General features: G+C 40.3%; 8 protein-coding genes across 12 annotated transcripts in view; 3 read left to right on the forward strand and 5 right to left on the reverse strand.

Annotated features, from left to right (window-relative positions):
- raraa (retinoic acid receptor, alpha a) overlaps positions 1–23731 on the reverse strand; it is an 81127-nt gene extending 57396 nt beyond the window's left edge. For 2 of the 3 annotated variants that reach the window (XM_053511209.1, XM_053511208.1), the window contains exon 1: positions 23592–23731. The gene's annotated coding sequence lies outside the window, so the exon portion shown is untranslated. The remainder of the gene's footprint in view (positions 1–23591) is intronic. The other variant, XM_053511210.1, reaches the window with a different exon arrangement.
- Positions 23732–54541: 30810 nt separating this feature from the next.
- Positions 54542–55446, forward strand: LOC128541654 (gap junction delta-3 protein-like). The gene has a single exon (XM_053512172.1). It carries the CDS (start codon positions 54542–54544, stop codon positions 55421–55423), a length of 882 nt encoding a protein of 293 aa, XP_053368147.1. The 3' UTR covers positions 55424–55446.
- A 951-nt stretch (positions 55447–56397) lies between these two features.
- On the reverse strand, positions 56398–75094 carry top2a (DNA topoisomerase II alpha). The gene is made up of 35 exons (XM_053511925.1): positions 74839–75094; positions 73408–73554; positions 73204–73294; positions 71534–71597; positions 71253–71398; positions 71034–71131; positions 70711–70923; positions 70442–70615; positions 70198–70299; positions 69973–70110; positions 69606–69744; positions 68488–68645; positions 68282–68407; positions 68057–68167; positions 67707–67812; positions 67375–67484; positions 67177–67269; positions 66978–67092; positions 65553–65674; positions 65289–65437; positions 64243–64474; positions 63921–64055; positions 63006–63206; positions 62714–62909; positions 62534–62625; positions 62297–62446; positions 62065–62148; positions 60241–60435; positions 60025–60151; positions 58536–58709; positions 58215–58383; positions 58014–58069; positions 57792–57926; positions 57144–57376; positions 56398–56755 (listed from the first exon to the last, which is right to left on the reverse strand). Exons 1-35 carry the CDS (start codon positions 74863–74865, stop codon positions 56624–56626), a joined length of 4740 nt encoding a protein of 1579 aa, XP_053367900.1. The 5' UTR covers positions 74866–75094; the 3' UTR covers positions 56398–56623.
- A 3689-nt stretch (positions 75095–78783) lies between these two features.
- Positions 78784–91581, forward strand: samd14 (sterile alpha motif domain containing 14). The gene is made up of 9 exons (XM_053512161.1): positions 78784–78849; positions 84156–84209; positions 87186–87343; positions 87439–88084; positions 90535–90622; positions 90731–90799; positions 90881–91019; positions 91172–91258; positions 91346–91581. The coding sequence occupies exons 2-9, from the start codon at positions 84167–84169 to the stop codon at positions 91529–91531; spliced, it is 1416 nt and encodes a 471-aa protein (XP_053368136.1). The 5' UTR covers positions 78784–78849; positions 84156–84166; the 3' UTR covers positions 91532–91581.
- An 8858-nt stretch (positions 91582–100439) lies between these two features.
- Positions 100440–121034, forward strand: med24 (mediator complex subunit 24). Its single transcript, XM_053512257.1, has 26 exons — positions 100440–100540; positions 101378–101525; positions 102624–102706; positions 103915–103953; positions 104145–104218; positions 104376–104599; positions 104763–104874; positions 104945–105095; positions 105178–105291; positions 105385–105432; positions 106209–106291; positions 106397–106483; positions 106571–106682; positions 107489–107631; positions 107984–108021; positions 108159–108241; positions 111390–111568; positions 113948–114047; positions 115724–115899; positions 117220–117484; positions 117587–117768; positions 118967–119060; positions 119244–119343; positions 119455–119535; positions 119859–120007; positions 120583–121034. The coding sequence occupies exons 2-26, from the start codon at positions 101387–101389 to the stop codon at positions 120697–120699; spliced, it is 2973 nt and encodes a 990-aa protein (XP_053368232.1). The 5' UTR covers positions 100440–100540; positions 101378–101386; the 3' UTR covers positions 120700–121034.
- Positions 121035–124651: 3617 nt separating this feature from the next.
- LOC128541409 (uncharacterized) lies at positions 124652–140152 on the reverse strand. 2 transcript variants are annotated; one of them, XM_053511815.1, is made up of 5 exons: positions 140130–140152; positions 126539–126738; positions 126298–126405; positions 125975–126118; positions 124652–125865 (listed from the first exon to the last, which is right to left on the reverse strand). In XM_053511815.1, exons 2-5 carry the CDS (start codon positions 126650–126652, stop codon positions 125668–125670), a joined length of 564 nt encoding a protein of 187 aa, XP_053367790.1. In that variant the 5' UTR covers positions 126653–126738; positions 140130–140152; the 3' UTR covers positions 124652–125667. The 2 variants fall into 2 exon arrangements, with proteins under 2 accessions (XP_053367790.1, XP_053367789.1); XM_053511814.1 differs by lacking the exon at positions 140130–140152 and adding an exon at positions 127032–127114.
- Positions 140153–148647: 8495 nt separating this feature from the next.
- On the reverse strand, positions 148648–156705 carry lrrc3ca (leucine rich repeat containing 3Ca). 2 transcript variants are annotated; one of them, XM_053510967.1, is made up of 2 exons: positions 156516–156705; positions 148648–150684 (listed from the first exon to the last, which is right to left on the reverse strand). In XM_053510967.1, exon 2 carries the CDS (start codon positions 150615–150617, stop codon positions 149817–149819), a length of 801 nt encoding a protein of 266 aa, XP_053366942.1. In that variant the 5' UTR covers positions 150618–150684; positions 156516–156705; the 3' UTR covers positions 148648–149816. The 2 variants fall into 2 exon arrangements, with proteins under 2 accessions (XP_053366942.1, XP_053366943.1); XM_053510968.1 differs by lacking the exon at positions 156516–156705 and adding an exon at positions 152893–152980.
- Positions 156706–181136: 24431 nt separating this feature from the next.
- LOC128541257 (C-type lectin BfL-1-like) lies at positions 181137–183005 on the reverse strand. Its single transcript, XM_053511600.1, has 4 exons — positions 182878–183005; positions 182175–182516; positions 181990–182084; positions 181137–181235 (listed from the first exon to the last, which is right to left on the reverse strand). Exons 1-4 carry the CDS (start codon positions 182945–182947, stop codon positions 181137–181139), a joined length of 606 nt encoding a protein of 201 aa, XP_053367575.1. The 5' UTR covers positions 182948–183005.
- Between the last annotated feature and the right edge of the window lie 105353 nt (positions 183006–288358).

Raw genomic sequence — 288358 nt, forward strand, 5'->3', positions numbered from 1 at the left:
TGAGGTAAATGTACAGAAATGTATCTCCCTGAGGTATATATACAGAAATGTGTACGTCACTGAGGTAAATGTACAGAAATGTATCTCACTGAGGTAAATATACAGAAATGTGTACGTCACTGAGGTAAATATACAGAAATGTATCGTCACTGAGGTTAATATACAGAAATGTGTACGTCACTGAGGTAAATGTACAGAAATGTGTACGTCACTGAGGTAAATGTACAGAAATGTGTACGTCACTGAGGTAAATGTACAGAAATGTATCTCACTGAGGTAAATGTACAGAAATGTGTACGTCACTGAGGTAAATGTACAGAAATGTATCTCCCTGAGGTATATATACAGAAATGTGTACGTCACTGAGGTAAATGTACAGAAATGTATCTCACTGAGGTAAATATACAGAAATGTGTACGTCACTGAGGTAAATGTACAGAAATGTATCTCACTGAGGTAAATATACAGAAATGTGTACGTCACTGAGGTAAATGTACAGAAATGTATCTCCCTGAGGTATATATACAGAAATGTGTACGTCACTGAGGTAAATGTACAGAAATGTATCTCACTGAGGTAAATATACAGAAATGTGTACGTCACTGAGGTAAATATACAGAAATGTATCGTCACTGAGGTAAATGTACAGAAATGTATCTGTCACTGAGGTTAATACACAGAAATGTATTGTCACTGAGGTAAATGTACAGAATTGTGCTAAAAGTACAGAAATGTGGCCGTGTCACTGAGGTAAATGTACAGAAAAAAGTGAAGAAAAGGTGGCAAAATAGGACAAATATGAAAACAAGAGAATAAACTAAGAAAACAGAGGGGGGGAAGAGACAGTTAAATAGGCTGAGTGAGAGAGAGAATGATAAGGAGAGGGAGAGATAGAGAGAGACACACACAAGGAGAGAGAGAGAGAGAGAGAGAGAGAGAGATAGAGATAGAGAGAGACACAAGGAGAGGGAGAGAGAGAAGGAGTCCTCCCCTGAGCAAGACAATTATGAGCCGGCTTTCCATCACACTCCACACGACAGCCGGAGACAAGTTCTGTCCAGACTAATGATGCTCGGGTCACAGGGGTGTGTGTGTGCGTATACTGTTTATATGTGTGTGTGTATCAGAAGGTAACATGAGTTGTCAAAATGCAAATACCCAGTGTAAGTCAAGTGTGTGTCCAACGCTGTCTAAAATAAGTCTTGCATTGGTGAGGAAATCCTGCTAAATAAATGAGCAGTGACACACACTCACACACACGTGCCATATATGACCTTTCATTAAATGTGTACAAAGAAAAAATATAGTTGCAAGCAATGATGAGCGGGCCCAAGCACCCACCCGGGTGCACCACACAACCTGTTTGTCTTTTGAGTGAGTTAAGAGCGTGTTAAGACCTCCAAAAAGCCAAGACACACTCATGTAATGTATGAGTGTGTTTGTGCGTGTGTGTATGTGTGAATGAGTGTGTGTGAAAGAAATGTTTTGTTTGGCATAATGAGCTCTAAAGGTGTACTGAGGTTCGTGTGCACACGTGCAAGTGTGTATGAGCTATGCAGCAAAATCTCGTGTGAGGGCCCCTGAGGGCCCCGTGCCACGCAACTCTTATGCATCCTAATGGCAACAGATTGCAACCTGCCTGTCAAAGTTAAAGTTTTAAACCCCTCAAAAGGCCAAAAACGTAGGAAAAAAATAATTCTTAGAAAAAACAAGAGGGTTCTGCGCATCCTATAGTGCTTGGGCCCTAAATACTGTATATGTGAAAGGAAGTAACAGGTGATCAGCGAGTGTAGCTAGCACAGTTAACATACCTCGCTTAAAAAAACATTAAACCATCACTTCTGTAAATTTGGTTAATAGTGTTAAAAGCGCACATTAGCTTAGCGAACAGCTAGCACAGTACAGTGTATGTTGTTTAAACTAACAGATAGCATGACACAGCGTATGTTGATTTAATAAACAACAAGCACAGTACAGTGTGCAATATTAATAACAGCTAGCATAATGCAGCATATGTCGATTTAGCGAACAATTAGCATATTACAATGTGTCCATATTAATAAGTGCTAGCATGACGCTTGATATAGCTTTTACTCTTTTATCATGGCCTGAAGCCTCAGATGATGAAGTTCGCAACTGCTGTTTAAGGTGTTTGAAGTTTCAGTGCCTCCTCTGTGTGTTTTGTGTGTGTGTCTAAGTCGTTTGGCAGAAGGCGAACTGAGGTCGGACCCATGACCCAGGAGAAGACAAATGCTTTTAGCAGGAGGCCTGCTGATGTGCCATTTCAAGTGGTAATGGACAATGACCCCTGGGGGTCGGAGGTCAAATGCAAGGAGCGCTCTGGAAACTCAAGCCAATCAAAACAGAAGCAATGGAAACAGAAGAAATCCTCGCGGAGCACAGCACGAGGCTGCACCACACCGTGCAACGGCGAGTATGAGCAATGAAACAAAACACAGGAAAACCTTTAAAACAGACAGAGATGGATGATGGGGCTGTTTTGATCTTCTTGTGTGGTTTGGGACACGCCCACAGCGGTCTTGTGACAGTATTTACGTGGCCTATACAGTGAATAGGGGGCATGGGTTGGGGCACATTATAAAGTGAGAAGGAGTGCTGTTTGGGACATGTCCACAGTGGTAGTGTGATCACAGTGGTCATGTATATCGCCTATATAGTGAATAGGCCGTGTGGTTTGGGACACACCCATAGTGGAGCAATGATAGAATTTACGAACATGATCCATTTAGGGATTACGGCAATTGGGTTGAGACACGCCCACAGCAAAATAATGATGATGTTAATGTGATCTATATAGTAAATAGGATGTGTTTGGGACACACCCTATTCACTAGATATGGTGTGTGGTTAGGGACACAATTGACTGATTATGGTGTTTATGTACATGGCCTATATAGTAAATAGGGTGTGGTGTTTGGGACACACCCCCAGTAAGGTGATGATGGTCTTTACTTACGTGATATATAATCTGGCTTTTGATTTAGGACACGCCGAGAGTGCACTGATGATGGTGTTTATGTGGCCTATATAGTGAATATGGCTGTTGGTTTGGGACACGCCCACAGTGCACTGATGATGGGGATGCTGTGGCCTATGTTGGGACAGGATCACAGTGCATGGGTGTTTGATGAGGAGGGAGTATGAAAGAATTTGAATGGATGTGAACTTCCCTTAGTGTCCGTATGGAGAGAGGTGGGAGATTTTTTTTTTTTTTTTGAGGCAGAAGAAGAGAGAAGATTAGGAAAGACAGGAGGGATTCTTCTGCATCCGGCGAGAGGGATGGTTACGCAACGCTCACAAAATAGAGCACACTGATCAAAGCGTGGCAAAGACTCGAGCCTAAAGCCGTCTCACACCCACACAGTCACGGATTTCTTCCTCCATGAATATATTTACCTCCTGGAGAGAGACGAGGCAGAGAGGATCAAACAGGAGAACTTCGCCTGAACTTCCAAAAGTACTTATTGAGGAGCAGACATGCCAAAAACACAGCCTTCCACTAGTTAAGCCACAAGATACACTTACACTCTGAATGTTATTAGAGCTATAGGGAATACACACACACACACTGGAAACTCCTTCTACCTGAAACAAGCAACTTAACGATCAAAAGCTACTCTCATCTCACCAACACTTACAATCTTGCATTAAAGTAATTTTTCTGTGTGAGAACAGCGTTGCGTCTGCCATTTTGGAGGAAATCTTAATCAACTGAACACAATTAGCGCACACAAGATGGCGATTTTGTTGCTGAAGTGGGTTTTTACTGGGGTTTTCAGCCTTTACTGCTCAAGTGTAGACTTGGTGTGTTTCTGTTGGAGAAGCTAAGCTAAGCACAGAGATAAAGCAGTTAGCCTTTCTGTTTAGTCGCATCCGGTTCTTTCAGGGTTTGGCCTGAGGCAACAAAATAATGAAACAACAATGAATCTGCAAAAGTCAGCGCAGACACACACACACACACGTGGGGTTCAGGGGTCAGTCAGCTTTAAATCACCCTCCGCTTACACAAGAAAGTAATATTGGTTCAGGCTGCTTTCTGCCTTACTTTTCTTACTCTCATTTCTTAGCTGAGAGCGCTAACCTTGAGCGTTTGCGGCAAAACCAACAAAACCGCACACTTTATGATGACATAAAGAGGAACTGAAAGGGCAGAGCAAGGAATGTCAGTCAGGCGGCCTCTGCAGCGCCGTCTCCCTCCATCCTTCCCTCCTCTCTTTTGCTGAGGCACATGTGTTTTTATTTACCGTAGCGGCTAACGCTATATCTGCGCGCCTCAGAGTGCCTTCTTTGTGCGAGACCTCATCAATCAGGCGTCTCGGATCCCAAACAGAAAAGCAGATGAGAGACAAAGGGAAAAGAAGATGGGGGGATGAAGGAGGGAGTGACCTGAGCTCAAGGCGCTCGATAAATCAGCGCTCAACAATAACACACGCGGCGTAATGTGGCTAAGCTAATTCATCACCTCAGCACGAGGCCCAACAGGAGATCTCTTATCTGAGCGCAGCTGAGGGAGCACGGGTGGGGGAGAGGCATGTGTGTGTGAGTGTGTATGAAGGGTATAATAAAAAAAAGTCAACACCTTAAGCTTGAAATTGCCTTTACAGTACATTAAAACTTTAATTGAATATTTTACTTGAAGAATTGTATACTGTATACTGGATTGCAAAAAAATAAGTATGCTGTTGAGTAGCTAGCTAAATATTTTAAAAAGCTATTTGCTAGCTGGCTAATTTTTTAGGACTGCAGTTGTTTGGCAAGCTAACAATTTAAGAATGCAGTCAAGTAGCTAGCTAAATGTTTAGGATTGCAGTTAGCAAACTAAATATTTAAGAATGCAGTTAGATAGCTAGCTAAATATTTAGAACTGCAGTTAACTAGCAAGCTAAATGTTCAAGAATAGAGTTAGCTAGCTAGATAGCTAGCTAAATATTTACAACTACATTTGTTTAGCAAACTAAATATGTGAGAATAGTCAGCTAGCTAGCTAAATGTTAGGATTGCAGTTATGTAGTTAGTTAAATATTTAAGAAAGCAGTTAGCTAGCTAGCTAAATATTTAAGACTACAGTTAACTATCAAGATGAATATTTGAGAATACAGTCAGCTAGCTAGCGAAATCTTTAAGATTGCAGTTTATTAGCGAGCTAGAAGCTAAATAATAAACAGCTTAATTATCTTGAAAGAACATCCATAGCTAAGTAGAAAACAACCATGAGTTTTTTTATTTATTGTCCTCCACTAACATCTAGACTATCTGATGGATTATAAAAAATATGAACATATAGAAAATTTTAAGCTAACACCTGCTTGAGCTAGTGAGCTAAAAAGCGACTCCAGCTCTACATTCTAATCCTGCACATTAGCAGCTTTCAGTTTTTATTTTTTTTTTATCATTATTTTAACATTCTTCTACATTTATTTTAGCACAAATTTAGCAAAATTTTATGTCAAAACTTTTTTTTGGTCAAGATTCCCAACAGATTTTTACTCGACATCTGTGCAGTATTATCCAAATTATTCCAGGATGAAGAAAGTGATCACTTGTGATCGACTGTGATAACGTCTACTTTACACAGTGAAATGTTAAAATGAAGCAACACGCTACTCCACCTTAGCAACTGCCGATAACAAACACAAACATAAATAGTTTAATGAATTAGATTTACGTTCTTACGGCTAAACAAAGAGTTACACAGGAGAAACTAAATGAAGGGTGTAGTAAGTGTTTATTTCACACACACACGCACACACACATACACGTATGCACACACTTGTTCTGTCTCTCCGGAGGTAAACAAGCCTCCTGAGAGTGTTTCACAAGGAAGGATCGATGGCCTGAAAGTGCAGCCAGGGAGTAAACAATCGATCCAGGATCATTAAAGACGTTCCTGAGTGAACGCAGCCTGGGAAAGTGTTTATTTGCGTCTCTGTTGATCATTTTCGTCCTCTCTCTCTCTCTCAATCTCTATGTTCCACTTTTCTTTTCTTTTCACTCCTCCAGGCTCCAGGGTAATAGAGGTAACAGTTGTGCAATCGCTCTTTTCCTTCGTCGCTCCATCATCCTGTCCTTCGTACTGTGAGACTCGACCCACTAGTGCCCCTCCTTCTTCTCCCCCTCCACGTAATCCCTGACATCTGGCCCTTATTGATATTTATGTATTTAGTGGTTAAAAGGGGAAAAAAAAACCTTGGACTGCCGCAATTCTAACTCATCGACTGAAATTCGGTAGAAGGTAGCGGAGTGCTGTAACCAAAGTTCTGACAAGTTTTATGGAAGATGTTACAGCAGTTGAATCCACCATATGCCTCACACTTTCTCTCTGCTATTTATTTAACAACATTTTTGTTTTATAGTCCAAACACACTGCAATATGTTTAACACCACTGGGCTTAACAGTGGTCTACAGAGATAACGCGTACATACTGGTCATTTAATGTTGCTTAATTTAACCAAACGACTTGTTGGAAAGGAGCTCTCTTTTCTTTTGGGTGGTTTCCTCATTAACCGAAAAATTTATATTTAACCCGAATTGGACAGAACCCTCGTAACTGGTGCTTATAATAGCCCGGTGTTCCCCAAATACCCTCACAATCTTCATAAAGCAAGCCATCTTCTAACAAGAGGGTGGTATGCATTCACAATACATTACTTTTATTATTGGAAAATAGCTGCTACTAAAAATAGAATAAAATTTGCTGCCTATACAAAAAAAGAGCTGCCTATACAAATTATTGACACTGAAAAATTACCGCTATCAAAACTCACTAAATCACTTTTGCTAGAGTTAAAGAGAGAAAGAAAAAATGCTGCCATTAAAAAAAATCGATGAAAATATAACAAAATAAAATAAAGCTGTACGACAAATTACTGACACCTAAAAAATGAAATTCAATAAGTCCCATTGCTACAGCTAAACAATTATCTGCTGCCGTAAAAACCGTCCGCACCGTCAAAACGATTCAACTCCCACCTGAACACAAACAATTCAGCCACTTTTAAATTGCTGTCCTAAAAATATTTTAAAACACAAATAAACAGATGCCACTTTTGACAGTGCGTGTTACATTTTTGCCACCACTTGCAGCCACTAAATCGAATCTCGAGACAAAATAAAAACAATTGCTGCCACAAAAAACAAATTGTTGTCCTGAGAAAAGCTGCTGCTGCCGCTCAAATCATTTCCACCACTAGATCAGCGATGTCAAAAAAAAAATGTCTGTCACTAACAGCAAGGTTAAACCCTCAGTGATAGCAGCACCATGTCAGTTGCCCTTTGACCTCCGGAACAGCTTGGATATTTCCCACAACCCACAAACTCAACGCGAGAGCCTCTTCCATCTCTGGATCTGCATTCTGGTGAGGTTTTTGCGATCCTGTCCATGCTTTGACATTTACGGCACAATGGACGTCTGTGAGCGCAGCAGCTAAGACATTGACGTTCTTTCAACACTCCCTTTTTATGAGCAGCTCGAGGCCCTTCGGAAATTTCCTCTATTAAACGTTTTACGATATCTCTCAAACATGGCTCGACTACACTACGCCCGAGGACGGCAAAAAAACGGAGACGAAGAGCCGTGGAAATCATTTCAGACGAGAAGCGAAAGGATGAAGATGCTAGAGATGAAACCTGGCAGTGATCAGTATTTAATATCAACATCACCAAAGCACACGGGAGAATGGAGATCGCAAACCCAAGAGGTTTAGAAAAGTTATGCTCGATTGTGAAGCACTTCAACTTTACGACCTGGAGGGTCCACAGCGCTCGAGTTTGGCAGCCGTTTTTAAAAACATTTTATTTCCCCAGTCAAGCTGGTAAAACGCATCGATCCACAAAGCGGCTTCTGGAGTCTCGGTGCGACTCGCCACGCTAAATGAAAAGCTTTTTATTCCCTCGTCTGCAGTCTCCAGCTTTCCTCCTGTCATTAGGTGCGGCTCGAAGCGCCGTGTGTTGTGGAGACGGCGAATGTTTTTAGCAGCTCCTTATGAAATAGAGTGAGGGCGCCAGGACGGGCCGCGAACCTCCGTCCAAAATGAAAGCTGAACTAGAAAAAGGGATCAAAGGAGAATTCGCAAGAACGTTGGATTTGGCGGGACAAATCAGTGCCGAGTGGCCTCTCTGCTCCAGAGAGAGAGAGAGAGAGAGAGAGATGGAGAATAATAATAGGGAGGCAGACTGAGAAACAGACAGAAAGAGAGTTAAAGGTAAAGAGAGACAGATGGAGAGAGGCAGCGCGGGGAAATATTTTAGAACAGTGTAATCCCTGGAAACTCGTGTGTTTAAAGCTAAGGTTAGTAATAATCAAATACTGGTTTCTATGGCAACAGTTTATTTTGACAGGTTGTGCAGGTTTTGTTGTTTTCACTCAGAATCCGACAACGTAATCCTCACTTTGTGAAATCCCACTCGCCCCCTCAACCTCTGGCCCGCAAGCTAGCAAAAGTAGTCCGTCTCAGCAGTGACATTAGCAAATTATTACTGAATTTAATTATTAAACCATTATTAAAAACATTTCGTTGCCTCCAAGCCGGAATTAGAAGAATTTTGACCAGCGCAGCAACTTTGAGTTGCGATAACGATCCGGGTTTTCTGTGTTCCCGCATTCGTGGCTTCTAATTAGCATATTAATAGCCTGAATTTATAATGAGGAGAATTTAATGAGTTTCTTGTTTTGTGATATTTCGGTTGTCTGTTAAGCGACAAGAAAAGGGCAGCCGCTCCTTTAAACAAGTCCAAATTTCAGCCCAGCTGCACAGGACGTATGTGTGTGTGTGTGTGTGTGTGTGTGTGTGTATGTGAATGAGTGTGTTTTGTAAGACGGAGAGCGCTGCTGCTCAGGAACGGCACAGAAAATGTGTTTATGGTTCACGTTGCCAAGATTCTGTCAGAAGATGAAGCAGGAGTCCACTGTGTACAGCATAAAACACACACACACACACACACACAAACTGCACCAACAGACTGTTAGCCCCTTTCTGTACAACTATACCATACACACACACACACACACACACACACACACACACTTTATAGCCACGCTATATTAAGGACACTATTAACACAACAGCTCTATTACATACGGCACAGACACACACTTAATACGTCGACTTAATAGTGTACTTAATATAGTGAACACACTCACACATACACACACAATTGCAGCGAGGTGGCCAGAATGGTCTTACAGCTTCCTTTAAATAACATTCATGGCTGTGAAAGACAAAAGACACACACACACACACACACATCCTCAAACTGTTACAATATCACTGTTACTGAAAACTCCTTTCTTTGATACACAGTATATTGTTCAGTGAAATAAAGAAGATGGGAGTGTGTGTGTGTGTGTGTGTGTGTGTGTGTGTGAGAAAGAGAGAGAGAGACAGAGAGAGAAAACGAGATTAATAGAGGGATGTGAAACAAAAACAGGAAATAATTGCTGACAGGGATGAGGTTTTGCCTTGTTCCAAGTGTGTGTGTGCGTGTGTGTGTGTGTGTGTGTGTGTGCTCTGTGAACCTTTGCCAAGAAGCTATGAGGAAGTAGGCTACATAACAGTACACTATGTGGGTATGTGTGTGTGTGTGTGTGTGTCAGTGAGAGTGTGTGAGAGTGAGAGTGACACGGAGAGAGAGAGAGACTACAGAAATATGGTGTGAAAGATCTCCCAGAGGGCAACACACCGCACACACAGCTCAACACACTGCCCGACTGATAAAAATCCGACACACAGAGCGAACCCAGCGTCTAGTGCTAGCTCTATCGTATGCTTAATATGGGGTAAGTCAGGCTTTTATAGTCACAACATCCCAAGGCTCGAGATCACATCTGTAAGACTTTGAAAAATGCGGAAACTTCCGCTTGGCCTCGCTAATCTCCATCTAGGAGAAACATACGTTTAAGGTTGTTTCTCTTAAAAAAACAACAGGAATTAAACACGGTCATGTGGGAGAAGTCAGTGTGGAGGAAAAAAATTGCGTTTATCTTTAACACACAACAAATGTCAAAAGTATCATTCGATGTAGGAAGAAAACTTCACCAAAAAAAAAAGTATTAAAAATGTAATTATTTTTTTCAATAATAATAATAATTTAAAAAAATTGTCAGAGAGCTCCCGGAATTCCCGGCCATAATTTCTACTTTGGTTGGTGGGAATTCTGACTTAAAGCTACCACCTTGTTCTTTCATCTTAACTTTTTTTTATTGGTCAGATATTTAAAAAATATTCTTTATGCAACTACAATAATAATAATTCAAATGTGTTGCTCTGAGTCACACAGTGGTGTTAGCACTCTGACCTCTTCTCGGACTTCCAGTGTCTGAGTGCTTGAACTTGCTTGGTGAGTCCAAAGACATGCAGCGTTCATAAAAGTACCCCTAGTGTGTGAGTGTGTGTGCATGCGTGCTTGTCTCCCCTGTGATGGTCTGGCACCCTGTCCAGGATTTCTGCCCTGAGTACATGTTGATAGTCTCTAGGCCTCCCGCGATAGTACCAGCGAACTGCTCTGTCTTTTAGTCGTGCTGTTTCGTGTCAGAGCGACTGCTGACACGACGTACACCACAGCACACAATACGTGGCTTATCGCAGCGTACGCAGGTTAGTCTCAGATTTAAATAACATAACACTTCCTGTTAGTTCAGTCAGCTAAAAGATTCAATTATTTCATTTTTTTTTTCATGTGTGTTTGTGTGTGTGTGTGAACTTTATTAATCTTGCTTTCATGCTAGCAAAACCTAAGAATCCAGCCTAGTGGCACCTAACACATGAAAAGAGTTGCATTACTCAAGGCTAAGGATTTTGTGTGTGTGTGTGTGTGTGTGTGTGTGTGTGTGTGTAATTGTTCCAGAAATTTTGTAAGGTGACTAGAAACACATATAATCCAAGCAATCATGTGTGTGTATGTTTGTCTGCACGTGTGAGCAAGACAATAAATACGCTTAGAGCGTTTCAGTGTCAGCTGTGTCACACTGTGAATCCAACGCTAACTCCAATCTTTTTTTCATTTTTCGTGGTCCATCCTATTCCAACATTACAACATCCCACATTACCCTCCCTTCCCACCCCCATGTGGCCCATGACCCCACTTCCCGTCTTATGGAAGAGCTCATTTCCCGTTTGCAGTACTGGACGTCTCTGTCTCTCTCTGCCTTTGTCTCTTTCTCCATCATGCTCTTCCCTGCCTTATCTTTATAGACAAAATACCTAAAATTTAAATAAAATCAGAAGAAAAGGCAGATGAAAAAGCCAGATGAAAACTTCGCCCTTGTTCAGGTTTGCGGTGGGAACCAGTGATCTTTAGCATTTTGCAGAGAATGTTCCATCAAGTGCGAGGTGAACTAGGAAGGCATGTGCAAGCCAAGAAACCCCGTGTGGCCGTGAGACACAAGACAGCCGAGAGTGTGGAAACGCCCAAAGGTTACGCGACTGGCTATGAAAGGTCAACTGAGCAGGACTGTAACGCTAGCCCAGCTCACACATTATACTCCACCCTCCGGTTCCCGGAGGAACAAGCAGGGAGTCCTGAAAAGCTGCCAAGTCATGATTCCCAAGCCAAGGACCAAGACCAGGACAATGAGGGTTAAGGCGTGGGGGCATGAGCCAGAGAGCCCCTGTGGAAACAAAAGCATAAACTCCAGTGCTGAGGGAGGGGTGGATGGAACCTCGCTGCAGCCAAGGACTATTAATATTCCTTGACAAGAGCATCATGATGTGGAACAGATCACATGCTGCGCACCGGGTGCGGGGCAGTTTTTCCTGTAATTTCTCATGACGTGACAGATTCAAGCGGACTTTTTTCACTCTGTTTGGCATAGATGTGCAGAGACGTGAGTCGTTGGATTTATTTGGCTTCCTGAAAGGCAGAGTGAACGGATCAAACTGAGCGGAGGGACCGAACGCTGTCGACAATCGTAACCAAAAAATGCGATCACATTAGGCAAGTTGGACAGTTCTCTGCATGAGCAGTGGTCCTCTGGTTGGACACACAAACACACACACTTGCACACCAAGAACCCACGTGAGGTCGCAAAGGGATGCCAGGACAGCAGAGATGGGTGTGAACAGATTGACCTCAACAAGTCAAGACAACGGCTGCGCTGATCTCAGAGCCTCTGGTTGGAAGAATAAATAAAGGTGTGCGCGTGTGCAAATCCCGATGATTCAGCAACACGTCACCTTCTGCAGAACAGACCAGTAAACGCATATGTGACACTAGATTTTTGGACCACCTGGCTCCTACACTGGCTCTGGTCTTCACTTTCAGTTTCCCGCTGGAACTTGGAGGGGTCCTGGAAAGCTTCATTGTCATGCCGAGTCTGGAGCTAAGACCAGGACAATGGGAGTGGACTTCCAGGCACATTAGTCTGAATAACAATACGATAAACTCCAGACCCGAGGTAGGGTCAGAGACAACCTTGCTGCATGAAGAAACAATGAATATTTCTTGACAACTGTGGCATGATATCAGGATGACAGCTGCATGGGGTGTTTGAAAGTGAAGAACCTTGAGATCGCTGTTCCACTGAGTGGAGAACCAGAAGATTAAGTAAGATCACATTTCAAAAACATCAAGAAAATTCGAGAAGCTGGACACTGCTTTTCCGAGTCTGCTCAAGTGCGGTCTAGGCTGGTGTACGACTCACAAAGTACTTAGTCTAGAAGGACTGTTTTTTGAAGACATCATCTGGGACTGAGATGTTTCAAAAACAGACACACACAAAAACACAAAAGTGTCTATTAGTCATAAATGAAACCCTGGAATTTAGAAGCCCCAACGTTCTCAAAAGCCAAACCTCACAATGAGCAAGCGAGGCCATATTCTCATGCTAATCCCAGTAATTGTTCGAAGCTCTTCTTCCCCGAGCTGGTAGGAGATGATTTAGGGCGACAGTGTTGCTTTAAGTATTGCCTGTAGGGGGTGGAGAGGGACGTCATAGATCACTGCTCTCATTAATCAATTAACACGACCCCCTTCCAGCCACCTGTCCAACAGCATCGCTTAGCACGGCATTCCTAAGCTCCACGATTGCTTCTAGATAATGCCAGAGCATTAATCCTGCTTCCTAGCACACCCTGTTTCTCTCTTGATCTCTTTTGGATTGTTTTTCATAATGTAATAACTAGAAAAGTGAGAACATTTCGAGTACAAAATCTTAAGTCAAAAATAATGAAGTAGTTATTTTAGGAATCTTTATTAATTGTAAATAAATGTCATATTGAGAAATGCTAGGTGAAAAAAACACATGGAGTGGGGCTTAGTTGTGCAAAAGTGAAATCTATGAGTTGCAAGAAAAAACAACAACACTGGCAACTCATCTTAGCCGTGATGAGAATTAGAAATATGCTGGTCGATAATTTACGCCATCCTGCATGGCTCATTTCTGTCTTCCTCAAATAGCACCAGTGACATGTACGGTGTTGCCAGATTTAAAACAAACTGTTAAGCTTAAAAATATAATATCATCATTATTATCATTTTTACTGTACAGTACATCACATATCCAGTCACTTTAAAAGATTTTGGTTAAAGTAGTAAATTTCACATTCACATTAGTTATTTCAATATAATGGTTTGTCAATTCAATTGAAATAAAAATACAGCTTTTCAGATTCCTGAATCTTAGTCTTCAGCCAAGAATCGCTCATGTCGAATCACTTTTTAGCTACAGAAATGCTGACCATGATGGAAAGAACAGCACTGGTGCCCAGACAGAGAGAGAGAGAGAGAGAGAGAAACAGACAGATGAGGTTCACGCCTCAGCATGATGTTGGCAAGGCATCAGGCAGTGAGAGCGCGAGAGACCTCTGATGAGCTGACAATGCTGACGTTGAAGGAATCCTTAAGGAATCCTGTAGCGGAGCACATCTGGAGAGAGAGAAAAAATACATTTCAGGATTTCATGTGTTCAGGGGTGAAGAGAAGATTTGACTCTTAGTTCATATCAGATGACTGAAGAAGTTCTCAGAGAGCAATGTCATGACATTTTTGTGTGAATTGCCCTCTTGGCGAGACCCTCTTGGCCAGACGGTCTCTTTTCGACAACGCTCTATTCTGTCAGGATAACAGTGCACTTGCGAGAAACACACACTTTGGCCCTTGTGTAATTCAAAACCCATCTTTGAAACGGGGTGCAGTCCTCGAATCCTTGGCGAGCAGACATGGAGACAGCAGATTTTTTAATAAGGAAAGGCTCCAGACTTTGAGACTTCAGGCTTTAGGGAAGGGTCCAGTGAGATCCAAGTTAATGTAAACCATGGGGTAACTAAAAGGAGTGATGTAACCTGCAGCTGTTAAGGAGCTACAGTCTCGTTTCCACCTGCAAGACGACTCGCCAAGAGGCCAGAGCACGGTGCCCTCGATTCCCTGGTCTGAGGTTTCTGAACTACACGACAAACAGCTGCGGACTCCTGCTCGCTGCCACAGCTGCGAATATGTTGCAATGCAACGCAACCTTTTGCAGTTTCACAAGGATTATTTCAGGGATCGTTAAAGTTTCTTCAATTACACAAAAAGACCTTAAGAGGTCTTTGGAAATCAGCGAAAAACTCACATTTTTCTGGTGTTTTTTTCTGTAGGGCGTACGTAAATCATTCCGAGCGATGTACTGTACTTTAAACATGATTTAAAAAAGAAGGCATGGTTCAGGTGCCCTATAGAGATTTACAATCCTTATTAAATGCCTCAAGATGTCAGCAGGGAAAAAAATTTAGGAGGTCTTGCTGTCCTTTGCTGTTTCTTGTTCAAGTTATTTATGTTATCTCTCCCGTGAGAAACTTAACCAAGCAGTACTTGCAGGACATGGGTCAGAACAAACAAGGAAAGCCAAACCCAGCACAAAAAAAAAAAAAAAACTTGCCCTGTGAGTACAAAAACCATAACATGGAGTCAAGAGAGACAGAAAAAAACCCAAAGTGCATTTGCATAACTCTTTGTTACTACAGGAAGTAAAGATATGAGGCATCTGGGGCCAAAAACCAAACAAAAAGCGCTTTCTTATTTCTGCAAGCCTACACCATGATACCATCAGGAGTTTGACTATCTTACACTGTTGCATCATGCAGACTAATCTAAGATCAAATTCTCGAATGAGTTCAGCTCGATGAGGAAAATAGATCTAATAAAGACAAAGCTGAAATCGATACCCAGTGTATAGTATAAGCAATGGAATGAGACGAGTCAAAACAAAACAAACTTTATCTGTTTGCCATCCTCTTTCTCTACAGTTCTCAAACCATGCAGCGTCTGGCTATGGCATGAACTCTGTACTGGAGCTCCGTGAGATTAAATATGCCACCTTTGTGCAATAGTGAGCAAATCACCGAAAACCTGAAAAGACAAGTTCACGGGGGAATACGCTGTAGAACAAAAATGTTTTAAAAATTTAATTTCACGTTGCCTTTTAAACAGCTTGTTGTTAAAAAAAAAAAAAGGAACATTGCCATGAATCGCTCAGTGACAAATTGAAGTGGCCTTTGAGAAGGCATTGCCGAATCCCTGTCCCGTCCCTATAGGTTTTACAGCTGTCTGGAAGGACTGGGATCAAAGGTCAAACTCTGTGACATTTCCAGGGCCAAAGGGGTGATGAGCAACATTTATCACAACCACGGCATTTTGTGCAAATAAATTGCCCTGGCAACCATCTGAAAGACCTTCAGCGTTGCTATCTTGTCAACCTTGGATACTAATGAAGACCTACTACTTGTGTTGCTTTATACAGTGTGTGTGTGTGTGCGCGCGCGTGTGTGTGTATGGATTGAAGCCAAGCTGGTGAGCCAAGCTGGCACCATCCCCTTTAGCTCTTGCTGAATAGTTACGTCAGTGAGGGAGGTTTTTCTTTTTCCTAAAAAAAAAAAAAAAAAGCATTATTAACGATCACGGGCTGGACTGAATCAGCTCCAGATGCTGGCGCGTTTTCAGACTACTGGCACGTCACGCGTCTTTAAAAGCTGTTAAAATTACATTAAGTACACAATGGAACGAGCCAAAATAAAGAGGGGAGGAAAAAGAGCTGGAAGTCATATAGCGCCGTATGAGGCATGTTTACCGCAAATTCAAATCGGCTGATTCCAAAACTCTGGCCACTGGGCAGTGACGGCGCTCCAAACAAAGGTCGCTTGTATGCAAGTTGCAGAAGAGCCGAATTACAACACTAAATCCTTTAGCGCTGGCTAAAGGACGGCGTCCTGGGCACGTACGCGCTGTTCGTATCCGCCCCGTACCAGCTGTTTTAAGTACAGTGGTGATTCTACTTGGTGGAATTCACAATATATTACTTACGCTATACAGAGCTCACGAATTCTGATTGGTCAAAGGGCACAGATTTCTAGAACACCAACGAACGCAGTGCACTTTGCTTTCAATTTGCTTTCCAGCCACAAATGTTTTTTCAGAGGAAGCCATAAAGCAAAACGCTGCTGCTTTGACAACATGCGATGATTGTGTTTTCACATACAAAAAAAAGGTTTTAGTGTGTTTTATTTTTTCTTCAATAAATTTCTCCACATGGCGGATTCAAGCATTGTGAAAAACTCATCAAGGGGTGATTTGTTAACGTTGATCTCAAAGTTCTCGCACTGGTTGCCATGGGTTTCACATTTGGATGCGCAACCTCTTACATAGGAAGGTGAAGTTAATGGAAATTTAAAAAATGAATTATGTTGGAGGCTTTAACAGATGTGTTTTGAAGGGAGTCTGTGCCAGGAATGTGAGATAGAAAGAGTAAAGGAATGAAGCATCTAGCAAAGGGAGATCCATTTCCACCAAAGGGAACCAGACTCCTGGGAATACACGTTTCCGAGCCAAATGTAAAAACTGTGGTCCTTGCAGGGGATTCCATCTTTTTGCGAACATTGCTTTTTTTTTCTACTAATATACGGAACAATATAAGTAAAACGCGTGGTATCACGCAAGCTTATAACTAAAGCATGAGCATCAGATCACACAGCGCAAAAACAAACATACAAAAGTGTTACCTCTGGGCCAGAGTCAGCACATTTAACGCGCACGAAGGCCTGAACGGCACACCTGGGACTCAGTGCTCGGACCTGAGGAAAATGTGGCTCCTTGAGAGGAAAATAAGGCCATTTTTAACTCCCAGGCTCTCAGCTATAATGGCCATGGTCAATGGAGTGTGTGGGGCCGCTGCTTGAGCGCAGGCGATACGGAAGCATGGGTTCATAAATTACAAACCGTTGCAGAGACGAGGCCTAATCACCTCTGCGCTGTCACCTAGCAGAAGGGGGAGCTGGTTTAATTTACGCCGCAACATCCGTCACTGCTCGAGCTAATTTCATTCACGCCAGCGATCACATGTGGGAGAGCTTCAGTGCTACATTTTTGTGGCTTACCGCTGTTTAGGGTTTGGGTAAGGTTTTTTTCCCCCTAAGGGTTGATGTATGTCATTAATGGCCTCTTTGGTACCAACTACAGAGACTCAGAGGGGAATGAACAAAACGGCTGCTGCAGTAAGCACAAAGGATGGTGCGATGGACTAGCGATATGTAAAAAGCAGTTAAACCTTGTGGGATGTGTTCTCCAGACTGGTTGGTCCACAGCCAGACACCTTCATGCTCAGTAGGATGTCCATGTCCTGGATGAAGCCTTAGTAAATATACGCTTTTACGATTTTTCTTTGAAAATGCCACTAAATCCTGTTTGAAATTTCTGGACTGAGCTCGTTTCTTGGGCCGTGTTCGTATCCCAGATCTGGCAACCCTGTTTGTAATTTCATGAGGCAGCAGTTTCGAGATCAGACAATTTGTCATCTCGAGATTTCACTTGCGTGTCATTGCACTTGTGCTACACCAACAAGGCAGAAGGTTACAAAAAAGTTGTGTAACGAGTGCGGTTCTGGAATGATGCAAGTCGCGAGAGTTTAGCGAGAACATCTGGCCTATGTGCAACAAAGTGGGTTTCTTTGGTAGCTTGCAGCTTTCCTTGCAGAGCATCCATCTCCACAGGAGGGTAAGGTACTGTACGGCTAAACATCCAGTCTGAATCTGAATCCTAATCTATTACCTGTTCCTCATCAAAGTTTGACAGAAAAAAAAGATTCTTAGGACGTAGAGACAATTTAATTTAAAAACATTAATAAAAAAGGTGATCGAGGTCATACAGTGCACCTTCTGATATTCTACAAAAATACGGCCGAGTGATCCTATTAAAAGCTTCTTACACTCACCGTGAGAGCGGACCCGTCCGAAGTCCTGACTCCACACACTCCGCTTACACTCGAAGGCAAAATGAAGATGAAACACGATGGGAGTCGAGCGGCCCTCGAGGCGAGGAGCACTTCCAGCGAATTAGCGACAAATTGAGAAAGAGAAAAAGGAGGAGAATGAGAATCCTGGCTGAAGCGCAGGGGGACGAGGGTGTAACAAGATAAATGGGGGAAAAGGGGGGAGAGAGTATGTGTGTGTGCATGTGTGTGTGAGTGAATCAGATTTTCTATGACAATGTGCTTAAGATTGCTGTTTCAAAGCAAGAACAGATCATCCGTCAAAACTAATGGTGCTGTCCTACAGAGGAAAGCAACAGCCCAATGGAGGCCGTTTATTACAGGGTAAGATGAGGTGGGGGGCGGGGGGTACAGTTGCTTGAAAGAGAGTCTGAGGTAACATACTCACAAACCTCTCCAAACCTCTACCCGAGCTTCTAATCCTCTCAGTGTGTAGTACCATACGGTGTATGCTCCAGCAACCAGTCCCATACAATCCCTGGACTGGGGGTGGGGGTCGCATAAATACTTTCACAATTAGCGCTGTCCTGTTACTGGCAAATGCAAACATTGTGTAGTGTAGACAGCCAAGTCTCATTTCATCTGCAAAGAGAGTGAGAGAGAAAAAGAAATGCTGCTGATATGTAATAAAAATTACATATCTTTCACTACAAAAGGTCACCAGGTTTAGTTACAGTGCGGTGAGATTAACCTCGGGTGCTTTTTATAGCCATGGACTCTTGATATGGGTAATGATACTGTAGTGTAACTGGGGCAAATTACAAAACCACGTCAGCACTTTGCCAGCAAATAAACCCTGAGCAGCTAGCGAACAACGTGGACGTGTGAAGGACGTCAATCCAACAGCCACTGCGCTTCTTCATCGCTGTTATCATCTTTACAACCACACATATGCCTTTTTTTGTTTTCAACTTGTCCAGGAATGGGTTGTTTAAGAGCCTGTCCTTTCCCAAACACGACTCTTACGCTGCCTGCATTCAGGGTTTGAGCGCTAATCTGTCCCTGCTCCTTTCCCACAAACAAACTTGGGATAAAGTCATAGTGTTGGACCGTGAAGCACCTGAAGAGACACCGACTTGGCAGCAGAGACCTCTTTTACTGTAAGCGCGTGTAAGAGTACTTCACCAGTAACCGGCGCGCCCCCTTTAAGAGACTGAATCAGAGGCGGTTGAGTTATCCTATCTCTCTGACCTAGTTGCTCGCTCTCCCCCTCTCATCTCTCTGTTCTTCATCTCCCTGGGATCTGTGCTGTCTTGACACATGAAAACTTTAATACCATCAAAGACGCAGGAGAAACAGCCTAAAAAGACGGAGTGGGTTGGCGGGGGATAAAAAAAAAAAAAGAGTCTCGTGATTGAGCCGAGTCCTGGAGTCTCTAACAGGATTCAGCGAGCTTCCGCGCTCGTCTCTCGGCACATCATAGGGGTTTAACTTACCGATCCTACCTTTCATTCACAAGCTCTCTGCACTTTTCAAGCCTTTCCCACACTGCCCTCATCTCCCCACAGAGACGCTACAGGTCCTATCACATGGTACTAAACCAAACCGTTACAGCCTTGTTGTCGTGTGACCGCAGTGTTACCCGCGATGTCGGCTTGTGGAAACGTCCGTGTTTTGTCTCGAGGAATGCAGGATGGATTACGCCTATTATAAAAAAAAAAGCACTGCTTGAAGCTGTCCACGTGCAAACCACTTATCAAACGTCTGCTAAGCGTCTGGCTTTAACGATAACAATCTCAAAAACCATTATGTTGTGCAAATTATGCAAAATAATAGCTTCAAATTGCAGTTTTAACTATGTGAGGGACTAAAGGCCCCTCTGTCTCAGGGTTCTTTAAACTCCTTAGGGTGTGTGAGATTATATGGTGTCCTGGTCAACTTTGATAACTCAGCACACCGCTGTTGGAAATACACACTCCTCAAGTTGTTCAGGAAGAAACGGCAAAATTTTATATTATTACTATGAAACGTTCATGAGCACCTTGAAAGACTTCTTCCAATTTCGAATATAATAACATTATACTTGATTTAGAATTGCACACCATTTGTTGTGAACAATAACAAAAGACCTAAACATTCTGATGACGTCTTCGAGCAGGATGACGAAGAGGAAGTTCTTCTTGGCACATGAGGTTTTACGCTTCTGCGCGCCTCAGCTCGATCCCTCAGCCCTAATTTGTCCGTGCGGTTTGGGCTGATCTGTTCGCCTGGCTTTGGTCTGACCACATCAACACAAGGAGCCTGAACAAGTGGGAGGCTCCTGGCAGCCACGTACCACTCCAACAGCATGGCACATGGTTGGAGTGCTGCGCTCTCCAAAAAAAGACTCTGCTTGCATCTGAGTCAGACTGCATCCAAAAAGAAACTCCAAGATCTGATTCCAGATATAATGCAAACTAAAAACAGGGTTAACTTCCAGAATGGATCTGCTTCTGGATCTGCTTTTCTGCTGCCAAAATCATAGAATTCTAAGGATAACGTTCTCTCAAACCTGTCTACATAATTAAGGTTGTCTAGAAGCAGAATGTGTCTCCATAACGATTGTTCTCGAGGGGTGAACTTGTTCAAAGCTACCTCACTCCAGAAACAGAAAATGACCCCAGAAATGTTGCTTCAGAAAAACAACTAATTTCCAGCTATAACTTTAAACCTGTTTCCCTGATTAACACTTTGTAGGAACAGAGCCTGCTTTAATAGGAGGCAAACAGCTATAAAAAAAAAACAAAAAAAAAAACAAGGCTTGTTTGGATAGATGACTATCCAAATAATGCATAACATAAACAACTTTAACAAATACTATAAACAAAGCATGTTCTCTGATTCCAGATATAGACTGGTTCCAGATATAGACTCCATTAATAGTTTGCCATATATAGTTTCCATTAATGCCTAAGTCCCTTCAGAGTCTGAAAATACTTCTTTCTTAGTATTCTTCTTAGTATCTATCTATCTTTTGAGCAGGTTTCCAGATATAACATCCTCTGAATCATTCTTAGGAGATGAAGAACCTCCAGGTAAAGAGGTAATGGTGTGTATGATCAGAGTCTTAGAGCCAGTCTTCATGAAACTCCTGAAGCACCTAGCTCGACACAGATCCTGCATTTTTCCAGCTTGCTCTCTAGAAACAGCATCTGGGTGAGACCAAAACAACTCGCAGAAACAGCCACCCCTTCCCCCCTCCTTTCCAGAGCTGCTGTTGTCCAGAACCATGGCTGGTTTTCTTCAGTTATACGTCCTTCACAACAAACACAGCTTGTTGTCTTCAGAGACCAAGTTCCTATGTCTGGTTCCTTCACAGCCTTAAGAACTTCTGGGACCTGCACCCAGAGATAACAGGCTCTGAAAACCGAGGCACAATTTCCTTACTGGTTTGAAGGAAGTCAAAACTATAATCAAGATTTGTTATTCTTTTGAAGAGTCCAGTCATCCTTTTGCTGTGTTGTATGTAACTCTGAGTCCAACTCTCTATGACAACTCTATGACATCAGTAAGTTTTCCTGCAAAAGATGTAGGTGAAAAAAAAAAAATTATCTGGTGCCACTATCAATCCGCAACTTGTCCTTTAAATGTCGATGTGACAGACAGACACCATCAGGATGCAACATGGTGACACAGCGCTACGCTAAACCCTGCAACAATAGCACCACTGTCAAGATCTGCTGCATTGTGTTTTTTTTTTTGTTGTTTGTTTTTATACACTCCACATTGACACAGTCCGGTCCTCTACCAACCACTCTGAAAACGGTCAGTCCTTCTGTCGTCCTCTCCCAAAAAACACTCTGCTCCAAGGGCCGTGTGGGGGGAAAAAAGTAAAATAAACCATCAGAAACTCAGTGGCAGAAAATAAAATAAATAATTACTGCCAGGAGATGTTGAGTCACTATCAGGTTTTCTCTCTCTCTCTCTCTCTCTTTTTTTTTTTTTTTGGTTTTTCCATTCTTTTTTTGTGCATTCATCTTATAAGGAAGTGGAAAAGGGGGGAAAAGTGGCCCTGGTGTTTCAGAGGAACTGATTGAGATTGAGACAACAGTGCGACAAGACAACACTTGTGAGGCTAATGATGTCACCAGTGCTGTTTATCACTTCGGTAGTAACGGCTTGTTCACTGGGACCTGGACAACAGTCGCGTCTGTTTATCGGAAATGTTTATCATATAAAATGTATGGAATATAATACTGCAGAGATGGGCGGAAAATCGATTCAGTGATGTATCGTGTTGATTTCCGTCCCTAATACATAGTATACATGAATAAACCCAGTTGGTCCAGGCCTTACATCTGTAGCGATGCAGCTGGGTTTTAGCCCTTTCCGCCCTCTCACCTCTATGTCTTAACATCACATCATGGTTCTTTAACTAGCCAAGCCGCTTCAGATGGCAGGAACATGACACGTGAAAAAGAATTAACAGTGAAGCCTGGCATTGTGCATGATATCATTATTGACTTGAAACAATAAAAATAACAAATAAATAAATGTAAATACAGTAAGACCCTATTTAACAATAACAAAGAAAAACAAAAACAAAGACATTTAAGTTGCGCATTTGCGCATGTTCATTTGCGGAAGGAAGTTAGATGTCTGGCGTACATTGCCACCCCAGTATGCATCGCAGGATGTCTGGATACACGCGTAAAAGCAGCGGCGATAAAGGTGGTACTGCTAGAAAACGGCAAGCGATAGCGATAGAGACAAAAGTGAAAATAATTAAGGGAATGGAGCGGGGTGAAAATATGCCACGATGCCAAATATGTGAACAACTTGGACTTACGAACGAGTTCTTAGAACGAAACTCGTTTGTATGTTCAGCACTTACTGTAGTTGCAAACCAACAATGACCGGGCCCAAGCACCTGCGCCATCGCCGCCCCGGACACACCACAAAATCTAAGTTCTTTTCAAGCATGTCACATTCTCCACATACTATGATGTCACTCAATATGATGTCACCCAGGAAGTTATGAGCCACTTTACGGCACAAGTCTAAGGCCTCGCCACATCTGAACCGCTTGAGGTATCAAAAACCCCATCGCAATTTCGCATCCTCAAGACGACAACAGAAGAAACAGTGTCTTCATCTTGTCTATACGAGTCTTGTATCATTCTTGACCTGAAACAAAAAGTGTTTCCCTGTGACGTCAGAACAACACACACACGTCTTAGCCTGTCAGATGCAAACAACAACCAGCATCAGCACTCTTCATCATAATCATCATCATCATCATCATCACAGATATTCCTCTAAGGACTGGACTGTGCTCCAGGGTGGAGATGAACTTTAAATAACGCGTCGGAATGAAATACATGAAGTCGGGAAGATGAAAAAAACCCTCGTGAGTACCTGTGAGCTGTAACCTGTTGGCTCCGCCCACCGATCCAAGTTTCTCTCCACCCGGTTTTGACGCGGTGTGTGTGTGTGTGTGTGTGATGATGATGAGGTTACTCCAGGGTGTTCGCGCCGTTTTGCGTGCTCCGTGTGTGTGTGTGTGTGTGTGTGTGACCTCCAAATAATAATAATGATAATAAAAAATAATTATTATAATAACGGAACGCGGGCTCAGAAGCGGCGCGCGCACCGGACCGACTCGGGAAGTCAGAGCGAAGCTGTGCGCGAGGACGCGGCGCGAGCGGCCATTCGGAGTCACGTGCCTGCGTGTGCAAGTGTGTGTGTGTGTGTGTTTTCTGAAACCCGACGCGCGCGAATGACCCCGCCCCCCCTCTCCGTTTCCTCTCGCGCAGCGCCGGTCCGTCTGGCGGGAGGGGGGTTTGGGGTGGGGGAGTGTCCCCGTTAACCCCTCTTGTCTCAGTTTCTGAGGTTACATAACGGCCCCGTTCCACTGGACTGCGGGGATTTTTAACCTCATTCACTCAGTCACTTACTCATTCAGTCACTCACTCAGTTACTCACTCACACACTCACTCAGTCAGTCACTCAGTCAGTCAGTCATTCAGTCACTCACTCATTCACTCAGTCACTCACTCACTCACTTACTCACACAGTCAGTCAGTCACTCAGTTACTCACTTACACAGTCACTCAGTCAGTCAGTCAGTCATTTAGTCATTCACTCACTCACACAGTCAGTCAGTCACTTACTCATTCAGTCACTCACTCAGTTACTCACTCACACACTCACTCAGTCAGTCACTCAGTCAGTCAGTCATTCAGTCACTCACTCATTCACTCACTCACTCACTTACTCACACAGTCAGTCACTCACACAGTCAGTCAGTCACTCAGTTACTCACTTACACAGTCACTCAGTCAGTCAGTCAGTCAGTCAGTCATTTAGTCATTCACTCACTCACACAGTCAGTCAGTCACTCAGTCACTTACTCATTCAGTCACTCACTCAGTTACTCACTCATTCACTCACTCAGTCAGTCACTCACTCAGTCAGTCACTCAGTCAGTCAGTCAGTCACTCAGTCACTCACTCATTCACTCAGTCACTCACTCACTCACACAGTCAGTCAGTCAGTCAGTCACTTACTCATTCAGTCACTCACTCAGTTACTCACTCATTCACTCACTCAGTCAGTCACTCACTCAGTCACTCACTCATTCACTCACTCACACAGTCAGTCACTCACTCAGTCACTCAGTCACTCACTCATTCACTCACTCACACAGTCAGTCAGTCACTTACTCATTCAGTCACTCACTCAGTTACTCACTCATTCACTCACTCAGTCAGTCACTCACTCAGTCACTCACTCACTCAGTAACTCACTCATTCACTCACTCACACAGTCAGTCAGTCATTCAGTCACTCACTCATTCACTCAGTCACTCACTCACTCACTTACTCACACAGTCAGTCACTCACACAGTCAGTCAGTCACTCAGTTACTCACTTACACAGTCACTCAGTCAGTCAGTCAGTCATTTAGTCATTCACTCACTCACACAGTCAGTCAGTCACTTACTCATTCAGTCACTCACTCAGTTACTCACTCACACACTCACTCAGTCAGTCACTCAGTCAGTCAGTCATTCAGTCACTCACTCATTCACTCACTCACTCACTTACTCACACAGTCAGTCACTCACACAGTCAGTCAGTCACTCAGTTACTCACTTACACAGTCACTCAGTCAGTCAGTCAGTCAGTCAGTCATTTAGTCATTCACTCACTCACACAGTCAGTCAGTCACTCAGTCACTTACTCATTTAGTCACTCACTCAGTTACTCACTCATTCACTCACTCAGTCAGTCACTCACTCAGTCAGTCACTCAGTCAGTCAGTCAGTCACTCAGTCACTCACTCATTCACTCAGTCACTCACTCACTCACACAGTCAGTCAGTCAGTCAGTCACTTACTCATTCAGTCACTCACTCAGTTACTCACTCATTCACTCACTCAGTCAGTCACTCACTCAGTCACTCACTCATTCACTCACTCACACAGTCAGTCACTCACTCAGTCACTCAGTCACTCACTCATTCACTCACTCACACAGTCAGTCAGTCACTTACTCATTCAGTCACTCACTCAGTTACTCACTCATTCACTCACTCAGTCAGTCACTCACTCAGTCACTCACTCACTCAGTAACTCACTCATTCACTCACTCACACAGTCAGTCAGTCACTCACTCAGTCACTCACTCATTCAGTAACTCACACAGTCAGTCAGTCACTCAGTCAGTCACTCAGTCAGTCACTCACACAGTCAGTCAGTCACTCACTCAGTCACTCACTCATTCACTCACTCACTCAGTCACTGATTCATTCAGTCACTCAGTCACTCACTCAGTCACTCACTCATTCACTCATTCACTCATTCACTCAGTCACTCTCACAATGAGTCACTCACTCATTTACTCACTCACTCAGTCACTCTCACAGTCAGTCACTCACTCAGTCACTCACTCACTCAGTTACTCAGTCACTCAGTCACGCACACACTCACTCAGTCACTCACTCAGTCACCCACTCAGTCACTCAGCTACTCAGTTACTCAGTTACACAGTCACTCAGTCACGCACACACTCACTCAGTCACTCACTCAGTCACTCACTTACTTAGTCACTCACTCAGTTACTCAGTCACTCAGTCACTCACCCACTCCCTCAGTCACTCACTTACTCACTTGCTTACACAGTCACTTAGTCACTCACTCACTCACTCACTCAGTCACTTACCCACACAGTCACTCACTCAGTCAATTAGTCACCTACTCACTCACTCAGTCACTCACTCACTCAGTCACTCACACAGTCACTCACTCACTCACTTACTCACTCACACACTCACTCAGCCACCCACTCAGTCACTCACTTACTCACTCAGTCACTCACACACTTACTCACTAAGTCACGCACACACTCAGTCAGTCACTCACTCACTCAGTCACTCACTCACTTACTCAGTCACTCACTCACTCAGTCACTCACACACTCACTCACTCATTCACTCACTCAGTCACTAACTCAGTCACACAGGATCTGAAACACGATTAGGGTTTTATTTCTAAGGCGCAAATGCAGGGCACGCTAGGGGCGTGGCTTATTTTATTGACAAGTTCTCATAACAAATCCTTGAGTTTAAAAATCCTTACAGAAAATGTTCCTACTGTAGCCTGTTTTGGCCGAGTGGTGCCTAAGCCTCTAGATAGTTGATTTTGGGGGTCTGAGGATACGTGCTCGAGCTCCCATACACTCCCCATACTACCAGCCACTGTATGCAGTGCACGGTCCGGTCCAAAAACCTGGGAGGGCTGCGTCAGGAGGGGTATGCTAAATCGAGTGCGGATTGGATAGTCCGCTGTGTTGACCCTGAGACAGGAGCAGCCAATAAAAAGTTTAGCCTGATTTAAGGCAGTTCATTGGACAGGATAGGGTGGTGGTGGCTCAGTGTGTTAAGGCTCTAAATTTCTGATCTGGAGGTCAGTGGTTCGAGCCACAGCTCTGCCAGCTTGCCGCTGTTGGTCCCTTGAGCCAGGACCCTAACCCTGCCTTCTCCAGGGTTACCTGACCCTGCGCTCTAACCTCAGCATACTAAAGAGACTGGGATAAACACTTCACTGTGCAGTAATGTATAAATAACAAATAAAACTTACCTTAACTAAGTGGTTAGCACTGTAGCGTCCATGTTCGAATCAAATTTATGAATTCGTTACATACACAGTCACACACAGTACGATATGCAGTGTAGTGTGTGAATGAGCATGTGGGTGTGTGTATGTGTGCCCTGCGATGGACTGGCACTCCGCCCAGGGAGTACCCCGGCTAGGCTCCAGGTACCTCGCTACCCTACCCACTGGATAAAGCGGTACACATGATGAGCAAGCAAATGAGCCTGTTTTATGGTGTATTGCATGTAGGTGACATGTCGTTAAAATGTGATTTTTATTAAAAGAATGCTTGAATACATAAGGGCGTGAAATCGCCCATGTGGCGTCACGTGAATTAGATAATGGTAGTTAAAGTACCCATCATTGACAGAAAAAGAGTTTGTAGAAATCTAAAGCTAAAACATTAAAGCTAAAAATTATTTGCTGATCTTTATTGTAATCAGTGATATTATTATTATTATTATTATTATTATTATTATTATTATCATTATTATCATTATTATTATTATTATTTGAGGTTGAAGCCCATGTACATGTCTGTGTGTCTCTCTGTACAGCAGAACTCTCTGTCTAACTTATTAATACAAAGAAATCCCATTCTGTAAGGTTGAGTATCTTACGCCTTGTTTACACTAAGTTGTCCTTCTTTGGTGCTCAGACAAATACACTCCCTGTTCGGTAATCGGAGAGTGAATCACAGATGAGAAATGGAAAAAGTAGATCAAAGGATAAAGATGAAGTTTTGTCTTAAAACCACTCCAGCGTGTTAAAATTCACTTATACCACTTCAGCGCTGTTATTTCAGCCAAAGTGAAAATATTCACTTTATCTTTTCTAATTAATATCTATTGGTGCAGGTGTTTGTTTACATTAAGACAGTAGCGCATTAGTAGATTATTTTAAAGTGGATTATTAAAACCACCACATAACTGTTCATAACATCACTTTTAAATTTAGCGCATAACACTGCACTCTCAGTTCAGGTATTTTACAAGCCCCCGCTCCAGTCTTCTGCGGATATTTTTGCTCTAACGACCTCTGTTTTATCTCATAGCGATGCTTCAAATTACTGCTGTTTAATAACTTTACGGTTATGGAACATACGAGACAAACAAATTTTAAACTTATCACAGGAAGAATAAACATACTTTGATCTGTTCTTTGAAGGTTCAGTTTTTTTATAGACTACTTGCCTTTTTTCACAGTAAGCCGTGCTGTCGCACTTGCGTTTGTGGTGTTTTGTATGTGTATTATGGTCATTTCTGTGTCTTCTGCATACTCTGCGTATACACCGTGAACTATCGTATTGATTGACTCTATTGAGTGATGCGTATAGCCACGCCCACCTCAAGGGAAAAAGCGCTATATTCACTCGATGCTGTAATGTAATGTGACATATAACTGCTCATAACATCGCTTTTTAAAATATTAATTAAAATTCTATTTGTTCAAACTGTAAAAAAAAATAACACTGAGACTAGTTTCGGGTCCTCCAATGTATGAAACGTAAAAGATATCGTTAAAAGAGTAAATTTTGTGAAAAGTATGTTTAAACACGTCATAGTGTAAAAGTGCGTCACACGAATTATATAAAACAAATACATGTGGAACCTTGGTGTCATGGAAAAGTGAAACTTATTATGTAAATATGAGGGGGAAGAAAATCACATATAATAAATTAATTGTAAAAAATATATATATTTAAAAATAATAAAATGTACTTTACATAAATATAAATGAATCACATGGGGGGTCACATCACAATTTTCACAAGTGATTTTCTTAAGTGTGACTTTTTCTATAAGGAATCTATCGGATACTATGACACTCATCCATCAGATGCTTGGTTTCGAGCCAACAGGAAAGATTAGCTCGGTTGTATCGGTTTAAATAAGACGTTCCTCTATTACACACCGTCGTCTCCGACATCATGCGATCGTATAAAGCTCACGAACGCTTTACGAGGAGTCATTTTAAATCCTAAACGAGGCAGCTTTATTCTCTCTGACGTTCCATTACGAGATGCCCCCCTGAAGTCAAAGAGGAGCAGGACAGAGCCGTTTTAGCATTAGCAGTAACATTAGCATTAACCCCCTGTTGAGAAATATTACCCAAACCATTACTGGTTTGCTTCATGTTGTTTTTATGGTCAGTGATTTGGTGCATTTCCCTAATGGCTCCATCTGCTAATTAAATTGTGCTAATGGTTGAACAGGTGACCTGTGACTGATTCTAAAGCCCTTCAGTCATGTTTCCTACAGAGCGACGAATCAGGAGCCATAGTTTAAAAAGGATTTATGTTTTTTTTTTTTATATATGATTTATTTTCACATCGCTTCTGATTTTGTGTTTATTTACACACGTTCGGTGTGTTATTGTGTTTCAGGGGGTTAAAATGTGGTGTTGTGTAATAAAGAGTGTTTCATTGTGTCGCGCTGTTACACTATTAGACTGAGATACATTCTATGATGGCGCGGGTTACAATGTGTTACAGTGCGCTTGGGTGTTGCAGTGTTGCAGTGTATTAGGCGTTACAGCTGATACAATGTGTTAATGTGTCTTGTGTTACAGTGTATCGCATTCTGTTTCAGTGTGCATGTTACAGCAGGTTGCACTGTTTTGATGTATTGCAGGGGGTTAACGTGTGTTTGTGTGTTTCCATTTGTTTAAGTGTTTCGCATGTTACCCACGTTCAGTGTTTTATTTAGTTACCGTGTGGTACTTGTGCATTTAAGTGTGTTTCAGCATATTACAGTGTGCTAGTTTGTTCGTGATGGGTCGTTCATGAACGATTCGTTCTTCTTGAACGAATCTTTAACGTGACTCTGAAGAACGAGTCGTCTCTGAGAGTGATTTGTTCATTTTCTACTGGATGCGCATACACAAATCATCTCAAACCCCCCCCTTAGGTTATGTACAGGAAACAGAATTGAGCGATTCTTTCTCAATGACTCTTCTACTCCGAGTCGTTCGTACATTTGTCACGTGACTCCCATAGACGCTATGCTGTGCAATAGATTTAAAAGAACGAATGACTCAGACTGGAAGATATGAGAGGAGAGCTACTCATTCCGTTTATTATAATATGTCTTTAGCTGCACTGTAATGTTTTATTACTGGAACTATAGCCATAATTTGTGTATGTAGACATGTTGGGAGTATTTTTTATTGAAAATGCAACATTTTATTTCATTTCTGATTAAAAAAACCAAAATGATTCTTTCATTTTTGATGAATGAAATTTGAAGAACCGAGTCACTAAAATGATTCAAACTTCCCATCACTATAGTTTGTTACACTGCTTTAGTATGTTACACTATTTGAATTTGTTATAGTGTTTTGCATCAAGCTACATGGGTGTACTGGGTGTTTCAGCATGTTATAACGCGTTTACCTCCGGCATGCCGTTACAATGTGTTCAATGTTTTTTTAGTTACAGTAACATGTTTCAGTATGTTCAAGTGTTTCGTCATGTTACAGTGCGTTTCATCATGTGTTTTTTCACTGTGTTTCAGCATGCTACGACATATTTCATTCAATTACAGTATACTGCAGTGTGTTACACTGTGTTTCCGTGTGTTTTTGGCCGAGCTCACCTCTTACTCATTACTGCCTCGCGCCTCGGCCTATTTCAGGAGTAACTTTACACGACATGATCACGCTGAGTCTCACAAGCTTCTCCTATTGCTATGCCACCCCATATATCACAGAAATGGAGGTTAGTAAACACACAGACATGCACACACATACACGTGGAGCGCTGCCAAGCAGTGACCCTCCCAACACAAACATTTTCGGTATCTTAGCTAACACGCTGGTGCTGAGTGGACAAATAGAGGCTCAGGCTGCGTGCCCGCCCACCCGCCTCCTCCTCCAGTGATTAGTTTATAACAAATCATCCTCCAGTTAGGGTTAAAATAACCTAAAAAATAAAGAATAATGAGTTTAAAATTATTATTTTTTTTATAATCAAACGAGATACATTTACATAGTAAAGGCATTGCTAGTTACTTGGTCATTTTTAAATGAAAAAAAAAATAAAATGTAATTATACAGTTACAAAATGAATGATGTCATAAGTTGTATAAGCTGTATAAGAGGAATAAAACACAGTCGGATGTGGTGTTATGGGAATATGGGTATATGGGTTATGTTTCAGGTGGTAAAAGAGGCTCAATATTTACCTCACCTCCCATAAAGAGAATCCGAAAAGCTTTTACGCCTCCATTTTTATCAATATTGTGTGTTTTTTTTTTTTTTTATAGTGACTGGAGTGACATGAATTACACAGAAAGGGTCTCAAGAGCCACAGAGAGCCACAAATTTGCTTGAGTCCCAAAAGAGCCATCCTGCACGCTTGAAACCTACACTAGACACCACATCCCTCCCTCTGGAAGACCCACAATGCCACGTGCCCCGCCTCTCTCCTAGAAAAGTGTGTGTTTATTTAAAGTTCTCTTTTGCCAAGTCCTCATGGTGCATTATCTAATTCGACTGCAGCCTGCCAGCACCACGGCTTTACAGTTGTTTTGGAGCAGCACGTAACAGTGTGTGTGTGTGTGTGTGTGTGAGTGAGTGGGTGTGTATGCAATGGAAAACACACATGCTAAATGCATGTTTTGTTTCCAGTTTCACAGAGCTTGTTGCAATCGAGCCCAGATTTCAGCCTTGGAGATCTTTATCAGTGTAAAGGTTCTGGAGGCTTATGACCTGGAAAAAAAAGACTTAACATGCCTGAAAGTAAAAAACAAAAAAAAAGGGATAACATCGCTCTTGATACACACACAACCACCAACATATATCATCCAAAGCTAGCTTGTGAGACGGTGAAACGCTAATTTGACTTTTTTGAGTTGCACAGACTTTCTTTTTCATACTTCTGTGTTCTCATTTAAAAATAATAAAAAAAAAAGTTTGAAAAAATAAGCCGGCTGATTTTTCAAACTCTTGACAGCCAAGCCCTTTCGCGGGATTTCGGCCATCCGAAAACATGTGGTAAGCCTTGTGGAATGTCTCGAATGACTCCCAGATGTGGGCTGCAGAACGGATTTAACCCTTTCCTCACGTTTCTATAAGAGAATCGACTCTATCTCTGTCACTAATGCAGTCTAGCGGCAGTGTATGTCAATCAATCCGTGTGTCAGGATTTACTGATTTGTTTGCCAGTCCATGGACGCTGCATCAGGTTGGCTTGAAAAGGTTTTCCAGGGTTTCAGTGTTGTACAACTGGATTAACTGGGACTAGTGTAGCACAAGAGCATTTCGTGACTAACCTGTACACGACAAAGTCGCAGGAAGAATTGAAGCCAATCCCAGAGGACTTGAGGCGGGGTACACCCTGGACAGGAGAGGGGTCGCAGCACACAAGCATGCACACACACTCACTCACACGATTGGAGAGACCAATTAGCCTCATCTGCGTGACTGTGGGAGGAAACTGAGCATCCGAAGGAAACCACACACATACTGTACACACAGACTTGAGGCGGGACTCAAACCCTCTAAGTTAAGCCTTTATTTGTCAAATATACATTACAGCACAGTGAAATTCCTTCTTAGCTTATTCCAGTGTAACTGGGGTCAGAGCGGAGGGTCAGGCATGATACAGCGCCCCTGGAGCAGACAGGGTTAAGGGCCTTGCTCAAGGGCCCAACAGTGGCAACCTGGTGGAGCTGGGGATCGAACCGTCGACCCTCCGATCAGTAACTCCACAGTGCTCACCACTACACCAACACACATCTCAAATGTTTACATTTTTTCGAATCATTTGTCTGTTTTTTTTCTTCTTGTGCTTTGTTTGCTTCACACACTCTACTTGTGTGATTAATCTATTGAGCGATGCAGTCGAGCTCTAGCTTTGATCTACAGAAAACTACAAAAGGCAAAATGTCAATATTATCTGACGTGTTCCAGCTCCTGTTCCATTTTCCCATAACTGCACATCCTGAAGTGTTTACATTTAAAATGATTGGCCAATCAGCATTATTGAAATTCTCAAAGAATAAAAATATTAAATCAAGACCTAAAGCGTCTTTTAAATCTTGATTTTCAGCCAATATGCACATTTGTGTGTGTTGACTTGAAAAATTCAGTTTCATTATAAATCAGTTGATGATCCTGATTGTATTTACTTTTTTTCCCCCCTCGGCTAAAATATAATAATTTATTGTTTTTAGACAGTTAGGTAGAACCATCTACTTGAGAGAATTGTCCATTTGTTTTCTTTTGGGTTTAGAAGAATTTCCATTTGGTTTCTACAGGTCTTATTTCTGATAGATTATTAAAAGTAAATAATAAAAGTAGAAAATAAAGATCTGATCAATTACCTGCGATCAGCATGTTGAACTACTGCTTTAAGAATTTTTTTTTTTTAAACACAACTGGTTACATTAAATTAATGCTAGAATAAGTGACACACTTTTAGTAAAAAACAAAACAAAAAAAAAACAATAAAAAAAACAAGCACAGCTTTGACACATCAATCCACAAAGTTTTTTCATTTTTAGTACAATACTCGTACCAGAGCTCTCGGTGTATCAGCACATACAGGTGACTGAAAATTGAAAAATGTAAAGGCAAGTTCAGGAAATCTGACAGCAAATTCTGCTTGGTGGCATCAAAGATAAATGAAAAAAAGACAGCAAATTCAAGAAAGGACATTTGAAAATGTGATGGCAAATTCAGAGATGTGAAAATGGAAAATGTGGCAGCAAGTTTGGATACGTTGACCAAAAATTTGTAAATCTGACAGCAACTTTAACATGAAAGCAAACTGAAAAATTAAAAAAGTTAAAAGCAGATTTGGAAAGCTGATGGCAAATTCAGAGATGTGACAACAAATTTGGAAACCAGATTGAAAATTCGGGGACATGACAGCATTTGGATACATTAAACACAAATTTGTAAATGTGACAGAAAATTCAAAGATTTGCAAATTGAGCAATATAACAATACATTTTGAAAAATGACAGAAAATTCAGAAGCACAAAAGTAAATTTGGAAACACAACAACAAATGTTGGTCAAATTAAACCGACTTCAGGAACAAGAGAGAAGATATGGCAGCAAATTGACGAGAAAACTACAAACACATGTCAAATTCTTAACCATACCAACAAACTTGGAAAAATGACAGAGAATTGAGAACCGTGACAGGACATCAGCAATGAGCACTTGATTTTTTTTTACAATGTGTTATCTTTTTTTTTTTTGCTAGCAAGGTTTTTTTTTCAACAGTTAATATGTATTTGTGTTGCTCCGAGTTTGATTCTTTTTTGCTAATTCCTTCAAAAGATAACCAACCAGGTAGGGTCAGAGCTCGATCTTCCTCTGTGACACGTAACGTATTGTCACACCGACTGAAAGGGAAGTAAGAGACACTAAAAGTAAGCAGATGATGTTAAAATTCCATTAAAATAATAGGGAATAATTCCATTTTTCAGTCACGGCTGAGCTTTGTGTGACGTAATAGCGATGCTTGTTGTCATGACTTTTTCTCCGCGTGACGAGGACAAGACAAGGATGAACCTTCTGTGATGTTCCAGATGTCTTCAGCTAAAATGTGAAAAAGCTATAAAAAGAGTCCGGTTCCCACACGACACATGCTGGAGCGATGTTTGGCACGACGCAGGACAGCAAAACCAGAGGAGACGCTTTGAACTTATGATCACTCATGATTGATCATGTTCTCAGTGTGAAAGCAGATAGTGTAATTCTGAGAGAGAGAGAGACGGGGAGAAAGAGAGAGACGGGTAAACAAATATGGTCACCAGTCCCAGGGAGGAGACGAGGATCCGACTGATATCCTGAAAGAAACGAACTCGAGTGACCCCAGTCTCTCTCTCTCTCTCTCTCTCTGGCTTGGAGTAACATGGAGCAGTTGTCCAACATGCGAGTCAGCCATCCGGCTTTCTGGACTTGAGCCTGGTATTGTGAGTGGAAAAACACACACACACACACACACACACACACACAGGAGTTGGAGGAAGGACGTCATAAAGTGGCGATGGAGGAGATGATGACGAAGGAATGGGAATAAGAGTGGATCCGACTCCTGTGTGTATCCATGGCCTTGGGTGTATGTGTGTGAAAAAAGAGGAAGACTTGGACATTCAAAACCTCCTACACACACAGTCTCACACAAACACACACACACACACACACACACACACACACACACACACACACACAAACACACACACACAAACAGAGAGCCTATAAAGAAGGACTTCAGTGCTCTTTTAAATGTCGAGTGAAAACTGTCGGTGGTCCAAAAACACTTAAGCCTCATGGAGTGCGCTGGAGTGAGAGCAATGTACCAGGCCTGGAAAAAGACCCTAAACCCTATCCACACACACACATACACATACACACACACACAAAGACACACAGCACTGCACAATAGGGAGCATAAGCAAACACACTCAGCCAGCAAAAACAGCTTGTGTGTGTGTTCTGGATCCTTCCATCAAGAGCTTTCCAGCTTGTAATAGACAGATTGAAGCACTCGCTCTGTCTGTTACACACACACACACACACACACACGGTATGAAAAATGTTTGTCTAACTGTTAGAAATAAAGCATTACAGTCAAGTTTGAAATAACTACATACAGATCTCAGAACTGTCCTAAAGGAGTGACCTGATATGTTAATGAGTAGACATGATTGACAGCTCTGTTCCTCAAGCAACTTATCATATGCAGTGAGAATCAGCGCTCTGTGTAGCAACAAGTAATTACGCATCAGCTCTATTTGTTGCTATAGTAGGTTTAGCGCACTAGTTTATTTTTTTCCACTAGTATTTTTACTAGCATTAGCTAGACTAGTTTTAGACTAGAGTAGACTAGACTTGCTTTCGCTAGCTACAGATGTCCCAGAAACAGCTGCAAAACCTTTCAGTTTGAATTTTTATTTGCATTTGCCAGACTAGCCTCCACCGTGCTTTCGCTAGCTACAGATGTGGGGGAAACTGCTGAGAAAACCTTTCTAATAAACCCTTTAACTACGCCAACTATTCAAAATTGGTTTGCGTTAGCGGAAGGCCAAGTGTGGGTCTTTTTGCCTTTTGTGCAGATTTAGTGAAGACACAGCGTCATGGGTCTCAAGAATGTTAGCAAGGACGGTAGCAAGAAGAAAAGGGAGCCGCTTTCAGTTTGTTTGTTTTTTAAAGCAGCTGGTGCCGAAGGGAATCATAAATTAAGGTTAAGTGAGGTTTAATGTCTATTTATTTCATATTTTTACAATGTGTATATATAAAATTTCCATTTCAAATCTAAATTTACATTTTCACACATTTCTAAATGTTTTGATTGTTTTTATATGCAAAGATATGATTATAGCAATGTAAATTGGTAGTGTTACTCCTAACACACAGTATGACTGTAGATCAATCCCTGCTATCTGTTATCACCCAGATGAGGATGGGTTCCCTGTTGAGTCTGGTTTCTCTCAAGGTTTCTTCCTATTGCCATCTCAGGGAGTTTGTCCTTGCCACGCGGCCGTCATCCTCCGCCCATCAGGGACAATCTGATCATTTTGATTCATACACATTCACATTTCATACAAACTTAAATAATTGTTTTGATTGTGTAAAGCTGCTTTGCGACAATTTTAATTGTTAAAAGCGCTAAACAAATAAAATTGAATTGAATAGTATTGGTAAGATTTCTGAGTGGCTGGAACGTATTATCTGCATTTACATTCATGTCTATGGGACAATGTGTTTTGCAATACGAAATCCTCGAGAGCGGATTAAGTTTGTATGCCGTGGTACCACTGTATTATGCTAAATGGTAGCATGCCCTGTCAAGGTCATCAGCTTTAAATGTTATGCTGAACCCTGACGAACGGCACCTTATCGGACACGATGCTTGTCTGGAAAATAAGGGTTAATCACATTAAGGTATGTTTTTTTTTTTTTTAGGTGACCTAGATTTGTGGCCAAAAATGAAAGTTCCTTAGACGATTGAAATGATGTTACCACAAACACACGTCTCCAATTTTATTTTATAAGTTTAATCTTTCGTCTCTCTCTTGGCTAAGCATGCTCCATGTTGGTTGTGGGTAACATTCTGTGTGTGTGAGCGTGAAAGTAATGGCACATTAATGGCGTTTCTGCAGGGCACAGCGATGGGATGAAGTCACTAATCAATTTCAACAAATCTAATTAAGTATTAATTAGGCCTCAGGCTGCAGGGGGCCTCAGAGAGGCCAGAGAAAAGAGGTACTGTGGAGGAGGGGATGCACGGTGGAGGGACAGAAATAGAGATTGAAGATCTCCAGACACAAATTAAAACTTAAACCTAAAATCCATAACATATCTATAAACATGCAGTAAACCTCACTGTAACTGGACTGGAATCATGTTAAAGCTCTTCATGTTTTTGAAATCTAAAGATGAATTTGTTGGTGTCGTGATTCATGACAACATGAGCGCAAATTTGCAAACGCAACAGCAAACTCGGAAGCATGACAGAAAATTCAGAAACCAGAGAGCAGCTTTGGAAACATGACAACTAATGCGCAAAAATAATGGCAAACTCAGAAACATGAAACAGCACATTCACAAACACAATAACAAAATCAATCAGGCATACAGCAAATATGTAAGATTTATGGCAAATTTGGTATCATGACAGCAAATTAATAGTAAATTTAGAAAAACATACAGTGAATTCCTTCAGAACATCTGGAAAAAAACTCCAGGAAGTTTGGAAAACTGACAGCGTATTCAGAACATTCATAGCAGATTAATGGAATTTATGGAAAATTTCGAAATGTGACAAAAATTCTAAACATTTACAAACAAGTTCAGAAGAATTCCAGCTAAATGAATAATCAGCAAAGAGTCACACGTCACATACAACCGTCTTACGTTCTTGTCGCTGTGTTTCTACTTTTGTGCTGTTTTTTTTGTTTTGTTGATATGTTTTTGCATTGCTCTCAGTTTGATCATTTTTGCCAATTCCTACAACAAATAACCAACCAGAGGGAGTCAGAGCCACCTGCTCCAGAACTACCTGATACACATTTTCATTTATATTCTCAGAATTTGGGTGACCCTTATTTTTACTGTCTAAAATCCACCAGTCCCTCCTGACACAGACTTTTAGATGCCCATTTAACCAGGAGGATAAATTACCCACCTTGGTTATGTCAACCCTGTCACCTTTATATCAAAGCTGTTAGTCTCATGTCACTCCTGTCATCCTTTTTGAAGGTCGTTACTTTCTTATTAACCCCATTAGCCTTCTATTAGCCTGCTTACTCTCATGCTCACGCTATTACTTGTTAGCCACACTAGTTTTGTTGGGAGTAACTGGAAGCAAGCTATACACACTTCTCATTTTACAATGTTTTTAGTGGTTGGGGTGAATTAGCTCACACACACACACACACCAACAGAGATCTCAAATAGAACTGTTGTCTGTTATTCATCGATAATTGAAAGGTGAAGATCTCTTCTTCCCAGCTAATTGGTTATCGCTGATGCTAAGTCTAGCCTGGCACAGAAGTGCAAATTTTCTATAAAAACAGTAACAGAAAGACGACCTGTGAGAAGAAAGAGGAGAAAAAATACAAAAAGAATAAAACACTTTTTCTCTATCTCATGAAAACACACACACACACACACATACACATGCACACACATTGCCCCCTCCCTCAAATGGCAATAAAGCAGGCTTCATAAAGTGCAATTAAAACCCTAGGCACTAATTTAATGCAAATGATGGCTTGTAAAAAAGGGGAAGACGACTTGCACAAGAGAGATTGCACACAAGGTTTTTTTTCCCCCTACAAAGGACACACAGTCTCAATCTCTCAACGACGTACCATTTTACCTTGATATTATAGACTTATTATTAACATGCTAGTGAAATCCCAAAATGACCCGAATGAGCATCTTTTCAGCAGACTTAGGAGTGCATGACTCGTAGATCAGTAATAGCCAAGTCGCACAGGTCAAGATGGGTTCGCATCAATTAAAGGTCGTTTTATGGTTTCTTCCTTGTGAGATCTCAGGGAGTATTTTCTTTACCAGTGATATCACTGACAATTGTCTGAGATAAAGCTTGTTTTAAAGCTTGGGTTCACTTTAATTTCTTCATCACCTTTTTGAGCAAAGAATTCTGCGGTGCAGCGATGAGGCTGAAGTCTTGGATGAGCCAGTTCTGAAGACCACCTTCCATTCATTACCCTTGATGTGATGTGCTCCACAAGTCTGGTTTAAGGAATACCAAAATATTGCCTCTGTAAAGATTTTGTATTTTATTTTGGGTTGAATGTGGCCTTGCTTGGCGTAACCCTGGTGTACCATTTATAGTGGCGATTAATGGACAAATTCAGATGGGTGGTGGTGTGGTCCCTGTCCTGAGCTCAATGGCAAAGACGTAAGGTTGACGTGAAAGTAGACTACATGTTTTAATATTTAACCTGAGTGGATACTTGGGGAATCATGATGGAAGTGAATGTGGCCTTAAGGTGTGGGGTTCAGAGCCATGCAACAGGCAGAGGCCAGGCAGATGACTCCTGTGGAAGTGCATTCATGGAAGACTGAGGATGATGAGGTTTGTGGTCATGGTGACAAAAGGGGGAATGGTGTAGGCCACTAACAGGTACAGTAGGTGATGAAGCCAGCACTGCCGTATTCTCAGTTGATAACTTTGAAGTGGAGACTGAAGAGAATGTGTTTTAGCACAGAGTTCTTCTACTAGGGCTTGGTCTATAATGTAACCCCCACTCCAGAGTCTGGGGGTTGAAGGTGGAAGGTGAATGAACAAGTCGGCGAGTGAATCCGAGTTGGGCTGGTCATCATCATCGTTATGGTATTCAGGCTTTATTAAGATGCAACCCTTGTCATTAGCTTTTCCAGTACCTTTAGAAAGTGTTTTGAACTGGTTTTCATTCTTGAGAGCTAGAATCCTCTCCCCAGTCTCCTTTACCTCTAGGGAATTATCAAACACTCATTGAAAGCACTCTTTGAAACATTTGTAAAATGAGATGTGCTCTATTTCTTGTGCTCTATTTCTTGATACCAAACAGACTAAAGGTCAGTGCTTTATTTAGGGAAAGTTTGATAAAATAATGCTCGGAGTCCCCTTTTGCTCGGAAAAATACAGAGAGCACTGTGATATGAAAGCTTAGACAGGGCTGGATCTGCAGTGTATTTCTCTCGGCACGAAATGAGTGGGTTCGAGCTGCGACATCAGCATGTTGCTTAGCTGTGACAGTTTAGCTTTGAGCTGAATTAGCTGTTAAGCTTTTAACACTAGTCCACTTTAACAGTTCAGATAAAAATTATTTGAGGATATGGGCATGTGGTATATTTGAGGCTAAACCTGCGTAATCATTAGTCAGGTGACCATGAACATGATGATGTGTGTATGCTGAGAACTACATTTTTAGCTGGCCATGTTTGATTAGGAACTTGGGGTGATTGAGTTTGATAGGCCTAGGAGCAGTTTGGGAGCTGAAGTTTATAACCAAGTATACCGTTATAACACGGTTTGTTATAAGAGAAACCATATATGTAATAATGGGAACAGGGTTTGTTATGCAGGTAACCAGATTTAAAATAAGGATAACTGGGTTTGTATTAATGGTAACAAGTTTTGTAATGGGATAAAATGGTTTATTATAAGGTAACAGGGGTTGTCATGAGGGTAACATAGTTGGTGATGGGGGTGAGAATTGAATGAAAAGGTTTATTATAAGGTAACAGTTTGTTGTGAGGGTATGTGAGTTTATTATGAAGGTAACCGGGTTTCTTATAAGAGCAACAGGGTTTATAATGAGGGGAACAGGATTTGTGATGCAGTAACAAGGTTTGTTATGAGGGTAACAGGGTTTATAATAAGCATAATAGGGTTTATTATAAGAGTTACAAGGTTTGTTATAAAGGTTTTTTAAATGAGGGTAAGTGGGTTTATTATGAGGCTAACAGGGTTTATTATGAGGCTAACAGGGTTTATTATGAGGCTAACAGGGTTTATTATGAGGCTAACAGGGTTTATTATGAGGGTAACAGGGTATATTATGCGGCTAACAGGGTTTATTATGAGGCTAACAGGGTTTATTATGAGGGCAACAGGGTTTATTATAAGGCTAACAGGGTTTGTAATAAAACTTTTTGGACACCCTCGACAACATGAAGGGATTTAGATTAACCAGAAAAAGGAAACACTGAAATGTTTTAGTGTACCTAAAAGTACCTGCTTTTTATACTGCATTTTAAAGCCCGTACCTGACCTTAGTGCGGTTAAACTTCAACCCTAATGCACTCTAGTTGATTTTACAACAACAATCTCTTTTTTCTGGTTTTGGCAAATGATGGAATTTACTCAGGAACCGGCATCTTAGTTTACCTCACACCTTTTTCTGGAACAAAGACGTGCGTGCAGAAAAAGGGCGGCATGAGTGCTGAACCCACATCATACTGTCGGTTTCATGTTTGCTCTGAAGGTGTTACAAAAACACTACTAATGCATATGTGTGGTTTCAAACCAAGCTTCCTTATCTGTGCAATATCTGTGTTTCGCTGTGAACACAGATGAACCTCCTGAACTTCCGCCTCAGTCTTAAACACTTAAGTTGCCCTTGCTCCAGATTATGTACAAGCCATGTACTGTTCGCCTGTTCACCCGGGAGTCGCCTGACCAAAAATGCATTTAAAGGCCATTATGTATGACATAGGTTCCCTAAAAATAAAGCTACAGTATGTTGGAACTATATATATATATATATACATATTCAAGAGGAACTACAGTTTCAGGAAGTGAACGCCTTGCTTCAACTTCAAAGAGTTTTACTTGAAAGATGCACTGTAAATGATTTATTGTTGAAAATGAAACTAAAATAAAAAATAAAAAAATAGCTTAAAGGAATATACGGTATTTCTTTGTGACTTTGAATTTGCATAATATTTATGGTAGAATTTGACATTACAGGACACCCATGAAACAAGTTAGGCTCTGTGATTCCTTATGATACAGCAGCAATAAAGCTGTTCCCTAACCAAGTTCTGTAAAAAAAAAAAAAAAAAAAAAACTACCACAAAACCACCATGCTTAATTTAACACCTTATAAACTGCTGACACTGGAGACTCCTTTCCAAATGCTGACATTAAGATTTAAAATAAACCTGTGATGGGAATAAATGAATCATCATCATCATCTAACCAATCAGAATCCAGAATTAAACAGCAATCTGGTATTTACGGCTAACTTCCTAATGACTTTGTAGCTTTAGTTTCGCTCTTGGGTAGCACAATCCTGAATAGATGTAGATACAATAAGGGGCATGGAGGGTTAGCCTGCGCTACAACATTAATCCCTCCACTAAATCCATGTCTCGACTCCTCCCAGCGCTGGCAGATGGTGCGGACCCGTGGCCCACGCTAATCCGAGTCATTTGTACATACTGTGGGAAGGAAGAGTTAAAGAAAAATCTATTGCTGTCATAAGCCTGTCGTCAAGATTTTAGCTCCGGTGCATTGTGGCCCATCAGCCTGCGCTAAAACCTCTCACAGCAGCCAAGTTGTGACGGGACTGTTTACAGCCCAGGATCTGCAAAGACCAGCCTCCGGAATTTCTCTCTGCAGGGACGGAGGGAGGGAAGGAAGGATGAGATGAGCATTAAATTTTTATTTTTTTTAATTATGGGAGGAGGACACAAGGATACGTGGGAATGCGAGAAGGATGGATCTCAGACGATCCAGGATGGGAGGGGTTGCTGGAGAGAAAGGGAATGTGGGACAAGTGGAAATTTGTGTTGTCTAATGACTGTGTGGAAGAAATGATCAAAAAACAGAAATTTACAAACAAAAAGAAAGAGAGAGAGGTCATAGCTACTGTGTCCTACATGAATGAGCTCCAGGAGCAGCACGATGTGTAAAGCCAGAGGTTAAACGTGGTCATGGACACCAATACAGCAGTGGACCTGGGATTTGTTTTTAGGTCTTTAGATTCTCATTTTAATTCTGTAGCTTGTTACTTTAACAATCACATCTTAGGTCCTTAGATGTTTTTTCAGCATCTTGTTCCTAATAAACTATTTATTTATTTTTCCAAAATGCTTTAAATTAAAGGCCATCTGAATTCCATTGCATGTGCATGCTGTATTTTTTTTTTTTTATTATTATTATTAAAACTATATGTTTCATTACTCGCTTTGCTACTGGAAACATAACATTAAATGTACTTTATGTCACTAGGTAGTGAAGGCCTTTGGTTTTAGGTTGTTCCTTTATATACTATTTGTTTTTAACTAATACTACCTTTTCCATGTCATTATGGTGGTTTAGTGGTTAGCACTGTGGACCTCACACGTTCAGGGTCGAGAGTTTGATTTCCGCCTTAGGTCTGTGCATGAAGTTCGCATCCTTTGACACAGGGCAGGCTAATTGCCGTTTTGAAATTGCCCGTAGTGTGTGCTTGTGCCTGCGCTGAGATGCACAACCCAGGGTGTTCCCCACCTGCTCCAGGCGTCCCGTAACCCTGTACAGGATAAAGCGCTATAGAGAATGAATTATAAGTTTCATGTTTTTTTGCCAAATAATTTAGCTTTTCCTTCTTTAAATAAAGTCTCAAATCTAAACATTATTACATTTATTTTATTTTTACAGTTGGACACTGAGAATTAGGGGTAAGCATTAAGGTCTGTACCTCACGCCGACTGCTCGTGGAGGTCTGGATGCTACACAGAATCGCACTCGATATAGCGAGTTAATGGCTCGCATGCTAATCTCCATCATCACAGGGTCATGGGAAAGTGAATTAGATCAGGCACGGCTAATGTTCCGTTTCTTCATCATGACTCCAGCTATCATTCACTTCCAGCTGCGCACAGTGATGAGGACTGGAGATGCTTGTGAGAAGATAGATGTGATTGTTTCTGCCAAATTCAATGATCGGATGAAGAAAACCTGAGACAAGGTTCATCCCAAAATAATACTGAATATTTCACATCAACTTCAGCTGTTCATGGTGTAGAAGACTTGGGATTTTTTTTAGTAAAAACATTGTTTTTTTTATTGCTAGATACATTTGGAGAGCATTTGTAAGATGGGAGCTTTGTCACATCTTACAAATTCTCTCCAAATCTATTTACCAATAAAAAAAAATTTTGTTTTGAATTGAAATTCCAAGTCATGACATCTCACATCTTGCATGATTAAAACTGTATAAAAAAAACCTCACAAGGTTGTGGCTAGGGTTAAGGGCGGAGTCAGACCTAGCACAGATTTTAGTGTTTGCTTGAACTTCAAACAAACAGAGCGGTGTAGGATTGTTATTTAAATGTGGTTCATGAGATCAAAACTTTCGTTTTTAGTAAAGTAACTTTAACGTTGATGGACAGCAGTAATGCCGGTCTATGTGCCGAGATAATTTAATTGATAAATTTTCATTTTATATTTCGTCGTCATTTTCATAGAATTGAAGTTGTAAGTTAAGGTAATAACAAAAACTCTGCACCTTACCTTAACCCTAAGAGGTATTACACATACTTTGCTTTATATAAAATGTAAGTAATTTATGTTCATTTATTAAATAACATGTCCCTGCTTCTAATTTAAGATTCTTGTTCACTGGTGAATACTTTCACTTAACTAAGGAAAGTTGTGAATATTTAAAAAAACAGACATTAATATTTAAAAACACTCCACATTAGCAAATGAAGAACATCTCCAAACTTAAATCCTTGAGTTTAATACTGCGTATTTATAATACCTGTACACGAATTTGTGCTGTTGAATGACAACAAAAGTAATAGCGCCATATAAAAGGAGAAAGTCTATCTACAGTATGGTTGCTGATGCTCTTGAGTGTCTGAACTGCATTTATGAAAGATTAAATGTACGCCCTGATTAGTAAAGTCGTGGATCGTACTGTAGCATGGCGGTTGGTTTGATTTGATTGATCTGATTTGTCTCAGCCATTCATGATTTTGAAGTAATAAAAACGAATAAAATTTCCACTGATTCATTCAATTCTATAGCACTTCATCTGTACAGAGACTTGGGAAGCCTCGAGCTCACTCCAGGAGATTTGGCTACAAAGTGGGGTTCACTCTGGACAGGATGCCTGTCCATCACAGGGTCGTGCACATGCTGTCACACACACACTGTAGAAAATTTGTCTAAAACTGGGGTCAGCTATTATACAGCACCCCTGGAGCAGACAGGGTTAAGAGCCCAAAAGCGGCAAACTGGCGGAGCTGGGAATCGAACCGCTGAGCCTTAAAACACTCAGAGCCTAATTCAAAGTATGTAACAAAAATTTCAATTCTGTGTTGTGTTGGTTGCTTGAACATAACAGCTCAGATGAAGTGATAATCTTTAACTGTTACACTCCAGTCCAGTAGGTGGCGGAATTACACCAACTGCCCATAACCTGAAAAGAAGAAGAAAAAAGCAATCATTTTTGTATTCACAGAATTGGTCGATTTGAGCCTATTTAATGGTTTAAAAGTTTATCCAGAGTTTATAATTTGAACAATTGTGAATCGATTCAGAATTGAAAAATGACTCGTCAATTTAAATCAATTGAATCGGCCAATTAAATCTAATTGCACGGCTCTAGTGATTAGGAGCTGCACACACACACACACACACTTTTTTTAAGGAATCTTTCCCCTTTATGGAATCCTGTGGGCGTGGATGAAGGTTGGAATTCGCACTCGAGTCATCCCTATGAAAACATCTTAACAATTTTATGTTTGGGTTAGAAATCCAGCACACCACAGGCACATGGGGAGCAGAAACATGACGGCTACAGCTCTGTCCTACACCCATGCCACACCCCTGTAGGTCCTCGCGTGCTTGTGCCTGTGCAGCGTTACACACCAGCGGGGGGTCTTTTAAAGTTTAATGTGGCGAGTCGAGCTGCGGTAACGACGACGCTCCATCTCTCAGTCTCTCCATCTCTCCTCTCGTTCCGTCTCCAGCATCCCTCAGCAGCACCGTTATCGCCCCCTCGTCCTTATCTGCTCTGGTTCCTGACGCTTTCTATGCGTCACCCACACACCCACACACCGAGTGTTTCCTTCTGTCTCTGTTCAAAAGCGAGGTGTCTGCTGGGAAGGAAAATCCGACACGATCATCCGTCAGGAAAACATGCACGAACCGGGAGAGAGAAAGAGAGAGATATTAGTATGCAGCTCAGATGTACATTTCAGAAATAAAAAGTTCAGATGTTCTTCTGTCTGATGGCTCACGCTGGCTGCCAACCGATACACACACATCGCTCTCTCTTTCTATTCTCTTTCACACACACACATTTTATTTGGCTCACAGGAAGCCAAACTCCATTAACACATTAAGAATTACCTTGTGGTGATGTCAGGATGAGTCTGCGTACACGCAGTGTTCCATTTAAACGCATCTCTCTCATGCCGTACACTACGAGTGAAGGTCCAGCACACACATTTAAGTGATGCGTGGTAAGTGTACACTTTATATAAGCTGCATTGCACGCAGCTTTTTGTCATCATGTTGATGTGGGGCACTTGCTGAAGACATTACGCCTCTGCGAGACGTCACGTTTTTCAGCTGGCTACGAAGAACTGGTGAAGAACAGAACGACCCAGAGAAGAGGAGAGAGAGAGAGAGAGAGGGAGCGAGTGAGAGAGAACAAGTGCTGTTGGTGCTCGTCTCAGCAAAGACAAGATGTTTGACACTGATATCCTGCTTGCTGTGGAATAAAGCCATAGACGTGCAGAGAGGAGGAGAGGAAAGGACTGAGAGACAGATGAGGGCATGGCATCGGAATGAGACCGCGTGCTCCTGGCGCTCGACTGCAAGTGGGAAGGAGGAAAGAGAGAGGAAGACTGAGAGACACCCAAATGGACAAAGATTAAGAGAGACAAATAGGTGAAGAGAGAAAGAGAGAGACAGTTAATGCAACACAGACAGAACGAGAGAGAACGATGGAGCAAGAGAGAGTGTGATAAACCCAGAGAACGAGTGAAAGCCAAACCACTGGCCTTTATGGGTCAGGAACAATGTCCTACATTCTTTTCTCTGACCACAAGACTGATGAAACGCTGCCCACTCCACCTCCTTTTCTCTCTCACACACACACACACACACACACACACACACACTTCTCTCCTAGGGTAACTCGTATTACACATAAAAGGGGGGTGCAGAGCGATGTGTGTATGTGTGTGATGCCAAGGGAGGGATGGATTCCAATCAGGTAGGGTGGCTGGTGGTGGGGGATGGACGGACGGTGTGTGTGTGTGTGTGTGTGTGTAAGATTTATTCGTCTCTGTCAGGAAACTTTGACCCCAAAGTTGTAAATCTGTCAAAGGAGTCTAGCCAGCGCAACAGGAAGCTGGGCGAGGGGGGGTAATGCACAGACATTGTAAAAGAGAGAGAGAGAGAGAGAGAAAGGTTTAACGACCTCAGGCTCTCAATTCCACACACACACACACACACACACACACGCACACGTTTGTGGATAATTAAATAGTAGATTACAGTGTGTTTACATGTGAACACACACAACTTTATTGTATACACACACTGTATATGTGTGTGTGTGTGTGTGTGTGTGTGTGTGTGTGTGTATACTCACGCACGCACATGCACATCGCCTTTTATTCATTAGCAAGGCGTCAAAAAAGTATGTGCACCTTCATGCACAGGTTTCAGGGAGGCTCTTCTCTCTGCTTGCACGCTGTCCTGCTGCTTCCTTTCTGTTCTAAAAATGTTCTCGTTAACTTCCCTTCATGACTCAGAAGCGTGTATCTACAACATCAAGCCGGGGGGGGGGGGGGGAGGGGGAGCGGGCGGGGGGGACGCAGGGTGGAGCAGGCTAAACTGTAGAACATTACTGAGAAAGGAAGAAAAAAAAGAGTGATGTACAGCTGTTAGCTCTCCGCTGGTGGTCAACGGGGGCCAGGGGACAGGAATGGTTGTGCTGTAGCTCAAGGTGTGCATGCTGGGATTTCATGTGCATGCTCTGTCCACTTACGCTAGCATTTAGCATTTTTGTGACTTTAAACTACATTTGAGGTCCAAGAGGTGAAGCTAGAGTCCTCTTATGAGGAAACTGTGAATCAGTCATGAGTTTGAATCCTTGCGATGCCATGGCCATTTGTAACCAGAATTCCCCCTGCTCTCTGGATGGGCGGGACATTCTCCCTGTTCACTGCCAATCACAGCAGCACTAGCCAATGGCAGAGCACTTTCCTCCAAGTGTAGGCTTCTAAATCTGCAGCAAATGGATTACTAAAGGAAAAGAAAAGAAAAATCGATTCTCAACCTCCGCTTGGAAAACTGGAACTTACACTGGAAATAGACCCTGCCAGTCCACACACACTTTTAGGACTTTAGCATAGCTTTGTCACATACTGCATGGCTTGTTTTTGAAGCTAGGAAGAAACCAGTGATCCTGGAGGAAACCCAAAGAAGCAACTGGAGAAGATATGAAACTTATCTACTTTTGAAGAAAAGTGAAGCATTTGGGTAAACGTGGAAAAGCAGATGCTTTTAGAGGTAATATTTAAGATTTAGCAGTCCTCTCATGCAAGGTGAAGTGAGATGGAGTAGAATTGAGTTGCATCAAAACCGCAGATATGAAATAAAACCGCGAAGCTTTTATGTTCTAATGAAAATTTCTTTTAAGCATCATCTTTTAAGTCAAATCATTAGCATAGGATAATTAAGGAGTAATCTTAAATATTTATAATCTCTTTTTTACATGACAGGTATACAGTTCATCCAAATATTTTTTACTCCAGACCGCTTGAGTGCTCCATGCTATCCACGGGCTTGTTGACTACTCAAAAAGAACAGCATCATCTTTAACGTTCATCTATCTACTACATCATCTACTTATTTTCTTGTCTTCTTCTTCTTTGTCTTTCAGCTGTTCCCTTTCAGGGGTCGCCACAGCGAATCATCTGCCTCCATCTAACCCTATCCTCTGCATCCTCTTCTCTCACACTTCTATTTTCTTGTCCCCTAAAGTTATTCCAATATAACGAGGAAGCTCATCGACATGTGGTACCAGCTGCAAGTTTTTTTAAGGTTTTTTTTTTGGTGGTGGTGGTGAGGACTACAAGAAGAGTGCATATCTATGAAGAGGAAGTGGTCAACCACCACATATCTCTCAACACACACTCAAATATTGTCATAGACCCAGAAACCAAGATCACCTGCTACAAAAAATGTGCAGAATCTGACCTTTGGCACAAAAGCAAAGAGAACAGCCAATGAGAACGAGAGGGTTGGAGAAGGTGGGGGTTGGGGGGGAGGGGGTGGATGTGTGGGGTGGAGATCTGTTCCTAGACAGCTTGTTCCACAGATGAATGTAAGCTGAGAAGGGGAAAATGTAGTACAAGAAGTCTGGGGAAAAAGTTAACACTTAAGTGGAACTCCTTTTCTCTTTCTGCATCGCAAGCCCAGACAGAATTTAGAAATCCAAACTGTCTCGCTCTCTTTCCAAAACCTTCCCCAAACCATTCTCCAATTTTACTTGATCTCTTTAAATGACAGGCTATGGATCAAACAGATTTTTGGCTTTTCCACCCAGGTCTGATCTGAACCAGACATCTCTTGATGCGCGATTTGGGCAACATCCCGATCACCTGCTAATCAGAGATCTGTATCTTAGAGCAGTCTGTGACACCAGCATGTGAATGCGTACATGAGTGGGCGTATAAATGCTTGGCCTCAGGATGGGGCAAAACAACACCTTGGCCTTCATTCTCCTCCTCCCTTTCCTTCATGTCATATCAGATTTGGCAGCACTCTGCTGAAAAAGGGCAACAGATGACGAAGAGCTCCTGCCTGACAGGCAGGTCCTGCTGTAAAGGTTATCCAGGCTCGGCTGCCACGCTGCGCTCTCCTGCCTCCCTCTGGATGACCAGCCGTCACTTCACCTCTCCTCACAGACTCACCTGTTCATGCAGCAGGAAACAAATGTACAAATAGCACAGATGGTTCTTTTGTCGTCTGGGGTACAGTAGGCAAACGATTCTTCTGAGGTCAGGGCTTTTTAGAAGACATGTCAATCTGAGGTTGGGGATTGTATATTATAATATCTCTAATGTTCTGAAATTCAAGGTGGACCAACATGAAGGTCTCCACAGAAAGTTAGAATTGTATAGAAGCTCTTCAAGGGACCCAAAATCATGCCCAGCATGACAATGCATTTTGGTTGTGGGAGAATGCAAGTGGCGTGCAAAGCCTTTATCTTATCCCAAAGGTGTTCAACGAGGACAAATTGGGACAACACACCTTGTTTTTTTTTTTTTTATAAAAAAAGTTTTCTCACAATTTTTGCATTTTTCTTCCTTTCTCCACTTGTTCTACTTTTGTCTGGACAATGTAGTTTTACACAACCCTCCTGAGGTCAGGATTTTTAGAGGAGGTATAACATGATGGTTCTCCTGCAGCTGGTGTATGTTAGAAGACGTTCGTCTTGGAGTCAGGGTATTTTAAAGGGGCTGTTCTTCTATACCCTGTGTGGGGAAAAAAAGATCATCATTTAAAGTTTTATAGGATTGAAGGGTAATTCATAGGATGGTTTAGGTTGAGCATTTTTTAAAGATAATTAGTTTTTGGCTGCAGTATTTTAGAAGATAATTCCACAGTTGTTGCAGGGAGACTAACCCTCCTTCACGTTGGGTAGTTTCAAAGACAATACTTTGACTGGAAACTGGGATATTTTACAGGTTCATAACCCATGGTCCTGGGGGACCCCCAGCCCAGCTTTTTGGTTTTAGTGTTTTCTTAACTTCTAATACCTAATTTAATCAATAATTTACAATAATTAACAGCATTTTAATAAGAAGAATTAAGGTTGTAGTGAAAAAGTGTTTTTAGATGATGTACTCCTGAGACTGGTGCATGCATAAAGGGATTGGATGTTTTATTATGATGTTATTTGATTGAGTGGTATTATTGATACAGTAGATCTGCTGAGAGGGGATATTTTAGATGAAGGATCTCCTAAACTTTTGGGGATTTTCACAGTGCTTTTTTTTCTGTGGTTGATGTATGGAGTCACATCGATGCTTGTCTCATGTTCTTACATTCTTACATTACACTCTTGATGGCAAGCTTTCTATCCCTGCATTGTCCTTTTCTTGGCACAGAATAAAGATTGACTATACGCCATCTGGTCTGAAGCTCAGTATCTGTAGTGCAACAAGCCCAAACCCCACAACCTGTCTATCCTGGAGCAAAGTCATTTTAGATATAATCGTCCTTTTGCTCTCATATGTTAACAACAAAACATACGAGAGTGGCTGTTCTTTGTCCAAGTAAAACTGGAAGCTAATTTATTACTAAGCTGGTGTGTAAGTATATGTGTGTGTGCATGTGCACTAGCTTTTCGGTCTGTCAGATCACATTAGATGTTGCGTTACAGTGCAAAGGACAGGAGTCTGCATACACAAACAAACAGATGAGCACATGCACTGCGGTACGGACGCGCAAACCAGCGGGCGTCATGTCTGAAAATGGGTCTTTGAATTTTCCACTATGCCTCACAGGCAGGATGCAAGAAAGCGAGAATGTAGAGAAAGGCTGCATGAAGACCCGAGAGAGAACAAACCAGGAAAACCACTGTGAGGAAAGAAAAAAAAGAGAGCGAAGGCACACCTTCTCTCCTCTGTGAAGGGAATCACGCGATGAAGGGATGACCCAAATTCTCTACCAGACGTTTCAACAAGCCAGCACAGCTTCACAAGAAAATGTGAAGGTTCAGAAAAGAGCAAAAGAGAAGGAAAAACTTCAGCAGATAATCTTTTTTTCCCACTCAATGGGCAGAAGGTTACATTAAAGGCATCTATAAATCCCTTCCATGTGGATCAAAGGAGAACAAGGCCTCAATGTGCATATGCCCTGAGGGAGACAAGTGTGTCTGTGTGTGTGTAAGTCCCAGTCCCAATTTCCATTTCTTTCCATCCATTTTTGGCCGTGAATTAGCCGACTTTAAATATGGCAATCGCAGCAAACCTAAAGCTTCAGCTCGGCTATAAAGCATGAGTAGAAACGAGACTTTGGATTCTGTTTGGTCACGAAGTGTTAATTTTTTTTTAACAGTTTACCTGTGATGCGAGACATGAACACAAGCAGGACAAATACATAGTCTTCACACTTTAGTTTTTTCTGCTTTTACCAAGAAAGACTTCTATTTCGGGAGCAAGTCCCTTCCTTGCCTGCTAAGTACATGCTATTACTACATACAGTATATCGACCGTATTGGCCATTTCAAAGCTAAAACAATCCTGCCACCTTGTGGATATATCAAGTGTTACAGCCTAACTCCATCACTAAAATTGTAATCCCCCTCACACATCGTCATTCCTCATTCACCAATCGTCTATACCGCATTGTTCAGTATTCAGGGTCGCGAGGGGCCTGGAGCCTATCCCTGGAGACTTAAAGCACGAGGTGGGGTACACCCTGGATGGGTGTCAATCCATCGCAGGCCACACACACAAACAATTTGGGAATGCCAGTGAGCCTAATATGCATGGCCTTGGACTGTGGGAGGAAAATGGGGTACCTGAAAGAAACCCACCAAGCAAGGGAAGAACATGCTATCGTTGTGCAGTAGAGAGCATCCTAACCAGCTGCATTACAGTCTGGTACGGTAACTGCTCTGTTTCGGACCGTAAATCCATCCAAAGGGTGGTGAAAACTACCCAGCGCATCATTGGTACCCCTCTTCATGGCATTGAGGAGGTGTACAAGAAAAGGTGTCTGCGTAGGACCCGTAGCATCGTGAAAGACACCTCTCACCCTGCACATAAACTGTTTTCTCTCCTTCCCTCTGGAAAAAGGTTCAGATGCCTAAAAGCCAAGAGCAGCAGGATGAGAAACAGTTTTTACCCCACAGTGGTTACCTTATTGAACACTTCACCATTCACCTAACCCCTTTACATGCACGGCATCATCATCACTGATAACCCAACATCCCTGTATAATATCTCTGTAAATATTCCCTGTACATTCACTTGTATAATCTGCACATAGACAGTACACCAATATATGTATATTGATATATGTATGTATATATGTGTGTATAGATATACTCTCTGCATTCCCTTCCAGCTGTTAAGTTATTCATATTTATTTGTATATATTTTCATACTATTGCACATCCTGTAAATTCAACCATATATAGTTTCTGTATATCTTTATCCCATATACTTATATTTAGACATATCTGTATATCTACACTTATTCAGTCAATTAATTCATCCATCTCCGCTCACTTTACACTGTATATTCATTTAATATAAAATATACATATATAATACAATATATACATCCTGTATATTCTTCTGTAAATCCAATTCATACATAGCCTTTAGTTTTATTTATTTATGTATAGTATATATAGATCTGTATATATGTTTATACCCCACTGCTAACTTATATTTCTGGTTAGATGCTAACTGCATTTCGTTGCCTTGTAACTATGTGCAATGACAATAAAGTTGAATCTAATCTAATCTAATCTAATCTAAACATGCAAACATCACACAGGCGCAAATCGAATACGAACCCCGAAGGTCCAAGGAGCTTGGATGACCAAAATGTAAAAAAACCTTACTTGCTCGTTTATTATTAATATTATCACAGGAATAACCTGTAGACAGATTTGCCTGCATCCAAAATATTTTGCCAGAAAAGTCGCAAAAATGCTTAGCCTGGAATATCTTAAATCTCAGCATGTGGCCCACTTTCCCCTTTTAGTAGATGCATCAGCTATTCTACACCAAAGCTGCCCTCACCCACAGCATTTCCTGTCACTACCCACCCAAAGTTGGAAGCTCCAATCAGGCTGTATAAACACAAGCTTTGTTTGAACCCTTTGAAATTGTTGATAAATGCCGATTGTTATTTTCATGCCACTGCACTTAAGAATTGCTCCAGACATCAACAATATCTTCCCCTCCACAAGTTATTTAACTGCAGTTTGGTCTGAAACACGGCACAATCAGAGCATTTCATCCAGTCTTGCTAGGGGTGGAAGGAAACCACTGAAAAGCTTCTCTTCAAGGACATTTTTTCTCTACATCAAGTAGTGCTCAGTTTGCTGGAAATTTAGGAAATCAAGTACGGTTATTAAACTATCGAGGATGCCAGCTGCATCACTTCTTTGACTACTTGATTTGCAGCACTTCACCAGCTAGTGCAAGATCTTAAACAAACTACACAATTCTTTGTGAACTACCTGTCAACCATGACTGACTGGGGTTTTCTCAGTGAACTCTTTGGGTCCCTACAAGCGCACTCACCCATGCTAGGTCGACTGTGGCTGCTTCTCATGCTGATCTTCAGGATGCTTATCCTCGGTACTGTGGCCAGCGACATGTTCAGCGATGAGCAAGAGGAGTTTTCTTGCAACACGTTGCAGCCAGGATGCAAGCAAGTTTGCTATGATCAAGCCTTTCCTATCTCCCAGTATCGCTTCTGGGTCTTCCACATTGTGCTCATATCCACCCCAGCTCTGGTGTTCCTCATGTATGCCATGCACCACAACAAGAAGCACCAGGTCCCTGCAAAAGACTCCACCATCAGCATTTTGCAAGCAGACCAGGACCTCCACATCAAGCGCCTCTACCTTGTTAATGTGGCCTTCAGGACGTTATCTGAAGTGGCTTTCCTGATCGGACAATGGAAGCTGTACGGCTTTCGTGTGGAGGCTCAGTTTCCCTGCAGTCACTTCCCTTGTCCTCACACCGTGGACTGTTTCACCTCCAGACCTATGGAGAAAACAGTCTTCCTGCTCTTCTACTTTGCCATCGGAATCCTATCGGTTGTCTCCAGCCTGGCTGAATTCATTCACATCATCTTCAAGTGGTTCACAAAGAGCAGTGAAGGATTACAGTCCTTGGTTCTGGAGGATACAAAAATTCAGGAAGAGTCCAAAAAGACGCATTCGACACAAGATGACAGGAAAACCAAGGCAGGTGTAGAGAAGCCTGGCAGGTCCAGGGAAGTGCCACGGGTTCCTGCAAGGACCGGTAGGACAAAAACCAACGCTGGCACAAGGAAATCCAGTATCAGACGAAAGAGCCTTGGAGAACATCACTGTCAGAAAGGTGCTGAACTGATAGTGTGAGAAACAAAATTTTCTAATGTTGTACAAGTCTTAATTTTCTCCATGCACATTTTTATTCATATGTAAGAATTTGTAAATAGTGCAAGCAAATTTGGTCTGAAATATAACCATACTGTAGTGTGTATTTACAATGCTACAGTATTTCAGATAGAGTTTTGAATTTTGATTGGTCCAGTGTAATTTTTTTAGAGCAACAGCTCCGACAGCAGAGCTTATCGGAGGCTTATATTAGTGCAGATGTTCTATTAAACCCCGATCACTGATCCATGCTCCCACCACGTTCTTGAACATAGTGAGAACTTGTACAACTCAGCAGGAACGCAGAAGAAACCGGTAAAAAAAATAGTAGTGTCTCCATTTACATGTTCCAGAGATGTAAAAAATAAAAAAAAATAAAAAAACCCGGTGAGGACGAGGTTGAAGCAAGATGCATGTAGAACTCAAGGACGTAGTAACAACAGAATCTACTTCTATGAAGTTCCCTTTAGGAAGTTCATTAAACATTTATGTAAGAACTTTCAAGTGCAGGAGCACTCAAGAGAAGATACATTACTTGCTTTATGGGGAAAACAATTTTCCACATTAACAAAAATGATTAAAAGACTGATGTGCTGTTTAATAATGTTAAAATATGGGGTGAAAATATTGCTGTTTTATTAGTAGAATAAATCACCAGGGGACATCAGGTCCTTTTTTCTTTTTTTAAAAGAACCATCACTTCACCTTGTAGTAGAACCAGTGGCTCTGCTTCATCAAATCACATTTGTTTTTTTGTTGTTGCTGAAATAGCAACTCACAAACGGGTGTTACTTACTCAACTAACATGGAAGCCTTCATAAATGCTAATTGCTTCTTCTATTACATTCGCAACACTGAAATCAGAATAAAAGTAAAGTACACCATAACTACTGGGAGCAGGTGATCACTACATTTCTGCATGATTACTTCCTACAAAAAGTTTAAGAACCTGAAGCAAGGGTCAAAAGATAAAGTTTATTTTGGATCAATTTAGCAAAAAACATAGAAAATATTTACAAGACAGACAAATTAGTTTCTTCAAAACTTCAAACTTTTCAAGAATATTTGACATTCTGAAATTTCAAACAGTAATGAACATGTAAAAGGAAATAAAATGGACTTAAGGTTTTTAAAACATGTACAACATTTTTTTTCTAGTGCCACAAGGTGAAGGCAAACTGGCTAAAAGTCGTCGTCCGAGTCGGAGTCCAGCGCGTAGGTGACTGGTTTTGTGTTGCGTGCCGTTTTGCTCCGCGGTGCCACGACGGACGCCGGCACATCCAAAGAAAAGCTCTCGTCGTCCTTCTTACTTTTCTAAAGACAGCAAAAATCAATAGATTTTTGGGTCAGGTGGCAGGAGGTACATAATATTTTTTTCAGTTAGTTTTGTAAACTAGAATAAAATGGAACTGGTTTAATCTGAACTCAATTTTTTTTCACCATATTACTTACTCTTAATTCTTAATTGCTTCTAATAGTTTATTACAACAAAATGTACATTTTTAAAATAAAATATATATATAAAATCCTGAGGCTGGCAATATGCTAATTCTATGACTTTTGCCTTTTTACAATACACATTGCGTGTGTAAAAAAACAAAACAAAAACTTTAAGCGTTCAGGTGCAATTTATCACGATATCAAATCATACTGCCGAGCCTGACAGTAAGTCATTTTTTGCGTGTCCGTGATTAAGACGTACCTTTTCTGCAGCCGTAACTTTGCCTTTGAGGCGGGCCATGAGGTTTCCTCCGTCGGAGTCGCTGTCCGATTCGTCGCTACTCAGCGCCACTTTCCTCTTACGCGGTGGTGCTGCTTTTTTGGCTGGCTTGGCGGAGTTTTCGGAGTCGCTGGACGTCAACAGTTTTGTGGCCGTGCTCTTTTTAGCGGGTGCGGGTTTGGACAGCGTCTCGAGGATGGAAGGCTGCTTGACATCTACGCAATCAACCACTTTATATTAATATCAAATAGTGCTGCACAATTACAGTACGAAACCTCTGCAATTATGTAATCACTAAAGGCTACAATATCACAAGGAATATACATAGTCGTGAATTCATGTACAGTTTGTCAATAATTTAAGTTATTTGGTGTTTTTTTTCCCGGAATACAATTTTGAGTTAATAAATATTTGCAAACATCATATTAATTAAGTTGTTTGTCCAATTATTCATTAGCCGCGATAAATACTACAGACTACGGGTATTTCTTACCATGTGACCGATACAAGCACAATACTACCGTTTCTATAGTAACAGCCCATTTATGAGAATTTATATGGCAAGTTTAATTTGTTGATGTAAAGATTTCTCAAGTACGTTTAAGGAGAGAACAGCGACACTGAATTTACCCATCACTGCTGCTTTCTTTTTGGAGAGAGCGGTCGTCGTCTTCTTGGCCGCGGGCTTCTTCGCTGCGCCATCCGCGGCTTTCTTCACCGCTTTCTCTTTAGGCTTGGGAGGGGGTTTGGAAGTGGTGCTCTCGGCTGCGTGCATATGAATACGGACATTTAATGATTAAAGACAGTGAATATATTCCTTGTATAAAATATTTGCCTGCTCAGGTGTCTTACAGGTCAATGTGCTCTTGGGTGCGGTCTCCTCCTTTGTTTTTTTCACGGTTTTCTTTCTGTAAATGAAATAAGAGAATGGTTACAGACAAGGGCGAGTGTGTGAAGCAGTAAGGATACAGCACAGGGTTCAAAAAGATGTTTCCCTTTCCCATGATGACGTTACAAAGCCATAGACCGTGAAAAATGAGGATGAAGACTTACGGTGGGGGCGGGGCAGGCGAGTCCTGCTCACTGTCTGATACGGCCCTGGGTTCTGGAACAAACATGTCTTCGTCGTCGTCATCAGAAACTACCGGAGCTTTCTTTTCACGCAGACTGCCCCAATTCCCGGATTCATTCTCGCTGTCAGACAGGCAGTACTTAACACCAGCTGAAACACACACACTGGGTATTTAGGGGGCAACATTCATGGCATGTTTATATGCTACGGAAACGTAACGTTTTAAAACGAGAGCGTCATCATAATCCTGCGCTACTAATCGTTGACTGCGAGTGTGTGTGTGTGTGTTAAATTGTTCTTACCGTTAGCTTTTCTGCCCAGCCTCTCTCTGGGAGCAGGGTCGCCTGCAGCTTCAGACACGTTCGAATCGTCTTCCCTACTCTCCTCCTCCTCCTCATCAGATGACCATGGGTTCTTCTTCTTCTCTTTCTTGACAGGTTTAAACTGCAGCGTGGTCTGCTTGCCTGACTTGGAAGCTTCAAGGGGGAGAAGACCATTAGAAGTTCCTCAGGAGGCCATCAGTCCACATTTATACACACATTCAGAGGTGTCAAGTAACGAAGTACAAATACTTTGTTACCTTACTTGAGTATCTATACTTTACTGGAGTAATTATTTTTCAGCCGACTTTTTACTTCTACTTCTGACATTTTCACGCAATTATCTGTACTTTCTACTACTTACATTTTAAAAATAGCCTTGTTACTCCGATTTTATTTCAGCTTGTCATTCCAAAAAAAACAAAAAAAAAAAAACAACAATAACTGGATAAATAGTATGAAGTATAAACATACCATTCCAACACCCTATTGGTTGGTACGCGATCCATCGCACCTGCACATGACGTCACGTCACACACTCCAGCAAGGTCGTTTGAATAAAATAGCATTTTCGGTTGATACGGTTGTGATAAGTAGACGAAGATGTCCGTGATGGAGACTCAAGATTCGAGCGAAATGTCACAACCAAGCACCAGCGAGGAAGGGAACAGGATGAATACATCACACTCCAGCAAGGACGTGTGTGTGTGTGTATATATATATATCCATCCATCCATATATAAACATGTGTATATATGTATTTATAATTTTTTTTGATTAATCGCTTGGATTAATCATTCATTCTGACAGCACTAATGTTTATTGTAAACAACCATACAAGGGTAATTGTTACTAAGCCTGCCCTGGGCGCACTAATTTTCTTGTATGTTGCTCTAACAGATTCCTGCAGCTAAGCTTGGATGTACATTTACATGCCAATAAAGGTTACTGATGACACGCCTGTGAAGTTTGACTTTGTGCACCATTAAAATACTTACAAGCAACTAGTTATCATATCTTCTTCTCCATAAAACATGTTAATGCTCAGTAGTACACATATGGTTGAATGTATTTGCATTGTACTAGAATGCATTCTTTTTCAATTGCCATATACAGTATCCCAAATCACTATGGCCGTTAAAAAAAAATACAACAAAAAAAAACACCACCACATTTTTCTTTCTTTTTTTTTTTTTAAATGAGGTGTTAGTGCAGTATACAGGCCCGTGGCACAGCCTAAGCTTTTAGCCTTAATGTTTTTTCCCCCCGCACATCACTTTTACTTTTATACTTTAGGTAGTTTTAAAACCAGTACCTTTACTTGAGTAAAAAGCTTGAGTTAATACTTCAACTTCTAAAGAAGTCTTTTTAAACCCAAGTATATATACTTCTATACTCAAGTAATGAATGTGAATACTTTTGCCACCACTGCACACATTATAATGTAATAGAATAAAATTTCTTTCCATACCTTTCTCTTTGGGTTCTTTCTTGACCCTTTTGTTGAGACGAGCAGCGAGTCCCACGTCTCCAGACTCTTCTGCTTCAGCGTCATCACCGAACTCCATCTTCATCACCACGCTGCCCTCGCTGTCAGACTGCAGGAACAAAGATGAGTTTAGAGATTCTTTTCTAATTATATTAATAAATAAAACAATAAAAAGGTCAGAGCAATCACAAATCCCACCTTGCTCTTGCCTTTCTTGGCTCCACCCTTTTTGACAGCCTGGTCTTTCATGGCACTGGTGACACGCGGGATGACGCGGCGGCCCTGAGGGGTGGGCCTGGTCTCGTCCTTCACCTTCACCACCTTAGACCTGCCTCCTTTGATCTTGACCTGAGTGACTGGGCCTTGTGCAGCCTGCTCTGCCTGCTCCACACGCTGCGGCACGACACAGAATCAATAAATAACTTTAAAAATATATATAATTTAACCGTTTCTAAACAAGTGTGTGTGTGTGTGTGTGTGTATATATATATATATATATATATATATATTAGGGCTGGGTATCGAGTTCGATACTTTTGAAGCACCGACCGAATCGTCTCGATACTATCGAGTATCGAAAAAATCATTTTCGTTCGGTGCCAAATTTCGATACCCAAAAGTATAATCTTGTCATCGTCAGTGAGCTACAAAAAGTGCGGCATCCTTAATGTGCCCGGATCAAATGCTGGTGATTGGCTGCTGCGAGACTGCCTTGAAAATCAATAGTTTACAGCGGTTACGCCCACTCGCCCAGAACTTGTCAAATGTGAGGCTGTAATGCACACTACACTTTAAACCGTAGCAAAAAATTTTACGCAAACGATGTTTAAGCGATCAAAAGTATTGCTACATTATGCCAAGATTGACGGCAACAGCGTGCGATGCAATATTTGTAAAAAGGTTATCGCGTCCAAGACTGGCAACACGTCAAATATGATGAAACACCTGACAGTACACGGAATTAATTTGCGAGCAGAAAGTTGCTCTGTGTTTGAGTCGGGGCCTCCAACAACATGCCCACCACAAGCGTCGTCCTCCGTGACTGATGAGGATAACAGCGCGATGACTGGGGCACCGACAGGTAAACCGACATACACAATCGGCTAACTTTTAGCGCTTCATGCTTGTGTACCGTTAAAGTTAAGTTTAATTTTGTGCGGGGTCACTTTAATAAATCATTTTTACCTTATGCAATGTTATGTACTGTTTGATGGCTTTAAATACGTAGCTATGTTGATGCTAAAATGCTTTAGTGATTCTTAAAAGGTTAGTTCACTAAAAAAAATGAAAATTCTGTCTCTAATTACTCACCCTAATGTTGTTCCAAACCCATAAGACCTTTGTTTATCTTTAGAACAAAAATTAAAATAATTTGGATTTAATTCAAGAGCTTTCTGATCCTCTCATAGATTTACTGGATATGCATTTTTCAATGCCCAGAAAGGAACCAAAAACATCAAAATAAGTCCATGTGATATCAGTGGTTCAATCAAAATTATAAGAAGCTGTGAGAATACTTCTGTGTACAAAAAACAAAAATAACTTTATTCAACGATTTATCTATGGGAGGATCAGAATGCTCTTGGATTAAGTCCAAAATATCTTCATTTATAGATAATTAATAAAAGAAATTTCATTTTTGGGTGAACTAAACCTTTAAGCGACAGTGAGCCTCACAAATACTTAAAACTGACTGAACTTTATTAAAACTGTTTACACTGATCTATTATGTTAATTACACTTTGTTCATTTTGTGCCTTTGTTTACTGGTCTTAGAGATAAGCCTGCTGTGAAAAGTGTCACAAACATCCTGAAAAATAAAACCAAAGTTTCTCAGAGATTATGTGTATTATGTAATCTTTTTAAAATATTTTTCTTAAATAAAAGTATCGAAAAAAGTATCGTTCGGAACCGGTATCGAATTCAGGGTATCGGTAATTTTGGAACGATACCCAGCCCTAATATATATATATATATATATATATATAAATTTTCTTCATTAACTTTCTGTAAGACCCTTACCTCCAGCTCCTGAGTAAAGGCAGCAAGATCCTCCTTCCACAGATCTGAATGAGACTTCCTCTTTAATACATTCAACTCGTGCATCTACAACAGATTAAAATACATAAACGTGTTATATATATATATATATATATATATATATATATATATATATATATAAAAAAAAAAACTAGACGATTTAGAATCAAGAAAGCTGGAACTACCGCTACCCCCAACCCTGTTTTATACTCACCTTTGCGTCTCTTTGCTTGCACAGCTCGTCTTTCTTCTCTTTAGTGAGGTACCACATGGGCATGCTCAGGAGATAATTATAATCTGGTCCTGACGTCTCTTCCTCCTTGTCCTTTTCCTCATCTTCATCACCCGCGTCTTCCTCCATATCCTGGAATGAAATGCGCAGAGACATTGACAACGTGCGCATGCATGCAGAAGAATGGAGTGACTGAATTCACACCCTTCAATTTAGTACCTTCTCCTGAGATTCTTTCCAGGCCTTGACAGGATCAGAGTCGTAGCCCATCTCCTGCAGCATGCGGATGAGTTCCTTCTTGGGTTTGTTCTCTGAAATGAGACGAAACAAAATATATCAGCCGTTACCATTTCGACACGGAGCGCCACAGAACGAGCGATTCCCGCGTGACCTGCTCACCGATCACGAGCGTGCCCTGGATCTTCTCCAGAATGAAGCGTGCCTGGTTGGAGAGCTTGGAGCTTTCGGCTCCCAGCATGCCGATCAGCCAGTCCTTTCTCAGCACGTAGTACTTCAGACGCAGTTCAAAGAAGTCCTTCATGATGTCCTGCACCGTCTCGTACTTCTTCAGACTGCCCACGTGGTCAAACAGCACCTGCACATGTGAAGCGGGGGGATGGGGGCGCGTCTTAACACATCACCTCAAAACAAGGAGGTCGATGATTAAAATGTGTGTGTTGTCTGTCTTTACCATGGAGTTACAGGTGAGGGGGTTCTGGAGCTTGAAGACTTTGTGCAGACCAACAGCCTCGGCCTCGCGCAGCCTCTCCTCTGTCATTTTGACCACGAAGCGCACAGTGCTGTCCGTGTGGTACTCTTTATAGTCCGTGATTAGAGGGGGCACCTTATCAGAGCCATTCAACATCACCTCCAGCACGTTCTCTTTGTATGTCTACAGAGGGAAACACAGATAATAAAAATTAACTAATTAATGTCCTGAAGAGCATGCCTTTAAAAGAAGAAAAAGAAAAAAAAAAAAAAAAAAACACAAAACATGCAAGCTTTTATATCCTAAACTCCAATACAATATCTCAGTAAACCGTATATTATAGATCCCTACAGGAACTCCCTGACATGCATACAAGTTCAGTTCTTGGAGCACGTTCGCAAGTCAGATTTGTTCTTAAGTCAGACAAGGTGAGTCCTATACATATTTGACACGAATATATAACGTAAAACATACCGATCCACTTGACTAAATCTCTTCCCCTTCCCCCCCCCCCAAACTGCCATCATGTGGCCAAAATCTGTAATCGCATAAATGCTGAATATGCATTCACTTACAAACTGAAAATATTTATATAATCTGGTGCACTACAGTGTCTATTTTCTGTACAATACACGTGAGCTACTTCTGTGATTGAACCGAGGTCTGTTTGTATGTGCAGAAAATTGTAACTCCAAGTTGTGGACTACCTGTTCTTAAATATTTTTCGATGCAGAAACTGCTGGGAAAACAAAAAATTTTGCTTAGTTAGATTTTAAACGGATGTGCAAAGAAACTTGCATTAAAAACAGCACATTGAACTAAAATCAAAAGGTTCCCCAGTGTAGTTGTACGGAGACTGAGGCGCTAAAGATCCATAAGGTGTTCATAACTACTGACCTGAGTCCACGTTTTTACAGGCAACTCTGAGATCTCGATGGTGGTGGAGTCAAGGATGGCCACCTCACCGCTGTTCATGTACTGGTTGGTCGTCAGCTCCTCGATGGTCCCTTTAAAACCCTTATAACTGGGCAACTGAACAGATTTAAAAAAACAAATTTGGTAAAATGTAACCATCATGTTTTTAAGACTTGGAGGAAAAATAACAGATGTGTTTGTATAAACAGGATGGGTCAACTCCTAAGCCCTGGCTGTTACTGTAATATTGTGGTCGTTGTTATCTTTAACTGATAAAACACTGACATCATTTCCTGTGACTAACCATGGGCAGAGGCTCTTGGCCGTCCAGCATGCGGTGGATGTTGTTGACAATCTCGCGCACGTCGTAGTTGGGGATGCGGCTGGCCCAGCCCGTGCCGATGCCGTCGGCGCCGTTTGCGAGAACAATAGGGATGATGGGAACGTACCACTCAGGCTCCACGCGCATGTTGTCGTCATAGTTGTACTTGAGCAGGTTGTCATCCATGGCAGAGAAAAGCAGACGAGTCAGAGGACTAGAAAGAGAGAGAGAGAAAATAAACCTAAATTTTAGCTTTAATATTTGATAAATTTTTTGATTAACCTAAAGTAGCACCGGTCTATTTTATTCATAAATCTTCTTACACACCGACATTAATATAAACTTCAAATTTATGCACATTTTCTTAAAGTACACTAATTTAACCGGTTCGGTTATGAATAGCGATTCTTTTGTGTGGCGCATCGCCAGTATTACTCTCAGACAAACCAGTCTCTAAACACTGCACTGATTAGTGGAGAATTGTCCGCATTACAAGTGTGTGTAAGAAGATGCAGGTACTCGCAGCCAATCGACACGCAGGCTTAATTTTAAGTTTTGACAACTTAGTCGTCTGAGGTGGTAAAATGTTGCCGTTTCTTTATAATTCTACAGATAAACTATTTAGATTTTTTCATCCCATGTGGTAAGAGGGAATTATCTGCCTAGATTGAATTTTTATTAAAAATAATTATGGGGGACAGAAACGTGCTGGTCAGTAAAATGTTAAACACTTGTATTTCAAGTCATTTTGTCTTTTAATTTTTTAAGGTTTTAAATTGTAAAACAAAAATTGTGAGAACATGTATTATCCAATAGGGATATTTATTAAAAAAATATATATATAATTGAATCAGCACCCATCACCATATCAGGAGGTGACTGCTGACTCCCATCACTAGTAGATATGAAACTACAATAGAATTGTGAACCATCTCTCTCTCTCACACACTATGTGTGTGTGTGTGTGTGTGTGTGTGTGTGTGTGTGTGTGTGTGTGTGTGTGTGTGTGTGTGTGTGTGTGTGTGTACCTGAGCATAGTGAAGATGTATCTGGGGCTGGCCGAGTCTTTGCCTCCGTGAAGGCGTGTACCAAACTGCCCCAGGGGCTGCAGCAGGTTCAGATTGTTGCTGCCCACAAAGTTCTGCGCCAGACCCACGATGGTCATCATCAAAGAGGTCTAAAAACACGAAGTTTTACTTTGCTTATTTATAATTCCACAGTCAGGGCACAATTTTTTTTTAAAGGAAGCATACATTGAATGACATTAAAAACCCATAAAACTGAAAGGTCACCTCTCCGTGATGATAGGCCGACATCTCTGCGACAGAACCGGCGAGCTGGGCCACTTTCACCTCACGCTTATCGTTTCGCTTCAGACAGCAGTATACCACCTTCCTCTGGCCTGGCTTCAGACCTTAAACACACACACACACCATCATCACCTGCCTATTATATTGACAAAACACTTTTCACACATGCACCCATCACCCACAGTACCCTTTTACCCAGTACACTTTAACTAAAATCTAATGAATTGGGCTCATGCCTGAACACTCAACACATGAAAAGTGACCCAGTTGTGTTGCCAGAAACCATTTTTTTTGGACAATTTGTTAGAAAATTTGTCTAGCGCAAGTAAAAGGGCTTTAAAGAAAAAAAACAAACAAACAAAAAAAAACTAAAAGGTGTTAATAAATTAAAAAAAAAAAAAAAAACGTGGGGGCCACGTTTTTAAATATTAAGTGTTAAAGAGCATCCCGTGACAAAGCACGCAACTCTTCACACCCAGTGTTTTAATGAACACATTAAAAACAGGAAACTTTTAACAAACAAACAAATAAAATAAGGGCCAGTCTGTGGTGACCAGCTCAGGTACCGTTTGTGTACACTTGCAAGCTCTCACTATGTTTCTGTTGCTTTGTTTTAAAACTTGCTCCATTGATTTACAAGCCGAGTAAAGCACGGTGCATGCTGCATCGCCCACGCACGCCGGTTACGGAAAGAAGTCAACACACAAGAAGAAACATTCAAGGTCCTGTATGTTTTGGATATGATTTCTGGATCCAACCCAGGTTGGCTAAAAGGATTGTTTTTTTAAGTTAAGCCTTTATTTGTCACATATACATTGTAGCACAGTGAAATTACTTTTTCCCATATCCCAGGGTAACTGGGGTGAGAGCGCAGGGTCAGCCAAGATACAACGCCCCTGGCCATTGCTCAAGGGCCCAACAGTGGCAACCTAGTGGAGCTGGGGATCGAACCGCCGATCTTCCGGTCAGTAACTCAGTGCCTTAGCCCTCTGAGCCACCACTGCCCAAGAAGGGATCTGGCAAGAAATACCCCTCAAAAGGAGGGCTCAAAAAGTCACTAACACTTCAATAGTATGCAGGACTAATTTGTGAAAAATACATATTTTGTATGAAAATATAAAAGATTTTGGCGATCACCTTGTCCTTGCAAGACACATGGGTTAGGTTAGACAGTGCTTGATGTACTATAGGATCTGGGGATATGGGTTTTACTGCATGATGTCAATAAATAAATAAGGTTTTTATGGACTGAAAAAAAAAAAGGCTCAAGATACGTTTGTGCTAAGACTATTTAAATATTTACACGTTTGTGCTTCATTATAAAATCTGCATCATGATTGATCATGTGATCTCACTCTTGCGCCCCCTTCATACACAGTATATTTTATAAAAGTCTAACAGTCTCACCGTCCACCAGGCACGGGATGGATCGCTCGTTGTCCGAGTTGGAGAAAAGCACCAGCTCCTTGTTGACGAAGTCGTGGTATGAGAGGGATGTGGTCTCCTTCCCATACAGATACTCCTGCTCTCCAACAGACACACACCAGAATTAAAACACATTTACACACACGGTTAATCTTCAGGTCTAAGCGGTGGCCGTTCTGACCTCTGGGAGGTTATGCTCCCGGCGCTGTCGTCTGTTCACCATGAAGCTGGTGAGCCAATCCTTTCTCTCCTCCACTTTCTTCTTACTAAAGGCCTGGAAGCAGAACATGAAGAAAAAAAGAAAAAAAAGCACTAAGAAAACATGTATTGAGTGCGAGTTTAAAAACGGAATGTCTGTACAAGTGTAAAAAGTGATTACAAGGGTGATCGCCTCGTCGTCGGCGGGTCCTGAGTATTTAAACGGGATGCGATGTCTCGCCATGTCCGAGAAATACTCTTTAGCCTCCTGGGCTGTGCTGGTACCCAAACCTGGGGAGGGACAACAATCAGAACAAGGTCGGGTCAGGTCGAGTTCCATCGTCCAAAAAGCAAATAGGGATGACATGAACGGTATGGCTTTTACAGACTTAACACCAAATCGAGTGCCTTTATGACAATCCCCTTAATGACCACGTGTGCAGAAAACACGTTGAGAAAAAGACTGCCTGCTTACGTGTAGCGCTGGACTACCACAGGTTTTGAGGAACAAACCTTTGTAGTACTTGATCTTCCATGATTTCAGGTTACTCTGCTTGTCTTTCCACTCGGTGAACTCTGGGATGCTATAAAAGGAAAGCGACTGCTTCTTGTTCGATGCCTGCAAACACACAGATATTATGTTATAGTTATTCGCACATTATACCCAAGCTGCACACACTGAAGGATACACACACCCCTTTCTAGATTTGAATTTGAAAGTCAGGCGAAACAAAAACAGTACCAACCCACACCCAAGATCTCCCAGTATAATTAAAGTCTGCTCTTTGCTTAACATTTTTAAAAGCCTTGCTGTTTAACAGTATATAATAGCTTTATAAAGCGCATGAATTTCAGACAAACACCTTGATGATGGGCGTGATGAACTCCTCAAGGAAGTTGTGGCGCAGCAAGGAGGGCCAGTTGTGGTGAATAAAGTTGATGAGAAGGCCTTTGATGTGGGAGCCGTCCTGATCCTGAACACCAGGCCAAAACACCAGACGTTACATTTATACTGTATTTAAATCATTAAATATATACCGTTTATAAATTATAATTATATCCCGCTCGATAGTAAACAACGTCCTGACCTGATCTGTCATGATCATGAGCCTGCCGTAGCGCAGCGATTTGAGTGACTCGGGGTCGCTGTAGTTTTTCCTGTACTGCAAACCCAGGATCTTGATGATGTTATTAATCTCTGCGTTCTCCATGATCTGTAAAACACTCATTTAAATCACTGTGTACTTGCTGTTGTTTAAAACCTGAATGGTTGTGCATCTGTGTGTGTTCACACCTGTTTGTGTGAAGCTTCCCGAACGTTGAGCATTTTTCCACGCAGGGGGAAGACGCCGTAGCGATCACGGCCCACCACGCCGAGTCCAGACACGGCCAGGGTCTTGGCCGAGTCTCCCTCGGTGAGGATCAGAGTGCAGCCGGACGAGTTCTTACCTCCTAAACACACACAAAACAGCAGCTTATGACTACTTTGAGTTAAACATGCATTAGCTGTAGTCATCAGTGTATTCCACAAACATGTACAGGTAAAGAAAATCAAACAGATACAGGTAGTCTCTGACTTATGAATGAGTTATATTTCGGGGGCATGTTCGTAAGTCAGATTTGTTCTCAACTCCAACAAAGTTCTGTTGCAGCGTCATGTTCTCTTTCGTCTGCAGTCGAAGCTGGGGTTCTCAATCAAGACTTCTGAGCCTTTGACACAAATATACAATGTAAAGCATACCAATCTACTTGACAAAATCTCATCTGGCCAAAAATCTTAACCACGCCCAAGGAAGTGAATCTCTGTTGTCTCTGCACCTTTAAATCGTGAAGGGAAGCCCGGACGCCATTTTGTCTCAGAGGTGTTTTCCACTGTATTAGACTGTGAACTGCGTTTTGTTGAGGATTTTCCAAAATTAGAATTATTCACTATTAGCCATCAGGACAGCTTTACAGGACAGACATTTTCTATCACCGTGCTCCTGGACTGATTCATTGAAACCGGTGAAGGCAACTCATTACTTATCTCTCATACCCCCCCCCCGCCCCCCCGCCCAACACATTCATACAATATACCGGACTCCAGATATTTTATAGATTCACTTAAAGACTGAAAATATTGTATACATTTGTAAATATTGGTATCTGGTGCACTGCAGTGTCTATTTTCTATACAATACACGTGACTACTTCAGGACTGAACCGGAGATAAAACTACTGTCTGTTCGTATCTGCGGAAATTCGTAACCTAAATGTTCGCAAGTACCTTAATAAAATAAAAGTTTTGTTGTATCATTTTATGATGGCTTTAAAACTATCGTTACATAACTAATCGTGATGCACTTGTGTAAAGTCAGTATCACTCAGGCCCTAATTAAACTCTGATTAAATGCTCCGTGATGGAGGCCGTACCTGCGTCGTTGGCGTCGTCCAACTTGGGCACACCCTTGATCTTGGTGTGTTTGACAGCCGAGCACTTCTTGTTGAGCTGCGTCTGAGCCTTAAACTTAACCCAGTTCATCACACTCTCCACGATGCCACAGCCGTTCGCCTGAAAAATTGTGGAAAAAAACAAAGAAAAAAAAAAAAAAGTAATTAAAAAACAAAAATAAAGTCCTCACTGAAACTCAGGTCATGCCAGAAAAAGTTGCATAGTAGTTTTTATTTAACACTGTCTACACATTTAAAATGATTGTGGCGAATTATTCTTTGTAAAGCATTAAAACCAGGGTATAATACACAGAAGACGTGTGTAGTGTGTGTGTGTGTTGTGAGAGACCTGCTTGATGAACTTCTCGCTGAGTGTACAGGTGGAGCCGAAGTTCTTCTGTTGCAGCGTCATGTTCTCTTTGGTCTGTGAGTCGAAGCTGGGGTTCTCAATCAAGCAGTTCACAAACAGCCACACGTGGTTCTTCACCTGAAACACACACAAAGGTGTTTCTGAAACATGTCACTATGTCAAAATGATAATCAATTCAGAAGACCAAGTGTCCCGAGATGTTACCTGGAAGGGCTTGACTGCCACTCCGCCTTTGTTCTTCTTCTTCACCACCTCAATCATCTTGGACACGATCTGGTCGGCCACGTAATCTGTGTGTCTGCCACCCTAAAAAACACACAGTTTCATCAACTCTAACCTAAAGAACAAGCATAACAAATTTAGCTTTTTAAACAAAGTAATTTTAATAACCCATTTCAGATTCTCATGGAAGCTGTGGAAGAATGAGTGTGTGTGTGTGTGTGTGTACCTTGGTGGTGGCGATGCTGTTGACGAAGCTGACTTGCTGAAAGCCCTTCTCGCTCATGGTAAGACAGACCTCCCAGCGCGGGTTCACCACTTCGTGCACTACGGTGAGGGGAGACCCCGTCTCGTCCGTCCTGTCCTTCACGTACAGGTCCACGTAGCTGCGGAACCCGCTCACCTGAAAACGCGCAATCAGAACAGTTGTCGATTCTCAGGAAAGCGATTTAAGTTTTTCCTCAGAAAGCAGGAGAGACACACAGGAAAAGCACTTACAGGCAGCTTGGTACCGTTCAGGTACACTTTGACTCCTTTACTGGAGCCGGCGATGTCGTACGCTCGCCTCGTCAGCAGCGCCACCGTGTCGCGGTCCAGAGACTGCATCTTGAATTTGGCCAAATCAGGCTGGAAGGAGATGCACGTGTAGTCGTCTCCACTGAACGGCTTGATTTTGGCCTCGCCTGCACGGCCCATGTTGTCGTACCACGTCTGCAGACATCAGAAATCTAAAGCTTCACATGGTGTTTTCATGGTGAAAAACATCAGAGGAACAAGTTATAACGTGAAAACACCATTAACTTTTAATTAGAGCCTCAGACCTGCTTGAAGCACTGCTTGGACTCCCTGCACGCCGTCTCCACGGTGAACTTGGTGCTGAAGATGTTGCATAGCTTGGCGCCGTATCCATTACGGCCACCTAATTACACGCAAATAACATTATATGTATAAAGGAAAAAAAATGGCACCCATCCATTGTGCTAAAGCACATCTCACAGCTCTATTTAAGTGATTTGTTATCAGACGGCTCTTTCTCGTACCCGTGACCTTTTTCTGGTCGTCGTCATAGTTGCTGGAGGTGAGCAGCTGGCCGAAGATGAGCGCTGGCACGTAAACCTTCTCCACTTTGTGCTCCACCACAGGGATGCCCTTCCCGTTGTTCCAGACGCTGATGATGTTGTTCTCGCTAAAAAAAAACATTAATACACAATTATATGAATTCACATTTAGTCACAGTTATTGTCATTTCATTATGAGTGCATGTATTTTTTTTATATTTAATTATTTGAATGTGAGTAAAGATGAGAATTGAGACACTCACGAGTCAACGGTGATCTTGATGCAGTTCATGCTGCTGTCCCGCTGTTTGTTATCTGCAGCATTGACTGAAAAACAGATAAAAACATTTTTTTTAACCCCCTCAAGATACCAAAAACACAAACTTTTCCAATTTACCCAAAATAATTACTAATTAGTGTTTGTTTGTATTTGGATTTATTGTCATATCAGCTTCTCAGTCTATTTCATGGCAAGATTGACATCAAATATTAAGCTGATTTATTACGTTATGAAAATGTAAGTGATTAAGAGAGTAGTGAGAAAGTTAAAAGGATATAATAATAATAATAATAGATGACATAATAGCACGGTCTTGGTCAAAAAAACAAGGTTTTACATTAGGGTCTTTAGGTGTACTTTAAACAGAAATTGTAAGAGTTTCTCTGGTTTTGCCTTGAAGAATATGTTTTTTAAATCTTGTTCCGGTAGAAATTGTGTTCTTATTGTGTTAAAACTTTGGCAGTCCAAAAGTATGTGTTTTATGGTTAGGATAGTTCTGCAGCGCTGACATTTTGGAGCTTCTTCATCCTTTAATAAATAAGCATGGGTAATGTTTGTATGGCCTATACGGCACCTTGTATATACTAACTGGCCGTGTCTTGATTCGAATGGGTGATAACTTCTTTTTTCTACCACTGGGTTTATTTTAAATAATTTGTTGTTTTTGTACTGTTCCCATACTGCTTGTCATTTATTTGGTATTTATTGATTTATCAATGGTTTAAGGTCAGAGGGTGGGATTTGGCATCCGCTAATAGTTTCTTTAAGAGCATGTTTTGCTGCCATGTCAGCTTGTTTATTTCCCATTATTCCACCATGTCCTGGAATCCATTCGAAGATAATATTGTGATGGTTCTTCTGTAGTTGGTTTGCCTTAGTTAATATATCAGTGATTATCGGGTGATTTGTTTTTGTTATAGATTCCAAGGCTTGTAGACAGGATTTCGAATCTGTGAATACTAAGCCATTTTGTTCCCTTTCTGTTTCAATATGTTCGAGAGCAAGTAACAGAGCCTGGGCTTCTGCTGTAAAACTAATTAGTGTAATTGCCAAGTACAGTACCTAATTGGGAGTTAGTCATTACATCGGCTAGCACGATTACTGATTCATATCAGAAATAACTTTTTCCTAATTACTACCATTCTTTGAGAATCTTAGCCCAGTGAAGATTAGCTAGTGTGAAAACTAGTTGGCTTTAATAACCAACTTTTTGTTTCACGAAATATGTTAGCATGTCACGATTTTTTTTAATTACCAATTCTCATAGCTGTGCTACTCTGGGAATTACATTAATCTTACACTCATTTGGCAAAGCATCAGCAACGTTCACTTCACTATAAAAATTAATGTGGTGAATGATCTCATACAATTTCAACCATTAACACTTTTCATTTGTTGCTATAAGGTGACTTTTACCTAATAAAGGGTAACATAGCAGTAAGTGTGTATGTAAGAAAAAATTTTTTGGTAAAAAATAAATACTATATATATATATATATATATAATAATAATAAAATAATAATAATAAAATAATAAAGGCGGATTTATGATTACATAACCAAACTCTACACCTTTATAAGTAAGAATTTCTTATTGCATTATTACACATTCATGAACAGACCGGAAGGATTTTAAAATCTGATTTAGACGCACCCAGGATTTCATCAAAGATCTTGTAGAGGCCGGGGACAAAAGTGACGTCCCTGCAGTTCATCCCGACAACTTCATCAAACACCCACATTTGCTGAAGAGGGGAAAAACAACACACACCAAGAAAATGTGTTTAAAATTTCCAAATCTGCAATGTAGTGTTCTATTAAATTTTTTAAACCGTTATGTTATGAAGTCTTATGGTACCTGAGTGACTGGTTCCACTGAGCCAATGTAGGTGTCCGGCCGGAGCAGGATGTGCTCCAGCTGCGTCTTCTTCTGGTAGATGCGCTCCACGGAGAGGCGCTTCTCATCTTTTTTCGGCTTGCTCAAGGTCTTGTTCTCGAACAAAGCCTAAGCGGAAGATGGAGATGATAAACTGCTATGAAACATCCAGCATCTGTGCGTGTGAGTGCTTCATATATATATATATATTTTTTTTAACCGTCCTCTTAGGGTTTACCCGCGGTTGGTGTGCACTAGGTTGCATTACTGCCATCTTTTCGTCTCAATCTCTCTAATCTCCCCGTCAATTTAAAATCCCCTTTTGCACTACTGTCACCTTTAAGAAAGCCTTAAAATACTTTCTCCTTAGTTCTCAGTCTCCTTTTTCACAGTGCAGTCAATCTTTCTAAATTTCCCAAACGCTCCTGTTTCTGTTTCTTTGCTAGGGTATCATGTGAGTTTTATAATCATTACAAACAATGATGATGCAATAATGGCTCTGTGTAGCGGCAGCATCATAGCCTATGATGTTGATCTGTTCATAATCTTAAAAAAGAGGGGGAAGAGCTATTTGGTTCGGCTATTTGTTATTGAGTTGTAAGTTTGCCCAGATTTTGGTTGCATGTCGTGGTTAAATAGTGAACCTGTACATGGATCAGGCATAACATTGTGATATGAATAATGTTGATCATCTCATTACAACAACACCTGGACGTCATTGATGTGTTTTAGGCAGCAAGTTAACATTTTGTTCCTAAAGTTGATGTTTTGGACTCAGAAAAATTGGACAAGAATAAGGATTTAAACGACTCCAACATGGGTCGGACTGTGATGGATAGACGACTGGGTTCTGCGATGTTTCGGCTCTGCAGTACTCAGGACCTACCAAAAGGAAGGAGAGCTGATGGTGTGGTCTGATGGAGAAACCCTGCCAATTTCATGGATGTTACTTTGCGCATTACTTAGAAAGCGGTCAAAGAGTTTAAGGTTAACCTGACCAAATGACCAATCTGTTGCATGTGCTGGAAGATCAGGTCAGCTCCAGTGAGGCCTCACCTCACAACTTACAGGACATAGAGGACCAGCTACTGATGGTGTCAGACACCACAACACACCTTCAGGGGTCTAGTGGAGTGCATGCCTTGAGGGTCAGGTCTGATTTGGTGGCAAAAAGGCAATATTTTAACGGTGGTCATAATGTTTTGGCTGATCCGTGCAACTTAAACTACAATTTAAAAACGGTTTGTAGCAACGATGCTAAGTCGATTTACACAGGGATTCATGCTAGGCTCACATACACACACGCACATACACACCATGCGTGAGTTAAAAGAGAATTTAATTAGCTTTCTACATTAAAAAAAACCTCCACAAAATAAAACCAATGTATAAACTTTAAATAAGGGTTTTTACCTTCAGAGGTCCTTCAGCTGCAGACATTTTTATTTCCGTTAAGTTTACCTCAGGCACTCAGAGCTGCGGCTTAAAGTCTAATAATTGCTCCGTTATTCAACAAGTCAAACGCTAATTTGCAAACCCAGAACCTGCACGCTTTCTCCTGCTGAGTCACAGCTAAACAACAACAAAAAATCGGTTTAAACCTATTATAAGTAGTTTAAGTCCTAGTTAACTTCCCTAACACTAACCGACCGCCGGGTAACTGCAGCCGCGCGAGCTCAAGCTCTTTCAAAAATTCAAACTAGGGATCTCCTCCAATCAGAGGAGAGGGGGAGGGGAGGGGCGGGGCGGAGAGACAGGAAAAGACGCAGTATTACAGGTTAGGATCGAATTACAACTGTAGTGATATTGTTATAATATATATCATAGTAATAATATATAATATAATATAATATAATTTATGTATATCGTGCTGGAATGCAGAATTTAACTCGGTTCATCAAGAAGAGTCGACTCTTTTGGCTCCCAACGATTCTTTGAATCATTGAGTTTAAAGGTGCAATGTTTATGTATATATATATATATATATATATATATATATATATATATATATATATATATATTAATATACAAAATTGTTTAAAAAAATAACTGAAAATAATCTGCTGATCTTTAATGTAATTAGTGATATTATTATTATTATTATTATTATTATTATTATTATTTGAGGTTGAAGCCCACACATGTCTGTCTGTCTTTCTGTACAGTAGAACTCTCTAGCGTATTAATACAAAGAAATCACATTCTGTAAGGTTGAGTATCTTACGCCTTGTTTACACTAAGTTGTACTTTTTCGTCATCAGACATATAAATACACTCCCTGTTCGGGACAAATATTTATTGTTATTTAACATCTTCCAAAAGGCAGCAGTGGTTAACACTGTTCGGTTCGATTCCCGGCCGGGCTCGATTCCCACCTCAGTGTGCATGGAGTTTGCATGTTCTCCCCGTGCTTGGTGGGTTTCTCCGGTTTCCTTCCTAAGACCTGCAGATTATGCTAATTGGTGTTCCCAAATTATCCATAGTGTGTAAATGAGCGTGTGAGTGTGTGTATGTGCCCTGTGAAGGATTGCCTCCCTGTCCTTGTGCCCTAAGCCTCCTGGGATTGGCTCCAGGTCCCCGCCACCCTGGGGACTACTACAGGGTAAAGCAATATACATAGAAGGTGAGTGAGGGAACAGTTTCCCAAATCAATGCATTTCTTTCAGTTTGACTAAATTACCATTGTTGTATTAAACAAACAAATAAAACAAGAATAAAAAACTTTATACTCTCCATCCATATATGTCCATCCTATCCATATAATATTTTTTTATTTTTAATTTAATCTAATTGTTTATATTGATATGCATTAATATTAATAAATTAAGTAGGATATAAAAAGCAGGTAAATAAAATTTAATGGTAAAATAAAAGGTAAAAAAGAAAGAAAAGTTTGAATGGAATAATAATAATATTAATAATAATAATAATAATATACATTAAGAAAGTAAAAAACAAAACTTTAAGTATCTTCAGAAACTGAAAATTTGGGAAAGTGCAATTTAAAAGAAAAAGAAAGAAAGAAAGAAAAAGCAGAATAAATTAAGCAATTTTCTGAATGAGGTGACAGGCTGGCACGTCTAACTTCTTTCTTTTCTTTCTTTTCTAGGAAACTCTCCACAGTTGGTTTTTGGTAAAATGCGTAGCAACTCCGTCTGTATTGCGCAGCATCGTGACGCTCTTTAAAGGGAACTCACTCGTACTATTTTTACCAGCGTCCGCAAATCCAGCTTATATTTAGTTCTTGTGCTTCCATTCATTCACTTTTTTGGGGGGGAAAATTCCTTTTTTCCTCACAATAAAATATCCTAATATTCCAACAAAAGAGAAACTGGCTTTTCCTTAAAAAAAAAGAAAAAGAAAAAAACAGAAAAAGATGACATCATGTTATGTAACATTATTATTTATGTCTTATTCTTTTATTTTAAAAAATAATATAGCTTTTAACTCCATGTCTTTTAAGCAAATTTTGACATGTAACTGACTCTTGTAACTGATTTAAGAACAAAATAAAACTTGATTTTTGTTTAATAAAGAAGTATCTTTATCATTCTTTTTTATACTTTTTTCATCCATCTGATTTTCTGAAACAAATTCCCACTTGGGCACTTTAGCATCTTGAAGATAAAAAGAGGTTTATTTTTTTTTTCAGGTTACTGAGATATTACAAAGAAGCATAAACTCCTCTGTCCTGTAGACGAGGGAGAACTTGACATTACAGCGCTGACACTGGAGACTCCTTCCTTACATTACAGTGACACACTTTCTCTTAGGGAAACATTATTTCAGCGATTATGTGGAGGAAGTAAACAAGCCGGTATTGTAGAAACGATAATGTATTGGAACAAACCTGACTGATGACTACAGCGTTTTGTTTTGTTGTTTTTGCTGCTTTGTATCTAAAGACATTTGGAAAGAAACTCCCTACCTAATTTCACTTTGATGCTCTAAGACTCATGAAAGTCTCGTTTAGTACCTTCCAGCGACTAATAAGCATGATTTCAGGAGCAGTATGGTTTCCTGCGGTATTCCTCTTGACCTCAGGAATGTTTCTATGTCCCCCTCCATTGCAGACATAGTGGACAGCGCTAACAGTGCTTCAACACATCATTGGCTTCAATAAAAAAAACTTTTTCTTCCTATGTCCTGTTTTTTTACTTCCTTAGATCTTTACTTTCTTCAACAAATTCCTTCCCCTCACCCGTGTCCCTTTAAGGGCTCTTTATTCATTTATGCTGCAGGTTTAACTTCAGGCGAATACCTAAGGACTGATAAAAGTTTCATGAAATTCTGTCCAGCCAGTTTGGTTTGATGCTGTGACTAATTCTGGCTGGACAGACATACAGACATACAGACAGACAGAAATTTTTGGTTTCTGGTCTACCAATGTATGGAACATAAAGATATCATTGAATGAGCGAGTTCTGAGCAACGTACAGACAAAACCTTCCTTTTATTTATGTAGATTTTGTGGGGGACAGTCACCACTGGTGCCTTTTATTTTCTAAAAGTTTTTGGCTGGTAAATCCACGTGCTTTCTGCCTTCTGGTTGATCCGAACCAAGAAAACCGAACTACAAACCAAACACACCCTCAGAGTTGGGTGTTCTTACACTCTCTAAATTTCTGTTCTAACACCGATGCTCAGTTCCTTTCCTCAGAAGCGACTTCACTCTTTGAGCTCCAGGTCTTTCAGGTAAACATCTCGAAGACTGGAAATGAGGATCCTGAGGCTCGCTCATCATGCAGATTGGGTGCCACATCGCTCGGGTTTTATTTTTTCATTTACTGATTATTTAGAATACAAATTGGTAAGGAGCCATTTGGGCGGGATGCGAAGGAGTGATGACCTAAGCCAAGTGCAGAAGAACGAGCAGAAATTCCCATCAGTGAGTCTATTAGTGGAACTGGAGGATGGACTGATTCACGGGGCATACATTATGTTTCCCCTCCTCCATTCTCTCTCTCTCTCTCTCTCTCTCTCTCACACACACACTTCATTTCATCCCAGCATATGGGTGTGAACAGAGCTGTTGTCCTTAACCCTGATGCTCCTCTTGTCTCACTCGGTGTGTGTGTGTGTGTGTGTGTGTGTGTGTGTGTGATTGTAAATGAATGACTCAGTTTGGGATCTAACCAGCATGTCAGGCGTATGAGCGACTCTGTGGGACAGCGCTTCTAACCAGAGGTGGGTCCCTTCACTTCACTTCACTTCCCTCTCTCTCTCTCTCTCTCTCTCTTATGTTCCATTTGCTTCAATGAAAAATGCATGATTTTGGGTTGCGCTCACTTCAGTAAAAGGGACCTACATGTGAGCTCTTCACTCTGTCTCTCTCTCTGTCTCTCTCTTTTAAAAGTACTTTGAGAAATGTAATAAAAAAGCAGCACTGCACAGTTTAAGAACGCTACACAAACTCTTGACTTGGTAAGTGCAATTAGTAAAGAACCTTGTTTTGTATTACAGTAATGAATTTAAGGTTGTTTTTGATTGTAGTATTAAAGCTATTAAATACCGAGCTTGCACTTTTCTATCAGGATGTTAAATGTCGATTTTTCTCAGGTTTCAATTTGTTTTCGTCCGTTGTGTTATCTTATAAATGTTCTTAGTTGATAAGTGTTGCTCTTTTATTGTACCTATACTGTAAAATACTGTTGGAAAATATGCAGTAGAGATAATTAATGTGTTATTTTATAGAAAAAAAGAACCAAAAGTTGCATGTTTTTCCTAACTGAAGTGCTAAAGTGCATTATTTTCCTGTATGGCACGTTTATTACTTTTATACCGTAACAGATTTTTTATTTGTTAAAGCCAGATAGGTCAAACTTTTTGTCTATTTAATGTTACTTAGTTCTCGCTTACACTACAGTAGCTACAAACGGTCGTTCTCTCATCAGCGTCTCTATTCTCTCGTATGAATTGAACGGTTACTATGGAAACGAAAACATATTGAATAAAGATCATTAATACTGCCGTTATACAAAATGATTACGAGTTTACATGCGTGTCGTATATATTTGTGTTATTTGCTTATCATCTTGTTTGTTAATTCATTAATTTTTTTGCTCAGTGAAATCAGGGACAGACTTGCTGACCAATGCAGAAGTCAGGTTTATCTTCGCCCATCACCATATTGATTTGTTTGCTATAGTATTTTCTCGGCCTGTCAGCTACTTAGCAGGGATGCTGTATAGATGTGTGTGTGTGTGTGTGTGTGGTTTTCACGGCCATTAGCGTTTTATCCGAGGTGCACTGATGCATTATGGGGGCTTATTGTAATACAAATTGAGGTGAATCCCTTGACAGAGAAACGCTGTGTGTAATATAATTTTTTTAAATGTGTTCCCATATGTGTGTGTATGTTTGTGTGTGTGTGTGTGTGTGTGTGTGTGTGCGTGCATCCTGAATTTCATGAATTTTAAATCCCCAGAGAGTTCTTGCTTATTGAACCTGCTCGTGGCCGTTAGGGAGGAGGGGCAGCCGCCGCCTGTCTAGAACCTGGCTAGCATTTTTAGGTTAGCTCAATATTATCTGAATTTTTTAATTTACAATTCTGTTTGATGTTTACTCAAGATATTGACTACCTAAATATAAAGTCCTGTGATCTTTAAATAAAAAAAAAAAGAAAAATGCTATGAGTCCATGAGATCATCTGAGTTTGCTTTTAAAGAAAATGGAACAAGACCATGAGATCATCTGCAACGCTCTTTAAAAAATACGATAACAGGAGACAATTAATCAAATCTAACAAATCAGTCAGCAGTGGCTTTGGCCCTGGAACTCTCCCATGGATGCTATTTTTGCTCCCAGTCTCTTTATTACTGTTGAATCATGAACCTTAACTGTGTGAGGCCTGCAGGTCTTTAGATGTTGCTCTGGCGTGTTTTATGAGCTCCTGCATGAGTCGTTGTTGTGCCCTTGCAGCTCGTTTTGGTGGACCAGCCACTCCTGGGAAGGGTCATCACTGTTCCAAGTTTTCTCCTTTTGAGGATAATAGCTCTCACTGTGGTTCACTGGAGCCCCAAAGCCTTAAAAATGGCTCTGTACCCCTTTCCAGACTGACACATGTCAAGTACATCTGTTCTCGATTTAGCAATTACTGGCCAGGCAGGTTTGGACAGCTTTTTCCCTTAATAAATGAAATCATCAATTAAAAACTATATTTTGTATTTACTCATGTATCGTTGTGTAATATTACAATTAGTTTAATGATCTGAACCATTTCTGAACTATTTTGACAAATATGGGACAAATACTTTTTTCATGCCATTGTACTATGAAATAATTAGATAATCTGAAGATAATGAGCTTGGAATAGTGGTATTATAAGAGATTACTTTTGAAGTAAAACTACTTTGAGAGGATGAGGTCATCTGAATGGAATGCACTTTAAATTAAGATCAAATGAGACCTTGAAAGAATCTGGGATACAATGAGCTTTGAATCAGATACTACTAAACATTTACTATATAAGATATACTAAGATAACATTATACTGTATATACAAAAGAACAGAAATAATCTGACATACAATAGGATGCTACAAATGCCATAAAAGAATGTGATTTTGAGATAATATGAGACAATCAGAGATAATCTGAAATACAGTGGATCTTTAAATGAAAGTTGAGAGAAAATGAAAGTTTTTCCAGCTACATCTTAAAAACCACAGTCAAAAAAACACTTCCTATTTTTTGTGGGAAACACATATTTCTGGTGTACAGATATTATAACCCAATCTTGAAAATGTTTCTTACAACTGAAACCAACTGAAATCAGAACCATTTCAACTGGATTCTTTTAACTTATTCCTTTTTTATTTTATTATTTTCTTTTAATAAAAGTATTTCGTTTTTTAACCTTGTCCATTATGGTATAAGAATTTGTTTTAGCCCTGGGCCAGGGGTAGATTAGTGGTTAAAGCATTGGACTACGGTTCGGAAGATCTTAGGTTCAAACCCCACAACCACCAAGTTGCCACTGTTGGGCCCTTGAGCAAGGCCCTTAACCCTCAACTGCTCAGATGTGGAATGAGATAAAAACGTAAGTCGCTCTGGATAAGAGCGTCTGCCAAATGCCTAAATGTAATTCCTGCCCATCTGGGCCTCAGTTCAAGTGTGTTGCAGTTCTGAATTCTGACCACTAGGGTGGTATAAATGGGGAGGTAAACACACAAGTCAACAAATTGTTGGATAGAAATCAAAGGCTTTGATAGATAGATAGATAGATGGATTTCTGAAGATTAATATTTGTCTGATAAAGGCTTTGCACCTCCTAAATTCAAGTGATCCCTGGTTCTTGATAAAATAATGAGAGTGGTTAAAGGTACCATGGAACCTTGTTATGAATTTAGGATGCGTTGCTTTATTATCAGGTCTGTGGTTTTTTTTTTTTTTGTATATCTGTACAGGTTCCTCCGAGTGGCGCAGACGTAAAACACTCGCCCTATCATCCGGAGATTGCGAGTTCGATTCCCGGGTGATGCTGTAACCTCGGAGGTCTAGAGAGAGCTGATTGGCCGAGCTCTCTCAGAGGGGAGGGATGAGAGGTACTTAGTGATCCCACATTAATCACGGCTCTACAGCCAATCAGGGGAGTCTGTGAGCTCACGCAAGCGGAAGGAGCGGATAGCGCTGTCCTCCGAGTTTGTTACGCCGCCCCCAACGGTGCGTGAGCGAGCAGTTCTAAAAGATGCGGTCGGCTGGCGTCACGTGGTTCGGAGGAAGCACGTGATAGTCTTCGGCACTTCCGACTGAGTGGTAGTAGTAGCCTTAATGTGGGAGCCCCCAGTGAGGTGGAGGAATTGGACATGACCAAGTTAGGGAGAAAATCTGGGAAAAATCCCCCCCCAAAATGTTAAAGACACCTGTATGAGGTGTTATCAAAAAGTTTCGAGACCAGTTTTGTGACACGCCAACAGATGGCAGCACAAGGATGCACACACAGTCACAAGTAACACCAACCCTCATTAGTCAGTGTGCCAAAAGACATCGTTCTGTGCCGCGGAGCCGTGCAACTGGTGCTATTCTGACCACATGCATTCCCACATCCGCTATTTCATCATGAACAGTTAGAAAGTTAGAGCAAAGAGCGAGCGTAACATTCAGCGTGAAACTGGGCAAATCTGCCACAGAGACATTTGACATGACATATTATAGCTGAACTGGCTGCCACCTGACACACAGTATGAATGCAGATCAATTCCTGCTCTCTGTTTCACCCAGATGAGGATGGGTTCCCTGTTGAGTCTGGTTCCTCTCAAGGTTTCTTCCTATTACCATCTCAGGGAGTTTTTCCTTGCCACTGTCGCCCTCGGCTTGCTCACCAGGGACAAACTGACCATTTTGATTCATATACATTCACATTCCATACAAACATTAAATCATTCTTTTGATTGTGTAAAGCTGCTTTGCGACAATGACAATTGTTAAAAGCGCTATACAAATAAAATGAGTGTTTCGAGTGGCATGTGCGCTTCAAGAGCGGGAGATCATCACTGGAAGACTAAGAGAGATCAAGTAGATCTTAAATGAGCTCAATCAATGTCAAAACCATTCAGCAACTTGTTCATGATGATCACTGGATAACAATCCGCAACTTTGCTACCATTGCCCCAAAGCCTTAAAAATGGCTCTGTAACCCTTTCCAGACTGACACATGTCAAGTACATCTGTTCTGGCCAGGCAGGGTTGGACAGCTTTTTCCCATAATAAATGAAATCAACAATTAAAAACTACATTTTTTATTTATTCATGTATTGTTGTGTAATATTACAATTAATTTAATGATCTGAACCATTCTTGAACTATTTTGACAAATATGGGACAAATACTTTTTCATATGGAACAGTCCAGGCGATCCTCACGAGTTGCTGCCAAGTTCGTCCCCAGGCTGCTGACCAAGGAGCAGAAGGAACATCTGCCAAGGCAGGTCTGCAGCTCGACTAAGAGCATGACCACTGTCTTTTTCAACATTTGCAGCATAGTGCATAGAGAATTCATTCCCAGAGGCCAGGCCGTCAATAGTGAATTCTACTGGCAGGTTTTAAGTCGTCTGAAGGAGGATGTACAGAAAAGTGACCAGATCTGTGGCGCGTGAATCTGAAAGCCTTTTGGTACCAACTCATTTATATTTTACTCATTTTATTTATTTTGGAAGAGACCAGATGGCACAAAGACTCTGCTGGCCTCATCGCCTGGCCATGGTGTGTGTGAGTGTGTGTGTGTGTGCCAACCTCTGTAGCTCTGACCAACTGGTGTGTATGCATGTGTGTGTTTTGGAGGAGAGATAAGGTGGAGCGAAGAACAGAACTGATATGTGTTTAAGTAAATATTGCCATAATCTATCTATCTATCTATCTATCTATCTATCTATCTATCTATCTATCTATCTATCTATCTATCATCATTTTATATTTTATGTATTATATTATATTTAATGTCATTATATACAATATTAAATTAAATTAAATTTGTATAGTGCTTTAACGATGGTCATTGCTGAAGAGCAGCTTTACAGAATAAAAAAATGTACAAAAAGTTATTTTGAAAATGTATTATTCAAAAATCATATAATTAATATGTTTATTATAAACAAATTTATAAACAAATCAATATCATTTCTACTATTAATAATAATAATAAACTAAAATACTAAAAAAGGCAACGCTGAAATAAATCAAGAAAGCGAACCAGATTCAAATCCTGATTATTTATTTCATTTTCCGTCTACAGTTAACGCGGCCATGTCCTCCACCCCGCCGGCCGAGACGGAAGAGGATGTATTTGGTGAGTGACCTCTTCTCTCTCTCTCTTCCCTTCCCCCCTCCTCCATTAGCGCCCCATCCCGGCCTTCAATTTACACACACTCACACACACTCAGTGCGTTACGGCTGGAGAGTGGACCAGCAAACCCATGAAACAGGATCCGGTACACGTGTTCTCCTCTTCCTGCACCGTCTTCACTTCGCACTGTCCTCACTCTTCAGATCGATGCTGTACATCTCCAGCTTATTATCTGTAGCTGTGGCTCGTTTCCTTAACTGATTTCTGGTAACAGATTCTGTCGATTTCGTAATCTGGGCAAGTTTTATTTGTGAGTTTTCTGTGCTGCACTGTGACCATCGATAAAACCTTTATCGAGTCAGAAGTCTTAGTTCACATTGAGTTTGACAGCAGGCAGTTTCCACATATTGATTTCAGCGTCTGGGTTTTTGGTGTCTTCATGCTACCATTAAGCAGGCATGTGAAATCATTAGCACACACACACACACACACTGTTTTTGTTGATAAAACATTGTTTCTGTAGATTTGAGTCTTCCTTCCTTCCATCTTTATGGAGGCCACTCAGTTCTGCCCCCAGTGATCTGAGCTCATCTCCTTCTCTTAATGTCTCACACTCTTAATACTATCAGCTTCCCATTAATTTCCTTCCCATAGCCTGCAAATATTCTGCTTCTATCTTTTAACATCTTTTACATTTCCATCATCCAAGCAGTTGTTCGTGTAAAAGAGGGACTTTTGGTTGCGCAGAAAAACAGACCACAGTTATACGAATTTAAACATCTCTATTTATTTCTCTATATGATCCCCTGCTACACTAATGCACTCATCCCAGAGTTTCACTAGTGCTTAGATACCATCAAGGTAGCACATTGTCTCAGTATGCCAGAGCCATGATGGTACTGCCTGTCTGATTCACGAAACACAGGCCTCCCAGGATCTCCTGTACCATGTGGAAATTAGAGTCTCATCACCGCACTCAGCTGGAAGTCTTCTGTAAATGTCAATCACTTTTACACCCTAATTCACCAGAAAGTCCTGGTTTGACTTGAACACATACAGTATCTCACACGTACAGTATGTGAAGCTCTTAACCTGCTCCAATACTTTTTAACCCCTTTGGCATCCTGCCATGACCTGACAGCATGTCCTGCTCTCTTGCTTGATAAATGTTTATGTTCATGTATCGAGGCTGTAAATCCATTTTACAGAGGAGAACACGGCACCGATCTAACCGATCTAAGTGAACAAGCTTCAGCTGTGTCCTGAAAAAGCATCGGCAGTCTATGACAGCACAGTAGCTTAGCGGTTAGCACTGTTGCCCTGCACCTTTATAGTCCGGGTTCGATTCCCGCCTCAGGGTCTGTGTGTGTGTCTGGAGTTTGCACGTTCTTCCTGTGCTTGGTGGGTTTCCTTCGGGTACTCTGGATTCTTCCCACAGTCCAAATACATGCAGATCGGGCCCATAGCGTGTCTTTGTCTGTCTGTGTGTCTGTGTGTGTGTTGCGATGGATTGGTACTCTGCTCAGTTTGTACCTCGCCCAGGGCCCTAAGTCTCCTGGGATAGACTCCAACCCCTCTCGCAACCCTGTATACAGGATAAAGCAGTATAGATGATGAATAAACTCAAACTCCCTCTGAATGTTTCAGTGTCTATGTAAATGAGCTTCTGCTGAGCCACGCCCCTCCAGGTGCAGGAGGAGAGGCTCTACTAATATGAGGTCACATTAGACGCATTTTCCTAAACATGGCTAAGAAGTGAATTTTGCATTATAGGTGCCCTTTAAACAACACGAAAACACTAGAGCGCGTTAGAGAGCAAACGGGGAATCACAGTAATCATGTAAAAGCAAGTCAGGGAACATTGACTCACGTACAAAACAGAAATTGACAGAAACTGTCTAAGAAATTGTGTAACATTAGACAGAAATCTAATGTTAATGATTCCTAAGAGGAATCATAAATTAAGGTTAAGTGAGGTTTAATGTCTCTTTATTTCATATGTTACTTCATTTACATGTCTTGTCTAAATGTTTTGATTGTCTTCATATACAAAAATATGATTACAATATTAGAAAATGGTCAGACGCCCCTGATTGGCTGTAGAGTCGTGATTAATGTGGGAGCGCGAGTACCTCTCATCCCTCCCCTCTGAGAGGGCTCGGCCAATCAGCTCTCTCTAGACCTCCGGCTGCGAGAGGTAACAGCATCACCCGGGGATCGAACCAGCGATCTCCGGATGATAAGGCGAGCACTTTACCACTCGGAGGCCCCTCTGTATTTATCTTAATGTCTAAATACTGATTTTAGTCTATTTTTGGCTGAGGCAATAATGTAGAAGTGATAAAATAATTATGCAGAATAATAAAATTTGTGTGTAAAGCATTGGGTAGTGTTTACAGTGTGTAAAACCACACACACACACACACACACACACACATCAGCCTGTGTGAAACAATTACGCCTGATTAACAGAACACTTACAACACCGCAGTGTAACATTCAGGGTGTTGAATAAAGCGCTCTTCTACGGTAAGTACCTTTTTCAGGAGACTAATAAGCAGCTTACTAGACTTTTGGCTCGCATGTTTGCCGGAGGCTGAAAAATAATAAGGCTTGAATTATCCAGGATGATCTCGAACGCTTTATGAGTTTGGCTAGAGGGCAGATGTAGCGTCTTTACATTCCTCAGACCTCAGTAAAGCATCTCTCAGCAACGATCACTGCTTTCTGCGAGAGAGTGTGTGTGTGTGTGTGCGTGTGTGTGTAAGAGAGGAATACCGTTACATCATTCACTTTGGTAATTTCTGGCTGCTGACAGCTTAATAGAGCTTCAGCCCTGCTTTACGACATTACTGTGTTTTATAGCTGCTAAAGCATATGTGTGTGTGTGTGTGATGCCTGAAGAGATGAACATATTCCGGTTTTGCATTTACAGTCATGATCCTTATCGTATTTTAAAAACCATTAACTTTCTGTTAGATCTGACAGACGCAGTGCCTGAGACGGAGCGACTAGACAGCAGCTTACAGAAAGCTAAAGCTCAGCTGTCTATCAAAACCAGAAGGCACCGCCCATCTAGGTCTCGTCTCCGAGACAGCCTGAGCTCCACAGAGGGAGATGACAGCTTTGATGGAAAGGTGAGTTTTCTAATTTTGCTTATGTAAAAAAAACAAAACAAAAAAAAACATTTGTTACATGTGACTAACAAAGGTTTATGATTCATATGCACCAGAGCTACAGCAGCCTGTTGTCTGGCTCCTGCTCTCCCCTCCATGTGACCCTACGCTGCTCCTCCCCCTTCTCTGACCTCCATCCTTTCTCCTGTCCCGCAAAGAAGGACCGAGCCTTTAGCTTTGAGACAGCTGAGAAGGAACAGAAACGCAGGAGTGCGTGCTTCCTAACTCCCTCCTCTCCAACCCACATGCTCAAACAGGACCTCCAGGAGGACCACGTCCACATGCACTACAGAGACCAGCAGCACCGGGTGGACAGTCCTCATCTTGAGCTGCACCACAAAGAGAACTCCCTTCTTCACCTCAGGGACCATCCCCAATTAAACCAGGAGGACCAAACACATCTGCGCCAGAGGGATCATGCCCACCTAGGACGGGTTGACCGTAAGCAAGTGCACCAAGAGGACCACCAGAGTGACCATGCACACCTAGGACGGGTTGACCGTAAGCAAGCGCACCAAGAGGACCACCAGAGTGACCACGCTAATCTGCATAAGTGGGACCAAGTCCAGGAAGGCCACACCCCCTTGCACAAGAGGGACCAACTGCAGCAGAACCAAATCTATGTGGGTGAAGAGGACAAAGTCCAGCTAACAAAGGAAAGTCCGTCCCCCCTGCGGCAGAGAGAATACTCTCAGAGTGAAGGTAGTCATATTAAATAAGCATCATTAAAACACATTAATATACTTTACAGTGCAAAATATTTATCTCACATGAATGTCCAGTAGAACACAACAAGATGAGAAAGAAGTGCTAATTTATTTTTCAATAGAAATACATAAATCTTTTGGCATTAAGAATAATTTGCTTCGGTTAACTTGATTGAACTTGGACCTTTTAAATAGCTCTCTTCACCATGTATTTGCAGCCCTGACCAAAAGTTTTGAAAATGACACAAATGTCAATTTTCGCAAAGTCTGCTGCTTCAGTGTTTTTAAATTGTTTTGTCAAATGTAATTATAGTTTACTGAAATATAATTACAAGCATTTTATAAGTGTCAAAGGCTTTTATTGACAATTACATTAAGTTAATGCAAAGAGTTAAAAATTTTCAGTGTTTTCAAGAATTCACCCTGGCAAGCTGATGCGAATCAAACCCCTTGGCCACATCCCGACTGATGTCACAATCCATTCTTGCATAGTCAATGCTTGGGGTTTGTTAGAATTAGTGGGTTTTTATTTGTCCAACTGTCGCTTGAGGATTGACCACAAGTTCTCAATTGGATTAAGGTCTGGGGGGTTTCCTGGCCACAGACAAAATTTTAATGTTCTGTTCCCCGAGCCACTTTTCATCAACAAACTGTTCTTAAAGGGTTGGGAGAAGTTGCTCTTAAGGGATGTTTTGTACCATTCTTAGGCAAAATTGTGAGTGAGCCCACTCCCGTGGCTGAGAAACGACCCCACACATGAATGGTCTCAGGATGCTTTACTGTTGGCATGACAGAGGACTGATGGTAGCGCTCACCTTTTCTTCTCTGGTCAAGCTTTTTTCCGGGTGCCGGAAAAAAGCTTGACCAGAGCTTGACAGTCAGAAAGGGTAACACACAGTATGACTGAAGATCAATCCCTGCTATGCGTTATCACCCAGATGAGGATGGGTTGCTTGTTGAGTCTGGTTCCTCTTATGGTTTCTTCCTACTGCCATCTCAGGGAGTTCTTTGCTCAGCACCGTCACCCTCAGCTTGTTCATCAGAGACAATCTAACCTTTTTTATTCATACACATTGACATTTTATACAAACTTCCATAATTTGTTTTGATTGGGTAATGCTGCTTTGCGAAAAAGACAATTGTTAAAAATGCTATACAAATAAAATAAAATTGAAGTGAATTAAAAGGGAATTCATCAGAGAAAATGACCCCAGACCTCAGCAGTCCAATCCCTGTATACCTTTTGCAGAATAGCAGTCTGTCCCTGATGTTTTCCTGGAGACAAGTGGCTTCTTTGCTGCCCTTCCTGACGCCAGGCCATCCTCCAAAAGTCTTCACGTCACTGTGTGTGCAGATGCACTCACACCTGCCGGCTGCCATTCTTAAACAAGCTCTACACTGGTGGTGCCCCAATTCCAAAACTTTAGGAGAAACTTTAGAATGACATAAAATTTGAGTCATTCTCAAAACATTTGGCCACAGCTCAGTATATGTCAATTATCTACCATTTACTGGAGGAGCGGTGAAGGAAGTGGAACAACAAACAGCAATGCTAATTTGGTCTCATTGCTAAGGGCATACAAAAATATTGTTAATCTGCTTCTACACAAAGGTGTTTTATTGTGTACAGAAATTAATGTCCAGGGTTGGCCATAAAATCATCTGTGGAAATGTAAGTAAGAAAAGGGCATGGCTCATAAGTAAAAAAAAAAGGTATGTAGGTGTGTCTTTGAGCAATGAGCCAAGTGTTATGTTATTTTATGTACAATATGTTTAACACTGCCTAGTTAAAAGAAAGTTAAGGGTTAAATAATTCGCCTATATCAAGCAAGGACAACAACTAAGGAGATTTAAAATTACTGAAACTCGTATAAGAACCCATCAACACATCAGAAAAAAAGGCTTCAGTTTTCTAGGGAGAGTACAGACTGGACTTTGGAGCGGTGGAAAAAGGTCATGTGACCCGATGAGTCCAGATTGAGCCTATTCCAGAGTGATGGGCGTGTCAGGGTAAGAAGTTAAACGCATGATGCGATGCACACATCATGCATAGTGTCCGCTGTACAAGCCTCTGGAGTCAGTGTTATGATCTGGGGTTACTTCAGTTACTCAGGTCTATGCACAGCAACATTATGTGGCAATAAAATGAAGTCAGCTGACCACCTGCATGTACTGAATCACCAGGTTATCACATCTATGGAGTTTTTCTGCCTCAATTGCATGGAGTGTTTTTGGCCAGGCAGTGTATTATGTTCCCAATACACCATATGATGATGCAGCTTCCAACTGCTTTTAATAAAATATTAAGTAATTTAGAATCATTTTGCACAGTCATTGTTCTTTTAGCTGAAATGTGGATCCAACCTGTCCTTCTTGTCGCTCAAAACCCTGAGCAAGCTGAAATGTATTATACACTAATGACCTGGTTTTATTATGTGTATTCAGATGACGGCCATGAAATCGGTTCAGATGAGCCGAGCAGCCCGACAGTTCTGCTGGACAAAAAGACCAGGAGACGTTTCCTTGATCTCGGGTCAGTACAGATTGACAAACCCCACATCTGGTCGCTCATTATTTTGCTATAGCAGGTGTTGTATTCCTACTGTACAGGATGCATTACTCAGTGTGTTTCTTTTCACAGGGTCACTTTGCGGCGCACATATGGTAAGGTGAGGAGGGAGCGAGCCAGCAGACACGCTGCAGAAAATCGGTACAGAATGCTATAAAACGTGCATATGCATTTCCACAAGTGGCTTTCTTTTGCTCATGTGAAAAACTGACTGGTTTGTAGGGAGCCTGACGGAGCACAGAGCCGTTCCTCACGTTCCTCTGGTCCCCCGTTTGTGCCTTTCTCCTGGTTGACTGACAGAATTTGGGGTTCCGGGTCACCAAAGAACTCCAGCCAATCTCCAGCCAAGTGTCTATCTGAGGTCACCCTGAAACCAATTCAGTGTTTTCTTTATTTACATTAGAATAGATCAGTATTTTGTACTGTTATGACATCGCCCTCAATCAATGGTTATCATAGGTGATAATCCCGTAGGTAAATTATTGTATTACTGTATTTCTCTTCTCCTTCTAGGAAGATGAGGAGTTTAAAAATGATAGCAGGTCCACAAGGAATGAATCGTCACAGCCATACCAGAGCCTTTCTGATCATTCCGATGAGGTGTGTTTTATATCTCCTAAGGGACATTTTTTTTTTTTTTTTAATTGAGACAAATCTATAAATTATGGTTTTATTTTTTTCCCTAAGGGCCGTGATGTGTGCGCAGAAGGTCGAGTTGTGAAAAAGAAGACAATCCTGCCCTTCTCATCAGGTGGAAGAGACAAGACAGAAAAGCAGAACGGCGTCCAAAAGGACAAGAGGGACAGCGGACACGACGGAGACGACCAAAAACTACTGACCTCTCAATCGCAGTGCAAGAATTTGGATTTATGAATAAATTCTTCCAATTTTTTTCTTTTTTTTTTTTCAATTGTAAATACTGTGGGCACTGATATTATTGTAACTTATTCAGACTGCTTAATAAAGTCTTTTAAAAATTATAATATACAAATGAAATAGATGTGTACGTTTGTGTCATGAATCTTACATGTGTTAGTGGTGTTGCTGTTGCAAGGGCAGAGAGTATATACCAAAGAGTCTTTTTAATAAAATATAACAAAACAAAATATAGAACAAAACGGAGTTCACACAGGCTAAGAGCTTAACAAAAAAAAACATGGAGCTGAACTAAATGAAGACAAGATATACTAAGAAAAAGGCAGACGAGAGACAAGGCAGACCAGGGACGAGACATACTAAAGACGTGACATACTAAGGATGAGACTAATGACTGAAGTTAGTTTGGGTTAGTAGTTAAACTGGTTATTGTCAGATTGGATGATGACCTAAACAGGTTAGTAACTAAAGGGGTAAGTATCTAAATGAGTTAGTATCTAAACCTACGAAGGAAACTAACACACAAGACGCTAAGCAAACAAAAGGCTAATCCACACTAGAGGCTAAAGCCACTAGCAGCCAGTCCTACTGGAGGCCAACCCTACTAGCATCTAACCCTACTAGCTGCTAACCCTACTAGCTGCTAAAACCTACTAGCAGCTAAGCTCTCAAGTGGCTAAACACACAGGGCACTAAACATACACTGGAGACACACAGAACAGTACTTACATAGACCTTAAGACAAACTAACCACACATACTTAAACAGAACAGCTCCACAAATCAAAATGCAAAACAAACATTACAAAACTAGAGCCTTCTTAAACAGGGGTCCGTTCGTCGTACGTCGCTAACTCAGTTAGCTGGATTTGATTGTTATGGATTTGTCCTGATCTTGGATTGTTTCGTTCTTCGATGCGCATCTCGCATTGCCATAGCAACATGAACTTAAGCTTGAACCTGTTTATTATATTACAACATAAATTCATATGATTTTACTATTATAATAAACCCTAGGCACGTGACAGCCGTCAAGACCATTAATTCATTCTTGCATAATGTTTATTTTGTAACACATTTATTTTTCAGGGGTTTGTCATGAATATGCAAATAAATATTTAAAAATAATTAAAATAAATATTTTTTATAATGAATAATTGGAAGAAATTAATTGTATTACACAATAAAAAAATTAAAAAAGTATACATGTATTTTTAAAAAAAATCTATTTTTTTATATACAACATTTATTTTCATGTTGCTTAATTTATTTTATTGTCTAATGTAATTTGTAATTTGTAAACCATTAACCTATGAATTTAGTTCTAATACAATATTTGATAGCGATTATGTAGGGGGGCGATCCATGGCAGGGGGCATTCCAGCGCATAACACCAGCCATACTAATCATCAACAACAGGTGTGTTCGAAGAACCAACTTAGCCAGATCGTAATTAGCACGATAATCTCATCTTAGATGTGTCAGTTCATTTCGGATGCATCAAGCGACGTACGAAGAACGGACCCCAGGTTTAAGCTTACAGACATGTTGCTATGACGGCAAATGTGAGATGCGCATCGAAGAACGAAACAATCCAAGATCAAGACAAATCCACAAAAATCAAATGCAGCTAACCGAGTTGGCGACGTACGAAGAACTGACCCCAGATACGTCAAACTGTGGAATATAATTGATCTTGAGTGATAACCAGGTGTGTATTTCTAACCAAAAAGGACATAGAAAAAACAGGTGTTGTAACGTTTTATAGGCTGAATCACAAAAAGAACACAGGTCCACCTGAAATTTAAAGCTTCTCTTTAGAAATTCGGGGTGGGGGGGCTGTCCCTGCGGTGGTTCTCCTGAGACTCCTGTGCTCTGGGGGGCCTCTGGATGTCTGGGACCCGTGTCTCCGCCGTGTCTGCTCCATGCCTCGCGGGACGGGACTGTGGTTCCCCACACACACTATTAAACATTTACATGGAGGAGCCCTATGAACACAAGCGCGCTCACACACACAGGTGTGCACACAAACGTTCACACTGGTGTACAAACAGGTGCTCACACACACACTGTCTTTGCTGTTGCTTCAAAACAAAATGTTTATTTCAAAATATTTTATTATGTGCGCTGCTTAACAGGTTTTAGGATTTATGATTTACTGCGAATCATACAGATGTTGGTTGTGGCTGCAATTTCTCTGCTGTTGTGTCTTCTGTTGTTTTCTCTCTTTTTCTTCAGCAGGTACGGAAGCAGATTCTGACTATATTATCGCTATTATGCTATCGTTTAGATCACAATTTCCAATTTTTAAATTTGGCAACCCTGGTTTGACTTCTGTATATAACATTATGTTGCATATTAGCTGCCTTAAAGCCAATGGGATAGCAGGACAATCCGTCCTGTATTCTTTCTGCGGGCAACCTAGATTAAATTTCTTTAAAAAAGATACATAATCCAACAGAATACCATCTGAGTCCAACAAGTCAGTCACTAACAAAATTTTCTATTAAACATCGACTTTCTGTTAACAGTTATCACTCTATTGTTTCATAGTGTTGACATGTGGGAAGAGAAAAGGTATGGAAACATAATTTTCATAGTATATGAAGAAATTGTATAATCATGACTCATGGCAACTTTATGCAAAGTTTTTGTTATAGGCTAAATGTCTTAAAGTTCATTAAAACAGCCAAATGTACCAATTTACATGATTGTAAGTCTGTTTAAGTTGCACTTTTGGATGGCATGTAGCCAACAATTTTTTGGAAAGAAGTAAAACAACAACAAAACCAAATTGGACAGAAGAGCAGTTTTTCATTTCAGCTTTTTTTAATTGTTCATTGTTTGGAGAATATTTCTTCTTTACACCATTTTGTCCTCTGCTATAAAAACTTTTAAGCCTCTTAAAAGTCCTCGCCTCTACTCTTAATAATTTTGACCTTAGGAGCTGTTTTTAGGGCTAAGATGTTCCGTGAATCATTTTTATCTTTACGAAGATTTAATCCTAAATTTAATTTTTCAAGATTCTTTTTTAGAATTTCGTCACTAGGACCAACTTTTAGGCTTAAGAAGCTTTGTGAATACGGGCCCAGAACCTTCTGTTAGCCTTCGCCGGGTGGGTCTCTTGCAGAAAGACACAATAAGCCTTGTGCTCTTTGCAGAAAAGAAAAATTGCCTTATGCTTCACAATGTTTTTCAGCCCCCTTCAACAATATAAAAGATAACATAAAATATGTCTATAGAACTATTGAAGAAAAAGAAAATTTAGAAAACACGCAGGAACAAGAAGCAGTGTCCTATATAAAACAGTTAACAATCAGGAAACTTATTAAACATTAAAGCTGATTCAACATCAGCATACCTGAGAAGTGAGAACGAGTCAGAAATAATGTCCGACGTGAGGGGAGCCTTGAAAATGGCGCGGCTATGTCCAGATGCCTTCTTGATCGCTCTGTACAAACTGTGCGCTTCTTTCTTTTTTTATTTATTTATTTTACTTTCATTCGTAAAGAGTACTTTAGGTTTAGTGACCTATGACAGTAGAACACTACTGGATATAGAAATTCAGACTTCGGCGCTTACTTATACCACCTTTAAACCTGACCTGTCGTGGCCCTCTGAGATACTACGCTGCTCAGACCACAAAAACAATGGACGAGACGCTAACCCGCGGTGAACTACTAATTCCTCAATTCTTGCTGCTGTTTTAAGAAATGTTTATGTTTCTCCACTACCTCAACACCATATTTTATGTTCTGTTATGTCGTGGTTGCGCACTGTCACTTTGTTGTTGCTCTTGTTTGCACATTTGCATGTGCACTTTATGTTGTCTATAAAAATGTTATACTTAGCTAGTTAGTTTTTGTTAATTTATGTTGTAAGTTATGTTAGGTCTCTCTGTCCTGTCTCTGCTAGTCAGCTAACTAGGCCTCTTGGTTAGCTAGTTTAGTATCTCTTAGTTAATTTATGTTGTAAATTTATGTTGCATGTAGCACTCCTGGAGGAACGTTGTTTCGTTTCACTGTGTACTAACTGTATATGGTTGTAATGACAATAAGGCCTACTTGAACTTCGGGGGAAATGCGTCGGGGGAAACGCGGCGGCGTCCGTAACAGAATGAGAGAGGAAGCTCATCGCACTCCTCTTCCGAGTATCCTGCTGGCTAATGTACAGTCATTGGAGAATAAGCTTGATGACCTTACAGCCAGAGTTACTTTCCAGCGAGATATCAGGGATTGTAATCCTCTGTGCTTTACAGAAACATGGCTGACCCCTATTGTGCCGGACCGAGTAGTAACTCCATCAGACTCATTCTCTAAAGACTCTGTGTTCCGCATGGACTGGACGGCAGAGTCTAACAAAGCTTAAGATGGAGGTGTGTGTTTTATGGTCAACAACAAGTGGTGCGATGCCAGGAGTGTTTCCATTCTCTCCAGTAGCTGCTCGCCTCATTTGGAAGATCTGAGTATTAAGTGTCATCCTTTTTACCTGTCTCGCGTGTTTACCTCGGTTATCGCTACGGCGGTCTACATTACACCCAACGCGGATACAGGCATTGCTCTGTCTGAACTACATGATGTGCTGAGTAAGTTCCAAAACAAACACCCGGACACATTGTAGCAGGTGGCTTTAATAAAGCAAAAGAGAACCCCAGGTTATGCCAAACTTTCATCAACATGTTACATGTCCGACGAGGGGACTCAACATTCTGGATCACTGTTACACACCATACATGCGGGGCTACAAAGCTGTTTCCCATCCAGCATTTGTGAAATCAGACCACAACGCTGTTTTCCTTATACCAGAATATCAACAAGCTTTCGTGGTTTTGTCTGGTCATTAGGGAGGTACAACGCTGGTCTGCCCAATCAGAAGCTACGCTGCAGGACGCTTGATGACGTAGATTGGGACATGTTCCAAGCCTTAGCAGAAGACATCAACGAGTTTGCAGATGTAGCAGTTAGCTTCGTTAGCACGCTTGTAAATGAAGTCGTCCTGACAGTGAGGTTCAAATCGTTTCCGAACCAGAAGCCTTGGGTGGACCGATCAATCTGCGATGCTGTGAATGCCCGGACCGCTGCTTATAATACTGCATTCATCAGTGGCGATATGAGCGCATATAGTGCGGCTTCTTATGGCGTCAGGCGAGCGGCGAGGAAAGCTAAGGGACGGTTCCGACAGCGAACTGAATTACACTTCCATCAGGGTGACACATGCCGCATGTGGCACGGACTCCGCACAATTACAGATCGTCGCCGACTCTGCATTTGCCAACGAGCTGAACGCATTCTTTGCGCGATTCAAGGTTAGCCAGGCGGCTAATGCTAGCAGCCTGGTGACTGAGAATGATGATGTCATCAGCGAGGAACGCGTTATCAGCATTGCAGAGCACGATGTTCGCACGGCGCTGAGGAGGAAAGCGGCGGGTCCAGATGGCATCTCTGGGCGCCTGCTGCGCTGACCAGCTGTCAGGTCTGTTTACCTGTATCTTTAATGAGTCCCTGGCGAAGTTTGTGGTCCCAAAGTGTTTTAAAAGATCCACCATTGTCCCAGTGCCCAAGACCAACAAACCCTCATGCCTGAATGACTACCGGCCTGTTGCACTGACATCAATGGTCATAAAGGTATTTGAGGGTCTGCTAAAAAACATTATCTCCTCCTCCATCCCCAGCTCCATAGATCCACTTCAGTTCGCCTACCGCCCTAACAGATCTACAGAGGATGCCATATCCCATGTCCTGCAAACCACTCTCAGCCACGTGGACAAGAAGCAAGGTAACTATGTGAGATAGCTGTTTATTGATTACAGCTCATCTTTCAACACAATAGTGCCTTACAAACTGTTCACAAAGCTGAGAGATCTAGGACTTAACAAACGCTTGTGTGCCTGGATGTTGGACTTCCTCTCGGATAGATCACAAGCGGTGAGGGTAGGCAGGTGCGTCTCCAGCAGCATCACTATTAACACAGGTGCTCCACAGGGATGTGTTCTTTCTCCCTTGCTGTACTCTCTTTACACTTCAGACTGTGTGGCCATGTACGACTCCAACACCATCATTAAGTTTGCTGACGATACGATGGTGCTGGGTCTCATCGCTAACAGCGATGAGTCGGCCTACATGGATAAAGTGGCACTATGGGGTCAAGAAAACTGCCTCCGGCTGAACGTCAGTAAGACGAAGGAGCTGGTGGTGGACTTCAGAAGGAGACAACAGGATCACAAACCCCTCATCATCAATGGAGCCCCAGTGGAGAGGGTAAGCAGCTTTAAGTACTTGGGCAGCCACATCTCCGAGGATCTGACATGGACTGAGCATATCTGTGCTTAGACGAAAAGGGCAAAGCAGCGTCTGTACCATCTGAGGAAGTTTGGGGTTTTTCCTGCTGTCCTTAAGGCTTTCTACTCGGGCGCTGTTGAGAGCATCCTTACACAGAACATTTCATCCTTGTTTGGGAATAGCTGTGTACAGGACAGGAAAGCCCTCCAGAGAGTGATCCGGGCAGCTGACTGCTGCTGTAGGTTAACTTTCTCTTCCATGCAGGACATTTACACCAGGAGATGTAAAACCAGGGCAGCTCGGGTCATTAAGGATTTGTCGCACCCCAATAACGGACTGTTTAAACTTCTGCATTCAGGCAGAAGGTTTCGGTCATTGTGGCCAAAACGGAGAGACTCAGGACTCCTCAATCAATCATGATGTGCTACTCTCCGTTCATAGAACTGGTATCAGTATACTTATACACTGCTGTGCTGACATTGCACACTGCACATTGCACTTTAGTCTGGACTATAAGCATTACTTGCACTACATTCTTATCTTGTTGCATATACACTCTTGCAAATCAGAGTTTATTATTATTATAATTATTATTATTCTGTTTACTTTTTTTTTATTTATTATTTGCACAAAGTAGGAGCGGTTGAGGATACATTTCACTGCGTGTTGTACCTGTATAACTATGCATGTGACAAATAAAGAATCTTGAAATCTTCAAGAGAGTGAACACCAGGAAAGCAGCAGGACCAGATGGCACCTCAGGTCATATTCTAAGAGCCTGCGCAGACCAGCTAGCACCTGTGTTCACAGAGATATTCAACCTCTCTTTATCTCAGTCGGTGATCCCCACATGCTTCAAAGAGTCCATCATTGTTTCTGTCCCAAAGAAACCTCATCCTGCTTCTCTCAATGACTATCGCCCTGTAGCCCTCACCTCAGTAGTGATGAATTGCTTTGAACGCCTGGTCAGACTATTCATCATTTCTTCACTACCCGACACACTGGACCCACTACAGTTTGCATACGAACCGTTCCACAGACGATGCAATCTCTCATCTCCTCCACACATCACTCACTCACCTGGACACTCGGAAAGGAAATTATGTTAAATGCTCTTTATCGACTACAGCTCAGCATTCAATACCATAATTCCCTCCACACTTACCACCAAACTGGAGCACCTGGGACTCAGCTCATCTTTATGTGAGTGGATCTCCAACTTCTTAACTGGCAGACCACTGGCAGTAAGGATGGGCGGACATGTCACAGCCAGGGTTGTGTCCTGAGCCCCCTGCTGTACTCATTGTACACCTATGACTGCATAGCCACTAAGAACTCCACGACCATCATTAAGTTTGCTGACGACACTGTCGTGGTGGGCCTGATCTCTGACAACGACGAGCGGAGGAGGTTGGAAATCTGGAGAACTGGTGCCAGAGGAACAATCTCCTCCTGAACGTCAGCAAGACAAAGGAGTTGATAGTGGACTTTAGCACAAAGCAGGAGAGGAACTACTGTACCAGACCCCCGCCATCAACAGGAGCCCAGTGGAGAGAGTGGACAGCTTCAAATACCTCGGTGTTGACATCACGAAGGACCTGTCATGGACCTGTCACATCAACACCGTTGGGAAAAAGGCCCGACAGCGTCTCTACCACCTCAGACGCTTGAGAGACTTTAAACTGCCCTCTAAGGTGCTCAGGAACTTTTACTCCTGGACCATAGAGAGCATTCTGACGGGAAACATCTTAACCTGATTCGGTAACAGCACCATGCAGGACAGACGAGCTCTACAGAGGGTGGTGAGATCAGCTGAGTGCACCATCCACACCGAGCTCCTTGACCTGCACTTAATCTACAGCAGGCGGTGCTGGACCAAGGCCAGGAAGATCGTGAAGGACCTCAGCCACCCCAACAATGGACTGTTCTCTCTGTTGTGGTCAGGAAAGCGCCTCCGCTCCCTGAAGGCCAACACAGAGAGACTGAGGAGGAGCTGAAAACTTTTATATTTTGGTCTAACTTCTTATAGTTAAACTATTTATTTACTTCTTGCTTCTTTTTCTAATTCTCTCTTATTTCTTTTCAATTGTTTAAAAAAGTTTTAAGGTCACAGGCGGTCGAATAAGCATTTCACTACATATCCCTTTGTCACGTACTGTGTATGTGACAAATAAAAATTAAATTTGTTCACTTCGGGTCCACTCTAAGGTTGTCAATCAGAGCCTAAACTTCCCTCAGAAATGCTCTCTTCCCCTTATTACTCCTGGCGTCCTGAAACAGCGGCCACAGTTTGGCTCGAGCCTCCCGATCTTCTCACACACACACACACACACACACACACACCATAAACCAATCAACAAGCGCGAATACTAAGCTGACCAATAACATTCACGCATACTGATCCCGCGCGCAGCAGTGCACGTCCTGACCAATCAAATGCCACGATATTACTTTCAAAATGGCGCCCGCCGGAACTAGATTCTGTGGCGTCCTTATTTCTACCGGATGTTCCAAGAAAGACCGCCTTCTGCGCCAGGATTGGCTAATAATCCTGTACATCAGCTCATACTTCAACACTATTGGGTAGTTTTTAGAAAATGAGACTCAATCATGTCAGGGAAGGCGGGCTTTGTTCGAATACGGGTGAAGAAAACTGTAATGCTTGAATTAATGAATTAAAAAGCTTGCCGACAGACGTATTCTTAATTTAGGATTAAATACACGAGCAGGTAAATATGTGTTATATAATGTTTATTAAAGTTAGGTGTATAAGGCTAATGTAATTAAGATGCAGTTGAAATGTATTTGAAATGTGTTTCTGTTAGCGCGTTAGAGAGGTAACAACAACAACAACAACAATAATAATAATAATAGTAATAATAATGCGTTTAATGATGTTTAATCGAGTTCCAGCTCGTTATATCCGGTTAAAATGGAAGAAATCAGAAGTAATATTAATACTAATACTAATTAAAAAAGCATGGATGCCTTGATAGCAGATAAATACATCTCAGAAATAGTGTTTAACTTTACACACTGTAAATAAACTGTAAAAAACAAACAAACAAATAACTTGTAATGATTATATTGTAGATTTATTATGAAGAAATCCACTAATCTTATTTGACCATATGGGTTAGGAGTGTACAGTACTAAAAATGGCTTGTTAATTCATTATTCTAGATGTTTTTATTAATTGTTATTGTTATTATACAAAAGTTTTCTATATGTGATTAATTATCTGTTATGTCTTATTCATATTTATCTATTTAAACATTAAATGTTTTACATTTTGTCCTGTCTAGTGAAGTTCATTCTTGTAGAAAAATCTGTCTTTTTAGGTCACAGACAGTCGTTTAACTGTTTCTTTGCATTTCATACTGTGTATGTTGAATAAAGTTTAAATTTATAATATTATAGATTTTATTTCTCTGTTTGCGCTTCAGTGAACGGTTTCCTACATCACCCACAATGCTGGTCGACTTCCTGTAGACAGCAATGCAGCGGCGCTTTGGTCTTAGTTCAGTGTCTGTGATTTCACTCAGTTTTTTTTTCCTTTTCTTCAGGTTTTCTTTATGCGCCAGCTGAAGATGGTGAACCTGAAGCAAGCCATCCTGCAGGCGTGGAAGGAGCGCTGGAGCGACTATCAGTGGGCCATCAACATCAAGAAGAACTGCCCCAAAGGAACGACGTGGGATTATCCCAATCTCGCAGGTGTGTGAGAGGAAACACCACACGATGTGACGTGACGCGACGGGACGAGGCTCGGGTCGGAAACGTGTTGCGCTGATGTGTACTGTGCATAAGTACCTGTGCTGAGTTTAGTCACCAGGTACAGCAAGAGGCTAAGAAGCAGTGAGAGCAGGGTGGAAGTCGTCGGAGGCCCTACATATGATAATCACTGAGACGCTTCCTTCCTGTAGCTGAATCTCAAACCCTGACCTACTGTGGACATGGCGCACTATGTAGGGCCTCCGACGACTTCGACGGATTCTCGGGGAACTCGGAGACTACGACTCCGACGGATTGCCCCCCCCCACATAATCACTATCAAATATTATGTTAACATAAATTCATAGGTTTATTATTATTAAATCGGATATTACTATTATAATAAACCCTAGGCACGAGACAGCCGTCAAGACCATTAATACAAATTCATTTCAATTTTGTAACACATTTATTTTTCAGGGCTTTGTCATGAATATGCAAATAAACATTTGTATATAATAAAAATAAATATTTTTTATGATGAAAAATTAGACGAAACTAATTTTATTATAACATAAACAATATATAAGTATACTTAAATATTGATATTTATATTTTTTCATATACAACATATTTTATTTTCATATTGCTTGTTTTATTGTCTCATATATTATTATTAAAGTTTGCAATTCTCCATAACCCTCAAATTAAAGCTCTTGCTCTCGTGAGAAAAAATTTTGCCGCTATTTTGCCATTTCATCAACCAATCAAAGGGCTTGTGATCAGTGTTTCTACTATCAATGCATATCGCCTTTTAAACCAACGTACAAACGTGCAATAATCCTAGACAACTCAATCCAGCTATACTAATCATCAACAACAGGTGTGCTCAAAGAACCAACTTAGCCACATCGTAATTAGCCACACGATGATCTCATCTTAGATGTGTCAGTTCATCTGGGATGTGTCAAGCGACGTACGATGAACAGACCCCTGCTGTATGTCGTCATTAAAAAAAAAATGAACAGTACGATGTTCACTTCTGACTGTAGATCTTTGTCGTCCTAATTCTCGTCATGTGACTTCTTTATCCCCGCCCAGAAGCTTTGCTGGAGCAGGCGATGATTGGACCGTCTCCGAACCCGCTCATCCTCTCCTACCTGAAGTATGCCATCAGTTCCCAGGTCGGTAAACGCCTCAGGTGCTTAAAAAAAAAAGTGCAAGCAATGAGGGAACATGAAAAGGGGCGGTGTTTGTTATGAAAGAAATATTTTTAATTACAGGGTTAAAAACTACATTTGGGATTTTGTTTTTCATTGTAAAGCTAGATAAATATACTGTATAATAAAATAAAAACAAAATAAAACTTGATTATTTTCCTGTAGCACAAAAGTTCACCATTAAAGAAACAAATAAAAGACATTATTATAAAAAGAGAGATGTATAGTATTTGGCCAAAATTTTAAGCACCCATTGTTTTTTAGTACAAACTTTACCGGAAAATGTTTTTTATTTATTTATTTTAATGACTTTATAATTGAGGCAGTGAAAAAGGCTATTTATTCCACCATCAAATTAAAACATGCGTTCAGACAAAAAAGCAGTTAAAGTCCTAAGAAGACCCGTGTGTGGTTCAGCAGGATGATGAATAAAACTTGGGAGCGAATTTCCTTCTAAAACAAATCGTACCCGAGACTAAAGCGTCCTCGCACCAAATACTGACTTTGTTTCAATAATTACTGTTTACTATTAGCTTTATAGATATTTTGTTTGTTTGTTTTGAAGACATACTTTTTCCTAAGACTTTTGCTCAGTACTCAGGCATTTTTGCCGCAACCAGCAGGTGGCGATCATTGTCTTTTTAAAATGTAGTTTTATTTTTTTTTAAGGGACGCTTGTTTTTGCCCTGAAATAACAATACAAGACTGAGATATTTTCCTGCTTTTAAATGTTTATTTTTTAACCTTTTTTTCTCTGCTTATAAAATACTTGTAAAAATACTTGTACTTGTTTTAAAATACTTAATACTTGTAATTGTTTTTAACAATATTGCGTCTTTTTGGGACGTCGTACAGATATGAAGCACGTAGGACCTTTACCAAAAAACGGTCATGTTAAAAAAACAAAGGTTAAGTGATTAAATCTATGATTTAGTGTATACTTTTGGAAGTAGAGTAAACCAAAGGTCCAAAACAATAAGGAGAATATTAAATAAAGTGAATATTGTTTCCATAATCAGTTTGCCTTATTTTAATTATTTTAATGCTTTAAAATAGAACTTGGCATTGAAGTTCTATTTTTCGTTTTTATTCTATTTATATAATAATGAATTTTAGAAAGAGAGTTTATAAATAAAAAATGTTTACGCGTTGTTTACGTTCTCCTCCTGCAGATGGTGTCCTACTCCAGCGTGCTCAGTGCCGTCAGTAAGGTCAGAGATTATTCTACACTTCTGTGTTTTAATTAGTTTACATGAAAAAGTATTATTTATAATTGTATTATAAATATTTTTAACATGTGCATTAATATTCCTATAAATATTTTGTTTCAGTATATAAATACAAAACAAATAAAATAAACTGTTATAGCACCACAAGAACGATGTCTTGTTTTCATCTCCAGTTTGATGATTTCTCGCGAGAACTCTGCGTCAAGTCTCTCTTGGAGATCATGGACATGTTCTCTAACCGTCTCAGGTAAGAACGCGGTTCAAGCTGGACTTCGTGCATCGCCTCCATTGTTTTTAATTTGAGGAAACCTTTCATTAATGTTAAATGCATAAAATTTAGAAACGTTAATTTTCTATAAGCCCTGATAAATAATTGTATTTGTGTGTGTGTTTTCCGCCGGTAGCTGCCACGGTAAAGCGGAGGAGTGTATTGCTCTGTGCCGGGCGTTGCTCGGGTCGGTCGTCTGGCTCCTTCAGGGCTGTGCTTGGTACTGCGAGAAGCTTAAAGAACCTAGCGTCACACTGCCGAGCGACACCAGTCTCCGAGCTTGCCAGGAGCGCCTGGAGAACCTTTTGCAGCGGGCCAAGAATCGAGCCCTGATGCACATCGCCCGATTAGAGGAACAGGGTGTGTGTTTATTCTAACTAGGAGAAAACCCGAGTCAGAAATGCATATAAACTTTACAAATAAATAAAATGCTACATATAAATACCAGATTTTTTTGGACCTAGTAACAGTGCAGTAGATGCTAAGATGCTCATTTTAATGCTAGCTGATCCGGTTTCTGCAGCTTCCTGGAACAACATGGAGCAAGCGTTAATAAGACTCGCGGAGAATCTGGGCAGCGTGACCGATCAGACGTTGAAGAACAAGCTGGAGGAGTGTGTGATGCTGGTCAAAAGGTGAGAGTTTAAACCTAGCGTGTCGCGACTAAACCAGGTTCCTGTGACTGAACGTCCCCGATGGATTCAGTGTTCCTCAGATGCTGAGCGTCCAGTGTGAGCCGCCAGTCCAGACCGCCTTCCCGTCGGTCCACGCTTTCATCATGCTGGAGGGGACCATGAACCTCACGGGGGAGATGCAGCCGCTGGTCGAGCAGCTCATGATGATCAAGAGGATACAGGTAGGACTCGGCTTCATCTCCCTCCGTTTCTCGGGTTCTCAGACCTCATAGGTTTACCTACACCTGGATTTTTCTGGTCCAGCGTATTCCAGCACCGCTGTTCGTCCTGGAGATCTGGAAAGCTTGCTTTACCGGGCTCATCGAGTCTCCAGAAGGCACGGAGGAACTCAAGTGGACCGCCTTCACCTTTCTCAAGGTCTCTCTCTCACTCTCTTTTGCAACTTGCCTAGATATGGTTATGATGAAGCGATATGGTTCTGATGATGCGATCTGGTCCTGCTGTTCACAGATTCCTCAGGTTCTGGTCAGGTTAAAGAAGTACCCTCAGGGCGAGAAGGTATGAGTGACACCTCGTTTTTTTTTTTTTCCCAATTCTCCAGTCAACGCTTGGCAGCAGCCTACTTTAGGAAAGACATTTTTTAACTAGCAGTCCGTAGATGCAGGAACTGTTTCCCGTACGCCTTGAGACGGTCAGAGGCAAAGCTTCGCAGAACAGCTCTCTTAATTTCTCTCTTAATTATTATAAATAAATAAAAGGTGACTTTGAAGTTAAGAGATTGATTTGGACTGTACAATACATACAAACTCACACAATAAATAAGGAGAATATTCATAAAAAAACACAGCGTGAACTGGAAAAAATCTTTATTATTTAATTAATCTATTTGTTTAGTTGTTTGTTTATTTAAAAGGCTCCACAAAGGCAATGATAGTCAAAAACCCTAATATATATTTATTTCTCATTAGATTTAATGCTGTCCCTGTCCTTGCTGATGTTATAGTAGCCGTAAACAGCGGTTCTCTCAGGGCTGTCCTTTCTTTTCTTCTTCCCTTCTCTTAACTCTGATCCGAAGCACTGACACTGGAGACTCCTTCCATAAAGTCCCAGAAAACATCACCGTAATATGTAATATATGTCAATGATTTGTTCTGATTGTAATGGAAACCTTATGTGTTCTTTCATAAATCACGATGCTAAGGGAGATTTTGATGATGAAATTGCACGAGGATGTACGCACACGCACACACACACACACACACACACACACACACACACACACACACACCTACGTGCGCACATGACCGTCTGTGTTTGTGTGTGTAATATCTCAGGACTTCACTGAGGAAGTGAACATGGCGTTTGAGTTTCTCTTGAAGCTCACACCACTGCTGGACAAAGCTGACCAGAGATGCAAGTAGGAGAAAATTTCCACCGTTGAAACGTGTAACGTTTTTTTCATGTTGGTTTCAAGACGTGTTTCAGCATCTTGTAATGTGTGTGTGTGTGTGTGTGTGTGTAGCTGCGATTGCTTGAGTCTGCTGCTCCAGGAGTGCCATAAACTCTCCTTGCTGTCCGAATCCAACATGGCCGGCCTCACCGCTAAACGGTTTGTGGCAGCACCAGCTTATCACTCAATACTTTCTCTCTCTGTATATTTTTCCACTCCTATATTAAAACCGTCCAATTATTCCAGGGCTGACGACAGGGAATACGCACCGAAGCTGAAAACGGCTGAGAACGCAAACATCCAGCCGAACCCGGGCCTCATCCTCCGCGCCGAGCCGACCGTCACCAACATACTGAAGGTATGTTAAGCAACATGAACTTAGAACTTGGACAGATCTTTGTATTGTGTGATCAACTTATTCCGATATTTAATGAAGCAATTGGGTATAATTTCAGTGTTGTTGAGATTAATTGAGCGGATTATAACATCGGAGACAGAAATGTCAGTCAGAACTAAAGACTGGCTGGATTTAAAAAATTCAGGAAATCCAAAAAACTGATTTGTTACAATTCAGTACCGGGCACTAAATGGTTAAAATTGGAACACCATTTGGTTAGAATTCAGTAACAAAGGCTTAACTATTAAAATTAAGTATCAAGGACTCATTATTTAGTGTTCAGTACAAAAACATTATTGGTTTAAGTTCAATAATGATGGTTAAAATTCTGTACCAAATACTGATTGATAAGAAATCAGCACCCAATTCTTAATAATTAGAATTCAGTACCAAATAACCGATAGGTTAATCAATATTCAGGAATTCAGTACCTATGTCTAAATGATTAGAATTCAGTACCAGTACTGATTGTTGAATAAAATTCAGCACCTAAGTCTAAATAGTAAGAATTCAGTACTTAAGACTTCTCAGTTAAAGTTCAGTACTGAATACTGATGAGAAATCAATCATTGATTGGGGAGGGGGGGGGGGGGTGGAAAAGGAAAGGGGAGCAGATCATCTGATCGAGTGAATCATTTGTGTCATATTTGTTTTATGAAATATTTTCTCCTTTCCATCAGTGGGTGCTAATAATTCTAGATTCAGCTCGAAACACTTGAGAGAAGTCACATCCTTCTGTGTGTGTGTGTGTGTGTGTGTGTGTGTAGACTGTAGATGCTGATCATTCCAAGTCCCCCGAGGGCTTGCTGGGAGTTTTGGGTCACATGCTCTCAGGAAAGAGTTTGGACTTGTTGCTGGCTGCCGCGGCGGCAACGGGGAAACTCAAATCCTTCGCTCGCAAGTTCATCAAGTGAGATCAGTACTTTGGTACTTGAGTACTTTAGTCAGTTACTCTGGCTATCATTCAGTACATTGGTCTAAAATGTGGCACCGGATTGAAACTTTGTTTCTGACTGGAATACTGATAATCTAGTGATGGAATTTAATTATCATTAAATGGGACCTTGAAATTAATTGATTCTGATTCAGTACTGGAATTAATTGATTTTAATATAGCAGGAAGTACTGATTGATAGATTGATGGCAAATAAGTACTAAAAGACAGATAACTTGGTTAGAATTTTAGATTAGATCATAAATATGTCATCGGATCCATATTAATCTGCTGTTATTTATTTATTTATTTATTTTCCTCTCTACAGGTTAAACGAGTTTCCGAAGCACATCAGCGGTGAAGGATGTGAGTGCTCGCCGAGCCTTTCTCTCTCTCTCTCTCTCTCTCTCTCTCTCTCTCTCTCTCTTTCTCTTCTCCTCATAAAAGTGAATCGTCACCGTCGTGTGTGTGTGTGTCATCTGCATGTGCTTTTCTCCTTTCAGCTAAATCCGCTTCAGTGCGAGCGCTGCTTTTTGACATCTCCTTCCTCATGCTGTGTCATGTGGTCCAGACATATGGCTCTGAGGTCAGTGTACACACACACACACACACACACACACACACACACACACAATCCCATGATGCATACCTATAAGTATTAGTCTGAGCCTGCTGAATTCTCACGTGTTTGTGGCCAGGTTGTGGGTGAAAAAAAAAACATCAGCAGAAAAAAAATATTCCACTCAAAATAAACCTTTTGGTCAAGTAGTGACCTCATGTGTTTGGAAGAATGTGTCTGAAAGAAAGTAAAAAAAAAAAACAACAACAAACACTCAGTATACTGATTGTTACGTTGAATTGCGATTGATTTAGAACTCAGTACTGTAGTGAGGAAATTAAACGGCTTAAATCAATTTAATTTTATTTATATAGTGCTTTTAACAATGGTCATTGTCTCAAAGCAGCTTTACAAAAATTAAAGACATTTTTTCAATTAAAAATAAATAAATAAATAAAATTGTGTATGTGTGAGAAAAATGTGTCTAGATGATAATAACGAGATGAATGAATGAAATGTCTCTGATGAGCAAGCCAAGGGTGACGGCGACAGGGGCAAGGAAAAACTCCCTGAGATGGTAATAGGAAGAAACCTTGAGAGAAACCAGACTCAACAGGGAACTCATCCTCATCTGGGTGATAACAGATAGAGATGATATAACATCATGTGTGTTGTGTAGGTGAAAGTTCAATATAACAGAAGTTGTGAAGATTAACATGAAGTCCAGTTCAGCACAGGGAGTCAGTAGGTGCAGAGGGCAGATGGGGTCTGGATCACTGGGAGCACAGGAGCAGGATGTGTAGCTCCAACCATCATGAAGCAGAATCCAGCTGGAGCAGGTCCTTCTCTGGATGCCTCAGGATCCTCACAGGGTTGGCCTTTGTCTACTGAAGCTGGTACAATCTCCAGATGCCTCGGGATGGGTAGAAAAATACAGAAAAGATGGAGAGAATTAGCGTAGTTGCCATTCAGGATAGGTGTACTGGAGTATGAGGTTATGGGATGAGTTACGCGTATGCCAGATTAAAGAGATGCGTCTTGAGCCTACTTTTAAACTGGGAAACTGTGTCTGAGCCCCGAACACTGTCTGGAAGGCTATTCCAAAGCTTTGGAGCTAAATATGAAAATGCCCTGCCCCCTTATGTAGATTTAGAAATTCTGGGAATTACAAGTAATCCAGAGTTTTGTGATTTTAAGGAGCGTGGCGGATTATAGCGTATCAGAAGACTGGTTAGGTATGTGGGAGCTAAACCATTTAAAGCCTTGTATGTAAGTAGTACTATTTTGTAATTAATTCTAAACTGAACAGGTAGACAGTGCAGGGATGATAATATAGGTGTTATATGATCATATTTTCTGGATCTAGTGAGAACCCTGGCGGCTGCATTTTGGACTAACTGAAGCTTGTTTATTGAGGATGCAGGACAACCACCTAGTAATGCATTACAATAGTCCAGTCTGGAGGTCATGAATGCATGAACTAGCTTTTCTGCATCAGATACGGATAGGATACTCCTAAGTTTGACAATATTTCTAAGATGGAAAAAGGCTGTTTTTGTGATATTGGAAATATGATTTTCAAAGGACAAGTTACTGTCTAATATTACGCCCAGGTCTTTTACTGTTGAGCTAGTAGTAACAGTACATCCTTCTAAACGCAGGAAAGCTGTTGTGTGCTGGTTTTTGGGCCGATGAGTAATATCTCTGTCTTATCTGAGTTTAGTAAAAGGAAGTTATTGGTCATCCAATCTTTTATGTCCTGGACACACTCTGTTAATCTAGACAACTTGGGTATTTCGTCTGGCTTACTTGCAATGGTGTGTGTGTGTGTGTGTGTGTGTGTTGTGCTTTCATGAGCGAGAGACGCTAGTGAGTGGTAATAATTTCTAAAAAGTAAATGAGAGCAGGAACAAATGTTTTCTAGATAAAAAGTTCCAGTACATTAAATGTGACAGCGAACAGATAAAAAGTACAGAATATCATTCTTTATAAAAAATTTAAAACAATAAAAAATGTAAAAGTAATCTTGTTTTATCAGACTTACAGCACAACACACACACACACACACACAGTTTCTAACGCTGCTTCTCTGTTGCTGCTGTCCCCACAGACGGAAATAATTTTTCCACAAACGATGAACTAAACAAAAAGAAGCGGTTTTAAGGAAGAATTTATAGAAGTGCGAAATCCACTTCCGTTAAAGCGGTGTTTCCTTCAGCGAATAAACTCTGATTGTGAATCTGACCATACAGCAGTTTTAAACGTGGAGTGACATGATGACTTTGACGTTGAACCTTATACTTGCTTAAGAAAAAAAGGAAAAGTGAAGACGAGTCAGGCAGAAAGTGAAATTTTAGAGAAAAGATCTTTGAACTGATCTAAAGAAGAGATTCTTTAGATGACTAGCTGTTTGAACTTTTTCTCACCTCCCCTTTGAAATAACACATCTAATCTTTACACCATCTGAACAGATAACATCATGTAGAAACCTTTTATTCCGCGTTTGCGTTTTTTCCCCCCTCCATCATCAGCACCTCGGTTGATGCTGGATAAATCAGTGCGTAGATAGATGGCAGGGTTTTTTTTTCTTTCTACAGTGCTTAAAAAAATCTTAATTTTAAAGTAATTGTACTCTTACTCAAAACACACTTAAAACTATTTTTGAAAAAAAAAAAAATTATAATTTACTTTTTTTTGCATCAGGAACATGTCACTCAAATTATATTTTTGTGCGTGATTATTTATAGTTGAGTCTTTCTTCCTCGTAGTGTTGCATGTTGATTTCTCGATCTTTTTTATTGTTTAGTTTGTGTCATTTTTGTCACTTTCCCACCATTTATTGTTTAGTTTAGCACAAGAACAAAGGCCTTTTATACTTTATAGCGTGCTGCGATATTAGCTCGCTTCTGAACAGTCAAGCGGTTGGCCATCTTTGTTTACTTTGCCCCTGGTGGTACAGGGTTGCCCCTGCACTATCGACGCGGGAAATATGAAATCCATGTTACTGTCGTCTATTTAAATTGTGCTCTTTTAACATGACTCCAACGATACTACAGGTTCTACAGCTATTAAATATTGCCTAGTTAGTTTTCACCTATCCTGTAACCGCAGGGATTTAATGTAACTAATTACGATATTGGTTTTGGTTTAGTTTTAATCCCTCGTTCTTCTCCAGGTCATCCTGTCCGAGCCGAGTCAATCGGGTGAGACGCCGTTTTTCGAGACCTGGTTGCAGATGTGCATGCCGGAGGAGGGAAAGATCCTGAACCCAGACCACCCCTGCTTCAGGCCCGAACCGGGCAAAGTGGAAAACCTGGTAGCGTTACTGAACACGTCCTCAGAGATGAAGCTGGTGTAAGTTCAGGCTCCTGGAAAAATAAAGCGAAAAAGTCAGAAAATTAATATATATTTTTTTACGTTAATGTATGTAATTTTTTTTATTTTTTATTACAGGTTTATAGTCCAAGTGTAGCGATGCGTTGATGACCGTGAAGTCTTAGACATGCAGATTTTTATCGTACAGATGTGAAGTTGAAGATGCGCTCAGTTTTAGGTGGCACAGTGGTTAGCACTGTGGTCTCGCACTTTCAGGATCGAGAGTTTGATTCTCTCCTCAGGTCTGCGTGTGTGTGTCTGTGTGTTCTCCTCCTGATTGCTGATTGGTGGGTTTACTCCGGGTAGTCTGGTTTCCTCCAAAGACATAAAGATTAGGCTGATTGTTTTTTTCCTAATAGCCCGTAGTGCGTGAGTTAGTGTGTCTCTGTGTGTGTGTTTGTGCCCTGCCATGGATTGTCACCCCACCTCGTGCCCCGAGTCCCCATGGACAGGCCCCAGGCCCCCCTGCGCCCCTGTACAGAAAACGTTTGCATTATTTTCAGTTTCTTTTTAAACTTCTGGAAAAGGTTAAACTGTTGAGGTTAGAAATGCTTAACAACATGTATTTCTGTTTGCACATTGCAATACTTGTTAAATAATTTTTTTCTTTCAAGAAAAATAGTGTGAATTATTATGAATAATGTGGAATGGAAGCAAACGTCAGCTAATGCTGCATGCTGATGGATCAGTTGTCAAAATTGCTGGTGTTTAGTTTTGTTCTGTCTCGTATTAATTTTGCATCATCCTCTGACTGTAAGCGTTTCGTCTTCTTAGAAACGACAGAGCGTATGTTACATGACTCAGCAGTGTTTCACAGTTGCAGCTTTCAGGAGGTTTGCTTGGTGACAAGGTCGGGGGGGGGAAGTAAGATATTTGGTAGCAACTGCTTCGGCATGCATGTGTGGGTTTGGTCACAGATTAGAGGATATCAAACCACATTTTATGCACCTTGAATTCTCAGCACAACCCCCCTTTTCTTATTGTAGACTAGACTTGAAAACAACAAATCCAGACCACACATCAACACATGGTTTACTGGACGAGTTGTTTTAGTGTACAGTTGATCAGTGTATGTCTCGCACTTAAATTGTTGGAAAATATCAACCGCAGGCCATCGTCTACTGAGGCAATGTAACGGATGATTGAAGATAGACTTATACATCTTTTTCTTTATTGTTTGGTCAATTTTGTTACTTCGTCATTTATTGTTTTCTTTGGGTCTTTTCTTCCTTTTTTTACTTTCTGTTCATTTATTCAGTCTGGGTCATTTTTTGTTACTTATCCCTCATTTATTGTTTAGTCTGGGTCATTTTTGTTACTTTAACCTCATTTATTGTTTAGTCTGGGTCATTTTTTGTTACTTATCCCTCATTTATTGTTTAGTCTGGGTCATTTTTGTTACTTTAACTTCATTTATTGTTTAGTCTGGGTCATTTTTGTTACTTTTACCTCATTTATTGTTTAGTCTGGGTCATTTTTTGTTACTTATCCCTCATTTATTGTTTAGTCTGGGTCATTTTTTGTTACTTATCCCTCGTTTATTGTTTAGTCTGGGTCATTTTTTGTCACTTTTGCCTTGTTTATTGTTTAGTCTAGGTCATTTTTTGTCACTTTTGCCTTGTTTATTGTTTAGTCTGGGTAATGTTTTTGTTACTTTTACCTCATTTATTGTTTAGTCTGGGTCATTTTTTGTTACTTTTACCTCATTTATTGTTTAGTCTGGGTCATTTTTTGTTACTTATCCCTCATTTATTGTTTAGTCTGGGTCATTTTTTGTCACTTTTGCCTTGTTTATTGTTTAGTCTGGGTAATTTTTTTGTTACTTTTACCTCATGTGTTGTTTACTCTCCCTTCATTTATTGTTTAGTCTGGGTCATTTTTTTTTTCTTTTCGCCTCGTTAATTGTTTAGTCTGGGTCATTTTTTGTTCCTTTTTCCTCATTTATTGTTTAGTCTGGGTCATTTTTTGTTCCTTTTTCCTCATTTATTGTTTAGTCTGGGTCATTTTTTTATTTTTTTCGCCTCGTTTATTGTTTAGTCTGGGTCATTTTTTGTTACTTTTTCCTCTTTTATTGTTTAGTCTGGGTCATTTTTGTTACTTCGTCATAATTTATTGTTTGTTCACTTTTGTTATTCTTTTGTTGCCCCACCACAAATTTTTTTTGTTACTTTCTCCTTGCGTATCATTTTCACTCCCTATAAAAGCAGTCTATTATTACACAAAATGTTGTTAAATACAAACGCTTTATCTATTTGTTAGATCGCAAAAAATATTACGTTGATTTATGCTGCTTAACTTACACTTCTAATCCGGCCTCGTTATTATTAACTCATCACATGACTTTTCGTTTTCTCTCAGTCAGATGAAGTGGCATGAGATCTGTCTGAGCACGCCGGCGGCCATCTTGGAGGTCCTGAACGCGTGGGAGAATGGAGTCCTCTCTGTGGAGGCTGTGCAGGTTGAACTTAATCCTTGTTTTATTCATTCCACAGTAATTACAGCATCTGGAAAGTATTCACAGCACTTTACTTTTCCCACATATTTGTTTGTGACATTCACAGACTCGTCTTGTAGCCACTCCTTTGTTATCTTGGCTGTGTGCTTAGCATCCCTATTGTCCTGTTGGAAGGTTGGTTGTAGGTTTTCTTCAAGTATATCTCTGTACGTTGCTGCATTTATCTTTCCCTTGATTCTGACTAAAAACATCCCCACGGCCTGATGCTGCCACCACCATGCTTCACTGTAGGAATGGTTTTGGTCAGGTGATGAGCTTTGCCTGGTTTCCTCCAGAAATGACGCTTAGCATTCAGGCCATCACCTTTGTTTCATCAGACCTGAGAATTTTGTTTTTCATGGCCTAAGAGTCCTTCAGGTGCCTTTTGGCAAACTCCAGGCCGGGTGTCACGTGCCTTTTACTGAGAAGTGGCCTCTTTACCATGCAGGCCTGATTGGTGAATTCTCAGCAATCCCCCCCCCCCCTTCTTAGTGTAGACTAGACTTAAAAACAACAAATCCAGACCACACGTCAACACAGTGTTTAACAGACGGGTTTGATTGGTGGAGTGCTGCAAAAATGGCTGTTCTTCTGGAAGGTTCTCACTGGAGCTCTTTTAGACTGACCATCGGGTTCTTGGTCACCTCCCTGACTAAGGCCCTACTCCCCCGATCGCTCGCTTTGGCCAGACGGCCCGTTCTAGTAAGAGTTCTGGTGGTTCCAAACTTTTCTTGATAGATGCCACTGCGCTCAATGCTGCAGGAATTTGTCTGTACCTTTGATACGATCCTGTCTCGGAGGTCTACAGACAATTCCTTTGACTTTTGTGCTCTAACATGTGCTGTCAATTGTGGGACCTTATGGGTGTGTGTCTTTCTAAATCATGTCCAGTCAACTGAACTTACCACCGGTGGACTCCAATCGAGTTGTAGAAACATCTCAAGGATGCTCAGTGGAAACAGGATGTGCATGAGCTCAATTTTGAGGGTGTGAATACTTAAGTAGATGCAATTGTTTTTAATTTTTATTATTTAGTAATTTGCAGAGATTTCAAACAAACTTCTTTTATGTTGTCATTATGGCGATTATTATTAAAGTTTTGAGGAAAATAATTGAATAATGGAATATTTTTGGAATAAGGCTGTAACAAAACAAAATGTGGGGAAAAGTAAAGTGTGTGAATACTTTCCTGACGCACCGTAACCAGAATCGGACGTATCATTCAGCTGTACTGATTTATCTTAAGATCTTAAAAAATGACAAATAATGGTTTTACATGGTATGCTTTTACTTTATGAACAGCACAAGATGTCTATCTACGAAAAATACTTGTTTATATTTTATCCATTGTTGGTCAGACTTCAGGCTACTAAATAAAGTGTTAACTAATGTTATGTAAAGCAGGTTATATGATTATATGATATGAAGCCGTAGAGAGCTTCTGGTTTGGAAAACTAATTAAAAGTCAGACGCGGGTCAGAATCCAGACTTCAGCAGTGCTGCGTATAAGAGGACATGTTCGTATTCGTATTGCCAAGACTTGGTGTAGAAGATTTTTAAGAATAAGAACATGTGAACATCTCTCTCTCTGTCTCTCTCTCTCTCTCTCTCTCTCTCTCTCTTTCTGTCTCTTCGAGCAGAAGATCACAGATAACATTAAAGGGAAGGTGTGCAGTATGGCCATATGCGCCGTGGCCTGGCTGGTGGCTCATGTCCGGATGCTGGGTTTGGACGAGAGGGAGAAACCGCAGACCATGATTCGTCAGCTCATGACGCCTCTATATGGGGAGAACACACTTCAGTTTTACAATGAGCGGTGTGTCTTATACTGTTTTTCTCTCTTTCACACACATACACACACCTTAAGGTAAAGGTTGACCCTTAGGGGTCGACGGCATCGTCGACTATGCCAATCACTTTTTTTCTCTTTGCAAATGTTTTTGTAAATGAAACTATATTGTAGGAACCCCAAAAAAAGGTTTTCTTTCCAAAAAGTTTATTGCCAATCTTAAATGGGGAAATACATTTTCTTTTTTTTTTGGTTTTGATCAAAAGGCAGATGAAAGTGAGCATCAATATGAGCAGATTTACTAATAAAAATACATATAATCCCCCAGAAATACAACAAACACAAATATATATTTGGTAAATAAACACTGGCTTTGCAACGCTGTGCGAAACGCGCTCCGATGTGGGCCGCTTTATTTCAGTCATAATATACTATAACATGTTTTTACTGTGTAACTTTGTTTTTTGTGTATAACAATTTATTTCAATTAATATTTCAGAAACCATGCTTTATTTTTGGTTTCTATCCCTGATTCCCTGTGAGTGTATATGTGTGACCCATCAATATGAGTCCTGATGTTACCTGAGACGGGTGTCAATGAGTCTTTCATATTTATGAAAAGTCATAGATCATTCAGTAAAACAGAGGCTCTGCTGAAAAAAAGTTTGGCACACCAGTCACTTTACCCCAAACAAGATTTTTCTAAGTGTTATAATTTAGTTGTTGTGCTGTGGACACACTTAAGACTTTCTTAAACTCAGTTCTCTGTTTAAGACAATCTGTGAGGTTTGTTTATTCTCCTTTTTCACAGTTTTTCTGCTAGAGTTTGAAATTGTGTGTTTTTTTTTGTTTTGTTTTTTTTAATACAAATGTTGTTGGTCTTTCGGCTGCTCCCAGCAAGGAGTCGCCACAGCGGAATACCCAGTCCGCACTACAACTTGGCACAGGTTTTACGCCGGATGCCCTTCCTGACGCATTCCTGAATTCTTTAGGGGAAATTTCGTATTGTGAAACACGTTGTCCCATAGGAAATAATGTAAATACAGATAATCCGTTTTAGCCACACAAAAATATTACCAATTTCCAACAGTATAATCAACACTATATGTTTTCTGCATATAAAAACAATCAAAACACTTAGAAAAGTTATGTAAGTGAAGTAAAATATAAAATAAATAGACATTAAACCTTATTTAACCTTTATTTATGAACAATAGTCATTGTCGCAAAACAGCTTTACAGAGTCAGAAGAAATGATGTATAAAATCTGTATATTAAATAATTGCCTTACATGCATATCTCTACCTCTCTACCTTTCTCTCTCTCTTTTTCTCTCTCTCTGTGCAGCGTGGTGATCATGAGTTCTATCCTGGAGCACATGTGTGCCGATGTGTTCCAGCAGACGGGTCACTGCGTGCGCTCGGTTGTGGAGCCTCAGGAGCCTCTGCCGTACCGCGCTCTCCTGCCCCTGCGCCAACCCATCCGCCAGGCGCTGAGCTCCAACTTCCGCACGGCGCTCGATAAGGGCTGGGTGGATTCGCGCACGCTACACCTGCTGGAGAACCTGCTGCACATCGGCGGAGTCTTCTGGTTCACCAACAACCTCGTCAAGGTTAGTGTGTGTAAGAGGAAAAAACAAAAGAAGCATTTTTGGAATGAACATCCTCTTGATGCAGTGGAGTTATTTTACCCTCTGGTATTTCCCGTACTCCAGGAGCTCCTGAAGGAGACGCGCAAGGAATGGGCATTCCGTGTGGTCGAGCTCCTCTACAGCATCTTCTGTCTGGACCTGCAGCAAATCACGCTCACTCTGATCGGTCACATCGTGCCCAATCTGCTGACCGACCCCGCCCACTGGCACAGCTTAGCCGATCCTCCGGGCCGAGCCCTCGCCAAGTGAGTCCTCATCTCTACGTGGGTTCTGTGTTTGGCTCAAAACTATTTTTTTTCACTTTGTTGAAAAAACAAACAAAAAAACCCCAGGCATGTTTTAGCATTGAATTGTACCGGTTGTTTACATCACAACCGTCTTTGTGTATTTCTGGACCTTTAAGATGTTGTCAGTTGTGGTAATCGCAGCTAGATTATTGGACTAACAGGAACTTGGCATCATTATTGTAGTAGAATGGAGGATAGACTAGTTTGAAAAGCACTGTTGTGAAACATTTCTGATAAACACGTTTTTTTTTTTTTTTTGGAACAGAATTACTCAAATCTGGGGTTTTTTGTTTCCTGTGAAAAAAGTAAAAAAAAAAAAAAAAGGCTCAATGTTGGTATTTTCTAACAGTTTTGATATCGAAACCTAGCAGCGGCTCACTATCACTATCACGCTTCCTCTTTACTTTCTCAGATTTATTTATTTATTTGTCTATTTATTTTTTTTGCTTTCTCAGTTTCATTCCTTAAAATATTTAGTTCCAGTTATATTTTTCCCCTGCTCATTTCGACGTTTCTTGCAAAGTAATCACATTTGCCATGAAACTTTCACTTTCCGAAGAAGTTAGATAAAACTTTGCGAGACATTTTGGGCTGCGTTAAGTCGTCGTTCAAATGCCAGTTATGACCTGAATTTGGTCGGTGTGTTGGTGCTGAATTAAGTGCTGAGCTTAAACTCAACTGTTGTAGTCAGTGTGCATCATGTTCAATAGTCTGTCGCAAACATACAGTGGTGTGAAAAAGTGTTTGCCCCCTTACTGATTTATTATTTTCTCGCATGTTTGTCTTTACTTTGAAACTTTAATGTTTCAAATCATCAAACAAATTTAAATATTAGTCAAAGATAACACAACTGAACACATCACAGGTGTGGCAGTAATCAGGCTGGGTGTGGCTAGAGAAATTGAATTCGGGTGTGACCAACCAGGGTCAAGTTATGTTTTAGGGGGGCAAACACTTTTTCACACAGGGCTATTTAGTTTGGGGTTTTGTTTCCCCTCAATAATAAAAATCCTCATTTAAAAACTGCATGATGTGTTTATTTGTGTTATTTGTGACTAATATTTAAGAACTGTGTTGTTTCCACACGGTGCAGGTGAGGAGAGGACTAGGGCTGTTTATTTATTCATTTATTTATTTCATCCTTTTGTTTTTTCAGGTTATCAGTGTGGTGCGCTCTCAGTTCCTACTCGTCTCACCATAAAATCCACGCCTTGGCTCGGCATCGCAAGAGACAGCGAGAGGACATCGAGGTTCGGATGCAAAATTAAAAAAAAAAACACCATTTTTTTTTGGTTCTCTGACGTTTGTCACCTCGTCCAGAGCGTTTAGTTCATCTGATCTAGTCAAGCGCCTCTGCTTTTCACATATTTTCAGAGATTATAGCACATTCATACAGTTGTTGTTTTTTTTGTCTTTAATCTGATGGTTCTCAGGACTACAGCAGTCTGTTCCCACTGGACGACACGCAGCCGTCCAAGCTCATGCGTCTGCTCAGCTCTAACGAAGACGACCCGGCGGTGTTGAGCAGTCCAGGTGAGCCGATACGTAGCCGTTGTAACTTATATTCAGAACGCAAATTCAAAATGGAATTTTGGTATTTATCCAGGTGTTTGTAATGCCGTTTGACCTTTGACCTTTCCCTAGGTGACCGCTCCATGAGCAGCTCCCTCTCCGCCTCTCAGCTGCACACCGTCAATATGAGAGAGCCACTCAACCGTGTGCTCGGTCAGTACTGTGTGTGTGTGTGTGTGTGTGTGTGTGTGTGTGTGTGTGTGTGTGTGTGTGTGTGTGTGTGTTCATGTTCTCTGTTTGTGCTTTTGTATGCATTGATTTTTCCACCTGAATTCTGGGATATCTGTTGAGCCTTTTACAATTTCTGTCCTCTTGTTTATTGTTTATTGTTGTCTCATCTTTATTTGCATTATTTTCTTTCATGCAGTTAAAGCAATTCTCATTAAAATCACCGTCGATGGAAGTGTTTTTTGGTTAAAATATTTCGATTTCCTTCATATTCACAGAGCCGAATCTTTTCCTTTCTCTCTCTGCAGCAAATCTCTTCCTGCTCATCTCCTCCATCTTGAGCTCGAAGACTGCTGGTCCTCACACACAGTTCGTGCAGAGCTTCATCGAGGAGTGTGTGGAGTGTTCGGAGCAGGGCAGCCGCGGGAGCATACTGCAGTTCATGCCGTTCACTATGGTGAGACACACACACACACACACACACACACATGCTTAGGCCCTTTAGCAAGTTGTGAGGACCAAAGATCTTCACAATGATACAAAAGTGTCGGTTTTCCTCACAGTCATAAAGTCAGGGTTGCGTATGTTCCATGGGCGGTGCAAAGGTAGTGACAAAGCTGTGATGATGTCAGAGGTCAGGACGATGTCACAACTCGACAGAACAAACTCGATTACACAGATATGATGTAAGAGGCTTTTAAAACAACCGGATGAATCCACACAATGACAGGAGGGCCGTGTGAAAGCATGCCAGAGGTCCTCACATCGACCACACGCGGTCGACGGCTCTTACAAGGATATGATGTCAGAGAAACCAACTGGGGCGTGTCAAAGGTTCTCATGTCAGAGGTCCTCACAATAACCACACGGGGTCAAAGGTCCTCGAAAAAACCTTAAACTGAAAAAAAAAAATTCTCAGACAAATATGATTCTTGTTACCTCGGCTTACTCCTAGCTCTAATAATGAATTGAATGAATCCTCATGAACATACTGTAGAACAATGTGTGTGTGTGTGTTTGTTTGTTTTACAGGTTTCTGAGCTGGTCAAGCTGCACGCACTCGCTAAACCCAAAGTCGTCCTGTCCATCACAGATCTGACGCTCCCGCTGGGCCGAAGAGTAGCTGCTAAAGCTATTGCTACTTTGTAGAACACACACACACACACACACACACACACACAGAGTGTGATAACATACAAATCGTAGTTGGCCGTAATGGAGTCAGATTTCCAGTAAGATTTCAAATGAGTTTCTCTCTCAGTAACTTGTGGCTTCACAGTTCCTCCTGAGTTGAACTCCCACTGTCGCACTTTTGAAGTATGCCTGGAACTTCTGAAGAATGGTGATGTCATTTATTTTCACAACTTTTGGGTCGTTGTGTACCATCAGACGCTTACGAACATCGCCATAAAAAGACAAGAAAAGAAACGAATGTTTGTATATAGAACTTGTTTTTTTATACTCAATAAAAGGTGATTTATTAAGCGGCTTAACATCTGAATTATTTATTTTATTGGTAAAGTGAAATTTCTGGTTGTTCAATGTTATTAAGTTTGTGATAAAAAATTTAATCAGGTTTAACTTAAATTTTAAAAACATTCATTTAAAAGTATTTTATGTTTGTCTTAAAAAAAATAATAAACCGTTAAAATTGTCATTATCATATCAAATAATTTTCATCCAAATGATCAAGAATCAAAATTAAGGTTGCTTTACAAAAAAAAAAAAAAAAAAAAAAAAGAGGAAGAAAAAAGTCAAGTTTGGAAATGAGTAAAATTGACTTTTAAACCTTTACTACATCAGAGTTGAGGATTTAAAAATGTTTTCATTTTTTTATGAGGTAAGCTGTCTATACTATAATGTTTCCCAGTGTTCATGTACAGTTTCCACTGAAGACATGTGTGTGTGTGTCTCTGTGTGTGTCTCTGTGTGTGTCTGTGTGTGTGTGTGTGTGTGTGTGTCTGTCTGTGTGTGTGTAAATGTGTGAAACCAAATATATAACATTGAACCCGCACTAATGCTGATGTTGGCATAATGGGACAAATTTGCATGCAAAGCAAAAAGGAGAAAAAAACTCTGCTGCTGCATTTTAATAAGATTTATGTGCAACATTACGCCTGAACAAACTAACCAGGGCACATGGGCTACATTTTATTCACTCTTATTTAGTGCCACTTTATTAACTGCAGTCTCTGGCCAGTTTAACCTGGTCGTCTCTGAACAGGTTAAACTGAACTCTGACACTTTTTGTGTGTTAGCTGAGAAGTTTTTTTTTTTTGTGTGTGTCTCAAACATTCCCAATGAATATCACTTAACAATATCAGCTTTTATCTTTGTAACTTTTGATTAGAAAAAAGTTTTAAATCTTAACAGTTACGAGTGTAAAAACTGACTGTATTTCTGCATATAATCCCCCGCTTCTATCCCAGTGATTCACTTGTGCTTGTGTACCATAAAGGTAGACCAGAACCAAGGTTTACATTTGACACGCTGGCCTCCCAGGAACTCCTTCAATGGCCCAAACATGTGGAAATGAGACAGAGAGTCTCTTCACTGTATTGCGCTGTAGATGTCAATTGCTTTTACGTCTTTGTTCATCAGAAATTTCAATCTGTCTAAATTTCGAATCAAGTTCGGTCATTCGGTTTTGACCTCATAAAATTTGTAGAACGGACAGCTGTGTTAATAAAGAAAAAAATGCTATTGGCAGACAAATCATGTATCAATATTGACCAATTAGTGAAACTCACACTTTTTTTTTTTTTTCTTCAGTTGTGCAGTAAACTTGTTACCGCTGTTTCATTTGTTTTTTTTTGAGCCAGATGAAGATCCCGCCTGATTTACAAAAGTTAACTTTCTTAGCCACAAATTACATCAAACTTTACCACTTCTGCCTTTTGTAGAGTGCCATTACTTTTCTCCCATTTAAACGTAATGGTTTTGAAATCAATTTCACAAAATGTTAATTCAATTGGCACAAGATTAAAATAAAGAATTGATTTAAACTTGCCTGTGTATTCTGTGGATAAAATCAATAACTGTATCATTTCAAGTAGATCAGTTAAGGTTAAAAGTTAGTGAGTCTCGTTAGACAGAAGTTGAAACTATGCATATTTTTTATCAGCACCGTGTTTCTTTGTCTCATGCTCCTCTGAGTAATTACATCCGTCAACTAATACATTTGTTAAAGTTACAGAATAATACTAAACCTTTTATGTTAAATAATAGTTTTAATATGCAGGAAACGTCTGACATAATGCACAATTGAGTCCCACTTATTAAATAGGAGATTAGAAAACATCGCTATGGCCTGTAAATTATTTATCTGCTTTATTTTTATTACATCAATATTTTTAAAATTCAGTTTTTTATTAGATGAACTGATTTTTTTTTTCTTTGTAGTAAGAGCTTTTACCCTATTCCTAAATTAAATTGACTACCAACAGTACTGACCCATTTAAACATTATTTTTTTTAGCAAGGTCAAATATCTGTAATATTGGGTGCACACATGTAAAATTGGAAGCAGCAGAAGGTGCTTTCACACAAGAACTTAAAATCATAACTCAAGAACGAAATGATCAAAAGAGGTTTGAAGGCATGTAGACACAGTTAAAGGAGCGGGTGGAAGTTGCTGTATGAGGTGTAAAAGTAAGACTGGTGAAGAACGGTTACTAATCGAGAGCATCAAAGTGAAATTAGGAATTAAGTTTCTTTTAAAATGTCTTCAGGTTCAAAGCAGCAAAGAAAACAACAAAACGCTGTAGTCATCAGTCAGGTGGTCGAAGGAGTCAGATGTGTAATGTGTTTTGTACCACAGCGCTGCTGAAGTCTGGGTTCTGATCACGACAAATGAATTTTGTTTAATAGAAGCACGGGTTTAAACCGTATTACCGTGTTTGATCTAATACATTATCGTTTCTACAATAAGCTTGAAGCTTGTTTACTTCCTCCACATAATCGCATGTAATCGCTGAAATAATGTTTCCCTAAGAGGAAGTGTGTCACTGTAATGTACGGAAGGAGTCTCCAGTGTCAGTGCTGTAATGTCAAGTTCTCCCTTCTTTGTTTCATGAAATCAAATGGATGAAAAAGTATGATGTGTACATCTTTAAAAAAAAAAAAAAAAAAAAAATCAAGTTTAATTTTGTTTTTAAATCAGTTACAAGGGTCATGTCAGAATTTTATCAAAATTGAGTGGTTAAAAGACATGTCGTGGAAAGCTATAATATATTTAAAAATGAGACCATCGTTATGTACCATAAAAAAAAGAAAAGCCAGTTTCTCTTGTTGAAATATTGGAACATTTTATTGTGGGGAAAAAAGGGACTTTCCCCCCAAAAGATGAATGAATTTTAACACACAACAAATTGGATCCGTGGACGCTGTTAAAAATAGTACGAGTGAGTACATTCTCATGTGATAAGTTCCCTTTCTGTTCAAAAGCTGAAGAGCGTCACGATGCTGCGCAATACAGACGGAGTTGCCACGCATTTCACCAAAAACCAACTGTGGAGGGTTTCCTAGAAAAGAAAGAAGTTAGACATGCCAGCAGGTTGCTGTTTAATCAGGGTTTCCAAACTCTTGTTTTTTTAATAAAAACATTTACGTTGCATAAAGTATCCCGAATGTAAAAAGCCAAGATTTTGTTAATTTGTGATTGAAGGATCAAGTCTCATCTTTTTTTTTAATTTTCTTTTATCAAAACCACAAGGTCTGTAATTCCGGAACTGTGTTGCTCTAGTTCCGTCCCATTTTTTCCGACTTGGCCTCAAGTCACCCGGTGGTCACCTTATTTCGAAAATTGCTCAATTTCTTTAGCTTTTTTTTCTTTTTAATTTTTTATAGTTTTTTAATTTCTGAAAACACTTAGTTTTGTTTTTTTACTTTCTTAATGTATATTCTTCTCTTCTTCTTATTATTACTCTATTTTCCCCATTTTCTTTCTTTTTTTTACCATAAAATTTCATTAAAAAAAATTGTAAGTTGGTCAAACTAAAAGAAATCCATAAATTGTTGAAATTGTTAAGGAACAAACATATTTAGAAAAAAACAAGAAGAAAATACAAAAGCATTTTTTGTAGGACGTGACAAAATTTATTAAATAGTAATAATATTAACAAGTACATATTATAAATAAAATAAATTATTTAAATATAAAAAAATAAAGGAAAGGTTTTGTCTGAACGTGGGTCAGAACTCGCTCTTTCAATGATCTCTCAACTTTTAATACTTTGGAGTACACGCAAAATGGTCTGTCTAGAATTTACTAAACCTTTTGCAGTCCTTGGATCTCTGCCTGAAGTTTAACCTGCACCATAATGGAAATCTAAATGTGGAGTAAAAGTGATGTTATGAACAGTTATGCGCTGGATTTAATAATCTACTTTAAAACAATCTACTAATGTGCTACTGTCTCAATGTAAACAAACACCTGCACCAATAGATATTAATTAGAAAAGATAAAGTGAATATTTTTACTGCGATTAGTTCATATCACTTTGGCTGAAATAACAGCGCTGAAGTGGTATAAGTGAATTTTAACGAGCCGAGTTATTTTAAGACAAAACTAAAAAACAAGAAACAATAGCAAGAATTTGGCAATAAAACTTATTACATTGTAATAATATAAACGTGTCCATATTATAATAACAAAAAAACAATCACAGGCTGTGACAAGACCTTCTTCTAAATGCAGGAAAATAAATAAATAAAGTAATAAATAAATAAATACATAAATACATCTATCTTTAGCACGGATACTCGTTTGACGTTGATATAATAGTTCAGCCCAGGCGACCTAATGTAGATCGTAAGCGGCGTACAGATGATGATTAAAACACATCATCCTCCTCATCCTCACCCACATATCACATGACAAGTCATAAGAAACCCAGTAATGTCGTGAAATTGCTCACTTTCTCACAACGGGTTAGTGGGTGGGTGATGCATACATTCATCAGTAAATTGACAAACAAACAAATAAATAAATAATGGCATTGTTAAAGCCCATGTCCTGCCAGATGTTGATAAAACATGTGAACAAATATGGAGTAAAAAAAAAAAGAAACGGAGGTTTGTGGTCATGTAGTCCAGGGGTCCCACGGATTCATGGCTCTTAATTCTCCTGTTCTGAGATAATCAGCGTCTGGAGGCTGCGGCTGACGTCCTTGGCGAAGCCTCTCAGCTGCAGCAGGGTCAGATGTGCTGCCACCTGGGACATGTAATCACTTTTTACCCTTTGAGCTAAGTCCTCTTTCAGCTGGCTTTCTGAAACCTTCTCTGGTGTTTTCACCGCCTTAATCAAATGCTGCATCTGGAGAGGAATAAAAGCAATGAGGATGAATCATGTCCTACAGATTCAGAGTGAGAGAAGACAAAAACATGCAACAGTTTCGTGCTGCTTTAAGCGAACGTGGTCCCACCTTGTGGAGGTGCAGCAACGCATCGCGCAGGTCATACTGGAGTTCACTCGGCTTCTTGGATTGAAAATGCGGCAGCTCTGCGATCACCTTCAGCAGCGTCTTGTGCAACTTCAGACCCTCCACCATGTGGCTCAAGGAACTCTCCTGGAGAGAGAGAGAGAGAGAGAGAGAGAGTGCACTGAAGTTAAACCAATAAATCATACAGCATGTTTTAGTACTCTTGAGCAAGCGCTTCCTGCGCTGTCAATATATTGTGTGAGCAAGACATATTGAGCAAGACATGTTAATGTCCTTAAGATCGATCGAGTGAGATCAGCACATACCAGGTTGAACTTGTCTGAGAGAGGCTGAAGAGGACTCGGTTCTGGTAAATCCAGGGTCTCCTTGAGGTACTGCAGTGCGCTCAAATCACTCTGGTCTAGAGACAGCGACTGTAACACACGAAAACAAAAAAGGAAGTTATTTTTAAAGCTTTCAGACAGGATGTAGGGAAGAAATCTGCAAGTATCAAGCGCGTACAGAGTGAAAGCTCTCATGCCTCACAGCGTGACACACAGATCTTACCGGAGTGTGAATAATCGATTTGTGCACGGCAGGGATCTCGCTGAGGATCTTCGTGATCAAGCTGAAAGCGCTCTCGGCGGCGTCCTGAAATTCTGGGCTTCTCATGACCTCCATGTCTTTTATATCCAGTGTAGGTTGAGTCTCTGGTACCGGAGCCGGAAGCACGAAACTTCCCAAAGTGCTAAGAGCAAGAAACGCACCTGTGGAAGAAAGCAAACAAGGAAGACTCGTTAGTTTCCCATTGGATTATCGAGCTGCAACTTCAGCCAACCCAGGTTGAAGCAGAAGGTGTGGCTGGAAATAGACGAGCACCGGACACATGATACGAGGGACTGCGTGCTATAAATTGCAATAGCAGATTCAGAACCATGCAGCCGGGTCCAGAGCCAGAGGCGAGGTCTTTTACAGACTACAGGTTGACTACAGTTGGAGTTCCTCTCTCTGGTCTAACTGAGCTGTAACTGTGCCTAAGAGCAAACGAGTGTGTACTCACCGAGATAGAAGTACATGTTAGCTTCAACTTGTTTCACGCTTTTAGTCAGCTATACTGGCCATCTATAGGGCTGGAAGTTGTTTAAATAGGCATCGCCAAAGGATGCGGAAATCCCATGTCGTCATAGGAAACTTTCATCATCATTCGTTTTCTTTTCCCCTTTTAAAGGAAGATTAATTGTTTCTATCATTTCTGCTCAAATAAACAGAATTATATATATTTTTTAAAATATTGTTAAAATGTCTACTGCTTTCAGGTCCTGATATCCTTTTTTATCAGTATTTAAAAAAATATATTTTTAATCTAAATAATTGTTTTAAATAATATTTCCATTCTCAAGTGATTCACACTTTCACGCCTTAGTCAGAGGGATGATGTGGTTTCGAGGCTGAATACCTTTAAAACCTATGGAGAAATAATGACATGGACTAAAATGTTCTTGCTTAACCTTAAGTCTTCATTATTTCTGGGAAAATGGTGAACAGTTGAATTCATACACCAAATTTATAAGATTGATCGAGAAGGTCCGGCGTTCAGATGAAGCACCATCACGGCACTGTGGTCAGGACTTTTAACCCAGTTGGATCCAAAGGATAAAAAATGTCACTCGGCTTTAAGGTTCCCGGTTCCGCATGTTTTTTTTTCTTGATGTCTTTATCGAGTTTCTTTTCTGTTTTTTTTCCACCTTTTAAAAGCCGGTAGTAACATGACGATCCTAAACAGCCCTTAAGGGTGAATAAATGTTAATGTAAATAATTACTGTACACTCAAGGTACCCAGATTATGACAATGCACTTATAACTATTACTATTTTTATTATTATCATGTACATAGGAACGGTATATTCTAATTATTATGCCACATTTTTTACCACCTTAATGTGCAGTTTTCAGATTTCCACCTGACTGCACTATCGTAAAGTGTATCCTATATATTTTTTCTTTTTTTCTTTTTTAATTTCTCTCTTAGTCATTGTCCAATTTAATTCAGTACAACTTTATTCATAAAGCTTTACAGAATCAAAAGAAAATTAGGGAAGTGAGTATTGGAAATGTGATGAAATACGTAAGAATCAAAATGATCAGATTGTTCCTGATGAGCAAGCCGAGGGCGACGGTGGCACGGAAAAACTTGCGGTAGATCAGCGTTTGACTCCGCCCACTCAGTCCGATCAGTGACGACATGAATCTGATCAGTGACATCATGAGTCTGATCAGTGATTTAGTAATGACATGGCGCGAGATCGACTGTAAATCGTGAAAAACGTAATTAAATAAATAGTTAAATAAATCAGTCAGAAAAGGCATATCTAAATTAATTTGCAATTAAATATTAAAAAAACATTTAAGTGTCAATTTCAATATTGATTTATTCACTGACAAATTTAATGAATTCATTTTACTTTTTTTTTTATTGTAACCTAATCTTACTAATGTTCTTCACCTTGTTATTTGTATGTTGTTTCATAATTTGTGAATTGCTAATTTCCCTTTAGAATTAATAACATATCTGTCTAACTATATAATAATTAGATTTATAAAAAAAATAGATTTTATAAAAAGATTAAGATCTAAATTTAGATTTAGATATAATTTAGATTTTATAAAAAAAAAATTGTCAAACTTTTTGCAATATCATTCGAAGCTTTTCTTTGCAGCACTATCAAGACTTGACTCATACCCTGAGTAAGGGTTTTTGTGACCAGAGATGGTGAAATCTTGGTTTGTTCTCATTCTCCGCTTATCTCACAGCTCTGTATTATACATCCTGGAGAAAAATCCACACTGAGGAAACTTCTGCTAGAATCAGCCGTACTGCTTGTCACTTGTCTGATGACAATAACTAATCAATAATTTATTTACTTATTTAAAAATCACAAGCTGACATTTTATATCACACCACAGCAAAATGTAGAGTTGTGGATTTTGATATCATTAACATTATCATCACAACAGTAACTGTTATTTATATGGCTAAAAAATTATGTTGTGTAATTATTTAATGACTAAACATTTTTTGCTTGAACTTGTATTTAACAAGAAAGTATAAATGTTGAACAAAAGCTTAATTTTTATTGTGTTTTTAGGTGAGTATTAAAAGTATTATTATTATTATTATTATTATTATTATTATTATTAATAATGATAATAATAATAATAATAATAATAATAATAATAATATGTTGCTAATTCATGGCATTCTTTGTTATTTATTAATTTATTAATTTATTTATCAACAACAATAATATCATGCTGCTGATTACTGGCAGCCTTATTTATTTGTTTGTTTGTTTATTAATTAATTTATTATTATTATTATTATTATTATTATTATTATTATTAATAATAATAATAATAATAATAATAATAATCATAATAATGAATGTGAGGAGATGTGAAAGCTTGCCAGTAATGTGGTAATTTTTGCAACCTTAATATATGAATATGAAAGATTTATTTATAGTAGTACAAATAACAAGATACATGATGTCAGTTTTCCCCAGAATGTTTGAAGTTAATAACATTTCTTGCGAATATAGGATGTGATTAAGCGAAATGGGTGGAGCTTAAATATGTATTGGGTGTTGTAACTAGATATAAAAATAAGTAATGGAAAAAAAAAGTCATCTTAAAATAAAATCTTCAGCCTTTAGGTGACTTTCTATCCACTAAAGCCGCAGTTTAGACATAACCTGAGTCATGTGTTCTTTTAGCTGCATCACTTGCTGGTTTTGTAATCACAAAGCACACAAATGACAGAGCAACGGAAAAAGGAAAATTAATTATTACGCAAAGCAAATTTACTCGTTAACACACATAATGATTTTACTTCATGCCTTTTTTTTCCGCTTTAAACCTTTTTTGTCAGGTGTTTAATCATAATCCTCAGGTGTAGATCAGGTTAGTAATAATCTTACTGCCCCCTGCTGGTACAGAACAACAGATAGGAGAAGCATGCCACTACAAACCCGAATCATTTTAGTTACTTTATGTTTTTCGTAAAGTTTTGTTTAATTGTGAAACTGACCTGAAGTTCCATACAAGGGCCTAATTATAATTTATAATAATCATGTGTGGAATATTTCAAATTTAACATTTAATGAAACAAACATTTCAAATTGACACAGAGTTACCCTATACAGTGGTTAATCAATCGGAATGTAGGTCCTACCGTCGCGGCGCTCGGCGGTACCGTTTGGCTTTGTGCGTTTGCTGGCTTTTACCGTTGAGTGGCGCTATATAACTACAGGCTGACGCCTCATGCCTTAGTTCATTCTCTGCTGGATTAATGAGACACAGAGTTTTAGAACTGCACGTAGTAGCGGATAAAATCAAGTAAAACATTGTAGTTAAACAAATTTATAATCACAGAACTAAAATGACGATACAAATGTAGAATTTAAATTAAATTAAATCTTATTAGGATCAAATTTAAACAAAATAAATGTTAACACAGTGAGCCTTTAAATTTTATCACGTGTAATTAGAAAAGACGCGTGTAGGGTTTTGTGTCGTCTTATATCTTGTGTTCTTTAAATTTATAGTAGATTTATTAACTAAAATAAATGACCATAAAAATTATAACATTGTCAGGACGTTCTACTGCGTCAGCTGATGTTGGTCATTCAGCCCCGCTTGTGTTTGTGCGTTATTATAAGAATGAAATGCAGTAGACTGTTATGACCTGTAAACGGGTTCGACCCATGTTGCACGGGCGGCACCATAAAGCACGGACACGAGGCGAGGTCTTACAGGAAAAGGGTAATTTATTTTGGTAAAATGGGGAAGGAAAGTGTTGAAGGAGGGAGAATGGAAAGAAAGGGATAAAGGTTGTGCATGTGCAGTTCCGGGGGCTGTGCCACACTGGCATGCAGGCACACAGCTGACGATAAGTGTTGGTGCGAGTGGCAGAACTGAGCACGCGGAGGCAGCGCTCCTGCACGCTCCCTCGTGACGGCGCTTCTCCCGCTGTCGATGGCCGGCGCGAGTTTTCGCTGACGCAAAAACCTAACCACACTTTTCCTCTTCGGCAGCGGGGCTGCGAGGGCGGGCACGGTGCGAGAGTGAAGTTGCCGCGGGAGCTCGCGCAGCTCTTTCTCGCGCTGTCCTCAGCGCGGAGATCAAAGGGCGGAATTCTAGTGTCCTTGTTTAAAGCCCCTCGGGCGCGTCACATCTCCCCACTGACATGCTTTTTTTATATTCTCCATTACATCACGTACTTCCCAGACCTCAGACAAACCTCCGCGCCTTGCTTTTATAATGCGGAGCAAGCCCGAGATCATATTAACGTTAATTATCGCCAGCCGGCACAAATAGGCGGCTCCCGTCCCTTTGCTGCCTATTCAGGGAGCCTACGGAGTGAGGGAGTAGTTATAGTAGATTTGGGCGTACACCCATCGCACGCGCACGCCGTGGCAGATCATCATAATTGTCCTAAACTTGTATTTCATAAGGTTTTCCGAGCGGTGGTACAGCGCAACGGGGGTCATTATTTACTATTAAACATTAAACGAATTTACAAAACTTAATGCGTGCGATTAAGCGCTGATTCCACGTAGGAAAGTAAAGAAGAGGATCCTGATGCTCAACATTCCGGAGACCAAACCCCATTTAAATTAAATTAACAAATATTGCATGTAAATAACAATAGCCCACGTTTAAAAAAGCATTTTTATTTAGATTATAAAAAAATTATCCTGCATCTGTTTTAGGTGTTCCAGCTGCCACTGTTCTAAAATTCAAATTAAATCAAATCTTATTAGGCAATTTAAGCACAAAAAATGTTAACACAGTGAGCCTTTTGATTTTATCACTTGTAATTAGAAAAAAAGCGTGTATGGATTTGTGTCATCTTATTTCTTGTGTTCTTTAAATTTATAGTAGATTTATTAACTGAAATAAATGACCATAACATTAAAACATTGTCAGGACGTTCTACTGCGTCAGCAGATGTCGGTCTTTCAGCCCCGCTTGTGTTTTTGCGTTATTATAAGAATGAAATGCAGTAGACTGTTATGATTTGTAACGGGTTACTCAAACAACTCAGTTCAGGTGTAAGTAAATGTCTGTGCTGTTTGAGGGAGGGACGTGCTAATGATTTGGTCGGCTCTGTGTGTGTGTGTGTGTGTGTGTGTGAGAGAGAGAGAGGGGTGTCGCGGTCGTTTTCAGTAAAACAAAGGCTCAGCTGAAAAATGTTAGGCACATCAGTCACTTAACCACCAATAAAAGGTATTTGAGTGTTATGATAGTTGTAATATAACAGATGCGCACTGAATACTAAACCTAAACCAGGCACGGAGATTAATGAACCAAGATAGCCCCCATACCCGTTTAAAAAAAAATAATAAATAAAAATACCAAAGAATATTATTGTGTATAGACTGATTAAAAACAATGCAATTTATGCTATCATAAGGAAAATAAGTTCTTCCATTCCAATGATTAAAAAAGGTAACAATGTCAACTTTAGAATCTAGAATCCAGGAGATTAAAATTACACAAATTGAAATCAATGAAAGTCTCCAGAAGAGCCTCAGATTCAAGAGGTTTTTAAAGTGGGGAGAAGTGCATTTCAGTTCCTCTGAATGTATAGGTGAGAACAGCCGATTCACACCTGGGGAGGGTGAATAATTTGCATTTGAATGTTGTCTGGCATTGTAAAGCACTATAGTGACACTAAAAGAACAACCCAGGATTAATAGGAATTCTTATACTGCATAAACATTATTTAGCACAAAAAAATTCCTCGCGCTCGGGAAAACTATGCGTGCGGTTGAGCGCTTTTTAGACTATAGGAAATTAAATCGGAGGGGTTTTATTTAGACTATTAAAAAAATAACCTGCGTCTATTTTTAGGCGTGCCAGCTGCCACTTTTTAGTTAGAAGTTTTCAATACAAAGCTTATAATGCCCACATGACATGACGGAATAAGGCACGGCTGGGGATGATTGGGAGGAGTGGATTTTACTACGCGGTGTGAGTGCAATGGCCATCCGTCTGCTCGCGCTGACTCTGCTCTCCGCGGATGGTACCGCCCCCCTCCCACCTCTCGCTCCTTTGAAGTCCATGGGGCGCGTTCCATTTGCCCTGCTTGCATGCCGCACTTCCGCGTTGTTGCACGCGCGCTGCATACACAGCGCGTATTAAAATCCACTGTAGCCCAACAAACCCCGAGTATTTTATAGCGCAGGGTGCAAGCCCGGGCAACGATAGCAACGATAGCTCACCAGTCATGTGTAATTCTGCGGTCCCGCTGCTTCGCATGTCTGAAGGGGAGGCCGCCTAACTAGTGCGCGAGGAGCGATATTGATTTGGGCGCACGCCGTGACAGGCTGAAAAAACTGTGTCAGATTAATGTGCAAAAACTATATAATAAAACTATATAAGACTACATGCCTTTATAAGACTCAACTTTTATTTAAGCGCACTCACAATAACGAAAAAACGTTGTGATTTTGTAAGTGTTGTGATTTTGTAAGTGTTGTAAGCTGCGCTGCTCTGTATTGTTTTTGGTGAACTTGAGCGCGTCAGAAAATGAACGCAAACGTTTTTTTAAATGGTCAGAGTCAGTCTGCTTGCTGTTTTCCCGACGCGTTCATAATCATTAGTCTACTTCTGCCGGTGCGCTCTGGAAAACTCCCTGCATGCGGCTGAGCGCTAATTAAAACTATGGAGTAAATTAAAGAGGAGAATCACGATGCCGAGTCGAAGTCCTGAGCCCAAACCTCATTTAAATTAAATTAACAAATATTATAAGTAAAAAACAACGTTTATAAATTCTTTCCGACATGAGTTGGCCCGGTGTTATGCGCAGAGCGCCGGGAGATTTCCTGAAGCTCAGAAATCACTGGGCATGTTTTCTAAATAGCCGCTATCTTTAATAACTGATGGAGGTTTTGAGCTGTATACACACGCATTCCTGCCTAAACAACTCTTAAAACTACACTTGTGACACAATAAACAGTAATATTTCAAACATTCTGCAGGCTGATATTTGAAGAAAGGAAAGAATAATGAATAAACCAGTTGTTGGGTCAAAATAACCCAACCAGGTGTTCATTTGTAAACTACATCTCATATGAGCCAACATGAGCAACCCAACAATGTGTTTAAAGTACCTGAAATAATGCAGAACGTAGATAACAATAAACCGATACAGAGATACGCTGTATAACGGTCACTGTTGTATTTACGGCAACGAGCGAAAATGTCACTTTGCGCCACCTGGCGGCCATTTTACGAATGACTTTGAAATGCAACTGATTTATTTTGGCCGCTGACGTTTTTACGCGGCGGTGAGCGCGACGGTAATAACCATTCCAATTGATCAACTACTGTACATGGAAAAAAAAAAGTATAATATGAGTGGCGGCACAGTGGCGTAGTGGTTAGCGCTGTTGCCTTGCACCGCCAGGGTCCAGGTTTGATTCCTGCCCTCAGGTCTGCGTGTATGGAGTTAGCATGTTCTCCTCGCGCATGTTCTCCTCCCACAGTCCAAAGACATGCAAATTGCCCATAGTGTGTGTCTACGTGCCCTGCGATGGATTGGCACCTAAGTGCCCACTCGCGACCATGTATACAGGATAAAGTGATACAGATGATGAGTGAGCGACTATTGAGGTGGGCGGCAAGGTCAAAAATAGAGTGCGTTTATTAAAGGCTGGAACAGAATAAAGGTGAGGTGTAGAATTAGAACAAAGATACAAATGAAGTCAAGAAAGTGACCGCACGAGGTCGGTGAGCTGTGACCAATGTGAGAGCGGACAAACCAACTTTTTTGGTTTTGTGATCTGAAGTCATTTAAAGTGGATGACATCAGGCCACCGAGGCAGAGGTCACAGTTCATCTGTGGTGAAGAACACTCCTCAACATGAAACCCAAACCGCGGTGTCTACGGCACGCTGTGCACCATCCCTACCCCAATCTCCCCCAAACTGGCGCTCTAGCCGCCTTTTTATTCTGAAGCAAAGTATCCGTGTCACATCAGGTGGCCTCGCCCCGCCGCATTCCTGTCCACTGGGTGGCCACAGTGATGAATGAGCTTGTATTTCATTATAAGCGAGGAAGCATTCCTTTTAAACCAGTGTTTTGGGAAAATATTAGTGACTGCCTAGCACGACATCAGTACGATGTTTTACCACCTTAATATGGGTTGAAAATTTAACCAGCATCCAGATATTAAGCCTTGATTGAGTTGCATTTTATGAGCTGATGTTCCTTCATAGCGTCACCATGTTTTAGAACCAGAACAGGTTTTGGGTGATCTGGTGTCCAGATGTTCCCATTAAAAGATCTAAATTAACATCTATTAGTACGTTCCACACCTCCCATGAAGACGAGGTTTACTTTGGTGTAATGTGTCATTGAGTACAACGACTGATTATTCACCAGCGCATGTGACATCACCTGTTCTTGTTGCACCCAGTAGAGCAGCACACGTGGGCCAATACTAACATCTGTTGCTGCAATGCAAGTTCCTCAAACTTTGTTCTCAAGAAAAGCGGAGAATCGCCGGAGATGACGAGGTCACATATAAGTCTGATATAACTAAGTCTGATTCACCACCACACGATGCCGTGACCAGTTTGTTCTCTAGTCAATCAGGGATGACTTTCTTTCCAAGGATATCAGAGAAAGAAGCAAAGCGACCTGACACGAATGATTTGTGTTTTCTAAGTACAGTACATACATATATACATCACAGATAATAAACAAATGTGTGTGTGTACAGGTGGGTGTGTATGAGAATAACTAATTTGGGACACACCCCCAACTCCCACACCCACGCCCCAAAACCACACACACACACACACCACTTGATTAACACAGCTTCTGATGTGATGCCCACAATATTTGCAAGTGAATTTCCATCATGTTGTAATTAGAAGTCTGAACTTCACTCAGCGCGGGGAGAGTATAAATATTAAAAAGTGTTTTTTCTTTCCTATGTAATGTAAAAGGGTTGGTATAAATCAGTGGTTCTCAAACATTTTCTGTCATTCCCCACTTAAGGCGGTGGGCGAATTTTCAAGCCCCACTTGTCAACAAAATGATAACGAAAATGGCCAAGTGTACTATTTATTAAAAAATCAATTTCTAAACCAATAAGATCAAATAACACCAAGTTCAAAACAGATAAAATACACGTGCAATTGTTATAACAGGCTTACTTCGTCACTTATCTAGAGCTTTCTTTCAAAGAAGTCGAGTGGCTTATTATCGTGACTGGAGTGTGTTGTCTCTAAGTGTCTTTCTACTTTGTTGGGTCTCAAGCTGTCTGATGCCAGCGGTTTAAGACCCAAAACACACACAGGTCTCTCCTCTGCCCTCACCATCACCACCATGAATCCAAGCGCAACATAGGCTTCATCATAGGCTTTTTGGTTAATTAGGCTGATGATGCTGAAACACCTGCTTTTTTGTGGTCCATGTAACAAATGTATCCATTGACGTTATTATGCTCACTACATACAGTACGCTACTGACCCGGTGTTATGCTCTAAAATGCCCCCCTCGCCACAGATTGCCTCCCCTACATAATCTCTTTCAAATAGTATATTAAAACATAAATTCATAGGTTTATGGTTTACAAATTACAAATTATAACAAACTAATTTAATTATAAAATAAGCAATATAAAAAATGTTGTATAGGGGAAAAATATATAAATGATACTATATAGGCCTATATTTCTTCATATACAACATGTATATTTTTATATTGCTTATTTTATAATAAAAATCGTTTCCTATCATTTTTCACCACAAACAATATTTATTTAGTGTAATTTGTGATAAACAATTTGTTATTTGTACATTGACAAACCCCTGCAAAATAAATGTGCCATAAAATAATCATTTTGTGGGATTTGTATTAATCGTCTCGACGGCTGTCACGTGCCTAGGGTTAATTATAATAGTAATAATATATTTCATAATAATAAACCTTTGAATGTATGTCCTAATATAATATTTGATAGAGATTACGTGTGTATGTGTTGGGGGAGGGGGGTGTTTGGGCAATCCGTGGCAGGGGGGCATTTTAGCGCATAACACCTGTTTGTGGCCGCGGCAAAGTTAGTTTGATATTCACATCTCTGAATTCAATAGCTGCGTAAATAAACCCGTGAATAAGATACCCAGATATATTTCCTCTCTCCATTGTGTTTAAGCTACATCCGCCTTAAATTATACAAGTTTAAAAGCATAAACACCATTATTATCTACGGCGCAACGAATGATTTAGGGATCATCGCAAAATGCCGCACGCCAACAAAAAGCGTAGAACGATCTTGATCTTCCCTTCTGTTCAGCGCCTGAAGGATCAAAAAGCAACTTTGTTACCACACTGGAAACGGGAAATGCCAGACTAGTACTGCCTGAAAAAATACAGAAACATCAGCATACACATTGGAATAAATGAAATGACATATATAATACCGAATGTTTTCTTATATATTGTTTCTCTGCAATTAACATGCCGACGTTAAACCGTTATTGTTGCACTATGGTTCCACTTTTTCTCTGATGTTATTTTAATTTACTTGTATTAATGATCCATTTCTTTGTGTGTGATTGTTTAGTTTCGAGTGTCCGATCTTTATTGTCAATAAAGAAAAGCATGAATTAGAATAGGTACTTTCCTATTATTTCCCACTAATTCCCTCTCGTTCATTGCGCCCCACCTGTCATGTTTGTATTCCCCACTAGTGGGGCGCACTTTGAGAACCACTGGTATAAATGTTTATAAGGAAAAAAATTATAAATAAAGTTTTTTTTATTGAGTATTTTTGATGATTATACTTCCATCCATTGTATTTAAAAGAAAGTATTTAAAAACTTTTTTGTAAAAAATATTGTAATATTTAAAACTATTATATTGTAAAAAGATATTTGTGAACATATTATTATTAAAAATTATTAAAATGATACTTATTATTAAATAATTAGAACATCCAGGCCAGTTATTTTTTATTATTGCTAAACACTCAAAACATTTAAGCTTGAGATCCACGGGTGAATATGAGACGATCAGAATTTCAGATTCAGTTTCCTAATATTTTAACTAAAGTGGTGTTAACCCCCGTTTAGTTAAACCCATCCATGGTTCGATAAATATAAAAATATGTGGCTAACAGGTGATACTTTTTGCCAATGTGTATCTCGTTATTATGCTTCTTTAAAGTTTTGTAACACACCACCAGATGGCAGCACAAAGCTGCACACACACTCACACGTAGCGCGACCTTCATAAGTCAGTGTGCCAAAAGACATGGTCCTGTGTACATTGGGAGCTCTGCAACTGGTGCTATTCTGACCACATGCATTACCACGGCGATGCTGCAGTGAGACCTTCGAGGTGTTTTGAGTTTTGAGCTTAAGAGGGTAAGAACATCACTGGAAGATGACCAGAGATTAGGAAGACCTTCAACGAGCTCAACCCCGAAAATATCGAAACCATTTAACAACTCGTGCGTTATGATCGCTGGAGAACAATCCACAACATTGCTGCAGCTGTCGGTGTGTCATATGAAACAGTCCAGATTATCCTCACATGTGATTTGAACATGCGCCGTGTTTCTGCCCAGTTTGTCCCCAGGCTGCTGATCCAGGAGCAGAAAGGAACATCGCGTCAAAGTCTGCCGAGAACTCCATCAGCTTGACGTGGTTGACCCGTCCTTCATGTCGTGGATCGTTACCGGTGACGAAAACTGAGTGTTCAGGTCTGACCCTGAGTCTTCACAGTGGAAGAGAACATGATCTCCGCAACAGAAATAGCCGAGGCAGGTCTGCAGTTCGACCAGGTGCATGCTCATCGTCTTTTTCGTCCGCATCGTGCATCGAGAATTCGTCCCCAGGGGCCAGAGAGTCAATAGTGAAGTCTACTGCCAGGTTTAAAGGCGTCTGAGGGAGGACGAACGGCAAAAGTGGTGCGCTAATCTTAAAACTTTTTGACGTCCCCTTGAAACAGCTCTGGTTTAAGGTTTGACCTGGGAAAAGAGCTGTCTATGGGAGAAGAGCGAGTCCTGTTGAAGCGCTCCTGTCCTGGAAAATGAAGAACACTCTGTTGTTTTTTTCTAAGAACCAGTCATGGGACAGGTTGGGCAAGATGAACAGCGGCAGTTAATACTAGCTATAGTTACTATAATGCTATAGTTAATATAACAACAACAACAACAACAACAACAACAACAACGTGGGGAGAAAGAAATAATCGGCTTCTGATCCAAACCATACGAGCTGATGGGTGAAGCGCGGTGGAGGTCGTGTCACGTCCTGGGCCTGCCGTCTGGAACACACTCTCTTATCTTTATTCATGATGAAGCAGTAGAATGAATTCACAAGTCTACAGACTCTGTGCTCCTAAACTTTTACCCAAAATCAGTTTTCATAGTTTTGCCTTCTTTTCTTTCATTTAATTTAATTTAATTAATTTTTTTGCACCCTGGATTTCCGTCTCATCATATTTGGTTCCAGCAGGTGGCACTGTACTCATTTAATCAGGGCTCAGCCTTGGAGAAGATGAGAACCATTAAGTCTCTTTAAGACACACACACACACACACACACACAGAGCACTCCTGAACTCTCCATCGCCTCCTGTGGAACGTGAGCCGCAGTAAAATGTAAGTGAACCTGAGGCAACAGGTGTGTGTTTGGTATCAGGCTATAACATTACCTGTCATAGCACACACACACACACAAACACACACACACAAACACATACACACACATAAAACTAACTCCAACACCCTATTGGTTTACTTTTCCATTCAGCTGTCTGGAACAGGTCCTAAAGTCTTTTGGCCACAGATACAAACCCTAAGCACAGTTCCTGTGTGTGTGTGCGTGTGTGTGTGTGTGTGTGAGAGAGAGAGAATCATGTCATATTTCATTATGTGTATGTGCATGATCTCTCTCTGTCCCTTGTCTTATCACATAACACTTGCACAATCCTGAGCTGAGGTCATTTCCACTTAAATCCTCAGGTCCTTGCTGTGTCTCTACAGTTGTCCATTTCTCTGTGTGTGTGTGTGTGTGTGTGTGTGTGAGAGAGAGAGAGAGAGAGAGAGAGTTAAATGTCAAAGAAGGACGACTTACCATCTATATTTCAGTAGGGCTTGTCAGACGCGACTTGGCTCGTTTTAGTCCTTTGATCTTTGCTTTTCTCTGACCGTCTCCGACGTCCTGTGCGGTGACGCACAACAACCTCATCTTCTTTCTGCACTATTTTGGAAATGGTTTGTTGGAAGCACTGCGTTGATGCCACTTCAAATTAGTAACAGTAGAAAGTAACAGGGTTAAGGAATTTTTTTTATTGTTAGCATAAACCAAGCAAGCGCACACAATCAGGTTTATTAGCGTCTACTTTAGTAACTGGCAACTTGCATGAAGACTTTCTAGTGATACACTTTCAAAGGGACTTCGTCAGGCAATACAGCGGTACCTCGAATGTAATTAGCTCCGGAGGCGAGTTCTTAAGGTGGAATTTTGGTATTGTAAAGCGCTTTTTCCCATAGGAAGTAATGTAAATGCAGATAATCCGTTCCAGGCACAAAAGAATATTACCAATTTCCAACACCGTAATTATATATTTCTGCATATAAAAACAATTAAAACATTTAGGAAAGACACGTAAATGAAGTATAATATAAAATGAATAGATATTAAGCCGCAGTTAACCTTAATTTATGATTCCTCTTGGCACTGAAACTGAAAGCGGCTTCATTTTCTTCCTGCTAACGTCATTGCTAACATTCTTGGAACCCATTTATTCTCCATTCAACTAATTTTTGTGACCTCCAGTGTTGGCTGGTATTACCACAAAGAATTTAGGCCCTTATAGTTCTTTTGGGGGGTCAATTATAGGTTCCTCTTTTACTCCTAAGGTACAACATGGAGCGAGAATACTGTACAATACGGTTAACAAGTTAATACAGGACTCAGAACTCCACTGGAGTGTGTAAAGTGTGTTAATGAAATAACCGAAATACACCTCAGATAATGCCTTTTTCATAAAGTAACTCAAAGTAACTTCATGTCACTCCTCCTCCAAATTCACTGGTTCAGTGTCTTTGTTAATGAGCTACAGCAGAGCCACGCCCCTCTGGAGAGCTGCAAACGAGAGGAACAAGCTGGGGAGGGGGGAGGGGCTATTCTTTTGTGAGGTCACATCAGGGAAAATATTTGAATATGTTTTTTAAACGCAGTCCAATTTAAAAATAGAAATATTGTTTGGAGATGTCTAAATGAATGTCTAAATATGACTAAAAGTAATTTTACATAAAAGAAGCTTTTGCATTTTTTATTATTATTATTATTATTATTATTATTTTTTTTTTTTTTATATAACACTGCAAAATCTGGAAAACTTCCAAAAGGGCTAATACTGGTTCATATTGTATCCAAGAAAGAAAGATCCGGTTTCAAACAATGTTATGAGGAGCAATACATAATATTTATATACTTCATGCATAAAAATAAATGGAAGTCATAATGAGAGGTTAAAGACGACTTTATTTTCTTGCATCAGTTTTCCCCTGCAAATGCTCGCAATTAGTTTAGTAAGTGATTTGTTTCTGCTGCCGAGCTGCACACACACACACACACACACACACACACACACACAGCCGTTTCCGGATAATAATCAGTGTTATGAAAGTCTTTAGTCATTTCCTTTATGACTTCACTTTCCGATTGCTTCTAGTTTATGAGAAGGGAAGGAATTAGTGCACCCGGAGGCCAGGCCCTGTACACCATTACACCTCATCACACTTTGATTTATTTGCATATTATATTCTATAAAATACGCAGTGACCAAATGGAAATCACTTTAATTTGGGAATTAAACTGTCTCTTTATGTGCACTCTACCTGTGATGAGATCTCCTGGACCCTCTATAAGGGAAAAGTTGTCATTACTGCATGTGAAACAATGGGATGGAAACAAGTCTGTTGTGTCTAACTGCGCAGAAGGAACAAGTCTGGATGTGGGGACATTTAGATGTCAGTGATGAAGGAAATTAAAGTTACAACAGAAGATTATCAGTGACGTATTTGGTCGAACGTTGTAATACTGTACCACTGTTACGTTCTGGGTTCTGACCAGTCAGAAGGTGTTAGGATTAGGTTCCTAAAACAGCAGCACTGACACATTCTCGTTTCCATAGTAACGACTCACTGACTTGCTTAACTGACATTCTCCATAATCTAAGCCTAATAATAAACTGATTGAATGCTTGATGTGGTCTTGTTTTTGTAAAGGTACTGGGAACTCTGGGTTCCTGATCAGAAGGTCTGGGGTTCAAGCCTCAGCGCTGCCAATCTGCTCCATCATGGCTGACCATGTGTATGTGTGAGAAAAATGTGTCTAGATAATAATGAGATGAATGAATAAATGATAAATGTAACGTCTGATGAGCAAGCCAGGGGTGAAGGCACCAGTGGCAAGGGAAAACTCCCTGAGACGGCAATAGGAAGAAACCTTGAGAGGAACCAGACTTCTTCTTCTTCTTCTTCTTCTTTTCAAAGGGGACATTTATTTAACTTTAACTGACGTCAGGACTAAGGGTTTTGTGGCTCGTTGTTGTTATAATGTAAGTAATAATTTTGTTTGCTCAAATTTTCCAGATTTTTTCATGTAACTGGCGTAAAAGCGTTTGTAGAAACAGTTAACAGGTTAAAGTGATAAAGTGATCAACATCTGGCACTTAACTGTTCATAACTTCCCTTCTACTCAACATTTGAATAAAACTTATGCCGTAAGGTTCAGTTTTCATAGTGTACCCACCAATTATTTCAGAGTAAGACATGATAAATCGCCCTACCGTGTGTGTGTGTGTGTGTGTGTGTGTGTGTATTGATAAATTTGCTGGCTTGTAGGTGCATTATGGAGGTTTCTTTGTCTACCACAGTAATCTATCCCATTGATTGGCTATGTTGAGTAATGCGTATAGCCACGCCCACCTCTAGTGGGAATTTTTTATTTTTTTTGTATTTGTCTAAAAAAAGCACTGTGATGTAATCTTCCACATAACTGCTCATAACTTCACTTGTACTCAACATTTTGATTTTATTTATGCTGCCGGTTTAACTTCACACAAATACAGAAGGACTGGCAAAGTTAAATTAAATTCTGTCTGGCCAGTTTTCTGTGATGCTGTGACAAAATCTGGCAGGACAGACATACAGACATACAGACATACATTAACATATACATACGAACATACAGTATGAACTGGTTTCGGGAGCTTTAATGTATGAAACGTAAAGATATCATTGAAGGAGTGATTTCTGACTAATGTACAGACAAAACCTTTCTTTTATTTATGTAGATATAAAAGGATGTTGTTAATTTATAAATTAAGTAACCATATGCCAATTTCCCTTGCTACTGCTTAAATATAAAAGTTCAAGCTGCATGTCTATTTAATTAGTGGATAATTAGTAAGTCAGTAAGCTTGTAAGAGGATTAGAGCCTCTTGCTTTTCCTTTGTACAGTAACAGTTGGATGTATTGTACCGCTTCACCATAATTTGGTCCTGTCTAAGAATAGCCTCTTCACCCAGATACGACCCAATTCATATTCAGGACGAAGCAAAGAGCGCTAATCATCGCCTTACTTTACCATTCTGAATCATATTCAACATTTATTCCTCCCCCCACTTACGACCTTTACAATCTCTAATTGATGCCACCCAAGCACTTCACTTCTCCACCACCACCCAGTCTGGTGTGTTCTATTTTCAGCTCTGCAACTAGACTAGGTCATGCTTCTTCCTTTTTTTTCCCCCTCGGCTCCTCGAGTTTCCAGTTCCCACAGGAATGACCTCTGTCAAGGAAGGAATCTCCCAGACAGGGAGACCCAGAGGGACAGAGATGCTTGGTCTTGGGTGACTGGATCGAGGTCTGTAGTGCTTGAAGGCTGACAGCCAAAGGGAGAGTTGTTTTGCTTTTCGTTTTTTTTTTTTTTTAATCCAAACTAATAATTTGCAAAACGTATAGCGTAGTTATATAGGGGAGTTTATCATAGCATTATTGTCATTTACCGCATTATATACACACTATAATAATTTAGTTATTTCCAGGGTCTGAGTTCAATTCTGTTATGACCCAGATGAGGATGGGTTCCCTGTTTAGTCTGGTTCCTCTCAAGGTTTCTTCCTATTGCCATCTCAGGGAGTTTTTTTATTGCCACAGACGCCGTCGCCCTTGACTTGCTCATCAGGGACAATCAGATCACTATGATCTACTGTATACACATCTTTCCTTTCTCCTACACATTTCCATAATCTTCTTCTTATAATTTTGTGAGGCTGCTTTGAGACAATGACTATTGTTAAAAGTGGTATATATCTGCATGCATAAATGTTGATGTTGATAAGAACAATGGTCTCTCGTTGGACTCCAGAGGTTCCTAGATGAATGAATGGATTTATAGCATTATGAAAATATCTTTAAAAACTTCTCTAGTACCTACAGAAATATTTCCAAACTTTCTTTGTGTAGACAGTGTACTATGAATCGTCCAAGCAGGTGTGGGAGTTTGGTGTCTCCCATTTTATCTGGGCTTGGGACCAGCATGCACCCAGTGGCTGGGGTTTTGAGTGAGGATGGATCCAGTGGATCCAGGCCTTCCACATGGCATGCGAGAAACCTACTAATGAGCCTCAACGCATTTGCTCACGTTGTCTGGTTTAAAACACGTCATATTGGTGCAAGCGCTCATTCATTTTAAACAACGGATGCAATTTTAGCAATTTAACAAAACCAGAGCAGTTTTGCTCTGGAGGACGTCGAGCAGTCAGTCGGCTGTATTTGTTGAGGTTGAGCAGAAGGAAGAAAGCCGGACGCCTCGCTTTCGCTGTTTCAGAAGCTGTTGCTAGCGCTGCTATCAAAAACCGCATTGTGTGCAGAAGCAAAAAGACTTATTCAAGTCACATGACTATCTATCAGATATGCTTTATATCCGATTTTGAACCGCATACGAAGGTGAGTCAGATCCGATATGAAGAACAGGCCAAAAAATCAGATCTACTGTATATGACAGAAATTGAGTCACGTCAGGTTGGTCATGTGATCGAGAGGCCCTCTCAGATTAAGGGGCTTAATAAACCTTTATAAACAGCAGCGGGAGTGAATTTAGACATAGAGAGCCACACAGAGCGTTATGCAAGCAAGGCCATGCACACCTCGCATGCTGTTCCACCTCATATATGGTTTTATTCACACCTGCTTCCAGGGTATCAAGCACATGCACTGATAACATAACACACACCGCTCAATAATCCCATGTCTCAGGTTGTTAATCTTTTCACAAAGAAGGCCATTTAAATGTGAAATGTAAATTCATAGAAATGTGTCTAGTTTTAAAACTAATGGGATTTTTTCCTCTCTCTGTCGCACCTTTATTACCGGCAGCAACTTGGCACTGGATGATGTTTGCTGTGTCTATGTTTGTACCGAGTTAACAAGTCTCCTGAATGCCTTTTCGCAGCTTTATGTTCAACCGGTGGTGTGTGAGTGTGAAAATCGCCAGCACATTTGGAGTTTCCTCAGCAGGAAATCTTTCACTGGGAAAATAGAACCGTTCTCAGGAACAGCACGACAGTGTCAAACTATTTCCTTTTTCAGCTTTCATTCATCTTTAATGATAGAACATAAGTACATTTTTCCTTTATAACTTTTACCATATATATATATATATTTTAAAATATATATAATATATAAGAAGAGTGCAAAATATGTATTAAAAATCAAAAGGAAAAGAAAAGAATAATTCCAACGTTTTAGAGCACAGTGTGCAAAAGTTGGAACAGTTCCTTACATCATTTTCCTCCTTCTGTATAATCAAATCATCCAATACGGCTTGCCTCCTAATTTTATTTTCATCCTTAAGCCTCTTCAGCCAACTGTATGCGCACCAGCCTGGTGAGATTAGCACGTTTCATCGGTGGCGTTTCTCAGCAAGTCTATTTCAGTCATGCTTTTTGGATTAGCCTTAACGCTGCACCTCTCAAACCTGCGAAGGCTTTTGGAGTCCTGAGTAAAAAAAGATTTAGGTCAGCCATAACAAACATGTTCATAAAAATATCCTTCAGTATTTAGACGACATTTTCAGAATACAAAGGAAATTAACCGTACCCAACTGCCGCCGGCTTAGTCGCGCGTACGCACGACCAGGCGAAGTGAGTCGCATATTCTTTGTTTTTTTTTTTTCTTGTAGGATTTAGTGAAGACACAGCACCATGAGTCCCAAGAGTGTTATCAAGGATGGTAGCAAGAAGAAAACGGGCTCGCTTTCAGTTTGGTTTTTTAAAGCAGAGAGGGTTCGTAGAGGAAATTAAGGTTAAGTGAGGTTTAATGTCTCTTTATTTCATATGTTACTTCATTTACATGTCTTGTCTAAATGTTTTGATTGTCTTTATATACAGAAATATGATTGTAGTGTTGGAAATTAGTAATATTGGTTTATTTGCATTTACATTATTTCACCTTAAGAACTCGCCTCCGGAACGGATTAAATTCGTATGCCGATGTACCTCTCTAAGTAAGTTTATGTCGTGAAGGTTTTGTCAGTGGCGTCACTTTGCAGCCCCGGTCCTCTACAGTAACTCCAACAATTTGTTCTGGAGAGAAAAAAAAAAAAAATTATGGCCCAATGAAATTTTAAAGGTGGTGGAAATCTGTTTGGGTTCCGCCAGATAACAAGTTCTGTGGATGTTTTGGTTCTGGGCCAAACAGAACGAATTACAAATGAATATTTTTAGTTTGCTTGCATTTTATTAACTATCGGAGTCTGCAGAGTGTTTTATTAAAAGAAAAAATGAACACCTCATCTTCCTTTCACTTCCATCTGTGCATCTTTAACACACGTTTCTCTGCATCAGTTTTGATACCTGATGAAATAAAGCTAATGTCACAAACTCACATGATGAGACAGCAGAGGGGACTCTGAGACGACCAACAAAGAAAAGCTGTACTTAAAAGAAGGAAGAGAGTGTCCTACCTAGATTACTGGTTTATTCTAATAGTTTACCGCAAGCTCACTCTGTAGAATAGACGCGGCCTTAAAAGTGTGTTTGAGACAACGTCAACTCTGCCAACGTTCTGGATTTAAGTCAAAGCGGAATATTTTGATATCAGCACAAAAGCACTGAAAATTCTGCTATCATAAAAGTATCTTCGTGAACCGGGCTTATCTGCTACAAAAGTTAAATCCCGGAGCAGACTGGACACTTGGGGTGTCGTTGTCCCCCATCAGTCCTGGATAAAACCGTTGCAGGGAAACAAGCTCACGGCTTACACTGACTCCTGCGTTATGGTACGTTGGAATTATTTATTTGATTTATTTATTTAATTTATTTATATTTATTAAATGTATTTATTATCCACTCTGTTATGCTTGGTGACTGTTGCAAGGTTGGAGACGGCTGTTCTACAAGGCTTTGGGGCAGCTAGCATGACTTCTATCACACAATATAGTACAGTATGGTTACAGTAAGTCTAGTTTTATAGGTAATTATAGCTTTGGGTACGATCTTATATCATATACTGTATCTGATTTGAAAAATACAGACAACACAACACATTTTGCACAAGACCTAAAAATCTAAACACAATTGGAACAATATTAGCATCATTCGACTAGCATGAGAGGATCGTGATTGTACAATTGGATTAAGATTTACTGCATGAGTCTGACATGGGCAACTCTACACACTGGATCGCATTTTTTTTTTGCGTGACAGCGGTTATAGTGAGGACAGTATAAAGTTCAGTACTGCTGTCTGATGTACCCACAACGCCTCGTAATCAAATTCATTTTTGAATTCATGCTTTTGAAATTCAGCGTATTTGAATGTAAATAGAGTTGATTACTTCATCCATTGAAAGTCATGGAATATATATTTTTTTAGCATCACAGGGGACAGAAGATGAGACATTGTTTACTGCAAGACGGGAATTTTTAAAAAAGTGATAAAATGATAAATTAACTATCTTTAAACCATGAGTGTGTTTTTATTACAATCGTCGGTGTTAAATATTTATTATGCATAATAAAATCCATTGACTCTAATTCAGTATCTCATGGCTTCCCATTGTTTCCACGAGCGCCTAATATAAAAATATAAATTAGAATACTCAGCACGGGATCAATAGTTATATTAATGAAAATTACATAATAATTGTAATGAAAATAATTTAAATTTAACTGGGCAAAAATGAACACAAAATTACGATGATTAACAACAATGATCATTGCAACTAGCACTATTCATGCAGCACTATACCCCCAATGTAGAATCTTATTAGATTTATTTCTATGCTTGCCATCTTCTTATTTATGACACACACACACACATATGAATTTTTCACTTATAAGCTGTCTAGTATAATATTACTTAAAAAAAACCTTAAAGAACCTGAGCTACAGGTGATGCAGGCGTTTGTATTCATTAGTAATAAACCTAAACCTGAATATGAAGACACACACACACACACATACAGTGCAGAAACAAGTGTATGGAGGTATTATTGTTGATGTGCATGAACATATGAATTTCATAAAAAATGTTTTTACTATAAAATCCCAATCAGTGAGAGGACTGTGCAGCAGAACTCATGGCACCCTAGCCTACATTAACTGGCATCTCGAGTTGTTTGTTCATGTTCAGGGAACACTTTATCCTGGTCAGGCTGGATGTAGCTCTGGCGCCTATTCTGGGAACACTGGGCATAGTACATTACAAGACAGCATGAACACACACACACACATACATACACACACTTACTCATGCATTGGACAAGAATGAATGCAGTTTATCATAGCAAATCCACTTGTAGGTATGTTTTTAAGAATAAGGAGGAAACCAGAGAATCTGACTGTAACCCAAGATCAGGTTTGGATATTAGAGCTGTGAGGCATTCGAGATGAGATCCAGGCTTCGGATATAAACATACAGTGTTAGTGTTTGGTTTGAATTATTTAAATTAATACCAGGAAAAATACCCGAATATTCAGAACAAGGAAATTCCAGGACCATGACTGTGAACAATAAAATCAAATACTGCATTTAATGTGATCGATGTAATGTATATTTTGTCATTAAATGTTAAAAAAATACAGTGTTTTGCTCTTGTGGTAATTTCCCCTGAAAGAATCGGAAATGCCGGACCAGCTGGTGACCGAAACGTTCACATCAGAGCTGACCGAAGCTGACGTTTACTAACCATTTATCTGGAATCTTATGCGTGGCTCTGTTATTTAAAACCGAAAGCAGTCTGGAGAGCTAAACATCGTAATGGAAGAGAGTGCTTTCTTTATGCTACATGCTCCTGCAAATAAATGGGAATCCTTTAAAAAAATAACTAGAGTAATGCAAAGGAAAGTAAAAACTTGTCCTTCTTCAAGAGCAGATAAACCACTCAGCCAGTGCAGACTTGGAGCCCGGCCGGTCCTGGATCAATTATTTATCTGGATAAGATTAGATGACCCCTGCGATTCTTTTGCTATGCTGGCATGTAGGCTCCCCGAGGACGGTTGGTTTTTGCCTTGAAACGGAAGTCTTGCGGCAGGAAGTTTCTGGCCTGCTAAGTCACCGTATTTGTTTCTAAAGGCTGGTTAATACTTTGATGTTCCACCACTTTGATGTTTGCTGCAGTCCACCAAGCTTGTTATTTCCATACTAATAATCCAGTTCCTGGTCCCCCTACCCAGTTAGACTCTGAGCATGCCTGTTGGCTTTTGCTTGCCTGAGAACCTTCTCCCTTTAGCAATGGTCTGCTGTCAAACCACAGTGCTAATGGTGGAAGACTCCTCAGACTTACCCTGCCTGCTGGGCAGAGACTTGAGATACTCCAGGTGGCGCCTGGCATCTTCTTGGTTATGCCGCACATAGTAGACCAGGTAGGAGATGACCATGGTGAACCATGCAAACATGGTCACCAGCATGGCCACGTCTGTGGTCTTTTTAAGCACCACGCATAGGTCCAAGTCTTTGGCCAGCAGAAAGGGCACACCTTGAGCACCCGAATCCTCAGGCTCTGATGTTTGGCAAACAATGCCGGTGAGAGACACAGGCTCCAGATCTAGACGTGGAAGTGCCATCTGTAGCCGGCAGTCACAGTGCCAGGGATTACCAGTCAGATTGGATCGAGCCCTCACCCCTTCGAAAGCCTCGGGGTCCAGTGTCGCCAGCTGGTTGGAGGACAGATCCAGGAATAGCAACGATGCAGCCAGGCCCCGGAAAGCTCCAGGCTCGAGCAGTGCCAGATCATTGTGGGACAGATCGAGTTCAGCCAGCAGAGGAAGATCTTGAAAGGCATTGGCAGGAACACTGGTAAGCAGGTTGTAGTCGAGGTAGAGGCGCCGCGTGTCATTGGGGATGTCCCGTGGGATCTCGGTGAGGCGCAGGTTGCTGCAGCGCATGGTCTTGCCCCCAGACAGACCCTCGCTCTCGGAGCAATAGCAACGCTTTGAACAGGAGGTGGCTGCATGGTGGAAGCAGAGCGTCATCAAGACCAAGCTGTGGAGCAGCAAGCACATGACCATGGAGTGCCGGAGTAGCCAACAGGACGGCAGCGACATGGTGAAATGGGGGCATACTCCCTTCAGAGAACTTTCCGTGGATCAGGAGGAGGTGTCACAGTCACGTCTGGCCAAAAGAAAAGAACATTACAAGTTAAACAGGAATGCTGTGGTCCAAAATAACCTTATTATTATTATTATTGTGTTTTTTTTGTTAGCCATATGGTCTTACCACCTTGATATACTATAAAATCTGACCACTGTCAGCTGGCTGTATTAGTTCTGGTATCCAGTTATTTCACACTTACATCTCATTGCGTGTGTGTGTGTGTGTGTGTGTGCATAACCTACTTTGATTGCCCTCTTATTAACACAGAATAAATTGCATCCCTTATACCTACCACACACACACACACACACACACACACACACACACACACAAACACACATGTGCAGAATAACAAGCTGCCGGTTGATGGCTGAAAGCTCCTGCAAGCCGGAGTGTGTTATTTCATGCACAGATGGAGGGTAGCTTCTCTAATTGCTGTAGGCACGGGGACTCTCTCTCACACACACACACACATACACTTTTTCTTTTTTGCTTTAGTGTGGTATTGAGCAACAAAATTATGAAGGTGGCTTTTTATATATTTTTTACGTTATACTGTATATTCATACATTAAATGCATTCATAAACCTCTGCTTTTAGCCAAAGGGCTTAAATAAATCCATTTCCTCTGTGAACACTGGTTGATTGAAATCCCTGCTGCGCTGTCCTAATTCATACCTCCACCGCAGGCACTCGTACAATCCAGGTTTGACAACGAGTAGCAGGAGGGCGTGAAAAACATGCCTTGCTTGGCACTTTGATGAACAAACTAAAAGCATTATTCAAAGCTTTCCTTTTTTTAACCTAAGGTAATTTTAACAATTATTGTCTAGACTAGTGTGTCTGGAATGGCAAATAAGTTAAATACTAGAGATTTCACCGAAATTTCACCTTTAAAATTTAATCAGTCTGACCTCTACTGTTGATTTCTTTACAATGGTTTTTTAAGACTACATGTTAAAATCAGAGAGTATAGCAGTCAAAGTCATGACCGTAAGTCTGACCTGCAATTTAAGCCACGGTTGCCATTTTGGCCATCCTATCCCACAGGCACTGAGGACTGTAATCCGCAATCGTTTCACGCAAGACATGGCTCGCTTTGTCTTCAGTGCAAGTATATGTGTGTGTGTGGGTCTACAATGAAAATGAAAAAAAAAAAAAAAACTACAAAGTATGAACTCCTCCTTTTCCATGATGGGAAACTTTAAGCTATAGCTAAATGCATAAAGTTGCAAAAAAGCAGACACTGGGGACGCATTGAACTCATGTTAAAGGGCTTTTTAACTATTAATTAAAATGCATTTTGTAGTTATTTTAGATTTTAATATATGGGTCTCGTGTGTGCAGATATTTTGTCCTTTTGCATTTTTGTACCATCTTAAACAAGCTGATTAGATTGGTCTCTACTGTGACCTCATAGAAGGAGAGCCCCTCCCCCTGGCTCAGCTCTGCTGTTCTCTGATAGTGTGGCTCATTTACACCAGTGAGCCCGAGGAAAAAAAATCATAAATATATGGGATATTTCATAATTTGGTAGAGCTCTGAGATCTGTGTTGACTTGTAAGAAGAAAAAAATAATAAATCATATTCATATATAATAATCAATATGAAAAATACTGTAAAAATCTCCTAACACAAAACTGAACCACAACAACGACTGGGCGGGATTGTTTACGTGAGGCTTCCACTGAACAGTACAGAACAAATGAATGGGATGAATATCTGTATATTTTGCGATGGATGACCATTTTCTTTGAAGACTTGTCTTCCGTTCTGTGTCCTATGATTGTCTGTTTATACCTGTTATACCGCAGCGCTGATGAACACGTGATTCCGATTTTATGGAAAAAGTGTTGATTCTTTTTCTTTAACAGTAGCTCACTCTTTTAAAAAATACAAAATACAGTGACGGGTAAATTCTTTCTTTCTTTCTTTCTTTCTTTCTTTCTTTCCATTAGACGAGATACAGAAGTTGTGTGCATCTTTAAAAGAGAAGATTAACGACTGAAGACCGGACAGAATCCATTTATGCTGATTAAAAAAAAAAAGAATCGATCTTCAAGGGTTCTGTAATAAGTGTGCAGTGTGTTTTCATTTGAAGTGGGACAACAGTGTTACGACACGCCAGGGAAATGAGCCCTGTAATGAAGTCTGAAAACGTGAGAGAGAGTGCGATAGAGAGCGAGAGGGAAACAAAGGAAGAAAGGAAAACGAAACAGTCCTGACCTTAAAGCTCCTTATGGATCGCTGTATCAGCCGTTGCCAAAAGGTCCGCTAGGAAACAAGCCGAGATGGTTATCTCCTATCGTTTTTCAAAACAACCCGCCATAGTTTCGCTGGCGCTGTGCTAAATAGAGACCCTGCTCGGCCAAAGGGGCGTCGGTTTACCTCCTCACGATAATGTAGCTTAAGTGCCAGTGCAAATAAGGAGCGCAGAGATAAGTCGGAGCGGTAACATCATCCCGCTCTTCAAAGCGGCCAGACACTAATGGCTACGCTTCCGTGCTTTTTCTTTCTGTTTGTACAATAAAAGTGTTTAAAGAAATTTGCAGATACAACTGGAGACGGAAGGAATACAAAGTAAATGATATCATAGAAAGACAGGGGTCGAGTGCTAAGAGACTTATATTACAGAGGAAGAAGAAGAGGGTCATAAGGTTCTCCAAGAACCAGAGTTTCTGAAAGGCAACATGACACAGCATGAAACCATCTTTCTGACTTCTATGAACTGTTTTAATGAATATAGAGTGCTTATTACATGCAAGGAATATTGCACTTCAAAGCATTGTCATTTCTTTCCTCTCGGAAAACAAGAACATGTTCCTGACATGACTTGATGAGGAACCTCATAGGGCAGGGGTAGATCAGTGGTTAAGGCATTGGATTATGGTCTGGAAGGTTCCAAGGATCAAACCCCACCACAACCAGGCTGCCTCTGTTGCTCAGGATGTCAATCATATGCTGTCAATAATAATAATAATAATGCTGCCACAGCTCCTTTTTTAACTGGTATAGGCAGAAAGCATATTACCCCAACCTTGGCTTCGCTTCACTGGCCTTCAATGTATTTTCGGATCCGTTTTAAAATTCTTTTATTTGTATTTAAGTGCTTAAATGTTTTTGCTCCAGCCTATCTGGTGGAATTGCTGCATCCATATGTTTCATCTCGCTCTCTCAGGTCCACTGACAAGCTGCTTCTTCAAATTCCAAAAACCTGATGCAAACTTCGAGGCTTTTCAGTAGCTGCGCCTCAACTATGGAATGAGTTACCCTTACTTATTTGACAAGCTCCAGTGGCTGTTTTATCTCGTTTAAAAAACTAATTTTTACTCTCTGGCCTTCGACCCAGTGTTTATTGAGATGTTTTGTGTTTTATATTTTGTTTCTACTTTTATTATCATTATTTTTATTATGACTATTATTATTAGTAGTTAGTTTTTTTGTGTTATGTTTTTATTTTTTATTTTATTAGCTTACTTATTAATTTAATGTTTTTTTTTTTTTTTTATAAAACATCCTGCTGTTTTATGGCCTAAATGTTGACTCTTTGTATAGCACTTTGGTCAGCTTTGTTGTTGTTTTAAAGTGCTTTAGAAATAAAATGGTATGGTATGGTATGGTAAATCAAATCTCATGGCGATCGACGTGTCCGCAGGAGGACCCACAAGTTCTAACAGCTACCATAAGGCAGATTTTGCCTTTCTGGAGATTTAATAGCGAGTAACATGACTTACGAACGTTAAGGTATACGCAATAAATTAGTTCTTTTATGTATTATTAAGCCTGAGGTTACTGTTTCCACCTCGAAGTGGATAGATTTCCTATAAGACCATATCCCCAAGTGTTTTCGTTTACCAAGGACCGCTCACCAATCAGAACAGCTGAGTGGCATGCACAGGCTAATAACATTGTTGGTTTATGTGTCGGAATGCTAATGACCTCTAGTTACCTTTACATGGCTTCCAGGCTTTCTCTACCCTCATCTCTGTTCACTCCCACAAATATTGATCTTGTGCATTGTGCGATGTCCAGTGCATGGTCGAACGAAGGTCACAGGTTCATTCAATAGCACTAAAACCACTTAAAGGAACAGCGCTCTTAATAAAATTGAAGTATATGCCACAACAAACTTATTACTGCACCCATCAATCAGCATCGTTAAACTATTTGCCGTCATAGTCATAGATCAGGGAAACGAAGAGAGTTAGAACGACACTGAGTATTTCCTGACTTGTTTGTTAAAAACACCAACGCATCGGGAAATCCAGTATCGACATTCTTCATAACAGGCCCAAAGCACACAAAGTCTAAGGTCAAATAATCAATTTTGAAATTCTCCTAGATTTAGGTGGAACAGGGTTATCTGTAGTGTGTTCCCTGATGGAAAAAAAAATTAATATCTGCAAACACACACCATAGTGCTGTGCTACTCTGGATTCTAATTGGTCAGTTTCTATTAAGTTGGTAAAATCCATGAAAAATATACATGGATAAAATTTGGTTTCTTTGTAACAAAAGCAAGAACAGGAACTAACCTGTGAGACATAAACATAAATGTCATACAAACATTTATAAATCGTGATTCATGTATCGCCACACTGACTACAAAATCAATTTAAAAATATAGCTATTTTTCAGGTTTGTAATGATGTGATTCGCTAATCGGCCTCAGATATAACCGTTTCCATACCGAGGGTAGAAGCTTCCGAGTGGCGCATTTTTATGGCGTCACATTATCAAAACTCATGCAGGTTAAAAGCCTCCGATCTGACTTTTTCTCCAAATTGACTTAGTGAATTAGTCTAAAACCCACTCAGTACACATGCTCAAAACCACACAGCGAGCGCTAATTTGTCGTAATTTGTTAGAATCACCCATGTTAGAATCCACACACACCCGCGGGTTCGCAGCCGCGAGATGAGTTTGAGAATTTCGTGAATTTGGTGGATTTTTAAGTTGGAAAAATTTCATAATTTCTTTGTAATCCTACAGATAGCGCACTTTGAACAGGAGTGAATTATTCGCTAAGTTTGTTTTGAAATAATAATTATGGCAGAGATACACACTGCTCAGTTAAATGAGAATCTTTTAAAATTTGTAACTCTTAACATTTATAAGAAATGTTAAATTCTTAGTTTGTATTGTTTAAAAGCTGTGCTTGGTTTTTAAATTAGATAATTACTGTTATAATGACCTTTTTTAAAGGTTTAAAATTGTAACAAAATCAGGGAAAAATGTAAGATTAAACAAGGATACAATATTACATTTTTCCTGATTTTGTTACAATTTATGGAATCGTGATATTTATAAAAACGCAATTTTAATCGAAATGAGAACATTTTAAACTGTTTTATGAATTATTAAAATTATGTGTACACACACATTTTATAATTTAGTATTTATTAAAGTTTACAAGCATGCAAATTATTTTTCTCAATTAAGACATGATACTTTACATTGTTAAACAGTAGCTTATATTATCATATAAATCATGAAACAATCTGTTTTTATGTGTTCCATCTATCAATACATTGGAAACTATATGTAAAAACAGACCTAATGAGACACTTTTGCAATTTTTCTTATGGTAACACAATTTAATTTTTCTGTGGAAATAAATGTAGGTGGACAGGAGGACAATGTGTGGACTAACATGAAAACACTGGTGTTCTGGTATTAAAATGAGCACTAAAAGAACAGCAGAATAATAATAATAATAAGAGGAAAGCTATGGAGTGCAATGGAAAGACAAGTTACCACATGCTTTGCATATCTCACACACACACACACACACACGCAATAATTCCCACCGCATAAGCCCTCGAACCCCGCGCATGTCTCAGACTCACGGTTCTCGGTGGAAACTTCCCCTTCACACCTGCACTTCGTGGAGCGCGACACAGGCGCGAGAACTGCACGCGCGAGAGAACGTGCGCGCGCGTGCGTGCGTGCGTGCCTGCGTGCGAGAGAGAGCGAGAGCGATGCAGCGCTCGTGCTGAGAATCCCCGACTAATGCGTCGCGCGCGTGCTCAAGGAAGCCCTTCGCCCCAGTTTCCACGCAACCAGGAGAGCGTCAGAGGGGAAGGAGGTCAGAGGCACCGTCCAATCAGAGAGCCAGACTCGCTCCTCATCGTCACACGCGTCTTCATCATTACTGCCTTTAATTCGGGCGTGACAGCAGTTTTGAGGATGACACCGTTCATCGTCACAGAGTCTGCTGCTTCAGTGCTTTAAGACTTTACTGTCTGATGTTACTCTGGTATACTGAAGTATAATTGCGAGCATTTCATAGGTGTCAAAGGATTTTATTGACAATTACATTAAGATGCAGCATTTGCAGTGTTGACCCTTCTTTTCTTTTTCTTTTTTTAAAGACCTCTGCAATTCGCCTTGGCATGCTGTTAATCTTCTTCAGTGCCACATCCTGACTGATGGTGCATAATTCTTGTAGAATCCTGGAGTTTGTCCAAATTTGTGGGTTTTTGTTGGTCCACCTGCCTCTTGAGGTTCACCCACAAGTTCTCGATGAGATTACGGTCTGGGGAGTTTCCTGACCGTGGATTTAAAATGTTTTTGTTTCCAGAACCACTTAGTTATCATTTCTGCCGTATGGCGTGGTGCTCCAGGGAAAGGCATGGAAGTTGCTACCAGGGGATGTTTTTGTCCCATTCTTTATTCATGGCTGTGTTCCTAGGCAAAATTATGAGTAGAAATGTTTTTTTTTTTAACGTTATCTCCACAGTCCAGAAACATCACTTTTTAATTAGTTCTAAAATTATATTTCCACTTTCTGTTAACTTCTCTGATTTATTTTGGGTTCTCATTCTCTCTTCTTCTCACATTCTCTAAGCACGTGCTTAGTGTCCTTTTCTATCTTGCTTCTCCACAATGATTACTGTAAAGGCTGTAAAGGGTCCTGAATTCAAATTTAAGGAGGTCCGATCAATAACATTTTCTTAGAGCCGAGGTCCGAATTTCACGTTTGTGCTTGTGATTCAGATCTCTATATATGCAGTCATTGTATGTCAATAACAAATAAGGAATTTAAAATTTTCATACTGTAGCATTTCAATAGTCAAGTCAACTTGAGTAGGATTTGATTGCCGTTTCCAACATATTCTGTTCAGTATACAGTGAAACTGAGTGATTGTCAGTTTTTATTAACTACAATAAAACATACCATTTGATCTTTGATGGCCTTGTATATTTATTTTTATTTGTATGGAATAGAAACAACAATCTTTAATTGATCTTTAGTGATTCTTCTTTGGGCAGTACATGAATGTGAAAGGATGGTTTCTCTGTCACACTGCACTCTCAGTTCAGGTATTTTACACACCCTCACCCCTATTCATCTTTAAAGGTTTTAGTGTATTCATAGTCTAGTCATAGTCTGGTCAGTGGTCTTTCAGCTGCTTCTGGCAAGGGGTCGCCACAGCAAACCATCCAATCTGCATACAAGCTTGGCACAGACTTTACACCGGATTCCCTTCCTGATGCAATTCTCCCATTTTATCTGGGCTTGGGACCAGCACTGCATCCAGTGGCTGGGAATCGAACCCGTCCTTCCACATGGCAGACGAGAAACCTACCACTCAACCACCAACGCCCTTATGGTCTAATCATAATCATTTTTTGGAGTAAACCATGCTGTATTATGAATTTATTTTTGTTTTTTCCAAACACTCTGTCTATACACATCACATTAAACTATCATACTGATTGGTTCTGTTGAGTGACGTATATAACCACGCCCACCGTGAGGGAAAATGCGCTAGATTACTAGTATTTTGATTAATCTCATTTATCCGAAAAGCATTAGGGTCCGCAAAGAACTGTCTCTATGCCTGGATCCATTTAGTGATGCCTGCTGTAAATCATACATTATAAATGCCATGACCAAAACTTACTGCACAACAGAAACTGGTTAGGCATATCACTGTTTAAGAGTAGTTTGTATTTTATACACAAGACTGATTAAAATAAATAAATAAATATATACCTTTATATAATAGCTAGATATGTCAGATGTTAATATGTAAGTGCATTGCATTAGATTTTTTTTCTGTATGCTAGACTACATGGTCTTCACAGCTTGTTATAACAATTTACATTTGCAGAATTTAGCGGGTCCCCTTAATCACAAAGAATGATAGGATGTGTTTTGTACTGTTTTGTAAGCATGTTGCTATTAAAAACATATGCTTATGCTAGTTGTTAAATCAGGGACTAAGAGTACTGTCAGTCTATAAAACCCTGTTTCTGAGGTTTGCTCAGTATTAAAAGAAAGCATGAAAATGTTCCTGGAGAACAAGCAGGGGGAATTAATTCCATGATCTGCGTGCCACAGCCTTGATATCTTTTTTCAGAGATGCGGGTCCAGTCAAGCATTGCTAGATGATCTGAGGGAGCGTAGTAAGTGGGTCTGTTTTTTTTTGTTTTGCAGGCAAGCATTGGGTTTAAAAATCTAAGGAGTATGTTGGTGTGGGAGAACTTGGGGATTTTAAAAGCAAGTCACACATCAGCATTCAGGATCAGTTGCAGGAGGCGGATACTAATGTTGAGATGCTGTAGTCCAAAATGACAAAGTACAGCCAAGCAGCTCAAGCCTGGATGGGATTTAGTTTCAGCTGATGAACTGCTGTCCATGACATGTAGAAATCGATGCAGAAACATGAGTGGATGAGTGAGGGGAAAAAAACATGTCAGGACATGACCTTCTGTAACTCAGGGATCAGGTATAGAGGACCCACCACCGAGCCTTATGGAATACCTGTCTTTATGGAGCAGATATGGATGACTGCCATGCCACTACAAGTAAAATATATATAGCGCTGTCATGACACACAAAGTCTAATGATGATGGTACAGTCCAGCACTGTACAAGAAATTTGCATGTACAAGAAATTTAAGAAGTTCGACTGATCAATATAATGGCATGAAGCTCCTCACTAATGGTCACAAGTGCAGGTCCTGTATGCGGTGTCACTTTGGCTTGACAGCCAGGATAGTCAGAATCTTGGGGATTATTTTGCATGGGATAGTGACATTTGATGTTTAATTATTTTTAAAAGGAAAATAATTAAATGATAACTGACAAATGCTGACGTTTCAGATATCTAGGTTATTCAGGTCAGGTACTTAACTAGTCATTACAATAGCATTTAATTTGGTTAATGCCAACACCCTAAATACAGTATAAGCACATACTGCTTATATATTTCCATAGCCATTTTTGGCTAATGGCATGCATGTCTAGGATTAAAGTTTGATTTTGGCTTGATCCTACAAGCTAAAATTGCCTACAAACTCGCAAACTACTGCCAGCTGCAGCTCTAGCAATGCTCAGTGAAATTCCTGAGGAGGAACTTTGTTCTTCATCTCTTACAGTATATTGAATTTCCTGCTGCCTAACACACAGTATGACGGCAGATCAATCCCTGCTATCCGTTATCAACCAAATGAGGATGGGTTTCCTGCTGAGTCTGGTTCCTTTTAAGGTTTCTTCCTGTTGCCATCTCAGGGAGTTTTTACTTGGCACTGTCGGCCTCGGCTCGCTAATCAGGGACAATCTGATCATTTCAAATTAATATACCTATTTCACATTTCATGGACATATCCATAATTTTTTTTGGATTCTGTAAAGCTGCTTTGCGACAATGACAATTGTTAAAAGCTTCTTCTTTGTCTTTCATCATTCATTTTGCCTCCATCTAACCCTATCCTCTGCCTCCTCTTCTCTCACACCAACTAACTTCATGTCCTCTCTCACTGCATCCATAAATCTCCTCTTTGGTCTTCCTCTAGACCTCCTGCCTGGCAGTTCCAACCTCAGCATCCTTCTACCGATATATTCACCATCTCTCCTCTGAACATGTCCAAACCACCTCAATCTGGCCTCTCTGACTTTATCTCCAAAACATCTAACGTGGGTTGTCCCTCTGATGAACTCATTCAATGACAATTGTTAAAAGTGCTATAAAAATAAAACTGAATTGAATTCTTATAACTGAAGAACCACAACGTTTGGGCTCTTTTTTTGTACCCCCATCCCCCCAGCTAACCTTTTTTATTATGAATGAGTTCAGTGTAGTTATGGATCCAAATGTCTTTGGACTGTGGGAGAAAACCAGAGCCCTGAACTGGGAATCAAACCCAGACCCTGAAGGTGCAAGGCGACAGTGCAAACCACTAAGCCACGTGCCGCCAATATTTTTGTTTTACTTGTTGAAACTAATGGTATTAATTAATGAATTTAATTATATTGTTTTTAATAACTTAAAGTATTGTCTTTAATTTGTTTCATTTATCTAATTATTTTTGCTTATTTATACTAAGAGTGCCAATACTTCTGGGTGGCACTGTATAACTATTAACCCGTCCCATAAAAAGCCAAAGTTAAAACAGAATAAATGTAAAAACAACAACAACAACAACAAAAAGCTGAATTGCAGGAAGAGCAGAAGGAGACTTCTGGTTTATTGAGTATAAATAACCCCATAAAGACTTGGTTATTTGAGCTTTTAAATTAAATATGAACCCTCCTCTAGACATCAATTTGAATGATTTTTTTTTCTTTCAGGAGATTCTTTGAAGGTCAGACTGTGAAAAGATCACGGGAACCTCCTAGTGAGCCGGAACGCTTCAGTGCTCTTTACCTTGCATTAAAATCCAATGCTGAGCTGGCAGCCATATTACAGACGCGCTTCCCGTCAGCACGACATTGTCATTTAACAAGATGTGATGACAGATCCTGTCTGAGGCTTTTCTTTATTAGTGAGGTAGTGATAGTAGCAGACATCTAATCCAGGGTTACTCTCACCATGCACACACACACACACACACACACACACACACACACACACACACACACACACACACACAGAGGTAACATTATTCCCTCTAATTGATCTGTGGTTAGCTATTGTACATTAGGAGTTGCTATGAGAGGATGTGTAAAACATAGGAGAGACAAAAAGCTGAACAAAGCAAGATGCATGTAAAAACATCAACCTGTTCATGGAAGGTATGGAAAAGATTTTAGGTTTCAGATGTTCATGCTGTTTAACAGGACAATTTATGCCAATCTGCCACAGAATCCATAGTGTTTAAGCCTCCCCTGGGAATGTAGAATGTCTAAGTAGCCCCATTAGAAACCTTAGGATGTGTACGGAACCCCATTATAAATCTAAGAATATATAAGGAACCCCCTAAATCCTTGGGAGGTCTCTCTCTCTCTCTCTCTCTCTCTCTCTCTCTCTCTGTCGAGCTACACATGTCCCTCCTAAGCTACCAGTGATCCAGACCCCTTCTGCCTTCTACCTGTTCGACTCATCCTGGTGACCTGGTTCTGGATGCCGCGTGTGGTCTGTCTGGGATGCGTGTAGTGACTGGAGATGGTTCCACTTTTCCATGAAGACGGTCCTGGCCTTGGCTAATGCAGACAGCTGTTCTCTGAGGATTTGTGATTACAGTTGCTGAGTGCTTCAGTACTGGATTTTCCTACGAACTGGACTCCATATTAACTTAAACACATCAACTGATATATTGAACTTCCAGCTGCTTAATAAACAGTATGACTGTGCAAAAATTTCTGCTATCCATTATCCCCCAAATGAGGATGGGTTCCTCTTAAGGTTTCTTTCTATTTCCATCTCAAGATTTCTTTTCCCTTGTTATCGTCACCCTCGGCTTGCTCATCAGGAACAATCTGATCATTTGATACACATTGTCCTACATTTCATACACATTTCCATGTATTCTTTTAATTGTATACAGCTGCTTTTTAACAGTGATTATTGTTAAAAATTATCGATAATCTTTCAGAGTTATCAACTTTGATTGGATCGCCATTTGATTCCACAGAACTCGATCAAGCGACTGAATATCTAGAGTCAACACTTCGTTATAGCTTAGATAATGTAGCTCCAGTTAAAAGAAAAATGATTAGGGATAAGAAACTCGCTCCTTGGTATAACAACCACACACGCACTCTAAAACAAACCGCTCGAAAATTAGAACGCGAATGGCGTCAAACTAAATTGTTAGTTTTCCAAATAGCATGGAAGGAGAGCATCCTGAACTATAGAAGAGCTCTCAGTGCTGCTAGATCAATTTATTTCTCCACTCTTATAGAAAATAACAAAAATAATCCTAGATTTTTATTTAATACCATAGCTAAATTAACTAAAAACAAGACCATTCCAGAAATCTCCACAACAACAACATACAGTAGTGAGGATTTCATGAACTTTTTCAATAACAAAATCATAAAATTTGGCAAAGAATTCAGGCTTTGAAACCAGACAATTTAAGTGATACAGATGATAAATTAATCACATCACATCAGAACCTGGAATACTTTACTCCCCTTGAAGCGAGAGAACTAATTTCACTCATCTCCTCTTCAAAATCGTCAACCTGTGAATTAGATCCTATACCGAAACATTTTCTCAAGCAGATAGTTCCAGCAATAACAGAACCCCTGTTAAAAGTAATTAACTGTTCACTCAGCAGTGGGTATGTTTCTAAATCCCTTAAATTAGCAGTTATTAACCCACTAATCAAAAAACCTGACCTTGACCCCTGTCAGCTTTCCAGTTACAGGCCGATATCAAACCTCCCCTTTATCTCTAGAATTCTGGAAAAGGTAGTATCACAGCAGCTATGTTCATATCTACATAGGAATAGCATACATGAACTGTATCAGTCAGGATTTAGGCCTCATCACAGCACAAAGACAGCACTTGTTAAAGTAGTAAATGACCTCCTAGTGGCCTCTGATCAGGGTTGTGTCACTATACTTGTGTTACTCGACCTCAGTGCAGCTTTTAACACTATTGATCATAGTATTCTCCTTCACAGATTAGAAAATTTAGTAGGAATTAAGGGAACGGCCCTCTTATGGCTTAGATCCTATTTGACTGATCGTTATCAGTTTGTAGATTTAGATGGTGACCATTCCTCATGTTCTCAAGTTGAGTTTGGTGTTCCACAGGGTTCTGTTTTAAGCCCGCTGCTTTTTACCCTTTACATGCTTCCTCTAGGCAACATAATTAATAAACATGGTATTAGTTTTCATTGTTATGCTGATGTCACACAAGTATACATTTCAGCAAAACCAGATGAGAAAAAACAGCTTACTAAAGTTGAGCAATGTGTGCAGGACATAAGAGATTGGAAGATAATTAATTTCCTTCTGCTTAATCCTAATAAGACAGAAGTTCTAGTCATAGGACCACAAGCAGCTAGAATTAAGCTTTCTGATCACACTGTGATTTTAAATGGCCTTTCTGTTCCATCAAGTGCAACAGTAAAAGACCTCGGTGTGATTATAAATTCAAGCCTTTCATTTGAAGCACATGTAGATAATATTACCAGGATAGCATTCTTTCACCTCAGAAATATTGCCAAGATAAGAAATATATTGTCACTAAACGATGCAAAAAAACTAGTTCATGCTTTTATCACCTCTAGGTTGGACTATTGTAACGCCTTACTGTCTGGTTGTTCAACAAGGTGCTTAAACAAGCTTCAATTAGTCCAGAATGCAGCAGCGAGAGTCCTCACTCGAACCAGAAGATACGAGCACATCACCCCTATCTTATCCACATTGCATTGGATTCCTGTGAAATTTCGCATCAATTTTAAAATACTACTCTTGACATATAAAGCATTAAATGGTCTCGCGCCACAGTACCTGAGTGAACTGCTAGTGTCTTACGATCCGCCACGCCTACTTCGATCAAAGGATGCAGGCTGCTTGTCAGTACCGCGTATTATTAAAACTACAGCTGGGGGCGGAGCTTTTTCTAACAAAGCCCCAAAGTTATGGAATAGTCTTCCAAATAGTATTCGGGACTCAGACACAGTCTCAGTGTTTAAGTCCAGGCTAAAAACCTATTTATTTTGCCAAGCATTTTTATAAATAGATTTGCCATAGGTAAAGGAGCAGATCTGGGGGACTCATGGACGTAGAGTATTATGGTGAACTGGTATGTTTGGATGCTGTCTTCCCCACTCTCATTGATCACTCAGGTTTGCTGACGGTGAGGTGATTGTTTGCTTTACATCTCTGGAAGCCCTCATGTTTGTGTTTCCTTCTGGCTCTCCCTTTTAGTTATGCTGTCATAGTTAGTCCTGCCGGAGTCTCTGCTTGTACTCTACAGTTAATATACATTCACATTATACATTGTTCGACTGTGACCATACCTAACTGTTATTTCTCCATCTCTTTCGCTCTCTCCTTTTCTGCTCTATCCTCTCTCTCTCTCTCCGTCTCTCCTTGTTCCTCTACCTATCTCTCTGTCGAGCTATACATTCCGCTCCTGAGCTGCCAGTGATCCAGACCTTCTCTGCCCTCTGGACCTGTCTAACTCATCCTGGAGTCCTGCTTCTGGTTGGAGATCTCATCACATGGATGCCCCCGTGTGGTCTGCCTGGAATGCGTGTGGTGACTGGGGTTGGTTCCACTTTTCCATGAAGGTGGTCCTGTCCTCGACTGATGCAGACAGTTGTTCTCTAAGGACCTGTGACTTCAGTCGCTCAATAGTTCAGGACTGGAATTTCTCACAGTCCACCTGGGCCTCCAGGAACAAACTGGACTTTAATCTTACACATCTCCTCTTATACTGAACTTCCAGTCTCGCATATTATTATGCACATCAATCTCTGCTATCTGTTTTCACACAGATAAGGAGGGGTTCCCTGTTGAGTCTTGTTCCTCTCAAGGTTTCTTCCTATTACCATCTCAGGGAGTTTTTCTTTGCCACTGTCGCCGTCGTCCTAGGCTTTCTCATCAGGGACTATCATATAATTTTGATTCATACACATTCACATTTCATACAAACTTAATTCTTTTGATTGTGTAAAGCTGCTTTGTGATGATGTAAATCGTTAAAAGCGCTATACAAATAAAATTGAATTGAATTGAATTAAATAAGGAACCCTCTTAAAAACCTTTGGATGTTCAAGGAACCCCATTAGAAACCTTAAAATGTCTAAGGAACCCCATTATAAACCTAAATGTCTAAGGAACATCCTTAAACCTTAGGATGCCCAAGGAAACCCACCTTAAACCTTTGGATGCATAAGAAACCCCGTTGTAAACCTTAGGGTATAAGGTAACCTTAGGTATAAGGAACCCTCTTAGAAACCTTGGGATGGGATGTCTAAGGAGAGCTTACTTAACAGCATACTTCTTTTATCTGCTGCACATAAATATGTATTTTTTTCTGTGAGTAGACTTATTTGAACATTTATAGAAAAAATCATCAGTGTCAAAGTCTTCAGGACAGAAGAGTGTGTGCTTTATGGTTTCTAAATTTGGCTGCATCAGTAATAAAATAACTATAAGGAGCAGTACCCTGTGCTTGCCTTTGCTCAGTGTGTGTGTCTTCCTGTTTGATTAAATTTCTTGCGTACAGAACATAATATATTTCCTAAGATATTGCCTGTGGTTTTGCAAGGGACAGAGACAGCAGAAGACAGACTGGTGATTGACTTGGCTATGACTAAACATTCTTTGCCATCATCTATCACCATGCATCATAGTATTATACTATTCATGGTATTAATGTTTCTGAGATTACCAGTCCATTCTGCTTTTTGGTTAATGTACACTATACAGTACTGTCTTGAGCTAGACCATATTTCTTTATATTTTGCTTTCTTGTATTTTTTTAATGTATAAAGTCTTGAGAAATAGTTCTCCAGGCTTCCTGTATACAAAGCATGCATGTTTGCAATTCCAGCAAATCATCCTGTATATATATACACTACCGTTCAAAGGTTTTAAAACACTTTCTAACTCCATGATGGTTCCTGATTTTTATTTCTTTCTACATTGTAAAGGAATGCTGAAGGCGTCCAAAAAATGCATTAATCTCCTTTGAACAGTTAATGGTGAGATGTTTCTGCTACTTCTGCTCTGTAAAGACTTCATAACGCCTCTAATCTGAGGTGCTGTTAATTGGTCATTTTTCAGGCTGAAGACTCTAAATGAACTTCTCGTCTGTGGCAGAGGTAGGTTTTGGTCTCGCCCTCCTGGGACGGCCTTCATGAGAGCCAGTTTCATTATGGTGCCCGACGGATTTTGCAAATGCACTTGACAATACTGTTCTTGCAAGAACTATTACAGAAAGGCTGACCTCAGTGTCTTAAAATAACAACTAACTGTTGTTTTTGTTACGTAATTACCTAATTCCATATGTGTTATTTTATAGTTTTGAAATCCCCAGTATTGTTGTAGAATGTAGAAAATAAATCACTAAACAAAAACAGAGAAATTTAAAACTTTTGAACGGTAGTATATATATATATATATATATATATATATATATATATATATATATATATATAGGATGATATTATTAACTAGAACTTGTAGTATCAAGAATATACATGCAGTATAGGACATCTTGCTGGTAGATCAGATAAACAGAAGCAGAATTAAAGTCAGTCATAACAGTCATAACCTCATATCATGTGTGTGTGTGTGACTGTATTTGACAGCCATGAAGTCGGTTACTATTTGGATGCTGAAAGATCCCTCCCAAAATTACATTTTTTTTTTTTTAAGAATTAAATCGCTGCTATCAAATACCATCAAACACACATGATATGCAGTGAGTTAAGAATGTTTCTTAAAGTAATGTGTTCGCTGCATATTCTCCAAGGCCCTTAGCCTGATACCCATGTAAGCATCTTTACAATGGACTTTAAAAGAGGAAGACAAAAAAGAGAGCATCCGCCTGCCAAAACCCACATACAAAACCAGTCATGGTTGCTCTTTCAGAAAGAAAACACATTTGATAACATCTCGCCATCTTAAGCAACACTTTGTCTACTTAATAATCAGTTCTAGTTTATTCTGGAACTTAACAATGCTGATATTTTAGTGGGAATACAAAGATAACCCTACGAGATTAACAGGACTGTCCTCCACCTCCATGGTTTATTCTCCTCATCTTTTGGCTACATATACTGTAATACCAGTAACAATTTAAACCTATACTTTCACCCCTGTTAATTACTCTAATTGCCGCTCACCAGCTCTGCTTATTTAGTTCCACCAGTCACAGAAAGATATGTTTTGGCAAAATAACAAAATAACTGGTTAAATAAAGAAACTAATCAAAATCTGTTGATAATAAATGATGTTCGTAGAACTGTTGTGTAAAAGCATTATCCCACTCGGCCATGCTGTATTGCTGAACATCGGCACAACTGTGATGCCTTGGTCAGAACCACATGTGCTGTTAGGAAAGGCATCAATCAGAAAAGAGGTACAAGAGGTACAAAAGCTGGATCTTTAGAAGGCCATCATAAACAACACATGGAAACATTGGAAACAAAAAAGACACAAAGAAAATGTATATGACAAGAGACCTACTGCAACATTAAAGCAGCTGCAATAACATCTGGTCAGTCCCTAGCTGTGACAGCAAGCTCTCATATTTTTTACTTGTCTATCGTATAGAGTCGGGAAGCTAAACAAAGACAGCTTGTCACCCAAATAACACCACTTTTCCACTGTGAGTTGTGATCCATAGTAATGATGATGACGCAAAGCACAAATCCAACAAAGTCAACAAAGCAATGGAGAGCTTCAGTCAGAGCCGAGATGGAAATTCTCGATCAAAAATCTGTGGAATGACTTGTAAAGCACTGACAATTTGATAAACATGGAGTGATTTGATAAAGAAGAGTGGAAAAAGATTTTCTCAGATCAAGATTTGCTACTGGAAGCTGAGAGGCTGAGTGATGTGTAACAGGCAAAAGGTGCTTTAACAAAATACCATTTGTGGAAAGTGATTTGACTTCAAATAAATTTATATTTCTTTTGTTCATTTTACTAGCTATGCTAAGTATGCATTTTCTGCTTCATGGTGAAAAAGAATTTGGAGTTTATTTTATTGGCTGCAGCAGAACAGATTTATACTTATAGTGGCTGTATGGCTTATGCACCTATGGAGCTATGAGATGATAATATTAGCCACAAAGCCACCCAGATTTTAAGGATAATTTCCAAAATGATTCTAAATCTAATTTATAGAATGATCTGATATTGTTGAAAAACCAAACCCATAACCTTTTTGACTAATCTCTGAGTGAGTTGGTTGATTTTGTGGGAACAGTCACAGCTGTCGCGGATTGTCCAGTGACACCCAAACCTTTTTTACTCCTCGCTCACTCCAGGGAGCTCATATGGTACGGCAGCTTCCCCTTCTCCTCGGCTACACATGGCATGGTTGGCGTCTGGTAATGGCTAAGGACCTCAGACATTCTCCACTCAATAAAAGGGAGACATGAAGCTCAGTTTGGGGTTTGAAAGTCAGGAGAAAGAGTGGCACGTTCAGAGTCATACACACTGTGGATTTTAAAAAAGATAGAGAGAAAGAAGACATTCTGACCTGCTCTTTTTGTTATTCTATTAATAATTATTGTAGCCTTTATTGACCTTGAATGAGTGTAATTGTGCTTTGATCCAAAGTAGGAATCATACAAGTGAATGAAATTAGAGTTAGCACCAGTCTCTATTTTTTTCCATTGGCAAAGGTTCGATTGATCAGAAAATGAAATAAATATTAATCCAGTCCAATCAGTAGTATGCGATGAGGTATAGAAGACTTTATGAGGTCTGGCTTATCTCCTTTAACACAGTGTTATCTGTGTAGTGGTAAGAAGGGATGACAAATGAGCAAGAACGGGCACCGTAACTATGCAATGCAACTAGGGATATTAATTTCCTTTCAGTTCCAAAAAACAGTTAATCAAACCTTCTCATTTTAGATTGACCTGGAAATGAGATGAAAGTGAAATATTTTCGCAGCATTCCCATTCAGTTATCCTTCACCCAGAGGATGTTTTTGCCTCCACCTGCCCAATGCGAGATCAAAAGTGATGGTACGAGTGACGTCAGGATTTTAATTCTTAAGCACAAAAGCAAATATTGCACTTATAGCAGTTTCTCGTTGCTGGGGCTCGGGAGCTCTGGCGAAGCTAAGGGAGTTTTTTTTTCTCTCCAATCCACAAGGCGTGGAGGTGACCTGCTTAATGAGATGAAGGTCTTTGCTGCTTCTCTTTTCATCCTCTTCATAACCGTCAACCTATCTTGTCTTTACTCACTTTTTCTCTCTCTCTCTTATACCTGAAGGTGTGAGTTTCACACGCACAATTAGCATTTTGTGCAATATTTAGTGAAGACACACACAGCACCATGGGCCCGAGAATGTTATTTAGGACTGTAGCGAGAAGAAAACAGAGACAGTTTTCAGTTTTTAAAGCAGCCGGTGCCAAAAGAAATCATAAATTAAAGGTTAAATGAGGTGTAATTATTTTACATTTTACTTCATTTACATGTCTTTTTGTAAATGGTTTGGTAAATTAGTAATATTGGTTATATTTTTGGGGGGAGCTGGAACAGATTTCCTATTGGAAAATACATATAAATTTTTGTTTTTAGAACTCACCTCCAGAATGGATTAAATTTGTAAGTACCACTGTAATAATTTTTTTTTTATGACCACTTTAATTAATTCATAACAGGATGCTCCTATAGTGCCTTCAATCTACAGCATGAATAGTGTTTCCTTTATAAAGACGTTTCATTAAAATTTGGATGAGAAAAAAAATCACTAAACCCATTTCATATCTCATGTTATGCGCATTATACATAAGGAAAACAATTCCTAAACCTAAAAACATTTATGACACAGTAACATGTTCGAACAGAAAGTTGCATCATATAAAGAAGAAGACAAATAGACTAACTTAAGTTTTTTCCTTCTGTCATCAATGATATTGTTATTGGCCTATTGGAAGTAAATGGTTAATTACAAATGGTTTTATTTCAGCTAAATCACTAGAATATTTTTTTATATTTTCACACTTACACCATTTATATCCTTTTACTTTTAATCCTGCAAACCCAAAACTGAGAATGAGGTTTAAATGAGTGTTACTGCTACAAAAAATGTAAAAATCATTCAAGAAAATATTACTTGTCGTCTGCGTGAGTGTGGTACGCCTGACTCGTTTATCATAATCCATTAGTGCTTCATGAAGAAATGCAGTACAATGCCTGGAACGGGAACTTTATAAATATACACAGTGGAGAAATGAGGAAAGGTCCAGTGCCATTGTGAAACCACTCCATGAACACAATCTAATCTCCCGAGAGGAAGCTGAGCGCCGCAGGAATCTTCCTGTTGGCCTTTCGGTCTGGGCAGCGTTTATCGCCTTTCTAGTGCAGCTCCCAGGAAAGTGAACACAGAACCTCAGTGGTGAAATTTACTAAATGATAGCAGTATGAACAGCCCTGATATGGATTATATCCCTGTGTGCGGTACTTAAAATCGAATATTTTATTATCATAGTAAAAAAAACAAACCTTGATGATACTACACTGTATTACAGACAGCTTATCTCTTTCAATGCTAAAGTAAAATGTAAATATTTTGATGTTTTCAGGGCCATAAACATGAGCAGAGCCGTCTCACAGTGTCACAGCCTGTTCAAAAACACTCGCATGTTTAGCCAGATGTCTGTCTCCTTACCTTCCATTCACTTAATCTGCCAAGATGGATAAAATCACAGCAACGGTCTGCATCCTCGTTTAACATCTCTGCACATCCACCTCTTCCTTTACTCTATCTACGTCCTCTTATTTCACTCCCTCTCTCCTGTTCCCTCATCAGTCAGTCTGCATTAGAGTCTGAAAAAAGAAACTCCAGCATCAATAAATAAGAAAGGACGGTGCATACATTTCTCCATCTTGTCGCTGATGCACTTAAATAACCTCAAGTTTAGTCTGATTTTATACTAATTATTATTTTTTTTTAAACCATCAAAATAATTTGTGTTAATTTTAATGCACTTTAACTTTTGGGGAAGATTTCTAAACATAAGGAAAGGTTTATAGCATGCCAGCAGGGATGTGTGAACCCACTGGATGTCATTGCATACTGTCAGGTACTTTGGTTTTCTCCAGGGAGCACTCTTTTTTTTTTTATGTTTTTCTAATAAAGATCTTATCTGTTAGTTAATAGAAGCAGTGATGCATGATTCATAAAGGACAGTTACCATGATGCTCCTTGCCTGTCCCTTTACATTTGTAGACACAAGGCTAGGCATTTGCTAGGCAGGGTCCAGTGACATGACTTTTTTTGGCTGACTTGGTCTCTACTCAAGACAGCAGTCCCCGGATTCCCACATCGTAAATCTGTTCAGCTGGGGTTACTTTGCGTGAAGAATGCACACAGTCGCAGTTTGGCAGGAACACTGTTCCAGTACTACTAGACTGGGCATGGCTCTCAGCCAAGACAAAGCAGATTGAGCCCATAAGGAAGCCCTCATGTTCTATAATTAAAAACCATTTACATGCATGCATGGTTTGGGATTTGCATGTTATTATACTCATATATTCATTAGCCTTCCATTTGCATGGGTAAAAGGACAATAAAACGAAATTAACCAAAGGAAATTCTGGAGATGAGATATTAGTAGAAAGCATTGCAGTCATGCAACTAAAAAACCTTTTTTTCCTCTATCTTTCATTTTACTTTGTCAGCCGATTTACCACGGAATCTCGTATTCTTTCTCGCGCTCAGCAGTGTAATGTGCTCTCTCTTTCCTCTACCTCTCGCCTTCACTCTCCCTGTGTCAATAAATAGACCCTCTGGGGCCGAAACCTGCCTCTTTGCGTGGGCGTCTGTGCTCACGCTGAGCCCCGGGCCTCGTCTCCACATCACACGTTCGTGCTATGATCAGGCTCGATAATGCTGATGAGGATGGAATAGATGAAGCCGAGGTCACGCACTCTGTTACACACCGATGCACTATACATAATGGTGATGCATGATCATATTATTACATGCTGAGCATTTTGACGTTTTTGCTTTCCTAAATCTTCCCTACTTAATAAGTACACCATAAATACTTTTCCATTTTCTGGTCCAAATATAATACAGAAAGCTGACCTTTACAGAATAGCACATCATTACACTGGTTTGTTGAGCATGCACTTTTTTCTTAGAAAGGAAAGTCTGTTCTTTACACATTGCTTTTTATAACAAAGTATTGTGGGATTGGGTCTTCAAACAAAAGCAGTCCAGTAACAAACAACATGTATACAATATATATATATATATATATATATATATATTTTTTTTTTTTTTTTACTCATTCGTATACAAGAGTGAGTCAAAAATTATCCCCACTCCAGTTATAGTAAAACCTCTACTGGCTGCACTGCTGTGTAGGTGTGAACATGTTGCATCAGTTGATTTGTAAGTGCAGTGTGAGCAAAAATGAACACCACACTTGTTTGTATATCTGCAAACAAAATGTAGAGAGATACTCTAAAGACGGTGAAACTCCTGGTGACGAGATACAGATTCATCACTATGAGTCTGAGCGTAAATGGAACAGAAACATCCTCAATTACCGTCTGAAAAAAAAAAAGTCGATCATCAGCTGGAAAATTCAACAAAGCACTGCTATCTGAGGGCGTTGTGATCTTTTATGACGATGCACGTCCACACACTTTTGCCCACACTCTGGAAACACTTCATTTTGAGGGGTTAAACCATCCTTTTTATAGTCCTGATCTCTCTACTTGGCTTTGTTACATTTGCAAAAGAATCTTTAATTATGGAATAAATTTCTATTGACAGATGGACAAAGTGTCTGTAAATGATTTTTTCTAGAATAAGAATGATTTATTTGTCATTCAATTCTCTGAATGATGTATTTGTCTTTTCTAAAAGGAAATTAAAATGAATTATACAACCACAGTGTGGGTGATTGCTTACTCACCTCTCGTATGTTTTTATTTTAATAGTGTTAAAGTTGCATGAAACATGTCAAGCTCCTCCTACGTGGAGGGACGTAGCCAGAGGTGGGTAGAGTAGCCAAAAAATATACCCAAGTAAGCGTAGCTGTACTTCAAAATAATATTACTTAAGTAAAAGTAAAAGTAGTCATCCAAAATATGTTTCATCATAATGCCTGATTTCTTTTTTTTTTTTTTGGTACAAAATGACATAATGTACAAATTGTGACATTTCCAAATAATAAAATAAATGAATCAATTAATTAAAAAAATATATAAAACTAAATATCTTTACAAAATAGCAAATTAAAGAATAAGAAATGCAAATTTCTTAATCTCCTTTTTTTACAATATAAAGCTTGTGAAATAAATACCTACTATAGGTAACATACAGGTACAGTGGGGCAAATAAGGATTTAGTCAGCCACCAATTGTGTGAGTTCTCCAAGTTAAAAAAAGATGAGAGAGGCCTGTATTTTTCATCATAGGTATACCTCAACGATGAGAGACAAAATAAGAAAAAAAAAAAATCCAGAAAATCACATTGTAGGACTTTTAATGAATTAATTGGTAAATTCCTGTGTGAAACTTTCTCTCACAGGCCTGTGACTTCTTCTGTAAGAGGCTCCTCTGTCCTCCACTCATTACTGGTAGTGGCATCTGTTTAAACTCGTTATCAGTACAAACAGTAGCTAATTACAAACTAACTCTCTACAGCACGAAATCTAAATCTATCTAATTAGAGTAAGTTGAGTTCTCCCAACATGGAGCCCACACACTGGTGCAGAGGATGTCGCTGTGTGGTCTGCTATAAGTTTATAATACATTTTTAAAACTTTAAATGTATATTCTTAATGTATATGTCTGTAAAGCTGCTTTGCTCTGCATTTATTTAATTGAATTGAAATATTTCAATTGAACATTGCACAATGTTAAAATATGAAGTGTGATTAAATAAAAATTTAAGTGTGGTCATTGACAAATAAGAGTGTAATTCGAATGATAAGACTTTATAAATCCATTTTTTGACTGTCAAAAAGGCAGGAATAAGGGAATATACACTACGGTTCAAAAGTTTTAGAACACTTTCTAACTCCATGATGGTTCCTGATTTTTATTTCTTTCTACATTGTAAAGGAATGCTGAAGGCGTCCAAAAAATGCATTAATCTCCTTTGAACAGTTAATGGTGAGATGTTTCTGCTACTTCTGCTCTGTAAAGACTTTATAACGCCTCTAATCTGAGGTGCTGGTTGTTAATTGGTCATTTTTCAGGGTGATAACTCTTAATGAACTTCTGGTCTGCGGCAGAGGTAGGTTTTGGTCTCGGCCTCCTGGGACGGCCTTCATGAGAGCCAGTTTCATTATGGTGCTTGACGGATTTTGCGAATGCACTTGACAATACCGTTCTTGCAAGAACTATTACAGAAAGGCATATGTTGTTGGTCTTTCGGCTTCTCCTGGCAAGAGGTCGCCACAGCGGAATACCCAGTCTGCACTACAACCTGGCAAAGGTTTTACGCCGGATGCCCTTCCTGACGCAACCCACCCATTTTATCCGGGCTTGGGATCGGCACTGCATCCAGTGGCTGGGGTTTGGGCACTGGCTGGAAATCGAACCCGGGCCTTGCGCATGGCAGGCGAAACACCTACCACTGAGCCACCAGTGCCCTAATTACCTAATTCCATATGTATTATGTTATAGTTTTGAAATCCCCAGTATTGTTGTAGAATGTAGAAAATAAATCACTAAACAAAAACAAAGAAATTTGCAAGTGCAATCTATCTTAGATTGTGCTTATTAAAAAAAAGATAAAAAATTTGAATATACTTTCTAGCATATGCTGTTTCATTAAGAAATTCTAAATACAAACACCATTTTCTATTCACTTGCTATATCAGTGATATTCCTAGTGCCTAGCATAGACTGGGCATCTGGAGTACTAGGGTTTTGTCCAAAGTTTACCAAAAACACTAAAGTTTATCAAATAGTTTTACAGATCCCTTCCTGATAACCAGTTTAGTTTGGTCCACAGAACTATATGAAACTGTCAGTTATCAGATGCCCAATTATTTATAAAGCTACAGAAATGTGGACGTAACTAACTTCTTGGTAACCTTTTGTCAGCACGCCGACGTCGGGCCAAAGTTGGGCAAATGTCTTTAGTATCTTAGTCATCCAAGACAAAGAGAAGAACTGTATCCCAGATAGCACACCGCGGAAGGGCCCTCATTGGGACAACGGAGTATGCGTTTGGCCAATGCTGGCATCAGTGGTTGTCCCAATGTCACCTTGATCCATTGGTGGGGCCAAAGAAAGAGTGGCCTAATATTGGTTTCAGTAGATAATGGCAAGGGGTGTTGGGGGTGTTGGGGGTGTTGATGGAAACAAAAAACATCCCGTCTGTAAAACCACCATCCGCCTTACTATTCTCTTTAGATTAATAATCCTGTGTATTATGTGACATTTGTTATTAAAATGCAAAATTAAAGCTCTATACGTATGATCATCTATGCACTATAAATAACGACAATTAGCCAATCAGAATTCAATATTGTAATGCATTGCTCACAATTTTGCAGTGGCCAAGAGAACAGTTTAAGCACAGCTTTTAACATCTTTCAAAAAGAAGAAAACTATATAGTATGATACATACGCACTAATCCTCAGAGCAGAGACGCGATGAAAACGAAGGATTCAGTATAGCACAGGAGTTTTTGAAATGACAGCTTTATAGATTATAAAAGATTTTTTTTTTTCCAATTTGTGTAATTTCATTCTCAATTCAAAGAAGAGGTTTTGTTTTTTCCATAACCTTTGTGGCTTCACCTACATGCTTGGGTGCAAAAGGGTCAAAAATAGATTTTTAACTGCCATAATAGTGATTTGAGTATTTGTGTGTGCGTATGTGTGTGTGTGTGTGTGTGTGTGTGTGTGAGAGAGAGAGAGAGAGAGAGAGAGAGAGACTGTTTGTTTTGATGGCTACAAGTTAATTTAAGTAAGATTATATTTTGTTGATAAAACTATTCCTAAAAAAGTGACATATTCCACAATCATTTTGTATGGTTAGTTGTAGCCCCCCACCCCTCGGCAAAAAAAATAAAATAATAAAAATTTACCACACCTCCCCCACTAAACTTTTTTTTTTTTTTACAATTCGACCACTGCTATAAGGAAACTGCAGAACACATAACCTGATGGACTGTTTATTGTTGCCAAATATTTAAACCATGCAAACCTCAAGTCACTGCTCCCTACATTCCATCAGCATGTGGATTTGGCAATGAGTGAGGTGAATGCACTGGATCTTGTTTACAAAAACATTCATGGTGCATAAGAGGTGGAACCCCACCCCCACCTCAGCTACTTAGACCAAATCGCTGGTATTGCTGGACCACATCGCTACTCCCGGCATCCAGACTAATAGTCAGGCTCTCCTAACCAGTTCTGAGGCAGATTAAAACCTGGCCACCAGGAGCCATCTCTACTCTTCAGGCTAAAACAAATAGCAATTCTGATAACTTGAAGGAGGACATGGCATCAGTGACTAGCTACATTAAGTGAATTGATAAAATTACTGTCTCCAAGGTCAATACACACATAGTGCAACCAAAAGCATAAGTACAGCAAGGGCCAATCAGATAGCCAAAGCTTCTATATATACCCAAAGAATCCACAGCAATTTCCATGACAGGGCATTTAGCCCATCACCAACTACAGGACACTTTTTCTTATATTCCTAATTCCTTCTTAATATTGTGACTGTAATACCTACCCTTCCTTCGGTTTCAATTTCAATTTCAATTTTTTATTTATAAAGCGCTTTTAACAATTGTCATTGTCACGAAGCAGCTTTAAACAATCAAATTTTTTTTTATAATTTTGTATGAAATGTGAGTGTGTATGAATCAAGATGATCAGATAGTCCCTGATGAGCAAACTGAGAGCGACGGTGGCAAGGAAAAACTCCCTGAAATGGTAATAGGAAGAAACCTTAAGAGGAACCAGACTCAACAGGGTCTATCCAGTCCTGAACTATTGAGTGACTGCGGTCACAAGTCCTCAGAGAACAGCTGTCTGCATCAACCAAGGTCAGGTTCATCTTCATGGTAAAGTGGAAACGTTCACAGTCACCACACACATCCCAAACAGACCACATGGGCCTCCATGTGACGAGATGTCCAACAAGGAGTGGGGCACCAGGACAGGTCAGACAGGTCTAAAGGGCAGAAGGGGTCTGGATCACTGGCAGCTCAGGAGTGACATGTGTCTCTTCATTCATCCGGCGTTTGTTGACAGTGAGGTGATTGGTTGCTTTACATCTCAGTTCCCCCTCATGTCTGTGTTTCCTTCTGGCTCTCCCATTTTGGTTATGCTGTCATAGTTAGTCCTGCCTGAGTCTCTGCTTGCACTCTGCACTAAATATACATTCACCTTACATACATACATTCACCTTACATCACATACATTATGTGACTGTGACCATACCTAACTGTTATCTCTCCTCTTTTGCTCTCCCCTCTCTGGTTTTCCCTTCCCCTCTCTCTTCCCCTCTCTCTTTCCCTCTCTCTGTCGAGCTACACATGTCGTTCCTGAGCTGCCAGTGATCCAGACTCCCTCTGCCCCCTGGACCTGTCTGACTCATCCTGGTGCCCCGCTTCTGGTTGGAGTTCTCGTCATGGATGCCCTGTGTGTCTCTTTGGGATGAGTCCAGTGTCTGGGGACGGTTTCACTCTACCATGAAGACGGTTCTGGCCTCGACTGATGTTGCAGCTGTTTCTCTGAAGACTTGACTTGGCTGCAGTTGCTCGATAGTTCAGGACTGTAATTTTCTACAAGTCTACCTGAGCCTTCAATAACTACCTGGACTCCATATTAACATCAATTAACATCAACTGTTATAGCTGAACTGGCTGCCACCTAACACACAGTATGAATGCAGATCAATTCCTGCTCTCTGTTTCACCCAGATGAGGATGGGTTCCCTGTTGAGTCTGGTTCCTCTCAAGGTTTCTTCCTATTACCATCTCAGGGAGTTTTTCCTTACCACTGTTGCTCTCAGCTCGCTCTTCAGGGACAATCTGACCATTTTGATTTATGCACACTCACATTCCATACAAACTTAAATAATTATTTTGATTGTGGAAAGCTGCTTTGCGACAATGACAATTGTAAAAAGCGCTATACGAATAAAATAAAATTGAATTGTATTGAATTAATAATGGGGAAAAAAGAGATGCATTATTTTCATTCCAATGTCAAATCTACACAGTTTAACTAAAATACAAGCTGACCTGCAGTCTGGGTCAGGAGATCACACATGGCAATGTGCATCAATGTGATGGAATATGTAAAATAATTATAATACAAAAAGTTATTCAATTTGCTACTTCTGTATATCAAAGAAACAAAACCCTGAACAAAACCTTGGGTTGGGTTAGAATTAGCCTTCTTTAACCATGAGGAAAAACTATAGAAATTGTTTTCCCTAAAAGTAAAAATGGTCTCATAAACACATTACATAGCCTTTCTGCTTCTTGTGCAATTTTAGAAACATCTTAATCATAGGACTCAAGTAAAATATTTTATATTTAGGCATTATTTGTTCTACCCCTTCCCATTATTATTATTATTATTATTATTATTATTATTATTATTATTATTATTATTATTAATTGTTAATCAAAGAGACACTCCTAACCCCTAAGACTAACATTTTTATGTTCTTTGCCAAATATAGAATTTTAGTGCCAGTGTAGCAGAGTCAATGATTCCACTTGCCAAAATTTGCCCTCATTTACATTATTTTGTAATTTGTATTGTAATATATTACAATATATTTGTCACTTTTCATTTCATATATATTTATTTATTTATCCATTGTATTAAACCCAATGAGACTGATGCTGCCTGTTGTATGTGTCACTGGCTCCCTTCCCTCCTCACCGCCTCAATAAAATTGAAGCTCCAAATGATGGTGGGTTGCTCGGAAACAAACTATTAAAATTTTTTAGATAAGTACACACACACACACACACACACACACACACACACACACACACACACACACACACACAAATACACATAAATAACGTTATGACCACCCGCCTAAAAATTAAGCTCTCCTTCCTACATTAGCTCTTCTATCGGACTTTTAGCCATCACTATTTGGCCCTTTGGCACATTTAGATTATTTACCCATCTTCTTAACATATAAATAATATAAATCAGAGATACATAAATATCAATTACTGTACATTTATTGTAGTTAATGGCATTTTTTTTAACAGAACAATTACATTCATAAAGAAATGAAATGAGGTAGATTAAACAACAGAAATGAGAACATCAGTGCCATCAAAGCAACACATGGTTAATCGAAAACATAAAACATATTCTGGGTTATTTAAAAAGTTTTTGTTAAATACATAACTACATATTTGTTCTATCATAATATCAGTGTCTTCAGTATTAATATACAATGTTGAAAACAATAAACATTGAAGGACAATCACTGAATTTGAAGGTGTGTCTAAACTTAGATAAGTAGAAAGTAAAAACTGGACTATATTTTCACTATCAAAATCAAAATTATAACGAATTTATAATATTATAATTGGATTAAATGTTGTTGAACATCAATGACAAGTGATTTATTTACCTGCCAAGTAAATCTATTTTCACGTCTCTCCAGTTGTGTTTGTCTTTCAAATAGTTAACTGAATTAACAGCTGAGGTTTAAAGATCAGTGTTGGAATTCGCTTAAAAATATGTATTTTTTTTAAGTATCCTAAAGTATCCAATCCATGTATAATGCATGTTTTTTTTGTCAGTGGGCTCTGTTTTATCCCTCCTCCTCTGGTGTAGGCTCTAGGCCCTACACAGGATAAGAGGTACAGTATAGACAATGGATGGATTTCTAAATATGCTATAAATATATAAATAAGCCCCATAAATCAGCTAGATTTAGCAGAGTTCTAAGTCTTTTTATTTTTTAAATAGCAAAGGGCGAATAAAAAAGTAACTAACTAACTAAATAAGTTGAACTTTTAACAATTAATGTTAAGACATGCAAATGGGAAAAAAAAGATTTAGCCTGCTTTCCAAAATATTTACATAAATTCTGTATTAGTCAAATGCACGCTACAGTAATTTCCTTTTGCAAGCATGATGTCCACAGAGGTCAAGTGCCCAGACACACAATATGGCCAAACCTATGTTGATAGCTGGCCATTATACATACTTATATATACTTGTTGAACATCCCAATCCAAATATAGCAAAATGTTTTATAGGATCTTTTTCCCAGGATAGGATATTGCCAGGATAGCTCTGGATCATGACCCTAATCAGTATGAGAAATATACTAAGGATGAATAATAATAATAATAATAATAATAATAATAATAATAATAATAATAATAAATGAATGAATGTTTAAGTGAATCTTTTAACATTAGGACTTTTTAGGTTTGATTAAAAGCATTTCATTCTCTGATTGGTCTAGTGTAAATTACTTAAATAAAAAATTTTAAGAATGCATTACAAAAGAACTATTCACAAGAGAAAGATTAAATTAGAACCACAGCTAAAGACTTAGGGACCATAACTCTTTTTTTTTTTTTAATCATTTTCATTATTCTATCTTCTTCTGGAAAACATCTCCATCTGGTTGCTCTCTCCAATGAAATGTTGTGTTGTCTGCCATTCCATACTCCTGTACTTTCTGCTTGATCTAAAGAACAAAGCGTGATATTAATGCATGGTGGCAATACGAATCCAGTACTAACGCTCCTGATAGTATGGTTATATAAACAGGCTGGAAGCAGAATATGAGAAATGCTTTTTTTTTTAGATTGTTAAAGCTAATATTGCTCCCACTATTTGCTGTTTGACTCAAAGCATGAGTTTTCAATATTTTTCTTAAAACTCAACCAATTCCAATCATTGATCCTAAATTGTATACTTAAGTAACCACAAACACAACAGTAGGCAAATGTATCTGCCGTGCTAAAACGATGGGAAATGAAGCTTTGAAAAAAAAAAAACCTATCCTTATAACCCAAACAATTTTGACCTCTGTGAGTCAATGAACCCACACACAAAGTGTTCTATATCTTGCGTAATTTTAAAATAAAACCACATTTTTCTTAAAATTACAAAAATAAAGATAGTTCCTAGTTACCGCATTTAATTCACAATGCACTGAAATAAGTGTATAATAACAGACCATAGGACATGATTTATGTTATATATTTAATGACAAGGTGATGTAATGAAGTGGATTTTCAGTAACCAGCTTTATTAAGAATGAGTGCTTTAATATAAACTTTGCAGCTCTACTGCTGTCCGAACCCCCGGCATACACCTGTTATACACCTTCTGGCAAATCAGAATCCAGCTGCACTGATATCATGACCAACCTTTTGGTCTGTTTTGTTTCTATAGTCTATTTCGATACAAGGTACAATAGTAAAAGCTTCACCCACCTGCTCCAAGATGGCCTCCTTTACCACAGGTTCATTCACATCCTGATTGGACTGGACTTTCACTTTGATGGTCTGTTGTTTTTTTGAGTACACATCTGGATGCAAAAACATAGTTGATTATATAAATAAACATGATAATTAACTGTAACCATATAAATAAAAATGCATCAATTCATAAAACTCACCTTTTTGACAATAGAAAGGCATTATTTCTGAGCACTGCGCATCACCAGTCTCACCATTATAGATATAACCACAGGTTTGATTTCCAAGGGCATTATCAGGTTTTTTAGGTATCCATGGCATGGCAGATATATTAGTCTTGTCTGACCACTTCCAGGGTTCTCTGTGCAGTCCAATCCAACATAATCCAATGGGCCCTTTAATTAATTGCAGTATAATGGAGTTTTCTGTTGAGTTTCTTGCGCTGGCCAGGTCCGTGTGATACTGTCTGCAGTAGCTCCGAGCATCATACCATGAAACTTTGGAATTGATCACAATGTACCTACTATTGCCAGTGTATCTGTCTGTAAGAATTTATAATATTATTGATAACTGTTATGACCAAATGCTTTTTTTCACCTCTTATGCAACAATTAGTTTATCTAAAGATTTGTTAATATCATTATTTTTAAACATTCTGTAGGCAAAGGGAAAAATCCTTTATCATTCAGGGTAAAAAGTCATAGTAGTACTAGAAGCTGTGGTGAGCAACACATTCTCACACTTTATATATTTATAACAATTTATTAATTAGATATAATTATTAATTGTCTTTTTGTCATATAACATTTATTTATGAATTAGACTTTATTTTACAAATAAAATAACACACAGTTCAGAGTATTTGTGAACTGATAGCAAAGTAAACAAAATTTTGTTGCTTACCATCAAAGCATGTAAAGGGATATTTATTTGTACAATACATGTCCCACCAACCAGTAGTGGAATCCAACATGGTGCACTCATAATTTTCATTATCAGGCAGTAAACCATACCATTGTGTCACACTTCCCAGTGACTCATTTCCCAGGGACCAGTGCCAGCCACTGATATCTGTGTACAGTCCAATCCAAGCCTTGGAACTAAATAGTTTGGTCCGTGCCAAATTAAACAGTTTCACGAAGTCATTATTGGTTTCAACGGTGGCCAGGTCATCAAAGTTGGCACGGCAGTAAGCCTGAGCATCATTCCAGTTTTTTGCCTGCTCGATCAGTTTGAACTCACGGTAGGCAGGCACTAATTGTGAGGAGACCCCTGTGGAAATTTAAGCACTATTGAGTTTATGAAAGGACTTAATTTGTTTTCTGGAACATGGGTTTTTATTTTATTGTTGTTTTTTGAAGGTTTTTTCCATATCAAGGCTACAACTACCACCCAGGAAGGGCAGAGAAAGTGTCATCATATTACCTCTAAGTCACTTGTCATTCATACACTCCTTTCGCTTACATGAGATGCTTGTGATTGATGAAACCTTGGCCATCAGCTCTTTTCAGGCCCCCAACTGTGAAAGGCTACAGCATCACCCGGGATTCCAACTTACAATCTCTGGATGATAGGATGAGCACTTTACTGCAGTGCCACTCAGGGGCCATTGATGTTGTTTAACATCTGATCACTTTCGCATAACTTTTATTGCTATATTATCTGGTGCCATTAACAAATTGTTATTTCTTTATTTAATTTTCTCATGTTTGTATTCTCCCAGGGCCTTATAACATGTAATGGGATTTCTCTTAACTGTATGTGTTATAATACAGCATGTGGCATTAAGCATTTGAACATTAAAATTGAATTAAACATTTAAAGTATTAAGAATTGGATTGTTTTTATCAGAGTCAAGGAGCTGTTCTTTTTACTATTTACATTAGTGATCAGTTAAGTATGGAATAAAACACTATCATGCTGCTATAGTAAAGTATTAAGAGTTGAGGTGATATGAAGTATACAGTACTGTAGTTGTTGTTACCACCCATATTTGATTATTTTGTTCTTACAGCTTGTAACTATTTATTACTACTATACCCCAATAAATTTCCCATGAATTTAAGTCTTCAGCCACTGTACAATTATGTTGTTTAAAGAAAGTTTAAAGAAACATATGCCAAACAAATTTCTGTTTTAAGTGACTGTACATTCCTTTTACAATACAATTTTAACGTTTAATTTAGTGATTCAAATGGTGAAAAAATTACAACCCAAGGGCCCAAGCACTAGTGTGTGCAGAGAGTGTAATTGCGTCTAAGTAAAGCTGAGCCATGGTTGTGGCACAGGGTCTCCACAGCGCCCCCTGGAAATCCATCTGCATAGCTCATATCCACTTGTACAGATACGATTGAAACCTGGTACACTTAGATCTCATTGAGCTGATTGGCTTTCATACCCCATGTCATGGGATTTGATTAACAGGAAGTCAGTTATTTTGGGTTGTTTAAAAAAAACCTACCCAATAGAACGTAATATACTCCTTCTAGGGGATTCATACAATCACCATCATACCAGGCCCTTGTGATCTCAAGACACTGATAATGAAAAATGTTGAAGGATTTTTTCATATCTGGAATGGGTCAGCCTTGAAAAGAAATCTCTAATATTTCATCCCTTAATTTCCACTAATTTGGTTCAAAATCAACCAGAATAATGTCAAGACATGGCTAATGTAAAGCTGTTAAGGAATTTTTGATATCTTGGTGTTGCTATGGCCAGGATTTACAGTAATTAAGGACATAATAAAAGAAAGGGAATGTTCCTATATCTAGAAAGTTCTAATGTTTCAAAATATTTTACATAGGGAGAGCAAGTGGAAGTGAGGAAGGTTGCTTATTTTAAGGACTTTGTGATGCTCAAGTAACACACCATACGTATTTACATTTATTAATGTTGATACTAGGCATGGTTTTGGCCTGACTCGTACAGTACTAAAGAATGTCCACTAGATGATGACCTAGGGCAAGAAATCCTCCTTTTGCACCACAGGCTTTTTTTTACCTTTATTCTTTTTTTTAAATAGGGCTTAAGCCCTATAAAAAAGTTCACAATGTTTTATATATAGTATAGAATGTATAGGCAACGTTCACATTATATATATACTGTATATAACTAAATAGATAGACAGATAGAACTAATATATCTTTTACATTATCTTGTACTGTACATGCCCTTTGCCCACTGTGATAGCACACGTGCTTGTGCCCAAACATTGAGGCTTGGTATATATAAAGGGTATAATAATTACCCTTTCCTCATTTATACTAAATGGAATGCGAATCTCAATAACTCAAAAAACAAAAAAAAACCTAAACAAAACAAAACAGAAGGCATGCTATGAAGAATCAAGATCCACATTTATATTCTATGCTTAATATTTAATTATTTTTGCTTCTGTCTCATCCAGGAGTCGGCAACCCATAAACACTCAAAGACCCATTCGGAGCCGTTTCCCACAGGAAAGAAAACACCAGGAGCCACGAAACCCTTTGGACATCTACAAGGAAGATAACACTGCATACATTGTTTTTTTTACCTTTATGCTATGTATTTAAAAAAAAAACTATGTTTTTGCATCAACTGTGTTGCATTTATGAAATCAATGAACTGCTACAGAGAAAAATTATTTCTGCATGCAACAAAAACATTTTAAACTCTGAAAAAAACTTGCTGGGTTGAAGGCATAAAATACTTAATGTCTATGTGAGTCCTCCTCGTATTTACAGTATGCAATACATAGTTAAACTTAAATTATCGACCTGCAGAAAAAAGCCGTTTGCTTCCGTGTGCCGTCATCCTGTGATCAGGTGTACTGTAGGGTACAGTCAGCAGTCAACCTGAATAAAAGCTCAATAAATCAACTGCCGGCGGTTGTGACATATTTGGACCAACAAAAAATGAAACACGTTATGTTTATGTTATGTTACAAAATCAAAATAATCTTTGAATTTTAAATTACATTAAAAAAATAACGAACAAAAAATATTATAATTTTTTTAATTAAATGCTCATTATTTTCCAGGGAGCCGCTGCAGAGGGATGTAAGAGCCACATCAAGAGCTCCTGGACCATGGCTTGACGACCCCTGGTCCTAAGTATCCCACAATAGAAATATGTTATAGTGTTAAAGGTGTCCCTGACCTATATCATAGCATCCATAAACATTTATCCAACAAATCCATAAAAGTTTGTCATCCTACCATATCTGTGAATAAGCTGTTACTTTGAAATGGTAGCATATATACAGTATATATTTCTATCATTATGGTGACATTTCATGCTTAACAAGCATTAACTAAAACTTAATGATCCTTACTCTTACCTGTGAAAAACAGAATTGTCAACATACACTTCTCCAGAATGAAATCTGAATCCATCCCTCATCTGCAACCAACAGAGAAAACTGTCAGTAAAATTCAGAAATCAGATAAATTCCCAATACAGAAGCTAAAATCTGTCCAGACTCAATCCCTTTCCATAGACGTGTTTCAGCGTCTAACAATCTGCCCTGGCTTTGTCTTTTATAGACTTAATGACTTATGGAAATCACCCACTCTTGAGCTCTACCTGTCATGTAGAGTATTTATACATTGTAGCAATAAGATAATGCTAAACTGGAAAAAATTATAATGATCAGTAATGATGGAACGATGTGTAACCAATATATTCTTCAGGGCACAGTTAATATCAAATGACTAAAACAACATTGTGGTGAAATTATAAATATCATACAAGTTTACATTACTTACATTACAATATCATTACTTTAAAAAAGCTTTATATATTTAGCAATTTATGGATATACTTCACACACACACACACACACACAATATACATTAAGTTAAAGAGCATATTTGTCTAGGAAACAACTCATGTTCTTTCACACTTACAGCATTCGCAAGAAGTTAATTAACATGCAGATAGATTTGTGACTGCGGTAGTAAGATACACACAGTTTACCTGACCAATTGTTACTCACCAAAAGTTTCAAAGGGACTCAGAGGAAATAGAAACGATATGCATTACACAATACAAACGTGACGTTTTATGATCATAGGCGCTTACCATCTCAACGAGGTCATTTTTTTCGGCATGCGCCCACACCTTGCAAGGCTCAACATTTATCATCCTATGTCATAGTAAATGATTGTATTAAGTAATTCTTATCTGGGAATGGCCTTTTATCCTGAAAGCTGTAGAATCAAGTCTTGTTTTGTTAAAAAAGTAAGAAATACAATTTTTTTGGAATACTATTTTCAAATTTAAATATTAATAAATTCCTAGCGTTAAATAAAAATGATAAATTAAAGACTGATATTGGCTTAAAAAGTCTTGGAACCAGATATTTAAATTTTCGAACATGCATTTAAACTGTTCCATACCTTGTTGTGGAGAGTGGGCTGAAATAATATAATTAGTAACCATAGTCACTTGAATAAATATTGGTATAGCATGAAGACATTTAAAATGACCCCAGTCAAATGGATTTGGAAACAGAGGCCTGCATTTCTTTACAAAGTGCAAAATGGGAGTTTACAAAATGGGAGGAAAAAAAGTTCAATTATAAAGTAAACCATGTGGTAGTAATGGATCCATAAGTACTCATCCAAAGTTAGCAAGTGTTCTTCTTGAAATAAAAAACAAAATAATTAACTGCACTATCAGTATAACTTATACAGTATATACTCCCGCACTAATAGTGCAGTTCGACAAGAATATTTCTATCCAGGCAGAGGACAGTCATCGTCTTGATTGTCTTCCACTGCCTGGCCTATTGGAGGGCACTGGAGGCCGAACATATTAGTTGAGTTCTTCACTTCAGATGTGTTTGCCTTTCAAAACGTTTAACCAAATTTAAAGCCAAGCTTAAAAGTTGCTGCTGTTTGTTGTTTGTGATCGATGTCAGTGTTATTTTAAAATTCTATTAAAAATTCTATTGAAATTCCCATTAAAAAAAAAATACTGGCCAGATTGCCACACTATATCATAAAAAAAAAAACATCCATATAGGTTGTTTTTAAGCATGCTTAACTATTTACTTCCGATTACTGTATGTAGCATGAAGTGTGAGATCGAAAACCAAAAAGCCAATAAACATTAAGGAATAGAATTGTCAGTAAAAGATTTTACATTCATATACATTGTTTTCTGTATTGTACAATGTATATGAATGTTTCATGATAGAAACAGAGACTGTTTAAACAACAGGTGGTATAGTTCAATTACAAAAGCTATAGAAAATTGAGCTAATAATAGAGAATAAGAGAATTTAGCTTAAATTCTCAAATATTTAAATCACACTAATTTTAATTAAAAACTATTAACTAAGCTGAAATGACAGCATTTCCTGATTAAACTCTTATAGTTCATCTTAAACAAGTGATTTAAGCTACTCTCCAAAGCAACATTTACATTAATTATGTTCTAGTCAAATGTATGTGTATTTGCAACTCTAATTTGCTTCGGCAAAGATGACAACAAACTGACATCAAGCCGCTGCCTTCATACACTCTCAAGCCATAATCTGTGGCAATCTGGCCATCATGCACATCCATGCATGTAGAAAAAAATCCCACTTTACATTTATTTGGAGTTGAGGGACTGGTTTTCTTTTGGCTGGTCTTATATTATTGATCGTTACCAGACTTCTTGCCGAGAGCAGCCGAAAGACCAACAACAACAATACTGGTATATGATCTGAATGTATCAGCTCCTGGAAAGGATCTTAAGTCTTTAACCTAATGTTACCTCATCCAGGTGTGAATGAGTCTTACATATTCATGAAAAGTTGTAGATTATTTAGTAAAACAGAGAACCTGCTGAAAAAAGTTAGGCACATCAGTCATTTTACCCCAAATAAAAAGTCTTGTGTGTTGAGTGTTATGATATAGTAGTATTGGCATGGACACACACCTAACACTTTCATCAACTCAGTTCTGTGTTCAAAACAATCTGCCAGGTTTGTTTTTTCTACTTTTTCTCTGATTTGAAATGGTATTTTTTTTCTGTGTGTAATTTAACATAAGTTTAAAAGTTGCACATGAATCTAACATATTTAAATCAGCCAGATTATGAAAGCCCAGTTTGTGCTCCACATAAATAAGGGAAAATGTATTAGCTACTATATTGGTAAAGATTTAAAAAGAGTGCTGAATCATTCAGGTCCTCAGAAAGGCATTTTAATAAAACCAGGTGTTGGTTACCATTAGTTAATGTTTTTTTCTGTAAATTCAATGAGACAATCGCCACGTTCATTTCTTTCTTCAAGCCCATATTGATAAACGTCAGATGCCTTGTCATAAGACAAGTGACTGCATCCAATTAACTCCTCATAACATACCCCCAAATACCATTGCACTTTTAGTTGCTATTTCTAAAGCCAATTGCATTAGCACTGGTGGTTGAGTGGCATCACCATATTTATTATTGTTCAGGAATCTAAAATGGGGTAAATTTTAATATTAAAATCTAATTAGTTACAGCAAATTACCAGTTAGCCAATAAGGGAGGCAACACTGTGAGAGTCATGCTCTTTGGTTTCTACAGTGCATTTAATACAATTCAACCTTCACTGCTGTAAGAGAAGCTTGAGAAGATGGATGTGGACACCTACTGTACATGGCCTCCTGGATCACTAACTGATGGACAGACCACAAGTTCAAGTTTAAGTTCAAGTAGGCTTTTATTGTCATTTTAACCATATACAGTTTAGTACACAGTAAAATGAAACAGCGTTTTTTCAGGACCAAGGTGCGACAGAAAACTTAAATTAACAACATCATTTAACAAAAACTAACTAGGTAACTAAGAAATCTGATTATAAGATGACTAGCTGAGACAAGACTTGACATTTTAAGTTAACAGAGAACTAACAACTTCCATCCATCCATCCATCTTCACTGATTTTCCCATCTCAGTAACTGTTGTTACAATGGCAGCAGTAGCATAGCCTTTTTTTTTTAGCATAGCCTTAATTTTGATATGATTCATTACTCCACATATTTGCTTAACATATGCCTGGACAAAATGGTTATTGCTATTTGTCCTATTGGGTGTTGTCAACATTGGCATGGGCAGGGTTAAAAACTGTACCGTAGTCAGGCACTAGAGGGCCTCAGAGACATCAAGCAAAACTTTAGTCTCCGTCATGATGACCGCAGATTATGAACATGGACTAAGTTCTCTGTTCAAATCGCTTTGTTGTACTGTTGCTTTATTGCATGCCACCATTGTGACAAACATGATTCCATATCACATAAGTACATATAAAATAAATAATAATCTGTCATTGGTTAATGTGAATAAAGAGTTAGGCTATTTTGTAAGTGCACAAAAATGTTTATATATTTATATATTTCTTTATTTTACATATTTATTTGTGGATTTAATTTCAAATTTGTCAATCAGTTATTGTAGTTATTTACAGATTTAAAGTATGTCTATACAGACAAAACACTTGCCTGTGTAGTACTCATACAGGCCTGTTTTAATGACTAAAGAAGAATGCTCAGCTGTGTAAATAATTATCATCATTATATCATATTATATCATCAATATGTCTGATTTTATTTACATTTAGATTTTATTCTATGAGGTTAAGAAGCTAAAGTATTTTCCTGAGTGCTTTTCCTTCATAGAATGGTGCTGTTTTCTTCTCGTTGCTATGTATCGCTCTTTATTTAGTTTATATACTACCCATATACATACTACCATACTACACACCAATCAACAAAAACATTACAAGGCAAATCATTATGCCCAGAATTGTGTAGGTTCCCCTCTGGGCATGTATCCACAAGACCTCTGGAGGCTTGTCAGGTATCATCACTTTCACATTCAAGTAAATGGAATGAAATCTTGATGCAGAATGTTTTCATCATTTTGCAAAGAAATACTAATGCAGTATTTGCACTCCTGCAGTACTTTACAATTTCTCCAGAAATTGTCTTTAATAAGAATAATCATAATAATAATGCAATATCCTCAATAGACTGAACCGATTATTACACTGTAATTTTTTCACATTCCTCCAAGGTCTAGATTCAATTCCTGTCACGAATCTGATCCTCCGGGGTACTCCGGTTTCCTCCCACAGTCCAAGGACTTTAGGCTAAGACAGATTAGGCTAATTGATGTTCCCAAATTGCTGCTTTTGCACAATTACTATTTACACTGTTCACGCGATTTAGTTATTTTGATTTGTTAATTGCACATCAATTACTGTACAAGCACTGCATTTTACTTTGTACTATATTAATTTATTCCCTTTGTTATTTTACTATTATTTTTTTTCCTACATATTACTTGTGAATTCACTAAATGTTTAAGTGACCTCTATTCATGATTTTGACAGTTCAGCACTATCCTTTTAGGTTTTGATAATGTGTTGAAAGGTTTTTAATCCAGTAATTTCAATTCTTCTTTCATTTGCTTGATGCAGCCCAATAATTTAAGTTTTCTAAAATAGTGATTTAATTTTTTTATTATTAGCTGAGCAGTGTACCTATTCACGTGGTTTAGCATTGCACTAATAACTCTGGTCATTTCTCACATGGATATTGTGCCTACCGACTAAATGTAAGCACACTACAAACATGTACCTACAAAATGTACCTACTATTGCCAGTGTACCTCTCTGTAAGTAATGTATAATAATGTATAATAATAATAATAATAATAATAATAATAATAATAATAATAATAGCTGCAATTAAATAACAACACTATACACTTTAACAATTAATGTTGAGGAACAACTGCCAAGCAATTTACTATAGGTTACGTCCCTGAACTTTTCAAATTAAATTGCTGCATTATTATGCTTTGTAAAATAAATAAATAAATAAATAAATAAATAAATGTATTAAATTTAAATGTTTTTAAAAGATCTAAAGTTATCCAGTTGGTTGTACGGATTAAGCCACTCCAGAGGCCCTAATTCTATGGCCTGAAAAAGTGCCAAAAGTGCCAAATATGGTGCACACTAGGAGGTTAATTAAAGTACTCTTTCTTAATTTCTCCTATCAGTTTTAACATGTCCATGCTCAGAATATGATATCAGTAAAAATATATCAGCAGTGTAGATTGTATGAAATTATAAGTCTGAAGCTGTCTGATGCTTAAAAAAATTTAGTTAAAAAAAAACAAAAACAAATACAAATACTGATAATAGTAATCTAACTATGTTCTGGTGTTGAGGACTAAGTGACAGGATAAAACTGAATGACATTTATAGAAGACATCAACCACAGTATGTCCATAAATAATGATCTGGGCAAAGGTGGCTTGTACTGTAGCAGTCCTGCAGTCATTCCTGAGCCTTGAAAAACAACAGATAACCTGTCCAACGGTCAGAGAATTTTTACTCTCTTGCTCTCTCTCTCATAGATCCGATATTAACATGCTAAATCTTCCATGCTGCTAGCTTCATGTCTTTTCTTGCATCTGTTAATAAAGTGCTAATGCTCTCACTCTCACTTTGTTATTATCTCTTTATGTCCCTTTCCCCTTTGCCCATAACTCGAGCCAACACCTTCTGGGTCATCTTTTGACGAACATCTGTCCAACTTCCATATTTTGTTCTTCAGGATTTCACCAGGACATTTAATAATGTTTATGTTCTTTGTAGTAACAGATGACGATGGCACAGATGTTTGGTCATACATATAAAAACTTTATCTTTTGCTGTTAATTAACAATAGCCTTTCTGACAGACAATGTGTTTTTGTGTTTGACTGTCTCTCCTGGTGCCAGAAAAGCTTATCGAAGCACAGCTGACTGAGCAGCTCTCTTATTTAACTATGCAACTTTAAAACTTTACACCAATTAACTTGCAGAAGAGACCCACCTGTTTGTAGGAACTGAATACAGGAATCATTCATGAACACTGGCACATTACAGGAATCTGCTCGTGTTTGGGCCAGTAGAGGGGTTCCTAGGAGGTCAGACCTTCTGACGTAAAGCAGGCAGTCCGACTTACTGAAAAATGTCTACCTGCTATCCAAATGCTGGAATAAGTGCAATAGTATAGCAGACTTTCTACTTTAATAACTTTATTCTGTTATTTTGCTCAAAAAGTCCAAATTTTACTTAAACACATTTATCCAAAGAAATAAATGTTTAGCGTAATACATTCATTATTTGTGTTAAACATAAAAAACAAATGATTTAGGATGCTTTCAAAAACAACATTTACATAAATTCTCTGTTAGTAAAATGCACATATATTTGCATCACTTATTTGCTTTCGCAAGTCTGACATCAGCAGGCTGCAACTGCCTATACCCATGATATGGCCAAAGGGGCGTACATTCATGTGCTGCCATCACTATTGCTAGCTACATTTTTACATTTTCCTGGAATGACATTTACATTTTTCTGGAAAGACATTCCTGGAAGGACATGGACTATTTGTTTGCCTATTTCTGATGACAGTGAGACAGATCCAAGAAAAATCACAAAAATCACAGGGTGAATCAGGTTAATCGCAAATCTTTGTAAATGTGTATTATGTTTTTTGATACATAGGATCTTTGCTGTTTTCCCGTAAGCTGCTGTTAGGATAAAGAGGTCCTGGACCCCCCTTCAGTTTGCTTATAGAGCCAACAGATCTGTGGATGATCAGTCAACATGGGAGTGCAACATCTGGACATATCAGGAACTTTCGGTTAGCATAAATAGCGTTAGCTTTAGCTTTTAGCTGTCTAGCTTCAGCTGTAATATGGCTGCTGTTTCCTAGCCCAGCCTCTTCTCTTCTTTTATTGAATTAACAGAAGCAGCTTCCACAGCGCCCCTAACTGGCCGGGAGCTCGTAACCAGGCAACCACCTGTTACACCCACTCCCCCTTGGAAGAAGGCGTGACTTAGCTGAAAAAGGGTTTTTAAATGAACTATGTCGACTGTGAATGGTCCGGCTTGATTAGTCAGTTTCACCTGGTAGTTAACCTTATTAAGAACCTTGATGATTTTAGCTGGTCCTTTTCATTTCGGAGCTAGTTTGGCCATGTGCGAGTCCTACGCCCGAGACTGAGAAAAAGCACGGACCCACACAAGGTCGTCCACATTGTATGTGGCAGCCTGTCGTCTGAGGTTGTAGTACTTCCCCTGGCGCTCCTGGGCATGGGCTACGTTGCTCCGGACAACCTGGAACAGAGTATCCTGATGCTTCCTGATTTAACATGAGTTAAATTACCCAATTACCCTATCACAAAAGACTTTAAATATGTCACTTTCAAGCATATTTGCATACACCCTGGACGTTCTGTTACCCGGGTGCAAAAGACACTTTAAATATGTAACATTTCCATTTATATTCCATTTATATTCAACTTCATTCCCACACAAAAATGAAATAAATTCTTTATCTCATTTATATTGTACTGCTGTTTCTTATTTTTCCCATATTTTTTCATATATTGTATATTTTGTACTGTACAGCTATTTTATTTTAATTTTGTATTTCATTTTATTTTTTCTTAGGCAAATTTACCTTCCATTTTTTTTTTTCATTTTTATTTCCTATTTATAGTCTTTTATTTTAAGGTCACGGGCAGTTGTCTAAGCATTTCACTGCATATTATACTGTGTATGACTGTGTATGTGACAAATTGAATTTGATATTAAGGGTGCAGAGATGTTGAGATGACCAGCTGAAGAAGACTACAAACAGCCTGTTTGGAGATCTGACGATACAGGAATTAGTTTACTATGCAATAAGGGATTTTTTTTAACATCAGGATCTAACCTTGCCTCTTTCCACAGTGTATAAAGCATTTCATCCGCCTTCTGGAGATCATTGCCTCTGTGCACTGCCAGATGGGCCTTCGTGGTTTCTCCCTCCCAGTGCTGTGACAGGGAATCAGGTATGGTGTTGCATTGCCCCTTTCGGTACTGAACTAAAACCTTGAATGCCTGGAGTCAAAGCAGCATGGTCTGTGATTACTAAGGAGTACTCCCTTCCACATACTGACGTCATTTCTCCACTGCCCAAACCACCGCCAGACATTCTTTTTCTGATACCGAATATCTGCTTTCAGCTCCATGCAGCAGCCGGGAGTCGTAGGCGATCACATGCTCCCCATTCTCGTGATCCTGGGTGAGTACTGCCCCCAGGCCAATGTTGCTGGCATCTGTCTGCACCTTGGGGCGGCTGAAGTCTGGAGCTATTAAAACAGGTGTGTTTTGCAGAGCTGCTCTCAGATCTTCGAAGGCTGACTGGCATTCGGGGGTCCACACCCACTTGGCTCCTTTCTTTTTCAGAGCGTGTAAAGGAGCAGCACGCTCTGAGAAGTGGGGGATGAACCGATGGTACCAGCCAGCCAGACCTAGGAAGCGCTGTATTTCCTTCAGGTTGCCTGGGATGGGGTAAGTCTATATTGCCGCTACCTTGGCTTCTTCAGTTTTAATACTTTCAGCTGATATAATGTGTCCTAGAAAGGAGAGGGATGACTGGCAGAGATTGCATTTTTTCAGGTTAAGGGTGAGACCAGCAGCTTCAAGAAGTGTAAATATTTGTCAGAGAAGTGGTGTCCTTTGAGTGAACAACGATGTCGTCAATGTAAACAAAGCAATACTTAAGAAGTGGTGTCCTTTGACTAAACAACGATGTCGTCAATGTAAACAAAGCAATACTTTCCTATGGCTTCTGCCAAAACCAAAGTCTTGCTCCTGCATTTTTCAGGCCAAAGGGAAGACGGAGGAATTCGTATTGTTTGTTCTTCGTGACGAACGTTGTTTTAGGAATGCTGTCTGGATGCATCTCCACCTGCCGATACTTGCTTCGTAGATCTAATGAGCTAAACACACAGCCCAGTAGAGTGCCTCCAAGATTTCATGGACCTGGGGCATAGGGAAGCCGTCCAGTGGAGTTTTGCTGTTGAGGGCTATAAAGCCTACACAAAAAACGCGTCCCACCGTCCTTTTTACCCACCAGCACGACTGGGGAAGCCCAGGGCGAGGTGAATGGGCTAATGATACCTGCTTCCAGCAACTTGGTGACTTTTTCCTCCACAATTTACTGTTTGTAGACAGGAACAGGGTAACCTTCTTTCTGACTGGTCTGTTGTTGGTGTAGATGTGGTGGGTTATAGCCTTGGTATGGCAAATTCGGTCAGTGCACACTGTTGGCCACTCTAACAACAGCTCCTGCAACTGATACTTGAATTCTTCTGACAGGGAGGCATTGCTAACCAGACTGGAAATGGCGGATTTGGCGACATCAGACACTTGGGGCAACAGATTGGCTATATAAAGGGAACTTGTGTTACAGGTGGCTTGAAAGTAGAAGGGTGTGAGCAGCAATTGGGAGAGAGAGGATGAGGAGTGGAGGTAGTGACTGGTTGCGCACTCATCATGGCTTTTAACTGTGAGTCTTGCCTCTTCATGCACTCCACCATGGAATGGCCTATGTTGTTCAACTGCTCCTCACGATGCTTTTTCACTGTCTGACACAGGTGCTGCATCTTCACCTGGACATTCTCCAGTTTATGTTGGTATGTTAATACTTCAGTGTTGTGGATGCATTGCAGCTCACCCACCTGATCCGATAGCTCATCCATTTGCCGGGTGAGTTTATCTTCTAGTGCCTGCAGAGCCATTTCTAGCTGACCGAGGCAGCCTGCTAGCATCATAGAAATAAGGCTTTGGTTATCTTCAGAGTCGATAGGTGGAGAAGGTGGAGGCAGCTGTTCATCGGCGAGCAGTTGCTCTACCCTATCGTTAACCTAAGGGTCCGTGTCTTGGATGAGCTCATGTCTGGTCCCGAAAGGGCCTACTGTAAAGTTGTGAGCTACCAACCCTTTCCCAGCTTGTGCATCGGACTCGGCCATAGTTTGCCCCAATTTACTTTTAATAAACAGTGTGATTAACCAAATCCCTAAGTGAGTGTATTGTGGAGTTTAAGATGATATAAGAGAAGGCTGGCTAGGTAACTACAAATAATAGCATCAATGTAAAATACACAATATATAAACTCTGATGGCCCCACGTTGGGCACCACTGTAACCTGCTACTATTATTTAAAACAGTAACTTGCCATTAGCAGCAAAGTAGGCAAGGACCACCAGAGACCACATATATGCATTCAAGTGTATATACATTTAATTATCGTGTCACACGCCAGCCTTGCACACCACATTCATCCAGTCTGTTTAAGATTTAGGGTCCTTTCTCTTTCCAACAAAAGTCCATATAAACACAAAGACAAAACCAGAGAACGTCCCGCTCTGCGCCCGATGTCCTCCGCAAGCGGCGTCTCCTTTAATGTGCGCACACTGCCGCTGGTGTAGGTAATCCCAGAGGAACAACTGTCGCACACGCCAACCCATGGGAAAACGCACACACAAAACACAAACAGAACAAAAAAAAACCTTCTGCATAACCACAGCAGAAGGGGTGCCGTGAGTGCACAGTAAGCACATACAAATGTGATATTAATGCCTTGGCGGGCTTCACATAAATAAACATTCAACAAAATAAACCCAATAATACTCACATGCGTAGAGGACAAATATATCCCGCATTCGGGATTAGCATAAATAGCGTTAGTTTTAGCTTTTAGCAGTTTAGCTTTAGATGTGATATGGCCGCTGATATGGCCAGCCTCTCTCCTTCTTTTATTGAATTAACGGAAGCAGCTCCCACAGCGCCCCAGCTGGCCGGGAGCCTGTAACCAGGAAACCACCGGTTACACCCTGGTTCCTCTTAGGGAACCCTCACCCTATTGAGTCTGGTTCCTCTCAAGATTTCTTCCTACTGCCATCTCAATAAGTTTTTTCTTGCTACTGTTGACCTCGACTTGCTCATCAGGGACTATTTAACCATTTTAATTCATACACATTTTTCACATTTTATACAAATTTCAATAATTTTCTTTGATTGTGTAAAGCTGCTTTATGACAATGATAATGATAATGACTAATGTTATACCGCTATGCACCTAAAAGTGAATTTAATTAAAATCCCAGTACACATTAGAAGGAAGTCAGCTGAGTGCCAGAGTGTATTTATCAAATGCTGAGCATATTTGAATTCAATTATTCTGGGTATTGGCACAAAATGTCCCTCAAAAACACCACATAACTTGCTTGGCTCACTTAACCATTTGCTTATGGGTGGTATTTTAAGGGCTAACAGTGACCCCTAGTTTCTCCACAAAATGCTTCCAGACACTTGCTGTAAATTCTAGGCTCACAATGTTTTTAGACATAGCATTTTTTTTTGTTTGTAAAAGCTGATTTGTTTTGTGAGTTCAGAGATGTCCAGTGGCTGGGGAGATATGTGGTACCAGAGGTATGGAGTTTCATATTTCTTCTCTTGGAGACATTGTCTATGGATTCTGGTTGTAGGGAAATTCTTTTGTCCACATATCAGGATATTTAAGCAATAATTAGTGACTACAGCACAACAAATTCTTTAGAGGATATTCTGGGTGATATCGCATTGCATGGATATGTGTCAGGATCGCATTTTTTATCCTGGATGATAAAAGAGGATGCTATTGAAAGTAGCAAAAAATAGGGCCCAATGAGCCTGATGCATATTTAGTCTTTTAGCTGTTTTTAAAGAATTCTTTGGTTGTATGTTTTGTTGTTGTATTACATTTAATGACATTGTTACATGTAACTAACTCTGTGATATGTAAGTATTTAACCAAACTCATATTAGACAAAATGCAGTTTCCTGCTAAACTGACTTTATTTACTTAAGGTTTTGTGATCTGTTAATATTTAAAATATGTGCTTCCTCTAGCCTCATTCTAGGATCATTTTTTTTGTGAGAAGAATAAGCTCAGATTGAATTTGGGCTTATCTTCAAACCTCTGAAAGAAAAAGGCTGTTAACACAGATGTTCTGTGGATGAAGCTCTGCCTTCTGTCTTTTCATGTAATCCCAGACATAAAACCATCACTTCCAGGACTCCTTCTTCTTTCCTATGCTGAAGATAGTTCCTAAAGACATTGGCCAGACATTGGTGCCTCCATGATGGTATTATATGATGGATAAATATTTGCCCATATTTCTCAGCATTGAGGACACAATTAATTGTGACCAAATCTCCAACTTGGAGTAAATGCAGAAATGCAGACACAAACTTGCAAGAAACCTCCAACATGCTTTACTGTTGCTTGCAGACAATCACTTTTGTACCACTTTTAAGCTTTCAGCAAATTTTGACTTGTCAGTCCTGAGCACCTGCTAACATTTTTCTGTTACAATGTTTTTGTGTGTAGTAGAGTCACCTTGCCTTGTTTTGATGTTGGAGGTATCTTTTGAGCTGCAATTCTTCTAAGACCCTATACTTCCACAAACAGTAAAGCACTGGTGCTCCTCAAGGATGTGTCCTCTACCCACTATTTTCCCTCTATACTAATGACTGCACATTCAAGGACTTACCTGTCAAACTCCTGAAGTTTGCAGACAACCCTACACTCATTGGACTCATCAAAGATGGCGATGAGACCATGACCTAAAATGGAAATCCAATGTCTACACCAACCACAAAAAGGCCCAACAGAGAATGTACCTCCTAACAGGAACAGACTGCAGCAAACAGTAAAAACAGCAGAAAAAACTAATTAGAGCCTTCAAGCCCCCTTTCCCTGACTTGTACTCTACAAAAAACAGGAAAAAGACATGAAAATTCTCTACAGACTCCTCACACTCTGGACATAACCTTTTCCACAGGAACAGTTTCTTTTCTCAAGCGATCATCTTCACAAACAGTTAAACTAGACTGTATGCATTCCGCTGTATGAAGGCACCAACATGTTATTATTATTTTTTTTTTACTTTTTTACACCCTACATCACATTACTGTTTTTTTTGCATCAATTAAACATCTGGTACTGTATATTATATAAAAACACCAACATGCTTCTTACAAACTTCTTACATCCTACTGCACATTACTGCTACTTGCTATTTGCACTACTTAATATACAGTAGTATATGTGACACACACTAAGGTTACTTGCATTATCTTGCACTTTCACTTTGGATATCTGTTGGGGTTTGTACTTACAGTATGTATAGTAATCATGTACAGTGGAACCTTGGATTACGAGCATAATTCATTTCAGAAGCAAGCTCCTGTTCCAAAACACTCGTATAGTACTCGTACCTGTAAATCAAATTTTATTTCCCCATAAGAAATAATGGAAATTCAAATTATTCGTTCCACAGCCCCAAAAAAATTAAATAAAAATAATCAACACAAAATATTAAACTAATTAAAAATAAAACTAATTAACCTGCACTTTACCTTTAAGAAAAAAAGTAAACATAAACCCCAACAGATAAGTGTTTCCATTAAGCTTCCCTCTTCCCCTTCTCGTCTTACAGTTACCCTTCCTCCACTTTTTTTACACACAACGGAAACACTGTTTTATTGGAAAAATAAACAAAAAATCTCTCTAATGACACTTGATTGAGTGACACACTAACAAAATCACTGCTGTAAAGTAAAATTAAAACAAACCAACTTGCACTACACCTTTGAAAAGAATTGCGACAAAGCAGTGTTTCTGTGTAGAGCAAAAGAATGTGTGTTTGTGTCTGTAAAGGCGAAAGTAGGAGGGGTCTGTGTGTGTGCGTGGGGGGCACGGTGTCCAATGACGTGTGCGCACACAGACACACAGAGCAGGTCAAGAGCAGGCTAAGCCTTAAGACAAGAGAGAAATGGATTTTTTACCTCTAATGAGACTTTTGCTTTCCATGCGCGCTGTTCACACACGCATAGACACAAAATAAAATATGCTTTACGCGCACACACGTCGTCACAGTGGTATAGTAAACAGGACACGCATGCACAAATGTTGATTATACCAGTAAGAGACGAGCACTAAGACCCTGCAGGGGAGACAATTACCCCTCTGTGGCGCAAAAGAGAGAAAAACCATTGGGTGTGACCACGTGACGATTGATGTCAAAACAAGAAGCGCATGTGTGATACATGATACTTGGTACTCGTAAACTAAGACTTGTTCGTTTTCCAAGTCAAAAATTATTAAAAATCTTTTCTTTGCTCATCTTGCAGAACACCGACAAACCGTGGTACTCTACAGTTCTCAACATCATACATTTCTGATGGTGTGCATTATGTTTTAAATTTTAGTTAGTAAACTTGCTGGCTGCCACAAAAGCGATGTTAAACTAATAACATTTTAAACAGGGTTTCATTCACAATAATTGGCATGAAAATCATTTGGGCATTAGAACAGACTGCACAGGAGCATCACTTTGCACATTATTTCTTTGAATAGTTGACTAGAACTATGCAAATCTTGATGCAGGAACTGGCTGTAATGGTGCAGGAGTTTAGGCAGGGCAAGTCCTTTCAGGCAAAATCAGGGTAAACTTAAACAAAACAGGGATGGGCACAGATTGCACTCCTGGGACATGGAGAATTGCTGGAACTGGGTGTAGCAGTTTGAGGCATCGCAAGAAGCAAAGCACTGCTGGGATGGGGCAGGGCATTGCTGGTACTGGTCATTGCATTGCTCGGACTTTCGACTCGGTCAAACCAGTATACCCATGAATAAATTTACTAAGCACAGTCACATAAGATACGTAACTAAGCAAAGAGTCAAAGCCTATATTTTTGTAAAATAAATAAATAAATCAGATGATTAAATCAGCATCATGCTGTCCTTGAGATCTGTAAAGGCAGGCAACGCTAGGAACAGTATAATAGTTTGTATTGTATATAACATTCAAATGCTGTTCGTAGACTTCAACTCAGCATTCAATACCATCATCCTTCAAAAGAGAAGAAGTGCAGAGGCTAATGGGCTGGTGAAAAGACACTAACCTGTCTCTAAAAAGAGAATGTTTGTTGACTTCAGGATTACATGGAGCGAGCACTCTCCACTGAACATCAACGGCATCATCTCTCAACTGACCATCCTCTGTGGAAATCTACCTCTGTGGAAATCTACCAAGAGCACCAAACTCCTTGTTGTCCACCTAGCGCAGAATCTCACCAGGTGTTCATCACCAACGCCCAGCATTGTATCTTCTGAGAAAGCTGAGGAAGGCCCAGCTTCCACCACAGATTCTTACCATTCTCTATTTAGGGACTATTGAGAGCACCCTGAGCAGCTGTATCACTGCCTGGTTTGGGAATTGTGCCAGACTGTAAGACCCTACAGAGGATAGTAAAGTCAAAGTCAACTTTATTGTCAATTCTGCTACATGTACAGTGCATACATATAGAGAATCGAAATTACGTTTCTCTTATCCTCGATACAAATAACACTGAAGGGGGGAGGGGGAGGGAAAAAAAACTTAAATAACACAAACTTAGAAAAACCAACAGAGGTGAGGTAATTTAGTTACTGTCCTGCAAAAAGGGACAGTTAACAACACAGAAGGCAGATATGGAGAGAAACGGAACAGTGCAATAGGAATAGTGCAAGTGTGCTTATTTTAGTTGATTAAAGTGACAAGTGAAATTATAATGAGCAATATAAACCAGTAAACAAAACGGGGTATAAATACAGTGTGAACAAGGTATGTACTTTTTTTTTTTTTTAATGTTATTTCCTGAGTTGAGGTAGTGAAGGTACCAATGGTGCATGAACAGCATTGATGTTGATGAACAGCATTCTAACATGCATCTAAATACAGAGTAAGGACAGAGGACAGCTTTGTCACCATCTGGTTTGGGAATTGTGTCAGATCCCCCAAACCAGGGGACCCTACAGAGGATAGTAAGACCCTACAGAGTAGAGTGAAGCCAGCTGAGAAGATCACCAGAGACTCTCTTCCATTTATAATGGACCTCTACAGTAGGTTGTCAACCAGAATGCCTATTACCGCCATTCTCACCACCATGGCAAAACACCAGGGGCCAAAATACATCAGTTGCATATTGAAATCATTTGTAAAATGGCTGCCAGTTGACGCAAATAGACATTTTGCAAAACAGCTGCAAATTCTGCAGTCTTTAATTCTAATTAGAGGTTAATTAATAAAAAGTCACAACAATATGTTGTATCAAAGAAATACTACAGTATTGGTAATTTTCACATCTGACAACAAACATGAAAAATCATAACCAGAACTATTGAAACTTACTGTAATAATGAAGTAACAAAAACATTGGTTAAATGTTGTTTACACAGACAGTGAAGTTAACTAGCCTACAATTTTATTTGTAGCAAAAAATGAACAGGTATATAGCCTATCTCTGTTCAAATGTTCTTGATTTAGTTTTTTGTTTGTTTGTTTTAGTGGTACTGTGTGTGCTTTACAATTTTAGACAACATTCAAATGCTGATAATTCACCCTTCCTCACTTTCCAAGGCATAGATGTGAACACGTTTTGGCTGTTCACACCTATACATTCAGATTGCTCACACAAAAACAGTAGTCTTGTGAACTTAAATTAACAATGCCTGGTAACACTGCCTAAGAACATTATCAAAGTGCAACAGAACTCTTTTATACCTTGGTCCTGTGACTCATGTTTTAACAGCCTTACCATACTAACCAATTAGCAGGTTCTAACCCTATAAGGTAAATACTGATGAACTAAGCTGCTCTCTACTGCTCCCAAATAGATTAAACATTATCAGCAGAATACATATCCTTGTATTATGTTTTTCTAACTGCCAGACAATTTCTCATGAAGTGCATTAAGCACAGACATTACACCACACAATACATCTTAGGTGTGAAGGACATCGTTGTTAACATCAGCTTGCTGCCAGCAGCCTGCCAGATGTCATAGACAACTTAAAACATCAGCACATTCCATAACACTCGATCTTGGCAGATGGACCTGTTCCCTTTCCTACCCGCAGGTTTAGCCTGAGGAACCACAGGGAAGCACATGTTTACCCTTAGTACTCTTCAGTCACTAAGAGCAATTTCTTTACATCATCCCATGCCCAGGTCTAGGTTTCTCCCCTGATGTGGTGCTTGCCTTTAAGGAGCTCCAATTCTTAAAGGTACCTGTTTCAATTTCAATTTAGCCTCAGCCTCTGGATAAAAGAACAACCAGAGCAGCTGGGGCTTTGGGCACAGCCTTTCGAGCTGGCGCAGCCATAGGGGTTTTACTGTAAACTCCCGCCTGTCTCCATTACTGCAATTGCCTGTAACAGAGGACATAGTCAAAGCAGCATAACATGAGCTTCATTGCTCTCTCTCAATTACGCCCCACATGTGTTCTGCCTCTTTTTTTCAGAAGTCTCTTGAGTTCATGCCTCTCTTTTGACCTTTTGTACTTTCGCTGTGTTCCTCTAACGACCTTACAAGGTAGCAAACTCCAAGTGAAACTCATGCATCTGCAAAATTGCAAGTCTTTACAGAGACAGAATTGATGCTCAGGCAATCAGAAAATATCCACCACCACTTAGTGATCCAATAAGCTGCCGATTTTTACCATTCTCATGCTCGTTGGAAACTACCACACACAACGTTCCAACCATCAGTTGCTACTTCTTTGACTTTATCAAAACATTTCCCGCACCAACAAATGTATTCTTCAAATCTGTCCCCTATCTATGATACCATCTAGAATCATCTACATAACCTATGTCCAAATGCCCAATTTTCACCAACTGACGACGGTTCAATCAACGTGGTAACCAGAGTAGTTAGGTTCTGTGGCGTTTTAAATTTAATCAAGGTTTGAGTCTGACACAAATTTACTAATTGCCTTTTAAAAAACCGGTATAACACTTGCCGACCAGGTTGACTAGATGCTACTCCTCTGCTGGAGTACAGCAATCCACACATATTAAATCCATAATCCACCCATGCCTCCCACTCATACTTGTTTAGATCTACAGAGCAGGTGTGCAAGGGCACAGGAGTGGCCATCTGCTTTGAAGGGATACCATTTCCTGTATCTACTACTGGCAAAGTCCCCCCTTTATCCCCAGAAACACTGAGGTGTTTCTGGAACTAAAAGGGACATCTGTCACTATAATCTTTAGCATACCATCTATACCCGTTAAACACCATACCTACAGGATATACTATGGTGTCATTTATACACTTGTCATTATTACTCATAGTTGTAACTACTGGCCATTAAAGAGTATGTAGCATTCTCATGTTTTGATCAGGCACTGTGGCGATTCTTGCCTGATCAGTCGTATAATTGGAGGGTTGCATTGCAAACGTGAGGGATTGGATTAAAAATCCCTTGCAACTTCCAGCCGCGCCAGAGAAGGACGTTGGTCTCGCCATGGGACTGGATATCAGGGACGCTGAAGAAGAGCTGGAGGCATCAGTGGATGTGCCCTGTAATGGTGGTGTCAACACCTGGCGTAGCTGTTCTACCAGCGCATGGATGAGATCGGTTTCGCTCATCCTGTCTTGTTGTTATGGTCCAGACTCCTGAAAGCACGGCATGTTCAAGATATGCATGATTCAGGCATGTTTAAATACAGGATGTGACTTTACGTTAAATGAGCATTGGAAATTAATTCTTTTTTTTGGGTTGTTGTGGAGAATACAGAGTGACGAGGTTGATGCTGGGAGCACTGAGGAGCCGGCGAGGGATATGTGCGCACACACATAGTGCCACGGAGATGAGGGAGACAGGTGAGATAACACACAGGAAACACTTCTGAGGAGAACACGGGAAACAGGTAAGAATTTAAGACATGTATTCGAGTCTTCTTTTACTGACGATTCGGTCCACTTTTGTCAGTGGCTGCGGTTTCCCTCTGTCAGCTTGAGGCGGCTGGGGCAAACAGTTGGCTGTATTTCACTAGGAGTTTTACAAGGAAACAAGTGATATACTTGTGACTCAGTCTCAATCTTAAGACCTATGCCAAGCAGAATAATTACTGCAGTTAAGACAGCTATTAAACTTGCCACTATTTTTATTATGTTTATTTTCATGTGTGCTATACTTCTCTGTTTCTGATGGCATTCCAAAACATCCAGAAGCTTCTCCTGATCCATCGAGCTCCCACGAGACAGCTCAATTTCTTTTTGAGCACCTGCAACATAAACAGAACATGTCGCAAATCTACATGCTGGCCTTTTGGGCCTTTAAACATCTTAATACGCAACTTTACTGATTTTTCTTTCCCTCTTCCTCTTCTGCTTATAGTGGGGGCTACTAATAGCTCTAATCTTACAATTCACACCTTCAATAGCTATGAAAGTTCCTAATGTGCTTTGAGTTAGGTTTTTCACAATTTTCACCTCTACAGGAAGTACTCTAGACTCCCATTCCTTTTTTTTCAACTCACCACCTTCCACCTCTTGAGACGATTGGAGTTCCTAGCTAACACCCAACCAGGTGTCTAGAGGCCTGAAGTTTTCTGCCATGACCACACTGTGTAAGATCTGGTCTCTCCATGGACCCAAATTAATCTCAGCCTGCAATACATGCAAGTAGTGTAACAAAGGCTGCCCCAACACAGGGTCTTCCAAATTCACACTTGGCAAAACTGCTCAATGTCTTGGCATCAGCCCTCTTGGATCAAAATCTAGATTTGATGCAATACCTGCATTGCACCTGCATTGCACCTGCACCTGCTGGGTGACTCCCGGGTCATAATTCAGTCTCACGCACCCCGCGCTTTTCCTCGTCTGCCAGACTTCCTTCCGGCTGACTACTGTGAGCGATCCCTCTGCAGTCAACTTACTACACCTTGGACATTGCTGAACTATTCTACCATCCCAATGACACCGACATGCTGTGCCCAAAAGTCTGTACGTATTGGCGTACATGGCACACACTGCAATGCGTATTGGCAAGTGCACTTTGCCTGTAACACCTCCTCTACAATCATCACTTTTGGATGTTTCAATCGACATTTCCCACACACTGATACATGACCCACGGCACAGGCATCTGGACAAAATGGCATCTTTAGGATTATATGAGGGTGCTTAAATCATCCAGTCGAGTCATCAGACTCCCTCCAGTCCTATGTCCCTCCGCATTCAGCGCTGACTTTTTCCAAACTGTTCATGCTGGCATGTTTTCTGACTCATTTAGCAGGTAAATCAATCTCTTTGCTGCCATTCACTATTTTAACACGCACCCCGAGTGGCTTCTCTGCGTCACGGCACGCTAGCTATCCACTAGTGAGCAATGCCTTGATTAAACTCTGTCACTCACTCTCTGCTCGCTGCGTCCAGTTTCATTTTCCACTTTTAATTGTGTTAAAAAATCTCTTTAGAATATTTAGCAAAATCAGGAGTTAGAATCCTGGCGTAATTCTAGGTACCCATCTTTACCTGCACATCTCTCAGCATTTTTATCGGCTCATCTCTAAGCCACTCTAACCAAGAAATTCAACAGGAGCCTTCCCTAATTTCCTCTTTTTTAGGGAGGACTTCAATTCAGCCTTTACAAGCCTTTCGAGAGTTTTCTCCAAAATCTCAAGGTGCTTCCATTTACTATCAGTTACAATAAGTATAGCGTCTATGTACACCTGAAGTGGAAGTCCTTCCAAAATGGTACTTTGAAAGACATTAGGGACCTTTCAGTTACCCATTGGTAAGCACTGAAAAGAATATTGTTATCAATTTTAAGCACAGCTTGAATTGAAGAATTGGTCGGAGCTACTTCAATCACACGAATTACTCCCTTTCTCAACAATTCCTTAATAGTTTTTTTAATCTCAGATTTAGCTTGATGTAATTGAATGACTTCCAATCCTTGAGAAAGAGCATTAATCTCTTTCCATTTCTCTTTCTGCTGCAATGGAGCGCTTTTTGCACTATTAAAACCGTTTACACGCCATACTGGGAGATACTCAGAGATATAGATTCCTCTCACTACGTAATCTAAATCAGACACGATGTCACGAACTAACTGGAGATGAAGCAGAAGACTTAGCAGGAACTTAGCAGTGAACAGTAAACCCATGCGTGGAAAGAGCGCGAGTCGGTAGGATAATCACGCGTATTATTATGCTTCCTAATACTTTTATGCTTCCTGTGTCGCGACCGTACTACTTCCGGGTCCTAGTACCCCCCTTGTCCAGGACCTGCTCCTGACGAATCTGGGTTGGAGGATACCCGACGACGGTAGTCTCGAATTAGTTCGGGGTCCAGAATGAACCGGGGCAGAATCCAAGACCGCTTCTTGAATCGAGGATCTGGCGCACGGTGTAGGCGGGACCACCGTTGATGATCCGGGGAGGAGGAGCAGGGTGGGTGGGTGTAATCATAGTAGAGGTGGTGAAGGGTTTGAGTTGAGAGATGTGAAATACCGGGTGGATCTGGAGCGCTGCAGGCAGCTGGAGCCGGTAGGTGATTGGGTTTATCCAGAGTTTGATGAGGTAAGGGGCAGATGAATCTGGGTAATAGTTTTTCGTGACTCAGTGTGAAGGGGAAGATTTTTTGTTGAGAGCCATACTTTGTCACCTACATGCTACAATCGGCCCAGAGGGTGTCGGCTGCGATGTTGGTCGGTGAAGGTTGAAAACCACGGCATACCTCAAATGGGCTTAGCTTCGGCAAGTGAGACGTGGAGGTTATGTGAAAGTTTTGCCCAGATGAGGTAGCGAGCCCAGGAGCACTGACGAGTGCTCCAGTTGTTGGTTGGCCTGCTCTCTCTGACCAGTGTGAGCGCATATTAACGGATTCACTGCTGTAAAGTAAAACAAACAAACAAATGAACCTGCACTTTACCTTTAAAAAGAATCGCGGTAGGGCAGTGTTTCTGTGTAGAGCAGTGTGTGTGTACATACATACACACTACTCTACACAGAAACACTGCCCTGAACGCTAAAGGTGAGAGAGAGAGAGTGTCAACTGGCACAGTGTTAAATTATGCGCACACACACATAACAACATGCTGAGGAATGATTTCTAATGATTTACTTACTTTTGCCTTACACATTGTTACAAACACAAAATAAAATATGTTTTACCAAAACACACATGGTCGAAGTGTTATAGTAAACAGTATACCCGTGTACGGATGTTGATTATACCAGTAAGAGACGCGCACTAAGACCCAGAAGGGGAGATGATTAGCCAACATTTCGCAGTGCAGTGTTGGCTAGGTTGTGATCATGTGATGCTCAGCATCAAAACATGAAGCCCATGCATGATACATGATACTTGGTACTAGTAAACCAGGACTTGCTTGTTTTTTAAGTCAAAATTGATTAAAAATCTTTGCTCGTATTGCGAAACACTCGCAAACAGTGTTACTTGCAACCCAAGGTTTCACTGTACTGTTTTACATGGAAATTTACAGGGTTGTCACTAAATAATTTACCCTGACAAAGAGCCATATAAGAACAGTGGCAGCTGGCACACCTACTGTAAACATAGATGCAGAATAACTTTTTATAGTCTAAATAAAAAGCTTTTCTAAATGTTGGCTATTGTTGTTTATTTTCAATATTTGTTAATGTAATTTAAATGATCATGCTGCTATTGGTCTAGCAGCGTGATCCTCCATTAGTTTATATAAAAGCAGACATTTCCCTTTCTATAAGTCTGTATATTTTACTGCTATGAGGCAAATATACACAGAATATTGGTTAATTTTTTTATGTGCTCAAGTTCCCAGAAACCAATACAGAATAGAGCACTTTGTCTGCTTTCATTATTTTACAAAATCGCGCACACACACACACACACACACACACACACCATCTAGCACTTTTGCACACCAACAGAAGCACGGGTTAAAGGCCATGGAAACAATCAGCAAATCACCAGATGAGATCCGTAGTCAAAAAGGGAGTGTTTAGTTCGGTAACTGGGAAATCAAACAGCGCGGTGACAATCCAAAAACATGAACCAAAAGCCATAGTCGAAAAAAGGAGATCAATGTCAGGAAATCAAAGGAGCGAGGCGGACAAAACCAAAACGAAAACGTAAGTTTTGTGCCTGCTTGACCTTGGTTTCAATGTATAGTGTGTTGCTGTGAGCAAGCAGGGTGAGGGAGGATAGTGTCACAGGGGATGGAGTCTTGGTTGGGCATGAACTGTCTGGAGAGGACATCTGTTCTGTAGTTTTTAGACCACGGGCGATAGGAGAGGGTAAAGTTAAACCTTGTGAAAAACAGTGACCACCGGGCCTGACGGGAGTTGAGCCTCTTGGCACCTCGTAGGTACTTCAGGTTCTTGTAATTGCTTTTTAAGCTCTGTGAAGGCTTCTGTTGAATAGGGTCTTGGGCAAGGTGAGAGCTGTGAGGGGGACAGCGATGGAGCTATAGCCTGGAATGAATCGGTGGTAGAAATTTGTAAAATGCAAGAACCCCTAAAGCTATTGCTGTGTCCGAGAAACATGATCAATGTGACATAAAATTCGCATTTCTCTGCCTTAACAAACAGCTTATTCTCTGGGAGCCGCTGAAGTACTTGCCGGACATGGTGTTGGTGTTCCTTCAGGTTTCTACAAAAATCAGGATATTGACTAAGTAGACAAAGTCAGAAGTGATGTCCCTGAGTATGTCATTGATAAGCGATTGGAAGACTGCTGGGGCATTTGTCCCCTTCTAGAATTCGGACAAGGTGGTATGCAATTCATAATCCTAGTGCAATTCATTGCAACAAAACTGTGCAATAACATTTTAAACTGTGCAATATTGGCAATAAAAACTTTTTAAACTGTGCAATATTATCCCTGGGGAATTTGTGGAAACTAGTCCAAGTTGTTTCTTTAAAAGTGCAATTATTGTTTTATCCTTTTTTCCCCTTGTATTTATATACTGTACTGTCCCTATTTTTTATTTGCACAATTTCTTTTTCACTGCTGTACCAAAAAAATTTCCCCGCTATGGGACGAATAAAGGGATATCTTATCTCACAAATACGTGTTGGTTCTTATTCATGATATCATTTAGGCCCTGATAATTGATACAGGGATAAAGGGAACCATCTTTTTTACCCACGAAGAAGCCTGTCCCACACAGTGGAGGAGGAAGGACGGATGATCCCCGCTCCGAAGCACTCTGTGATGTAACAGTCCATTGCTTTGCGTTCCTTGGGTGATACGAAATAGATACATCCGTTATCTAGGGACGGTGCCTGGGAGCATAATAGGGGTGAGATCCGGTGGTTGCTCCTCATAGGTTTACAGACCTATGAGGAGGAACCCAGAAGCCAGGATCGAAAGCTGGGAAGACAATCAGTGAAACATCTGAACCAAATCACCAAATGAGGTCTGTAATTAAAAAGGTAGTATTTAGTTCGGTAACCTGTGAAATCAAAGAGCGGAGTGACAATTCAAAAACTTAACCTAAAAGCCATAGTCGAAACAAGGAAACGTGAGATCAAGCCAGGAATTCAAATGAGAAAGTACAAAATCCAAAACGTGGGACGAAAAGCAAAAAACGAGAAAACAAAGCAAACTAAGCAACATGAGTGCATGAAATGGGAAACTCATTGGGAACAACAATTAATCTTATATGTATTTGAACTGTGGGAGGAAACCTGAAACCTGAGTACCTAAAGGAAATCCACCAAGCATGGGGAGATCAGGCAAACTCCATGCACACAGAGATGATGCGGGAATTAAACCTTTGGCCCTCGAGGTATGTGGCCATAATGATAACCATTACACCACATATGCTCTTCATAAGTAATAAATAATAATGTGCACACTCTCTGTAGTGCACTATATATCCAGTGGTGAGAGATTTATAATTTGCCTATGGCAAAAACCTTTAATGTACATTGTAGATTGCAAACATTTTATGGTTAACATTTTAATGGTTACAATATAGTAAAAATCCTAATTCTAGGGTTAAATAATAATAATAATAATAATAATAATAATAATAAGAAGAAAAGCACACTAAACAAACCAATGTAAAAATAAACTCTCCAAGATCATTTTAAAATATCATTTTATTTAAAAAATACCATCATATTTTGTGGACACAATCACATTCCTTTAATGCTACACAGCTCTTTAAATGATTCAGTATAAACTATTTGCACAAAATATTCAGAAAGTTTAAAATATGCACAAAACAATGATTAAATGTGAGCCACAGCTAAAGACTTAGGGAAAACAGATTTGCTTTGCAATTTCTGGTGGGTCATTCTCCTTGTGAAACACAACTCCATCTTGGTGCTCTCTCCAGTTCACCTTAGTGTTCTTAGACATTCCATACGCCTGTACATTTTGCTTGATCTAAAGAACAGAACATAATTAAAGCAACATACGATGTGCTTACACAGTAAAATAATGTGTGATGAGGTAATGTGGTAGCGCAGGTACATAAGGGGTACTTAAATATAGGGGAAGGTATGCCAGCTCAATGTAAAGAGGCTGCAGGAGGGTTTGAATTGCCTATAGACGTTTGTGTATTTATTCCTGCTTCGAGTTCTCGTGACAGTGCACTGCCCGGCTGCACGGGAAGACGGTGACACAAGCGGTCACCTAACCTGGATATAAAGCATACCCAGGAAGAAACTCGGAGGAGAAAGTATAAAGATACAGCACGCTGTAATTATCAGAATTGTTTACAGAGCTTTCGAACAGTACCAGCCTTGCGGCCTTTTTTTTTGTCCTGATCATGCCAAATGGACTGCTTTTTATTATATAATATTTAACATTTTATATATATATATATATATTATATTTTTGGTTTTGGTGCACCTTTTGTTTAGTTTTTTGTATAATACACTTTTGGTTTGACTAATTGGTCGTTTTGTTGTCTTTCTTGCTCACTGAGTTTTAATGCATTACTGACACTAAGATAAAGATCTTGCTGTTTTTTGTAACTCTCAGTTTATTTAAATATTCAGCTCATTACAATGTAATGTTTGGAAGTTACTGTTACTACTCAGATGTTGCTTTTGCCCATAAAATTGCTCATAGTGTGTGAATGAGTGTGTGTATGTATGTGTGTGCCCTGCGATGGATTGGCACCTAGTTTGGAGTGTACCCTGCCTCGTGCCATAAGCCCCCTGAGATAGGCTTCAGGTCCCCGCAGCCCTGAATGCAGAATAAAGCGGTATAGAAGATGAGTGAGTAAAAAAGGTTATGTTAAGATGAGTGAGTAAAAGAGGTTATGTTAAGAGGTACTAACAAGTTACCTGCCTTGGGTTTCCCAGGGGACAGGTGAGAGTGTAACATAGTGTGAGAGAAGCACATGAGAGAAATTTGTATACTGTCTTGCCGTTTGGCTTAATAAAATTAGTTTTTGCTTACTCAACTGTAGCACGCTTTTTACCCACAGCCAGAGAGATACTGGAGAATAGTCAAACAAGTCAAGAAAGTTGGGTTACAGACAGATGGAAGCGGCATTTCTTTTTTTACTTCAAAAAAACTTTGACACAATTACTCGGGCAGTGTCTGAAATCGAAAGGCAGACTGGAGTTGGAGTAAAAAAAAAAAAAAAAAGTCGCTGCGGTCTTCAGTGGACAGCGTTGATGGCAGTAATGTTCCTGTTGATAATGACGGTGCGCGCAGTGCTAGTTTCTAACTCTTGCTCACCGTTGCTGGAGATTGTGACTGTTGGATGTAGACCTTTTTTTCTACCACAGGAATTCACCAGTGTTTTCATTATCGGAGTGTACATCCCTTCTAGTGCTAATGCTAAGGAGGCGCTCTGTGAACTGTATGGTAGGATCAGTAATCTGCAGAACACACACCCCGATGGACTGTTTATTGTCACAGGAGATTTCAACCATGCAAATCTCAAGTCAGTGCTTCCTAAATTCCATCAGTATGTGGACTTTGCAATGAGAGGGGATAACATGTTTGTTTACACAAACATCCCCGACACATATCAGGCAGAGCCCTGCCCCCACCCCACTACTCACACCACATCTCTGTTATGTTAATTCCAGCAAACAGACGTCAGGCGTTCAAAACAGGTTCTAAAGCAGGTGAAAACCTTCCCAGCAGGAGCCATCTCTGCTCTTCATGACTGTTTCGAGAACACCGATTGGAACATGTTTAGGGAGGCTGTGACTTACAGCGACTTTACCGACTTGGAGGAGTACATGTCATCAGTGACCAGCTACATCAACAAGTGCACTGATGACTGTCTCCAAAAGCATCATCTCATGACCCAACCAGAAACCGTGGATTACTGCGAAGGTGCGGTACATTTCTAAAGGGCCTGAGACTCAGCTGGACACCAATCATATCATCAAGTTTGCTGAGAAAGTGCAGAGGCTAATGGACTCGTGTAAAGACAACAACCTGTCTCTGAACGTCAAGACAAAAGAGATTGTTGTTGACTTTAGGAGGACACAGATCAATCACTCTCCGCTTAGCATCGATGGCTCTTCTCTGGAGATCGTCAAGAGCACAAAATTCCTGGGTGTCCACCTGGAGGAGAACCTCACCTAGTCCCTCAACACCCTATCTGCACAAGAAAGCCCAACAACTTCTTTTCTTCCTGAGAAGGCTGAGGCTGAGGAAGGCCCAGCTTCCACCAATCCTCACCACCTTCTATAGAGGAACCATCGAGAGCATCCTGAGCAGCTGCATCACTGTCTGGTTTGGGAATTGTAACATATCAGTCCACAAGACCCTACTGCGGGTAGTGAGGACAGCTGAGAAGATCATCGGGGTGTGTCTTTCCTCTATCAAAGACATCTACACCACACACTGCAACCGCAATTGTGGCTGACTGGACACACGCCTCACACTTACTCTTCACCCTCCTGCCATCTGGAAAAAGGTACCGAAGCATTCGGGCACTCACAATCAGACTATGTAACAGTTTTTAATCACAAGCAATCCGTCTCCTCAACACAAAGGGACTGGACTGATAAACACACACACACACACACACACACACACACACACACACACACACACACACACACTAACCATCCAGACGAACTAAATAACACCAGGACTGAACTGATAAACACACACATGCACAATCTCCCTGATCTACAACCATCTCACAATTGTTCATACCTACCTACCTGAACTGCTCTTTGCAATATTTGCACAATATTTTATTTTTATTGCTGCTATTGGTGATGGGGCTGAACAACAGGTATTGCCACCTTTATATAAAATCCCCACATGCTATGTGATGACTATTATTAAGAACATCGCCACTAAAAACTACCTAGACACAGGTTCTGACATATCACTGATTAGTAAAGCTTTCAGGATGTCTATGTCATCCTTGAGAACTAAAACTATGCAACATTCTCTCCTTTTTCCTAGAGCAGTGACTGGTGGCTATCTAGATAATTTAAGCACACTTTCCATAACTATCAGGATAGTTACTGAAACTTTCACCCACACAGTTCAAGTATTCAGGAATATTACACAACCAGTGATTCTAGGTGGAGCCTTTTTTTTTACTCATCACACAGTAGTCGATTTGGTAGTCGACCAGGAAGGTAGCTTTAAGGTTGGAAATCGCACTAGTGTTCCCCTTCTGTGTGCTACTGAGACAGCTCCTCTAAGCTGCAGCGCAGTTACCCTAGATCCTGTCTTAATTCCTGCTTTGTCACAGGTGACTGTTTTACTTAAGGTTCAGCCAGCTGTTGGTGTACCTGATCTTAAAGCTGACTATACAGTTGTCTTAGAGTCGGATCCACTTAGTTATCTAGGTCTCTTAGTTGCACGCACACTTGCCTTGTACAGGCAGGACTGACTTACGTCAGGGTGATGAATCCAACAATTGCTGTCTTGCAGCTTTCATGTGACACTTGCTTAGGAGATTTTCATCCGTTAGGCAGAGACACTAATGATGACTATTGTTTTGTGGAACCTAGTGTAGCTATAGTTAAGGTGACAGTAGAGTCCTCCCTTCATCAGTCGGTACCAAAGGTTGGTTTTGATCACACAGACCTTACTACTAACCTGAGACAACAACTTGAGACCTTAATAATGACCTACAGTGACATTTTTACTGTTCACGACCAAGACTATGAACGCACAAACATAGTCCGACACAGTATCAAAACATCAGATACTTTTTCCATCAAACAGAGAGCATACAGGACATCACACAATAAGCGAACAGAGATGATAGATAGACAGGTGCAGCTGCTCCTTTCACAAGACATAATTGAAGAAAGTTGTAGTCTCGGTCCTCACCTGTAGTTCTCGTTAAAAACGAGATGGTGCTTTCAGATTTTGCATTGAGTATAGAAAATTAAACGCAGTCACTATTAGATTCATAGCCACTGCCCCACCCAGCAGATGCTCTGGACAGTCTGTCAGGTGCATGCTGGTTTAGCACTATGGACTTATCTAGTGGATATTGTCAAGTTAACCTTGAGCCACATAACAAGGATAAAACAGCATTTAATACAGGCAGTGGTCTATACCAGGTTAAAGTTATGCCTATGGATTTGACTAACCTTGACTAACCGACCTTCCAGAGATTGATGGAGCTCGTTCTTTATGGCTTGCACTGGAATGACTGTTTGATTTATCTGGATGGTCCTTGTGTTTAGTCGCTCTTTTGCAGACCACTTACAGACCCTTAAGAAAGTGTTCAGCTGGTTTTGCTCAGCTGGCCTTAGGTTAAAAGCCAAGAAGTGTCACCTGCCACGATCTCAAGTGACTTTCTGGGACACGTAGTTTCCAACCAAGAACTCCAGTCTGATGCGAGAAACTTTAAAAAAGTTTGCGGATGGACTACACCTAGAACAACCACAGAGGTGAGAGCGTTTCTTGGTTTGTGTTTCTACTACAGTAGGTTTGTTAGAAACTTCTGTTATTACTGCGCCATTGCATGCTCTCACACAAAAAGGAACAATATTCAAATGGACTGTCGAATAGAAGGATGCTTTTCAGGCACTGAAACATGCTCCTACTCACCCACCTATTGTGGCACACCCCACCTTTACTCCGCTTTTTTAAATGTACACAGATGCTTCACAGGAGAGCATTGGCTTTGTGTTAGTTAAAAAACAGGACACTAAAGAACATGTTATAGCCTACGCAAGCCACATACTTAACTCTTCTAAAAGGAAATGGTTTACATTTGACCGTGAACTTTTGGCATGTTTGGTCTGTAAGACATTTTAAACATTTCTTATTTGGCATTTCATTCACTGTGGTCACTGATCATAAACCGCGATACCAATAATGCTTCGGGTCTCATGGACATCAGTCACACACTGTCGGTGGATTTGGACAAATTGCTAAAACAACAACATGAGAATGACTGTCTCAGTAAAGTCTTTTCATGAGAGAGAACAACAAAGCCAGGCCACCATTAGGCCACTTAAAACCCTCGTCCCCCGTCTTGCGGAAACTGTGGCAAGAGTACCCCAAGTTGACCGTCGACATGGAATCCTGTGCTGGAAAACCAAAACGAGTCCATACATGCAGTTGTTATGCCTGTTGTGCTTATCCCCACATCTCTGGTAGCATTCCATGGTAATCCTTTTAGTGGTCATCTGAGCGCGCATGCTGCTGAGAGCTCACCGCATATGTTACTGGCCATATATGTCTCGTGATATTCACAAGTTTTGTACTGAGTGCTTGTCATGTAAAACATGTGGTTCTCCACTACATCCAATCTAAGCAAATCTATTTCAATGGACTATTTCACACGCTATGTCAATCTCTTCCCAATTACAGTAAAAACAATGTGCAACTACTGTGGCAAAGTACATTTTTAAGGACTACATATGACAACATGGCTGACCAGAGTCCATTTACACAGACCAGGGCACTCAATTTAAATCGGACCTCGTTAAACATCTTTGCATGTTACTGTGCATCAACAAAAAGCGCACATCTCCACATCATGCCCAATCAGACAAGTCAAGAAAGTTGGATCACACTTCTATTAGGGTATTAAGTCTTTGAACAGATGCCTTAACCCTGTCTGTTTCAGAGGCAACATGACCCTGCCCTCTAACCCCAGCCCACTTACTCACTCATCGTGTATATAGCTTAATCCTGTATTCATGGTAACGGGGGCCTGGAGCCTATCCCAGGAGACTTAGGACACAAGGCGAGGTACACCCTGAACATGATGCCAATCCATCGCAGACATAAATACATAATTTACCAACTCTAAAGCCATGCGTCAGGGCTCTTATAATTATTAAAACATCTCGTAACAGAAGATGTGTGCTAACTTCAGAATTTATCTCTCTTTTCAAGAACACCACATGAGCACTTCTTAGTCAGGCACAAAGACACATGTGTTTCTTTATGGAAATTATGTGTGAATTAACCCAGTGAAATGTGTTGAAAATGTTTCCAATTGTGTTTGTGTGTGTCAAGCCGCTTGCTACTGTAACAGAAGAAGGTTATTCAGTACTTTATTTAAATGCTGTTGGCAATTGTCATGGAGAGGATGGACCCTTGAACCTTTGCCTTTCTTGCACCACCAATAAACATATAAACAGTATTTGTACACTTGCTTAATTATAAAATAAACTATTTAACACAACTTGCAAATACGCAACAAAGCAGTTTAAGTGCAGGTAAAGCATCGCTAAAAACTATTGAATAAGATTGAATGTTACTTCAAACTGTTTAAGGGTATACAGTAGGCTTATAAACCATATGGGATTATAAGATCATTACTGGTCTTATCTTACTAAAGCTTGCTGCCATAGTGATATTAGTGACAGCTTTGTTTAAATTTGAACAGCATAATATTATAAAAACATTAATACCATCTGTTCAGTAGTTAAAGCAGTGGTTCTTAAAGCTTTTACAGCATATGACAGCTCCACAACCCCCCATAGCATGTATAAACATTCCACAAATATTTATTTACAGTGCTTTTTTGTAATTTAATTAAAAAAGTAAAACTCCCATATATTATAGAATCATTACTAAGGTGAAATATTTCAAGCATTTTTGTTTTCATTTGGTTGAATACTTTTTATAGCTCATCAAAAGCAAAAGGCCAGTATCTCAAAAAAATTATTTCATTTTAAGTTTTAGTAAATTATGATTCATACAGTATAAATACTGGGTATTGCTCAACCACAATCATGGGGAAAACTGCTGACCTGACGTTTGTCCAGAAGAAGATCTTTGACACCTTCCACAAAGAAGGTATGCCACAGCAGATCAAACAGTATCACAAACTTGTTGGGTGCCCATGATATTACTGTACTTGAATGGCTAACCAACTCAGATAACCTAAATAGTTAAGAGAAAGATAAGCTGACGGCTAATATAAAATCAAACTTATCCTAAAGTATTTTGCTTTATGTGTAATAAATAAATAGAGTTTTACGTTTGAATAAAATAAACACAAAAAAAAAAAACTGTCCACAATATTCTAATATACTAAAATACTATCCACTAGTTTTCTAGTATCGTGAGGGGTTTTGTTTTTCAGCTACAGCGGGCCATTGCTGTACATATGGTTTTACTGTATTGATAATATTATGCAGTATGCTGTTCAAACTATAACAGAGCTGTCACTAATATTCCATATAGTATATAAACCTGTACTCTTATACAGTAACGTGCAATAGCATTCAGTCTGCAATAAAATATACTGTATAAGCCTGTACCCTCACATAGTTTGAAGTAAGATCTAATTTTATTCAATAGTTTTCAGCAATGTTTAACATGCACTTCACCTATTTTTTAAAGTCAAGGTGGTCAAGGTGTTTCCTTTCCATGACAATCTACACCTGATATGATGTTAATATGAGCGTCTGGTAGAAATTACTTTTAATAATACTAGTTTGCTTATAAGTTCATATTTGGACAATGATTACAAAGATGCCATGTAGCTAATTGTTTTTGTTAGCATATTTCTCTATACTAAATAGAAAGGCTGCTGTTATAGAAAATTGATAATTCAGCTACACTGTGATATTGTGATATCTATATTGTCATGCACCACAATACTCGGTAAAGAATTTTCTCTGTTATGTTCCGTGGATGTTTAGATCAAAGGGTGAAGGTCCGTACATACAATACAGTAATAAAAATTAATAACGGAGGATGAAACCAACCTTCTCCAAGATGGCCGCCTGTACCACAGGATCATTCACATCCTGATAGGACCGGACTCTTACTTTGATGGTTTGTTGTTTTCTGTTAAGCACAACTGGAAGACATAAAGGACATATAAGTGTACAAATAAACATGATAATTAAAAGACACAAAATTTGTTGTGTAAATGTAATAATTAATACTTTTACATATACTACATTACAATAACTTTACTCACGTTTATGACAGAAGAAAGGCTTTATGTCTGAGCACTGTGCATTAGCAGCCAGACCATTATAAAAATAAGCACAGTTTTCATTTCCAAGGGCATTACCAGGTTTTCCAGTCATCCAAAGATTAATGAACAAGATAGTCTGGTCTGACCACTTCCAGGGCTCCCTGAACAGTCCAATCCAAGTATACAAAGACAAACCTGAAATCTTTTGAAGTATAATTGAACTTTCTGTTGAGTTTCTTGCACTGGCCAGGTCTGTGTGATATTGTTTGCAGTATGTCTGAGCATTATACCAGGATACTGAAGAATTGATGAAAATATACCTATTCTTGCCAGTGTACCTGTCTGTAAGAATGAATAATATAAAAAATAACAATGCCCAATTTATTTATTTAATTAATTATTTTACAAATCACATGTAACACGTGCAAATACAGTAGTACATATACAGATGTTTAAACATCTATGGGTTTCATGGAATGGAAAGATGGGATTATCGCCTGTAACAAAAATTATATTTAGAAAAAAAAAATAATAATTTTCAACACGTTAAACATTTATTCACACTATAGACTTGTGTCCAGAAAAAGAAAAAGAAAGAAGGAAGACAGGTCAGTACATACACAATGTTTCATGTTAATAAAAACGACCTATTTCTGCCCCCCCCCCCCAATATTTATAGATTAAGTTTATCTATAAATATATAGATATATTTAAAATATTTTATATGATAAATATTTTATATTTATAGCACTCTAGATATGCAGGTTTTTTGTAAAGTATTTACTTGTAAAGTAACAGTAAACAACATATTTCTCACCATCAAAGCATGTAAAGGGATAAAGAACACCACATGGCATATCCCACCAACCGGAATGGTAAGTTAATAAGGTGCACCATTGATTTTGGTATGAAGGCTGTGAAGGATACCATTGTGTCACAATTCCCAGTGGCTCATTTCCCAGAGACCAGTAAAAGCCACTTCTGTCTGTGTACAGTCCAATCCAAGCACTGGAAGTGAACTGGCTCTGTGCAAAATTTTTAATTGTCTCGAGGCCCTTATTGGTGTTAATAGTGGCCAGATCATCAAAGTTGGCCCGGCAGTAAGCCTGAGCATCAGTCCAGTTTTTCCCTTGTTGGATCAGATGGTACTCACGGTAATCAGGCAGGACGAGGGGTGCTCCTGTGGAGGAGAATTGTATGTGCTATTGGGCCTGTGAAATTATTTCATTTTTATTTTTTATTTTGAGAAAATAGTAAAGCTATATGTAATACTTTACATTACTGACCCATCAAATTGTTGTCATTAAGTGTGTATTAGTTACTGCAATTAATGCAATATAAACTCTGCAGTCAAATGATGAAAGACAGGATAATATGAAAAAGTAAAACTACTATTACCACCCAAAGATCTTTTTTTATATTACAGGTTGCTCCAATACATTTTATTAATTTTACATCACATGAATATATAAAAAAATGTACTCTTTGTTTATTAAATAACAGCACAATATACGCTGCCCCGGGCAACAAAAATAAAGTCACACACTTATGTTTCATTGAACTGCATTTTAATAAGGTTATGCAAGGTCATAACCAAGCCTTCTCCAGCACATCCCAAAAATTCGGGATTGGGTTTTAGGTCTGGGCTCTGTAGTGGCCAGTCCATGTGTAAAAATTATGTCTCATGCTCACTGAATCACTCTTTTACAAATTGAGTCTGAAGAACCCTGGCATCTTAAAATATATCCATGGCATCAGGGGAAAAAAAAAAATCCACTGATGGGAAAAACCTGGTCAGCCCTAGGTTTTTTTGAAATTGATGTTTAAGAAGTGGAAAAAACTTGCTGCCCTTTAAACCATATTAATCATTAATAATTTTTTTTTAACTGGGCAGTGTGTATTTATCTCTTTTTCACTTAATTTTGTAGACCTTTTTTTTTGTATGTCCCAAAACTTTAAAGGTTGGTCTGTAACTTTTAAACTGTGTTACAGTGGCGGAGGTCTTAACCAAGCCTTGTCGAAGGTTTTGTGATCAATATTAAATAGCTATACTTATAGACTTGCTTGGTTTTTAACTTAAAAAAAAAAGCCAAATCTTTAACAGTGTCACCTACATGTAATATGCTGAGTGAATGTACTAAGAATAAAAAGCTTTATGGTTCCAATAATGAGCAAAAATACAATTGTACATTTTCAAATAAGATTGAATTTTAAATATTTTTTATTCTGTCCATAAAAGATTGTACTAAAGGGGTCTAAGAAATTAATTTTACAATTAAAAGGTCACAGACATACATAAAAGCTATAAGTAAGAATTTCCTAATGTTTTCTTAAGGTTAATAACACAAATCGACAGTTTGTCATAATGTTACTGTCCTTGTAAATGAGTTCTTACTATAGAAATAATAATGTATTCGACTAAGCACATTAATATAATTGTGATTTGCAGGGGCAGTATGGTAAGGGCTTTTGATACAGAAATTGAATTCACACATCCTACCCTTTTAAATCCATCAAATTGGAGTTTTGTCATATGCAACAGAACCAGTTAAAAAAAAAATGTAACTTCAGATTTATTTTGATCATAGTGGAGGCATTTGGTTGTCACAAAGCACTAAGAACATGCATAGAAATGTTTACTTTCTTACCTGTAAAAAATAGAATAAAAAACAGGACCTTCTCCATCACTGTAGTGTTAGTAAACAGTAGAAATGTGGTTACCTTTTCCTAGCTGTAATTAAATGACATGTCTAAGACAGCTAAAATTTTCAAAACCATGTCTGTAATCTGGCTCTGTGGTCGATAAACTGAGCTGGCTTTTCTCTTTTATAGGCTTAAAGGCTTAGGCAAACACATTTTTTTTCAACAGTTCATCACGGAACTTATTCAAATACTTAATGGGCGTGTAAAGGCAATGGTTAAAGCAAGACTTATGTAATAGAGCTATGGCTTGGCCAGGCAAAAGAGTGAAATCATATCATGAGTTCCACAATATGTTTAATAAATTTATATACAATTCCAGTTCATGTTAACATGATGCAGTCATTCAATTCCTTCAAATTTTCAGTTGGACCTATTGAATTCATCTCCAGTGACTTGGGGGAGCCAATAAAGCACATTAAGATCAGTAACTTATTTTCTTGTTTATGTAACCAGTTTGAGATTACATTTGCTTTGTGGCATGATGTGTTATCATATTGACTGTTTCTATTAGAAAATGAGTAAAGTATCAAAAAGTCAAAAAGACTGTGGGATTTACAGTAAGCAATGATTGATTGGTATTAATAGACCTACTTGCTCGGAACACAGCTAACTGCTTATACGGAACAACTGCCAGTGCTGTGCATTTACATTTTCGGATATGTCAGGTACAAAATTATAAACACACTGATTTATAGCAACAGCTTCTGTGCACTGCTTCTACTGCACCAGCTCTCAAAGTACCTGTTTGTCTTTTATTGGTTCCCATTCTGCCTCAACCGTGATATTATCATAAAAATTGCTGTGTTAGTTTGACTTTAGAGTTACACTAAAAATCACCACACTCTCAGGGGCCGGGTTGTGGACAGCCCATATGGGGGACAAGCGTAATTACTTATTGATAGGAGGCTAGCGCAGGCACTAGGAATACCAATTACATGGGCATACCCAAATGTGTACATAATCACACACTTCTAATTTACTTACCCCCTCCAAAGCCCTGCACCAGGGCTCTTACTGCCAGGGCTGTCAAACTGCGTCATGTAACATTTGACGTGGGATATAATAACATTGCTTAATTAATCAATTTCCCTACCAATTGCTTAAATAAAAAAAAAGCTGTGCAACTTGTTACTATTAATTTATTTTTTTTACTTTGATGTACCTTAATTATTTTATAATGTAATCAGCTATGCCAAAAGTTTAAAGAAGTTGTACAACCAGGTCTAAAAATACTCTCACCTATATGATATGTTTTTTTCTGCTGCACTGTGACAAATATGCATGTCAAAACAGTTGGACAGCTGGCAGGAGATGAACACTGTCTTAACTGTCGACATGAAAACTAAGCTCCTTGAGTACCATGCTTGTTTACATAATGCAAAACTGGTTGCCTCCTACTGAAATCCTTCAGTTATATGTGTGGTAAGTTGTTTAGAGGAATACATTTAGCACCTATGACTAGTTATACTAGTCAAAGGTGGCTAAAAACTATTTCAGAAATTTAGAAAGTGCATAAACATAGTGCATTTAGCCTTCATTACGGCACTGCTTTTAATCTTCTAATACCCCGGAAATCAACTAGATTTAAAGTTCTAACTTTTCTAATATACTTAAATGGCAAATAGGTTCTAAAAAGGTATAAACAAACAAACCAGCAATAAATAAATAAATAGCTCAAAATGTAACTGGCAGCTTTCTGTGATTTATTGAATATTTCAAACATTTTAGCAGGAATTAATGTTCATTTCAACAAATTAATTTATTGTGTAAAATATGGCCCCTTAACTAATACATCATTCACCTAAATCTTTGCTGCTAGTTAAGTTTAGGAAAATATGTACAACTAGACCTTTTGTCTTGTTAAATTGTTACAAATTCACTTTCTTTATTTGGTGTTTGGATTCATAGTAATCTGTATTTTGGTTGCAATGCAATGTGCTTGTGCTAAGGACATCTATTTTTTGTTATTGTGATTGGAAGATGGAGTGTCATGAGAGTAGTTTTGTAGCGTGATTGGCTGTGTGCCGGGCGAGAAGAAAAGGGGGCGAGGGGAGCGACAGGCTGTACTCTCAAAGAAAAGTAAATGAGATAACATGGAGACATTAAGAAGTAGAAGTACGGTTTTATGGTTATAATTGTTTTAGTTGCTTCTGTTGCTGTACCTGCTACAGCACAATGGACTGCAGTACATAAAGAAGCCATTTTGATAAATGTTGAGACTGAAAACAAGGAAGCCGGTATGGCCGGTATCCGAGATAGCATTCAAGGTGACCAGGAGAAAGCCTGGCAGTTCCTCTGGCAACAAGGAGAAATCACTGAAGACTGATTCCCGTTGTTCACCGTAGTTAGCTGTGAGCCAGCCTCAGGCCGCTGCTAGATTGTCACTACAGCGCGAAGATGCGGGGTTTGGATACTAACATTGAAACTGACTCTGCTTGTATGGGAGTACTTCAGCCTTTTATATTAGCTAAGTCTAAGGGCTTCAACCTTTTTGGCCACCACATTCCCGAGCATTGACCAGGTCTGCAACAGAGTTTGTTGTTTTTTTTGTTTATATTTTTTCTGGTCACTGGCTTGTGTGCGTGTGAGAGAGAGCCCACAAATTGGTTAGTTAAAGTGAGTAAATTATACCAATTTACATTTTTTAACATTGAGACTTATCACTGTGTTTTCTTAACTGTGGGATATATTAAGTGGGTAGTGGTAGCTCAGAGGGTTAAGGCACTGAGTTACTGATCGGAAGCTTGGCAATTCGAGCTTGAAGCTCCACCAGGTTGCCACTGTTGGGCCCTTCAGCAAGTCTCTTAACCCTATTTGCTCCAGGGGCGCTGTATCATGGCTGACCCTGCGCTCTGACCCGAGTTACGCTGGTATATGCGAAGACGGAATTTTACTGTGCTGTAATGTTTATGTGACAAATAAAGGTTTTATTGGCTTATGTGGCAAATAAAGACTTATTAGCTTAACTTAGATATTGAAAGCAGATATATAGGGTTCAAAGTGCATATACAAAGGTTGAACACAGTACAATAGAAGCCACTTAAGTCAGCTTTTTCCAGCCGTTTCGAATAAAGCCAGATACCAGCTGAATGGCATAAGCTCCTCCCTCTTCTATTCTCAGGTTTTACAGTAGATTTAACAGTAAACATGCCCTTTAAGTCAACATTTATTCATTTGCAGGGTGCCACCATTAGATGGTGCTTTGTTCTTAAAAACGCATTAACCAATAATCCACCATTGCTATGTTTACACTGCAGGTCTCGATGCCCAATTCTAATTTGTTTCCTATATCTGATTTTTATGACCGTCTGTTTACACCAGGGGTGTTTCTAGAATTTTCAGCCCCCATAGATGTTTAACACACATAATCAGCAAAAAAAGAAACGTCCTCTGACTTTCAACTGTTTTTACTTTCAGTAACTTAATGTGTAAATATTTGTATGAACACTAAAAGAGTCAACACCATAAGACATAAACTAAAAATGTTTTACAAAGTGTCCCTGAATGAAGGGAGGGGACTGTGTAGGTGCCAATAATGCCAAACATTTATCTGTTAATTCTTTGACAATACTGCTGCTTTTTGTTGGAAACTGGCAGACATAAAAAAAAGGGGAAAAATAGTTTCTGATGCAATGACTTCAATTAATGTTGGGAACAAAGTGTTAATGTGCCTGAGAGGCTGCCCTTTCAGAGTACTGTAGAACTGAACAGAGACCTGTAGATGAAATGTTTTTTAAGTCACATGGGAGAAGATCGTCAAAAGAGCATCAGGTAAGAATAGAAATTTTTTTTTTTTCATGTGATTTGAAAAACCTTCCGTCTACAGTTAAATATAAATATTAAAACTTTGAATCATGTTTAATTTAGTGTTTTAGCTACATAAATAAGACAGAAGGTTCTCTATTCAACCCCTAAAAATTTCATAGCTACTAGGCTATTTATTTAAATTCATTAATATAGACAAACATTGTTATAATGTAATTAAACAAAGCATCTTTTAAATATCATTCTTTTTTGTTTCTATTTCTCAAAAAAAGTACCTTTTTTTTAAATCAAAGGGACAAAAAATCCTACTCCAAGGTTAATAAATGTATTTTACGATTTGGGATATTATTTATTACAATACAATATGTATTATAAAAAAAGGATTTTTCTATCTCTGTAAATCACACTGCTATGCAGTTAAAACAAGTGCACTAAATGCTGTTTGTCACTATTTTTAATCATTTATGTGCATAACTCTATGGTAGTTAATGCCATACGAACTGTGTAATGTTTTATATAGACAGTTAGGTGTTCCAATTAAAAGAGCAACGGCATAATTGTTTTATAAAGTAGATTATAGGTTCATAGGGTATGTATTAAGGCTTAATTTTCACAAGAAAAAACAGCTGGTGTGATGAGGGTGAACACAGCGAAGATTTAACTGATTAGTCCCTCATGACAACTGTATTTTTGAGAAGGGACTGAACTGATGCATATATAACAATTTATCGAAAAATACACACCTTGCCTTAATCCTCGCTCTGTGATGGTGAATTGAAGACCGCGCTGAAAGACGGGGAGGAGCCGAAGTCTGCCGCCACTTTCATATAAAATTTAAAGAGGACGATGGGCGATTAACAATTTGTGTGGAGTTCATAGAGAATTTTTAGGGAGCTGAGTACAAATGTTAGGGGGGCTAAAGCCCCCCCTAAAAATGGCCTAGCGTCCTAGCCCCATGGTTTACACGTTCTTTCAACTATGACTCATATCCGATACACAATATCAATGCTCATACTTGCCATACCATCTAAAACATCGCGCATACTTAAAGGGAGGTTCTTGCGCTACACACTAGCCAAGATAAACAAAAGTAAAGTATGCTTGACACTCTGCGATATATGCAAAGTTCGGAAAACTTCACCATGGTTTTAAAACGGAGTAGGAGAAAAAAAAAATGACATAATTGCAGCCTGGGCATATGCTTCATTTACCAAATACTGATTTCTTAAATTTATTTAGCCCTAATAGGCATTAAAAAAAGGGGGGGCTGAGTGCTTTTCCTTTTTAATGTCACCTGCAATGTTATAATTCCACACGCGCTTCCATCGGAGAATAACATTACGTCATTAAACCGCAAGGAAGTCGCAGTTTTAATGACGTACAGAATGCAATGCCTCAGGAATAGAACATATCCGATATGTGTCACATATGAGTTTAAAATCATAAACGTAGCCGTTTACACTAGAGGGAAAAGTGACCCAATTCCAATTTTTTGGTCGTAGGTGACATATCGGATATGTTCTATTTCAGTTTAAGGGCCATATTTCATTCCTGTGATAAGTTGTTGTGTTTATTTCATTTCAATTTGTTAGTTAAGCATTAAGCATCAAGTCTGTTAGTTAAGCATTAAGCATTAAGTCTGTTAGTTAAGCATTATACATTAAGTTTATTAAGTTTATTAGTTTAGCATCTAGTATTATACTTGTAAGTTGTATTGTGACATCATTTCATAAGTTGTTCTGAGACATCATCCCACAGTTGTGTAGCTGCATGTCTATCATGCACGTTACTTGTTCAGTTGTTGTCCAAGATATGAAAATGCGGAGAACACAAGCTTTTGACCGTAATATACCGTAAGCTGTCAAGGGGCGCTAGAGGACGTGATGGATCCAAGCGCAGAATTAGGCCGGTGATTCTGAGTGACAGATGATATGTTCGTGGTAGTGCTTTTGTAGGGCAGACTGAGCCAGCCGAGTGGATTAAAGAGGAGGCGCGGGTAAAGCTCCGTGCTGTGGCTTGAGCAGAGAGTCTCGCTGGAATGCGGAAGCGTGCGTGAGAGCTCTGTGTGCGACGTGGGCCTGGGAGGAATGCTGAAGCGAGAGCGAGAGCGCCTTGTGTGTCCTGAGCAGGAATGCGGAAGTGCAAAGAGCCAGTGAGGAAGTTTTGTGCGCAGTGCCACTTGCGCAGCGTTGCAGAGACGTGGAGAGCCGGCGAGAGGATGGAGATGTCGCACAGGTTGGTGGCGGGTTTCAGAAGCTTATCCGTGCTCGAAGGCGAGCGAGGTTAAGAGCCAGAGAGACAAGAGAAAGTTCGTGATCCGAATTCGTAGTCGTTGTAGAAAATTTAAAGGTCGATAACAAAAGTCCGTGAGTGTGGAATCCAAACGTGAGACGAGGACGGGGTCGAGAAAAAGACGAAGCGTGGTCAGTAACAGGTAGTCAAGACATGGAATTAACGCTGGAGAATTGGGCTATCAAAAGGCACACAATAATCTGACGACATGGTGGTGTCATGGCGTGGTTTAAATAAGTATGATGGGTGATGACTGATAGTAAACAGGTGTGTGGAGAGTGGAGACGTGATGCGTTAAGAGCTAAGAGGTGGTTGGAAGAATGGAATGGGAGTTCTCAGGTAATCATGACGGGGCTGTGGCTTGACGTGTTTTGTGACAGTACCCTCCCCCTATGAACGCCTTTAGGCATTCTTGCGGGTGCCTCAGGGTGTAGTCTGTGGAAATTGGTGGTTAGAGAACGGTCCAGAATGAATCTAGCGGGTACCCAGCTTCCTTCCTCAGGGCTGGGAAAGAAGATCAGGGAAGATCACGGGTGGACAGCATGACCCTTTAACTGATGCGATACCGGGGCGCTGACGATCTGTTACGGATGCTGGAACATGCTTACAGTGCGTAGCAGCTGATTGCGGGCACATTGCCATGTCTTTTTGCAGCGACGGACAAATGTTAGGGCTGATGGGACAGCCACCTCCTCTTCTTGGGCCGAAAAGAGGGGTGGTTGATAACCCAGACAGCAGTGGAAAGAGAACATGCCTGTGGAGAAAGTAGGGAGTGTGTTGTGGGCATACTCCACCCAGGGGAGGAAGCGGCTCCAGGAGGATGGGTCCCGGGAGGACATACACCTTAGCGATTTCACTAGTTCCTGGTTCATCTGTTCTGTTTGGCCATTAGTTTGGGGGTAAAAAAACGGATGAGAGACTGGGGTGGCACCAATGAGGTTGCAAAAAGCCTTCCAGAACCGGGCGGAGAACTGGCGACCCCTGTCAGAGACGATGTCGATAGGGAGTCCGTGGAGTCGAAAGACGTGGTTAACCAGGAGTTCAGCCATTTCTTTGGCGGACAGAAGCTTGGGTAGTGGAATAAAATGAGCTGCCTTAGAAAAATGATGGTAGTCCCGTGACAAAATCGATGGATAATTCTTATTCCTGGAACAGCTGTCGCAGGACGCCACAAAGCTCTTGACGTCTTCCTTGATGGTGGGCCACCAGAAGCATTGGTGTAGGAGGAAGAGGGTGCGTGTCAACCCGGGGTGGGATGCCAATCTGGAACTATGGGCCCAGCCCAAGACCTGGCCTTTGGTGGGGTCCATCTGAATGCCTGCCGGGGAGATGGAGTAACCACGAAAGCAGGTGGAGGTACAATGGAACTCACATTTCTCTGCTTTGACGTACAGCTAATTTTCTAACAGCCGTTGCAGGACCTGGCGTACGTGACATTTGTGTTTCTTCGTAGAGCGTGAAAATATTAGGATATCATCCAGATACGCGAAGACAAAAACGTTGAGGAAATCCCTAAGAATGTCATTAATGAGGGCCTGGAACACAGCCGGTGCATTGGTCAAACCAAATGGAACAACGAGATATTCGTAATGACCCGCGAGTGTATTAAAAGTAGTCTTCCACTCATCGCCTTCCTGTATTCTGACAAGGTGATAGGCGTTCTGTAAATCTAGTTTGGTGAAGACACGGGCATCCTGGAGGGGCTCGAAGGCGGATAACATCAGTGGGAGAGGGTAGCAGTTCTTTATCATGATCTCATTTAAACCTCTATAATCGATACAAGGCCTGAGGGACTTGTCCTTCTTTTCAATGAAGAAGAATCCCGCCTCCGCCGGTGAGGATGATGGGTGGATAATCCCTACTGTAAGTGATTCATTAATGTACTGTTCCATGGCCTCTCTTTCTGGCCGAGAAAAAGAGTAGAGTCGCCCCTTGGGTGGGGCGGTGCCAGGAAGGAGGTCAATCGCACAGTAGTAGGGGCGGTGAGGTGGTAAGGATATGGCCCATGATTTGCTGAACACTTGTCGCAGGTCGTGGTATTCCGGCGGAACCTTGGTTAAATCGGGGATCTCCTCTCGTGACGTAGGCATGGTCCGGCCCGTGAGAGCTGAGTGTAAACATGAGGAGAGACAGGTGGGAATCCAATCAAGGATGCTCCTTTTTAATCCAATCAATATGGGAGTTATGTAATTTTAGCCAAGGGAGCCCCAGCACAATGGGTGCATGAGCGTTCTGAATGATTAGAAATGTAATGTAATTTAATGTGATTGCCTGAAAACTGTAGGGTAATGGGGGTGGTGCGATTAATAATGGGAGTTGGCCTGCTACCATCAAGGGCCTGAACAGTAAAAGGTTGGTGTAGGGGTGTGAGAGGAATTCGAAACTCGGCGACAATAGAGGAGGAAATTAAGTTCTGGTCCGCCCCGAAGTCCACTAGAGCATAAGTGGCATAAAATCGGTCACCATGGGTCAAGGTCACTGAAAAACATGATCGCTGGTCTGGGGACGAACTGGAAGCTGGCCCCTCCTGTATCCCCAGAATTACGGGGGTACCTGACCTTTTAGTGGGCAGGATCGTACGGTGAGAGTGACCCAGGAGGATCGGTGAGGCTACAGGGAGCAGAGGTAAAGAAGGTGCAGGATTTTAAGTACTTGGGGTCAACGGTCCAGAGCAACGGAGAGTGTGGAAAGGAGGTGAAGAGGCGGGTACAGGCAGGTTGGAATGGGTGGAGAAAAGTGTCAGGTGTGTTGTGCGATAAAAGAGTATCAGCGAGAATGAAAGGAAAGGTGTACAGGACAGTGGTGAGATCAGCGATGCTCTACGGCTTAGAGACAGTGGCGCTGAAGAAAAGACAGGAGGCAGAGTTGGAGGTAGCAGAGCTAAAGATGTTAAGGTTCTCTTTGGAAGTGACAAGGATGGATAGGATTAAGAATGAGTTTATCAGAGGGACAGCCCACGTTAGATGTTTTGGAGATAAAGTCAGAGAGGCCAGATTGAGGTGGTTTGGGCATGTTCAGAGGAGAGATTGTGAATATATCGGTAGAAGGATGCTGAGGTTGGAACTGCCAGGCAGGAGGTCTAGAGGAAGACCAAAGAGGAGATTTATGGATGCAGTGAGAGAGGACATGAAGTTAGTTGGTGTGAGAGAAGAGGATGCAGAGGATAGGGTTAGATGGAGGCAGATGATTCGCTGTGGCGACCCCTGAAAGGGAACAGCCGAAAGACAAAGAAGAAGATCGTACGGTGTAACCGGTCTGGCCGCAATAGAAGCAGGCGCCATCGTCTCGGCTGCGCTGGCGTTCCTTGGGTGAGATGTGGGTGTGGCCTATCTGCATGGGTTCGGGGGGTGCCTCGGGAGTGACTAAGGGCGGTGCAGGGGTGCATGGTGTGGAAGTTTTGTGTGCAGCGTGACTCGCGCAGTGTTGCAGAGACGTGGAGAGCCGGCGAGAGGATGGAGATGTCGCACAGGTTGGTGGCGGGTTTCAGAAGCTTATTCGTGGTCGTAGGCGAGCGAGGTTTAGAGCCAGAGAGACAAGAGAAAGTTTGTGATCCGAATTCGTAGTCGTTGTAGAAAATCCAAAGGTCGATAACAAAAGTCTGTGAGCATGGAATCCAAACGTGAGACAAGGACGGGGTCGAGAAAAAGACGAAGCGTGGTCGGTAACAGGTAGTCAAGACATGGAATTAAGGCTGGAGAATTGGGCTATCAAAAGGCACACAATAATCTGGCGACATGGTGGTGTCATGGTGGTTTAAATAGGTATGATGGGTAATGACTGATAGTGAACAGGTGTGTGGAGAGCGGAAAGTGAGGCGGTAAGGCCTTGTTCACACGGGCGTTAAAATCGAGCGTTTTTCTTGCGTTTGTAGCGTCCGGTAAGCGCGGATCAAGCGGTGAGTGTTTTCTACACATAGGAGTCAATGAGAGTGTTCACATGGGCTTTGGTGACGTGCGTTTGTCCGGCTGCGCGTTTATACGGCATTAAAAAAACGTTGCATGCAGCTTTTTTTTGGCGTTCAAAACCCAACAAACGCAAGAAAACCGTTTCTAGTTCGTTTTCTGCGCGTTCATTTTACGCTTCGGAGGACCGGATATATCCCATGATCCTCTATGCTATACATAGGGAAATGCAGAAAAGGGCAAAATAAAAAAAATTATTGTTGAAAAACTTACGCGGAAATTTTCATTTTTTCATAAACCACAAAAAAAGACTTCCTTTAATCCAACGTTGTGCAGTCAGAGAGTGAACCTGGTAGTGGCGGGCTTTCATATCCAGTTCCCGACACACTGCCCCCACAGGTTAACACACAAACTACAATTTGAGTTGCAGGCTGACGTTAGACAGAGACAAACGAACGCTGGTGTAGAAGTCAATCGAGCGCCACTACAAAATGCAACATAAACGTCTAGGACGTTCAGAGCACTTTCGTTTATCCAAAAACTTAACGCCCGTGTGAACAAGGCCTAAGAGATAAGAGGTGGTTGGAAGAATGGAATGGGAGTTCTCAGGTGATCATGACGGGGCTGTGGCTTGACGTGTCGTGACAGTAAGCTACAGTGGATTTATGCAAGAGACTGTAACAACCGTTGTACTTTGATGTTGAAAATAAAACAAGAGACAAAGAAATCAACGGACATCTGGAGTCGTGAGTAACCATGTGTAACGGGACAAATACGCGTCAGAACTTGTGAATAACATGCACGTACATCTGTGTAAACAGTAAAAAAATGCATGCATTCTGATATTTCGAGATCGGTTTCAGGCCTCCTTCATATGTGGGAATAAATCAAATATAAATCAGATATGTACTAATGTGATTGTCGTGTAAACAGACAGATCGGATTTCCTGAGGCATTGCGTTCTGTATGTCATTAAAACTGCGACTTCTTTGCGGTTTAATGACGTAATGTTATTCTCCGGTGGAAGCGCCTGTGGAATTATAATATCGCAGGTGACATGGAAAAGGAAAAGCACCCCCCTCCTTTTAAAAACTTATTAGGGTAAAAAAAAATTAAGAAATCAGTATTTGGTGAATGAAACATATGCCCAGGCTGCAATTATGCCGTTTTTTTTACTCCTCCTCCGTTTTAAAACCATGGTAATGTTTGCGAACTTTGCATATATCGCAGAGAGGCAAGCATACTTCACCTTCGTCCATCTTGGCTAGTGTGTAGCGCAAGAACCTCCCTTTAAGTATGCGCAATGTTTCAGATGGCATGGCAAGTGTAAACACGTGTATCGGATATAAGTCATAGTTGAAAGAACGTGTAAACAGACCGTCAAAAAAAAAAAGATATAGGCAACAAATCAGAATTGGGCATCGAGACCCTCAGTGTAAAAGTAGCCAAGGAGGCCTGAAACTGATCTCGAAATATCGGAATGCATGCGTCTGTTTACACAGACATAGAACATACCCGATATGCGTCACATATGAGCAGAAAATCGGAATTGGGTCACATTTACCTGACAGTGTAAGCCTAAGTGACCTGGTACTGACACTGTTAAAGTAAACAGAAATTAGAATAAGTCTTGCCAGTCCTTTTAACAAGTTTAAAATGTATCACAGAAAAGGTGCAACGATTGTGGCTAACAATATTATATATAAAAATCCTGCTCCCACCATTAAGATTATAAATTATATGATTATAAAAAAATTTTTAGCCACAATTTTTTTTACCAGCCAATACTGTAAAATGTACAAGTCAATTAACCAAATTATGCATGTAAATTTTTTGGAAAGTTACAGGCATGTCACAGCGAGAGGAGTTTTATTTAGCCAAGTCAAAAAAAACAATAATAAAAACTAATTTTTTAATTTAAAGGAGTCATCCAGAAACATTTTTCATTAAATGTTAATATGATCTTTAGGGTCCTAATGAAAAGTTTGTAATATATTTAATAAAAAATTCTCAATGGTTGTGTAAAAAAAAACACTACTTTTAACTGGTAAAAACTAGCTCTGTTTTCAGCAACCTATTTCAGTACATGTTCCCTTAAATGCTTATGATCTCTGCTGAGCCCGTCCCCCCAGTTCTGTGGGGCGTGTCTTCACAACACACATGGGGTATAGCCACGGGAGTGTAGTCCAGTGCGGGCAATGCTTTGCACTGCATTACCCACAAAGCATTGCCCACAACACAGTGCTTTGTGGGTAATGCAATCCAAACTGGAAAACGCTGGAATATGGAGCCTGAGCCTGTTTTCTTAAGTAGTTTAGAAAGGTTTGATTTAAGTACGGAACCTACGCGGAAGTTTGTAATATCGCCTGACAACGCAGAAATTAAAAGAATGGACATGCATCGCCTCGATTTGTCTTTCTCATCACTGCATGCAGTGTTGCCAACTTGGCGACTTTGTCGCTATATTTAGCGACTTTTCAAATCCCTCTAGCGACAATTTTTTAAAAAAGCGACTAGCGACAAATCTGGCGACTTTTTCTTGTGTTACTGGAGACTTTTGGAGACTCTGATGTGTCTGTACTGACTCTTCTCAACTTGCCACAGCAGCTGCCGCCGCCGGCCCCTCCCCCGTCCCAAAGCACTCACAGACAGAACGCTGCAGTTACAGCAGGAGATGCTCACTCCTACGAGTCTTGACTGCCCATGCGCGAATCCGCCGTTAAGTGATCCCGCCTTGACGACTTTTTTTTTTTTTTAAAGCGCAACTTTTGGACAAACCTTAGCAAGTTTCCAAATGTCGCCAATACTGTCCTGTAAGCACGAGGTCTTGCTTTCCCGGTACAGTTACTCATCTCCCTGTGTCTGCTCTGATCAGTGAGCGCTAGCTCCGGCTGAAAGGAGCAGCATATTCCCGTGACTGTACAGCAGCTAACTCGGATGTGAATGAGCTGCACATGTGCAAACGGTGTTGCAACGGACCTATCACTTACCTGCTTCTCCTTTGCTTGAAATAAAACTATTTAATTTGACCATTTTTTTTCTTTTTTTTTTTCTTTTTTTTTTTTTCCGATGCACTTATATTACTCACTGTTACAAAGCTTAAGTACATAATTATATTGGGCACATGAGGAAGGATTAGGGAAAACACGCAAAATGCAAATACGACGTAATTACGTCATCAGTATATATATATATATATATATATACGCATGACGTCATCTAGCGACATTTGGCGACTTTTCGAGCAGACTTTAGCTACTGTCTGTTAAAAATAGTTGGCAACACTGACTGCATGGGCATGAATTAACGGGCTGTTACGCTGCCGCAAGCAACAACAACAAAAGCGGAGAAACTTACTGAGAGAGATATAGACTCGATGTGTTTACATGACTTCTTAATCTTCGACAAACATCGTTATAAAACATCTAACATAACAAAGGTAAGCATAATATAGTTTTCCGACTACGTACACAGTTTGCAATGTACACAGAGAAGAAGCCATAACCATGTTCTATGAAAGTATAAGTTAACTTACACTCCGCATTCATCGTGATTATTAAAAAGGCGATCGGCAGATTCATAGAAAAAGAAATTACTCACTGAGCCTGGTGAAGATGAAGCAGGAACACGAAGCGTTAGTACAGATCCATTTTTCAGGAGCAGCTCCCTAGTAAAACCAGCTTTATATTGACCCGCGTTTATAAAGCAGTCTGGTGAAAAATGATTAGTGCAAATATGATAGCATTTAGGTGGATCGGCGGAGACGTTAGCTTCAAAAACAAAATTCAGCCACTGCGTCCTCAGCGGCTCAGATGTCGGTAGTGAATGACGACTGCTGTGTTTGCTATTACACCCAATAACTGTACACCACACTCGCTTAGGCGACATTTGCTCCAGCGGCGAAAAACAAGGGGCGAGTCTTTGCTAAAACATCAGTGTCAATTAATCAGTGTAGGAGCGGCCTTTTGCGGTGTGGCGTCACAGTGACAGGCATTTGCGATTGGCCTGATTTCAGAAGGGGCATGTTATTTTAATAAATGAAAAGAAAATCACTGGGCGGCTCTTTATCATCGTAGAGTGGTTGTACGCACTCTCCTAACACACAGTTCAGTCCAAACTGCTTAAAAAAGTGCATGTAGGCCTGTATAACCCCTTTAAGACAAATTAAGAACTGCAGTGAAGGAAATGACTGGATGGGTGCTATAAAAACATGGCAAAGGAAAAAAGTAATCCTTAAAAACATGGAGACAAATGCATATAAATTGTATTAGTGGCAGTCCTGAGAGACAAACCTAGACACAAACCAGTTACTCTAACAGATACACCACAGACTGGATGGATTACAATTTCTCTTCTTCAAAGGAAATATTGAGATTTGCTCGTGAACTTGCCTTTATTTTTCATTCTTTAAAATGGTGTGTGTGTGTGTAAACCCCCCCAAATTTGTGAAGAATAAAACATTTACAAGACAGAAGACAGTCAGATGTGTAAATGCACACATATTGTTATTGTGCATCTCTGCTTTGTTAAACACTATGTAAAATATGCATCCAAGATGGCGGCGCGGCAGTAGCACGCAGCGGCCGCTCCGGAGCCAAAATGGTGCTACGTTGTTTACGTTTTTTGTGTAGCGCGTTTGTTTTTCTATGTGTATGGATATCTTCGCAATTGGTGTCCGTACATACAACAGCCAGACACTTTTCAACATAAATAACCCGGTTAATGACATCGACGATGTGCTGCGGGAAAAGCTACGCGACCTCGGCTTGCTGCGTGAACCAGGCCTCGAAGCCTCGGCGTTGCCTGATGCCGGAGGCCGGAGGAAGGGTCATCGGAAGCGGTGCGCGAGGAAGCGGAAGCGCGGCAAGCGGGCAGGAGTCTGTGCTAGGCTAAAAACAAACCCTAGCCGGCCGGCTCTCCCGTCCATCATCTTATCTAACGTCTGCTCTCTGGACAATAAACTGGACTACATCCGACTCCAGCAGGCTACACAGCGTGAGGTTAGAGACTGCTGTGTCTTTGTTTTTACGGAGACATGGCTCAGCGACAGAGTACCGGACGCCGCTATTCAGCTAGACGGGCTAGCCTCGTTTCGCGCCGACAGAAATGCAGCTCTGTGCGGTAAGACTCGCGGTGGCGGCTTATGTGTTTACATCAACACGAAATGTTGCAAGAACTCTGTGCTAGTTTCTAGTTATTGCTCATTGCTAGTGGAGTTTGTGATTGTTAGGTGCAGACCTTTTTATTTACCGCGGGAATTCACCACTGTTTTCATTATCGGAGTGTACATTCCACCTAGCGCTAATGCTAAGGAAGCGCTATGGGAACTGTATACAAAGATCAGTGAACTGCAAAATACACACCCGGATGGACTGTTTATTGTTGCTGGAGATTTCCACCATGCAAATCTCAAGTCAGTGCTTCCTAGATTCCATCAATATGTGGACTTTGCAACGAGAGGGAAAAACACGCTGGATCTTGTTTACACAAACATCCCCGGCGCATATCGGGCAGAGCCCCGCCCCCATCTCGGCTACTCAGACCACATCTCTGTTATGCTAATTCCAGCATACAGACCACTCGTCAGGCGCTCAAAACCGGTTCTGAAGCAGGTGAGAACCTGGCCAGCAGGAGCCATCTCTGCTCTTCAGGACTGTTTCGAGAGCACTGACTGGAACATGTTTAGGGAGGCTGCAACTTACGGCGACTTCACTGACTTGGAGGAGTACACGTCATCAGTGACCAGCTACATCAACAAGTGCACCGATGACGTCACTGTCTCCAAGAACATCATCTCACGACCCAACCAGAAACCGTGGATTACTGCGGAAGTGCGTGCACTTCTGAGGACCAGAGACTCTGCCTTCAAAGCGGGAGACATGGTGGCCCTCAGAACAGCAAGGGCCAAACTTTCTCGGGCCATCAGAGAGGCAAAGCGCGCACATGCCCAGAGAATTCACAGCCATTTCAAAGACAGCGGTGACACACGGCGCATGTGGCAGGGTTTACAAGCCATCACTCACTACAGGACGTCATCAACTGCCTGTGACAGTGACGGCTCCCTTCCAGATGCGCTGAATAACTTCTATGCTCGGTTTGACAGGCAGAACGACGTGGCGGCGAGAAAGACCACCCCTTCTCCGAACGACCAGGTGCTGTGTCTCACTACAGCTGAGGTGAGGAAAACTCTACGCAGAGTCAACCCACGTAAAGCTGCTGGACCAGACAACATCCCAGGCAGAGTGCTCAAAGAATGTGCTAAACAGCTGGCAGATGTTCTCACCGACATCTTTAACATCTCTCTGAGCAGCGCCGTCGTTCCCACGTGCTTCAAGGCCACCACCATCATCCCCGTGCCCAAGAAGTCTACTGTGTCCTGTCTCAATGACTACCGTCCCGTTGCACTCACACCCACCATCATGAAGTGCTTTGAGCGGCTCGTCATGAGACACATCAAGACCCTGCTGCCCTCCTCACTGGACCCACTGCAGTTTGCGTATCGTCCTAACCGCTCAACGGATGATGCCATCTCCACTACACTACATCTTGCCCTCACACACTTGGACAAGAAAGACACATATGTTCGAATGCTGTACATAGATTTCAGCTCAGCATTCAACACTATCATCCCCCAACAACTGATTGGGAAGCTGAACCTGTTGGGCCTGAACACCTCTCTCTGCAACTGGATCCTGGACTTTCTGACCGGTAGGCCTCAGTCAGTACGGATCGGAAACTGCACCTCCAGCACCACCACACTGAGCACTGGGGCCCCACAAGGCTGCGTGCTCAGTCCCCTGCTGTTCACACTGCTGACTCACAACTGTGTAGCAACACACAGTTCGAACCACATCATTAAGTTCGCTGATGACACGACCGTGGTGGGTCTCATTAGCAAGAACGACGAGTCAGCGTACAGAGAGGAAGTGCAGAGGCTAACGGACTGGTGTAAAGACAACAACCTGTCTCTAAATGTTGACAAGACAAAGGAGATGGTTGTTGACTTTAGGAGGACACGAGGCGACCATTCTCCCTGCTGAGCATCAACGGCTCCTCTGTGGGAATCGTCGAAAACATCAAATTCCTGGGTGTCCACCTAGAGAAGGACCTCAGCTGGTCCCTCAACACCAGCTCCCTACACAAGAAAGCCCAACAGCGTCTCTTCTTTCTGAGAAGACTGAGAAAGGCCCAGCTTCCACCACCGATCCTGACCACCTTCTATAGAGGAACTATCGAGAGCATTCTGAGCGGCTGCATCACTGTCTGGTTTGGGAATTTTGTGGTATATCGGATCGCAAAACCCTACAGCGGATAGTGAGGACAGCGGAGAGGATCATCAGGGTCTCTCTCCCCTCTATTGAAGACATCTACACCACACGCTGCATCCGCAAAGCCACCAGCATTGTGGCTGATCGGACACACCCATCTCACACACACTTCACACTCCTGCCATCTGGAAAAAGGTACCGAAGCATTCGGGCACACACATCCAGACTGTACAACAGCTTTTTTCCACAAGCCATCCGTCTCCTCAACAAAAAGGGACTGGACTGATACACACACACACACACACACACACACACACACACACAGACACACTAACACAAACATTATCACACAGCTTAACTCAACTACCTAAAAATATTGGGACTGGACTGACTAATCAACACAAGTGCAGTCACACTGACCTACACCACCAAATTATTGTACACACCAACCTGTAAATGCTTCACTGTTTATCTTTTTGCACAATGATCATTACTGGACTGATTTTTGCACTAATTCCTCAATTCTTGCTGCTGTTTTTAAAGAATGTTTACGTTTACCCACTACCTCAACACCATATTTTTATGTTCTGAAACTGTTACGTTTACCCACTACCTCAACACCATATTTTTATGTTCTGTTATGTCGTGGTTGCGCACTGTCACTTTGTTGTTGCTCTTGTTTGCACATTTACATGTGCACTTTATGTTGTCTGTTAAAATAGTTATACTTAGCTAGTTAGTTTTTGTTAATTTATGTTGTAATTTATGTTAGGTCTCTCGGTCCTGTCTCTGCTAGCCAGTTAACTAGGCCTCTTGGTTAGCTAGTTTAGTGTCTCTGTTAATTTATGTTGTAAATTTATGTTGCATGTAGCACCTTGGTCCTGGAGGAACGTTGTTTCGTTTCACTGTGTACTAACTGTATATGGTTGAAATGACAATAAAGCCTACTTGAACTTGAACTTGAAATAAAGACTTTTTTTGGTTGCATTGTGTTTTTGTAGTTTAGGGTCCTAGAATGGTATTCCTTAAATTCAATCTGTCTGAAAATCACAGAGCTTGAAGTTTTTCCTACACCACCCCTCGGCTTGTTCATCAGGGACACTCTGATTATTACGATGTTCAAATTCGCTCACACATTTTATACACATTTCAATAATCTCAAATTTAAATTCAAAATTCAAAATACAGTCATACACAGTACGATATGCAATGAAATGCTTTTTCGACTACCAGTGACCTTAAAATAAAAACTTAAACATAAGAATAAATATAAATATAAATAAAAGGTAATACGGTAGAAAATAAAGTTAACACTAGAAGCGCCGCGCCAGTGTCACGTACTAATAACGCGGTTCAGCGGTCATTTGACCGCCTATTGTTTTGAATGGGAAGCTGCTGCTGACACACAATGATCGCTAGATGGCGCTTTCACCCAAAGCAAATAGTTTAGCTCCAAGATCAACTTGCACTTGGACAATGCGCCATTCATTCCCGCGTTGATAATAAGCGGTATCTTTTTTTCATATTCAACTGAGAAAACTTACTACAGAGTCTCTAAGGGGACAAAGACAGAGGGAAAAACGGCAGAAAAAAAAACAAGTCATGTTTGGAATTATAACCCAAAGTTTTTGACTTTTTTTTCTGCCATTTTTTCTTCTCCTTTGTCCATCTAGGGGCTTCGTACTATAACAAAAAGAAAAGCTCTACTTAATTTTATATCGTATGAAGAAAATGTTAGTAGTTTGTTCATTCTATTTAAAGCTTCTGAACGTCTCGGAGCAGCGATTTAGTTCTGAACTCGCTTCCGTGAAATTATCGCTAAAACAATATTAAATTTGAATAAATCAGATCTACTACAGCAGATAATAAACTATGCTATGTCATAACCGAAGCAAACACAACGAATATGTCTCGTTTCGTTCAGTGTTGCTAGGCAACGGACCACGCGCCTAATCGGTTCACTTGGCCGCGGTGTATTATAAACCTGCGAATTGTTTCACTGCTTATGTTCATGTAATAAAAGCGAGGGAAATGTGGAAGTGATGTGTGGCCACTGAATGAGAACTAAATCAAAGATTTCGGTAACTACACTGAGTGTAACATCTGCATAGTGACACTAAACAGCTAAACAACTTCACTTTTCTGTTTACCTCTGAGAAAAAAAGCTGTATTTTGTTTGTTTATATGTTTATAGAAGTACAAGAAGTAGGCGCGCGCGCGCACACACACACACACACACCTCCCCTGATCGAACATCTAATGACCGTCGATATGCAAATGAGTCAAGACATAGCCTAACTTGGTGTCGGGTCGGATTTCAGCGGTCAAGGAGAGGAAAGACTTTGAACAGTTGCAGCGTTTTTTTCAGTTACAACAAGCACATCGATGAGTCCACGTTGTTTCACTGGTGTGACACTAAACAGCTAAACAACTTCACTTTTCCGTTTACCTCTGAGAAAAAAAGCTGTATTTAGTTTGTTTATATTCAGAGTAACACCTTCCAACCACCTCTCATAGTCTATTGTTAGTTTTAATGATTTGGCTGAAACTAATTATCACTACATAAGTACCCCAACACCATTGATCATCAGCTGAAACTAATTCTATACATGCAACAGAAAATGTAGATGCAGATTCCAAATGTATAAAGATACATGCTATATATATATATATATATATATATATATATATATATATATGTGTGTGTGTAATCGATGCATGCTATATATATATGTGTGTGTATGTGTGTGTAATCGAGGCTGGCTCTATTCAGGGGCAAGAGGGGCAGCGCCCCATCAACTAAATGTCTGCACATGTTAATATATTCCTAAAATTAATATATTACAAGTTGATAAACTGATCTGTGGTAGCAGAGAAATCCGCTGAAAAAGGGACACTACACAATACGGTATTAGATGTCCCTCATGTCTCTGTTCCTCTGCTGTGCGTATTCATTCACAGGCTGCAGCGCGCGCGCTTACACACACACAGACACACACCTCCCCTGAAGCAGTTGCAGCGTTTTTCAGTTACAACAAGCACAGCGATGAGTATAAGAATAAAATAAGGTAACAGTTTGGTCTGTGTAGTTATGTCACTATGTCATAACCGATGAAACAACGTGGACTCATCGCTGTGCTTGTTTTAACTGAAAAAAACGTTGCAACTGCTTCAAAGTCTTTCCTCTCCGTGACCGCTGAAATCCGGCACGACACCACATTAGGCTACGTCTTGACTCATTTGCATATCTACGGTCATTAGATGTTGACCGAGGGCTCAGGGGAGGTGTGTGTGTGTGTGTGTTTGTGTCTGTCTGTGCGCGCGCGCGCCTACTTCGTGTACTTTTATAAACATTCTACATATAAACAAACAACATACAGCTTTTTTTCTTTCTCAGAGGTAAACGGGAAAGTGAAGTTGTTCAGCTGTTTAGTGTCACTATGCAGATGCTACACTCAGTATAGTTACCGAAATCTTTGATTTAGTTCTCATTCAGTGGCCACACATCACTTCCACATTTCCCTCGCTTTTATGCATAAGCAGTGAAACAATTCGCAGGTTTATAATACACCGCGGCAAAGTGAACCACGTTTCCGCTGATTAGGCGCGTGGTCCGTTGCTTAGCAACACTGAACGAAACGAGGCATAATCGTGGTGTTTGCTTCGGTTATGACATAGCATAGTTTATTATCTGCTGTTGTAGATCTGATTTATTTACATTCAATAATGAGGCTTTATATCCTTAGGAGGGGCCATTACATATGTAATATGTAAAACAATATTGTTTTAGAGATAATTTCACGGAAGCTTCTAACAGAACGAATAAACTAATAAATTTTCTCAAAACCTTATAAAATTAAGTAAAGCGAAATTCCCTAAATGTCCTTATAAAATATCGCTGATTATCAACGCCAAAACGAATGGCGAATTGTCGATATTTTACGGAAGCATATATAAACTGCATATATGGAATAAAACCTGAGATATTTACATATACGCACTGAATGACGCATAAATAGTAATAATAGTAAAAATAGTAATCCCTTGCGCCATCTGCTGAGAGAAATAAGAATCGCAGGTTGGAAAAGGCAGGAAACGGCATGACCGGCGCGCAGCTGTCAGCGATTTCACGTGAATAAGAGCAAAATAGCTTTATACTGGCTTTTACTGGTGCGATCTTAAAAATTTAAGCATACAGGGTGATTAAGCTCACAGAACTAGGAAAAGTCATGAAAGGAGGGTCCTGGAAATTGATCGAGTGTAAAGTTTTTTTTTTTTTTTACCCCCTTGCGGTCAAATGACCGCTGCTCGGCGCTTCTAGTGTTACCTGGTAAAATATACTATACAAGTAAAAATAAAGACATATTGCAGTAAAAGAAATATTGCAGGAAAATGAAATTAACTAGTAAAAGTAAAAGTAAAAGTGAAAAAAGTAATCTTCTTTTCTTCAGAAGACTGGTTAGGTACCTAGGCTCCCACATACCTAACCAGTTTTCTAATACCTACAATCCACCACGCACCTTAAGATGACAAAACTCCAGACTTCTGGCAGTTCCCAGAATTTTAAAATCTACAAAAGGGGGTAGGGTATTTTCATATTTAGCTCCAAAGCTTTGGAAAAGCCTTCCAGACAGTGTTCGGGGAGCAGACATAGGTTCCCAATTCAAAAGTAGACTCAAGACGCATCTCTTTAATCTGGCATACACGTAACTCATCCCATAACCTTATACTTCAGTACACCTATCCTGAATGGCAACTACGCTAATTCTCTCCATCTGTTCTGTTTTTTTCTACCCATCCCGAGGCATCGGGAGATTGTGCCAACTTCAGTAGACAAAGCCCAAACCCTGCGAGGTTTCTGAGGCATCCAGAGAAGGACCAGCTCCAGCTGTATTCTGCTTTATGATGGTTGGAGCTACGCATGCTGCTCCTGTGCTTCCAGTGACCCAGAGCCCATCTGCCCTCTGCACCTACTGACTCCCTGTGCTGAACTGGACTTCTGTTATATTGAACTTTCACCTGCACAACACACATAATGTTATTTCTATCTGTTATCACCCAAATGAGCTTGGGTTCCCTGATTGAGTCTGGTTCCTCTTGAGGTTTCCTCTTATTGCCATCTCAGGGAGTTTTTCCTTGCCACCGTCACCATCACCCTTGGCTTGCTTATCAGAGACATTTCATTCATCATTCATTCATCTCATTATTATCTAGACACATTTTTCTCACACATACACACTTCCAAATATTTTCTTTTCTAAAAAATTCTTTTATTTTTGTGAAGCTGCTTTGAGACAATGACTATTGTTAAAAGCACTACATAAATAAAAATGAATTGAATTGAACCTGTATTGGTGTATTTTTTTTTGAGGTATTAAGTGACTGCAATCTTGTGAATTGCTCATTCCAGCAATATATAATTTTGATATTTGATTTGGCTTTACAAACGTACTTGGTTATTTTTTTAAATGAATTTATGAATTATTCTTTAATTTAATCAATTTGGCTATGATTTTTATATTTTGGAACATAGTTGTTGGGATTTGTTGACAAACTTCTTGTTTTGCACAGCTTACTTTGTTTATCATCGTTATACAAGCAGGGTATACAAGCCATCACAAGCTATAGGATGACATTACCTGCTTGTGACAGTGAGGGCCACCTTCTAGATGCGGTAAACAATTTCTACGCTCGTTACAACATGCAAAATGACGTGATGGTGAATAAGACCATTCCTCCTCCGAATGACCAGGTGCTGTGTCTTACCATGGCAGATGTGAGAAAAACTCTACAATAAGGACACCTACGTTTGAAGGCTGTACATAGATTTCAGTTTACTATCATTCCCCAACATTTGATTGGGAAGCTGAGCCTTTTGGGCCTGAACACCTTCCTCTGTAACTGGATCCTGGACTTTCTGACCAGAAGGCCTCAGTCAGTAAGGATCAGGAACTGTCCAGCACCACCACACTGGGTACTAGGGCCCCCCAAGGCTGTGTGCTCAGTCCCCTGCTGTTCACACTTCTGACTAATGACTGTGTAGCGACCATCAACAGCACCAAATTACTGGGTGTCCACCTGGAAAAGAACCTCACCAGGTCCCTTAACACCAGTTTTCTGCACAAGAGAGCCCAACAACGTCTTTTCTTTCTGAGAAGGCTGAGGAAAGCCCAGCTTCCACCACTGATCCTGACCACATTCTTTAGAGGGACTATCAAGAGCATCCTGAGCAGCTGCATCACTGTCTGGTTTGGGAATTGTGCCATCTTGGACCGCAGGACCCTACAGCAGATAGTGAGGATAGCAGAGAAGATCATCTGCGTCTGTCTTTTCTCTATTGAAGACATGTACACCACATGCTGCATCCGCAAAGCCACCAGCATTGTGGATGATTGGTCACACCCATTACACACACTCTTCACTCTCCTGCCATCTGGAAAAAATTACAGAAGCATTCGGACACACACGTCCAGACTGTGCAACAGCTTTTTTCCACAAGCCATCCGTCTCCTCAACAAAAAGGGACTGGCCTGATAAAACACACACACACACACACACACACACACACACACACTGTATCACTCAGATTAATTCCTCAAAACATTATGACTACCTCAAAACATTATGACTGAAAAGGCTTCTGTGTTCAAAGCGAAACAAGGTCCAAGGGTGCCATACAGCTGGACATTAGCCAAGTTTGTAATACTTCTTGAAAGCCCTGAGATCTGCTTACTGAGACACTTATCCTGTTTTTTCTCCCCACGATTTTTTCCCTAATTTAGTCGTGTCTAATTCCTCCCCATCACTGGGGGGCTCCCACATTAAGGCTGCTACTACTACCACTCAGTCAGGAGGGCCAAAGACTATCACATGTTTCCTCCAAACCATGTAATTCCAGCCGACCACATCTTTTCGAAATGCTCGCTCACGCACCGTTGTGGGCGGCGAACACACTCGGAGGACAGTTCTATCCGCTCCTTCTGCTCGGGCGAGCTCACAGACGCCCCTGATTGGCTGTAGAGCCGTGATTAATGTGGGAGTACCTTCCACCTTATTCTGCTTTCTAAGAGCCATGTTATACTTACCGATGTCATGGGAGGGGGACTGAACAGGTGGGAACCCAATAGCATACAAGCTGGTCTTTTCATGGAATTTTAATAAAACAGTGGTTAAAAAGATGCTTTAAGAGACAAGAGAAGAAAGGCAAAGAATATTCTGATGGGTCAGTGTTTGACGAGAGGGACAGTGGGAGGCTGGTCGATGACGTGATAAGGATTTTGTGAACCTGAAGTTGAGTGAGCGGGGATGGATGAAATAGGCCTCGATTGTCAGCTCAATGTTGATCCACTTCCCTATTGCCCCAGTTCTAGGCCTAGCTGATGTTGTGTTCTTGCCCCCACCTGAATTTGGAGGGGTCACGCTTGCATGACACATTTACTGAAAGCCCAAATCCTTCCCCATGTCATGCTCCAGCTATGTCCCCAAGCTCCTATTCTCACAACAGGCTTTTACCTGGTTGGACCCTAGCCCCACTCCAAGCCCCCCATAACTACCCCCCCCCCCAACCTTGTTTTTTTTTGGTCCATGTATAGATTAGTTATAGTATTAAACCTGATGTGTTCTGTTTAGTTTACTGCTCTGGTTTATTGTTCTTATATTGTTTCTGTTCCAAATCCTGCCTTAATATATAAAAAGTTTTAACGTCTTTGATTACACTGTGCCTGCAGTCCCATTACCTGACAAAATGTGCTATAGTCTGTCTTTTAAAAACACAACGTTTACATGAATTCTTTGTTAATCAAATGCAGGTCCACACTCATTTGCTTTTCCTTTATACACTGTAAGGTGGTATAGTTAATAAAATAGTCAAGTATGTCGATATATGACCAACATGTACTAATGTAGTTGCTAAAAACTTGCAGTTAAACTTTTAATTCAAAACGCTTGATGGCTCTCAAACTATAGGCCATTTCAAACCATTTTCAAAGAGAAGAAATATGTAAAACTTACAACTTTATAAATGTATACATTTTCACAATATAAAGTACATTTTGCTGTTGCACACCGCTGTTCTAGGACCCCTGCCTTTTGTTCCCTTTTATGCTGTCTTACAGTACAATTATTATATACATAAATGTTATTAGCTTCCACCAGAGGGCAGACATTAGATTTTAATTTGTGGATTGTGTACAGAAAACAATGCATGTCAAAAACATAGTATTAGTGCAAAATTTGTCTTACAGTACCTAGTTGAAAAAGTGAATTTTCAGATAGGATCATAAAACACTATATTTTATAATACTTATTGCTAGCAAACCATGCTTCTTCTTTTTTACATATTTTTTTTATTAGATATAAAGAAACATTAGCCACGTCTCATTGCCTATATAGTTTTATCATTTATATAGGGTCCAGGGCCCCTGTATACCAGGAGATTAAGGGCATAAGGCGGCATACACAATGGACATGGTGCCAATCCATCGCAGAGCAATAAAAGGAAACACATTTGCAAAATTTTATGCCCTTTTATGTAGTGTCCGTAACTTTTTAAAATTTAAATAGTCAAAATTAACATTCAGATGAAACTTGGTCATTTAGGATTTTACATAAAAACAAACAAAAAATTGGTTAAGATATGGCGACATGAATATTGACAAGGTTATGGGCACTAGAAAATTTTAGCTTTTTAAGCTTTGACTGAAAACTGTAATAGTTTAATTTGTCATATGCTTCTAGATGCGTTCAGCAAAAATAAAAAAATCTATACTTTGTTGTTTAAAGTGAGACAGTATAATGCTGAAAAAGGGCATTAAAAATAGCATTTTTGTGGCACATATTAAAATCAGCTTTCCAAAATGGCTAAAGTTAGCAACTTGAAATTTTTGAGGAAGCAAGATTGCTTACTTTCTTGTTACATAAGCTTCAGAAGCAGTTTCTTTGGCCACACAAATTTTCTGTATTATACAGTACATGTAGCATAAAAAAACAGACCAATACTGTGCTTAGGCCGGCTGAGAACTGAGAATGCTTCCAGCCACTGGATATAAAAACCTTCTCAGTTTTCACAAAAAAAACTCTGACCTGAGATTTTAAAAGGCACGGCTAACTTTAATGACATAGTTGTTGTTGGTCTTTCGTCTGCTCCCGGCAGGGGGTCACCACAGCTTAATATCCAGTCCGCACAACAACTTGGCATAGGTTTTATGCCGGATGCTGTTCCTGATGCAATCCTCCCAGTGGCTGGGTGGGGTTTGGGGACTGGCTGGGAATCGATCCCGGGCCTTCCGCATGCCCGGCCAAACACCTACCACTGAGCCACCAGTGCTCCAACTTTATTGAGCCACAAGCAAAAATTAACTCAAGCGACTGTAACACAGTTATAATATAAGCTCACCTTATATACATATGATATAATATACATATATATTATATACATATATACAGTGGTGTGAAAAACTATTTGCCCCCTTCCTTTCCCCCTTTCTTTTTCTATTTGCCCCCTTTCTTATTCTTTTGCATGTTTGTAACACTTAAATGTTTCTAATCATCAAACACATTTAACTATTAGTCAAAGATAACACAAGTAAACACAAAATGCAGTTTTTAAATGATGGTTTTTATTATTTAGGGAGAAAAAAAATCCAAACCTACATGGCCCTGTGTGAAAAAGTATTTGCCCCCTGAACCTAATAACTGGTTGGGCCACCCTTAGCAGCAATAACTGCAATCAAGCGTTTGCGATAACTTGCAACGAGTCTTTTACAGAGCTCTGGAGGAATTTTGGCCCACTCATCTTTGCAGAATTGTTGTAATTTAGCTTTATTTGAGGGTTTTCTAGCATGAACTAGGATGAACTAGGAACTAGGAACTAGGGTTTTCTAGGATTCAGGTCAGGACTTTAACTAGGCCACTCCAAAGTCTTCATTTTTGTTTTTCTTCAGCCATTCAGAGGTGGATTTGCTGGTGTGTTTTTGGTCATTGTCCTGCTGCAGCACCCAAGATCGCTTCATCTTGAGTTGACGAACAGATGGCCGGACATTGTCCTTCAGGATTTTTTGGTAGACAGTAGAATTCATGGTTCCATCTATCACAGCAAGCCTTCCAGGTCCTGAAGCAGCAAAACAACCCCAGACCATCACACTACCACCACCATATTTTACTGTTGGTATGATGTTCTTTTTCTGAAATGCTGTGTTACTTTTACGCCAGATGTAATGGGACACGCACCTTCCAAAAAGTTAAACTTTTGTCTCGTAGGTCCACAAGGTATTTTTCCCAAAGTCTTGGCAATCATTGAGATGTTTTTTAGCAAAATTGAGACAAGCCTTAATGTTCTTTTTGCTTAAAAGTGGTTTGCCCCTTGGAAATCTGCCATGCAGGCCGTTTTTGCCCAGTCTCTTTCTTATGGTGGAGTGAACACTGACCTTAATTGAGGCAAGTGGGGCCTGCAGTTCTTTAGATGTTGTCCTGGGGTCTTTTGTGGCCTCTTGGATGAGTTGTCTCTGCGCTCTTGGGGTAATTTTGGTCGGCCGGCCACTCCTGGGAAGGTTCACCACTGTTCTATGTTTTAGCCATTTGTGGATAATGGCTCTCACTGTGGTTCGCTGGAGTCCCAAAGCTTTAGAAATGGCTTTATAACCTTTACCAGACTGATAGATCTCAATTACTTTTGTTCTCATTTGTTCCTGAATTTCTTTGGATCTTGGAATGATGTCTAGATTTTGAGGTGCTTTTGGTCTACTTCTCTGTGTCAGGTAGCTCCTATTTAAGTGATTTCTTGATTGAAACAGGTGTGGCAGTAATCAGGCCTGGGGGTGACTACAGAAATTGAACTCAGGTGTGATAAACCACAGTTAAGTTATTTTTTAACAAGGGGGGCAATCACTTTTTTACACAGGGCCATGTAGATTTGGAGTTTTTTTTTCTCTCTTAATAACGTAAACCTTCATTTAAAAACTGCATTTTGTGTTCAATTATGTTATCTTTGACTAATAGTTAATGGTTTTTGATAAGCAGAAATATTTAAGTGTGACAGGAATTCAGGAAGGGGGCAAATAGTTTTTTCACACCACTGTATGTATATACATAATATGCATATGCATATGATATAATATTACCTTCTGAATATGTATTAACCATTGTGAGCTTTTCAGTTACATTTATACATACATACAGTGTTGTTAAAAAGTACTGTATGTGGCCCTTTCAGATTTTTTAATGACCTGAATACTTTATACTGTATGTGACAAATATAATAAGAAATATGTCAATATAAGCTGCAGAACATCTAATACACACTACTAGATGCTCTAGTTGCTACATATCCTAGCTCCTGTAGTTCTGAATTCAACTTTTGTATTATCTTATCCACCCAATACTAGTGTAGATTTGGGACAGTTTATTTCACCAAAATTTGATGTGTGTGCAGATCCCATAAAATCCCCTGCTCTTGTTGTGTTTGTTATGAGACAATATTACAGTATGCTTTAAGTATCTCTGACTGATACTTTAAGCTGCTTCTGTGATCACAGGTGATCTACTGCTCTGTTCTGCAAAGGGAAACAGTAGTGGATACAAGAATAAAGTCATTGTTTGTTGCTCTTTTAGTAAATATTTCAGCCTGGTCAGGGTCACACCCAGGGCTGATTCTGCCAGACCTGTTTAATCAAGTAAAGTCTGACAAATTAAGCGCACTAAAACATCTTAAAATGCAATACCAAAATGACACCAACAACGATGGCTCATCCAGGAGCTTATAAAAAACCTAAAACATTTAAAGAAATGCAGGCCTCACATCAGTTAAAGTCAGCGTATAATATTCAACAATAAGGAAGAGACTGAGCAAAAATGGCATTTATAAGAGATTTCCAAGTTCAAAGCCACTGCTAACCAAAAAGGACCACTAAAATGAAAGTACACAAAACTCAAATTTGCCAAAAAAAAAAAAACCTCTTGTTTTTTTCCCAAGACATGGGCAAATATTTTGTGGACTGGGGAGACAAGGGTTTAACTTTAGGGAAATTGTGCGCCTTGTCATAATTGATGAAATCATTAATTTCGTGCTATAATAGAAAATCTTATCATTATTTATCAGTTGGGGAGAGCTTTACATAATGTACATTGTAGATTTTCAACTATTTATTTAATAATTACAGAATTGTAATAACCCTAATTCTACTGTAAGTCACTCTGATATAACAATACTTCACTAGATGGAAATTGTTTTAAACGAGATTCACTTTAGAAATCACTTGCTCATATTGCACACACAAAACCTGAGACACATATTTTCATGCTGTCTGCCATTAGAATTACTATTTATTATTTATGGGGTAAAACATTCCAGTTCCCCCCATACTATGTGACGTATCTACAATACATTACAATACGCAAACAGTAAATTACTCTTCATGGCGTAATTTATTTAAAATTGGCCTACCTGAAGGAAATTAGGAATCTGAAGAACTGGTGCCAGAGAAACAACCTCCTTCTAAATGTCAGTAAGACAAAGGAGTTGATAGTGGACTTAAACACTAAGCAGGAGAGGAACTACAAGACCCCCATCATCAATGAGAGCCCAGTGGAGAGAGTGGACAGCTTCAAATACTTCGGTGTTCACATCACGCAGGACCTGTTATGGTCCTATCACATCAACACTGTGGTGAAAAAGGCCCGGCAGCGTCTCTACCACCTCAGACGACTGAGAGACTTCAGACTATCGACAGCACCATAGAGAGCATCTGGCTCGCGAATCTTTCCCAGTGTCCCATCATGGCACACCATGGGTGGGGCGACTATGCCGTGGCCATGAATTTTTTATTCGTCACATACAGAAACATACACAATACTATATATACGTATCCCACATACTTCAACCCCTACACCTAAATACGCTTGCACACCTGTGCATATATACAGGTATATACTGTACTTTAAAAAAGCACAGTTGACACAGTTAATAAATTTTGTTTATTCAAATTTAGTTCAAGTAAAAAATCGAACTGGTCAATATGTATGATGTCTCAACACTGAACTTTAAAAAGGCTGGTTTCAGATTTTCACCACTGTAAAACATAAAATTCACAATCTACTATTTAAAATTTTGGGAAACATCTTATAACAAAAAAAGGTCTTTGGTTAAAATTTGGACGTATATGCATGACGCAATTCAAACTTGCGTCATGAAGCCCTGAGATGAAGGCTTGAGTTCAGGTACAGACAGGGTATAAAGCACAGTGAGTAGGGTCAGATGTCCATAATACTAAAAGAATACTGAAAGTCCAATAACCAGGACTGAATTCAAATGTACAGATGGCATTAGTTAACTTAGGACTAAAATATTGTATATAAAAACATAAAAATAATGTATGAAGCTTCTTATACTCACATTCTATAAATTTTTCCCAGCCATTTGCATTGGGTAGCAATCAAGCTAACTTGTGTCTGCAAGATCCTTCTAGCGGTAAAAAGGCTACATTGGTGTCAGAAGTGGGATGGAGATCAACAAGTTTGAGCGCACTATCGAGGACCTACGGAAAATCCAAGTAGGCCGCCGGGTGGCAAAGCAACTACAAAAGGAAAAAAGGCATCTTCCTGATGGAGCAAGCGCGAGCAAAGCAGAGCGACCGAAGTGGAGCAGCGAGATAAAAATTCCGGCACTGGATCTCAGGACGGAAGCAGATTCAAACTACAGCTCCGTGCGTCGTTAGCCGGCGAAGCGAACTGCAGCTGTGCTTTCCTTCCTACGACGGAACTGTAGAACCAAACGCATTCTTTGCGCAAGTTGAGTTAGCCGCCAACTTCGCGGGCTGGTTTCCGGCGGAAACCGCAGTCAGAGTAGCACTCTCGCTAAAGAGGCAGCTTTTCACACTCTGCCTCTTTACGGTTATCGGCGCCAAACCGGAAGTAAAGCGACTCTCGTAGCTTTGACATTCCTTCCGCTCACCGGCCCTGAGGTCTTCCAGTGCCCAGTTTGGCGCGGGTGACTGTAAAGAGAAGCTGGCGGTCCGTAAAAAAGACCGAGCGACCGCAGCTCGGGGGCACTCGGTAGGGCTACCCATTACGGTTAGGCAACGAACAAGCCTCCGAGGCTTTGCGGCGACGCCGAGGCCCGGGAGCGCAGGACTACCGTAGGACAGCGTACCCCAGCAGTCGTTAAACTACTTCTGGGGGGCGCTGAGGGGAAGCCGCCCCTCCTGCAACTGTCTTTGTTCCCCTAACTAGTTCAATTCAATTCAATTCAATTTTATTTGTATAGCGCTTTTAGCAATTTTCATTGCCGCAAAGCAGCTTTACACAGTCAAAAAAAATTATTTAAGTTTGTATGAAATGTGAATTTGTATGAATCAAAATGGTCAGTTTGTCCCTGGTGAGCAAGCCAAAGGCGACAGTGGCAAGGAAAAACTCCCTGAGAGGGTAATAGGAAGAAACCTTGAGAGGAACCAGACTCAACAGGGAACCCATCCTCATTTGGGTGAAACAGAAAGCAGTAAATGATTTGCATTTATACAGTGTGTAGGGTGGGAGGCAGTTCAGCTATAATAGCTGATGTTAATTGATGTTAATATGGAGTCCAGGTAGTTATTGAAGACCCAGGTAGACGTGTAAGAAGTTCCAGTCATGAACTATCGAACTGTCAAGTCCCCAGAGAAACAGTTGCCAACACCAGTCAAGGCCAGAACCGTCTTCTAGGTAGAGAGAACCATCCCCAGACACCAGACGCATCCCGGAGAGACACACATGGGGCAGCCATGTGACGAGATCTTCAGCCAGAAGCGGGGCACCAGGATGGGTCAGACAGGTTCGGAGGGCAGAGGGAGTCTGGATCACTGGCAGCTCAGGAACGACATGTGTAGCTCGACAGAGAGAGAGAAAGAGTGAAAGGGGGAGACAGGAGGAGAGAAGAAAGAGAAAGGGGGGAGAGAAGAAGAGGAGAGATGGCAGTTAGGTATGGTCACAGTCACACAATGTATAATGTGAATGTATATTAACTGTAGAGTGCAAGCAGAGACTCCGGCAGGACTAACTATGACAGCATAACTAAAAGGGAGAGCCAGAAGGAAACAGAGACATGAGGGCTTCCTGACATGTAAAGCAAACAATCACCTCACCGTCAGCAAACCTGAGTGATCAATGAGAGTGAGGAAGACAGCATCCAAACATACCAGTTCACCATAATACTCTACGTCCATGAGACCCCCAGATCTGCTCCTTTACCTATGGCAAATCTATTTATAAAAATGCTTGGCTAAATAAATAGGTTTTTAGCCTGGACTTAAACACTGAGACTGTGTCTGAGTCCCGAACACTATTTGGAAGACTATTCCATAATTTTGGGGCTTTGTAAGAAAAAGCTCTACCCCCAGCTGTATTTTTCATGATACGCGGTACTGACAAGCAGCCTGCATCCTTTGATCGAAGTAGGCGTGGCGGATCGTAAGACACTAGCAGTTCGCTCAGGTACTGCGGCGCGAGACCATTTAATGCTTTATATGTCAAGAGTAACTAGTGGATTCAACTTCCAGTCGGGACGTTTAGACAATCGGGCTGGAATTTATGTGAACTGTGTTCTGGACAACGTCTTACTATGGGCGCTCGTGGACACCGGTTTTGCTGTTTCGCTGTGGATTATTGGGACAAAGCGAGCGCATCTGCAGACTGCCCGATCCAGCCTTTAATATTTGCACCGTTTCTGGAAGTTACGTAAAGATACGGGCTTGTCGCACGGTTTGAGTAAAAATAGGTAAGCGGATTCACGAGGTAACACATAAGGACTCTTATCCGTTGCTGTTGGAACATGTGGCGGGCTCGGCTTGGTTTAGCTCCCTGGATTTGCGTAGCGGGTACTGGCAGGTAGAGCTTGCCCAGGAAGCACAACCTAAAACCACGTTCTTGTTTGGGCAAAGGCTATGGCAATTTCAGCGTATGACTTTCGGCTTATGTAACGCTTCAGCCACGATATGAAAGACTTTGTGAAAGACTTCGCCATGATTGCAAGCCCGCTGCACAGGCTAACGATAAAGAACCAACCGTTTCACTGGGACATTGTGCATGCGCGTGCTTTCGCTCAGTTACGTGAAGTTTTAATCACGTCTCCCGTTCTCGACCGGATGCATCTCACACGTTCATCCTCGACACAGAGGCAAGCGATGTAGGGCTGGGGGCTGTACTGTCTCAGGTTTCCGGTAACAAAAAGCATAGGCCTGAGTGGCTGCATCACTGTCTGGTTTGGGAATTGTGCCATATCGGACCGCAAAACCCTACAGCGGATAGTGAGAACAGCAGAGAAAATCATCGGGGTCTCTCTACCCTCTATTGAAGACATCTACACCCACACTGCATCCGCAATGCCACCAGCATTGTTGTCGCACTGTGACTTTGTTGTTGCTCGTTTGCACATTTGCACGTGCACTTTATGTTGTCTGTAAAACCTGCAGATAGTCTTTCTTAGTTAGTTAGGTTTTGTTAATTTATGTTACATTTGGACCAGGATCAGCTTATTGCCGAGCAGGAGAATGAACCGGTTTTCCATAAGGTACTGGGTTGGGTTAAAGCGGGCCTGAGACCGGATTATACCGCAGTCGCTCATCTAGGGCTAAAGCAGTGGCGGCCGGCCCATAGGGGACGCTGGGGCACCGCCCTCCCTGATAAGAGGGGCTAAAAATGTAAAATATATTTTTTACGACCCTTTCCACCAAATTCGGTGAGATCCTGATTAATATACCCGTTTTAGACTGTTGTGTTAAATTGCATTTTTAAAACTGTTTTTCTTTGTGTGAACCACTTTGAGATGCAACTTTGCTTAAAAGGTGATCCAGCTGATCATACCCTTTGATGTTGATTATTGTATTTGATATTCTCTTAAGCATGCATGGCGTATTATACAATGGAAATTTGTTCATTTACTTTATCTGTGAAACTGGTGATTTTGAGAAGGAGATTAAATCATTACTGTTAATTGTAATCATCGTCTGACTGTTAATTTTAATTCTTATATTGGACTAAGCAAAGAAATATTTTGTCACATCAGCCCCACCAGGAAAAAATTTCACCAGCCGCCACTGGGCTAAAGGTAAAAGCTCTTCACTCCCAGTTCACTCACCTAGAGGTTTACTCTACAACCCATGCCGTACTGTGACTGTGTGACGAAATAAATTTCTCACAGCCATTTGCATTGGGTAGCAATCAAGCTAACTTGTGTCTCCAAGATCCTTCTAGCGGTAAAAACGCTACAATATTTTAAGCGCATTTATGGAGTTTTTACCACCTCCTTACCCATTAAGCAGCATTCGGCATCCAAATTCCTTGTATTATATGTTAATGAAAACAATGACAAAATTAACAAAGTGTCATAATTTCCGAAGCGAGGAGACAGACGCAGATGCAGGAAGAGCTTTGAACAAATCTTTCATTGAACAAAATTACCCCCCCAAAAAGGGAAAAAAACAGGATATTCAGACTGGATCTGCAGGTGGTCGGAGAAACAAACATGAGGCTAGCTTAACGAACGTAATACGAAACAGCACCGCATAACCAGCGTGCTGAGGATTCTCCGGAAATGATAGTCCAACCCCTCTTATGGCTGGGTTAGATTCCGACCTTTACCTCTGCAGACACCGTTCAGTCCTAAGTCAAAAAACAAAGAGAGAATGAGGATTAGAACACCCTTAAATTCAACAGAAACAACAGTGTATGGACAGGCAGCTACGGGTTCGGGTGGTTTAAATAGACACACGGGAATGACACAGGTGTCCTTGATTTAGTGATTACGTGAAACATACAACAATACAGACACACTAGGGGGAGACAAAGCAACGGTTTAGTAATCTGGGGAACCTGATCTTATTCCCCGGGACCGTGGCGGAACAGGTGTTACAGTACCCCCCCTTAGGACCGGCCTCCCAAGGGAGGCGATGCCGTGCTCGTGGCATGGTCGGAGGGGGTAGGGACCCGCCGGGTGGCTGGGATTGCCGGCGGGTGGGACGGCCCAGAGGTCGTGGTGCCGGGTGGAACGCCGCAATGAGCTCGGGGCTTAAGATGTCTTTGGCCGGGACCCAGCTCCGTTCCTCCGGACAATACCCTTCCCAATCCACGAGATATTGGAGGGAACCTCCCCTCCTCTGTGAGTATAGGAGGTCTTTGACTCGGAACGCTGACGCGCCTCCGATTTCCACAGCCCCGGGGAGCGAAGTTTCGGTGGCACCATCATCTAGCGGGCCCCGGATGACTGGCCTGAAAAGAGAGACATGGAAAACTGGTTTAATCTTCATATGAGAGGGGAGTTTTAATTTATAAGACACAAGGTTTATTTGAGCGATTATGGAAAATGGACCGATGTATTTGGGTGTGAGTTTCCGACAAGGGAGGTTGAGGTGAAGATCCCGTGTCGAGAGCCACACTCGATCACCTACCTGGAGCGGAGGACCTTTCCTTCGTCGTCTATCAGAAATTTTTTTAAAACGACGAACTGCTTGGGAGATCTTTGTGTGTGCATTCTCCCATACTTTTTCCGCCTTTTTAAACCACTGATCCACCACGGGAACGTTGGTGGGAACAGTCTGCCCATTTATGTTGTCGACTGCTACAGTATGCGCAAAGGAACCTTCCGAGTTCTTGGACAGTCCGCTCTGCCTGGCCATTCGACTCAGGGTGATAGCCCGACGTTAGGCTAACAGTGGTCCCCAACTTCTGGAAGAACGCTTTCCAGACTTTGGCGATAAATTGGGGACCACAATCGGAAACAATATCCTCCGGAATACCATACAGTAGCAACGAAACACTGACTCGAATAGGGTTTCTGCTACCTGGAGGGCTGATGGGAGGGAGCTAAACGAGACGAAACGACATCCCTTTGAAAATTGATCTACGATTACGAGTATTGTAGTGTACCCTTTCGACACCGGTAGATCCATGACAAAGTCCACAGCAATATGAGACCACGGTCTATTCGGTGTAGGTAGGGGCATTAATTTACCAACAAACGGGCAAACAACGAGAAGTTTTTGTTGTCGCACAGACGGTACAAGATAAAACAACTGTTCCACGGTTTCCCTAATTCTTGGCCACCAGAATTTTCTTGTTATTAAATTTGTGGTGCGTGTGATGCCGGGGTGTCCTGAGGACAGGTTGGAATGTGCTTCGATGACTACTCGGTCTCGTAGGGTCTCTGGTACGAAGGTTTGATTCGGAGAACAACCCACCGGCACGGGATGAGACCGTGCCCACTGTTCTATCTCCGAATCGATATCCCACACCACCGGAGCCACCACGAGTGCCGAGGGTAAAATTGGTTCCGGGTTCGGAACTGGTTCCGGTGCTGGGTAGTACCGAGATAAGGTGTCTGCCTTTTTATTTTTTAAGCCGGGCCTATAGGTGATATGGAATTGAAAACGAGTGAAGAACAGCGCCCAGCGGGCTTGGCGAGTGTTTAATCTTTTGGCTTGTTGGATGTACTCTAAGTTACGGTGATCAGTGAGTACTGTAAATGGGTGTTTAGCTACCTCGAACCAATGTCGCCACTCTTCTAATGCCGCTTTTACTGCTAGCAGTTCTTGATTTCCAATATCGTAGTTTCGTTCGGCAGGTGATAGCTTACGTGAGAAAAATGCGCAAGGATGGAGTTTTTCTGGGTTGCCTACATGCTGAGACAGCACCGCTCCTATCCCTACTTCCGACGTGTCCACTTCTATTAAAAAGAGCTTCTCTGGGTTGGGAAGCCTTAAAATAGGTGCGGTGGTAAATGCGGTTTTAAGTCTTTGAAAGGCTGTTTTAGTGTCTGCCGTGAGCGCGTCGAGCCATTTTGGCTTACCTTTTAATAGGGATGTGAGCAGAGCTGCCAACATGCTGAAACCACGAATGAATCGCCGATAGAAAATAGCGAACCCAAGAAAACTCTGTAGCGCCTTGACTGACTTGGGTTCCGGCCATTGTTGTACAGCCTTTACCTGGGTCGTTTCCAACCATGACCCCCAGTGGCCCCATGCGATAGCCGAAAAATGTTACCTCCCGTTCGTGGAATTCGCATTTCTCTGCATTCGCATAGAGCCTGTGCTTGCGTAGGCGACGAAGGACGGCGGTTACATGAAAGACATGCTCGGAATATGACCGTGAGTATATGAGGATGTCATTCAGATAAACTATAACGAAACGGTTAAACATATCCCGGAACACGTCATTCATAAACCCCTGAAACATTGCAGGTGCGTTTACCAGCCTATACGCCAGTACATTATACTGGTAATGTCCTGACGTAGGGCTAAACGCAGTCTTCCATTCATCGCCCCTTGCGCACACGAACGAGGTTATAAGCGCTGCGGAGGTCTAGTTTAGTAAAGATGGAAGCGCTGCGGAGTTGGTTGATCGCGGCCGGTACCAGGGGCAGTGGGTGCTTATATTTTACTGTTACTGTATTGAGGCCACAGTAATCAATACAGGGCCGTAAGCCTCCGCCTTTTTTTCCACAAAAAAAACCCTGCCGAGGCGGGCGACGTGAACCTGCTGATGAGCCCTGACGGAGAGCCTCACTAATGTATTCCTCCATTGCCCCGGTTTCTTCTTGGGACAATGGATAAATACGCAAGCTTGGCGGTGTTTTCCCCGGCAGGAGCTCTATTGCACAGTCCCACGCACGATGAGGGGGAAGTCGTGCTGCTGCCCTAATGCTAAACAAGTTTTTTAAATTTCGCATACTCGGATGGTACATTAACAGTTACTAGGGGGCTCGGACTTTCAATGCTTGTGGTTTGGACCGTTAATGGCAACGATTTACATAATTTGGCACATCTAGGAGCCCAGGATGAGATGCGCACATTAACCCAATCAAAATTAGGATTGTGAATTCTAAGCCAAGGCAGACCTAGAATGACGGACTGGTCAGACCGGGGAAGCACATAAAATTTTATCTTCTCTGTGTGACCGGGAAAAGTTAACCGAAGGGGCACGGAAATTCAAGAGGCGATTGTTGTAGAGTACTACCATCCAGAGCTTTAATTGATATCGGGTGGGGAAGCTTTGACACTGGAGCTCGCAGCGAGGAAATTAAAGAGGATGAGATGAGATTTCCAGCCGACCAGAAATCTATTAGGGTATAAACAGACAAAGTGTGATTATTATAAGAAAGTTGTGCAGGTAAACAAAAAGGTTGATATGTGTAAGGTGGAGTGGAGTTTATTACTTTTAATAAAGGGCAACTTGTTACTCTGTGATTTCCCCCCCCCACAATACAGACATAACCCTGGCGCTCATTCTCCGTTTCTTCTCCGCCGCAGATAGATGGGACGCACCCACGTCCATCTATTCAGTTGACGACCCTTCCAGCAAGCTCGACCGTGTCTTGGTGAAGTTCTCTTTACGGCTATGGGGTGCGACGCTGCTGGCTGCGCAGGTGTTGATCTAGCTTAATGGCTAGGGTGACACAGTCGTCCAGGGACATGTCGGTGTCCCTACAAGCCAGCTCAAGCTGGAGATCTGGGTGCAGTCCATCCCGGAACCGAGCCAGCAGGCTCCTCTCACACCATCCACTCTCTGCGGTGAGCCCTTTGAACTGCATAATCAGCGACTGGATTATTTCCTTGCCTTAGTCGTAGTAGTCGTTGTTCTCCTGTCTTGCCTTGGTCTGGATGATAAACGACTGTGTGAAGGGCCTTAATGAACAGGTGATAGCCAGTCGTGGTTCTCCCTCCAGCGCTCCAAACCGCTGTAGCCCAATCCAGTGCTGTGCCAGTGAGTTGCTGTGTGACGAAACTGACCTTTTGCTGATCGGTCATGTTGGGATATTCTTCGAGGGACCGTTCGCATGCTAGCAGGAATCTCTTGCACCCTTTTGGATCCCCGGAGTATCTTTCTGATGGGGCAGAGCGTGGAGGAGAGGGCGCCGGTGCGGAGAAGTTGGGGGGGGGGGGGGTGGATAAGGGGGGACGAGCTCGGGCCAGGCTCTCAATTTTTCTCTGCTGATCAGGTGTTACACAAAGTGATATTTTCAGGAAAACAGTCATGATTTAACATGAAAGATATTACATGAAAGATATTTATGTTACATTTACATTTAGGCATTTGGCAGACGCTCTCATCCAGAACGACTTACAAAAAATGCTTTAAAGTTTACATCATTGGATACATACTTACATTGGGTTAACTAGGCTTATAACTAAGTCCCATTAGTCAAACACAAATGGGAAGAGGTTTTTTTGGGGGGTTTGTAGTTAGTCCAAGTACTGCAGAAACAGATACGTCTTGAGTCGTCGTTAAAAGATAGTCAGCGTCTCTGCTTTGTGGACATCTAGAGGAAGTTCGTTCCACCACCTAGGTGCCAGAACAGAAATGAGTCTGGATGAATTACATTTAGGCATTTGGCAGACGCTCTTATCCAGAGCGACTTACATTTTTTTTTATTCCATTACACAGCAGTTGAGGGTTAAGGACCTTGCTCAAGTCCAATGCCTTAATCACTGAGCTAGCCTTGGCCCCTATGCTATGAATGCCGCCCACGATCCCTGAAAGATGGTGGAATGAGGCGAGCAGTGCTGGAGGATTGGAGGGAACGTGGTGCAGTGCGTGGTGTGATTAGAGCAGGTGTCCGGTGTACAATAAAATGCTTTCATCTAAAATGTCTGTGGTTTGATCACTTCTATTATTTCCATAATAAATTCTGATGACAAATATATCATATAATTTTATTCCTAAAATGTGTGTCATAGCTGACAACTTTTCAGAAAAGCTTGAAGTCATATTTTGAAAATAAGAGCATGGTTACAACCACAAGGTACAATCTTGCTCTCCGTTTAAGAAATCCGACCCTGCCGCCATCTTCCGCATGCCAAAATACGAACAAAGGCTGAAACAGAAAGTTCCAGTTCAAAGGGAGGTCGCGCAATGGACAGACCAATCAGTCCGCATTACAGGACGCACTTGATGACGCAGACAGGGACATGTTCCGAAATAGCTCCGATGACGTCAGCGTGTTTACGGAAACGGTTGTGGGAGTCATCGGGAATCTAGCGGATGATACTGTATAACGTGCGGAAGGCGGTGAAAAAGGCGAAGCAGCGCTACGGTAGGAAACTAGAGAAAAGCAGCAGGACCAGATGGCATCTCAGGTTGTATTCTCAGAGCCTGCGCAGATCAGCTAGCACCTGTGTTCACAGAGATATTCAACCTCTCTTTATTTCAGTCGGTGATCCCCACATGCTTTAAAGAGCCCATCATTGTTCCTGTCCCGAAGAAACCTCATCCCAGTTCACTCAACGATTATCGCCCTGTAGCCCTCACCACAGTAGTGATGATGTGCTTTGAACAGCTGGTCAGAGACTTCATCATTTCTTTAAACCGCTCTACAGATCTCATCTCCTCCATACATCATTTACTCACCTGGACACTAGGAAAGGGAATTATGTTAAAATGCTCTTCGTTGACTACAGCTCAGCATTTAATACCATAATTCCCTCCATACTCACCACCAAGCTGGAGCACCTGGGACTCAGCTCATCTATGTGTCAGTGGATCTCCAACTTCCTAGCTGGCAGACCACAGGCAGCAAGGATGGGCGGACTTGTCTCAGTCTCCCTCACTCTTAGCACTGGAGCCCCTTAGAGCTGTGTTTTGAGCCCCCTGTGTACACTTTGTACACCTATGACTGTGTGGCCACTACCAACTCCACCGCCGTCATCAAGTTTGCTGACGACACTGTTGTGGTAGGCCTAATTACGAACAACAATGAGATGGCCTACCTAGAGGACATTGGGAATCTGGAGAATTGGTGCCAGAGGAACAATCTCCTCCTTAACGTCAGCAAGACAAAGGAGCTGATAGTGGACTTTAGTACAAAGCAGGAGAGGAACTACCAGGCCCCAGTCATCAACAGGAGCCAGTGGAGAGAGTACACAGCTTCCGATACCTCGGTGTTCACATCACGCAGGACCTGTCATGGTCTTGTCATATCAACACCATAGTGAAAAAGTCCTGACAGTGTCTCCACCACCTCAGACGCTTGAGAGACTTCAGACTGCCCTCTAAGGTGCTCAGAAATTTTTACTCCTGCACCATAGAGGGCATCCTGACCAGAAACATCACGACCTGGTTTGGAAACAGCACCATGCAGGACAGACGAGCTTTACAGAGGGTGTACATCCGCACCGAGCTCCCTGACCTGCACTCAATCTACAGCAAGCGGTGCTAGACCAAGCCAGGAAGATCGTGGAGGACCTCAGCCATCTCAACAATGGACTGTTCTCTCTGTTGCGGTCTGGGACGCGATTCCGCTCCATGAAGGCCAACACAGAGAGACTGAGAAGGAGCTTCTTCCCGCAGGCGATACGGTCTCTCAAACACAACACAGGACTAATACCACCTTTTTAACATTCAACATTGACTGGGCATTTATGGCCACTATGGACACATTCATGCATTGCATATTTACAGTGGCTTGCAAAAGTATTCGGCCCCCTTGAACTTTTTCACATTTTGTCACATTACAGCCACAAACATGAATCAATTTTATTGGAATTCCACGAATGAATTACATTGTAAAATACCAATACAAAGTGGTGTACACGTGAGAAGTGGAACGAAAATCATACATGATTCCAAACCTTTTTTCCCAATAAATAACTGAAAAGTGGGGTGTGCATAATTTTTCAGCCCCCTAAGTCAATACTTTGTAGAATCACCTTTTGCTGCAATTACAGCTGCCAGTCTTTTAGGATATGTCTCTACAAGCTTTGCACATCTAGAGACTGAAATCCTTGGCCGTTCTTCATTTGCAAAACAGCTCAAGCTCAGTCAGATTAGATGGACAGTGTTTGTAAACAGCAGTTTTCAGATCTTGCCACAGATTCTTGATTGGATTTAGATCTGGACTTTGACTGGGCCATTCTACCACATGGATATGTTTTGTTTTAAACCATTCCATTGTTGCCCTGGCTTTATGTTTAGGGTCGTTGTCCTGCTGGAAGGTGAACCTCCGTCCCAGTCTCAAGTCTTTTGCAGATTCCAAGAGGTTTTCTTCCAAGGTTGCCCTGTATTTGGCTCCATCCATTTTCCCATCAACTATAACCAGCTTCCCTGTCCCTGCTGTAGAGAAGCACGCCCAGAGCATGATGCTGCCACCACCATATTTGACAGTGGGGATGGTGTGTTCAGAGTCATGTGCAGTGTTAGTTTTTCGCCACACATAGTGTTTTGCATTTTGGCCAAAAAGTTCAATTTATTTTAGTTCTGATACCGGCAAAGAGCCAGAGCACCTTCTTTCACATGTTTGCTGTGTCCCCCACATGGCTTGTGGCAATCTGCAAACGGGACTTCTTATGGTTTTCTGTTAACAATGGCTTTCTTCTTGCCACTCTTTCATAAAGGCCAACTTTGTGCAGTGCACGACTAATAGTTGTCCTATGGACAGATTTCCCCACCTGAGCTGTAGATCTCTGCAGCTCGTCCAGAGTCACCATGGGCCTCTTGGCTGCATTTCTGATCAGCGCTCTCCTTGTTCGGCCAGTGAGTTTAGATGGACAGCCTTGTCTTGGTAGGTTTACAGTTGTGCCATACTCCTTCCATTTCTGAATGATTGCTTGAACAGTGCTCCGTGGGATGTTTAAGGCTTTGAAAATCTTTTTGTAACCTAAGCCTGCTTTAAATGTCTCAATAACTTTATCCCTGACCTGTCTGGTGTGTTCTTTGGACTTCATGATGTTGCCCCCAATATTCTCTTAGACAAACTCTGAGGCCGTCACAGAGCAGCTGTGTTTGTACTGACGTTAGATTACACACAGGTGCACTCTATTTAGTCATTAGCATTCATCAGGCAATGTCTATGGGCAACTGACTGCACTCAGACCAAAGGGGGCTGGATAATTACGCACACCCCACTTTGCAGTTATTTATTTGTAAAAAATGTTTGGAATCATGTATGATTTTCGTTCCACTTCTCAAGTGTACAACACTTTGTATTGGTCTTTCACGTGGAATTTCAATGAAATTGATTTATGTTTGTGGCTGTAATGTGACAAAATGTGGAAAAGGTTAAGGGGGCCGAATACTTTTGCAAACCACTGTATATTTTAATTTCTGGACAATTGCACAAGACATTTTAATAAGTTAGTTTTTATGAATATTTGCACACCCGCAGACATTTTATGTCCTTATTTGTACAGTATATTTTACTAGTTAAATTTATTTTCCATTGTATTTCTCTTCTCTTTATTCTTATTAATTTCTTGTGCAGCTTAAGCTTTTATTTTTTTAAGGTCACTGGCGGTCATATAAGCATTTCACTGCATATCGTACTGTGTATGTGACTAATAAAATTTTAATTTTAATTTGAATAAAGTATATGGCTGTGTGTGTACTATCGTACTGTAACAGGTTTGACCCTCTTTGCACGGGCAGCACCATAAAGCACGGACACGAGGCGAGATTTTACGGGCAAAAGGTTCATTTATTTAAGGAGAAATGGGGAAGGAAAAGGTTAAAGGATGGAGGACAAAAGGAAAGGGGAAGGGACGAAGTGCACGTGCAGCTCTGGTTGGCAGTGCCCCCCTGGCACTTGTTCATTCTAGCTGTTACACAGAGACTAAAAATAGACTGAGAGCTACGAAGCATTATACCAGAAGTAAAATACATAAGATTTAGCAATAACACATAAAAAATACATTCTGTAGTTTAAACTACAGTGGTGTGAAAAACTATTTGCCCCCTGCCCCCTTGTTAAAAAATAACTTAACTGTGGTTTATCACACCTGAGTTAAATTTTTGTAGTCACCCCCAGGCCTGATTACTGCCACACCTGTTTCAATCAAGAAATCACTTAAATAGGAGATACCTGACACAGAGAAGTAAACCAAAAGCACCTCAAAAGCTAGACATCATGCCAAGATCCAAAGAAATTCAGGAACAAATGAGAACAAAAGTAATTGAGATCTATCAGTCTGGTAAAGGTTATAAAGCCATTTCTAAAGCTTTGGGACTCCAGCGAACCACAGTGAGAGCCATTATCCACAAATGGCAAAAACATGAAACAATGGTGAACCTTCCCAGGAGTGACCGGCCGACCAAAATTACCCCAAGAGCGCAGAGACAACTCATCCGAGAGGCCACAAAAGACCCCAGGACAACATCTAAAGAACTGCAGGCCTCACTTTCCTCAATTAAGGTCAGTGTTCACGACTCCACCATAAAAAAGAGACTGGGCAAAAACGGCCTGCATGGCAGATTTCCAAGGTGCAAACCACTTTTAAGCAAAAAGAACATTAAGGCTCCTCTCAATTTTGCTAAAAAAACATCTCAATGATTGCCAAGACTTTGGGGAAAATACCTTGTGGACCTACGAGACAAAAGTTTAACTTTTTGGAAGGTGCGTGTCCCGTTACATCTGGCGTAAAAGTAACACAGCATTTCAGAAAAAGAACATCATACCAACAGTAAAATATGGTGGTGGTAGTGTAATGGTCTGGGGTTGTTTTGCTGCTTCAGGACCTGGAAGGCTTGCTGTGATAGATGGAACCATGAATTCTACTGTCTACCAAAAAATCCTGAAGGAGAATGTCCGGCCATCTGTTCGTCAACTCAAGCTGAAGCGATATTGGGTGCTGCAGCAAGACAATGACTCAAAACACACCAGCAAATCCACCTCTGAATGGCTGAAGAAAATAAAATGAAGACTTTGGAGTGGCCTAGTCAAAGTCCTGACCTGAATCCTATTAAGATGTTGTAGCATGACCTTAAAAAGGCGGTTCATGCTAGAAAACCCTCAAATAAAGCTGAATTACAACAATTCTGCAAAGATGAGTGGGCCAAAATTACTCCAGAGTGCTGTAAAAGACTCGTTGCAAGTTATTGCATCCGCTTGATTGCAGTTATTGCTGCTAAGGGTGGCCCAACCAGTGATTAGGTTCAGGGGCAATTACTTTTTCACACAGGCCCATATATGTTTGGATTTTTTTTCTCCCTAAATAATAAAAACCATCATTTAAAAACTGCATTTTGTGTTTACTTGTGTTATCTTTGACTAATAGTTAAATGTGTTTGATGATCAGAAACATTTTGTGTGACAAACATGCAAAAGGATAAGAAATCAGGAAGGGGTCAAATAGTTTTTCACACCACTGTATAATTTAAACTACTTTACAAAAGGCATGAAATTTACCTTATGCAGATCTAAATTAAATAATAATGATGCGAACTAACGTACACAATGATGCAGCTTCCAGCTGTTGAAGTGCCACTATTATGCTTTTTCAAATATTTTCTTTCATGCAGTGTGTCATGTAGCTGTATGTGTAACATAAACTATTAGCACTACCTGTGACACTAACATAATAAATAAAGTTTTAACACGATAAATGAAGTTTTTGTCTATAAAAAAAAAAGAATCGGCTCACATTCGCCTGAACGAGTTGTTGGCAAATATATTTTTACTCTGTTACGGATCTACGTCACTCCGTAACATATTTGCATAATGTCTGCTCTTGTTCAACATTGCGAACAACTTGCCCGCCAACGTGCTACATTGCGAACAACTTGCCTGCCCACGTTCTACGTCACAAACAACTTGCCCGCCATCTTACAATTAACGTTACCACACTCTTGTTAATGTGACCGAGCATTCTTGCTGGGTTCGCTTAAACACTTTGTAATATAAAAAATATATAAAAAATAAGAGCACCACCATTCACCAAAACTGAACTCTAACACTCACGAAGTGCGCATACCTATCTACGACAAGCCCCGAGGGAAAAAATGCCAAAGAGTAAGGGCGTGGAGCATGCACACTTTGCGCTTCACGCAAACACACGATCCAGTTATTTGTTTGGATGAGAGAAGGAAAGATTGCTGTGGATCATTTTCTTTCAAAGATAATCTTTGACTAGACATATTCCCTGGACCTCTCACCCTCAGTCATCGGCCTCTTAGACTTCATTAACCCTGGTGAGACCGAACCATACTCCTCTTACACACATACAATAAACACAGACTTTGGACATTTTCCACTCACTCGCACACATACACATACTGTTTACTCCAGTATATATAGTTTGAAAATTTTGTTTATATCTTTGTTTGGTTGTGCTGCACTTTTTTCATTTACTTTATTTATTTTTGCATAATACACGTTTGCTCTATCTACTTGTTTGTGTTTGTCCTTTTTGCTTTTTTTTGGTATGTACACACATACAATAAACACGGACTTCTGACATTTTCCACTCACTCGCATTCATGCACACATGCAGTTTATTATATGTAGTTTGTAAATATTGTTTATATCTTTGTTTGCTTGTTGTGCACCTTTTTTGTTTACTTTATTTAGTTTTGCATAATACACGTTTGCTTTATCTACTTGTTTGGGTTTGTCCTTTTTGCTCACTGGCCTTTAATCGCAAGACCACTCGATTTTTGTAGCCACAGTTAATATAAAATTAGCTGGTTGTTACACGGCAAAACTGACGCCATCTTTTCTATGTTTTGACGCGTCTCTAGAGCCATCGTTCAGTTATGGTCATGGGCGTAGCGCTAGACCAGTCATAAATCACCGCGCCATCTGACCAATCAGAGCAGTAAGGCGTTACGGAAAGTTGGGGTTTAGACAGATTGAATCTTCAAACTGCTTAACACAAGTCATTTACGAATTATTTAAAAATGGAGTAAAGTTTATTTATTTTTGGAGGAAACTAAAGTGTTTTTTGACCTTGCATAAGCAATATTATCAACCTTTAAAATGGCATAATTGGGGCACTTTAATTCAAACAAGAAGCAGAGGACTGGGGAGCCAATCAGACAGTGCGAATCTGCCTACCTCCAGTTACTGATTGGCTGTTGTTGCGCTGATTCTAGTCTCTGGTTGGCTGGAATAGTTGCAGCCTGCAGAGTTCTAACGCTAATGCAGTTCTATCTAAGGGATGATTTTTTTTTTTTGCAAAATTATGCAAACATAAAAATTTTTTAAATGGTTTATTCTATCTAGACATTTCACAAGTGCTTAAACATGTATGAGTTATTCCAGAAAGCATTAGCCGAGTCCTTACTAGAACAAGAAGATACAGTATAAGAAAATCACCCCTATTTTATTTATTTTGCATTAGCTCACATTTAAATGTTGCATTCATTTTAAAATACTACAATTGACTGATACTGAATGATCTCATGCTGCAGTACTTAAGCAATCTGCTTCTATTTTATGATCCACTTTAATCAAAACAGGGTTTTTCTTTGACACCATCACTTCTGGCTTGATTGTCCATTGGTAAAAGAACTATACATATAAAATTGTGGTAAGCCATGGCCACACAGCTGTTTAGTTCCAATCATGCATTCTCACATTGTTAATGTCGCAATTCTCCAATGTTCATTAATAAAAAAATTGTTCATTTACTTCTAAGGTTGATTTAGATTATTTTTGATTATTAATAGTTATATTAATACATTCCATGCTGTCATCACCAAATTGTTGTATTAGGTTTTGTGATGGTTTTCTAGGCTTTATGCTCAGTTGGTGTTTGTTTCATGTAAGTTACTGTGCTTGACCCATCATGATATGTTTGCATAATTTTGCAATAAAAAAATCATCCGATATATATATATATATATATATATATATATATATATAGATAGATAGATAGATAGATAGATAGATAGTGATGCATGATGCAAACATCTTGTGGAAGCCATGCTGTGACTTCACTCTGCAATATGTAAAAGTGAAGTCTTACTTTCCTTATCCCTATACACACCCATTACGTTTTTGAATAGGTTATTTGATTAGTCCTTGATGAAATGTAAAGCAAAAGGATGGATGTTTGCATAAGTCATTAGGCCTATAAAAGTCAAAGTCAGCTCACTTTAACAGGCACAAAGCCAAATTACACACGTGGTTTTGCTAATTTAGCAGTTTTTATTACGGCTAAGGAAATTTATTCATATATTTTTATATTTATATTAATTCATAATTCTGTTTTTGACAGGTAAGAGAGAAAATATTTCCATGCATATTCTTGATGCTTTATGAGGACCAACAGTAATCATAATGTTTAAAATAAATATGAATATATGACTTTATACTCCTGAACAAAATCTTAGGCCCAGGGAAAATATTACAAGTATTTATTTCGCACTGGCAGATAAGTACTTCTTCAAAATGGCTAAAGAAGAAACAAAAGCAAGTGACAAAAAAAAATTAAGTGTAGGCAATTTATTGAAAACTGCAATTAAACTCAAACAGGCTGGTCATCAGCTGATCAAAATTGTAAGACCAGAGCCTTTGAAAGTTAAAATCTGTGCAGAAAAATGGCTTTCATGTCATTGTCCTTCAGACAGTCACACTGTCATGATCTCCTTATGGCAAAAGTAAAAAGCCTTTCTGATTTTGAACTTGGCAGTTTTGCAGAGCTGCACAAGCAAGTGCTTTCACAAACGCGCCATTGCTGCTGAGGATAGAAGTAAGAGAGTCATTCTAAATTTCTTAAAAGATCCTGAGCGTTATGGGACAAAAAAGTCAGGTGGTAGCAGGGTTGGACTGGGACAAAAAATCGGCCCGGGCATTTTGACTGGAGACCAGCCCACTAGGTATTATTGGCAAAGCCATAAAGCCTTTGAATGAAAACAAATGCTGTTCTGACAGCGATGTACACTGTCCTGTTGGTATATATGTATCAATCTAATAAACTTAAACCTACACCATCCTCCCTATTCTAGTATTCTAAACAGTACTTAGCGGAAAACAAAAGACTGCTTGGTCGAGTTAACCTCCTGAACTATCTACAACACATGGTGGAACCCTGAAAGTAAGACAGAGAAGACTAGAGGTGAGACATGATCATTAATGAGTATTAAAATTAATAAATTACAGATTTAGTGATATTTTCATAAACTATTTATTTACCACATCAACAAACAGCATGGCAGCACAAAATATTGTTTTAAACATGGCGACCTTTAAAAAGTGAAAGGAGACAGAGAAAGAAAGTTGAGAAAGAATAACATTTAATTGAATTTTTGATGCCATTTTACACACAGTACATGGCACAAGAACTGACAACACAACAAAAGAGATCACGATCGCTGGAGTGTCATTCAGAGACCTGGGCTGCCACAACCAGCTAAATCATAACACAAATGCACAGAAATCAATTATTTTTCTACAATAAATAAATAGATTCAACATCTTTCTTCGACATAATTTCAGACTGCACAGATGGTAAGCTTACTGGGCTTACAGAGACTTAATATTTTTAGACTTAATATTTACTATAAACGATAATAGATTTCTATACATTTAACATCAAATGACCACTTTGGTTGTAAGATTCAGATAATTATTTAAAAGCTTAACATTTAAAATGAGAATAAGAAAGAAAAGTATTTCTTTGTGCCCCCCTTTCCTTGTTAATGCCCTACCTGGCCCCCTGGCAAAACTTTGCTAGACCCGCCCCTGCACAGTTACCAGCTGTCAGCTATGTAGAAAAGGATCCTGGTGTTATTTGTCTCTCAGAAACAGTTCATAACTTCCCTTCAACTCATTCATGTCACCTAAAAGATAAACCTGTTTCTCCATCACCTGTTCAACTATGATGATTCAATAAGGACATCTCCTGGTTTCACCTTTATGTTTCTCTCTCACATATCCAAACCGATCATGACTAGCAGCTTTTATGGCTGTGGCTCCAGCAAACAGGTGATAAACCGATCAGCTGATCAACAGGAGAAGGAGGGGGAGAGAATAAGAGAAGCCGAGGCTGCGTAAAGACACAGGATAACTCCAGCTTTGTGTGTTTTGTTTGTTTGTTTGTTTTTTCATTCTAGCTAAAATACAGGACAAATCGCGTTCCTTTTCACCTCAACATGTTACGCGTAATATTTTGAATTCGGGGACGATTACGTTTTTTACGTTTGGCAACCCATACTAACTAACCTTATCAATAATTAACTCTCAGTAACATCATAGCACCAGCATAGAAACTCTGTCATCATGCTAACTAGTACACAGTAGGAGTTACAGTATTGTAACTGACTGTAAAAAGTTAGCAAGCACAAAGAAAATAAGCTACACCTACTTGGTTTATAAGTTTTTTTTATGGTTTTACTTGGTTTTACTTAGGCTACCTCAGGTTCAGTTCTGCCACTTGGACCGGCGGCCGCCTCGGGTCTCTCCTCCTCCTGCCTCCCCTTTCCCTCTTCAACCTGCGGCTGCTGGCCTCCATCACTTGCTAATTTTACTGAAGTGGAAGCTCCACTATAGCCACCAAACAACTGTGATATTTTAGCACATTTGGCAGCATCTGCCTGAAGCGCTAGTTTCTTTTTGGCCCTAATTTTTTCGGCTCCTCCTGCTCCTTTGCGTTTTTTGTTCTCCATTTTTGTTCAGCAATGATATGTGATTGCTGAGCCGTTGCAAGGGGGCAGGTGAATCTGACCTCCTTGGCTGTAATTGGTCCAGCCCAGAGTCGATCATGACCAATTGGCCAATCCGCCACCTTTAATAGTTTATAACGTTACAAAAAAAAACAAAAAAACATCGGCGGCCGGCCCACAAAAGACGAAAATCACCATCAGCCCACCGGGCAAATGCCCGGTATGCCCTATGGCCAGTCCAGCCATGGGTGGTAGACACCAAAAAATTTCACCTCCACTGAGCTGGAGGATCGGATGGGCTGTCCATGAAAACACAGGCCGATCCTCGACCCAAATCAAGGCCCTTACTGATGCTGACTGCAACCGAATAACCATAGGATGGTGGAGAAGGGTTTAAAGAGTGTCTCCTCCCACACCACAAAGTTGCCCATTTGGAATTTGCAAGGGAATTCTTATTCTCTTACATGGAAAAAATTTTTTTTGGATGGTCCAGATGGCTTACAATGATACTGGCATGACAAGGAGATCCCATTGGAGATGTTTTCTACAGGGCACAATGGAGGAGGCTCCATCACAATCTGGGGTGTTTTTTCCTTTAATGAGAAAATTAAGCTTCAGGTTGTGCAGGGACATCAAACGGTGGCTGGATATGTGGACATGTTGCAGCAGGCATCCCTCTTGACTGAGGGCCCTCATCTGTGTGGTAGTGACTGGGTCTTTTAACAAGACAATGCTGCAGTTCACAACGTCCACCTGTCGAAGGACTTCTTCCAGGACAATAATGTTGCACTCCTGGACCGTCCTTTATGTTCACCTGATGTAAATTCTCTTGACAATGTTTGGGGATGGATGGCATGGGAACTTTACAAAAACAGACGTCACTTCTAGACTTTGGATGCCCTTTGAAGCAGTTGATGATCCACCAGCATAAAATGCAAATACTTGGATTGTTTCCCCAGGTCTTAAGATTTTGTTCAGAAGTATGTGTACAGATGCTACTCAAGCGGTATTCTGGTTTTACTGCCACGCCTCACGCAGCTGGGTAAAATCTTATAAGGATCGAATTTAAGCAAAGTACCCATTAACACAGTGAGCCTTTAGATTTTATCATGTGTAAGTAGAAAAGCTACATGTGTAGGTTTTTTTTGTTATCTTATATTTTGTGTTCTTTAAATTTGAAATAGATTTGTTTTATGAAATGAATATAAAATACAATTGAAGCATTAAACAAACTTACAATCACAGTAATAAAATTTTAGTACAAATTTAGAATCTGTAAATTATAATAAATATTTTATCATGTGTAACACTCACATAGCCAGAAAACTCTGGGTGTGCATTAGAAAAGTGAGTGAACCACAGGTGTTGTCTGATTAATGTGCAAAAACTATATAATAAAACTATATGCGATACATAGCCTTTATAAGACTTACAATGACGACAAAACGTTATGATTTAGGAAAATAATGAAAGCAAACAGGTATACAGCACTATTCCCGATCGGTAAACTTGAGTGCCCCAGAAAATGAACCAAAACTTTGTGTATGCTTGCCTCACAGACATGAAAAATATATACTTATAAAGCGAAATGTCTGTGAAATGCCCCCTCACTTCACTTTCTTAGCCCCACCCCAGGGCAACGGCGTATTCAGAGAAAGGCTCGCCCGCAAGAGGCTGTGAGTGGTCCACTACACAGCTAAAATATGATAGTATATTATGACTGAAATAAAGCGTCTCACATCTGTGTACGTTTCGCACAGCGCTTATTTAGTGAGTATAAATTTGTTTTGTGTTTGTTGTATTTCTAGGGATGAATTGAGCGCGTGTTCATCTGCCGGGTCACAGGCATGCATTGTTGTTGTTTGTAAACAGAGTATTTTATGAATGAAATGTGACTGCTGTTTTTAGTACACGCTTTCATTTTGCACTTTTCATCTTGCTGCTGATATGAGCCGATACAAGCAGCTTTGTTTCAGTCATTATATTCATCTATTATAAAGAAGGGCGACTTCTGCAAAGCAAACAACGCTTTGTGTGGATTCATGCAACGAGTCATTTTATCATACAAAGATTAAAAATTACATTGTGCTCTGACCACTGACCTTCTGCAGATTCCTAAATTGACATTGTTACCGTTTTTTAATTACTGGGATTGAAAGAGATGGAAAGTTGCCTTATATTGTTTTTAATTCCTCGATACACAACCCATGATTTTTATGCTTTTTTAAAAATGGAAAATACAAATGGATTCATTTTATTTGGTTTATTCATATTATTTTTTAAATTATAAAATCTAAAGTTAAAACATTCTATAAAAATACCAAAAAAAATTAGTGTGTCTTCTTCTTTATCTTTCAGCTGTTCCTTTTTAGGTGTCGCCACAGCGATTCATGTGCCTCCATCTAACCCTATCCTCTGCATCCTCTTCTCTCACACCAACTAACTTCATGTCCTCTAACTGCATCCATAAATTGCCTCTTTGGTCTTCCTCTAGACCTCCTGCCTGGCAATTCCAACCTCAGTATCCTTCTACCGATATATTCACAATCTCTCCTCTGAACATGTCCAAACCACCTCAATCTGGCCTCTCTGACTTTACCTCCAAAACATGAAACATGGGTTGTCCCTCATGAACTCATTCTTGATCCTATCCATCCTTGTCACTCCAGAGGAGAACCTCAACATCTTCAGCTCTGCTACCTCCAACTTTGCCTCCTGTCTTTTCTTCAGTGCCACTGTCTCTAAGCCTTAGAGCATCGCTGGTCTCACCACTGTCCTGTACACCTTTCCTTTCATTCTCGCTGATACTCTTTTATTGCACAACACACCTGACACTTTTCTCCACCCATTCCAGCCTGCCTGTACCCGTCTCTTCATCTCCTTTTCACACTCTCCATTGCTCTGGACCATTGACCCTAAGTACATTGTAGTTCCCTTTCAAAAGCTACACTCGATACTGCGTGAAGACACTATGGGAAAATATTTCCGTGTTGCCGGTTGTAAAGCATATGTGTATCAAACACGCCGAATTTTAGCATATATAACCTCGGTCAGGTGACGTCATCTGATAAGGTGCACCTGCAGGTTATAAATAGGAGTAAATCGGAAACATTCCTCAGATCTTTTTGTCTTCAGGACGTATTGTGTTTGCGTGTGTGTGTGCAAGCAAAACAAAGAACAAAAGAGTGTTTGACTCACTGATAAGATAGCTTGTTAAAGATGGAGTGTCAGGTGAGATGTTTGCCTCCGTGTGATGGAATTCTATCGGAGGGTGATCTCCACATTTTTTTGTTTTTAGTGTTTGGGTAAAGATTACGCTTTCATTGGGCGTCAAGGAGAGTGTGAGCACTCTCGATAAAGATGCTTCGCGCGTGGCTCACTTTCTTTAAAGAGAAACCACGAGCCGTGGCGCATTCCTGGGGTTCACGTGCGGATCTGGAAGAGGCGCACGAGATGGAGTCTTTCCTCCTTTCTCTCACGCTTCCACCGGATCAGGAAGTTTTTCTGTCTGCCTCGCAAGCACACCTCTGCGCTTCTTGTGATTGCGCAGGAGAGACCTCCTCCCTTGCTTCTCCGGAAATGGAAGTAGTTCCCTCAGAATCCTCCTCTTTTGATGACAGAGAGTTTAAGGAGCTACTTGAAGTAATACCACGCGCAGTCAAGCAGCTGCATATTGACTGGCCGCAGGAGCAAGCTTTTCCCAAACGCTCTAAATTAGACGACAGATTTCTGTCGGGTGGCCGGGGGGGCGGAGCCTCAACAATGCTCTCTCCCTTTCTTTAGTGACCTCAAAATCGAGTTAACTTACTCTTGAAGCAAGCTTTATTAGTGTTTTCATGCCAAATATCGTTGATGCGGAAGCGCTGGGTTATGATGATGCCTCAGATAGAAGAGACGCTTGCTGGCTATCTCTCTTCTGGGACATCATCTTCCCTGAAAAAGCCAACACTTCCTTCCAAGACATGTAGAATCTCATTTGCCTTCTTGGGAAAAGCTTTTCAGGCAGCAGGTCAGGCTGGTGCTGCTCTGCACACCATGGCGGTCTTGTAAGCGTACCAGGCTGATCTGCTAAAGATCTGAGCATTGGTGGCACTGTGGATGATAGGGCATTTTTAGAATTACGCCGAGCCACAGACCTGTCCGCGCAACCAAGCAGACGGCCCGTGCTATCGGCCGTCCTATGGCTTCCCTGGTTTCCGCGGAGAGGCACCTGTGGCTAAATCTTACGGGCATCAAGGATAAGGATCGTGCCCTCATCTCGCCCTTTGGCCTGTTTGGCGACGCCGTTAATTCCATCGCCATCAGGTTTAGGGAGGCGAGATTATACGAACAGGCCTTTGGAAAATTTCTTCCACGCCATGCTCAAGAATCGGGACTGTTGGCCACCCAATCTCGACCAGGTCTGGCTCTCGCCAGGCGAGAGGCGCAGAAAGAGAGTGTTAGCAGCCGCGCACCCCCTCGTAAAGACTGGGTACGGCTCGCCGCCCTTCGCAAGCCGTCTCAATGAGGTTGGACCGGCGCACTCTCTTCTTCACTAAGAAGAAGTCCTGAGGCTCATGCGCACAGGACTGTGGAGGTGGCTCCCCCCAGGGAGGGGTGTGTAGAATTCCTTTTAAAAACAAAGTGCCCTCCCTGGCACCCTCAGGAGGTCGGTGTTTATGCTCCGCTGCCACTGGTGTTTCTGGCAACCTCGGTCTCCAACATGAGGTTAGCTTTTCGGTCATTTTCTGCCGTAGTCCAGGATGCCGAACTTCTAATCCCCCATGGTTCAGTTATGGCTGAGAGCCAGGGGTTTTTACTCAAGGGCCCAGCCCTGAAGGTAAATAAGGGTTACGCGCCAAGGGCTTCTTACCCTTTCTATGTGGTTCAGACCCCGGTTTCTGACTTTGGGTCCCACTCTAGGTCTGTCTTGTCGTCACAAAATGCTAACGACAGACACTTCCCTTACGGGCTGGGGTGCAGTCTGAGATGGCCGTCCAGCCCAAGGGAGCTGGAAAGGCCATCTTCTCGCATGGCACATCAATTGCCTCGAAATTATGGCTCTATTTTTAGCCCTATGCATAGGACACACTACCGTTCAAAAGTTTGGGGTCACTTTCTAACTCTATGATTATTTCTTATTTTTATTGCTTTCTACATGCTTTTTTTTCTAAGGGATGCTGAAGGTGTGTCTGCTACTTATGCTCTGTAAAGACTTCATAACACCTCTATGCTGAGGTGCTGTTAAGTGGTTATTTTTTTAAGCTGATAACTCTAAATGAACTTTTTTTGGTCTTGCCCTCCTAGGATGGACTTTATGAGAGCCAGGTTTTGGTCTAGCCCTCCTGGGATGGCCTTCATGAGAGCCAGATTAATTTTGGTGCTTGATAGGCACCAGTTAGGCGGAGTACATGAGGCATGTACATGGGCATAGCCAAATCTGCGAAACCATTGGGGCATTTTTTTCTAAATAGACGCTATGTTTAATAACCAATGGAGTTTTTGAGCTGTACACATGCATTCTCGCCTAAACAACTCTTAATACCACACTTTGTGACACAATTACATTAATATTTTCATTAATTTTTTTAATTAATTTTTCTTTTTAAAAAGCGAATGAGTGGAAAATGTCAGAAGCCTGTGTTTATTGTATGTGTGTTATCAGAGTATACCGAGTATGGTTCAGTCTCACCGGTTAATAAAGTAATTAATAATAAGATTCTTGAAAAGATAGTAAAATTTTAGATCACACTGTAACTTTAGATGGCCTTTCTGTTCTGTCGAGTGCAACAGTAAAAGACCTCAGTGTGATTATAGATTCCAGTCTTTCATTTGAAGCTCATGTAGATAATATTACCAGGATAGCGTTATTTCACCTCAGAAATATTGCCAAGATAAGAAATATACTGTCGCTAAACAATGCAGAAAAACTAGTTCATGTTTTTTTCATCTTTAGGTTGGACTATTGTAATGCCTTACTGTCTGTTTGTTCAACTAGATGCATAAACAAGCTTCAGTTAGTCCAGAATGCAGCAGCGAGAGTCCTCATTAGAACCAGAAGAAATTAGCACATCACAGTTACCTTATCTTCACTTCTTTGGCTCCCTGTGAATTTTTGCATTGATTTTAAAATTCTACTCTTGACATATAAAGCATTAAATGGTCTCGCGCCATAGTATATGAGCAAACTGCTAGTGTCTTACGATCCACTATGCTTACTTCGACTAAAGGATGCAGGCTGCTTGTCAGTACCGCGAATTATGAAAACTACAGCTGGGCGCAGAGCTTTTTCTTACAAAGCCCCAAAATTATGGAATAGTCTTCCAAATAATGTACGGGACTCAGACACAGTCTCTGTGTTTACGTCCAGGCTAAAAACCTATTTATTTATTGAAGCATTTATAAATAGATTTGTCTTGAGTAAAGGGGCAGATCTGGGGGACTCATGGACATAGAGTATTATGGTGAACTGGTAAGTTTAGATGCTGTCTTCTCCACTTTCATTGATCACTCAGGTTTGTTGATGGTGAGGTGATTGTTTGCTTTACATCTCATTAAGCCCTCATGTCTGTGTTTTCTTCTGGCTCTTCCCTTTTAGTTATGCTGTTATAGTTAGTCCTGCCGGAGTCTCTGCTTGCACACTACACCAAATATACATTCACATTATACATTATGTAACTGCAACAATACCTAACTGTTATCTCTCCTCTTCTGCCCTCTCCTTTTCTGTTCTCTCTCCCCCATTTCTCTTCCCTATCTCCCCCTCTCTCTTCCCTCTCTCTGTCCAGCTACACATGTCATTCCTGAGCTAGTGATCCAGACTGCCTCTGCCCTCAGGACCTGTCTGACCCATCCTGGTGCCCCCGCTTTTGGTTAGAGATCTTGTCGCATGGATGCCCCGTGTGTCTGTTTGGGATGTGTCTGGTGTCTGGGCATGGGTCCACTCCACCATTAAGACGGTTCTTGCCTCAATCCATGTTGACAGCTGTTTCTCTGAGGACTTGATATGGCTGCGGTTGCTAGATAGTTCAAGACTGCAATTGTCTCCAATAACTATCTGGGCTCCATATTAACATCAATTAACATCAACTGTTATAGCTGAACTGGCTGCCACCAAATCAATTCTGGCTTTCTGTTTCATTCAAATGAGGGGAGTTTTTCCGTGCCACTGTCGCCCGCGGCTTGCTCACCAGGGACGATCTGCTCATTTTGATTCATGCACACTCACATTCCATACAGACTTAAATAAATATTTTTGATTGTGTAAAGCTGCTTTGCGACAATGACAATTGTTAAAAGCGCTAAACAAATAAAATTTTATTGAATTAAATTAAATACATTCACATCAAACATCACACAGGGCATTGTCAATAATCTAATCTTTACATGCTTCCTCTGGGCAACATAATTTATAAGCATGGTATTAGTTTTCATTGTTATGCTGATGACACACAGTTATACGTCTCAGCAAAACCGGACGAGAAAAAGTAGCTTACAAAAGTTGAGTAATGTGTGCAGAACATGAGAGATTGGATGTTAATTAACTTTTTTTCTGCTTAATCCTGATATGACAAAAGTTCTAGTCATTGGACCAAAGGCAACTAGAAGCAAGTTTTGTAATCACACTGTAACTTTAAATGGCCTTTCATTTGAAGCACATATAGATAATACAGTGGGAGCCACGTCAAACAGCCACTTGGAGCATGAGAGGTCCATGACAGGACCCTGCTCGATCCGTGCAGAGAATGTGATCCCCCGCGATGACGCAGTTAACGATGCCCCGCCCCATAAACTTCCCCATGGGCTTTCTAAAAAGATTGTAATGCTGTATAATCCCGCCAGATGGAGCATTGACTGCTTCAGTTAACTGCAGTGTCCAAACAGCCATATACTATATTCAATATATATAACATAACTTACGTCAACATAGTTTTATAAATAGATGATGTGGTAAAAAAGAGGCAGAAAAACGATTAATAAAACAGATTTAAATCACTCAATACACAACCCATGATGCTTATGCTTTTTTTAATTAATAAGTTAATTAAACTATTTATTAGAATATTTTTCATGACATCCTTAACAATCAAGACACAGTAACATCTGTAATTGATCTATACCGGTCGTTTTACATTACGGTGTATTTGATCTATTTCCGTTTAATACACTGGTAGATAATATTTTGCTGCAAAGTAAAGCTTAAATTTAACTTCTGCTTGTGGTTGTTTTTGTTATATTTTTGATGTTTCCGCTGATGTTTTTTTTTCGCTGATAGGCATAACAAATTAATCAATGGCGCATAATATCTGGAACAAATATCTGTCTATACGGATGAGTATTTCTTTAGTCATTTAACCAGCATAACATTCCCCCATCAAAGATCTGATGGGGCATTAATCAGTTATCACAACTGTGAATAGATGCGGCAGCAGAGACAGATTACTGTAAATCCCCTAAACATTCACACTTAAAAACAATACTACTGTAACAGAACTAAACAGTTCCAGATGGTTAGCGCCTGTTATCACAGGACAGGAATCACCTACAGTTTACTACTGTATTTTTCACTGCTTATATATTTTTGCCATAGTTTCATTTGCTGTACATAGATTTCAGCTCAGCATTCAACACTATCATCCCCCAACAACTGATTGGAAATCTGAACCTGTTGGGCCTGAACACCTCCCTCTGCAACTGGATCCTGGACTTTCTGACCAGTAGACCTCAGTCAGTACAGATCAGGAACTGCACCTCCAGCACCACCACACTGAGCACTGGAGCCCAACAAGGCTGTGTGCTCAGTCCCCTGCTGTTCACACTGCTGACTCACGACTGTGTAGCAACACACAGTTCGAACCACATCATTAAGTTCGCTGATGACATGACTGTGGTGGGTCTTATTAGCAAGAACGACAAGTCAGCGTACAGAGAAAAAGTGCAGAGGCTAACGGACTGGTGTAAAGACAACAACCTGTCTCTAAATGTTGACAAGACAAAGGAGGATGGTTGTTGACTTTAGGAGGACACGATGCGACCATTCTCCCCTGAGCATCAACGGCTCCTCTGTGGGAATCGTCAAAAGCACAAAATTCCTGGGTGTCAATCAGGGGCGTCAGTGAGCTCGGTGGCGCAGGCGGAGGGAGCGGATAGCGCTGTTCCTCCAAGTGTGTTAGGCTGCCCTTAATGGTGCGTGAGCGAGCAGTTTGAAAAAATGGTCTATGACGCCACGTGGATCGGGAGGAAACACGTGTGTCGGTCTGCGGCCTTTCCTGACTGATTGGCAGTAGAAGCTTGATGTGGAAGTCGTCAGTGTCGGGATGGAATTGGACACAATGCTAAATTAGGGGAGAAAATTGGAAAATTCGAAAATGGGGATAAATTTATACGGTAGCAAAAAGCTAACGTTAGTCAGTCAGAACTTCATGCTGCTATCGTGCAGTTTAGTGTCCCAAATTGTTCAAATAGACATGTTATCATGTTATCTTCTACAGCTAAAATAACATCGACACTGAACATGAACCATGAGCAGCAAGCTAAAATGAAAAAATGCGTGCGGTGACCCTTGACTATTCGCAACTTTATTGTAAGACAATAACGGCAAAGATATGTACACATGGACATTGAAATAAATGCTGACCGAACTTACCTTCAATTTCGAGGAAACGGGTTCACCAGCGATCTGAAAAGATGTACACCCCCTAACAAGAATAGGTTACATCACAAATGAAATAAGTGTCATTTTAATAAAACAGGAATATCAGTCAACAAATCAAACTGAGTTTAAAGCAAGCGTAAAAAGATGTGTTTTAAGTGATGACTTTAAAACCATAAATGATTTAATCTGTCTAAGATGCAACGGCAAATCATTCCATAGTTTAGGACCCGCGACAGAAAAGGGGTGAGTTTTCTCAGTGTTTTGGGACAACCAAACAAGACTGAGCAGCTGACCTAAGAGAGCGAGCAGGGCAGTAGGGCTGGAGCATGTTTGACACATACTGAGGGGCGAGACCATGTAGGGATTTAAAAACAAATAAGAGAATTTTAAAATCAATACGAAAACGAATCGGGAGCCAGTGCAATGACTTTAAAATCGGCGTAATGTGCTCTCGTTTTTTAGGACCAGTTAAAAGCCATGTAGCAGCATTCTGTACGAGCTGTAATCGTGCAAGTGACGCCTGGCTGAGCCCATAATAAATTGCATTGCAATAATCTAAACAATCGTAATGAAAGCATGAATTAAAATCTCAAAATGATGCCGAGAAAGGAATGGTTTGGCCTGACCAGTTCTCTCAGTTGAAAAAAGCTTGTTTTAGCAGCTGCACTGATCTAAGCATCAAGTTTCGAGTTTGAGTCCAATTTTACACCAAGATTTGTAACAATGGACTTTTGAATTATGTCAGAGCACCCAAGTCTACATCAGCAACAGAGGCATCACTAGGCCCAAACAGTATGACCTCTGTCTTTGTATCATTAAAATGTAACAAATTTGCTGACAGCCAGGATTTACAGTGGTGTGAAAAACTATTTGCCCCCTTCCTGATTTCTTATTCTTTTGCATGTTTGTCACACCTAAATGTTTCTGCTCATCAAAAACCGTTAACTATTAATCAAAGATAACATAGTTGAACACAAAATGCAGTTTTTAAATGAAGGTTTACGGTATTAAGGGAGAAAAAAAACTCCAAATCTACATGGCCCTGTGTAAAAAAGTGATTGCCCCCCTGGTTAAAAAATAACTGTGGTTTATTACACCTAAGTTCAATTTCTGTAGTCAACCCCAGGCCTGATTACTGCTACACCTGTTTCAATAAAGAAATCACTTAAATAGGAGCTACCTGACACAGAGAAGTAGACCAAAAGCACCTCAAAAGCTAGACATCATGCCAAGATCCAAAGAAATTCAGGAACAAATGAGAACAATAGTAATTGAGATCTATTAGTCTGGTAAAGGTTATAAAGCCATTTCTAAAGCTTTGGGACTCCAGCAAACCATAGTGAGAGCCATTATCCACAAATGGCAAGAACATGGAACAGTGGTGAACCTTCCCAGGAGTGGCCGGCCGACCAAAATTACCCCAAGAGCGCAGAGACAACTCATCCGAGAGGCCACAAAAGACCCCATCTAAAGAACTGCAGGCCTCACTTTCCTCAATTAAGGTCAGTGTTCACGACTCCACCATAAGAAAGAGACTGGGCAAAAACAGCCTGCATGGCAGATTTCCAAGACGCAAACCACTTTTAAGCAAAAAGAACATTAAGGCTCGTCTCAATTTTGCTAAAAAACATCTCAATGATTGCCAAGACTTTTGGGAAAATACCTTGTGGACCGAGACAAAAGTTGAACTTTTTGGAAGGTGCGTCTCCCGTTACATCTGGCGTAAAAGTAACACAGCATTTCAGAAAAAAAACATCATACCAACAGTAAAATATGGTGGTGGTAGTGTAATGGTCTGGGGTTGTTTTGCTGCTTCAGGACTTGGAAGGCTTGCTGTGATAAATGGAACCATGAATTCTACTGTCTACCAAAAAATCCTGAAGGAGAATGTCAAGCCATCTGTTCGTCAACTCAAGCTGAAGCGATCTTTTGAGTGCTGCAGCAGGACAATGACCCACTTTGAAGTGGCCTAGTCAAAGTCCTGACCTGAATCCTATTGAGATGTTGTGGCATGACCTTAAAAAGGCGGTTTATGCTAGAAAACCACTTAAATAAAGCTGAATTACAACAATTCTGAAAAGACGAGTGGGCCAAAATTCCTCCAGAGCGCTGTAAAAGACTCGTTGCAAGTTATCGCAAACGCTTGATTGCAGTTATTGCTGCTGAGGGTGGCCCAACCAGTTATTAGGTTCAGGGGGCAATTACTTTTTTACACAGGGCCATGTAGGTTTGGATTTTTTTTCTCCCTAAATAATAAAAACCATCATTTAAAAACTGCATTTTGTGTTTACTTGTGTTATCTTTGACTAACAGTTAAATGTGTTCAGAAACATTGTGTGTGACAAACATGCAAAAGAATAAAAAATCAGGAAGGGGGCAAATAGTTTTTCACACCACTGTAATTTACTCAACACAGTCTAAATGTTGTTGAACAGAATGAATTTGCTTTTGTTTTAAGGGCATGTAAATTTGTGAATCGTTCGCATAAAAATGGAAAGAGACACCGTGTTTGCGAAGAATGGCCCTGAGAGGAAGGAGGTATAGGGAGAAGAGGAGTGAGGCCAAAATAGAGCCTTGGGCCACTCCACAAGTGAGAGGGGCAGCAGAGGACTCAGCAGACCCCACACGAACACTAAAACATCTCCCTGTCAGATATAATCTAAACCACTCTAACGCACTGCCCTGGATTCCCACACAATCTTTTAATCGAGACAGGAAAATGTCATGGTCCACTGTGTCAATGGCCACAGTTAGGTCGAGCAAAACCAAGATGACACATTGGCCAGAGTCTGTGATTAAAATAATGTTGTTAAAAACTTTTAATAATGCAGATTCCGTACTATGTTTGGTTTTAAAACCTGACTGGAACACCTTAAAAAATTTATGTTCATCTAAGAACACATTCAGCTGAGTAAACACAACTTTTTCTAAAATCTTTAAAATAAAAGGAAGTTTTGAGATTGGCCTAAAATTTGAAAGGACAGAAATGTCAAGACCAGGCTTCTTAATCAATGGCTGTACCACGGCATGCTTAAAACCATCTGGGACAGTACCATTTATCAAACTGCTGTTAATAATACTGAGTACATATAGAGCTATGGTTGGAAAAACCTCTTTAAAGAGACAAGGTGGAAGAACATCATTAGAGGAACCAGAGGGCTTCATATGACCAACAATGTTTTTTAACAGAGGCAGACCAACAGGCTCAAATTGATCTAATACAGCAGGGGATGTGGTTGGGATTGATGGCTTAGGCAAAGAAAGGTGTATGAGGGCTCTAGTGCTCTCAACCTTATCTATAAAAAAGTGCGATTTTTTTTTAGCATAATTCATCTAAAGCTTCCAAACGAGCTGTTTGTGGAGCATTAATCACAGTGTTAATGGTTGTAAACAAAACAAGGGGATTATTACAATTGGAAACAATAATATCAGAGAAATATTTAGTTCTTTCAATTTTTACAGTTTTTTGATATGTTCGCCAACTGTCTTTTAAAATTTGAAAGGACACCTGTAACATGTCCTTTTTCCACTTTCTCTTGGCTTTTCTACATTCACGCCTGGCTGCGCGTGTAATATCGTTCAGCCAAGGATCAGGACTAGGTTTTGAATGCCTCGTTTTCACTGAAGCCACAGAATCAAGGATATACAGGCATTTAGAATTAAAACAAGAAAAAAGTGCCTCTACATCAGCAGTACAAGAATCAAACAACGGAGATTTGGCTAAATCAAGTGGAGAATTGAGACGCAGTGGAGGACGTAACAACACGGAAATCTTGTTTGTTTATAAATAATCTGTATTCATTAGTGTATGTAAAACAAATTTATACTGCCACTGCCATAGACATCCAAATGACGTCCCAAAAAAATAAGCCAGATTAGGTCAAATGTTAAACGTCAAAATGACGTCCAAGTTGGGTCATGGTTGGATGTCCAAATAGTGTTAGTCCACTAGTTTGGACGTCGAATAGATGTCTAGAATTGGTCATGGACCAACGGCCCCGATATAGACATGATCTGCACGTCTATTCGACGTCCAATATTTAGTGGGTCCAATCCCCCACAGCGCACATACTCTCTACATTGTTGCTATGTTTGTTAGGGCACTTGGTTATACGCAGCACTTTTTTGTATGAAACACTATCTGGTTTGTTTTATTTTAAATATTGCTTATTACCTTATTCTGCAAAATAAACAATGTTATCATTGCGTAAATTATTAACGTATTGATGTCTTTTAATTAAGGACAAAAACAGACCCTGCGCTTGTGTTTAGGACTGATGCTAAACAGCTGTGTTCATAGGTTTAATCAACGATTTACAAGACAACAGTTAAAGCATTTGTGGATGAGAGGTGTGTGCGCTCCTGCATTTCTCCGTTGGCTTTAACACAAACACATTTGCGCACAGACAACTAAGTCTAAAGAACCCCTCCCCCTGCTAAACACACACACACACACACACACACAGAGCAATTAGCACCATGTCATAGTCAGTATTCTCCACTGAGGTTTCTCACCTTTCACTCCTTCGAGTTCGTCTTTGCTCTTTTGATGGAGTTCTTAAAACCCCCCCCCAAAAAAAATTATACTGAGAAAAAATTATTATGGGTCACATAATCACAAACACAAACTAGCACAGATACATATAATCAAGTGTTTAACTGTTGTTTTCATTTGTTTCTTTGACCAGTAATAATATTAATAATGATTATTAGACCAACTCTTTGACTATTTAAAACAAAGTCGTCTCCCATTTTGTGCCCATTGAAGTTGTTGATTCAAGTAAATGTATTTTTAAATACCCAAACAGTTCCCCAACAATTAAAACACGCACACATGACTTTAAAAATAAAATTTATTCTTCCAAAACTAGTCAAAGGTAAAACAGTAATTTGTTTTAAACAGGTGAATACATGTTTTATTTTTGCTTAAAGGTCATTAAAATACCCGGATAACATCAGCTGCTTATCAGTCTCTATCTGGTTTTTTATATAAAACATAATTCTAAAGCTGTTGCACTGTGACGTCATCCCTCCTATGGCTCCCTCAAACAGCTTGTTCAGGCTCCTCCAGTATCTCCAAAAGGCCAGCCGTCACCTGTCTGACCCACCAATCCTCCACAATAGGGCTCTGCTTAAAGACAACAGGAGAATTTAGTAAAGACAAAGATAAATAAACTTTACAGAATATCTAGTTGTAATAAATATAAAAGATATTAGTAAACCTACACCACAGAGTGTGTAAAATACTGTTTTAGAAATTCTGGAATGTAAATAAACTGTGCTAATGTTAACCATTGAACTTTGTTAGCGGTGACCCTGGTCTGTCTGTATTATCATCTGCATTAAATTACCCAAGAATTTACTTAATGCGCTTTTCATACAAATAAGTTAAGCAATATAACACTCATAGCCAAACTATAACTTACCGAGTATTAAAGCCCCCACAA

The sequence above is a fragment of the Clarias gariepinus genome, chromosome 14 (assembly GCF_024256425.1).
Source record: "Clarias gariepinus isolate MV-2021 ecotype Netherlands chromosome 14, CGAR_prim_01v2, whole genome shotgun sequence".
NCBI lineage: Eukaryota > Metazoa > Chordata > Actinopteri > Siluriformes > Clariidae > Clarias > Clarias gariepinus.

Coding starts and splice junctions, on each gene's coding strand:
- LOC128541654 (XM_053512172.1), top strand. CDS start 54,542: ATGACTGACTGGGGTTTTCTCAGTGAACTCTTTGGGTCCCTACAAGCG.
- top2a (XM_053511925.1), bottom strand. CDS start 74,865: ATGTCTGCAGCTGAAGGACCTCTGAAG. Junction 71,399..71,533: donor ATCAAGATCACCGTTGACTC/GTGAGTGTCTCA, acceptor GTTTTTTTTTAG/CGAGAACAACATCATCAGCG. Junction 60,436..62,064: donor CCTTTACTCAGGAGCTGGAG/GTAAGGGTCTTA, acceptor GTCGTGCCGCAG/CGTGTGGAGCAGGCAGAGCA.
- med24 (XM_053512257.1), top strand. CDS start 101,387: ATGCGCCAGCTGAAGATGGTGAACCTGAAGCAAGCCATCCTGCAGGCG. Junction 105,292..105,384: donor CCGCCTTCACCTTTCTCAAG/GTCTCTCTCTCA, acceptor TGCTGTTCACAG/ATTCCTCAGGTTCTGGTCAG. Junction 115,900..117,219: donor CTTCAGTTTTACAATGAGCG/GTGTGTCTTATA, acceptor CTCTCTGTGCAG/CGTGGTGATCATGAGTTCTA.
- LOC128541257 (XM_053511600.1), bottom strand. CDS start 182,947: ATGTTGGATTCCACTACTGGTTGGTGGGACATGTATTGTACAAATAAA. Junction 182,085..182,174: donor GCCTTTCTATTGTCAAAAAG/GTGAGTTTTATG, acceptor TTTTGCATCCAG/ATGTGTACTCAAAAAAACAA. Junction 181,236..181,989: donor AGGAGGCCATCTTGGAGCAG/GTGGGTGAAGCT, acceptor TTTGTTCTTTAG/ATCAAGCAGAAAGTACAGGA.
- lrrc3ca (XM_053510967.1), bottom strand. CDS start 150,617: ATGTCGCTGCCGTCCTGTTGGCTACTCCGGCACTCCATGGTCATGTGC.
- LOC128541409 (XM_053511814.1), bottom strand. Junction 126,119..126,297: donor TCTCAGACAAGTTCAACCTG/GTATGTGCTGAT, acceptor CTCTCTCTCCAG/GAGAGTTCCTTGAGCCACAT. Junction 125,866..125,974: donor CGTTGCTGCACCTCCACAAG/GTGGGACCACGT, acceptor ATTCCTCTCCAG/ATGCAGCATTTGATTAAGGC.
- samd14 (XM_053512161.1), top strand. CDS start 84,167: ATGTCCTCCACCCCGCCGGCCGAGACGGAAGAGGATGTATTTG. Junction 88,085..90,534: donor AGAATACTCTCAGAGTGAAG/GTAGTCATATTA, acceptor ATGTGTATTCAG/ATGACGGCCATGAAATCGGT. Junction 90,800..90,880: donor AGACACGCTGCAGAAAATCG/GTACAGAATGCT, acceptor ACTGGTTTGTAG/GGAGCCTGACGGAGCACAGA.